The 288,358-nt window shown below is 43.0% G+C and overlaps 1 protein-coding gene across 5 annotated transcripts; it reads left to right on the top strand.

Moving 5' to 3' along the window:
- Nucleotides 1-142,137: 142,137 nt before the first annotated feature.
- SCEL (sciellin) lies at nucleotides 142,138-259,498 on the top strand. Of its 5 annotated transcripts, none has more exons than XM_069758074.1 (26): nucleotides 142,138-142,260; nucleotides 174,717-174,759; nucleotides 175,633-175,759; nucleotides 175,845-175,907; nucleotides 179,688-179,753; nucleotides 182,522-182,587; nucleotides 188,110-188,133; nucleotides 188,236-188,295; nucleotides 196,816-196,884; nucleotides 199,923-199,955; nucleotides 200,546-200,620; nucleotides 212,347-212,391; nucleotides 215,983-216,048; nucleotides 217,652-217,723; nucleotides 219,773-219,808; nucleotides 220,640-220,699; nucleotides 222,128-222,187; nucleotides 223,057-223,113; nucleotides 224,638-224,691; nucleotides 227,941-227,988; nucleotides 234,131-234,715; nucleotides 235,243-235,281; nucleotides 237,555-237,632; nucleotides 239,514-239,622; nucleotides 243,613-243,715; nucleotides 258,051-259,498. In XM_069758074.1, exons 2-26 carry the CDS (start codon nucleotides 174,726-174,728, stop codon nucleotides 258,065-258,067), a joined length of 2,046 nt encoding a protein of 681 aa, XP_069614175.1. In that variant the 5' UTR covers nucleotides 142,138-142,260; nucleotides 174,717-174,725; the 3' UTR covers nucleotides 258,068-259,498. The 5 variants fall into 5 exon arrangements, with proteins under 5 accessions (XP_069614175.1, XP_069614174.1, XP_069614177.1 ...); XM_069758073.1 differs by having other exon boundaries at nucleotides 227,938-227,988; XM_069758076.1 differs by lacking the exon at nucleotides 182,522-182,587 and having other exon boundaries at nucleotides 227,938-227,988.
- Nucleotides 259,499-288,358: the final 28,860 nt, after the last annotated feature.

Raw genomic sequence — 288,358 nt, 5'->3', positions numbered from 1 at the left:
TTTGGTGAATTGGAATGCGCGGGGGTTAAAATTTCACCTCACAACATAGCCTATGACGCTCTCGGGGTCCAGACGTGTGACTGTGTTTAAATTTTGTGGCTGTAGCTGCGACGGTGCAGATGCCAATCCCGGACATACACACATACATACATACATACATACACACACACATTCAGCTTTATATATTAGATTATAGTAATCTTAATTGACCTAAAACGGGTAAGGTTTATTCTGATTTCATGTCAGAAATTGAGAAAAACATACATATGTGTCTTTTGATATAGTGTATGTAAACTTCTGGTTTCAACTGTTTATCTCACCCAATAAATGTATTACAACTTAGTGTTGTCTACCATATCGACAGACACTTATCAATGGATCTCTCATCCCCCTGGTGTGACAAAGCATGGGCACTTTGGAAGTGCAAATAGCATACCCAGGTGTATTATATCCCAGTCAAGAACAGCATATGTTAAAGTATACAAGTGTTGCAATCATAATGGCTGCTCAATGGCTGTTAAGATAATGACTATCAAGATCAAGTAACAGTATTAAACTTATATTAAATAAGTTTCCAAGCACCATTAGGTATATGCTATATCCAGGATACAGTGACACATAAAGAACCCAGGTCAGAACACCAATTCTCACAAACCTTCCATAAAATGATTGTGACCAAGTACTAATAAAATAATGGATAGGGCACAAAGTATAAATAGTCTAATATCATGGGACGCTGACAACATAGCTCTATAAATAAAACCTAATTTTAATGAAGAATAAACAATGTATCGAGCATCAAAAAATAAAAAATAAAGACAGATCAGTGTTGTGAGTCTTCATATTCCTCCTTAATGCTTTAACCATTTATTGCTGTACAAAAAAGAGAGAACATATAAGAATTAGTATACAGTGCCTTGTGAAAGTATTCGGCTCCCTGGAACTTTTCAACATTTTCCCACTTATCATGCTTCAAACATAAAGATACCAAATGTAAATTTTTGCTGAAGAATCAACAACAAGTGGAACACAATTGTGAAGTTGAACGAAAATTATTGGTTATTTTAAATTTTTGTGGAAATTCAAAACTGAAAAGTGGGGCGTGCAATATTATTCGGCCCTTTTACTTTCAGTGCAGCAAACTCACTCCAGAAGTTCATTGTGGATCGCTGAATGATCCAATGTTGTCCTAAATGCCTAATGATGATAAATATAATCCACCTGTGTGTAATCAAGTCTCTGTAAAAATGCACCTGCTCTGTGATAGTCTCAGGGTTCTGTTTGAAGCACAGAGAGCATCATGAAGACCAAGGAACACAACAGGCAGGTCCGTGATACTGTTGTGGAGAAGTTTAAAACAGGATTTGGATACAAAATGATTTCCAAAACTTTAAACATCCCAAGGAGCACTGTGCAAGCAATCATACTGAAATGGAAGGAGTATCATGCCACTGCAAATCTAGCAAGACCCGGCCGTCCCTCTAAACTTTCATCTCAAACAAGGAGAAGACTGATCAGAGATGCAGCCAAGAGGCTCTGGATCAGGGGTCCCCAACTCCAGGCCTCGAGGGCCGCCAACAGTGCAGGTTTTCAGGATTTCTTTAGTATTGCATCGGTGGTAATGTGATCATCTGCACAGGTGATGATTCCAACCCCTGTGCAATACTAAGGAAATCCTGAAAACCTGCACTGTTGGCGGCCCTCGAGGCCTGGAGTTGGGGACCCCTGCTCTGGATGAACTGCAGGTGGGACAGTCGGTCCATAGGGCAACAATCAGTCATACACTGCACAAATCTGGCCTTTATGGAAGAGTGTCAAGAAGAAAGCCATTTCTCAAAGATACACATAAAAGTGTCATTTAAAGTTTTCAACAAGCCACCTGGGAGACATCAAACATGTGGAAGAAGGAGCTCTGATCAGATGAAACCAAAATCGAACTTTTTGGCAACAAAGCCCAATGATATGTTTGGTGTAAAGGCAACACAGCTCATCACTCTGAACACACCATTCCCACTTTCAAACGTGGTGGAAGCATCATGGTTTGGGCCTGTGTTCTTCAGCAGGGACAGGGAAGATGGTTAAAATTGATGGGAAGATGGATGGAGCCAAATACCGGACCATTCTTGAAGAAAACCTGTTGGAGTCTGTAAAAGACCTGAGACTGGGACGGAGATTTGTCTTCCAACAAGACAATGATCCCAAACATAATGCAAAATCTGCAATGGAATGGTTCACAAATAAACATATCCAGGTGTTAGAATGGCTAAGTCAAAGTTCAGACCTCAATCCAATTGAGAATCTGTGGAAAGAGCTGAAAACTGCTATTCACAAACAATCTCCATCAAACCTCACTGAGCTCGAGCTGTTTGCCAAGGAAGAATGGGCAAGAATTTCAGTCTCTCGATGTACAAAACTGATAGAGACATACCCTAAGTGACTTGCAGCTGTAATCGCAGCAAAAGGTGGTGCAACAAAGTATTAAGTTAAAGGGGCTGAATAATATTGTTCACCCCACTTTTCAGTTTTTGAGTTTCCACAAAAATTTAAAATAACCAAAAAATGTCGTTCAATTTCACAATTGTGTTCCACTTGTTGGTTCTTCACCAAAAATTTACATTTGGTATCTTTATGTTTGAAGCATGATATGTGGGAAAAGGTTGAAAAGTTCCAGGGGGCCGAATACTTTTGCAAGGCACTGTACATACAGTGGGGAAAAAAAGTATTTTGTCAGCCACTAATTGTGCAAGTTCTCCCACTTAAAAAGATGTGCGAGGCCTGTAATTGACATCATAGGTAGAACACAACTCTGAGAGTCAAAATGAGAAAACAAATCCAGAAAATCACCTTGTCTGATTTATCAAGATTTATTTTGCAAATTATGGTGGAAAATAAGTATTTGGTCACCTAAAAACATGCAAGATTTCTGGCTCTCACAGACCTGTAACTTCTTCTTTAAGAGGCTACTCTGTCCTCCACTCATTACCTGTAGTAATGGCACCTGTTTGAACTTGTTATCAGTATAAAAGACAACTGTCCACAACCTCAAACAGTCACACTCCAAACTCCACAAAGGTGAAGACCAAAGAGCTGTCAAAGGACACCAGAAACAAAATTGTAGCCCTGCACCAGGCTGGGAACACTGAATCTGCAATAGGCAAGCAGCTTGGTGAAATCATCTGTGGGAGCAATAATAAGAAAATGGAAGACATACAAGACTGCTGATAATCTCCCTCGATCTGGGGCTCCACGCAAGATCTCACCCCGTAGGGTCAAAATGATCACAAGAGAAGTGAGCAAAAATCCCAGAACCACATGGGGGGACCTAGTGAAAGACCGGCATAGAGCTGGGATCACCGTAACAAAGGCTACCATCAGCAACACATTATGCCGCCAGGGACTCAGATCTTGCAGAGCCAGACGTGTCCCCCTGCTTAAGCCAGTACATGTCCGGGCCCGTCTGAAGTTTGCTAGAGAGCTTTTGGATTAGCCAGAAGAGTACTGGGAGAATGTCATATAGTCTGATGAAACCAAAGTAGAACTGTTTGGTAGAAACAAAATTTGTCGTGCATGGAGGAGTCAGAATGCTGAATTGCATCCAAAGAACACCATACCTACTGTGAAGCATGGGGGTGGCAACATCATGCTTTGGGGCTGTTTCTCTGCAAAGGGACCAGGATGACTGATCCGTGAACATGAAAGAATGAATGGGGCCATGTATCATGAGATTTTGAGTGCAAACCTCCTTCCATCAGCAAGGGCATTAAAGATGAAACGTGGATGGGTCTTTCAGCATGATAATGATCCCAAGCACACCAACAGGGCAATGAACGAGTGGCTTTGTAAGAAGCATATGGAAGTCCTGGAGAGGCCTAGCTAGTCTCCAGATCTCAACCCCATATAAAACCATTGGAGGGAGTTGAAAGTCCGTGTTGCCCAGCGAAGGGCCCAAAACATCACTGCTCTAGATGAGATTTGCATGGAGGAATGGGCCAACATACCACCAACTGTGTGTGCCAACCTTGTGAAGACTTACAGAAAACGTTTGACCTCTGTCATTGCCAACAAATGATATATAACAAAATATTAAGATGAACTTTTGTTAATAACCAAATACTTATATTCCACCATAATTTGCTAAATAAATCTTGCCAAATCAGACAAGGTGATTTTCTGGATCTGTTTTCTCATTTTGACTCTCATAGTTGTGGTTTACCTATTATGTCAATTACAAGCCTCGCTCATCTTTTTAAGTGGGAGAACTTGCACAATTGGTGGCTGACTAAATTCCTTTTCCCCCCCACTGTATATCAGGCCTGTGCCAATTAGCAAATATAATTAATTAGACTTGAATCAATGCCCCAGGTGACGGTCCCATTTAGCACCATTACTTGGAAACCGCAAAAGAACTAAGTGAATGATATAATGCAATAGACAACAAGCACATCATCATGATATAAAACACTCCAAATGGTTAATTTCAATAAAGACATCAAATAAAAACAAAAATCCAAACAAATAACCGCAGAAATTTGCACCTGAAAAATCAACATAAACCCTCTACTCTACGTCCCCTTCTCCATGCGAGTGGCGGTGGTGTATCGTCCTCCCGGCCCCTCTCATCAGTTCCTGGATCACTTTGCCACCTGGCTTCCACACTTTCTCTCCTGTGACACCCCCACCCTTATCATGGGTGATTTCAACATCCCCATTGCCTCTCCCCTCTCCCCATCTGCTTCTCACCTTTTATCTCTATCCTCCTCTTTTGGCCTCTCGCAGCATACTAACTCTCCAACACATGAAGATGGAAACTCCCTTGACTTGGTCTTCTCCCGACTTTGCTCAGTGGATGACTTCACAAACTCCCCTCTCCCGCTCTCTGACCACAACCTTCTTTCATTCTCTATCAAGAACTGCCATCCCGCTCAGGTCACCCCCACTTTCCACACCTATAGAAACATACAGGCCATTAACACCCAGAAACTTATGATGAACTTGCAGTCCTCATTGGCCCCTATTTCCTCCATCTCATGTCCTGATTCTGCATTGAAGCATTACAATGAAACCCTGCAAAGTGCTCTGGATGAAGCTGCTCCTCCTATACATAAAACAACTCGGCACAGACGGCAACAACCGTGGCACACGCCGCAAACACGTTTCCTGCAGCGGTGCTCCAGGTGCGCAGAACGTCTGTGGAGAAAATCTAATCTACCCGAAGATTTCATCCATTATAAGTTCATGCTAAAGACATACAATTCTGCCCTTCACCTCTCCAAACAAACCTACTTCAACACCCTCATCACCTCCCTGTCCAATAACCCTAAACGTCTCTTTGACACGTTCCAGTCCCTACTCAACCCAAGAGAGCAGGCCCCAACCACGGATCTCCGTGCTGACGATCTGGCCAATTACTTCAAAGAAAAAATTGACCACATTCGACAGGAAATCATCTCCCAATCTCTTCATACCATGCACTGTCCTCCCTCCCCCACTGCATCTAGTTCACTCTCTGACTTTGAAGCAGTTACAGAAGAAGAAGTAAGCAGGCTCCTTGCATCTTCTCGCCCGACCACTTGCACCAGTGACCCCATTCCGTCACATCTCCTCCAGTCCCTTTCCCCGGCTATCACCTCTCACCTAACAAAAATATTCAACCTTTCCCTCACTTCCGGTATTTTTCCCTCCTCATTTAAGCATGCCATCATACATCCATTACTTAAAAAACCATCCCTCGATCAAAACTGTGCCGCTAATTATAGACCTGTCTCTAATCTTCCCTTCATCTCTAAACTCCTCGAACGCCTGGTCCACTCCCGTCTTACCCGCTATCTCTCAGATAACTCTCTTCTCGACCCTCTTCAATCTGGCTTCCGCTCTTTACACTCTACTGAAACTGCCCTCATTAAAGTCTCTAATGACCTACTAACAGCTAAATCTAATGGTCACTACTCCATGCTAATTCTCTTGGATCTCTCTGCAGCATTCGACACTGTGGATCATCAGCTCCTCCTCACTATGCTCCGCTCCATCGGCCTCAAGGACACCGTTCTCTCCTGGTTCTCCTCCTATCTCTCTGACCGATCCTTCACTGTATGTTTTGCTGGTTCCTGCTCCTCTCACCTTCCCCTTACTGTTGGGGTTCCTCAAGGATCAGTCCTAGGCCCCCTACTCTTCTCGTTGTATACTGCCCCTATTGGACAAACAATCAGTAGATTTGGTTTCCAGTACCATCTCTATGCTGACGACACCCAATTATACACTTCTGCTCCCGATATCACACCGACCTTTTTAGAAAACACCAGTGATTGTCTTACCGCTGTCTCTAACATCATGTCCTCCCTCTATCTGAAACTAAACCTGTCAAAAACTGAACTCCTCGTGTTCTCTCCCTCTACTAACCTACCTTTGCCTGACATTGCCATCTCCGTGTGCGGTTCCACCATTACTCCAAAGCAACATGCCCGCTGCCTTGGGGTCATCCTTGATTCTGACCTTTCATTCACCCCCTACATCCGATCACTGGCTCGCTCTTCTTACCTGCATCTCAAAAACATTTCTAGAATTCGCCCTTTTCTTAATTTCGACTCTGCAAAAACTCTGACTGTTTCACTTATTCATTCTCGTCTGGACTATTGTAACTCTCTACTAATCGGTCTCCCTCTTGCAAAACTCTCCCCGCTCCAATCTGTCCTGAATGCTGCAGCAAGGATCATATTCCTCACCAACCGTTACACCGATGCCTCTACCCTGTGCCAGTCATTACACTGGCTACCCATCCACTCCAGAATCCAGTACAAAACTACTACCCTCATCCACAAAGCACTCCATGGCTCAGCACCACCCTACATCTCCTCCCTGGTATCAGTCTACCACCCTACCCGTGCCCTCCGCTCCGCTAATGACCTCAGGTTAGCATCCTCAATAATCAGAACCTCCCACTCCCGTCTCCAAGACTTTACACGTGCTGCGCCGATTCTTTGGAATGCACTACCTAGGTTAATACGATTAATCCCCAATCCCCACAGTTTTAAGCGTGCCCTAAAAACTCATTTGTTCAGACTGGCCTACCGCCTCAATGCATTAACCTAACGATCCCTGTGTGGCCTATTTATAATAAAAAAAAAAAAAAAGGTTCCTCGCATCATGTTCTCATACACTTTATGCAGTATTAGCCCTCTGTGTCTGTACTGCTACATACTTAGGCAGGTAACTGGTTCATGCAGCTTTACATGAACACCTGAGCCTTACACTATAGCTGGTCCGAATAACTAAAGCAATTGTTACCATCCACCTCTCGTGTCTCCCCTTTTCCCCATAGTTTGTAAGCTTGCGAGCAGGGCCCTCACTCCTCCTGGTATCTGTTTTGAACTGTATTTCTGTTATGCTGTAATGTCTATTGTCTGTACAAGTCCCCTCTTGCGCTGCGGAATATGTTGGCGCTATATAAATAAAATTATTATTATTATTATATTATTATAAACCATATCAAGAGAATTATATGACATACTGTTTAATAAAACTTGAAAAACTAAACATAATCAAATTGTCCTGATGCAACAGGCATATAGCAGGAAAACTTTAGCTAATAAACAATGTTGAAATATATGTGTATTCCTCATGTCAATAAATGCATCAAGAATACTGAGCATTGGGGAAATGGTTAAATAAATCACAGTCAATGCCCTGGATGTCAAATCTCTAGATGTTGTACAGGGAAAATGATGGAGACAGAGTCTGATTAATCCGGAATGGATCAATGGTAAGAAATTGCCAAATTTAGCAGAAAAGAAAACCAAAAACATCAAAGAGAAAAGTATACATGGCAAAGAAATTACCTGATTGATTGGTATTTAGATATTCCCAATGTTAAGAAGGTAATAGACGTAAACAGCTGCAATAGGAAAAGATTGCAGTAAACTGAAATCCACAAAAACAGAAACAAATGCCAACCAATTGAGCAACCGATAACATGAACTACAGCCAATAATCAGAATATCAAAACTTCTTTTTTCAGGCGTCAATCCAAGTTCCTCTAGAATGTTCTATCTAAAATGATTAAATTCATTGATAATAATCAATTCCCTTCAATAGATTAAAAGTAAATTGTTTCTGAAATTCATACTATGGGGATATTTGGTATCCAAAGCTTCTCTTAAGACTAGTTGTTTTTTTGCCAGCTTCTTCCCAGATAGAATGTTCAACCTTTTCAATCCCCCCAAAAATGAGAAACCCGAAATGTCACCTTTATGTGTTGTGGTGAAATGTTTCACTGCTCCAGAGTAGCCAGAATTCCTACTGTTGATACTGAAATATGTTCGTCTATTCTCTTCTTAAGTTTGCTCTTAGTATACCTTATGCATTGCTAGTGACAAGTGTACAGTAAATACAGTAGATGACATGAGTGGTCTCACAGTTAATAAATGATTTTATGCTAACCCCTTTTCCCCAAAGGTGGTTTGCACGTTAATGACCGGGCCAATTTTTACAATTCTGACCACTGTTACTTTATGAGGTTATAGCTCTGTAACGCTTTAACGGATCCCACCGATTCTGAGAATGTTTTTTGTGACATATTGTACTTCATGATAATTGTAAAATTTCTTCGATATGACATATTTGTGAAAAAAAACGTAAATTTGGCAAAATGTTTGAAAATTTTGCAATTTTCAAACTTTGAATTTTCATGCTCTTAAATCACAGAGTTATGTCGCACAAAATAGTTAATAAATAGCATCTCCGACAAGTCTACCTTACATTAGGATACTTTTGGAAGCAACATTTTTTGTTGTTATTAAGTTATAAGGGTTAGGAAGGTATAGGAAATTTTTTATTTTTTCAACAAAATTTACAAAACCATTTTTTAGGGACCTTCTCACATTTGTAGTCACTTCGAGGGGGCCTATATGACAGAAAATACCAAAAAGTGACGCCATTCTAAACACTGCACCCCTCAAGGTGCTCAGAATCACATTCAAGAAGTTTGTTAACCCTTTGGGTGCTTCACAGGAATTTTTGAAATGAGCTTGTTTTTTTGTGGGACGAATTGCTATTTTTAGGGGTTGGTGGGGGAGAAGGCAATGATGTAGGGTTAAGAGGGCAATGATCGGGTGGGGAGAGGACAATAATGGGATGCAGGGAGAAGGGCAATGAGGGGTGTGGGGGATTTGGATAGGCAGAAGGGGGATTTATAATGGATTTAGGAACAGGGGGAGGTGGAGGAAGACATTATCACTTATTATGTCTAACACAGTTCTTTAGTATATAGTGTACTCACTTATTACACATAGCACAGCCCCTTAGTATATGGTGTACTCACTTATTAAGTATAGCACAGTCCCTTAGGATATAGTGTACTTGCTTATAATATACTGTATAGCGCCATCCCTCAGTATACAGTGTAGTCACTATCTATGTATAGCACAGTCCTTAGTATATAGTGTACTCACTTTTGTATAGTACAGTCCCTTAGGTATATAGTGTACTCACTTATTATGGAAATCATATATTTCGAAGAAAGCACCAAAAAGACCGATGTCATATAAAACGTCAAAAATGTTATTGATAAATATATAAAACCATATGACCAAGAATCAATAGGGAATTGACAGAGGTGAGCCAAATTAGGTGGAACCACAATAAGAGACATATACCGTCAGGTACATACGACATGAATAATTTGCTCAAAAAGGTGCATGTGCACAATGAAGCATGTCAAATTATAAAGTCTGGTGCATACTATAGCCAAATCAAAAAGTCCCCAGAAGGGCTGTGTGCCACATCTAGAAAAAAGAGCAAGGAGCAAACAGTATCAAAACTAAAGTGTAAGCATTACTTGAACGGTACCTGGAGCTCTGTGGTGCCACCATCCCCAACGCGCATTCCGGCGCTTGCCTTTTTGTCTTCTTTGTTTGATGGCTGGTGACTATCCATCATCCTCTTGATTACATTCCAGAGGTTTTCAATGGGGTTCAGGTCTGGAGATTGGACTGCCCATGACAGGGTTTTGATGTGGTGGGCTCTTAATTTTTGCTGTATATTTACGCCATTGCTCATTTCACTGCCTTTGATGCAGGCTCATACGCCGAGCCTGCATCTATCCACCACTTGATGGCTGATTTGATCCAAGATCCACCCGTGACTGTTAACCAGTTAAATGCTGCTGACAGGAAGTGCGTCATTTATCCTGCCCATCGGCTCCCTGTCACTTGATCACGGGGCACCGATGGGTTGTCATGACAGCCAGGAGTTTCCTGAAGACCCATATGAATGTCATCATGATCTTTCTGTGAATGCCGGTCCATGGCTGGTGTTCAAAGGAGATCGTGATTTTTGCTATACATAGTAGTGCTGAGGCTATGTATAGCACAGGCCATCAGTTGATTGCAGCTTTAAGTCTCCCAAGGGGACTATTAAATGCACTAAAAAGTTTAAAAGTATATATATATATATATATATATATATATATATATATATATATATACACTATAGAAAAATGCATAAAAGTTCATATCACCCCTTTAAAAATAAGGCAATTATAAAAATAGAAAATACACATGTTTGGCATCATGGTGTTCAGAAATGTCCAATCTATGAAAATATTAAACAGCTTTATCCAATCAATGAACGGCGTAACAAGAAAAAAAAATCAAAATGCCAGAATTACGTTTTTTAATAAAATGCAATAACAAGCAATCAAAGCATTGTATCTATCCCAAAATTCAGTGTGTCTGCAAAGTCAGGGTGCACTTTTGACCAGTCACAGGAAAGCAACAAAAAACGATAGAAATGTGAAATCTGCTCCAAATAAGAGAAAAACTCTCCCAGTTTCATACCGATACAGTGCAATTCGATGTGGGCTCCATTTGTTGCCCTACACGCATCCAAATAATAGTGAATAGCGAAGTTCCTTCCACACACAGGTAAGGACGTCTAGTGTAACAGAGTGAATAACGCCTGTGATTCTCTGTTTTAAGTGATTACTGTCGTTGATATGTTCAATATACACATGTTGCTTCACATAACCCCAAAAGCAAAAGTCTAAAGGTGACAGATTCGGGGATCGTGTAAACTATAAATAGATCACGTGAATGGTCAAAAGTGCATCATGACTTTACGGACGCACTGTAGTATCTGTGAAAATGTCAGCTCAGGACACAAAAAAAGCCCCTGATCCCTGAAAAATGAAAATGTTATGGGGTCTTGGAAAAAGCAAAAACATTTTTTTGACAGATTTTTTTTCCCACCACTTTAAGAAAAAAAAACTATAAATGTTTGGTATCTGCATACTCGTACTGACCTAGAAAATCATATTGCCAGGTCAGTTTTACCATATAATGAACATGGTAACTAAAAAAAACCCTTTGTGGAATCACACTTTTTTGTTTCCTGTTTTCTAGTACGCTTCGTGGCAGAATGATTGGTGTCTTTCAAAAGTACAACTCGTCCCCTAGAAAACAAGCCCCCGCACAGCTATAGGGGTGGAAAAATATAAAAGTTATGACTCTTGGAAGAAGGGGAGAAAAAAACAAAAACTGGAAAATCACGGGGGCGAAATGGTTAGTAATATAAAATTATTAAAGAGATTTTCCATTACTTTTACATTGATGGCCTATAGATAGGTCATCAATGTCTGATCGGCCGGGGGCCAGCAGATGTCACCCCTGCCAATTAACTGTTATCGGTGGCGGCGTTCGCCGGCTGGAAGTGTTTACTTACGGAGCTGGCCATCTACTGTGCAAATTCACATTTCATAATTAATCTCTTGATGAATATAGCTCCTGTGCAGACCTATTTGCAAACCCCCTGTAGTCTGATCCTACAGTCATACCTTTTGCCATCCTTTATATTTGCAAAACTACATTTGCTAAGCTAATAAGCATGATTCATATACTGTAAAAGAAAGGTTTCCATTACAGGGAGTTTGTATGTAGTCTGTAAACATGGCGACACATAAATCTGTATTAAGACTATTTGCAAAGATGCTTTTTTTTCTTCTTTTATTGTAGATGCATTTTAGCTAAATAATTGCAAATAAGTATATTTTTTATATATGTAAATAACATTTTAAACAAATTTTCCTTTCTATTATTTACATGATCCTAAGATGTTACCCCAACTGAGGGGTATTGTGACAGAATCCTACTTTACGAAAATTATTCTTTATCACTGACAAGGTTTTACTCTAGTTTCTTTCTACAAATAAGTCAAGTTAATTTGTGTTACATGCTGAAATTATTTCCTCTGCTTTATCAATCCAACACTTAGTACTTTATCCAAATATTAGCTATGAAATATTGTGAGCATTGTCGCCCGTTTAAATTTACCTTCTTATAAAAGACATATAGTGCCCTCTGCTGGTTAATTGGATATGACACATGTGAAAAGTATAAAATTGAAGTCTTGCTGCATTTCTCGTATAAATTGTATATATATACCTTTTGTGTTATTATTTTTAGTGAACCCGTTTTAATAATTTTGCTTAATAATGTGTTCATGTCACTAAAGATTCTCACTGCTTTTTGGCCTGAAGTAATAATGAAAAGAAAGCAGCATCTCAATTTACCTGGTTATGTATGTCATGATGTTTCATTATTTAATGAATGCTGCTCATATATTAATTAGAATCCAATGAAATATCTGGTTATAATGATCCAGCAGGCTGCATGTTATGAATATTGATGTCTTTGGTTACATTGGAAACATTAGTGATGTCTTTTAAATCCTTCATTTAACCCCTCTGTGACCTTAGACGTACTATCCCGTCGAGGTGCCCTGGGCTTATCTGACCCTGGACGGGATAGTACGTCATAGCCCCCCGTGAGCGCGGCCGATCGCGGCCGGGTGTCAGCTGCTTATCGCAGCTGACATCCGGCACTATGTGCCAGGAGCGGTCACGGACCGCCCCCGGCACATTAACCCCTGGCACACCGCGATCAAAGATGATCGCGATGTGCCGGCGGTGCAGGGAAGCACCGCGCAGGGAGGGGGCTCCCTGCGGGCTTCCCTGAGACCCCCGGAGCAACGCGATGTGATCGCGTTGCTGCGAGGGTCTCACCTCCCTCCCTGCTCCCTCCAGCCCCGGATCCAAGATGGCCGCGGATCCGGGTCCTGCAGGGAGGGAGGTGGCTTCACAGAGCCTGCTCAGAGCAGGCACTGTGAAGCCTGCAGCGCTGCATGTCAGATCAGTGATCTGACAGAGTGCTGTGCAAACTGTCAGATCACTGATCTGTGATGTCCCCCCCTGGGACAAAGTAAAAAAGTAAAAAAAAAATTTTCCAAATGTGTAAAAAAAATAAAAAAAAATATTCCAAAATAATGAAAAAAAAAAAATATATTATTCCCATAAATACATTTCTTCATCTAAATAAAAAAAAAAACAATAAAAGTACACATATTTAGTATCGCCGCGTCCGTAACGACCCGACCTATAAAACTGTCCCACTAGTTAACCCCTTCAGTAAACACCGTAAGAAAAAAAAAAAAAAACGAGGCAAAAAACAACGCTTTATTATCATACCGCCGAACAAAAAGTGGAATAACACGCGATCAAAAGGACAGATATAAATAACCATGGTACCGCTGAAAGCGTCATATTGTCCCGCAAAAAAAGAGCCGCCATACAGCATCATCAGCAAAAAAATTAAAAAGTTATAGTCCTGAGAATAAAGCGATGCAAAAATAATTATTTTTTCTGTAAAATAGTTTTTATCGTATAAAAGCGCCAAACCATAAAAAAATGATATAAATGAGGTATCGCTGTAATCGTACTGACCCGAAGAATAAAACTGATTTATCAATTTTACCAAACGCGGAACGGTATAAACGCCTCCCCCAATAGAAATTCATGAATAGCTGGCTTTTGGTCATTCTTCCTCACAAAAATCGGAATAAAAAGCGATCAAAAAATGTCACGTGCCCAAAAATGTTTTCAATAAAAACGTCAACTCGTCCCGCAAAAAACAAGACCTCACATGACTGTGGACCAAAATATGGAAAAATTATAGCTCTCAAAATGTGGTATTGCAAAAAATATTTTTTGCAATAAAAAGGGTCTTTCAGTGTGTGATGGCTGCCAATCATAAAAATCCGCTAAAAAACTCGCTATAAAAGTAAATCAAACCCCCCTTCATCACCCCCTTAGTTAGGGAAAAATAAAAAAAAATGTATTTATTTCCATTTTCCCATTAGGGCTAGGGTTAGGGCTAGGGTTAGGGCTAGGGCTAGGGTTAGTGCTAGGGTTAGGGCTAGGGTTAGGGCTAGGGCTAGGGTTAGGGCTAGGGTTAGGGCTAGGGCTAGGGTTAGGGTTAGGGCTAGGGTTAGGGCTAGGGTTAGGGCTAGGGCTAGGGTTAGGGCTAGGGTTAGGGTTAGGGTTAGGGCTAGGGTTAGGGCTAGGGCTAGGGTTAGGGTTAGGGCTAGGGCTAGGGTTAGGGCTAGGGTTAGGGCTAGGGCTAGGGTTAGGGCTAGGGTTAGGGCTAGGGTTAGGGCTAGGGCTAGGGTTAGGGCTAGGGTTAGGGTTAGGGTTGGGGCTACAGTTAGGGTTGGGGCTAAAGTTAGGGTTAGGGTTTAGATTACATTTACAGTTGGGAATAGGGTTGGGATTAGGGTTAGGGGTGTGTCAGGGTTAGAGGTGTGGTTAGGGTTACCGTTGGAATTAGGGTTAGGGGTGTGTTTAGATTAGGGTTTCAGTTATAATTGGGGGGTTTCCACTGTTTCGGCACATCAGGGGCTCTCCAAACACGACATGGCGTCCGATCTCAATTCCAGCCAATTCTGCGTTGAAAAAGTAAAACAGTGCTCCTTCCCTTCCGAGCTCTCCTGTGTGCCCAAACAGGGGTTTACCCCAACATATGGGGTATCAGCGTACTCAGGTAAAATTGGACAACAACTTTTGTGGACCAATTTCTCCTGTTACCCTTGGGAAAATACAAAACTGGGGGCTAAAAAATAATTTTTGTGGGAAAACAAAAAGATTTTTTATTTTCACGGCTCTGCGTTATAAACTGTAGTGAAACACTTGGGGGTTTAAAGTTCTCACAACACATCTAGATAAGTTCATTGAGGGGTCTAGTTTCCAATATGGGGTCACTTGTGGGGGGTTTCTACTGTTTAGGTACATTAGGGGCTCTGCAAACGCAATGTGACGCCTGCAGACCAATCCATCTAAGTCTACATTCCAAATGATGCTCCTTCCCTTCCGAGCCCTCCCATGCGCCCAAACGGTGGTTCCCCCCCACATATCGGGTATCAGCGTACTCAGGACAAATTGGACAACAACATTTAGGGTCCAATTTCTCCTGCTAACCTTGGAAAAATACAAAACTGGGGGCTAAAATATAATTTTTGTGGAAAAAAAAATATTTTTTATTTGCATGGCTCTGCGTTATAAACTGTAGTGAAATACTTGGGGGTTCAAAGCTCTCACAACACATCAAGATGAGTTCCTTAGGGGGTCTACTTTCCAAAATGGTGTCACTTGTGGGGGGTTTCTACTGTTTAGGTACATTAGGGGCTCTGCAAACGCAATGTGACGCCTGCAGACCATTCCATCTAAGTCTGCATTCCAAATGGCGCTCCTTCCCTTCCGAGCCCTCCCATGCGCCCAAACGGTGGTTCCCCCCCACATATGGGGTATCAGCGTACTCAGGACAAATTGGACTACAACTTTTGGGGGCTAAAAAATAATTTTTGTGGGAAAAAAATGTTGTTTTATTTTTATGGCTCTGCATTATAAACTTCTGTGAAGCCCTTGGTGGGTCAAAGTGCTCACCACACATCCAGATAAGTTCCTTAGGGGGTCTACTTTCCAAAATGGTGTCACTTGTGGGGGGTTTCAATGTTTAGGCACATCAGTGGCTCTCCAAACGCAACATGGCGTCCCATCTCAATTCCTGTCAATTTTGCATTGAAAAGTCAAACGGCGCTCCTTCCCTTCCGAGCTCTCCCATGCGCCCAAACAGTGGTTTACTGCCACATATGGGGTATCAGCGTACTCGGGACAAATTGGACAACAACTTTTGTGGTCCAATTTCTTCTCTTACCCTTGGAAAAATAAAAAATTGGGGGCAAAAATATAATTTTTGTGAAAAAATGTGATTTTTTATTTTTACGGTTCTGCATTATAAACTTCTGTGAAGCACTTGGTGGGTCAAAGTGCTCACCACACCTCTAGATAAGTTCCTTAGGGGGTCTACTTTCCAAAATGGTGTCACTTGTGGGGGGTTTCAATGTTTAGGCACATCAGTGGCTCTCCAAACGCAACATGGCGTCCCATCTCAATTTCTGTCAATTTTGCATTGAAAAGTCAAACTGCGCTCCTTCCCTTCCGAGCTCTCCCATGCGCCCAAACAGTGGTTTACTGCCACATATGGGGTATCAGCGTACTCAGGACAAATTGGACAACAACTTTTGAGGTCCAATTTCTTCTCTTACCCTTGGAAAAATAAAAAATTGGGGGCAAAAATATAATTTTTGTGAAAAAATATGATTTTTTATTTTTACGGTTCTGGAATATAAACTTCTGTGAAGCACTTGGTGGGTCAAAGTGCTCACCACACATCCAGATAAGTTCCTTAGGGGGTCTACTTTCCAAAATGGTGTCACTTGTGGGGGGTTTCAATGTTTAGGCACATCAGTGGCTCTCCAAACGCAACATGGCGTCCCATCTCAATTCCTGTCAATTTTGCATTGAAAAGTCAAATAGCGCTCCTTCCCTTCCGAGCTCTCCCATGCGCCCAAACAGTGGTTTACTGCCACATATGGGGTATCAGCGTACTCAGGACAAATTGGACAACAACTTTTTGGGTCCAATTTCTCCTGTTACCCTTGGTAAAATAAAACAAATTGGAGCTGAAGTAAATTTTTTGTGTAAAAAAGTTAACTGTTCATTTTTATTTAAACATTCCAAAAATTCCTATTAAACACCTGAAGGGTTAATAAACTTCTTGAATGTGGTTTTGAGCACCTTGAGGGGTGCAGTTTTTAGAATGGTGTCACACTTGGGCATTTTCTATCATATAGACCCCTCAAAATGACTTCAAATGAGACGTGGTCCCTAAAAAAAAATGGTGTTGTAAAAATGAGAAATTGCTGGTCAACTTTTAACCCTTATAACTCCCTAACAAAAAAAAAAATTGGTTCCAAAATTATGCTGATGTAAAGGAGACATGTGGGAAATGTTACTTATTAAGTATTTTGTGTGACATATCTCTGTGATTTAATTGCATAAAAATTCAAAGTTTGAAAATTGCGAAATTTTCAAAATTTTCGCCAAATTTCCGTTTTTTTCACAAATAAACGCAGGTACTATCAAAGAAATTTTACCACTATCATGAAGTACAATATGTCACGAGAAAACAATGTCAGAATCACCAGGATCCGTTGAAGCGTTTCGGAGTTATAACCTCATAAAGGGACAGTGGTCAGAATTGTAAAAATTGGCCTGGTCATTGACGTGCAAACCACCCTTGGGGGTAAAGGGGTTAAGAACAAAATGGTAAGACGGCTCATATTTTATACAAAATAATATTTTGAAGTCAAATAGACAATATATCTGACAAGGTTAAGCAATGAGGCTTATTGGGCCTCAAGACCCTCAGGCTCTGCACAATCCCAGAGAGATTCACTGCCAAATATTTTTTTGTTTATAAGAATTTATTACATTTTGATGACACTACCATATTAATTATATGCCTAAACAGAAATCATTATTATTATAAATTCCATGTTACTAGGAGAAATAAATCGACTGCCACAATGTTAATCTGTAAAATCCATTCTTTTTCAGTGGCTAGTTGCTCTTTATCAATATTCTGCCAGCACTATATGAGCTGGAACTTCATTTCTCACACTTGCATGCATTGAGCCCGCCATTGACCACTAACGTGCTTTCCAGAAATTGAAATCCTGTCTCTCTATTACACTTGTATGCAGCTTAGTAAACAGGTTAGTAGGAGATCACTATCACTTTCTCTCATTCCTTTCTGTGCCTCAGCTGCTAATAGATTACAAAACCCAAGAAAGAAGCAAAAATGAGACTATAACCAACAGCAAGTAAATCAGTAAGGCTTCTTTCACACTGGCGTTGGAATCTCCACGTCGCAATGCGTCGGGGAGAGATTCCGACGCTAGCGTTTAACGCTTTGCACAATGGGTGCAGCGGATGCATTTTTCCGGCGCATCCGCTGCCCCATTGTAAGGTGCGGGGAGGTGGGGGCGGAGTTCCGGCCGCGCATGCGCGGTCGGAAAAAGCGGTCCGTCGGGAGAAAAAAACGTTACATGTAGGGTTTTTTTTCCCGACGGTCCGCCAAAGCACGACGCATCCGTCGCAAGACGGATGCGAAGTGTGCAAATCCGTCGCAAATGCGTCGCCAATAGAAGTCTATGGGGAAAAAACTCATCCTGCAATCACTTTTGCAGGATGCGTTTTTTCTGCAAAACGACGCATTGTGACGGATTTACAAAAAACGCTAGTGTGAAAGTACCCTAAGTAACACATGGCACTTACTTAGCACTATTTTGATTAAAAAAAAAGTGTAAGAGATATCCCACTATGACAAGGTGTACCCATCGGGATATTCCTAACCTGTCTTTAGTATTGAAACCTAACCATGGGTTTAAAGCAATGTCAATTAAAATAAGGGCAGAGCAGGACAGAGCCAGACTGAGACACCCATCCAAGAGGAGCTATATACAGATAGAATACTTAGCTCAGAATGGGAAGCCATGCCCCGTTTGTGTAAAATACAGCTGTCACGATATCCGGGTATAAATACTGCAAGGGAAACTGCACCCAGCAGCAACGGAGCTGAACCAGAAACCGGGTAACTAACATGAACACCATCGGGACCTTTCACATGAGACAGAGTGACCAGGTAAAGCAGAAGGACCTACAATCATGTGACAGAGTGGAGGCGGTCAGGGGCGCAGCCAGATGCCGGGGAAACAGAGAAGGGACAAGCATAAAAGAATAGTGAAACAAGCCGGGGGCGTATGTTGTGAATTCTGTTGTCGAGCTCCCTCGTGTGGTCATGAATGGTACTTCGGCTAGTTCTGTCCATGGGCTTCCTCTGGTGGTTGTGTGTGGGGCTGCGGCTTCTGAGTTTCCTTCCACAGGTGACGAGGTTAATTCGTTAGCTGGCTGCTCTATTGAACTCCACTTAGATCATTGCTCCATGCCACCTGTCAATGTTCTAGTATTGGTCTAGTCCGCTCCTGGATCGTTCTGGTGACCTGCATTCTCCAGCAGAAGCTAAGTTCCTGCTTGTTTTTCTCTTGTTTGCTATTTTTTCTGTCCAGCTTGCTATTTTGTTTTTTGTCTTGCTTGCTGGAAGCTCTGGGACGCAGAGGGAGCGCCTCCGCACCGTGAATCGGTGCGGAGGGTCTTTTGCGCCCTCTGCGTGTTTTTTTTGTAGTTTTAGTGCTGACCGCAAAGTTACCTTTCCTATCCTCTGTCTGTTCAGTAAGTCGGGCCTCTCTTTGCTAAATCTATTTCATCTCTGTGTTTGTGATTTTCATCTTTACTCACAGTCATTATATGTGGGGGGCTGCCTTTTCCTTTGGGGAATTTCTCTGAGGCAAGGTAGGCTTATTTTTCTATCTTTAGGGCTAGCTAGTTCCTTAGGCTGTGACGAGTTGCATAGGGAGCGTTAGGAGCAATCCACGGCTATTTCTAGTGTGTGTGATAGGATTAGGGATTGTGGTTAGCAGAGTTCCCACGTCCCTGAGCTTGTCCTGTATTATTGTAACTATCAGGTCTTTCCGTGTGCTCTTAACCACCAGGTCCATTATTGTCCTAACCACCAGGTCATAACAGTCGTAGCCAGGAGATTACAAGATACCAACAGGGAAAGTCAGAGAATAGTCAGAAGCCAAGCCAGGGGTCAGTAATCCAGGAAAACGAATAAAGCACGTGACAGCAAGACACAAAGCAAGCCAGCACACACTACAGAGGTCAAGCATACAGACTGCAGAAAACCTATAGCTGACAAGGATACCAGGTTAGGAGCGAGTATAAATAGCCCTCCCATCTTGAAAGAGAGGCTAAGAACATTAACCCTTGAGAGTACAAGACATAACCTTGTCCTAACCATGACAACAGCAATACCAAAAAACTGAGCTTGACTTTAAGCTGTTTTTTGCAAAGTGTAAAAGCACATTCATACTGTGGCCATTTCATAGACAAAACCCAAGAAAAGTCATGCTGGGTGTGGACCCACTGCACCTCAGGCCGGACTTACCCTGGAGGGGAGTAACTAAGCGGCTACTTAGTCTTCACTAGAGCATCTGATGGTGAGTCTAGGCTTGAGATGTAGGTAGCCACCAGGTACCACTCCAAGACAATCAACAGTAATGCAGCAGCCGACCCCAAGGGTCAGGAATGCAGGTATGGAGTTGTAGTGTCCGGCAGGACGGGAACAGGAACTCTTTAAGGCCGGGATCACACATGCGATAAACACGTCCGTGTCTCGCATGTGAAATCCAAGCTCTAGCGCCGGCACTCCAGAGTGGAGCGTATGGCTCCATGTGTTGCTATGCGGCCGCACGCTCCGCTCCACAGTGCCGGCGCCAGAGTTTGGATTTCACATGCGAGACACGGACGTGTTTCTCGCATGTGTGATCCCGACCTTACAGTAACAAACCAAGGACTCAACTTAGGTGGATGATACGGGAAAATTTATTGTAGTAAATACAGGAAAACGTTTCGGTCGATGGTGACCTTCATCATTTACTACAAAAATCGTCAGAGCACAAACAAGTGTGTAAGTTTATATAACAAAAGGTAGTAAATACTAAATAAATGATTATACCAACAAAAGTATATACACAAAGTAATATACACAAAATAAATGCGGGGTCATATTAACCTGCAGCAATATATTGGCTGAGCCGAGAATCCAGCACAGCACAAATCTCTATAGGTGATCCTAAGGTAAAAGTGAGTGATAGGGTGCGCCAGTGGGTATAGAGACGTACCAAGTAGCCGATGGATAGTAGCCGTTTGGGAGTAAATTTATTCCCTGAGTAAACCTATATGAAAGATTTAAGGTATAATAAATGGACTACGTCCATGAGAGTCAAAAAAGGAAATAGGCACATTTACATATAAGGACTTGTATATATGCGGCTAATTTAAGCAGCCCTGCTGTATAGCGATAAAGAGATTCCTGGGGAGGCAATAGAAGGTACCGCCTTGTAATAAACAAAAAAGCCATGGATATTAAGGCGGGAGATGAGTCCGTTACCTGGAGCAGACGTGCTAACTGATGCGGAATCCACCGCTTCTCTGGCGATAGTCTGACAGCGTGCCGGTATGAGGAAAAAAAGGGATGGGACTATGGAGGAGTGCGGCCAATGACGCTACAGGGGCGGGTGGCCGGAAACAAGATGGCCGTGCGTTCCATACTGCTTATGCGGTTGCATTCCAGCGGTGTTGTGACGCTATGTAATTATGTTACAGCGGGCAATCTAATACTGCGCACGAGGGCGTGGAGGAAGCCAAAGTCCAGTGGAGTAAAAGTGCCAGTGGTGATAGGAGTCGGCTGGGTGTGTGTCCATAGGATCCCACATTGGCAGGGGGCGGGACCCTGGATTTAGAGACGTGATCCTGAGGCTAAGAGAGGAGATATCAAGAAATGGGGAGGTGATCCTTCCTGGAGAAAACTGAGTGGTGGCAGTCCTACAGAAGTTAGAGCATAGATAAGGACTATTGTAGAGAACATGGTGTCACAAGTGAAGAGTGGTGGTGATTACATTTCTTTCGATATTTGCATCAGAGCCATCCAGGTCCTTATACAGTTAGGGCCAGAAATATTTGGACAGTGACACTATTTTCGCGAGTTGGGCTCTGCATGCCACCACATTGGATTTGAAATGAAACCTCTACAACAGAATTCAAGTGCAGATTGTAACGTTTAATTTGAAGGGTTGAACAAAAATATCTGATAGAAAATGTAGGAATTGTACACATTTCTTTACAAACACTCCACATTTTAGGAGGTCAAAAGTAATTGGACAAATAAACATAACCCAAACAAAATATTTTTATTTTCAATATTTTGTTGCAAATCCTTTGGAGGCAATCACTGCCTTAAGTCTGGAACCCATGGACATCACCAAACGCTGGGTTTCCTCCTTCTTAATGCTTTGCCAGGCCTTTACAGCCGCAGCCTTCAGGTCTTGCTTGTTTGTGGGTCTTTCCGTCTTAAGTCTGGATTTGAGCAAGTGAATTGCATGCTCAATTGGGTTTAGATCTGGAGATTGACTTGGCCATTGCAGAATGTTCCACTTTTTGGCACTCATGAACTCCTGGGTAGCTTTGGCTGTATGCTTGGGGTCATTGTCCATCTGTACTATGAAGCGCCGTCCAATCAACTTTGCAGCATTTGGCTGAATCTGGGCTGAAAGTATATCCCGGTACACTTCAGAATTCATCCGGCTACTCTTGTCTGCTCTTATGTCATCAATAAACACAAGTGACCCAGTGCCATTGAAAGCCATGCATGCCCATGCCATCACGTTGCCTCCACCATGTTTTACAGAGGATGTGGTGTGCCTTGGATCATGTGCCGTTCCCTTTCTTCTCCAAACTTTTTTCTTCCCATCATTCTGGTACAGGTTGATCTTTGTCTCATCTGTCCATAGAATACTTTTCCAGAACTGAGCTGGCTTCTTGAGGTGTTTTTCTGCAAATTTAACTCTGGCCTGTCTATTTTTGTTATTGATGAATGGTTTGCATCTAGATGTGAACCCTTTGTATTTACTGTCATGGAGTCTTCTCTTTACTGTTGACTTAGAGACAGATACACCTACTTCACTGAGAGTGTTCTGGACTTCAGTTGATGTTGTGAACGGGTTCTTCTTCACCAAATTAAGTATGCGGCGATCATCCACCACTGTTGTCATCCGTGGACGCCCAGGCCTTTTTGAGTTCCCAAGCTCACCAGTCAATTCCTTTTTTCTCAGAATGTACCCAACTGTTGATTTTGCTACTCCAAGCATGTCTGCTATCTCTCTGATGGATTTTTTCTTTTTTTTCAGCCTCAGGATGTTCTGCTTCACCTCAATTGAGAGTTCCTTTGACCGCATGTTGTCTGCTCACAGCAACAGCTTCCAAATGCAAAACCACACACCTGGAATCCACCCCTGACCTTTTAACTACTTCATTGATTACAGGTTAACGAGGGAGACGCCTTCAGAGTTAATTGCAGCCCTTAGAGTCCATTGTCCAATTACTTTTGGTCCCTTGAAAAAGAGGACGCTATGCATTACAGAGCTATGATTCCTAAACCCTTTCTCCGATTTGGATGTGGAAACTATCATATTGCAGCTGGGAGTGTGCACTTTCAGCCCATATTACATATATAATTTTATTTCTGAACATGTTTTTGTAAACAGCTAAAATAACAAAACTTGTGTCACTGTCCAAATATTTCTGGCCCTAACTGTATATTAATACAGACAACTCTATAATAGAAGAGAAACATATATTAGTATACCCCACATGATGAGAGTATTCTGTATGCCTTAAGTCACTGATGCATTCAGTAGTAGCATGTCACTGTATAGGTACCAGAAACGACATTAATAAAGGTCACATATAACAGTTCATAAGATACAGACACCTATTGTTCTTAAATTACAAAAATGCAGACAACTCATATTCTCTATTGAGGCTCTTGGACACATAGTGTCCAGGGTGTGAATCCAGTAGGCCTCGCGTTTTTAAGTAGAAGGATTTTAATACCACCACAGCGTGGAGTGGGACATGTTCTATCACCTGAAATCTTAGTTGTGATATGTTATGACCCACAGAAATGAAATGATGAGGGATGGGAAGGAGATTCTTACATCTTATAGTAGATTTATGCTTTGAGATTCTGTCACGGATTGGTTGTGACGTTTCACCTACATAAAGAAGGCCACACGGGCATTTGATAAGGTAGACCACATAGGATAAATCACAGGTGAAGAAATCACCAATGTTAAATATTTTTCCAGAAAGGGGGTGTGAGAATGTGTCTCCCCTGAACACATTGTTGCATTGTATACAATGCAGGCAGGGAAAGGTTCCCTTTCTTGGGTTCTGTAAGAACCGTTGTCTTGGTATACTAGATTTTGAACCAATATCTGCTTTCACCAGGGAATCTTTTACATTTGGTGCCCTTTTAATGCTTAGGAGGAATGGATTTTTAGATTCCTGGACATCCGGATATGTGGCTGATAGCAGGTGCCAATTTTTCCGAATGGACTTGTGTAAGATATAGGCGAAAGGGTGGAAATTATGTACAAATGGAATACGGTTCATTGATTGTTTGTGTGATCGGAACAGGAACTCTGGCAGAAAGGATACTTGTGCAGGTTCAGACTTGATGACTGATTTAGACAGGACTGATTCAGGACAGTACGTACTCGTTCAGACAGTATGGCTGTTAGACAGGACAGGTTCAGGTACAAGCGTGTTCATGTTCAGGCATAAACAAGATGGTTTCAGATTCAGGTAGAGACAGGGTGGATTCAGAAAAAATGATCTAACAAGTAGCAAGGCAAGACTAACAAGACACTAAAGTTGCTCAGGCATCTCCTTACAGGGGAGGGTGCCTTAAATACATGATGCCTCACAGTTCTAAGCTAGTGACACTTCCGGAGTGCCGCTGACCCTTTAAGTGGGGAGCACATGCGCCCTAAGCACATTGTCAGGATACCTATGAGGCGTGTTTTGGCTCGGGGACCTGACAGCTGCGGTGGGAGCTGGAGCAGAAGGAACAACAGCAGCAGTGGCGGTGAGAATATCAGCATCCCTATCTGAGGGTGGGGGAAGAACCACGCATTAACACTGGTGCTACATACCCTACAGCAAGTAAATTAGTACATGGTAATAGTACTAGTAAATACCATAGGGTACAAAGTAAAATATTGATATTTGCAGATGATACAAAACTATGTAAAGCAGTCATTACAAGAGAAGATTGTATTCTGCTACAGATTGATCTGGATAAGTTGGTAACTTGGGCCGAGAGGTGGCAGATGTGATTTAACAATGATAAATGTAAGGTTATACACATGGGAATCAATATTATCATTACACACTGAACGGGAAACCACTGGGTAAATCTGACATGGAGAAGAGCTTGGGGATCCTAGTTAATCCATAAAAATCAAGAAAAAAGCTGAATGGCACTAAGAAACAGGTGAGTACTCACTGTTTGAGCGGGTTTAGCAGAGTCCAGTAGATTTAATCAACAACCCCACCAATCGGTAATCCACGGAATATGGCATGCTTGCTTGAAAAAACATATGTGGAAATCCAAATAGGAAAGAAAGTAGCAGCACCGCACAAATCTTCCGATAAAAAAACCTTTGTCCTTTATTTGAAAAACGTGTTGTGGACATGGTTACAGAGGGCAGGATAGATGCAGAACAAGCTGGTTAGGTTAATGGACTACAGCCATTTCGCGTGTTACACGCTTCAACGGGTCCAAAACGGGTCAAAACCCGTTGAAGCGTGTAACACGCGAAACGGCCATAGTCCATCAACCTAACCACCTTGTTCTGCATCTATCCTGCCCTCTGTAACCATGTCCACAACACGTTGAAATAAAGGACAAAGGTTTTTTATCGGAAGATTTGTGCGGTGCTGCTACTTTCTTTCCTATTTGGATCCTAGTTAATGATAAACTTACCTGGAGCAGCCAGTGCCAGGCAGCAGCTGCCAAGGCAAACAGGATCATGGGGTGCATTAAAAGAGGTTTGGTGTTGTGGATTCTGTTTTTGGGCTCCCTCTGGAGGTTACAGATGGTACTGGGTGACTTGTGTTCTCTGTGGTCTCTGGTGTCCACCTGTTCTATCAGGATATGGGAGTTTCCTATTTAACCTGGCTTTCTTGTCATTTCCTCGCCGGCGATCAATGTAATCAGTGTGTCTTGTTACCTCTGCTTTCCGCTTCTGTGATCATCAGGACAAGCTAAGTTTTTGATTTTCCTGTTTCACGTTTTGCTTTATTTTTGTTTTAGTCCAGCTTGCAGTTATGTGATTCCTTGTTGCTGGTTGCTCTAGTGGGCTGATATTACTCCTCATGTTCCATGAGTTGGCACATGAGTTCAGGTAATTTCAGGATGGTTTTTTGTAGGGTTTTTCGCTGACCGCGCAGTTCACTTTTGTATCCTCTGCTATCTAGTTTTAGCGGGCCTCATTTTGCTGAATCTGTTTTCATTACTACGTGTGTGCTTTCCTCTCGTTTCACCGTCATTACATGTGGGGGGCTGCTATTTCTGTGGGGTGTTTCTCTGGAGGCAAGAGAGGTCTTTGTTTCTTCTAATAGGGGAAGCTAGTCCTTCGGCTGGCGCGAGATGTCTAGAATCATCGTAGGCACGTTCCCCGGCTACTGCTAGTGTTGTGAATTAGGTTCAGGATCGCGGTCAGCTCAGTTTCCATCACCCTAGAGCTTGTTCTGTTTTTTGTGTGCTTGTCCTTTTGTGATCCCCTCCATTGGGATCATGACAGTATCGCCGGCCCAAAAGTGGTAATCGTATTGGCTGAAGTAGGAGGAAAAGTAGTCTGAGGAAGTTTTTTTTTTTTTTTCCTTCCCTCAGAGTTTGCTGCCTAGCCTTAATTGCAGCCTGGCTGCGTCTTACCTCCTCTTAATCCTTGAATGGCTCTGACCTCAGCTGTTTATCATGGACGTCCAGAGTTTGGCTTCCAGCCTGAATAATCTTGCTCCTAAGGTTCAAAATATACAAGATTTTGTTGTACATGCTCCTATGTCTGAACCTAGAATTCCTATCCCAGAGTTTTTTTCTGGAGATAGATCTAGTTTTCTGAATTTTAGGAACAATTGCAAGTTGTTTCTTTCTTTGAAATCTCGCTCCTCTGGAGACCCTGCTCAGCAAGTCAAAATTGTAATATCTTTCCTGCGGGGTGACCCTCAGAATTGGGCATTTGCATTGGCACCAGGGGATCCTGCGTTGCTCAATGTGGATGCGTTTTTTCTGGCATTGGGATTGCTCTATGAGGAACCTAACCTAGAGATTCAGGCTGAAAAAGCTTTATTGGCTCTCTCTCAGGGGCAAGATGAAGCAGAAATATATTGTCAGAAATTTCGGAAACGGTCGGTGCTTACTCGGTGGAATGAGTGCGCTCTGGCTGCAAGATTCAGAGATGGCCTTTCTGAGGCCATTAAAGATGTTATGGTGGGGTTCCCTGCACCTACAGGTCTGAATGAGTCTATGACTATGGCTATTCAGATTGATCGGCGTTTACGGGAGCGCAAACCTGTGCACCATTTGGCGGTGTCTTCTGAACAGGCACCTGAGACAATGCAATGTGATAGAATTCAGTCCAGAAGTGAACGGCAAAACTATAGGCGGAAAAATGGGTTGTGTTTTTATTGTGGTGATTCAGCTCATGTTATATCAGCATGCTCTAAACGCACAAAAAAGGTTGATAAGTCTGTTGCCATTAGTACTTTACAGTCTAAGTTCATTCTGTCTGTGACTTTGATTTGTTCATTATCAGCCATTTCCGTCGATGCCTATGTGGATTCAGGCGCTGCCCTGAGTCTTATGGATTGGTCATTTGCCAACCGCTGTGGGTTTAGTCTGGAGCCTCTGGAAGTCCCTATTCCTTTGAAAGGAATTGACTCTACACCTTTGGCTATGAATAAACCTCAGTACTGGACACACGTGACCATGCGTATGACTCCCGTTCATCAGGAGGTGATTCGCTTCCTGGTACTGTATAATTTACATGATGTCTTAGTGCTTGGTCTGCCATGGTTACAAACTCATAACCCAGTCTTGGACTGGAAAACGATGTCTGTGTTAAGCTGGGGATGTCAGGGGGTTCATGATGATGCACCTCCGATTTCTATCGCTTCATCTACTCCTTCTGAGGTTCCTGTATTTTTGTCTGATTATCGGGATGTTTTTGAGGAGCCTAAGCTCAATTCGCTTCCTCCTCACAGGGATTGCGACTGTGCTATAGATTTGATTCCTGGCAGTAAATTTCCTAAAGGTCGTTTGTTCAATCTGTCAGTGCCAGAGCATACTGCTATGCGGGATTATGTTAAGGAGTCCTTGGAAAAGGGACATATCCGTCCATCTTCATCTCCTTTGGGAGCAGGTTTTTTTTTCGTGGCCAAAAAAGATGGTTCCTTGAGGCCTTGTATAGATTACCGTCTTTTGAATAAGATTACGGTCAAATATCAGTATCCTTTGCCATTGTTGACTGATTTGTTCGCTCGCATTAAGGGGGCTAAGTGGTTCACTAAGATTGATCTTCGGGGTGCGTATAATCTTGTGCGGATTAAGCAGGGTGATGAGTGGAAAACCGCATTTAATACGCCTGAGGGCCATTTTGAGTATTTGGTGATGCCTTTTGGACTTTCTAATGCTCCTTCTGTCTTCCAGTCCTTTATGCACGATATTTTCCGTGAATATCTGGATAAATTTATGATTGTGTATTTGGATGATGTTTTGGTTTTTTCTGATGACTGGGAGTCCCATGTTCATTAGGTCAGGAAGGTGTTTCAGGTCCTGCGGGCCAATTCTTTGTTTGTAAAGGGTTCAAAGTGTCTCTTTGGAGTCCAGAAGATTTCTTTTTTGGGGTATATTTTTTCCCCTTCTACTATTGAGATGGATCCCGTCAAGGTTCAAGCTATTTGTGACTGGACGCAGCCTACATCTCTTAAGAGTCTACAGAAGTTCTTGGGCTTTGCTAATTTTTATCGTCGTTTCATAACTAATTTTTCTAGTGTTGTTAAGCCTTTGACGGATCTGTCTAAGAAGGGTGCTGATGTTGCTGATTGGTCTCCTGCGGCTGTGGAGGCCTTTCAGGAACTTAAGCGCCGGTTTTCTTCTGCTCCTGTGTTGCGTCAGCCAGATGTTTCGCTTCCTTTTCAGGTTGAGGTTGATGTTTCTGAGATTGGAGCGGGGGCGGTTTTGTCACAGAGAAGCTCCGATTGCTCGGTGATGAAGCCATGTGCGTTCTTTTCTAGAAAGTTTTCGCCCACTGAGCGGAATTATGATGTTGGTAATCGGGAGCTTTTGGCCATGAAGTGGGCATTTGAGGAGTGGCGTCATTGGCTTGAGGGTGCTAGACATCGTGTGGTGGTCTTGACTGATCACAAAAATCTGATTTACCTTGAGTCTGCCAAGCGTCTGAATCCTAGACAGGCTCGTTGGTCACTGTTTTTCTCCCGTTTTGATTTTGTGGTTTCATACCTGCCAGGTTCAAAGAATGTGAAGGCGGATGCTCTTTCTAGGAGTTTTGTGCCTGATTCCCCTGGAAATTCTGAGCCCACTGGTATCCTTAGGGATGGTGTGATTTTGTCGGCTGTCTTCCCAGACTTGCGACGTGCTTTGCAGGAGTTTCAGGCGGATAAACCTGATCGTTGTCCGCCTGAAAGACTGTTTGTTCCGGATAATTGGACCAGTAGAGTCATCTCCGAGGTCCATTCTTCTGCGTTGGCAGGTCATCCTGGAATATTTGGTACTAGAGACTTGGTGGCCAGGTCTTTTTGTTGGCCTTCCTTGTCGAGGGATGTGCGTTCTTTTGTGCAGTCTTGTGAAGTTTGCGCTCGGGCTAAGCCTTGCTGTTCTCGGGCCAGTGGATTGTTGTCACCTTTGCCTATCCCGAAGGGGCCTTGGACGCACATTTCCATGGACTTTATTTCGGATCTCCCTGTCTCTCAAAAAATGTCCGTCATCTGGGTTGTGTGTGACCGCTTTTCTAAGATGGTTCATCTGGTCCCCTTGCCTAAGTTACCTTCCTCCTCTGAGTTGGTCCCTCTGTTTTTTCAGAACGTGGTTCGTTTGCATGGTATTCCGGAGAACATTGTTTCTGACAGGGGATCCCAGTTTGTGTCTAGATTTTGGCGGACGTTCTGTGCTAAGATGGGCATTGATTTGTCCTTTTCGTCTGCATTCCATCCTCAGACGAATGGCCAGACGGAACGAACTAATCAGACCTTGGAAACTTATTTAAGGTGTTTTGTTTCTGCTGATCAAGATGACTGGGTTACCTTTTTGCCGCTTGCCGAATTTGCCCTTAATAATCGGGCTAGTTCTGCTACCTTGGTTTCTCCTTTCTTTTGTAATTCGGGGTTTCATCCTCGTTTTTCCTCTGGTCAGGTGGAGCCTTCTGATTGTCCTGGAGTGGACATGGTGGTGGATAGGTTGCATCAGATTTGGAGTCATGTGGTGGACAATTTGAAGTTGTCCCAGGAGAGGGCTCAGCAGTTTGCTAATCGCCGTCGCCGCGTGGGTCCTCGACTTCGTGTTGGGGACTTGGTGTGGTTGTCTTCTCGTTTTGTTCCTATGAAGGTCTCTTCTCCTAAGTTCAAGCCTCGGTTTATCGGTCCCTATAGGATCTTGGAAATTCTTAACCCTGTGTCGTTTCGTTTGGATCTCCCGGCATCGTTTGCTATTCATAATGTGTTCCATCGGTCGTTGTTGCGGAAGTATGAGGTACCTGTTGTTCCTTCGCTTGAGCCTCCTGCTCCGGTGCTGGTGGAGGGAGAATTGGAGTATGTTGTGGAGAAGATCTTGGATTCTCGTGTTTCCAGACGGAAACTTCAGTATTTGGTCAAGTGGAAGGGTTATGGTCAGGAGGATAATTCTTGGGTGGTTGCCTCTGATGTTCATGCTGCTGATTTGGTCCGTGCATTTCATAGGGCTCATCCTGGTCGCCCTGGTGGTTCTCGTGAGGGTTCGGTGACCCCTCCTCAAGGGGGGGGTACTGTTGTGGATTCTGTTTTTGGGCTCCCTCTGGTGGTTACAGATGGTACTGGGTGACTTGTGTTCTCTGTGGTCTCTGGTGTCCACCTGTTCTATTGAGTTTCCTGGCTTTCTTGTCATTTCCTCGCCGGCGATCAATGTAATCAGTGTATCTTGTTACCTCTGCTTTCCGCTTCTGTGATCATCAGGACAAGCTAAGTTTTTGATTTTCCTGTTTCACGTTTTGCTTTATTTTTGTTTTAGTCCAGCTTGCAGTTATGTGATTCCTTGTTGCTGGTTGCTCTAGTGGGCTGATATTACTCCTCATGTTCCATGAGTTGGCACATGAGTTCAGGTAATTTCAGGATGGTTTTTTGTAGGGTTTTTCGCTGACCGCGCAGTTCACTTTTGTATCCTCTGCTATCTAGTTTTAGCGGGCCTCATTTTGCTGAATCTGTTTTCATTACTACGTGTGTGCTTTCCTCTCGTTTCACAGTCATTACATGTGGGGGGCTGCTATTTCTGTGGGGTGTTTCTCTGGAGGCAAGAGAGGTCTTTGTTTCTTCTAATAGGGGAAGCTAGTCCTTCGGCTGGCGCGAGACGTCTAGAATCATCGTAGGCACGTTCCCCGGCTACTGCTAGTGTTGTGAATTAGGTTCAGGATCGCGGTCAGCTCAGTTTCCATCACCCTAGAGCTTGTTCTGTTTTTTGTGTGCTTGTCCTTTTGTGATCCCCTGCCATTGGGATCATGACAGTTTGGATACACATGATGAGAGCATTATACTGCCTCTGTACAAATCTCTGGTTAGACCGCACATGGAGTACTGTGCAGTTTTGGGCACCGATGCTCAGGAATTATATAATGGAATTAGAGCGAGTACAAAGGTGGGCAGCAAAATTAATAAAGGGGATCAGGGAACTACAATATCCAGAGAGATTAGCAAAATTAGGATTATTTAGTCTAGAAAAAAGATGACTGAGGGGTAGGGTTGAGCGACCTTGACCTTTTTAGAGTCGAACCGTGTTTCGCGAAACCCGACTATCTTAGAAGTCGAGTCGAGTGGAATCGGCCGATTATCGCGAAAAGTCGGGTATCGCCCGAAACACGAAACCCAATGCAAGTCAATGGGGGAGCATAGTCGGCAGTGAGTGGAGGCCAGGAAAACACCTACACTGCCCATTTTAATGGCAAAAACATCCATTCTTGTTAAAGAAGCTTGTCAATCGTAATTTACCTTATAATAATTGGAAGGCATTTGAAATTGGGGGTCATTTGGCTAAAGTTGTGGGGGGTAGGGCTGGTTCAAGTAATTAGTGGGCCCAGTAAATCTGGACCATGTCACGGCAGTGGAGCAGGGAGAGGTAAGTATTTAAACTTTGCAAGTGCTGTGATCCTGAGCAAGCAGGGGGGGCCCACTCGTTGGCATTGGCACTGGCACAGGGCCCCTCAAAGTACAGCGGTGTGTTTGCACGGCGGGGGCGCCTCCCACCGGCAGCAACACTTTTGCGTACTATGAGAGGCCCTGTGCCAGTGACGTCGCCAACTAGTATTCCTCCCCCCACCTGATGAAGGAACCTGCACTTTCATCTGCACCTTCCTCTTTGTCCCCGTGTAAGGTGGTATGGTATGCGGGAAGAGGAACCTGACTTTCAGCAGGGTCACAATCTTGCTGTGTAGCGTGCACGGGGAATTTTGCGTTATGGGTCAATGTACCAGCAGACTCATCTATCACTGGCTGGGCAATGGACAGGATGAGGAGGAAACACAGATATAGGCCCAAAGAATAAAGTTGGCTAAATGCAGTTCAAAATTGGTAACACAGGACTAACCAGGGGGCATTGCAGTGGAGGACAACTGGAATGAGAGGCTGACACAGAGAGTAGGCCCAAATCAGTAAGTAGTCGAAATGCAGTTCAAAATTGGCAACCGTAGTAAACAGGCGGCACAGCTTTGTTCAGTGGAGGAGAACAGCAAGGAGTGGCAGACACCGATAGTAGGCCCCAAACCAACTAGTACGCCAAATGCAGTTGTTCCATTTAACCACAATTTAATGAGAGCCTGAAGATAGAAGCTCAGGAAAGGCAACCTGGAGAACACCTTGGAGTATAACACACCATCTCTCTACACCCCGTACCCAATTTGTAGGCCTAATGCAGCGTAGTTTCCAACAACTACTAAACGAGAGCATGAAGATCGAAGCAATGGAGAGGAAACCTGGGGAACACCTTGGAGTGGAACACACCATCTCTCTACACCCCATACCCAATTTGTAGGCCTAATGCAGTGTAGTTTCCAACAACTACTAAACGAGAGCCAGAAGATCGAAGCACAGGAAAGGCAACCTGGAGAACACCTTGGAGTGGAACACACCATCTCTCTACACCCCATACCCAATTTGTAGGCCTAATGCAGTGTAGTTTCCAACAACTACTAAACGAGAGCCAGAAGATCGAAGCTCAGGAAAGGCAACATGGAGAACACCTTGGAGTGGAACACACCATCTCTCTACACCCCATACCCAATTTGTAGGCCTAATGCAGTGTAGTTTCCAACAACTACTAAACGAGAGCATGAAGATCGAAGCAATGGAGAGGAAACCTGGGGAACACCTTGGAGTGGAACACACCATCTCTCTACACCCCATACCCAATTTGTAGGCCTTATGCAGCGTAGTTTCCAACAACTACTAAACGAGAGCATGAAGATCGAAGCAATGGAGAGGAAACCTGGGGAACACCTTGGAGTGGAACACACCATCTCTCTACACCCCATACCCAATTTGTAGGCCTAATGCAGTGTAGTTTTCTACAACTACTAAACGAGAGTCGGAAGACCGAAGCAATGTGGACGAAACCTGGGGAACACCTTGGAGTGGAACACACCATCTCTCTACACCCCATACCCAATTTGTAGGCCTAATGCAGTGTAGTTTACAACAACTACTAAACGAGAGCCAGAAGATCGAAGCTCAGGAAAGGCAACCTGGAGAACACCTTGGAGTGGAACACACGATCTCTCTACACCCCATACCCAATTTGTAGGCCTAATGCAGTGTAGTTTCCAACAACTACTAAACGAGAGCCAGAAGATCGAAGCTCAGGAAAGGCAACCTGGAGAACACCTTGGAGTGGAACACACCATCTCTCTACACCCCATACCCAATTTGTAGGCCTAATGCAGCGTAGTTTCCAACAACTACTAAACGAGAGCCAGAAGATCGAAGCTCAGGAAAGGCAACCTGGAGAACACCTTGGAGTGGAACACACCATCACTCTACACCCCATACCCAATTTGTAGGCCTAATGCAGCGTAGTTTCCAACAACTACTAAACGAGAGCATGAAGATTGAAGCTCAGGAAAGGCAACCTGGAGAACACCTTGGAGTGGAACACACCATCTCTCTACACCCCATACCCAATTTGTAGGCCTAATGCAGCGTAGTTTCTAACAACTACTAAACGAGAGCATGAAGATTGAAGCTCAGGAAAGGCAACCTGGAGAACACCTTGGAGTGGAACACACCATCTCTCTACACCCCATACCCAATTTGTAGGCCTAATGCAGCGTAGTTTCCAACAACTACTAAACGAGAGCATGAAGATTGAAGCTCAGGAAAGGCAACCTGGAGAACACATTTGAGTGGAACACACCATCTCTCTACACCCCATACCCAATTTGTAGGCCTAATGCAGCGTAGTTTCCAACAACTACTAAACGAGAGCATGAAGATTGAAGCAATGGAGAGGAAACCTGGGGAACACCTTGGGGAGGCAGACACCGTTAGTAGGCCCTACCAAAGTTGTACACACAATGCAGTTTTAAAATTCCTAGAGGCTGAAAACAAGACTATTGACGCTCAGCTTTTTTCAAAGGAACACAGCTGAATTGAGTGGCGCAGACAGACACAGGTAGTAGGACTCAAACCAAAAATGTGGCTCACTGTAGCAGAAAAAAGTTACAGGGGTACACAAGCTGCAGTGCTCTGGGCAGTGGAGGACAATTTCAATAGTGAACCGCAGACAGACTTTGTACGCCTACTATTAAAAAAAGGATGCTCTATGCAATTATAAATAGGTTCTAGGGGTACACGGGCAGCAGTGGTGTGGTCAGTGGAGGCCTAGTGGAAGGAGTGACCGCAGACAGGCATCGAAGGCCTAAAATAATAACACATGGCTGTAGGCAATTTTAAATTGGTTCCAGGGGTACACGGGCAGCAGTGGCCTGGTCAGTGTAGTAGTAGTAGAAAGAACGGACCGCAGACAGGCATCGAAGGCCTAAAATAAAAAAATTGGGCTGGCTGTAGGCAATTTTAAATTGGTTCCAGGGGTACACGGGCAGCAGTGGTGTGGTCAGTGGAGGCATAGTGGAAGGAGTGACCACAGACAGGCTTCGAAGGCCTAACATAACAAAAATGTCAATACAATGGTATTGTCAGTGGCAGGCATTGAAGGATGTCAGCGCATAGACTAAACATTGGTGGAGCTGTGAGATAATTTTGCAAGTGGTAGAGCACTGTTTGAGCTGGGGGGGGGGAACTGTCTTGTGGCCGGCGGTACAGGCCCAGGGCCCCTCATATTACAACGGTGTGTCTGACGTTGGGTGCGCACCACCACCGCCAGAGACACTTTATTGTACTAGGAGGGACCCAGTGGCAGTGCCGTCGACCAAAAGCGGGCACACCCACCTCTTCAGACAAACAGCACTCTCACGGGTGCTGTCGCCAAGTGTCGATACCACGGCCCCGTGTGGGGAGTTTGGCCATTTAGTGAGGTGTAAACATGTCGTATGCTGGACAATCAGGTGCAGAAAATTACGAGATTGGAAAAGGCATTCAGAATAGTCCACAGGCAAGACCTTTTCATAGGAAAGCTAGGTGTCAGCCGGGCAAGGTGGGGCAAAAGATTTCGAAATCCAGTTGTGGTTCATTTTAATGAAGGTTAGATCATCTACATTTTGGGTAGCCAGACGAGTTCTTTTTTCTGTTAGTATTGAACCTGCAGCACTGAATACTCTTTCTGATAGGACACTAGCTGCCGGGCAAGCAAGCTCCTGCAATGCATATTCTGCCAATTCTGGCCAGGTGTCTAATTTTGATGCCCAGTAATCAAATGGGAATGACGGTTGAGGGAGAACATCGATAAGGGATGAAAAATAGTTTGTAACCATACTGGACAAATGTTGTCTCCTGTCACTTTGAATTGATGCTGCAGTACCTGTCCTGTCTGCGGTCATAGCAAAATCACTCCACAACCTGGTCAGAAAACCCCTCTGGCCAACGCCACTTCTGATTTCTGCCCCTCTAACTCCTCTGGTCTGCTGGCCCCTGCAGCTCGTGTGAGAACGATCACGGGCGCTGTGTGCAGGGAATGCCAGAAGCAAACGGTCAACAAGAGTTGATTGTTTGGTTGCTAATATTAGTTCCAAGTTCTCATGTGGCATTATATTTTGCAATGTGCCTTTATAGCGAGGATCAAGGAGGCAGGCCAACCAGTAATCGTCATCGTTCATCATTTTAGTTATGCGTGTGTCCCTTTTGAGGATACGTAAGGCATAATCCGCCATGTGGGCCAAAGTTCCAGTTCTCAAATCTGCGGTTGTGCTTGGTTGAGGGGCAGTTTCAGGCAAATCCACGTCACTTGTGTCCCTCCAAAAACCAGAACCCGGCCTTGCCGCGCCACCAATTTCCAGTGGCCCCGGAAAAGCTTCCTCATTAAAAATATAATCATCCCCATCATCCTCCTCGTCCTCCTCCTCCTCTTCGCCCGCTAACTCGTCCTGTACACTGCCCTGGCCAGACAATGGCTGACTGTCATCAAGGCTTTCCTCTTCCTCAGCTGCAGACGCCTGATCCTTTATGTGCGTCAAACTTTGCATCAGCAGACGCATTAGGGGGATGCTCATGCTTATTATGGCGTTGTCTGCACTAACCAGCCATGTGCATTCCTCAAAACACTGAAGGACTTGACACATGTCTTGAATCTTCGACCACTGCACACCTGACAACTCCATGTCTGCCATCCTACTGCCTGCCCGTGTATGTGTATCCTCCCACAAAAACATAACAGCCCGCCTCTGTTCGCACAGTCTCTGAAGCATGTGCAGTGTTGAGTTCCACCTTGTTGCAATGTCTATGATTAGGCGATGCTGGGGAAGGTTCAAAGAACGCTGATAGGTCTGCATACGGCTGAAGTGTACGGGCGAACGGCGGATATGTGAGCAAAGTCCACGCACTTTGAGGAGCAGGTCGGATAACCCCGGATAACTTTTCAGGAAGCACTGCACCACCAGGTTTAAGGTGTGAGCCAGGCAAGGAATGTGTTTCAGTTGGGAAAGGGAGATGGCAGCCATGAAATTCCTTCCGTTATCACTCACTACCTTGCCTGCCTCAAGATCTACAGTGCCCAGCCACGACTGCGTTTCTTTCTGCAAGAACTCGGACAGAACTTCCGCGGTGTGTCTGTTGTCGCCCAAACACTTCATAGCCAATACAGCCTGCTGACATTTGCCAGTAGCTGCCCCATAATGGGAGACCTGGTGTGCAACAGTGGCAGCTGCGGATGGAGTGGAAGTGCGACTGTGGTCTGTGGACGAGCTCTCGCTTCTGCAGGAGGATGAGGAGGAGGAGGAGGGGGTGCAAACGGCTACAGCCAACTGTTTCCTAGACCGTGGGCTAGGCAGAACTGTCCCAAACTTGCTGTCCCCTGTGGACCCTGCATCCACAGCATTCACCCAGTGTGCCGTGATGGACACGTAACGTCCCTGGCCATGCCTACTGGTCCATGCATCTGTTGTCAGGTGCACCTTTGTGCTCACAGATTGCCTGAGTGCATGGACGATGCGCTCTTTAACATGCTGGTGGAGGGCTGGGATGGCTTTTCTGGAAAAAAAGTGTCGACTGGGTAGCTCGTAGCGTGGTACAGCGTAGTCCATCAGGGCTTTGAAAGCTTTGCTTTCAACTAACCCGTAGGGCATCATCTCTAACGAGATTAGTCTAGCTATGTGGGCGTTCAAACCCTGTGTACGCGGATGCGAGGCTAAGTACTTCCTTTTTCTAACCATAGTCTCATGTAGGGTGAGCTGGACTGGAGAGCTGGAGATCGTGGAACTAGCGGGGGTGCCGGTGGACATGGCAGACTGAGAGACGGTGGGAGATGGTATTGTTGCCGCCAGTGCCCTAGATGCAGTGTTTCCTACTACGAAACTGGTGATTCCCTGACCCTGACTGCTTTGGCCTGGCAAAGAAACCTGCACAGATACTGCAGGTGGTGCGGAAAATGGTGGCCCTACACTGCCGGAAGGGATGTTGCGTTGCTGACTAGCTTCATTGGCCGAGGGTGCTACAACCTTAAGGGACGTTTGGTAGTTAGTCCAGGCTTGCAAATGCATGGTGGTTAAATGTCTATGCATGCAACTTGTATTGAGACTTTTCAGATTCTGTCCTCTGCTTAAGGTAGTTGAACATTTTTGACAGATGACTTTGCGCTGATCAATTGGATGTTGTTTAAAAAAATGCCAGACTGCACTCTTTCTAGCATCGGATACCTTTTCAGGCATTGCAGACTGAGCTTTAACCGGATGGCCACGCTGTCCTCCAACAGGTTTTGGCTTTGCCACGCGTTTTGGGCAAGATACGGGCCCGGCAGATGGAACCTGTTGCGATGTTGATGCCTGCTGCGGCCCCTCCTCCTCCGCTTCAGAACTGCTGCCGCCTGCACCCTGTTCCCCCAATGGCTGCCAATCGGGTTCAAGAACTGGGTCATCTATTACCTCTTCTTGTAGCTCGTGTGCAACTTCGTCTGTGTCACCGTGTCGGTCGGTGGTATAGCGTTCGTGATGGGGCAACATAGTCTCATCAGGGTCTGATTCTTGATCATTACCCTGCGAGGGCAATGTTGTGGTCTGAGTCAAAGGACCAGCATAGTAGTCTGGCTGTGGCTGTGCATCAGTGCACTCCATGTCAGATTCAACTTGTAATGGGCATGGACTGTTAACTGCTTCACTTTCTAAGCCAGGGACGGTATGTGTAAAGAGCTCCATGGAGTAACCCGTTGTGTCACCTGCTGCATTCTTCTCTGTTGTTGTTTTTGCTGAAGAGGACAAGGAAGCGACTTGTCCCTGACCGTGAACATCCACTAACGACGCGCTGCTTTGACATTTACCAGTTTCACGAGAGGAGGCAAAAGAGCTAAAGGCTGAGTCAGCAAGATAAGCCAAAACTTGCTCTTGCTGCTCCGGCTTTAAAAGCGGTTTTCCTACTCCCAGAAAAGGGAGCGTTCGAGGCCTTGTGTAGCCAGACGACGAACCTGGCTCCACAGCTCCAGACTTAGGTGCAATATTTTTTTTACCACGACCAGCTGATGCTCCACCACTACCACTACCCTCATTACCAGCTGACAATGAACGCCCCCGGCCACGACCTCTTCCACCAGACTTCCTCATTGTTTTAAAAACGTAACCAAACTAACGGTATTTGTTGCTGTCACACAACTTACACGGTGAGCTATAACTTCAGTATGATTTAGCTACCCCTTTACAGGTGAGTGAGACCACAACGAAAATCAGGCACAATGTTACACACTCTGTTGTTGGTGGCAACAAATGAGAGATATGCCACACACGCAGGACTGTCACTGAAGCACAAATGTAAATATTAATCTCCCACTGATTTGATTTTTTTTTTTTTCAGGGAGACGTTAGGAAAAAAAAAAAAATAGAATAAAATGATTTTTTCAGGAAGAATTTAGAAACCAAATAAAATAAAATGATTTTTTTAGGGAGAATTTAGAAAACAAATAAAACAAAAAAAGGCTTTCTATGGCCCACTGAGTGAGAGATGACGCACACAGGAGTCAGGAGTGGCACACAAGCCCAGAGGCCAATATTTATCTCCCACTGATTGATGTAGTGATTTTTTCAGGTAGATTTTGGAACCCAAATCAAGCTAAAAAAATAATAGGCTTTCTATGGCCCACAATTGGAGAGAGAGAGAGAGATGGCACACCCAGGAGTCAAGACTGGCACACAAGCAGAAAGGGCAATATTAATCTCCCACTGATTTGATTTTTTTTTTTTTTTCAGGGAGACTTTAGGGAAAAAAAATAATAGAATAAAATGATTTTTTCAGGAAGAATTTAGAAACCAAATAAAATAAAATGATTTTTTCAGGGAGAATTTAGAAAACAAATAAAACAAAAAAAGGCTTTCTATGGCCCACTGAGTGAGAGATGACGCACACAGGAGTCAGGAGTGGCACACAAGCCCAGAGGCCAATATTTATCTCCCACTGATTGATGTAGTGATTTTTTCAGGTAGATTTTGGAACCCAAATCAAGCTAAAAAAAAAATAGGCTTTCTATGGCCCACAATTGGAGAGAGAGAGAGATGGCACACCCAGGAGTCAAGACTGGCACACAAGCAGAAAGGGCAATATTAATCTCCCACTGATTTGTTTTTTTTTTTTTTTTTCAGGGAGACTTTAGGAAAAAAAAATAGAATAAAATGATTTTTCAGGAAGAATTTAGAAACCAAATAAAATAAAATGATTTTTTCAGGGAGAATTTAGAAAACAAATAAAACAAAAAAAGGCTTTCTATGGCCCACTGAGTGAGAGATGACGCACACAGGAGTCAGGAGTGGCACACAAGCCCAGAGGCCAATATTTATCTCCCACTGATTGATGTAGTGATTTTTTCAGGTAGATTTTGGAACCCAAATCAAGCTAAAAAAAAAATAGGCTTTCTATGGCCCACAATTGGAGAGAGAGAGAGAGATGGCACACCCAGGAGTCAAGACTGGCACACAAGCAGAAAGGGCAATATTAATCTCCCACTGATTTGATTTTTTTTTTTCAGGGAGACTTTAGGAAAAAAAAATAATAGAATAAAATGATTTTTTCAGGAAGAATTTAGAAACCAAATAAAATAAAATGATTTTTTGAGGGAGAATTTAGAAAACAAATAAAACAAAAAAAGGCTTTCTATGGCCCACTGAGTGAGAGATGACGCACACAGGAGTCAGGAGTGGCACACAAGCCCAGAGGCCAATATTTATCTCCCACTGATTGATGTAGTGATTTTTTCAGGTAGATTTTGGAACCCAAATCAAGCTAAAAAAATAATAGGCTTTCTATGGCCCACAATTGGAGAGAGAGAGAGAGATGGCACACCCAGGAGTCAAGACTGGCACACAAGCAGAAAGGGCAATATTAATCTCCCACTGATTTTTTTTTTTTTTTTTTCAGGGAGACTTTAGGAAAAAAAAAAATAGAATAAAATGATTTTTTTCAGGAAGAATTTAGAAACCAAATAAAATAAAATGATTTTTTCAGGGAGAATTTAGAAAACAAATAAAACAAAAAAAGGCTTTCTATGGCCCACTGAGTGAGAGATGACGCACACAGGAGTCAGGAGTGGCACACAAGCCCAGAGGCCAATATTGTTCTCCCAATGATTGATGTAGTGATTTTTTCAGGTAGATTTTGGAACCCAAATCAAGCTAAAAAAATAATAGGCTTTCTATGGCCCACAATTGGAGAGAGAGAGAGAGATGGCACACCCAGGAGTCAAGACTGGCACACAAGCAGAAAGGGCAATATTAATCTCCCACTGATTTGATTTTTTTTTTTTTCCAGGGAGACTTTAGAAAAAAAAAATAATAAAAAAAAAAATGATTTTTTCAGGAAGAATTTAGAAACCAAATAAAATAAAAATGATTTTTTCAGGGAGAATTTAGAAAACAAATAAAAGAAAAAATAGGCTTTCTATGGCCCACTGAGTGAGAGATGATGCACACAGGAGTCAGGAGTGGCACACAAGCCCAGAGGCCAATATTTATCTCCCACTGATTGATTTATTGATTTTTTCAGGTAGAATTTAGAACCCAAATCAACCAAAAAAATAAATAGGCTTTCTATGGCCCACTATTTGTGAGAGAGATGGCACGCTCAGGACTGGCACACAAGCCCAGAGGCCAATATTAATCTCCCACTTTTTATTTTTTTTCAGGGAAAATTTATAAACCCAATAAAAAAAATAATAAATAGGCTTTCTATGGCCCACTATCTGAGAGAGAGAGATGGCACGCTTAGGACTGGCACACAAGCCCAAAGGCCAATATTAATCTCCCTTTTTTTTTCAGGGAGAATTTATAAAACCAAAAAAAATAAAATAAATAGGCTTTCTATGGCCCACTATTTGTGAGAGAGATGGCACGCTCAGGACTGGCACACAAGCCCAGAGGCCAATATTAATCTCCCACTTTTTTTTTTTTGTTCCAGGGAAAATTTATAAACCCAATAAAAAAAATAATAAATAGGCTTTCTATGGCCCACTATCTGAGAGAGAGAGATGGCACGCTTAGGACTGGCACACAAGCCCAAAGGCCAATATTAATCTCCCACTGATTGATTTATTGATTTTTTCAGGTAGAATTTAGAACCCAAATAAAGCAAAAAAAAAAAAATAGGCTTTCTATGGCCCACTGAGTGAGTGATGATGCACACAGGAGTCAGGAGTGGCACACAAGCCCTGAGGCCAATATTTTTCTCCCACTGATTGATGTAGTGATTTTTTCAGGTAGATTTTAGAACCCAAATCAAGCAAAAAAATAAATAGGCTTTCTATGGCCCACTGACTGAGAGATGGCACACACAGGAGTCAAGAGTGGCACACAAGCCCTGAGGCCAATATTTTTCTCCCACTGATTGATGTAGTGATTTTTTCAGGTAGATTTTATAACCCAAATCAAGCAAAAAAATAAATAGGCTTTCTATGGCCCACTGAGTGAGAGATGGCACACACAGGGATGGCACTCTAGCAGAAATATCAATCTTAATCTCTCACAAAAAAAAAAAAAAAACAGGGAGTGTCCAACAATTACTATCTCCCTGCAGTAATCTCAGCCAGGTATGGCAGGCAGCAATAAGGAGTGGACTGATGCACAAATTAAATAAAAGGTGTGGACAAACAAAAAAGATAGCTGTGCAGAAAGGAAGGAACAAGAGGATTTGTGCTTTGAAAAAAGCAGTTGGTTTGCACAGCGTACACACAGCAATGCAGCTATCAGGGAGCCTTCTAGGGCAGCCCAATGAGCTACAGCGCTGAGGGGAAAAAAAAAAAAAAAGTAGCTTCCACTGTCCCTGCACACCGAAGGTGGTGTTGGGCAGTGGAAATCGCTACAGCACAAGCGGTTTGGTGGTTAATGGACCCTGCCTAACGCTATCCCTGCTTCTGACGAAGCGGCAGCAACCTCTCCCTAAGCTCAGATCAGCAGCAGTAACATGGCGGTCGGCGGGAACGCCCCTTTATAGCCCCTGTGACGCCGCAGACAGCAAGCCAATCACTGCAATGCCCTTCTCTAAGATGGTGGGGACCAGGACCTATGTCATCACGCTGCCCACACTCTGCGTTTACCTTCATTGGCTGAGAAATGGCGCTTTTCGCGTCATTGAAACGCGACTTTGGCGCGAAAGTCGCGTACCGCATGGCCGACCCCGCACAGCGGTCGGATCGGGTTTCATGAAACCCGACTTTGCCAAAAGTCGGCGACTTTTGAAAATGAACGACCCGTTTCGCTCAACCCTACTGAGGGGCGATCTAATAACCATGTATAAGTATATAAGGGGACAATACAAACATCTCTCCAAGGATCTGTTTATACCGAGGAAGGTGACGGTTACAAGGGGGTATTATCTGCGTCTGGAGGAGAGAATAATAATAATAATCTTTATTTATATAGCTCCAACATATTCTGCAGCGCTTTACAGTTTAACAGTTTCAACCACAACAGTCATAAGTAATAACGTTAACAATACAATAATTAAAGTGAAATAAGACAACCCTGCTCATGAGAGCTTACAATCTACAATGAGGTGGGGGATATACAAAGCACTGGTGTGTATATCTTCATCTTCAGGGGGTGGGGGATAGATGGAGATAGTGAATGGGCTACACACAGTGGTGTAACTACAAATTTATGGGCCCCGGTGTGAACTTTCAAATAGGGCCCCCATACCATGCCAAAATATTTTCCACCCAAATTCACATTTTCCCTATTAATTTTGCACACTATAGCTTTATTGCAAAGTTGTATAGTGTGACCTCAGTTGCATAACTATCCAGTGCCCCATCCTGGCATATATTTGTCCCCCGTACTGCCATTGTTATGTAATGTTTAAAAGAAAATAAAACATTATACTCATCAGGGGCTAACATAGAAGTCATGGGGATCCATATAAGAAGTATAATGCACCCCCATAGTCCTCCTTGTAGTATAATACACTGCCCATAGTCTCCCATATAGTATTGTACACTCCTCAGTCCTCCATATAGTATAATACACTCCTCCGTATATTAAAATACACTCCTCATAGTGCTCCATATAGCATAATACACTCTTTGTAGTGCTCCATATAGTATAATACACTGCTCAGTCCTCCATATAGTATAATACACTCCACATAGTCCTCCATATAGTATAATACACTCCTCAGTCCTCCATATAGTATAATACACTCCTCATAGTCCTCCATATAGTATAATACACTCCACATAGTCCTCCATATAGTATAATACACCCCTCATAGTCCTCCATATAGTATAATACACTCCTCAGTCCTCCATTTAGTATTATACACTCCACATAGTCCTCCATATATTAAAAACACTACTCAGTCCTCCATTTAGTATAATACACTGCTCATAGTGCTCCATATAGTATAATGCACCCCTCATAGTCCTCCATATAGTATAATACACTCCTCAGTCCTCCATTTAGTATTATACCCTCCACATAGTCCTCCATATATTAAAATACACTGCTCAGTCCTCCATATAGTATAATACACTCCTCATAGTGCTCCATATAGTATAATGCACCGCCATCATCGTCCATGTTGTACAATTCACTTCCCATAGTATGATGCACCATAGTACTTCATATAGTATAATATATTCCCCATAGTCCTCGATTCAGTATAATGCAGCCCACATATAGTATAATACAGCCACCCCACAGAGTATACTGCAGCCCTGCCATACAATACAATGTAACCCCCATAGAATATAATGCAGCCCCCCTCATAGTGTAATGCAGCCCCTGCATACAGGGGCAGTGAGAAAGATATGAGCAAATGGTGACTAGGGGGCACAAGGGGGGTAGGGGAGATAGGCACAAGGGTAACATAGGGGGGCTAGGGAGCAAGGAAGACAGGCACAAGGGGACACATGGGGGCTAGGAGGCAGGGGAGAAGGTTACAAGGGAACTAGTGGGCAAGGGAGACTGACACAAAAGGTCAAGGGAGACTGGCACAAGGGGACACACAGGGACTAGTTGGCCAGGGAGACTCACAAGGGGACACATGGGGACTAGTGGACAAGGCAGACTGACACACGGGGACTAGTTGGCCAGGGAGACTGACAAGGGGACACACAGGGACTAATGGGCAAGGGAGACTGGCACACGGGGACAAGGGACACAAGCATAAGGGGACAAGGGAGACAGGCGCAAGGGGACACACAGGGACTAGTTGGCAAGGGACACTGACACAAGGTTATACACGGGGACAAGGGATACAAGCACAAGGGGACTCATAGGGACTAGGAGAAAGGAGAGAAGGGCACAATGGGACACACTGGGACTGGGGTGCAAGGGAGACAGGCACAAGGGGACTCCGAGGGCAGAGTAGATAGGGACGCAAGGGCTGCAAGGGGACAGAGGAAGACGGGGGGGACTTGGGAGGAGGGAAGAAGGGGGCACAGGGATTACAAGGACAGGGTAGATGGAGAACACACGGTGAGAAAGAGGACAGGGGAGACTTGAGAGCAGGGCAGGCGAGTCACACGGGGACAAGGGGCAGGGAATGCATGGGGGGTGCAGGAGGACTCAGGGCATGGGAGATGGGCAGCATTGGAAGACCAGGGGAGGAGGAACAAGGTGTGTACGGGGGCCCGGATGAGCACAATGACCTGAACCTGGGGACTTACTAGGACATTGGGCACGGGAGAGCAGGGAGGAAACGGGGCTGGTGTCAGAGGGGACCAGGGACACTGGGGGCCGAGACGGCGACACACGGGCAGCAGACACACCTCACTTCCTCCGGTCCCGTACACCTCCATGTTCATCCCCGGATCCTCCATATGGCTGAGCCGCTGCGGCATCCCCCTCCTGGGCGGCTTGGTACACGTGCCCCCCACTAGCTCCAGAGCCGCCTGTTTCCGGTCCCAGCAGCCGCCACAGGCTTTGCCAATATGGCGGCCACCATCACCTGTGCAGATGCTGCACTGCCTGGGCCCCGCACACAGTGGGTGCGCGATGAAGTGATGTCATCACGCACCTGCAGTGTCAGAGGCAGAGGGGAATGATGGGAGAGGGAGCATCAGCTGACGCTCTCTCCTCCATCATTGCTTTGAACTGTACCGGCATCATAAACGCCGATATAGTTAACTGCGGCTGCTGCGACGGGGGGAGTCGGGTGCCTCTGACCTGTCGGGCGCCTGACTTGCCAGACTGTGGTAGTTACGCCTCTGCCTCACACACACTACAGATATCACACACACCACACACGCGCACTACAGATATCACACACACACACACTACAGATATCACACACACACACTACAGATATCACACCCACACACTACAGATGTCACACACACACTACAGATATCACACACACGCTATAGATATCACACACACACACACACTACAGATATCACACACACTATAGATATCACACACAAACACACCAGCTCATACACACATCTCACACTCTCCTCTCTGGTAAAGGGGAGGCTGATATAAACCTGCAGCTCCAGTCAGCTTCTCCTGCTTGCACAGCGCTGTCATGTCCCGCACCTCCCCCGCTGTCGCCTTCTGTCCCGGGGTTTAGAGCAGGAGACACTGTCTCACGGTGCTGACGAGCTGCTTAGAAGTTCCTATCTCTCACATACCTGGCTGCCCCCTCCCATTGGTTAGCGCCTCGGACTGTTGCCATGCAGGAGGGATCTCCTGCACTGCAACATGGTGTCGGGTGCCTATGACCTGCCGGGCCCCTGACCTGCCTGGCCCGGTCGCAGTGGCGACCGCTGCAACCGTGGTAGTTACGCCACTGGCTACACACACACACAAACATAAAATGACTTTGATTAGTGCACGTGGTAGGCCGCTCTGAACAAATGTGTTTTGAGCAAGCGCCTAAAACTATGCAAATTGTGGATGGTCCTAATATCTTGGGGTAGAGCATTCCAGAGGATTGACGCAGCATGGGAGAAGTCTTGGAGTTGGCAGTGGGAGGTACTGATTGGTGCAGAGGTTAGTCGAAAGTCATTTGCAGCGCTCAGCGGTTGGTTAGGCCGATAGACAGAAATGAGGGAGGAGATGTAAGGGGGTGCTGCACTGTGGAGAGCTTTGTGGGTGAGAACAAGTACTTTGAATTGTATCCTGTAATGAATGGGCAGCCAGTGTAACGACTGGTGAAGAGCGGACGCGTCCGAGTAATGATTAGCCAGATGGACGACCCTGGCTGCTGCATTAAGGATGGACTGGAGAGGGGAAAGTCGAGTGAGGGGGAGTCCAATTAATAGAGCATTACAGTAGTCCAGGCGGGAGTGGATCAGGGTGACAGTGAGGGTTTTTGTTGTTTCCATGGTGAGAAAAGGGCGGATTCTAGAGATGTTCTTTAGGTGTAAGCGGCACGAGCGGCCAAGAGATTGTATATGGGAGGTGAAGGAGAGATCGGAGTCAAACATAACACCCAGGCAGCGCGCCTGCTGCCGGGGTGTTATTATGGTGCCACCCACGGAGAGGGAAATGTCAGATTTAGGGAGGTTAGTAGATGGCGGGAGCAGAAGAAGTTCAGTTTTGGAGAGGTTGAGTTTTAGATGGAGAGCGGACATAATGTTGGAGACTGCAGACAGACAGTCAGTGGCGTTCTGTAGTACAGTGGGGGTAAGGTCAGGGGATGATGTGTATAGTTGTGTGTCATCAGCATAATGATGGTACTGAAAGCCAAATCTGCTGATGGTCTGTCCAGTTGGGGCTGTGTAGAGGGAGAAGAGAAGGGGGCCAAGGACTGACCCCTGAGGTACCCCGACAGTGAGAGGAAGAGGAGATGAAGTGGAGCCAGAGAACAGAACACTGAAGGAGCGGTCAGAAAGATAGGAAGAGAACCAGGAGAGAGCAGTGTCTTTAATGCCTAGTGACTGGAGCCTAGAGAGTAGGAGAGGGTGGTCAACAGTGTAAAAAGCTGCAGAAATGTCGAGAAGAATGAGCAGAGAGTGGTCACCCTTACGTTTTGCTGTCAGAAGGTCATTGGTCACTTTGATGAGTGCAGTTTCTGTCAAATGTAGGGGGCGGAAACCAGACTGTGAAGGGTCTTGGAGGGAGTGAGTGGAGAGGTAACTGGTAAGGTGGGAGTATATCAGGCACTCCAAGAGTATAGAGATGAAGGGGAGATTGGAGACTGGTCTGTAGTTGTTTGTGCAGGATGGGTCGAGAGTGGGTTTCTTTAGTAATGGAGTAATGATAGAGTGTTTGAAGGAGGAGGGGAAAATGCCAGAGGAGAGGGAGAGATTAAAGATTGTAGTTAGGTGAGTTGTGACGACTGGAGAGAGAGACTGGAGGAGGTGTGAGGGAATGGGGTCGGTGGTGCATGTAGTCGGACGAGAAGAGGAGCCTGGAGACTTCTTCTTCTGTGATGGGATTGAATGTGGAGAGTGAGCCAGGGGAAATGCAGGAACAGATGGGAGTCACTGAACTTAGTGACTGGGAGTGGATTTCCTGACAGATATTGTCTATTTTCTCCATAAAGTGGGAGGCCAGGTCATCAGCACAAATGTCTGTGATAGGGGCTTGTGCTTTTGGTCTGAGGAGGGAGTGAAAGGTGTCAAAAAGTTTCTTGGGGTTGTTGGATAGTGAGGAGATCAGGGTGGTGAAGTAGGTCTGTTTGACGAGGTGAAGGGCGGAGTTATAGATCCTTAACATAAATTTGAAGTGTATGAAGTCTTCTGGTGTTCGTATTTTTTCCTCCATAAGCATTAGGCACACCTAGAGCATCGCTGGAGAAATCGGGTTTGCAATGTGAGCCAGGGCTGTTTCACTCTGTGTTTGGAGGTTGTGAGGGTGAGGGGAGCTACTTGGTCAAGGGTGCTTCTAAGAGTGTCATTGAAGTTATGTACAGCCAGATCAGGACAGGAAAAAGAAGAGATTGGGGACAGTGATGAGTGTAGGGAGTCTGAAAGTGTATGAGGGTTAATGGCATGTAGATTTCTGAATGTATGGTAGGTAGGAGTGTGCTGGGGTGGGTGTGTGAAGGAGAGAATGTTGTGGTCAGAGAGGGGAAGCGGTGAGTTATCTAGGTAGGAGATTGAGCAGAGCCGGGCGAAGACCAGGTCCAGGGTGTTACCGTCTTTGTGTGTTTCAGAGGTTGAGAGCTGTGAGAGGCCTAAAGAAGTGGTTAGTGATAGAAGCTGGGATGCAGATGTGGAAGTGGGGCTGTTACTGGGGATGTTGAAGTCTCCCAGGATAAGGGTTGGTAGTTCTGAGGACATGAAGTGCGGCAGCCAGGCAGAGAAATGGTCCAGGAAGTGGGTGGGTGAGCCTGGTGGCCGGTATATGAACGCTACTCTGAGGGAGAGGGGACGAAAAAGCCTGATGGTGTGGACCTCAAAAGAAGGGAATGAGAGTGATGGAACTGGGGGGATGACTTGGAAGGTGCATTGTGGGGAGAGAAGTATGTCGACTCCCCCACTATGTCTGTTTGTGGGTCTCGGGGAATGTGAGAATTGTAAGCCACCATGGGAAATGGCAACAGGAGAGACAGTGTCAGAATACTGAATCCAGGTTTCCATGAGGGCCAACAGATTCAGAGAGTTTTTCAGAAAGTAATTGTGTAGGAAAGGAAGCTTGTTGCATACAGACCGTGGATTCCAAAGGGCACAATTAAAAGAAGGAGATGAAGGAGTGCAATTAATATTGGTAAGATTATTAAGGTTTCGATGTGAGGTAGGGTAGGGGTTGAGGTTGGTGGATGGTGGACCAGGGTTGAGGGAGATGTCCCCTGAAATCAGTAGGAGTAACATAGTAACATAGTAACATAGTTAGTAAGGCCGAAAAAAGACATTTGTCCATCCAGTTCAGCCTATATTCCATCATAATAAATACCCAGATCTACGTCCTTCTACAGAACCTAATAATTGTATGATACAATATTGTTCTGCTCCAGGAAGACATCCAGGCCTCTCTTGAACCCCTCGACTGAGTTCGCCATCACCACCTCCTCAGGCAAGCAATTCCAGATTCTCACTGCCCTAACAGTAAAGAATCCTCTTCTATGTTGGTGGAAAAACCTTCTCTCCTCCAGACGCAAAGAATGCCCCCTTGTGCCCGTCACCTTCCTTGGTATAAACAGATCCTCAGCGAGATATTTGTATTGTCCCCTTATATACTTATACATGGTTATTAGATCGCCCCTCAGTCGTCTTTTTTCTAGACTAAATAATCCTAATTTCGCTAATCTATCTGGGTATTGTAGTTCTCCCATCCCCTTTATTAATTTTGTTGCCCTCCTTTGTACTCTCTCTAGTTCCATTATATCCTTCCTGAGCACCGGTGCCCAAAACTGGACACAGTACTCCATGTGCGGTCTAACTAGGGATTTGTACAGAGGCAGTATAATGCTCTCATCATGTGTATCCAGACCTCTTTTAATGCACCCCATGATCCTGTTTGCCTTGGCAGCTGCTGCCTGGCACTGGCTGCTCCAGGTAAGTTTATCATTAACTAGGATCCCCAAGTCCTTCTCCCTGTCAGATTTACCCAGTGGTTTCCCGTTCAGTGTGTAATGGTGATATTGATTCCCTCTTCCCATGTGTATAACCTTACATTTATCATTGTTAAACCTCATCTGCCACCTTTCAGCCCAAGTTTCCAACTTATCCAGATCCATCTGTAGCAGAATACTATCTTCTCTTGTATTAACTGCTTTACATAGTTTTGTATCATCTGCAAATATCGATATTTTACTGTGTAAACCTTCTACCAGATCATTAATGAATATGTTGAAGAGAACAGGTCCCAATACTGACCCCTGCGGTACCCCACTGGTCACAGCGACCCAGTTAGAGACTATACCATTTATAACCACCCTCTGCTTTCTATCACTAAGCCAGTTACTAACCCATTTACACACATTTTCCCCCAGACCAAGCATTCTCATTTTGTGTACCAACCTCTTGTGCGGCACGGTATCAAACGCTTTGGAAAAATCGAGATATACCACATCCAATGACTCACCGTGGTCCAGTCTATAGCTTACCTCTTCATAAAAACTGATTAGATTGGTTTGACAGGAGCGATTTCTCATAAACCCATGCTGATATGGAGTTAAACAGTTATTCTCATTGAGATAATCCAGAATAACATCCCTCAGAAACCCTTCAAATATTTTACAAACAATTGAGGTTAGACTTACTGGCCTATAATTTCCAGGTTCACTTTTAGAGCCCTTTTTGAATATTGGCACCACATTTGCTATGCGCCAGTCCTGCGGAACAGACCCTGTCGCTATAGAGTCACTAAAAATAAGAAATAATGGTTTATCTATTACATTACTTAGTTCTCTTAGTACTCGTGGGTGTATGCCATCCGGACCCGGAGATTTATCTATTTTAATCTTATTTAGCCGGTTTCGCACCTCTTCTTGGGTTAGATTGGTGACCCTTAATATAGGGTTTTCATTGTTTCTTGGGATTTCACCTAGCATTTCATTTTCCACCGTGAATACCGTGGAGAAAAAGGTGTTTAATATGTTAGCTTTTTCCTCGTCATCTACAACCATTCTTTCCTCACTATTTTTTAAGGGGCCTACATTTTCAGTTTTTATTCTTTTACTATTGATATAGTTGAAGAACAGTTTGGGATTAGTTTTACTCTCCTTAGCAATGTGCTTCTCTGTTTCCTTTTTGGCAGCTTTAATTAGTTTTTTAGATAAAGTATTTTTCTCCCTATAGTTTTTTAGAGCTTCAATGGTGCCATCCTGCTTTAGTAGTGCAAATGCTTTCTTTTTACTGTTAATTGCCTGTCTTACTTCTTTGTTTAGCCACATTGGGTTTTTCCTATTTCTAGTCCTTTTATTCCCACAAGGTATAAACCGCTTACACTGCCTATTTAGGATGTTCTTAAACATTTCCCATTTATTATCTGTATTCTTATTTCTGAGGATATTGTCCCAGTCTACCAGATTAAGGGCATCTCTAAGCTGTTCAAACTTTGCCTTCCTAAAGTTCAATGTTTTTGTGACTCCCTGACAAGTCCCCCTAGTGAAAGACAGGTGAAACTGCACAATATTGTGGTCGCTATTTCCTAAATGCCCAACCACCTGCAGATTTGTTATTCTGTCAGGTCTATTAGATAGTATTAGGTCTAAAAGTGCTGCTCCTCTGGTTGGATTCTGCACCAATTGTGAAAGATAATTTTTCTTGGTTATTAGCAGAAACCTGTTGCCTTTATGGGTTTCACAGGTTTCTGTTTCCCAGTTAATATCCGGGTAGTTAAAGTCCCCCATAACCAGGACCTCATTATGGGTTGCAGCTTCATCTATCTGCTTTAGAAGTAGACTTTCCATGCTTTCTGTTATATTTGGGGGTTTGTAACAGACCCCAATGAGAATTTTGTTACTTTTTTTCCCTCCATGAATTTCAACCCATATGGACTCGACATCCTCATTCCCTTCGCTAATATCCTCCCTTAAAGTGGACTTTAGACAAGACTTTACATAGAGACAAACCCCTCCTCCTCTCCGATTTTTACGATCCTTTCTAAACAGACTGTAACCCTGTAAGTTAACTGCCCAGTCATAGCTTTCATCTAACCATGTCTCGGTTATTCCCACTATGTCAAAGTTACCTGTAGATATTTCTGCTTCTAGTTCTTCCATCTTGTTTGTCAGGCTTCTGGCGTTTGCGAGCATGCAGTTTAGAGGATTTTGTTTTGTTCCAATCTCCTCACTGTGGATTGTTTTAGAAATGTTCTTACCTCCCTTCTGAGTATGTTTTCCTGGGTCGTCTTTGTTCGAGTCTAATGTTTTTCTTCCCGTCCCCTCTTCTTCTAGTTTAACGCCCTCCTGATGAGTGTAGCGAGTCTTCTGGCGAATGTGTGTTTCCCAGGTTTGTTGAGGTGTAGTCCGTCTCTGGCGAGGAGTCCATCATACCAGTAATTCACACCGTGGTCCAGGAATCCAAATCCTTGTTGTCTGCACCATCGTCTTAGCCAGTTGTTTGCATCAAGGATCCTGTTCCATCTCCTGGTGCCATGCCCGTCTACTGGAAGGATAGAAGAAAAAACTACCTGTGCATCCAGTTCCTTTACTTTCTTCCCCAACTCTTCAAAGTCCTTGCAGATTGTCGTTAGGTCCTTCCTTGCCGTGTCATTGGTGCCAACATGTAGTAGGAAGAGAAAAAGCAAGTAGTTTTTGGAATTGTATGACTTTTTTTGTGCAGAGTGTTTGGGCAAGATGGACTGAGGTTTTTCAGGAAGGTGAGAAGTGCATGGGAGCTGTGCATGGGAGAGGGAAGGAGAGAGGAGCTGATGTATATGAGCCGTGATGGAGGGGGGATTGGGCGGTGAAAGTGGATTGCAAGGGAACACAGGAGGATAGGAATAAAGCACATGGGTAGACGGGAGTGCAGAGTGTGGGTTACCTGACTCCTGCCCTGATTAACTGCCATGGAATAACTGCTGTATCACGACGCTTAGCATTGTGACGCTTTGCTTCTGGGATGCTTGCGTGCACCCCAAATGCGTGCACCCCTAAGGATGTTTCTAAATTTATAGTCCAGACTGCTGGGTCAGAAGAGATGGATTGTGGGAACGGGTTGAGGATAATTTGGCAGCTGGGGCCAGCACACCAGGGTTTTTTTTTAGATGATCAAAGACATTCAGCCTGGCAACATCTATTTTAACACCTGCCACCAGATAAGATCTACACTGATCCCAGTCATGGATATGCAACAGTGAGTTTTAAGTACAATGCACCAAATGAATTATACCAATGAATTAGCTGACACATTAAACTATGTTTCTAGATGGTAAAGCAGCAGATGACAGACAGTATACAGCAAGCAGAGGAAAGTTATACCATTAGAGTCTATTGCAGCAGATGAGACAGCAAGCAGAGGTGGGAAGTTATACCATTAGAGTCTATTGCAGCAGATGAGACAGCAAGCAGAGGTGGGAAGTTATACCATTAGAGTCTATTGCAGCAGATGAGACAGCAAGCAGAGGTGGGAAGTTATACCATTAGAGTCTATTGCAGCAGATGAGACAGCAAGCAGAGGTGGGAAGTTATACCTGTGTGAAGAGAGAAGATGGATGTTAGTTCTTTGCCATAGAATAACTGCTGTATCACGACGCTTAGCTTTGTGACGCTTTGCTTCTAGGATGCTTGCCTGCACCCCCACATGCGTGCATGAGAGAAGGTTTTTCCACCAACATAGAACAGGATTCTTTACTGTTAGGACAGAGAGAATCAGGAATTCCTTGCCAGAGGAAGTGGTGATGGCGAACTCAGTCAAGGGGTTCATGAGAGGCCTGGATGTCTTCCTGGAGCGTAACAATATTGTATCTTACAGTTATTAGGTTCTTTAGAAGGACGTAGATCTGGGGATTTATTCTGAAGAAATATAGGCTGAACTTGACAGACAAATGTCATTTTTCAGCCTTGCTAACTATACTATACTACTATATAGTTAATGCTATTTTGATTAAAAAAAAGCACAAAACCCATCCCACCACTTTAAGGTGTACCCAACGGTGTGAACGTGCTCTTACACTTTGCACATACGTATACAAACCTATAGTCTGGCTCATTTCTGTAGTTATTAAGGGCGAACTCAGCCAAAGGCAAGAAGGACACCCAATCATCCTGATCAGCAGAAACAAAGCATCTCAGATATGTTTCCAAAGTCTGATTAGTTCGTTCGGTTTGGCCATTTGTCTGAGGATGGAAAGCCGAAGAAAAAGACAAATCAATGCCCATCTTAGCACAAAAGGACCGCCAAAACCTCGAAACAAACTGGGAACCTCTGTCCGAGATGATGTTCTCCGGAATGCCATGCAAACGAACCACATGCTGGAAAAACAATGGCACCAAATCAGAGGAGGAAGGCAACTTAGACAAGGGTACCAAATGGACCATCTTAGAGAAGCGATCACAAACCACCCAAATGACCGACATCCTTTGAGAGACAGGGAGATCTGAAATAAAATCCATGGAAATATGCGTCCAGGGCCTCTTCGGGACTGGCAAGGGCAAAAGCAACCCACTGGCACGAGAACAGCAGGGCTTAGCCCGAGCACAAGTCCCACAGGACTGCACAAAAGAACGCACATTCCGTGACAAAGAAGGCCACCAAAAGGATCTAGCCACCAAATCTCTGGTACCAAAGATTCCAGGATGACCAGCCAACACCGAACAATGAACCTCAGAGATAACTCTACTAGTCCGTCTATCAGGGATAAACAGTTTCTCCACTGGACAACGGTCAGGTCTCTCAGCCTGAAACTAAAGTTATACCATTAGAGTCTATTGCAGCAGATGAGACAGCAAGCAGAGGTGGGAAGTTATACCATTAGAGTCTATTGCAGCAGATGAGACAGCAAGCAGAGGTGGGAAGTTATACCATTAGAGTCTATTGCAGCAGATGAGACAGCAAGCAGAGGTGGGAAGTTATACCATTAGAGTCTATTGCAGCAGATGAGACAGCAAGCAGAGGTGGGAAGTTATACCTGTGTGAAGAGAGAAGATGGATGTTAGTTCTTTGCCATAGAATAACTGCTGTATCACGACGCTTAGCTTCGTGACGCTTTGCTTCTAGGATGCTTGCCTGCACCCCCACATGCGTGCATGAGAGAAGGTTTTTCCACCAACATAGAACAGGATTCTTTACTGTTAGGACAGAGAGAATCAGGAATTCCTTGCCAGAGGAAGTGGTGATGGCGAACTCAGTCAAGGGGTTCATGAGAGGCCTGGATGTCTTCCTGGAGCGTAACAATATTGTATCTTACAGTTATTAGGTTCTTTAGAAGGACGTAGATCTGGGGATTTATTCTGAAGAAATATAGGCTGAACTTGACAGACAAATGTCATATTTCAGCCTTGCTAACTATACTATACTACTATATAGTTAATGCTATTTTGATTAAAAAAAAGCACAAAACCCATCCCACCACTTTAAGGTGTACCCAACGGTGTGAACGTGCTCTTACACTTTGCACATACGTATACAAACCTATAGTCTGGCTCATTTCTATAGTTTTCCTGTAATCTCTTGCACTTTGTACAAATGGGTGTGGCTACCATTTCTGAGCTATTTCATCTGTATAGCTTTCCATGGATGGCTGTCTCAGTTGGGGCCCTGTCCTGCCCTTATTCACACTCAAGTCGTATGACATATGGTAAGGTTTCAATATTAGAGACAGGTTAGGACCATCCCGTTGAGTACACGTTGTCGTGGTTGGATGCTTTTTTTTATTTTTTTTTAATCAAAATAGCATTAACTAAGTACACTATGGTATTTACATATACAGTACTATTACCGTTTACTGATTTACTTGCTGTAGGGTATATGTTCCTTTTTTTTTATTCTTTGGATTTGACTATGAAATGTGTTGTGAATTCCGCTCTTGGGCTCCCTCCGGTGGTTGTAAGTGGCACTTTTGTGAGTTCTGCTCTTGGGCTCCCTCTTGTGGTTTCGAGTGGTATGGCTGCTCCTTGGAGTTAGCTGTCATCAGCTGCCTCCACTTATCTTCTCTTCTGCTCGGATATTTAGGTCTGGCTGTTTCTTCAGCTAGTGCCACTTGTAAATGGTTTCTGGTTGGATTCACATCTCTTTGGATTTCCCTGTTTTCCTGACCAGTTCAGCAAATATAAGTTCTTACTTGCTCTGTTCTGTTCACAGATTGTGGACTTGTCCGTTCAGTGCTTTCTATGTTTGTCCAGCTTATCAGTATGAATTAATTCTGTCTTGCTGGAAGCTCTGGGAAGCAGATTTACCCTCCACACCTTTAGTCAGGTGTGGAGATTTTTAGTAAACTCTGCGTGGATTTTTGTAGTGTTTTATACTGACCGCACAGTATTCCATCCTGTCCTATCTATCAAGCTAGACTGGCCTCCTGTGCTCATCCTGGTTTCATTCTGTGTATGTCTTTTTCCCTCTCCACTCACAGTCATTATTTGTGGGGGGCTAATCTATCCTTTGGGGATTTTCTCTGAGGCAAGATAGTTTTCCTGCTTCTGTCTTTAGGGATAGTTAGCTCTTAGGCTGTGACGGGATGCATAGGGAGAGTTAGGAGCATTCCATGGCTGCTTCAAGTGTTGTGTTGAGCTTAGGGACTGCGGTCAGTACAGTTACCACTTCCTTCAGAGCTCGTTCCATGTTGCTCCTAGACCACCACATCATAACAGAAATGGTCAGAGTGAACATGCTCTTATACTTTACATGTATATCAGCTTATAGTCCAGCTCAGATTTTGCTGATAGATTACACCTGCTAAAATGGTTTACACTGGACAACAATAGTCATCTAACAAGTTAAACATAGTAGTGGCCAGAAATTTTGACTACTTTTTCAGAGATTCAAGTGCAGCGCCCCAGAGACCTGGTCGTTGCAGTAGTATCGCTCTGCCACTAAGGGGAGTGATGGTACGTCTGATGGCACTAAAGAAGCTCATCTGACCAAGTATCACCAGAACACAGTACACTTCACACTCCGGCCACTAGGGGGAGCAAAAGGTTTTATTTATTAGGCCACTCCTCACACTGGTAAAACTAGGGGTTGGATAGGAAGTTAGTTAGAAGCTGACTGGGTTTTGTTCAGGCAACATCCCGTGGCAGGGGGTGTTGCGAGGGGAAGATTCAAGGGGGTCCCTGTCAGGCGTGGGAACCTGGCAGGCACCTAGCAACAAGGATAGAACGTTACGGAGCCGCGCCTGCGCTATCTGCGGCGGCATCCAAAGAAAAGACACAAAGCGAAGGATATTGTGGACAGTGATAAACAAGATCAAAGCACAAAGGAGAGTGTTATGACCTGGTGGTTAGGAGCACCCGAAAAGACCTGATGGTTAAACCAACAAAGGACAAGCTCTGGAAAGTGGGAGCTCTGCTGACCGCAACCCCTAATCCTATCACACACACTAGAAATAGCCGTGGAGCGTTCCTGACTCTCCCTAGATGCCTCTTCACAGCCTAAGAGCTAACTAGCCCTAGAGATAGAAAATAAAGCCTACCTTGCCTCAGAGAAATTCCCCAAAGAAAAAGGCAGCCCCCCACAGATATTGACTGTGAGTTAAGATGAAGGTCACAAACACAGAAATGAAACAGGTTTCAGCAAAGGGAGGCCAGACTAACTAAACAGACAGAGGATAGGAAAGGTAACTTTGCGGTCAGCACAAAAAACTGCAAAAGACCAAGCAGAGTGTGCAAAAAGACCTCCGCACCGACTCACGGTACGGAGGTGCCACTCTGCATCCCAGAGCTTCCAGCTAGCAAAGCAAAATCATGATAGCAAGCTGGACAAGAAAACAAAGAACAAATAATAAACTAGCAGGGACTTAGCTTCTGCTGGAGTAAACAGGACACCCGACAGATCCAAGAACTAACTGAACCAGTACAAGAACATTGACAGCTGGCATGGAGTAACGATCTGAGTGGAGTTAAATAGAGCAGCCAGCCAAAGAATAAACTACGTCACCTGTGGAAGGAACCTCAGAAGCAGCAGCTCCACTCACAGCCACCAGAGGGAGTCCATGGACAGAACTCGCCGAAGTACCATTCATGACCACAGGAGGGAGTTCAATAACAAAATTCACAACAGTACCCCCCCTTGAGGAGGGGTCACCGAACCCTCACCAGAGCCCCCAGGCCGATTACGACGAGCCAAATGAAAGGCACGCACTAGATCGGCAGCGTGAACATCAGAGGAAAAAACCCAGGAATTATCTTCCTGACCATAACCCTTCCACTTGACCAGGTACTGGAGTTTCCGTCTCGAAATACGAGAATCCAAAATCTTTTCCACCACATACTCCAACTCCCCCTCGACCAACACCGGGGCAGGAGGATCAACGGAGGGAACCATAGGCGCCACGTATCTCCGCAATAACGACCTACGGAACACATTATGGATGGCAAAAGAAGCTGGAAGGGCCAAACGAAATGACACAGGGTTGAGAACTTCAGAAATCTTATACGGACCAATGAAACGAGGCTTAAACTTAGGAGAGGAAACCTTCATAGGAACATAACGAGACGACAACCAAACCAAATCCCCAACACGAAGTCGGGGACCAACACAGCTCTGGCGGTTAGCGAAACGTTGAGCCTTCTCCTGGGACAATGTCAAATTGTCCACCACATGAGTCCAAATCTGCTGCAACCTGTCCACCACAGTATCCACACCAGGACAGTCCGAAGGCTCAACCTGCCCTGAAGAGAAACGAGGATGAAAACCAGAATTACAAAAAAACGGCGAAACCAAAGTAGCCGAGCTGGCCCGATTATTAAGGGCGAACTCAGCCAAAGGCAAGAAGGACACCCAATCATCCTGATCAGCAGAAACAAAGCATCTCAGATATGTTTCCAAAGTCTGATTAGTTCGTTCGGTTTGGCCATTTTTCTGAGGATGGAAAGCCGAAGAAAAAGACAAATCAATGCCCATCTTAGCACAAAAGGACCGCCAAAACCTCAAAACAAACTGGGAACCTCTGTCCGAGACGATGTTCTCCGGAATGCCATGCAAACGAACCACATGCAGGAAAAACAATGGCACCAAATCAGAGGAGGAAGGCAACTTAGACAAGGGTACCAAATGGACCATCTTAGAGAAGCGATCACAAACCACCCAAATGACCGACATCCTTTGAGAGACAGGGAGATCTGAAATAAAATCCATGGAAATATGCGTCCAGGGCCTCTTCGGGACTGGCAAGGGCAAAAGCAACCCACTGGCACGAGAACAGCAGGGCTTAGCCCGAGCACAAGTCCCACAGGACTGCACAAAAGAACGCACATCCCGTGACAAAGAAGGCCACCAAAAGGATCTAGCCACCAAATCTCTAGTACCAAAGATTCCAGGATGACCAGCCAACATAACTCTACTAGTCCATCTATCAGGGATAAACAGTTTCTCCGCTGGACAACGGTCAGGTCTCTCAGCCTGAAACTTCTGCAGCACCCGCCGAAAATCAGGGGAGATGGCAGACAAAATTACCCCCTCTTTGAGAATACCCACCGGCTCAGGAGAGTCAGGCACAAAACTCCTTGACAGGGCATCAGCCTTCACATTCTTAGAGCCCGGAAGGTACGAAAGCACAAAATTATAACGGGAGAAAAACAGCGACCATCGAGCCTGTCTAGGATTCAACCGTTTGGCATACTCGAGATAAGTCAAATTCTTGTGATCCGTCAAAACCACCACGTGATGCTTGGCTCCTTCAAGCCAATGTCGCCTCTCCTCGAATGCCCACTTCATGGCCAACAACTCTCGGTTGCCAACATCATAATTGCGCTCAGCAGGCGAGAACTTTCTAGAAAAGAAGGCACATGGTTTCATCACCGAGCCATCAGAACTTCTTTGTGACAAAACAGCCCCTGCTCCAATCTCAGAAGCATCAACCTCGACCTGAAACGGGAGCGAAACATCTGGCTGGCACAACACAGGGGCAGAAGAAAAACGATGCTTCAACTCCTGAAAAGTCTCTACAGCCGCAGAGGACCAATTGACCACATCAGCACCTTTCTTGGTCAAATCAGTCAACGGTTTAGCCACACTAGAAAAATTAGTGATGAAGCGACAGTAAAAATTAGCAAAGCCCAGGAACTTCTGCAGGCTCTTCACAGATGTCGGCTGAGTCCAATCATAAATGGCCTGAACTTTGACAGGGTCCATCTCGATAGTAGAAGGAGAAAAAATGAAACCCAAAAATGAAACCTTCTGAACTCCGAAGAGACATTTAGACCCCTTCACAAACAAGGAATTTGCACAAAGGACCTGGAACACCATTCTGACCTGCTTTACATGAGACTCCCAATCATCCGAAAAGACCAAAATATCATCCAAATATACCGTCATGAATCTATCCAGGTACTCTCGGAAGATGTCATGCATAAAGGACTGAAATACAGATGGAGCATTAGAAAGCCCGAATGGCATAACCAGGTACTCAAAATGGCCCTCGGGCGTATTAAATGCTGTTTTCCATTCATCGCCCTGTTTAATACGCACAAGATTATACGCCCCTCGAAGATCTATCTTGGTGAACCAACTAGCCCCCTTAATCCGAGCAAACAAATCAGACAGCAGCGGCAAAGGGTACTGAAATTTGACTGTGATCTTATTAAGAAGGCGGTAATCAATACAAGGTCTCAAAGAACCATCCTTCTTGGCCACAAAAAAGAACCCTGCTCCCAATGGTGATGACGACGGGCGAATAAGACCGTTCTCCAAGGATTCCTTTATATAACTCCGCATAGTGGCGTGCTCTGGCACAGATAAATTGAACAGTCGGCCCTTGGGAAACTTACTACCAGGAATCAAATTAATAGCACAATCGCAATCCCTATGAGGAGGTAGGGCACTAGATTTGGGCTGATCAAATACATCCCGGTAATCCGACAAAAATTCAGGGACTTCAGAAGGAGTGGAAGGCGAAATTGACAGCAATGGAACATCACCATGTACCCCTTGACAACCCCAGCTGGACACAGACATAGATTTCCAATCCAATACTGGATTATGGACCTGTAGCCATGGCAACCCCAAAACGACCACATCATGCAGATTATGCAACACCAAAAAGTGAATATCCTCCTGATGTGTAGGAGCCATGCACATGGTCAATTGAGTCCAGTACTGAGGCTTATTCTTGGCCAAAGGCGTAGCATCAATTCCTCTCAATGGAATAGGATACTGCAAGGGCTCCAAGAAAAAACCACAGCGCCTGGCAAACTCCAAGTCCATCAAATTCAGGGCAGCGCCTGAATCCACAAATGCCATAACAGAATAGGACGACAAAGAGCAAATCAGAGTAACGGACAAAAGAAATTTAGACTGTACCGTACCAATGGTGGCAGACCTAGCGAACCACTTAGTGCGCTTAGGACAATCGGAGATAGCATGAGTGGAGTCACCACAGTAAAAACACAGCCCATTCTCACATCTGTGTTCTTGCCGCTCAGCTCTGGTCAAAGTCCTATCACATTGCATAGGCTCAGGCCTATGCTCAGAGAATACCACCAAATGGTGCACAGCTTTGCGCTCCCGCAAGCGCCGATCGATCTGAATGGCCAAGGACATAGACTCATTCAGACCAGCAGGCGTGGGAAATCCCACCATGACATCCTTAAGGGTTTCAGAAAGACCCTTTCTGAAAATTGCCGCCAGAGCACACTCATTCCACTGAGTAACCACAGACCACTTTCTAAACTTCTGACAATATACAGTGGGGCAAAAAAGTATTTAGTCAGTCAGCAATAGTGCAAGTTCCACCACTTAAAAAGATGAGAGGCGTCTGTAATTTACATCATGGGTAGACCTCAACTATGGGAGACATACTGAGAAAAAAAAATCCAGAAAATCACATTGTCTGTTTTTTTATCATTTTTTTTGCATATTATGGTGGAAAATAAGTATTTGGTCAGAAACAAACAATCAAGATTTCTGGCTCTCACAGACCTGTAACCTCTTCTTTAAGAGTCCCCTCTTTCCTCCACTCATTACCTGTAGTAATGGCACCTGTTTAAACTTGTTATCAGTATAAAAAGACACCTGTGCACACCCTCAAACAGTCTGACTCCAAACTCCACTATGGTGAAGACCAAAGAGCTGTCAAAGGACACCAGAAACAAAATTGTAGCCCTGCACCAGGCTGGGAAGACTGAATCTGCAATAGCCAACCAGCTTGGAGTGAAGAAATCAACAGTGGGAGCAATAATTAGAAAATGGAAGACATACAAGACCACTGATAATCTCCCTCGATCTGGGGCTCCACGCAAAATCCCACCCCGTGGGGTCAGAATGATCACAAGAACGGTGAGCAAAAATCCCAGAACCACGCGGGGGGACCTAGTGAATGAACTGCAGAGAGCTGGGACCAATGTAACAAGGCCTACCATAAGTAACACACTACGCCACCATGGACTCAGATCCTGCAGTGCCAGACGTGTCCCACTGCTTAAGCCAGTACATGTCCGGGCCCGTCTGAAGTTTGCTAGAGAGCATTTGGATGATCCAGAGGAGTTTTGGGAGAATGTCCTATGGTCTGATGAAACCAAACTGGAACTGTTTGGTAGAAACACAACTTGTCGTGTTTGGAGGAAAAAGAATACTGAGTTGCATCCATCAAACACCATACCTACTGTAAAACATGGTGGTGGAAACATCATGCTTTGGGGCTGTTTCTCTGCAAAGGGGCCAGGACGACTGATCCGGGTACATGAAAGAATGAATGGGGCCATGTATCGTGAGATTTTGAGTGCAAACCTCCTTCCATCAGCAAGGGCATTGAAGATGAAACGTGGCTGGGTCTTTCAACATGACAATGATCCAAAGCACACCGCCAGGGCAACGAAGGAGTGGCTTCGTAAGAAGCATTTCAAAGTCCTGGAGTGGCCTAGCCAGTCTCCAGATCTCAACCCTATAGAAAACCTTTGGAGGGAGTTGAAAGTCCGTGTTGCCAAGCGAAAAGCCAAAAACATCACTGCTCTAGAGGAGATCTGCATGGAGGAATGGGCCAACATACCAACAACAGTGTGTGGCAACCTTGTGAAGACTTACAGAAAACGTTTGACCTCTGTCATTGCCAACAAAGGATATATTACAAAGTATTGAGATGAAATTTTGTTTCTGACCAAATACTTATTTTCCACCATAATATGCAAATAAAATGTTAAAAAACAGACAATGTGATTTTCTGGATTTTTTTTTCTCAGTTTGTCTCCCATAGTTGAGGTCTACCTATGATGTAAATTACAGACGTCTCTCATCTTTTTAAGTGGTGGAACTTGCACTATTGCTGACTGACTAAATACTTTTTTGCCCCACTGTAAATATATTCCAAAAAGTGATACTAAAACTGGATGATGTGCCAGATCAATAGCGCCACCTATGCCCCAATAGTACATAATACATAGTGAGAGGTAAAGGGGAAAGTATGTTCCAAAAAAAAAAAAAATATCTATGTTCTGACCAAGTGGTAAAAATGTGCAAATATGCAGCAGGAACAACACTCACCAAAGGATAGATGGGGGAAGTGGCACTAGATCGCATCCAAGAGCGCCCCAACGTACGTTTCGCTTTTTAGTATGTCAGCTCCCCTTGATAAACCCTAAATACTCCTGTTTCCTCCGATCTTCTATGTTTATATGGAGTGGGGTAACTTTGTTCCCTATGGCGTAACTGTATGCAATATCTAAAGCATTATGTGGTTGTCTGGTACCCTGTTTATGATCATTTTATTGTAGGATTTCTAAAAAAATTAGGACGTTCCTGTTGGCATATGCATCAGATTGGGACTTATTATAAGTGAAAGGAGGACTTTATACTAACCAGACAGCAGATGGCGATAGTGTGTAAAGTTATATACTTGCTGTAATGTGGGGAGGGAAGCTCTCAGTGGTTGGTTGTTTTCTTAGGCTACGTTCAGATTAGCGTTGCGCGCCGCTGCGTCGGCGACGCAACGCACGACGCACGAAAAAATGCGTGCAAACGCACGCAAAAACGCTGCGTTTTGCGACGCGTGCGTCGTTTTTTGACGAAAATCGGACGCAAGAAAAATGCAACTTGTTGCGTTTTCTTGCGTCCGACGCTAGCGTCAAAAACGACGCACGTGTCGGAAAACGCAACAAGAAAAACGCATGCGTCCCCCATGTTAAACATAGGGGCGCATGACGCGTGCGTCGCCGCTGCGTTTCCCGATGCAGCGTCGGGAAACGCTAATCTGAACGTTGGCTAACTTTCGGTTTTGCTTTTCTTCATGAATGTGTTGTCTTCAGTGCACGGACTGTGTGACACTGAATTGTATTTCATGTTTATCCAGTATGAAGTAAATACTGTTTACTCAAGATATCTTGCTGATTGAAGCTCTCCTAAGTACTGCGGTGACTGCAAGAAGACGCACTCTGCAACAGGTTATGGGCCCAGATAACCCCAGGCACCCCAGATAACCCCAGACATCCCAGGCACCCCAGATAACCCCAGACAACCCAGGCACCCCAGACACTACAGGTCTGCACTACAAGCTCAGGCAGAAGGATCCTGGTTTATAGCCCAGATAACGGAGCACACAGATAAGCTCTGTAAACAGAAGGAACTAAATCCAGATACAGAGTGACAGAGGAATTCAGCATCCCAGGAGCTGGATATAATTGCAGAGAATTCACAGGACATACAGGAGAATATCTTCAGTACAACTCTCTAAACAAGTAAGACTATATAAAGATGATGAGTAACACAGAACTGAAATTTACAGTAGCTAAACTGAATAGTGAAAATTATCAGTTATGGAAATTCAAAGTAGAGATGTTGTTATCTAAGGATGATCTATGGGAAGTAATTGTTACAGCAAGACCAGATCAAGATAATCAGACATGGGATAAGAAGGATATACAAGCGAGAGCCACCATTAGCTTATTAGTGGATGATGCTCAATTAATACATATAAGAAATGAAGAAACAGCTAAGGGAATGTGGGAAGCATTAAGAAAACTGTATGAAAGACCTAGCTTGAATCACAAGTTATTTTTATTAAGAAAGCTGTACAGTATGAGATTGAGTGCAAATGACGATATGCAGAAGCACATATTCTCAATGATGGAAGTGATATCACAGCTAAGATCTATTGGTGAAGATGTTAAAGAAAGTCATGTAGCAGCTATATTGTTGTGCAGTTTACCAGATTCGAATACAGCCTTGATAAATGCCCTTGAGACGAGACCAGAAACTGACATTACATTAGATTTTGTGAAAACAAGACTAATAGATGAATATCAGAGAAGAAAAGAACAAAGAAATGATTCTTCTACTGAAAAGGACAGTGAAAACGCTCTTAAAGCTACAGAATTCCAAAAACCCTATAATAAAGAGACAAGAGAATGCTTCAGATGTAAGAAGAAAGGTCATTTAAAGAAAGACTGTACCATATGGAAAGCAGAACAACAAAAATTACAACATAAAAAGCATACAGAGAAAGTAAAAAACACAATTTCCGATTCATGTGAGAATAATTGGAATGGCACATTTAAAGTAACAGACAAGAAATCATCACTTGGTTGGTTTATTGATTCAGGAGCAACGAGTCATATGACAAGTGACAAGAATTTCTTTACTGATCTTGATTTAGATAAGAAAGAAGCCATTTATCTTGCAGATGGAAGCAAAATAACCGCAGAAGGTATCGGACAAGGTATGCTAAATTGTTCAAACAAGTTCAGGCAAGATTCAAAGATACTTGTACAAGATGTGTTGTATGTTCCAAAATTGGAAGGCAGATTATTATCTGTGAAACGTTTAACAGCAAAAGGACTTACAGTGAAATTCAAAGACAATGAGTGTGCAATTATTGCAGGAAACAAGGTGATAACCAAAGTCAAGGCAGATGAACAATTATATCATATTGACACACCAAAGGAACAGATGAAGGTATGTACACATGATCACAAAAACTGTATTCACATGTGGCATAGACGTCTAGGACATAGACACCCTGACAGTATAAGGGAACTACAGAGAAAAGAATTGACAAAAGATTTAAAGATATCAGATTACTCAATTACCATAAGATGTGATTGTTGTATAAAATCCAAAGCCACAAGGATATCTATTCCAAAAGAAAGTGAGATGAAAAGCGAAAGACCACTTGATTTGGTGCATACTGACGTATGTGGACCCATGAAAGTGACTACATCAGGAGGCAATAGATACATGTTGACTTTTATAGACGATTACTCAAGATACACAGTCACATACTTAATTAAAAACAAAAGTGAAGTTATTGATAAACTTGTAGACTATGTAACAAGATCAAGTAACACATTTCAAAGGAAGCCAATTGTCATCAGAAGTGATAATGGAGGTGAATTTACAAGTCACAGAATAGAAGACTACTTAAGACAAAATGGGATAGAACACCAGAAAACTGTTCCATACACACCTGAACAAAATGGAGTAGCAGAAAGGAAAAACAGAACTCTAACAGAGATGATAAGATGTATGCTGACGGATTCCAAACTACCAGAGAAATATTGGGGTGAGGCAGCAATGACAGCTACTTATCTACAGAACAGACTTTTTTCCAGAAAACTGACGAAAACTCCATATGAACTGTGGCAAGGTATGAAACCAAGTGTCAATCATTTAAAAGTTTTTGGATGTAAAGTTTTCATATTCATTCCAACAGAAAAACGTTCCAAACTTCAAAACAGATCCATGGAAGGAATATTTGTTGGATATAGTGAAAATTGCAAAGGATACAGAATCCTAGATCCCAAAACAAACAGAGTTACGGTGAGTAACAGTGTGACATTCATTGAAGATTTAAATGAAGACATTATGATTTCAGTTGAAACAAACAATGAGAAAACCAATAATGACACAACTGAAGAAATATCTGATGAGAAAGAAGCATAAATTAATGAAGAATAAAATACTGAAAGTGAAGTATCACAACTACAAACAGACACAGAACCAAGACGTTCAATGAGAGAGAACAAAGGAAAACCACCAAAACGACTCTCATACAAGACAAGCACAAGAAAAATCTATGAGCCTACTTCTTGGGAAGAAATATCTAAACTGCCTGTAGGAGAAGACTGATGAAACATTTGCTCCAGTTGTCAAAAACACTACAATAAGAACTTTACTTACAGTTGCAGCAATGAAACAGATGCAACTGAGACATCTGGATGTAAAGACAGCTTTTCTGAATGGAGATTTAACAGAAGACATTTATATGGAACAACCTCCAGGATTCAAAGATGAAAGAAATCCAAACAAAGTTTGTAAACTACAGAAAAGCATATATGGTTTAAAGCAAGCAGCTAAAGCGTGGAATGACAAAATCACGGAAGTACTTACAAATGAAAAATTTCAAAGAAGCAAAGCTGATCCATGCTTATACACAAAAAGGCTGATTAATAGATGGATTTACATACTCATATATGTAGATGACATTTTGATTTGTTTTGAACAAGAAAGGGATAACGAAAACATTCTAAAAATCCTGAAGCAACATTTCGAAATCAAAGACTTGGGAAATGTAAAACAATATCTAGGAATACAAGTAGAAAGAGAAGAAGATGGAAGTTTCCTACTGAATCAAAATCACATGATTCAAGACATAACAGAAAAATTTGGATTAAAAGATGCAAAAACAGTAAAGTCACCAATGGAAACTAATTATCTCAAAGAGATGAACAGTGAACAAAATATGCTACCAAATAATGAAGAATACAGAACAGCAATAGGAAAACTACTGTATCTAGCGACCGTTACAAGACCAGACATCGCAGCAGCAGTAGGAATCCTTAGTAGAAAGGTATCAAAACCAAATAAAGCTGATTGGAATGTCGTGAAGAGAGTAATACGTTATTTGAAAGGAACTAGCAATGTTAATCTGAAATTACCCACAAGCAATGATTGCATTTTAACAGGATATGTTGATGCAGATTGGGCTGGAGATCCAACTGACAGAAGATCTACCAGTGGACATATTTTTTTCCTCTCAGGTGGACCAATAAGTTGGACAAGTAAGAAACAGTCAATTGTGACACTATCTTCAACAGAAGCAGAATATGTTGCAGCAGCACACGCGAGTCAAGAAGTACTGTGGTTAAGACAATTGTTGACAGAATTAGGACAACCACAGTTGGCACCAACAAAACTGAAAGAGGACAATCAAGGATGTATTGTTCTTGCTCAGATGGAAAGAGTCAATCCAAGAACCAAACATATTGATGTGAAATATCATTTCTTGAGAGATCATCAGGAACACGGAGTCTTGAAGTTAGAGTACTGTCCTACTGAAGAAATGACAGCAGACATTTTCACGAAGGCGTTTGTTAGGGGTTGAGTTCCCGCTTCTGCACAGGGGGAATCTCGGGCCACCTCCGCTGCGGTCTCCAATTCTTGTCCAGCCGCAGTGGAGTCTGCTCAGCAAGGACGTCGGTCCCAGCGTCTTGCTCATTCTCACTCTGTTCTGAGAGTTACTGCTGCTTCTCCAGTCTCTGCTATTAAAGTCTGTGCTGGTCAGCAGCGAGCGGACTTCTCTGGGACTAAGTCCTTGTCTGCACGTACTGAGCATGCCCAGCGTAAGGTCTCCCGTTGGAGATCGAGGGTCATGTGCTCAGGCTCTGCAGCACATTCCATTGGTCCTCTTGGCAGGTCCTAGAAGGGCAGAAGTGCTGTGGCCACTTCCTGTGCTGCTGCTATATAAACTGCGCATGACCGCACGGCCATGCGCTATTATTGTCAAACAATTGCTAATGTGTGTATGTTGTGAGTGCAAGTCGTCCTTGGATACCCCTACCCTATAGTATGACTGTTCGCGGAAGGTGTATGGCTGCTACCTAGTGCCCGACTTATCCTACAGCACTAGTCACACATTATAGCGTCCAGTTGCTGTGACCGCCAGTACGGCGCCGTGCACTTCCTCTGTGCTTTCCTTACCCAAGCCTGGGTGGTTAGTGGCGTTCGTCAGTGCGGCACTGCATGCTCTTCTGTTTCATTTCACACCCAGTTGCGGTGTTGCGCCAGCAAGGGTCTAATCGGACTTCAATCCCAGTTGGGGTTGAGTTCGCTGACTACTTGCTCGAGCTTTAGGTGCGGTACCGCGGTCCTGTGCCTTAACAGGATTGCTTCTTTCACGCTGGGTGAGGTTAACCCACGCGTGTATACTCTAGTGTACCGCCATATAGTCTGCTAATTGCTAGCAGCAGGTTTTCACCTGCACGGTGGACCCCGGACTGCGAACGCATCTATACCATCTGTCTTGGTGCGTTCCGCCAGTCCTAACAGAATACTAGCGCCAGGGTCTGGCTAGTAAATGGCGGACGACCAGCGTTTACAGCGGTACATCCAGCAGCTGGAGGGAAGGTTGGCAGCTCTTGAGCGTTCAACCTCAGCTGTGGAGGTTACTGCTGTCGCTGTACAGGCTGCAAGTGTGGCTGCAGCTACCTTGTCCACTGCCGCTCCTGTACCGACGCTATCTCGCCTCCCGCTACCAGAGAAATTTTCTGGTGACAGTAAGTCCTGTAGGGGTTTCGTGAGTCAGTGCTCAATACATCTCGAGCTTCTGGCCTCTCGTTTCCCTACAGAGCGGGCTAAGGTGGGCTTTATAATTTCCTTATTGTCGGACAGGGCGTTGCAGTGGGCTACGCCGCTGTGGGAGCGTGGCGATCATGTGGTGCAGAGTGCTCCGTTATTCCTGAGCACTCTGAAACAGGTCTTTCTAGGACCTCGTGTCACCCATGACACGGCGCTCCAACTGTTGGCACTGACTCAGGGCTCGTCCTTGGTCAGCCTTTTTGCTGTCCATTTCCGCACTCTGGCATCTGAGCTGGAGTGGTCGGATAAAGCCCTTATCCCTATATTTTGGAGGGGGCTGGCTGACCACGTTAAGGATGCTCTGGCCACTAGGGAGATTCCCGCCACACTGGAGGAGTTAATAGCAGTATCTACTCGCATTGACCTCCGTTTTCACGAGCGAAGGTTAGAGCGAGCCCAGTGTAGGCAGAGGTTTCAGCTGGCTCCCACCTTCGCCAAATCTTTGGAATCTCCAGTCCAGGCTCCTGAGTTCCCGGAACCTAAGGTGGTGTCACGAGCGGGATCTAAGTCCCAGACCGCTCTTGCACTCCAGGGTTGCCATGTTTGCCAACAGTCAGGACATCTTGCCACCAGATGTCATCAGCGGTCGAGGAAACGTCAGCGTCTAGTGGTAGTAGGTGGAGGTGCACTAGACACTGCGACGTTTGCCTCCAAATTGTCCTTTAAGGGGACAATTACCTTTGGCTCATCCTCCCACTCGGTAGACCTCTGCGTGGATTCTGGGGCGGAGGGCAATTTTATGTCTTCTGCCTTCGCCCAACGTCACGCAATACCCCTGGTTATGCTATCTCAACCAGTAACGGTACGAGTGTTGAATGGGTCGACACTCCCCGCACAGATAACACATCAGACCATCCCTGTTACTCTGTCCCTGTCGCCATCCCATCAGGAGATTATTTCTCTGCTCGTCATTCCTGAGGGTATTGATGAGGTCCTGTTGGGGATACCTTGGCTACGGTACCACTCTCCTCACATCGAGTGGTCCTCAGGCAGAATTCTGGGATGGGGTGAATCATGTGGGGGTAGGTGTCACTGAGAGTGCGTTCAGGTTGCTACTACTGAGGTACCCGCAGATCTATCCTCTCTCCCCAAGCAATATTGGTTTTACGCAGACGTGTTCTCCAAGAAGGCGGCGGAGACCCTTCCGCCCCATCGCCCCTATGACTGTCCTATCGATCTCTTGCCTGGTGCGGAGCCTCCCCGGGGTCGAGTTTATCCATTATCTCTCCCGGAGACGGAGGCCATGTCTCAGTACATTCAAGAGAATCTGGCAAGAGGGTTTATCAGGAAGTCAGTGTCACCTGCTGGGGCAGGGTTCTTCTTCATGCAGAAGAAGAATGGGGAGCTACGTCCATGCATAGACTACAGGGGTCTTAACGCTATCACCGTTAAGAACAAGTATCCTGTGCCCTTGATATCTGAGCTCTTCGATAGGCTTCGGGGAGCAAGGGTATTTACTAAATTAGATCTGCGGGGTGCTTACAACCTGATTCGCATCCGTGAGGGGGACGAATGGAAAACGGCGTTTAACACCAGAGATGGGCACTATGAGTATCTGGTGATGCCCTTCGGGCTCTGTAATGCCCCAGCCGTTTTTTAAGACTTTGTCAACGACATCTTCCGGGATATGCTTTCCACCTCAGTTGTAGTCTATCTGGATGATATTCTCATCTTTTCTCCAGATATTGACTCCCACCGGAGAGATGTTGGCAGAGTCTTCGACCTCCTACGGGCAAACTCTCTTTACGCTAAGTTGGAGAAGTGTATGTTTGAGCAGGAGTCTTTGCCGTTCCTGGGCTATATCATCTCCGCCCAGGGATTGGCTATGGATCCTGCCAAACTACAGGCTGTGATGGACTGGCAAGAGCCCCATTCTCTTAAAGCAGTGCAGCGCTTTATGGGGTTCATTAACTATCACCGCCAGTTCATTCCCCACTTCTCAACTCTGGTAGCTCCCTTGGTAGCCCTCACCAAGAAGGGAGCGAATCCTAAATTGTGGTCGGAAGAGGTCTCCAAGGCCTTCACTTCTATTAAGTCCCACTTTGCTAGCGCTCCCATCTTACATCGTCCCGATGTGGACAAGCCATTCCTAATGGAGGTGGATGCCTCGTCCGTTGGTGCTGGAGCAGTCCTCTACCAGAAGGATGCTCAAGGTCGGAAGCATCCATGCTTCTTCTTCTCTAAGACTTTCTCGCCAGCGGAGAGAAACTACTCCATCGGGGATAGGGAGCTGCTAGCAATGAAGTTGACCTTTTCAGAGTGGAGACATCTTCTGGAAGGTGCGCGGTTTCCCTTCCAGGTTTACACTGACCACAAAAATTTGGTCTACTTACAGACAGCCCAGCGGCTAAATTCTCGCCAAGCCAGATGGTCCTTGTTCTTTTCCCGGTTCCACTTTTCTCTTCATTTTCTCGCCGGGGAGAAGAATATTCGTGCTGATGCTCTCTCTCGCTCCCTTATGTCAACTGAAGAGGAGGAAGAGGAGCCTCGGCTTATTGTTCCCTCTGAGAGCCTGAGAACCGTAGCACCGGTTTCGCTTGAGTCTGAGCCTCCGGGCAAGACTTTTGTGCCCATTAATTTGCAACCGGAGGTTCTCTCTTGGGCTCATTCGTCCAGAGTGGGTGGACACTTTGGGACAAAGAGGACATCTGAGCTACTGGCGAGGACGTACTGGTGGCCGCATATGGTCCGGGATGTCAGGGATTATATTCTGGCGTGTGTCTCCTGCGCCAAAAATAAATCTCCGCGTCAAAGGCCAGCTGGGTTGCTCTATCCCTTGCCGGTGGCAGATAGGCCCTGGGAGATGGTCGGGATGGACTTTGTTGTGGGTTTGCCCAAGTCTCGCGGCTGTGCCATCATTTGGGTCATCACCGATCATTTCTCGAAAATGGTGCATTTGGTGCCGCTACCACGGTTACCTTCTGCACGGGCCTTGGCTGCGTTGTTCATTAAGCACATCTTCCACCTACATGGTATGCCTGACAAAATTGTCAGTGAGCGGGGTCCCCAGTTTGCGTCTCGGTTCTGGAGAGAGCTGTGTCGTCTTCTCAGTATTGAGTTGAATCTCTCTTCCGCTTATCATCCCGAGACGAATGGGTTGGCAGAGAGGGCCAACCAGACCTTGGTCACATACCTGCGACATTTTGTTTCAGCCAGGCAGGATGACTGGGCATCCTTGCTATCATGGGCAGAGTTTGCGCTGAACAACGCCGTAGCTGACTCCACTGGACAAACCCCATTCCTCCTCAACTATGGTCAGCATCCACGGGTACCTGTGCCTATGCCCGTGTCTTCCGCAGACTCCAGGGTGGCAGACTGGGCTGTGGAGGCACGGGATATTTGGGACCGCACTCAGGATGCCATTCGGGCCTCTAAGGAGAGAATGAGGTCCTCCGCCGATGCTCATCGGCGCCCCGCCCCGTCCTTTGCTCCTGGCGACTTGGTGTGGCTCTCCGCCCGTAACATCAGGCTGCGAGTTGAGTCCACTAAATTTGCTCCTCGCTACTTGGGTCCCTTCAAGGTCCTCGAACAGGTTAATCCTGTGGTCTACCGTCTGGCCCTTCCTCCACGCCTTGGTATCACCGACACCTTTCATGTGTCCCTCCTTAAGCCCGTATACATGTCTCGGTTTTCTGAGTCATCTGCCGGGACATCGGGTTCGTCTACGGACGATTTCGAGGTGAACGCTATCTTGGGGTGCAAGGTGGTACGTGGCAAAAAATTTTTTTGGGTGGCCCTGAGGATAGGTCCTGGGAGCCTGCTGAGCACATTCGGGCTCCGCAGCTCATTGCTGCCTTCGAACGTAGCGAGGCCCAAGGAGGGGGGGTAATGTTAGGGGTCAAGTTCCCGCTTCTGCACAGGGGGAATCTCAGGCCACCTCCGCTGCGGTCTCCCATTCTTGTCCAGCCGCAGTGGAGTCTGCTCAGCAAGGACGTCGGTCCCAGCGTCTTGCTCATTCTCACTCTGTTCTGAGAGTTACTGCTGCTTCTCCAGTCTCTGCTATTAAAGTCTGTGCTGGTCAGCAGCGAGCGGACTTCTCTGGGACTAAGTCCTTGTCTGCATGTACTGAGCATGCCCAGCGTAAAGCCTCCCGTTGGAGATCGAGGGTAATGTGCTCAGGCTCTGCAGCACATTCCATTGGTCCTCTTGGCAGGTCCTAGAAGGGCAAAAGTGCTGTGGCCACTTCCTGTGCTGCTGCTATATAAACTGCGCATGACCGCACGGCCATGCGCTAGTATTGTCAAACAATTGCTAATGTGTGTATGTTGTGAGTGCAAGTCGTCCTTGGATACCCCTACCCTATAGTATGACTGTTCGCGGAAGGTGTATGGCTGCTACCTAGCGCCCGACTTATCCTACAGCACTAGTCACACATTATAGCGTCCAGTTGCTGTGACCGCCAGTACGGCGCCGTGCACTTCCTCTGTGCTTTCCTTACCCAAGCCTGGGTGGTTAGTGGCGTTCGTCAGTGCGGCACTGCATGCTCTTCTGTTTCATTTCACACCCAGTTGCGGTGTTGCGCCAGCAAGGATCTAATCGGACTTCAATCCCAGTTGGGGTTGAGTTCGCTGACTACTTGCTCGCGCTTTAGGTGCGGTACCGCGGTCCTGTGCCTTAACAGGATTGCTTCTTTCACGCTGGGTGAGGTTAACCCACGCGTGTATACTCTAGTGTACCGCCATATAGTCTGCTAATTGCTAGCAGCAGGTTTTCACCTGCACGGTGGACCCCGGACTGCGAACGCATCTATACCATCTGTCTTGGTGCGTTCCGCCAGTCCTAACAGCGTTGAATGCTGATAAACATCAGAGACTAATAAAAAAGTTGGGTTTGATTGAATAAGTCCTTACTGTTGAGAAAGGGTGTTGGCATATGCAACAGACTGGGACTTATTATAAGTGAAAGGAGGACTTTATACTAACCAGACAGCAGATGGCGATAGTGTGTAAAGTTATATACTTGCTGTAATGTGGGGAGGGAAGCTCTCAGTGGTTGGTTGTTTTCTTACTTTCGGTTTTGCTTTTCTTCATGAATGTGTTGTCTTCAGTGCACGGACTGTGTGACACTGAATTGTATCTCATGTTTATCCAGTATGAAGTAAATACTGTTTACTCAAGATATCTTGCTGATTGAAGCTATCCTAAGTACTGCGGTGACTGCAAGAAGACGCACTCTGCAACAGTTCCTTACTTATACACTATGGGCTTTACTTTATGGTTCTTGCCGAACCTCTGGTACCAGACAATACTTTCTATAGAGAACTGGTTGTTTTCTGCATATAGCGGTTCTGACCTTGGCGGGTGGGAGCTTGCTATGGTGTACCACGTCTATTGGCACATTCCTCTCTCATATAGGGATTGATGGAGCTAAAAGGACGTTGTACGACCAGTCTCTGAAAGTGTCTGCCATTCTAGCCCTGATGGTGTTCTTTCATCTTTGGAACAAACTCCGCTTTGCCACATAGTTGGCTGCATTTTCCTACACATTTTGCCCTTCATTCCAGTACAGTTTATTCTTCCTGCTACAATATACGCAAATGCGGGACAACTGTTTTGTTAGCAAGACCAATTTTATAGTCAGCCAATGTGTTTTAGGAGCATGCCTCCCTCTGTGAGTAATAATTCCTGGAAGGATTTTCTTTTTTGCTCAATGTCTCTAGAAGCTTTGAATGGGTCCTGGATCTTCAATCTACTATATAAAGCTGAATGTGTGTGTGTGTGTGTGTGTGTGTATGTGTGTGTGTATGTCCGGGATTGGCATCTGCACCGTCGCAGCTACAGCCACAAAATTTTGCACAGTCACACATCTGGACCCCGAGAGCGTCATAGGCTATGTTGTGAGGCGAAATTTTAACCCCGCGCGTTCCAATTCACCAAACAATTTTGCCCCTATCTACATAATGGGGGATAAAGTGAAAGGAAAAGTGTTGGAAGCGTCGCAGCTACAGCAACAGAATTTTGCACAGTCACACGTCTGGACCCTGAGACCGTCATAGGCTACGTTGTGAGGTGAAATTTTAACCCCGCGCTTTCCAATTCACCAAACAATTTTGCCCCTATCTACATAATGGGGAAAAAAGTGAAAGGAAAAGTGTTGGAGGCGTCGCAGCTACAGAAACAAAATTTTGCACAGTCACACGTCTGGACCCTGAGAGCGTCATAGGCTACGTTGTGAGGTGAAATTTTAACCCCGAGCTTTCCAATTCACCAAACCATTTTTCCCCTATCTACATAATGGGGAAAAAGTGAAATGAAAAGTGTTGGAGGCGTCGCAGCTACAGCCACAAAATTTTGCACAGTCACACGTCTGGACCCTGAGAGCGTCATAGGCTATGTTGTGAGGTGAAATTTTAACTCCGCGCTTTCCAATTCACCAAACTATTTTTCCCCTATCTACATAATGGGGAAAAGTGAAAGGAAAAGTGTTGGAGGCAAATTGACAGCTGCCAGATGTGAACAACTGGGACTTAAAGAATGAGAGCGATGGCGCCAAAGAGTATATACCGTACAGTTGCTACGGTGGGGCCCCGACATGAGATACTCACCACACATGGGGATATGAACACACACACAAAATGCACCACACACTACCACGTGCTTGAACACATACACCACCCTCAGCACACATTTCACCACACATACACCAACCTCGCCACATAAAAGTCGAAACACAAAAGTCGCCGCTCAAAACTCACCACGTGCAAAACTCGCCACATGCAAAAACTAGGCTCACGCAAAACTCGCCACAAGTGCAAAACTCACCTCATGGAAAACTCGCCACACGCAAAACTTGCACACGCGGAAAAATTGCCACATGCACAAAATTTGCAACACATGCAAAAGTTGCCTCACACAAAACTTGCACATACTCAAAAGGCACCCGACATAAAACTCGCCACGCGCAAAACTCGCCATGCGCAAAACTTGCTGCACACAACTTGCTACACTAACCTGTCACATGCAACTCGACACACAAAAAGTTGCTACACGCATGTTGCCACACAAAACTCATCTCACAAAAGTCGCTACATGCATGTCGCCACACACAACTCAACACACACAACTTGACAAACGAAACTCGCCCTAAAACACACACAAGTCTGGTATTAGCCTTCAAAAATAAAAATCTGATTAATAAGCAGACAAACTACAAGAGCAACAAATGTACCATATAGGAAATACGGCAGCTGTCAGTCACATGACCTGTCTATTATGTGTATGTGTGAGCTAATATATACTGCCAGGGGGGAGGGCTTCCTGTTGGCTGGGGATCAGGCTGCCAATTTATCTTACAAATACTGAGGTAAAAATACTGAGCAAATAACGTGTGAACGAGGTCTAATACAGGAGATCACACAGGTATATACTATATACAGGGGAGATGACACACAGATATATACTATATACAGGAGAGATGACACACAGGTATATACTATATAGAGGAGGAGATGACATACAGGCACATACTATATACAGGAGGAGATGACATGCAGGTATATACTATATACAGGAGGAGATGACACACAGGTATATACTATATACAGGAGCAGATTACCTACAGGTATATACTATATACAGGATGAGATGACATACAGGTATATGCTATATATAGAAGATGACATACAGATATATACTATATACAGGGGAGATGACACACAGGTATATACTATATACAGGAGGAGATGACATACAGGTATATACTATATATAGAAGGAGATGACATACAGGTATATACTATATATAGGAGGAGATGACATACAGGTATATACTATATATAGGAGGAGATGACATACAGGTATATATTATATATAGGAGGAGATGACATACAGGTATATACTATATATAGGAGGAGATGACATACAGGTATATACTATATACAGGGGAGATGACACACAGCAGGTACATACTATATACAGGGGAGATGACATACAGGTATATACTATATATAGGAGATGACATACAGGTGTATACTATATATAGGAGATGACAAACATGTATATACTTAGGTGAAAATGAGAGGTGTGAGGTGAAAATGAAAAGGTGTGAGTGCAAAATGAGAGGAGTGAGGGAAAATAGTGTAGTGATCAGAAAATGACAGATATGAGGTCGAAATGACAAGTGTTAGGCGGGAATGAGAGGAGTGAGGGAGAAAATTAGAGGTGTGAGGGAGAAAATGAGAGATGTGAGGGGGAAAATTAAAGATGTGATTGGGAAAATGAGAGGCGTGATGGGAAAATAAGAGAAGTGACGTGCTATAACTAACAACAGATATTTACTATGCCCAGGCAACGCCGGGCTCTTCAGCTAGTTTCAAATAAAGCCAAATTTGTCACATTGTGCCCCTTTCTGTCCAAGCCCTGCCATTTGTCCAAACAGAAGTTTTTGACTACATATGGGATATCGCTGCGCTCATAATAAAGTGGGTAACGAATTGTGGGGTCCACTTTTTGATGTTATTTCTGAAAAAGTGAGACATTTAGGTCTAAAACAAGATTTTCGTGGAAAAAAATGAATTTTTTCAATATGATGACCTAATGTTATCAAACTCTGTGTCGTACATGTGGGTTCAAATTGCTCAATATACCCCTGATTAAAATCTCAAAAGGCGTGTAGTTTCCAAAACTGGGTCAGTTGTGGGGGGTTTCTGCTGTTAGGCACATCTACAAACCCAAAATGGCGTCCGCTCTCACAATTAAGAGATTAAAAAGTCAAACGGCGCTCCTACCCTTCCGAGCTCCCTAGTGCGCCCAAACAGAGGTATACCTCCACATACGGGGTATCGACATACTCAGGACAAATTGCACAAAAACAACTTTTGTGAACCAATTTCTCTTGCTACCCTTGGGAAAATAAAAAATTGGGGGTGAAACGATCATTTTTGTGAAAAAAAAAAGATTTTTTTTTTTTTCGGCTCAACGTTATAAACTTGTGTGAAGCACATGGGGGTTCAAAGTGTTGACCACACACCTAGATAAGTTCCTTAGGGGGTCTAGTTTCCAAAATGGGGTCACTTGTGGGGGGTTTCTGCTTTTAGGCACATCTACAAACCCAAAATGGCGTCCGCTCTCACAATTAAGAGATTAAAAATTCAAATTGCGCTCCTTCCCTTCCAAGCTCCGCAGTGTGCCCAAACAGAGGTTTACCCCCACATACGGGGTATCAACATACTCAGAACAAATTGCACAACAACTTTGGGGTCCAATTTGTCTTGCTACCCTTGGGAAAATAAATTGGGGGTGAAAAGATCATTTTTGTGAAAAAAAATGATTTTTAATTTTTTCGGCTCTACGTTATAAACTTGTGTGAAGCACTTGGGGGTTCAAAGTGTTGACCACACACCTAGATAAGTTCCTTAGGGGGTTTAGTTTCCAAAATGGGGTCACTTGTGGGGGGTTTCTACTGTTTAGGCACATCAGTGGCTCTCCAAACGCAACATGGTGTCCGATCTCAATTGCAGGGAATTCTGTGTTGAAAAAGTCAAATGGCGCTCCTTCCATTCTAAGCTCTGCTGTGCACCCAAACAGTGGTCCCCCCACATATGGGGTATCGGCATTCTCCAGACAAATTGCACAACAAATTATGTGGTTCTTTTTCTCCTTTTACACTTGTGAAAATAAAAAAAATTGGTTCTGAAGTAAAATGTTTGTGAAAAAAAGTAAAATGTTCATTTTTTTCCTTCCACATTGCTTCAGTTCCTGTGCAGCAACTGAAGGGTTGCAGTTTTTAGAATGGTGTCACTTTTGGGCATTTTCTGCCATATAGACCCCTAGAAATGACTTCAAATGTGAGGTGGTCCCTAAAAAAATGGTTTTGTAAATTTTGCTGTAAAAATAAGAAATTGCTGGTCAAATTTTAACCCTTATAACTCCCTAATAAAAATTTTTTTTTTTCCAAAATTGTGCTGATGTAAAGTAGACATATGGGAAATGTTATTTATTGACCATTTTGTGTGACATACAGTTAGGGCCAGAAATATTTGGACAGTGACACAAGTTTTGTTATTTTAGCTGTTTACAAAAACATGTTCAGAAATACAATTATACATATAATATGGGCTGAAAGTGCACACTCCCAGCTGCAATATGATAGTTTCCACATCCAAATCGGAGAAAGGGTTTAGGAATCATAGCTCTGTAATGCATAGCGTCCTCTTTTTCAAGGGACCAAAAGTAATTGGACAATGGACTCTAACCCCTTTACCCCCAAGGGTGGTTTGCACGTTAATGACCGGGCCAATTTTTACAATTCTGACCACTGTCCCTTTATGAGGTTATAACTCTGGAACGCTTTAATGGATCCTGGTGATTCTGACATTGTTTTCTCATGACATATTGTACTTCATGACAATGGTAAAAATTCTTTGATAGTACCTGCGTTTATTTGTGAAAAAAACGGAAATTTGGCGAAAATTATGAAAATTTCGCAATTTTCCAACTTTGAATTTTTATGCAATTAAATCACAGAGATATGTCACACAAAATACTTAATAAGTAACATTTCCAACATGTCTACTTTACATCAGCACAATTTTGGAACCAACATTTTTTTTGGTTAGGGAGTTATAAGGGTTAAAAGTTGACCAGCAATTTCTCATTTCTACAACACCATTTTATTTTAGGGACCACATCTCATTTGAAGTCATTTTGAGGGGTCTATGTGATAGAAAATACCCAAGTGTGACACCATTCTAAAAACTACACCCCTCAAGGTGCTCAAAACCATATTCAAGAAGTTTATTAACCCTTCTGGTGCTTCACAGGAATTTTTTGAATGTTTAAATAAAAATGAACATTTAACTTTTTTTCACAAAAAATTTAATTCAGCTCCAATTTGTTTTATTTTACCAAGGGTAACAGGAGAAAATGGACCCCAAACATTGTTGTACAATTTGTCCTGAGTATGCCAATACCCCACATGTGGGGGTAAACCACTGTTTGGGCGCATGGCAGAGCTCGGAAGCGAAGGAGTGCCATTTGACTTTTCAATGCAAAATTGACTGGAATTGAGATGGGACGCCATATTTCGTTTGGAGAGCCCCTGATGTGGCTAAACATTGAAACCCCCCACAATTGACACTATTTTTGAAAGTAGACCCCCTAAGGAACTTATCTAGAGGTGTGGTGAGCACTTTGACCCACCAAGTGCTTCACAGAAGTTTATAATGTAGAACCGTAAAAATAAAAAATCATATTTTTTCACAAAAATTATCTTTTCGCCCCCAATTTTTTATTTTCCCAAGGGTAAGAGAAGAAATTGGACCCCAAAAGTTGTTGTACAATTTGTCCTGAGTACGCTGATAGCCCATATGTGGGGGTAAACCACTGTTTGGGCGGATGGGAGAGCTCGGAAGGGAAGGAGCGCCGTTTGACTTTTCAATGCAAAATTGACAGGAATTGAGATGGGACGCCATGTTGCGTTTGAAGAGCCACTGATGTGCCTAAACATTGAAACCCCCCACAAGTGATACCATTTTGGAAAGTAGACCACCTAAGGAACTTATCTAGAGGTGTGGTGAGCACTTTGACCCACCAAGTGCTTCACAGAAGTTTATAATGTAGAACCGTAAAAATAAAAAATCATATTTTTTCACAAAAATTATCTTTTCGCCCCCAATTTTTTATTTTCCCAAGGGTAAGAGAAGAAATTGGACCCCAAAAGTTGTTGTACAATTTGTCCTGAATACGCTGATACCCCATATGTGGGGGTAAACCACTGTTTGGGCGGATGGGAGAGCTCGGAAGGGAAGGAGCGCCGTTTGACTTTTCAAAGCAAAATTGACAGGAATTGAGATAGAACGCCATGTTGCGTTTGAAGAGCCACTGATGTGCCTAAACATTGAAACCCCCCACAAATGACACCATTTTGGAAAGTAGACCCCCTAAGGAACTTATCTAGAGGTGTGGTGAGCACTTTGACCCACCAAGTGCTTCATAGAAGTTTATAATGCAGAGCTGTACAAATAAAACAAAAATTTTTTCCCACAAAAATTATTTTTTTAGCCCCCAGTTTTGTATTTTCCTGAGGGTAACAGGAGAAATTGGACCCCAAAATTTGTTGCCCAATTTGTCCTGAGTGCGATGATACACCATATGTGGGGGGAACCACTGTTTGGGCACATGGGAGGGCTCAGAAGGGAAGGAGTGCCATTTGAATGCAGACTTAGATGGAATGGTCTGCAGGTGTCACATTGCGTTTGCAGAGCCCCTAATGTACCTAAATAGTAGAAACCCCCCACCAGTGACACCATTTTGGAAAGTAGACCCCCTTAGGAACTTATCTAGATGTGTGCTGAGCGCTTTGACTCACCAAGGGCTTCACAGAAGTTTATAATGGAGAGCCGTAAAAATAAAACAAAAATTTTTTCCCACAAAAATTATTTTTTAGCCCCCAGTTTTGTATTTTCCCGAGGGTAACAGGAGAAATTCGACCCCACAATTTGTTGTCCAATTTGTCCTGAGTGCGCTGATACCCCATATGTGGGGGGGAACCACTGTTTGGGCGCATGGGAGGGCTCGGAAGGGAAGGAGCTCCATTTGGAATGAGGACTTAGATGGAATGGTCTGCAGGTGTCACATTGCATTTGCAGAGCCCCTAATGTACCTAAACAGTAGAAACCTCCCACAAGTGACACCATTTTGGAAACTAGACCCCCTAAGGAACTCATCTAGATGTGTTGTGATAGCTTTCAACCCCCAAGTGTTTCACTACAGTTTGTAACGCAGAGCCGTGAAAATGTAAAAAAAAATCTTTCCCCCCAAAATTATTTTTTAGCCCCCAGTTTTGTATTTTCCCGAGGGTAAGAGGAGAAATTCGACCCCAAAAGTTGTTGTCCAATTTGTCCTGAGTACGCTGATACCCCGTATGTTGGGGGAAACCACCGTTTGAGCGCATGGGAGGGCTCGGAAGGGAAGGAGCGTCATTTGGAATGCAGACTTAGATGGAATGGTCTGCAGACGTCACATTGCGTTTGCAGAACCCCTAATGTACCTAAACAGTAGAAACCCCCCACAAGTGACCCCATATTGGAAACTAGACCCCCCAGGGAACTAATCTAGATGTGTTGTGAGAACTTTGAACCCCCAAGTGTTTCACTACAGTTTATAACGCAGAGCCGTGAAAATAAAAAATCCTTTTTTTTTGCACATAAAATATGTTTTAGCCCCGAGTTTTGTATTTTCCCAAGGGTAACAGGAGAAATTGGACCCCAAAAGTTGTTGTCCTATTTGTCCTGAGTACGCTGATACCCCATATGTTGGGGTAAACCCCTGTTTGGGCACACGGGAGAGCTCGGAAGGGAAGAAGCACTGTTTTACTTTTTCAACGCAGAATTGGCTGGAATTGAGATCGGACGCCATGTCGCGTTTGGAGAGCCCCTGATGTGCCTAAACAGTGGAAACCCCACAATTATAACTGAAACCCTAATCCAAACACATCCCTAACCCTAATCCCAACAGTAACCCTAACCACACCTCTAACCCAGACACACCCCTAACCCTAATCCCAACCCTATTCCCAACCGTAAATGTAATCTAAACCCTAACTGTAACTTTAGCCCCAACCCAAACTGTAGCCCCAACCCTAACCCTAACCCTAGCCCTAACCCTAGCCCTAACCCTAACCCTAACCCTAACCCTAGCCCTAACCCTAACCCTAGCCCTAACCCTAGCCCTAACCCTAACCCTAACCCTAGCCCTAGCCCTAACCATAGCCCTAACCCTAGCCCTAACCCTAGCCCTAACCCTAGCCCTAACCCTAGCCCTAACTCTAACCCTAGCCCTAATGGGAAAATGGAAATAAATACATTTTTTTAATTTTTCCCTAACTAAGGGGGTGATGAAGGGGGGTTTGATTTTCTTTTATAGCAGGTTTTTTAGCGGATTTTTATGATTGGCAGCCGTCACACACTGAAAGACGCTTTTTATTGCAAAAAATATTTTTTGCGTTACCACATTTTGAGAGCTATAATTTTTCTATATTTTGGTCCACAGAGTCATGTGAGGTCTTGTTTTTTGCGGGACGAGTTGACGTTTTTATTGGTAACATTTTCGGGCACCTGACATTTTTTGATCGCTTTTTATTCCGATTTTTGTGAGGCAGAATGACCAAAAACCAGCTATTCATGAATTTCTTTTGGGGGAGGCGTTTATACCGTTCCGCGTTTGGTAAAATTGATAAAGCAGTTTTATTCTTCGGGTCAGTACGATTACAGCGACACCTCATTTATATCTTTTTTTATGTTTTGGTGCTTTTATACGATAAAAACTATTTTATAGAAAAAATAATTATTTTTGCATCGCTTTATTCTCAGGACTATAACTTTTTCATTTTTTTGCTGATAATGCTGTATGGTGGCTCATTTTTTGCGGGACAAGATGACGTTTTCAGCGGTACCATGGTTATTTATATCTGTCTTTTTGATCGCGTGTTATTCCACTTTTTATTCGGCGGTATGATAATAAAGCGTTGTTTTTTGCCTCGTTTTTTTTTTTTTCTTACGGTGTTTACTGAAGGGGTTAACTAGTGGCCAGTTTTATAGGTCGGGCTGTTACGGACGCGGCGATACTAAATATGTGTACTTTTATTGTTTTGTTTTTTTTATTTAGATAAAGAAATGTATTTATGGGAATAATATTTTTTTTTTTTTCATTATTTTGGAATATTTTTTTTTATTTTTTTTTACACATTTGAATTTTTTTTTTTTAACTTTTTTACTTTGTCCCAGGGGGGGACATCACAGATCAGTGATCTGACAGTTTGCACAGCACTCTGTCAGATCACTGATCTGACATGCAGCGCTGCAGCATTCACAGTGCCTGCTCTGAGCAGGCTCTGTGAAGCCACCTCCCTCCCTGCAGGACCCGGATCCGCGGCCATCTTGGATCCGGGGCTCGAGCAGGGAGGGAGGGAGGTAAGACCCTCGCAGCAACGCGATCACATCGCGTTGCTGCGAGGGGCTCAGGGAAGCCCGCAGGGAGCCCCCTCCCTGCGCGGTGCTTCCCTGCACCGCCGGCACATCGTGATCATCTTTGATCGCGGTGTGCCAGGGGTTAATGTGCCGGGGGCGGTCCGTGACCGCTCCTGGCACATAGTGCCGGATGTCAGCTGCTATAGGCAGCTGACACCCGGCCGCGATCGGCGGCGCTCCCCCCGTGAGCGCCGCCGATCTCGCTGGACGTACTATCCCGTCCATGGTCATAGGGGCCCACCCCACATGGACGGGATAGTACGTCCGATGTCAGAAAGGGGCTAAGGGCTGCAATTAACTCTGAAGGCGTCTCCCTCGTTAACCTGTAATCAATGAAGTAGTTAAAAGGTGAGGGGTGGATTCCAGGTGTGTGGTTTTGCATTTGGAAGCTGTTGCTGTGAGCAGACAACATGCGGTCAAAGGAACTCTCAATTGAGGTGAAGCAGAACATCCTGAGGCTGAAAAAAAAGAAAAAATCCATCAGAGAGATAGCAGACATGCTTGGAGTAGCAAAATCAACAGTTGGGTACATTCTGAGAAAAAAGGAATTGACTGGTGAGCTTGGGAACTCAAAAAGGCCTGGGCGTCCACGGATGACAACAGTGGTGGATGATCGCCGCATACTTAATTTGGTGAACAAGAACCCGTTCACAACATCAACTGAAGTCCAGAACACTCTCAGTGAAGTAGGTGTATCTGTCTCTAAGTCAACAGTAAAGAGAAGACTCCATGACAGTAAATACAAAGGGTTCACATCTAGATTCATCAATACCAAAAATAGATAGGCCAGAGTTAAATTTGCAGAAAAACACCTCAAGAAGCCAGCTCAGTTCTGGAAAAGTATTCTATGGACAGATGAGACAAAGATCAACCTATACCAGAATGATGGGAAGAAAAAAGTTTGGAGAAGAAAGGGAACGGCACATGATCCAAGGCACACCACATCCTCTGTAAAACATGGTGGAGGCAACGTGATGGCATGGGCATGCATGGCTTTCAATGGCACTGGGTCACTTGTGTTTATTGATGACATAAGAGCAGACAAGAGTAGCCGGATGAATTCTGAAGTGTACCGGGATATACTTTCAGCCCAGATTCAGCCAAATGCTGCAAAGTTGATTGGACGGCGCTTCATAGTACAGATGGACAATGATCCCAAGCATACATCCAAAGCTACCCAGGAGTTCATGAGTGCCAAAAAGTGGAACATTCTGCAATGGCCAAGTCAATCTCCAGATCTAAACCCAATTGAGCATGCATTTCACTTGCTCAAATCCAGACTTAAGACGGAAAGACCCACAAACAAGCAAGACCTGAAGGCTGCGGCTGTAAAGGCCTGGCAAAGCATTAAGAAGGAGGAAACCCAGCGTTTGGTGATGTCCATGGGTTCCAGACTTAAGGCAGTGATTGCCTCCAAAGGATTTGCAACAAAATATTGAAAATAAAAATATTTTGTTTGGGTTATGTTTATTTGTCCAATTACTTTTGACCTCCTAAAATGTGGAGTGTTTGTAAAGAAATGTGTACAATTCCTACATTTTCTATCAGATATTTTTGTTCAACCCTTCAAATTAAATGATACAATCTGCACTTGAATTCTGTTGTAGAGGTTTCATTTCAAATCCAATGTGGTGGCATGCAGAGCCCAACTCGCGAAAATTGTGTCACTGTCCAAATATTTCTGGCCCTTACTGTATCTCTCTGATGTAAGGGCATAAAAATTCAAATTTTGAAAATTGCAAAATTTTCGCCGTATTTCCGTTTTTTAATAAATAAATGCAAGTAATATCGAATACATGTTACCACTAACATGAAGTACAATATGTCACCAAAAAACAATCTCAGAATCAGCAGGATCTGTTGAAGCGTTCCCGAGTTATAACCTCATAAATTGACAGTGGTCAGAATTGTAAAAATTGGCTTGGTCATTAAGTACCAAATTTGCTCTGTCACTAAGGGGTTAAGGAAAGTCTTGTGTCTACAAGACTGGGGAGTTCCACCACTCCTCTTGGGCTATCTGCACAAAAGCTGTTCTACCCTGTATGCACACATGGATTTTTCCTCTCTGAACCCTGTTCACACAGGTTATATACAGATGATCAGGTTTTTAAATACATCAGATAGGGATTGCATACATTAGTTAGGACTGCTCTGATAAGGGTATACCGTGAAGATTGGTAGAGCAGCTTAGTATACATTTTTTGCAAAAAACGTATCAACCAAATACCCTGTTTTTTACATCTTTTACGAGCACTTGCGGATTACTGCAACATTTTTTCAAACTGAGTGTTTTTGGTTTTACTATTCTCTTTTGTGTCTTCAGGTTTCTTGGTGGTGTGTGAACATGATCATACAGACTTGTTCACTGTGCAAGTAGCCCATGTGTTCCTGTTTCCATAATTGTTCTCTCGTGTCTACAAGACTGGGGAGTTCCACCACTCCTCTTGGGCTATCTGCACAAAAGCTGTTCTACCCTGTATGCACACATGGATTTTTCCTCTCTGAACCCTGTTCACACAGGTTATATACAGATGATCAGGTTTTTAAATACATCAGATAGGGATTGCATACATTAGTTAGGACTGCTCTGATAAGGGTATACCGTGAAGATTGGTAGAGCAGCTTAGTATACATTTTTTGCAAAAAACGTATCAACCAAATACCCTGTTTTTTACATCTTTTACTAGCACTTGCGGATTACTGCAACATTTTTTCAAACTGAGTGTTTTTGGTTTTACTATTCTCTTTTGTGTCTTCAGGTTTCTTGGTGGTGTGTGAACATGATCATACAGACTTGTTCACTGTGCAAGTAGCCCATGTGTTCCTGTTTCCATAATTGTTCTCTTGTGTCTACAAGACTGGGGAGTTCCACCACTCCTCTTGGGCTATCTGCACAAAAGCTGTTCTACCCTGTATGCACACATGGATTTTTCCTCTCTGAACCCTGTTCACACAGGTTATATACAGATGATCAGGTTTTTAAATACATCAGATAGGGATTGCATACATTAGTTAGGACTGCTCTGATAAGGGTATACCGTGAAGATTGGTAGAGCAGCTTAGTATACATTTTTTGCAAAAAACGTATCAACCAAATACCCTGTTTTTTACATCTTTTACTAGCACTTGCAGATTACTGCAACATTTTTTCAACTGAGTGTTTTTGGTTTTACTATTCTCTTTTGTGTCTTAAGGTTTCTTGGTGGTGTGTGAACATGATCATACAGACTTGTTCACTGTGCAAGTAGCCCATGTGTTCCTGTTTCCATAATTGTTCTCTCATGTCTACAAGACTGGGGAGTTCCACCACTCCTCTTGGGCTATCTGCACAAAAGCTGTTCTACCCTGTATGCACACATGGATTTTTCCTCTCTGAACCCTGTTCACACAGGTTATATACTGTTATGTGTGCTAATGACAGGTGTTATGAAGGCAATCCAGAAACACAGTGTGCTTAGCGATCAGAGCGCACACAGTGATCTGACAAATACCCAAAAATACAAGAACGAGCTCTGAGACGTGGAAACTCTGTAGACTGCACACCTGATCCTATCCTAAACACAACTAAAAGCGGCTGTGGATTGTGCCTAACAACTACCTAGGCAACTCGGCACAGCCTAAGAAACTAGCTAGCCTGAAGATAGGAAAATAGGCCTGACTTGCCCCAGAGAAATTCCCCAAAGGAAAAGGCAGCCCCCCACATATAATGACTGTGAGTAAGATGAAAAGACAAAACGTAGGGATGAAATAGATTCAGCAAAGTGGGGCCCGATATTCTAGGACAGAGCGAGGACAGTAAAGCGAACTTTGCAGTCTACAAAAAACCCTAAAGCAAAACCACGCAAAGGGGGGCAAAAAAAAACCACCGTGCCGAACTAACGGCACGGCGGTACACCCTTTGCGTCTCAGAGCTTCCAGCAAAACAAAAGACAAGCTGGACAGAAAAAAAGCAACAGAAAAGCAAAAAGCACTTAGCTATACAGAGCAGCAGGTCACAGGAACAATCAGGAGAAGCTCAGATCCAACACTGAAACATTGACAAGGAGCAAGGATAGCAGCATCAGGCGGAGTTAAGTAATGAAGCAGTTAACGAGCTCACCAGAACACCTGAGGGAGGAAGCTCAGAAGCTGCAGTACCACTTGTGACCACAGGAGTGAATTCAGCCACAGAATTCACAACAGTACCCCCCCCTTGAGGAGGGGTCACCAAACCCTCACCAGAGCCCCCAGGCCGACCAGGATGAGCCGCATGAAAGGCACGAACAAGATCGGAAGCATGAACATCAGAGGCAAAAACCCAGGAATTATCTTCCTGAGCATAACCCTTCCATTTAACCAGATACTGGAGTTTCCGTCTAGAAATACGAGAATCCAAAATCTTCTCCACAATATACTCCAATTCCCCCTCCACCAAAACCGGGGCAGGAGGCTCAACAGATGGAACCATAGGTGCCACGTATCTCCGCAACAACGACCTATGGAATACATTATGTATGGAAAAGGAGTCTGGGAGGGTCAAACGAAAAGACACAGGATTGAGAACCTCAGAAATCCTATACGGACCAATAAAAACGAGGTTTAAATTTAGGAGAGGAAACCTTCATAGGAATATGACGAGAAGATAACCAAACCAGATCCCCAACACGAAGTCGGGGACCCACACGGCGTCTGCGATTAGCGAAAAGTTGAGCTTTCTCCTGGGACAAGATCAAATTGTCCACTACCTGAGTCCAGATCTGCTGCAACCTATCCACCACAGAATCCACACCAGGACAGTCCGAAGACTCAACCTGTCCTGAAGAGAGACGAGGATGGAACCCAGAATTGCAAAAAAATGGAGAAACCAAGGTAGCCGAGCTGGCCCGATTATTAAGGGCGAACTCAGCCAAAGGCAAAAAGGACACCCAATCATCCTGGTCTGCAGAAACAAAACATCTCAGATATGTTTCCAAGGTCTGATTGGTTCGTTCGGTCTGGCCATTAGTCTGAGGATGGAAAGCCGAGGAAAAGGATATGTCAATGCCCATCCTACCACAAAAGGCTCGCCAAAACCTTGAAACAAACTGGGAACCTCTGTCAGAAACAATATTCTCAGGAATGCCATGCAACCGAACCACATGCTGAAAGAACAAAGGTACCAAATCAGAGGAGGAAGGCAATTTAGCCAAGGGCACCAGATGGACCATTTTAGAAAAGCGATCACAGACCACCCAAATGACTGACATCTTTTGAGAAACGGGAAGGTCAGAAATGAAATCCATCGAAATATGTGTCCAAGGCCTCTTTGGGACCGGCAAGGGCAAAAGCAACCCACTGGCACGAGAACAGCAGGGCTTAGCCCTAGCACAAATCCCACAGGACTGCACAAAAGTACGTACATCCCGTGACAGAGATGGCCACCAGAAGGATCTAGCCACTAACTCTCTGGTACCAAAGATTCCAGGATGGCCAGCCAACACCGAACAATGAAGTTCAGAGATAAGTTTATTAGTCCACCTATCAGGGACGAACAGTTTCTCTGCTGGACAACGATCAGGTTTATTCGCCTGAAATTTTTGCAGCACCCGCCGCAAATCAGGGGAGATGGCAGACACAATGACTCCTTCCTTGAGGATACCCGCTGGCTCAGATAAACCCGGAGAGTCGGGCACAAAACTCCTAGACAGAGCATCCGCCTTCACATTTTTAGAGCCCGGAAGGTACGAAATCACAAAGTCGAAGCGGGCAAAAAATAACGACCAACGGGCCTGTCTAGGATTCAAGCGCTTGGCAGACTCGAGATAAGTCAAGTTCTTATGATCAGTCAATACCACCACGCGATGCTTAGCTCCTTCAAGCCAATAACGCCACTCCTCGAATGCCCACTTCATGGCCAGCAACTCTCGATTGCCCACATCATAATTACGCTCAGCGGGCGAAAACTTCCTGGAAAAGAAAGCACATGGTTTCATCACTGAGCAATCAGAACCTCTCTGTGACAAAACCGCCCCTGCTCCAATCTCAGAAGCATCAACCTCGACCTGGAACGGAAGAGAAACATCTGGCTGACACAACACAGGGGCAGAACAAAAACGACGCTTCAACTCCTGAAAAGCTTCCACAGCAGCAGAAGACCAATTAACCAAATCAGCACCCTTCTTGGTCAAATCGGTCAATGGTTTGGCAATGCTAGAAAAATTACAGATGAAGCGACGATAAAAATTAGCAAAGCCCAGGAACTTTTGCAGACTTTTCAGAGATGTCGGCTGAATCCAATCCTGGATGGCTTGGACCTTAACTGGATCCATCTCGATAGTAGAAGGGGTAAAGATGAACCCCAAAAATGAAACTTTCTGCACACCGAAGAGACACTTTGATCCCTTCACAAACAAAGAGTTAGCACGCAGGACCTGAAAAACCATTCTGACCTGCTTCACATGAGACTCCCAATCATCTGAGAAGATCAAAATGTCATCCAAGTAAACAATCAGGAATTTATCCAGATACTCACGGAAGATGTCATGCATAAAAGACTGAAACACAGATGGAGCATTGGCAAGTCCGAACGGCATCACTAGATACTCAAAATGACCCTCGGGCGTATTGAATGCAGTTTTCCATTCATCTCCTTGCCTGATTCTCACCAGATTATACGCACCACGAAGATCTATCTTAGTGAACCAACTAGCCCCCTTAATCCGAGCAAACAAGTCAGATAACAATGGCAAGGGATACTGAAATTTAACAGTGATCTTATTAAGAAGGCGGTAATCAATACATGGTCTCAGCGAACCATCCTTCTTGGCTACAAAGAAGAACCCTGCTCCCAGTGGTGATGACGATGGGCGAATATGTCCCTTCTCCAGGGATTCCTTCACATAACTGCGCATAGCGGCGTGTTCGGGCACGGATAAATTAAATAATCGACCTTTAGGGAATTTACTACCAGGAATCAAATTGATAGCACAATCACAATCCCTATGCGGAGGTAGAGCATCGGACTTGGGCTCTTCAAATACATCCTGATAATCAGACAAGAACTCTGGGACCTCAGAAGGGGTGGATGACGAAATCGACAAAAATGGAACATCACCATGTACCCCCTGACAACCCCAGCTGGATACCGACATGGAATTCCAATCCAATACTGGATTATGGGTTTGTAGCCATGGCAACCCCAACACGACCACATCATGCAGATTATGCAACACCAGAAAGCGAATAACTTCCTGATGTGCAGGAGCCATGCACATGGTCAGCTGGGCCCAGTATTGAGGTTTATTCTTGGCCAAAGGTGTAGCATCAATTCCTCTCAATGGAATAGGACACCGCAAAGGCTCCAAGAAAAACCCACAACGTTTAGCATAATCCAAATCCATCAGATTCAGGGCAGCGCCCGAATCCACAAACGCCATGACAGAAAACGACGACAAAGAGCATATCAAGGTAATGGACAGAAGGAATTTGGACTGTACAGTACCAATGACGGCAGACCTAGCGGACCGCTTGGTGCGCTTAGGACAATCAGAAATAGCATGAGTGGAATCACCACAGTAGAAACACAGACCATTCAGACGTCTGTATTCCTGCCGTTCAACTCTAGTCATAGTCCTATCGCACTGCATAGGCTCAGGTTTAACCTCAGGCAGTACCGCCAAATGGTGCACAGATTTACGCTCGCGCAGGCGTCGACCGATCTGAATGGCCAAAGACAAAGACTCATTCAAACCAGCAGGCATAGGAAATCCCACCATGACATCCTTAAGAGCCTCAGAGAGACCCTTTCTGAACAAAGCTGCCAGCGCAGATTCATTCCACTGAGTGAGTACTGACCATTTCCTAAATTTCTGACAATATACTTCTATATCATCCTGACCCTGGCACAAAGCCAGCAAATTTTTCTCAGCCTGATCCACTGAATTAGGCTCATCGTACAGCAATCCGAGTGCCAGGAAAAACGCATCGACACTACTCAATGCAGGGTCTCCTGGCGCAAGAGAAAATGCCCAGTCTTGAGGGTCGCCGCGCAAAAAAGAAATAATAATCAAAACCTGTTGAATAGGATTACCAGAAGAATGAGGTTTCAAGGCCAGAAATAGCTTACAATTATTTTTGAAACTTAGAAACTTAGTTCTATCTCCAAAAAACAAATCAGGAATAGGAATTCTTGGTTCTAACATAGATTTCTGATCAATAGTATCTTGAATTTTTTGTACATTTATAACGAGATTATCCATTGAAGAGCACAGACCCTGAATATCCATGTCCACACCTGTGTCCAGAATCACCCAAATGTCTAGGGGAAAAAAAAAAAGTGAACACAGAGCAGAAAAAAAAAAAAAAAAAAAATGATGTCAGAACTTTTTCTTTCCCTCTATTGAGAATCATTAGTTTGGCTCCTTGTACTGTTATGTGTGCTAATGACAGGTGTTATGAAGGCAATCCAGAAACACAGTGTGCTTAGCGATCAGAGCGCACACAGTGATCTGACAAATACCCAAAAATACAAGAACGAGCTCTGAGACGTGGAAACTCTGTAGACTGCACACCTGATCCTATCCTAAACACAACTAAAAGTGGCTGTGGATTGCGCCTAACAACTACCTAGGCAACTCGGCACAGCCTAAGAAACTAGCTAGCCTGAAGATAGAAAAATAGGCCTGACTTGCCCCAGAGAAATTCCCCAAAGGAAAAGGCAGCCCCCCACATATAATGACTGTGAGTAAGATGAAAAGACAAAACGTAGGGATGAAATAGATTCAGCAAAGTGGGGCCCGATATTCTAGGACAGAGCGAGGACAGTAAAGCGAACTTTGCAGTCTACAAAAAACCCTAAAGCAAAACCACGCAAAGGGGGCAAAAAAAACCCACCGTGCTGAACTAACGGCATGGCGGTACACCCTTTGCGTCTCAGAGCTTCCAGCAAAACAAAAGACAAGCTGGACAGAAAAAAAGCAACAAAAAAGCAAAAAGCACTTAGCTATACAGAGCAGCAGGTCACAGGAACAATCAGGAGAAGCTCAGATCCAACACTGAAACATTGACAAGGAGCAAGGATAGCAGCATCAGGCGGAGTTAAGTAATGAAGCAGTTAACGAGCTCACCAGAACACCTGAGGGAGGAAGCTCAGAAGCTGCAGTACCACTTGTGACCACAGGAGTGAATTCAGCCACAGAATTCACAACAATATACAGATGATCAGGTTTTTAAATACATCAGATAGGGATTGCATACATTAGTTAGGACTGCTCTGATAAGGGTATACCGTGAAGATTGGTAGAGCAGCTTAGTATACATTTTTTGCAAAAAACATATCAACCAAATACCCTGTTTTTTACATCTTTTACTAGCACTTGCGGATTACTGCAACATTTTTTCAAACTGAGTGTTTTTGGTTTTACTATTCTCTTTTGTGTCTTCAGGTTTCTTGGTGGTGTGTGAACATGATCATACAGACTTGTTCACTGTGCAAGTAGCCCATGTGTTCCTGTTTCCATAATTGTTCTCTTGTGTCTACAAGACTGGGGAGTTCCACCACTCCTCTTGGGCTATCTGCACAAAAGCTGTTCTACCCTGTATGCACACATGGATTTTTCCTCTCTGAACCCTGTTCACACAGGTTATATACAGATGATCAGGTTTTTAAATACATCAGATAGGGATTGCATACATTAGTTAGGACTGCTTTGATAAGGGTATACCGTGAAGATTGGTAGAGCAGCTTAGTATACATTTTTTGCAAAAAACGTATCAACCAAATACCCTGTTTTTTACATCTTTTACTAGCACTTGCGGATTACTGCAACATTTTTTCAAACTGAGTGTTTTTGGTTTTACTATTCTCTTTTGTGTCTTGGGGTTAAGGAAATGTAGCCTCCCTGGCCACAAGCGTTTTTCCACTTGTCCACATGTCTGTTGTTAAGCGGACAAAGCTAGTAAGTGCTTTGGTAAGGGCACGGGTCATTTCCCTGGACACATGCTGGTGCACTCGCCGGGAGAAAGTGGTGGCTCGGGACAGAGCCATGAGTCAGTGGAAATCTTCCATATCTACTAGCCTAAATGGCAACATTTCCATGGCAAGCAGCCTGGAACTGTGCCCATTTAGCATTTGGGCCTGTGGGTGGGTGTCTGGGAAATCTCATTTTGTTCCAAGGCCTGGCAAAGGGACAGCTGAATGCTGTGGTGGGACAAGTGCCTGATGCTGGTAAGTCAGAATGGGCAAGGATAGGCGCAGCACAGGAGGTGTCTGCACCAGTGTTTTTGACAGGGAATTGGAAAGCACCTACCACAGGGGAAGAGGCAGTGGTATCACCTAATGGCACCAATCGTGGACCCAGGCGTTCGGCCCACTAAGTCTGGTGCTTAGATGACATGTGCCTGATAATGCTGGTGGTGGGTTGGTTCTTAGTGGTCAGGCCCCTGCTGATCTTGGCATGGCACAGTTTGCAAATAGCCATTTTGTGCATCTCAGAACTCTCAGTCCCACACCTACCTCTTTGACAAGAAATTCAGGAGTGTCTATGCGGAACAGTTGCTCGCCTTCTCCCTCTAGTCACCCCACTGCTCTTTCCTGTCTGTTTCGGTGCAGCCAATCTCTCCCCCTCAGCACTGCTAACCTCGCTCTGCATGCCACCTTCCCAGGTTGGATCGGTGACTTTGTCATCCACCACCTCATCTTCCACCACCACACCCTGGTCTTCCTGACTTCGTGGCTTGACAACAACAACTTAGTTGCAACTGTGTCTCATCTGTTGGCAGATATGCACCAGATACAGACTTATTTGTGTGCAGGAGGAGTTTACACTTTCCGGACAGTAGATGGTGATGTTGTTACCATTATATGCTTAGTTGAATGTAATGCATATACTTTGGTTTCACTTTATCTCTGGTAAAAGGTGTTTTAGACTTCCTGTTATGCTCTATTAAGAAGCTGATGCATGTACCTCATGTTCTGTGTAGATAAAAGTTGAATTACCCCATATAATCTACTCTCACAAGTTTCTTCTGCGACCAAACTATGCAACATCATCATCATTTTCCTCCTTCTTATCCATAATTTGTTGGTCCCCACCATCATGTTCTTGTGGCCGTGACTGCTCTAAGTCTTGTTCATCACTAAGCAGCATGTCATCCAGTCCCTCTTGGATCATGCAGGTTGAGAGGCCACAGTCAAGAAATGTTGTGGTAAAGAACTCTATGGAGTGTCCTAGTGTTGGATCACTAGTCTCCTGGGACTCAACATAGTGAGAGGAAGGAGAATCAGGATGAGGATTAAGGGATCCAAACTTTATCTACTATCCAACCGACCACCTGTTCACACTGCTCTGGCTTCAAAAGTGGTGTACCGTGCCTCCCTGCAAAGTGGGACAGGAACTTATGTGTCATGGATGGGTGTTTTTCTTGTGCTCCAGCAACAGGCATAGTTGCACCTGCCCTATGTCCTTGGCATTATTGTGCACTATCATCAGTAGTGGTGAGTAGTGTTGAGCGATACCGTCCGATACTTGAAAGTATCAGTATCGGATAGTATCGGCCGATACCCGAAAAATATCGGATATCGCCGATACCGATATCCGATACCAATACAAGTCAATGGGACATCAAGTATCGGAATGTATCCTGATGGTTCCCAGGGTCTGAAGGAAAGGAAACTCTCCTTCAGGCCCTGGGATCCATAGTGAGGTGTAAAATAAAGAATTAAAATAAAAAATATTGATATGCTCACCTCTCCGGCGGCCCCTGGACATCACGCTGGTAACCGGCCGGCTTCTTTGTTTAAAATGAGCGCCTTTAGGACCTGCGAATGACGTCGCGGCTTCTGATTGGTCGCGTGCCCCATCAGAAGCCGCGACGTCATTCGCAGGTCCTTAATTCCTAGAATTAGGAGTTTTGTGAATGAGAATGACGTCGCGGCTTCTGATTGGTCGCGTGGCGGTCACATGGGCGGCACGCGACCAATCAGAAGCCGCGACGTCATTCTCAGGTCCTAAAGGCGCTCATTTTAAACAAAGAAGGCGGCCGGTTACCAGCGTGATGTCCAGGGGCCGCCGGAGAGGTGAGCATATCAATATTTTTTATTTTAATTCTTTATTTTACACATCCCTATTGATCCGATACCGATACCCAATACCACAAAAGTATCGGATCTCGGTATCGGAATTCCGATACCGCAAGTATCGGCCGATACCCGATACTTGCGGTAACGGAATGCTCAACACTAGTGGTGAGCGAATTTGTTTGGAAAACGATCGCTAAACATAAATTCGACACAATTATGGCACATTCGGATTCATGATCAGAAACACCAGCAAAATTTTATAGAATCAGGAAAAATCGGTAACATTCTGTTAAAAGTGTGGGAAAATATTTGCGTTGCCACAAAAGTATTTTCAGCACTTTAGCAATGATAATGGTGGTGTATCATGAGCATTTGGCATGATGAGGGGAGGTTGTTTGCAGAGCTTAGAAGCGCGGCGCTTTTGTAAACAGTAATTTTTAGCTTCTCCATAACTTTATGTTTGCACATTGAGGCTAGCCAATCAGAGCGCAGGAAACATCCACAATATACTGACACCACAGTTTGTGTCCTTGGCTGATGAAATCACATACCCCTCTCCATATAAAGCACGGTCATCTTGTTTTAGCGCCATTTTGACACTGTAAAAGCACAGAGAGGCTGCTCCTGACGCTGGCACTGTTAGCAGCAAGACTTTAGCTGGTTAGCTAGGCGGTTGTATGTCAGTCAGATAGTGTAGGTAGCTAGTGTCCAGTTTGACTGTTAAATTTACCTTCCAGCATTTTTTTTGAGCCATCGACAAAGCCAGCAGGGCACATGTCCTACAAATGTGTTGTGCACTGCTTCTATTGTGTTCCATGCACAAGTATAGCATTCTAAATAATATTTTTTTCACTACCTAAATGTGAAACAGCCTTCTGTTTCATGTACATCTAGTGCATTATAGAGGCCTGATCCAGAGACCACCAAAAAATTCTTCTGTTCCTTATGTCACACAGTAGGGAACCTGACGTTCAAATAGTTTGTAGCATCTATTGTGTTATAGAGGCCTGATACAGAGGCCACAAAAAATTCTTCTGTTCCTAGTGTCATACAGTAGGGGACATCTCACATTCAAATTGTTTGCAGCATATCTTCTTTCACAAACAGGTCTCATCCACACTAAAACAATTCTTTCTTCTGTGACTAATGCGATACAGCACGCCATATTTTCCTAGTGTCATACAGTAGGGAACACCTCACATTCAATTAGTTTGTAGCACCTTGTGTGTTAAGGTACCGTCACATTAAGCGACGCTGCAGTGATACCGACAACGATGTCGATCGCTGCAGCATCGCTGTTTGGTCGCTGGAGAGCTGTCACACAGACAGCTCTCCAGCGACCAACGATCCCGAAGTCCCCGGGTAACCAGGGTAAATATTGGGTTACTAAGCGCAGGGCCGCACTTAGTAACCCGATGTTTACCCTGGTTACCGTTGTAAATGTAAAAAAAAAACACTACATGCTTACATTCCCGGTGTCTGGTCATGTCCCTCGCCGTCAGCTTCCCGCATTGACTGAGCACCGGCCGTAAAGTACAGCGGTGACGTCACTGCTGTGCTGTACTTTACGGCTGGCCGGCGCTCACCAGCCAGTGCGGGAAGCTGAAGGCGAGGGACATGACCAGACACCGGGAATGTAAGTATGTAGTGTTTTTTTTTTTTACATTTACAACGGTAACCAGGGTAAACATCGGGTTACTAAGCGCGGCCCTGCGCTTAGTAACCCGATATTTACCCTGGTTACCAGTGAAGACATCGCTGAATCGGCGTCACACACGCCGATTCAGCGATGTCAGCGGGAGATCCAGCGACAAAATAAAGTGCTGGACTTTCCCCAGCGACCAACGATCTCCCAGCAGGGGCATGATCGTTGGTCGCTGTCACACATAACGATTTCGTTAACGATATCATTGCTACGTCATAAAAAGCAACGACATCGTTAACGATATCGTTATGTGTGACGGTACCTTAAGGCTGCTTTCACACATCAGGTTTTTTGTTTCAGGCTAAACCCGACTCTTGGGAGAAAAACCGGAACTGGAAAAAATAAAAACCGGATCCGGCTTTTCCCCCTTCGAATTGTATTGTCGCCGGATTGCGCCGGATGGCCCAGTGTTGCTTCCACTTTGATGCCGGATCCGGCGTCGACTTGATTCCGGCGTCTGGAAAAAACGTCTACTGTGACGTTTTTTGTCTGCGGCGAAAAAGCCTGAAGGGCCCAGGACTATATATAAAGCAATGCCATTGAAGCCTTCACTCATTTCCAGCCATTCTGCCAGCCAGAGACACCACACCCTGCCAAGACAGAAGAACAAAGGAGCCAGAGATTGGAGTCAGCTATAGCCTGCCACAGAGCCCAGCCAGCCAAGCCTGCCACAAAGGCCAGCCAGCTATAACCTGCCACAGAGCCCAGCCAGCCAAGCCTGGAGCGGAGCCTGCCACAGAAGCCAGCCAGCTATAACCTGCCACAGGGCCCAGCCAGTCAAGCCTTGAGCGGAGCCTGCCACAGAGGCCAGCCAGCTATAACCTGCCACAGAGCCCAGCCAGCTATAACCTGCCACAGAGGCCAGCCAGCTATAACCTGCCACAGAGGCCAGCCAGCTATAACCTGCCACAGAGGCCAGCCAGCTATAACCTGCCACAGAGGCCAGCCAGCTCTCCTGCCACAGAGGCCAGCCAGCTATAACCTGCCACAGAGCCCAGCCAGCTCTCCTGCCACAGAGGCCAGCCAGCTATAACCTGCCACAGAGGCCAGCCAGCTATAACCTGCCACAGAGCCCACCCAGCTCTACTGCCTCAGAGGCCAGCCAGCTATAACCTGCCACAGAGGCTAGCCAGCTATAACCTGCCACAGAGCCCAGCCAGCTCTCCTGCCACAGAGGCCAGCCAGCTATAACCTGCCACAGAGACCAGCCAGCTATAACCTGACACAGAGGCCAGCTAGCTATAACCTGACACAGAGCCCAGCCAGCCAAGCCTGGAGCAGAGCCTGCCACAGAGGCCAGCCAGCTATAACCTGCCACAGAGGCCAGCCAGCTATAACCTGCCACAGAGGCCAGCCAGCTATAACCTGCCACAGAGCCCAGCCAGCTATAACCTGCCACAGAGCCCAGCCAGCTATAACCTGCCACAGAGCCCAGCCAGCTATAACCTGCCACAGAGGCCAGCCAGCTATAACCTGCCACAGAGGCCAGCCAGCTAACCTGCCACAGAGGCCAGCCAGCTATAACCTGCCACAGAGCCCAGCCAGCTATAACCTGCCACAGAGGCCAGCCGTACCAGAGCAGCCATGTCTTCTTCTGGGAGCCCTCCCTCCCGTCAGCAGCGCACAGAGGTAAATATGTTCTGCTCTCTTGCTCTCTCTCCCTCGCTATCTTTTGTGTATGTGTATGTGCGTGTGTGTGTGTGTATGTGTGTGTATGTATGTGTGTATGTGTGTCTGTATGTGTGTGTATGTACGTATGTGTGTGTTTGTGTGTGTATGTGTTATGAAAGGCAATTCAGTATCACAATGGACATGGAGGTCAGAGCACATACAGTGATCTGACAATAACCCAAAATCATAGAACGAGCTCTGAGACGTGGGAACTCTGCAGACCGCAATCCCTAATCCTCTCCAAACAACACTAGAGGCAGCCGTGGATTGCGCCTAACTCTGCCTATGCAACTCGGCACAGCCTGAGAAACTAACTAGCCTGAAGATAGAAAATAAGCCTACCTTGCCTCAGAGAAATACCCCAAAGGAAAAGGCAGCCCCCCACATATAATGACTGTGAGTAAAGATGAAAAGACAAACGTAGGGATGAAATAGATTCAGCAAAGTGAGGCCCGACTTTCTTAACAGAGCGAGGATAGGAAAGATAACTTTACGGTCTACACAAAACCCTAAAGAAAACCACGCAAAGGGGGCAAAAAGACCCTCCGTACCGAACTAACGGCACGGAGGTACACCCTTTGCGTCCCAGAGCTTCCAGCAAAACAATAAGACAAGCTGGACAGAAAAAATAGCAAACAAATAGCCAAGAAGAACTTAGCTATGCAGAGCAGCAGGCCACAGGAATGATCCAGGGAAAAACAAGTCCAACACTGGAACATTGACAGGAAGCCAGGATCAAAGCATTAGGTGGAGTTAAGTAGAGAAGCACCTAACGACCTCACCAGATCACCTGAGGGAGGAAACTCAGAAGCCGCAGTACCACTTTCCTCCACAAACGGAAGCTCCCAGAGAGAATCAGCCGAAGTACCACTTGTGACCACAGGAGGGAGCTCTGCCACAGAATTCACAACAGTATGTATGTGTGTGTATGTGTGTGTGTGTATGTATGTGTGTGTGTGTATGTGTGTGTGTATGTCTGTGTGTATGTGTGTGTGTACGTGTATGTAGGTGTGTGTGTGTATTTGTGTATGTATGTGTATATATTAATGTATTTTGCCATTTTTCATCTTTGTAGGAAGCTGATGAAGCTGCTGCCACCGTCAAAGAGGTGCTCCCCGAAGAAGAGGGAAGGGGTGGAGAAAGACATGGAGTGGGATCACAATTGGTATGTTTCTTTCATGTATCGTAGAACTACAACCTCACACTACACACAACACATAGCAACACAAGATAGTTACAGATAGAACACAACACATACAAACTGATAAATGCAGACATCACACAACACATAAACAATGATCATTGTATATCACATGGCACACTACACATAAAAAGGCTACATACAAGCACATAATTATGTTTTTTTCTCTTCTAGAGTTCGGATTCTGATGCTCAATCCTGAGGTTCTCCCAGTGGCTCCCAGGGTCGTCGGCGTGCGAGTCATGGCGGCCGTCATCGTGTAAGCATATATATCTTTTTTTTTTTTTTAAGGTTTATTCTTTTTTTTGTTTACAATTTAGTTTTAATTTGTTTTTTCCTTTCTTTTAACAGGCTTCACAGCATGCTCCTGATTCGGACGGTGAGGAAGTCGGACTCGATATTGACCTTCTCATCGAGCTGATCCGAGACTGGGAGCCGCTGTGGAACATGAGTTACTGCCGCCATTCTGATATCATCGTACCCGGCGACTCTGGGAGCAAGTCTGCCAAGAGCTTATTGCGAAGTGGGAGGACCTCAATGTTCGGGTCCAGAATCAAGAACGTACAGTATGTACACTCTGTTCAGTGTTCTTGATGCATTCTAGGTTTTTTTTTCTAACCAAGTTGTGTTTCTCCTTTTTTAACAGGTGAGAGGATTGTAAAACGGTGGCGGTCGATTAGGGATCGCTTCAAGAAGGAATTCAATAAAGAGATGCGGGCCCTGAGAGGATCTGGAGGACGCAGGAACACATACATGTATGCAGAAGCCCTGTTGTTCCTCAGGTCAATGATGGTAACACGAGGGTAAATATTACCCACCACATGTGATGATAACCAATGTTTTACATGTCTAATCCTCCTTTGCTCTTTAAGTCAGGGCCATACAATTATAGTATATTAATTGTTTGTTTTTTCTCTTTTGTTCCACAGCACCGTCGGCAGCACTCGGAAGCCTGCAGCACTGTTGAATTCTTCTGGGGGGATCCCTCAGGAGGTTGCCACTGAGGGACATTTAGACTGTGAGGGCCCCTCTGCACCTTCCCACTCCGCACCTTCCCACTCTACACCTTCCCAGCCTTCCCACACATCGGCTCCCTCTGTCCCATCTGCGAGCGCTGGAGCATCCTGGCCAGTTCCATTGCATGCATCTGCTGGTGGATATAGCGTTTCCTGTACCCCACCCCTCTGCTGCTGCCACCTCTAGTACACCTGTAGCATCGGGGCGCCAGCGGCAGAGAGGTCAGGTACAGAGTTATGCTCCCAAATTCTTACACCTGAACTGTCTGAAAGTTTTGTCTGAGCAAATGGCTGCAGGTTTTAATTTCATAAATATAAGTATACTCGAGATGCATACACTTCTGGTAACGATGCGTTCAGAGGCAAGACAGTCACCGAACAACACTTTTTCCAGTCGGTACTTGAGCAAATGGAGACGCTATCTACTTCTCAGCAGATGCAAGTAATGCAATCCTGCCACTCAACTCTAGCGCTCATTGCCTCAAAAGCCGATGCTCTTGCCACCCATGCTGCAACTGCCCTCCCTTCCTCCACTGTCCATCACTACAGCCACTACCATCCTCCTGACCCGTACCACCAACGTGCCTGTGCCCCATCCCACCAACCCCACCAGCAACCACTTCGTGCCCGTACCCCGTCCCACCAGCCACAATCCTCACAGCGTTCCCAGGCCCCTTACCAACAGCCACACTACCAGCGTCCCGTTCATGCCCCTTCCCACCCATATGATGATCCCAACCCATACCACTTCCCATCTACTTCATCCACGCCTCCTCTCCCTGCCCACTACCAACAGCCTCTTTCACCTCCTTCCCAACCCTCTTCTCCACCCATCACTGCTTCTGCTTTCCAATTCTCTCAAAAGATCAACTACACCCCTCCATCCTACCAAATTCCTAACCCCAATCCCACTTTCCTGCCCACCTGCTCAATTGCCTTCTCCACTCCTTCACCACTACCTATTGATCCTTCCCCACCACCAACACATTCCTCTCTCCACACTCCCACTGTTGAAGTGTCCCTATCTGACAGCCCCTCCAACACTATCTCCACCCCGACGTATTCAAACTTATAGTTTTTTGTGCTGCTAAATAAAGTTTTTTTTTGGTGTTTAAAAATAAAAGTTTGTTTTTGTTATTTAAAAAAAAGTAATAAAACTGTGGTGTTTACAGCAATCTTGTATTTATTATTTATAAGGTATATATAACACTTTGGTTAAACAAGGTTTATTGGTCAGAGGTAAAATACTTTGGGTACAACCCCAACAGATGCACAACTTTTGTAAAAGGTAAAAACAAGCAGGTACACATCTTGGGTAAAAGGTAAAACCAAACAGGTATACAACTTTGGTAAAATGTAAAATCAAACAGGTACACAACTTGGGCAAAAGGTTAAATACTTTGGGTACTACCCAAACAGGTACACAACATGGGTAAAAGTTAAAAAAAGGTGTTACTAGGTTCAAGACAAATTGTTTACACTCTCTCATCCTGCCAGTGTATTCTTCCTTCGGGTGAAATAAAATATTCTGCAAATTTATCCCGAATTCTGGAAACAGTGGCAAAACTTCTATACATTTGGTTGCTATAATCAGCCAAGGAGGTTTGTTCAGACTGGTCCTCAATGGAAATCTGTTCCTTGGATAGCACATAATTGTGCAAGACAACACACGCTTTCACTACCTCATCCACAGTGTCTGTCTTCAAGTTAATGGATGTCAGGAGAACTCTCCATTTGCCGGTTAAGATCCCGAACGCACACTCCACCATTCTCCGTGCACGTGTGAGTCGGTAGTTGAAAATTCTTTTAGTATTGTTTAAACCACGGCTGGAGTAAGGTTTCAAAAGATGTTCTAAAAGCTGAAAGGCTTCATCCCCAACACAAACAAAAGGCATTGGTGGCTTAGAGGTTTGAGGCAGTGGTCTGGGGAGGGGGGAATTGAAAGGTTTGTCCATACAAATGCCGCCCTATAGAAGTCAGTTCGAAAACTTGTCAATCATTTGAGCGGCCATACGCCCCAATATCCACCGCAACAAATTTGTAATCCGCATCGGCGATGGCCATCAGTATGATGGAAAAGTACTTCTTATAGTTGAAATACTCGGATCCAGAACCAGCCGGTTTCACGATACGGATGTGTTTCCCGTCCACCGCGCCCAAGCAATTGGGAAACTGACACACTTCCTGGAATCTGTCTGCTACTTCCAACCAAGTCTGCATTGTGGGATGTGGAATAAAATCATCGTGCAAAGAGTCCCACAGTGCACGGCAAGTGTACTTTACAATTCCAGAGATGGTTGAAATTCCCAGTCTGAACTGAAACTGTAGTGAAGACAGGCATTCGCCAGTAGCTAGGAATCTGTGAACAAAAGCAAGGCAGAAATTACTAGAAATTCAAAATATCAATCAATGAAAGTGCGCTACAAGAGTACATAAAAAAAGAATGCTTACCGAAGAGTGACCATCAGATGCTCAGCAGGTGTAATGGAGACTCTGCAATAGGTATCACTCCTTCTTATTAGATGTTCAACCCGCTCCACCAATACATCAAAGTTCTCAGCTTTCATCCGCACATAGCTGAAAAACTTTTCTGGGTCTCCTCGTAGCTCCATGTATAAAGTGGAAAAGACTCCCCGCGTCATTCTCTGTGCCGTGATGGGGTGGATCCACAAACGGCATCGGCATCCTTCTCAAGAACAATTGTTTTCAATCGATTCGCCTCCACGATTAAATCCATGTTGTTCTGCAGAATCTTCGCAATAATGCCGTCCATCTTACTCTCTATCTTGCTCCTCTCCAACCTGTCACTGATGGGCTGCAGGAACACTGTATATATAGTTTTCAGCGGGCCAATCACTTTTTTAGCTTGTCAGGGGGTGTTTTGAAAAACCGGATCCGTCAAAAACTGGATGGAAAACCGGACAAAATGGATGACAACCGGATGAGACGGATCCAGTTTTCTGCCGGATCCGGAAATCGGATCCGTCAGAAAACTGGATCCGTCTCATCTGGTTTTCACAAAAAAAAGCCGGATCCGGTGCTGCGGCGCGACAGAGGAACCGGCGTGCGGCGAAAAACCTGATGTGTGAAAGTAGCCTTATAGAGGCCTGATCCAGAGGCAATTAAAAAAAAATTCTTATGTTCCTAGTGTCATACAGCAGGGGACATCTCACATTCAATTAGTTTGTTGCATCTACTGTGTTATAGAGGCCTGATAAAGAGGCCACCAAAAATTTGTTCCTAGTGTCATACAGTAGGGGACATCTCACATTCAATTAGTTTGTTGCATCTAGTGTGTTATAGAGGCCTGATTCAGACGTCACCAAAAATTGTTCTGTTCCTAGTGTCATACAGTAGGGGACCTGATTTTCATATAGTTTGTAGCATCTAGTGTGTTATAGAGGCCTGATTCAGAGGCCACCAAAAATTTGCTCCTAGTGTCATACAGTAGGGGACATCTCACATTCAATTAGTTTGTTGCATCTAGTGTGTTATAGAGGCCTGATTCAGACGTCACCAAAAATTGTTCTGTTCCTAGTGTCATACAGTAGGGGACCTGATTTTCATATAGTTTGTAGCATCATGTGTGTTATAGAGGCCTGATCCAGAGGCCACCAAAAAAGTCTTCTGTTCCTTACGTCATACAGTAGTGGACCTGACTTTCAAATAGTTTGTAGCTGCTAGTGTGTTATAGAGGCCTGATCCAGAGGCAACCAAAACATTCTTGTGCTCATAACGTCATATAGTAGGGGCCATCTAACTTTCAAATTGTTTGCAGCATATCTTCTTTCTCATACAGGTCTCATCCACACTAAAACAATTCTTTCTTCTGTGACTAATGCAATACAGCACACCATATTTTACCTTGGAATTTACTGCCGCTGAAATTCAGCTGTTTGCAGAGGCGGTGCAGAGTTTAAAATCTAATTTTTGCAGCTAATACTGTGCTCCTACCACACTATCTGAGCAACATGCTTGGTAATAAATGAGGCCGTGGTGGAAGGGGAATTAAGCTTGGTGTTCAAGGTGTATGTCGGATAGGTTGTAAGGATAGTGAAAGCACTAGTGAACCAACAACGTCAAGTCCTATGCCAAGACAACTGACAAATTCTGTTAATGGATGAGCTACTCCACTACCTTTCTTTGGCAGATGCACAATGCTATGCCTTGTTGATGAGGCCCAGAAAGAGCATGTGCTCGAGTGGATGACAAGCGCAGCTTCAAGTGGCCTCTCCTGCTCCTCTTGCTCCACTTCAACATCACACCCAGTACAGTCCCCAGAGGTGGCACCCAAATTCCCCTTGCTATCCCCCCGCATCCCAACTCTCCAACTATACAACTGACTGTATGGAACCACAGATATATGAGTCTGAAGAGCTGTTCACACATTCTATTCCATAGGCATCAGAAGTGTACTCAAAAGCATCACAGAGTCAAGAGAAAGAAATCTGCACCGATGCCCAAAATTTTTTTAAGCTTGGATCCGTGCCAAGATGAAGTAGGATTCGAGCAGCATCCTGATCCTCGTCATTAGACATTAAACCATGGGGGGAGGTGATCCTGAAGAGACTCATATCTGAGACCCACGCGAACTGTACTGTGCTGTCAGGGCAGGAAGAGGAGGAGGGTGACTCCAAGGGTGAGGAATGTGATAACAGAGGATGATGATGATGAGGTATTAGATCCCAGTTGACGTGGACATAGAGGCACACAGCTGAGTAGGTCAGCTGAGAAAGAAGATGAGAAGGTTATGGCATGCTGCACATCATAGACACGTAGTGATAAGCAATGCATCCTCAGCCACAACTGTGGCTGTGAGCAGCAGCGTCCTCGGGTCTGCAGCTCAAAGGGGTGGCAAGGGTTGCCTAGCCTGGGCCTTTTTTGACACTGCAAAGGATGAGCCAACTTTGCAAAAAAAAAAACTGGTTAAAAGTGCAATAATTTGTCTACTACATGTATGGACCTTCACATGCACAATCAACATGCGTTACTCTGGGAATCCTACTGCACTAAAATGCAAACTAGTGGACCTCAGCAACCATCAGCAGCCCCATCAATCGCATCTGCTGCTTCATCCTCCTCCTCTGTAACCGTGCCAACTATTGAGACTCAGGTCTTTGACCGCAGAACCTCGGGTTCTTTACCCGCTCCAGTCACACTAACTGAGATCTCGCCGTCTGCTGTAATGGATGCGGACATGCCTGCTGTTTTAGACCAATCTCAGTGAATGAGCACACCACAACTTTCACAATACTCCATAACATCTTCTCCTGTACCCCTCTCACGGTCCAGCAGTTAGTTCGGTTCACCATATTCCGCCCTCTCTCAGCACTGCAGCCAGCCCAGGGTACTGCAGTTGGGGTTACTTAAAAGATTGTTTCCTCCTACGCATGACAAAGCTAAGAGTTTGAACTCCACCATCTCCAATCTGTTGGCTACGAAAATGCTGCCTTTCTGCCTGGTAGATACAGACAGTTTCCGAAAGCTGATGGCCGTCACAGTCCCCCAGTACCAATTGCCTGGTCACCCTTACTTTTCTAAGAAAGCTGTGCCTGCACTACATTAGCATGTCACAGACAACATCACCTCCTCCTTCAAATGTGAACACTCCTGGTTGGGTGTCCATGTGCTGGATTGAGCGTAGTGGAAGTCCTGTCAGTCCCTATCATGCTATTTCTACTGTGGTGAAATTGATGTCACTTTGGTATTGTCTGATAATAATTTTTGGAAATGTGAACACTCCTGGTTGGGTCTCCTTCATGCGTGCTGCCTGTAGCAGTATGCCTCCAACACAATCAGGCCTCCAAGTCGTTGGACTCAACTACCCGTGTTACTGTCCTTAACCCTCCATCAGGAACAATATTCGCACTAACTCGTAATGGAACAATGTGCCTGTCAAGCGCAGGCTGGAAAAATGCCTAGAATATCTAATTTTCTCAATTTCAGTGATCTAAAAGTGATCAGAGAGACCTTCATAGGGATGTAATAAAAGAGACTACACATTATCAGGTGCAAAACAAACCCATTTACTCAACATAAAAGTAATAACTTTGATATACACAAATTTCAAAACTCCCACCAAATAGCCATTCATTTGTAAGAAAATCTGCCTTATTTATGAGAAATATCCACAAACCTTTCTTTATCCATTCATAAAACAAGCTAAATAAACAATAGTAATGACTAAAAACATTACATACCAACCTTATAAATTGTGATGTGTTCGGGACCAATGAGCCTGAGAAGCCAGCACAGCTATATCTTCCTTCCTGAAGCTCAGCAGACCAACTGTGGTATCAGGTTTCACACAGCAGCTAGAGCCAGGAGACTATCTAGAGGGAGAGGGTTTCCTGAAAATCTGGTGAGAAGGGAGAAATGAAAGTAGTAGAGCTGCGCCTGTCAGATCCATTGTTCCTGACGGAGGGTTAAATTTTTCTGACAATGGTAGTCTACAAAACTGGTATTTGTGCCACCTGAGTGTGGCTGAGCATGAAAACAGGTAGAGATGTTGCATGTGGTATCAGGTCTCCCAGCAAAGGAGGCCTACAACGATCCTTCACCCACCTCGTCTTACTGTGACGTTCAATTGAAAGCTGTAAATGATGTCCCAGGCCCAATACCTCATGCCTGGCTGATTTCTGCAGTGCCATGCTACAATTTGTACTGTGAGTAAATTGAGGCCATTTTCCTGGTGTCTATCCCTCATTTGATGTGTTTTGGCAGCTGTTATAAGGTGTTGTGTATGCGTTTGCTTTAGCCTTCCATTGACATGAATGGCGTTCGGTTATGTTTGGCGAATATTCGACGAATTAATCAGCGAATATTGCAAATTCGGCAATTGCAATCTGAGCCGAACATTGAAATATTCGCTCATCTCTAATCATCAGCACTTCCAGTTCCCCGTCCCTTAACACACGCTTTAAATTTGTAATTGCTAGGTCTCCTGAAACCATGTTTATTTTTAATAAAATAAAGATATTGGTCACCTGCAGCAATCAAAGCAGTTTTTAGGAGTTTACTCTGCCATAATGTAACAGAAAGAATGTAAAGGCGTATGGATGACAATCAAATTCCATAAAAATGTTTCAATGCTTGTTTTCAATTTTAGAGGTCTCAGAAATGTTCACAGATCACGTAACACGGTATGGCTGAGAAATGGAAACCTACAACATTTTAAAAAGCTTTTCCTCAGTTTTAGAGAGCACAGAAATGTACTCCACACTACAGAATAGTGTGTGGCTAAGAAATTTAGCCCAGGAAATGTTTAAATGATTTTTGGCTAAATGCAGATTGAATGTAATACAAACAGCAAAGTAAATGACTAGCCGTTAAAAAGGCTGTTAGTATGATGGCTCAGATTCATCACCAGTATCAACGCTTCGGGCCTCTGATACTGTGCACACAGGCCTAGACAAGCACTCTCTCCTTCCAATATGAACTGTCACAGAGTTGTGCAATGGCGTCAATGTTCCGAGCCGGGCGTCGCCTGTCATTTTATAATCCGTGATGATGTCATATGGCCAGCCAATCACAGTAATGCCACAACCAAGAAGGCTAATGCATTACAGTGACTCACAGGCAATCCCCGCATGCTTATTGGCTGCATAACAGGAGCCAAAGATGCTAGGTGGGGATTTTCATCAAGCACCGCCCATTGCTTGCCGAGTGATAAGCACATCCGAGCAACGTGATACTCAAGTGATTACATGGACCTGTAGAAGCGCTAAGCAAGCGTGAAACGGCGGAAGTCCGTCAGGCTCTTTCACCTGCATAACTCCCCTTCCACCTGCACACCGCACTTTAATATGGTTTGATGTCATCTTCCACCATTAAATAAAATTGTACATCAAGAAGGATTTGAGTGAGTGCTCCAATTCTTTCAATTCTTGCGATTCACTTATGGAGGGGTTCTGCTGTTGTGGCACCTCAGGGACTCTACCAATGTGACATAGCACCCTCAAATCATTCCAGTAAAATCTGAACTTTAATATGGTGCTCCTTCCTTTCTGTGCTTTGCACTGTGCCTCAAAAGTAGTTTGCTACCACATATGGGGTATTGGTATAATCAGGAGAAATAGCGTAACAAATTGTACCATTCATGCTCTCCTATTACCCATTTTGAAAATTAAAAATGTGGGGTCAAATTGGAAAAATGGTAATTTTTCATTTAGTCATGCCAATGTTATATAATTCTATGATTTGCCTGAGGGTTAAAACTGGTTACTACACCCCTAGATGAATTCCTTGAGAGATGTAGTTTCCAAAATGGGGTCACTTGGGGGAGTTTTTGTTGTTTTGGCATGTCAGGGCCTCTTCAATTGTGACATGGCATTCACAATCTATTCCAGCCAATTTTGCGCTCCAAAATTCAAATAACGTTTTTTCCCTTCTGAGCCCTGTCATGTGCCCAAACATTAGTTTTCCCACATATGAGGAATCCGTGTACTCAGGAGAAATCTCACAACAAATTGTGTGGTTTAATTAGTCCTGCTTCTCTTGTGAAAATGAAAAATTTGGAGCTAAATCAACGTTTTTGTGGGAAAAATGTATTTTTTCATTTTTACGGCTCAACGTTATAAAACTTTGTAAAGCACCTGTGGGTTCAAAATGCTCATCACACCTCTAGATAAATCCTTTGAGGGGTGTAGTTTCCAAACTGGGGTCACTTATGAGGGGTTTGCACTGTTTAGTCACATCATGGACTCTGAAAACACGACATGGTGTCCACTATCTATTTCAGCAAATTCTGTGCTCCAAAAGTCAAATAGTATTCCTTCCTGTCTGAGACGTGTAGGGCGCCCAAACAGTAGTTTCCCACCACATATGAAGTTTCTGTGTACTCAGGAAAAATTGCACAAGAAGTTTTGGGATCCATTTTCTCCTGTTACCCTTATGAAAATGAAAACTTTTGGGCTAAAGCAACATTTTTGTGGGACAAATGTATATTTTCATTTTCAAGGCTCAAAGTTCAAAATCTCTGTGAACCAGCTCTGGGTTCAAGATGCTAACCACACCTCTAAATAAATTCCTTGAGGGGTGTAGTTTCCAAAATAGGGCCACCTGTGGTGAATTTCAACTGCTTAGACACTACAGGGCCTTTGTAAATGTGACACTGTGTACAGGACTACTGTGTTCCACCTCGGACATGGTTTAGATCGCGCTGCTAAAGTGAATTTTAGCTGGTTGGACGGGGTGGCGGATAGGTCTACCACTGATTTCATATTGATGACTTATTCTGAGGATAGGACATTAATTGTAGAGTCCAGAATGACCCCTTTAGTTCTATACATTTTCTATAAATTTTCTATAAATCATATAGCTCAAAAGTACTAAGCTAGTTCACAGGCTTTCTATATTAATGTAAATGTACAAAATATTTTACTTATTTACACACTGAGACTAATGTCAAGAATTCTGAGTTTATCTGAGTTTCAAATGAATGGGAAATAATGTGCAGTAATTGGTAGCAGCCACTAAGCAGTGTACCAGGCTGCTTTATTCAGCTCCATACATCATTTGGGTCTAGTTGCTTGAGCAGATTTCAGCTGATCAATAGGGGGTATCGAGTGTCAGACCCTGACTGATCCACTGATCTTACTGATGACCTGTCCCACAGATTGGTAATCAAACTGTAATGTCTCAGACAACCCCTTTAAACACGACTGATGATTTTACAGATAACATTAATATAAAGTTTTGTGATTTTGGGCCCAAATAGCCTGCCAAACTATTTTTTAGCAAACTGTATTTGAATATATTTGTCAGAAACATTTGTTTAGGGTGGAGATTGAAATGATGATGTTCCTACTAGAGCCTTCTGTTTAGATGAAGCAAAAGATGCCTTTGTATGAATTCTTGAAAGAGGGTGGAGAAGATGAACTGGTTCTACTGCAAAGCAAGATGGGTGTTATCAGTACACTGAATATATTATTTTTTTAAATGATATCTCAAAGAAACACACCTGTACAGTATGTATTAATAGATATGTGTGACTGGATACAGGTATTTTACAATTTGCAGGGATGGCTATATCCTCTTTATTGCAGATTCCTACGCAGCAATTGTATAGTGACTGCATCTATGTCTAATACTTTATGCTGTATACTCAAGGATTATGGTCACACAGGTTGCGACCGGGCCCGCCCAGGAGGGGGACCCGCCAATTCAAGTGCAAACTTCAACTGGATGTGCATCCTCGGATGCACATTCAGCCGAAGTGAATTGCGGTGCAGGGGACCCACCGGGTATGTGCACTGCAATACACACTGCCGGCCAATCAGAGGCAAGCAGCTGATGTCGACGTGTGCGTGACTGAATGCGCAAGGCAGTGATGTCATGCGCTCCCATCACTTGCACACAGAAGTCAGCTGCTGAAGACGCCTTGCGATGGGGGAACGGAGGGAAAGTGAGTATAATGAAAAAAATTTGTATGCATTATAGAACAGTGGGAAAATGGGGGACATATATACCAGCATGGGGAATATATACACCAGGATGGGGCCCAGGATAAAAGACAGATATATCAGGATGGGTGACATATAATCTAGGATGGGGCCCATGATAAGGGCATATATACCAGGATGGGGTATATATACCAAATTGGGCCCAGGATAAGGGAGATACTGTATCTACCAGGATGGGGAACATATATACCAGTAAGGGCCCATGATAAGGGACAGTTATACCAAGATGGGGGACATACATATCAGTATGGGGCCCATGATAAGAGACATATATACTAGGATGGGGATATATACCATGTTCGGTCCAGGATAAGGGTCATATATTTGAGGATGGGGAACATATATACCAGGATGGGGTCCATGATAAGAGTCAGATATACTGTCACTGTTCCACCCCTCAGTGTGTCTGGGATGCAGTTACTGGGATGCAGTTAGGGGTGTGCTGAAGCGGTCGGTACTTTGATTGACAGCTTGGCCATCCAATCTAGTACATGGGCGTGCTGAGCTGTCAATGTGTTGATTGACAGCTCAACTATCCAATCTGAGACTGTGAGGCGTCGGCTGTCTCCATGTGTTCATTATTCCAGTTAATTGCCATGCTTCTTAACTGAACTGTGTCTCCCAGAACTCTGCCAGACTTAGATTTAGCCTGTGAGAAATGTGCTTTACTGTGCCTAGAGGTCTGTATGCTTGATCTGTTGTCTGACCTTGGACTTCGTTCTGACCATCCACCTGTTTAACCCCTTCAGCTCTGATCCGTTATCCTCCCGGTACTCTGACCTCGGAGCGTTACCTGACTGCACTTTTGTCTCTTCCTTCTGTTTATGACGTACCCTCCTGGCTTCTGACCTTGGACTCCTTGACCACTCTCGTGGCTTAGCCATGAAAAGTGACTAGCGTCACGTATTCCACATTGGGCTCAAGATAAAAGACATATATACCAGGATGGGGAACATATGTACCAGGAGGGGCCCAGGATAAGGGACATATATACCATAATGGGGGACATGTATATCAGGATAGGCCCAAGATGGAGGACATATATATCAGGATGAGCCCATGATGGCTGACATATATCCTTGGATGGGGTCCAGGATAAGGGACATATATGCCAGGATGGGGGATACATACCATGATGGACCTAGGATAAGAGACATATGTATCAGGATGGAGGACAAATATACCTGGATGGGGAACATATACACCAGGATGGGCGATATATATACCAGTATGGGGCCTAGGATGAGGGACATATATACCAGGATGGGGGACATATATACAGTATACTAGGATGGGCCCAGGATGGTGAACATATATGTACCAGGATGGACCCAGGATGGGAATCATATACACCAATATGGAGGTCATAAATACCAAGATGGGGAACATGCCAGGATGAGGGACATGTACAGTAGGATGGGCTATATAATGGGGTAGGGTGGGGAAACTCGTATTTACTTATCGGATTTAGAACGCTAGGCAGGTCCAAATTTTCAGATTTTGCATCGGAATCCATCGGACTCTAGTTACACCACTGTGTATTCTGTTACATGTTACATTTTCATGACTGCACAGTTTATTAGTTTCCTCCCAGATTGTATGAGTTATATAGACAGTACAATTGTGAAGATGCAGAGCCATGTCGTCTACCTTCCAATGCTTTTGTGAAAAGCAATCACTGTAAAAATGATTGTTTTTTTCTTGTCTTGGATTTCTTCTGCAAACCTTGTCTGGATATTTCTGATCACTGGCATTGATATTAGTTGTCTGTCAGAGTTAAGTTTTTCACAATGCTTCCTCCTCTGCATTATTAGTTCTGGAAGAACGCTGTTCTATAAGTGTGACTGGAGAAGATTGGATCTTATATTGGCAAGTGGAGATTATAGAGGCCATCTGAAGGCAGTTGTCTATGCTGTGAAGATACGAGATGTGCAGCATCTGAAACAACGGATACTGGAAGCCTGTGCTTGCATTTCTTCTGCGGTGTTGCTATCAGTGTGTCAAGAGTGGGAGACGAAGGTTTCATTGACAATCCAACACAATGGGCAGCACTTTGAACACATTTTATAAGTGGTCATAAACTTGTAAATAACTCATGAAAGAATAAAGTTATGTTAAAAGCAAGCACACCATTGTTTTTCTTTCTCAATAAGTTTGATGTGTCACACGACCCTCTTCCCAGTGGAAAAAATTAAGTTGGATCCAAAATGACCGACTTCAAAATGGCCAACATGGTCACCACCCATCTTGAAAAGTTTTCCCCTTCCCATATACTAATGTGTCACAAACACGAAGGTTATATCACCAACCATTCCCATTTTATTTAGGTGTATCCATATAAATGACCCACCCTGTAGTATGCTGTAATGGCAGGCACGGTACTGCATAAGGAACGTGCCTCTAAATGTGGAGCCCATATGACTAAAGCCAATAAAATACCAGCAGTGCCCAATCCCCCCCTTGCACCACTCCCCTTGGTGATGCACTAATTGGGATGCCTTGCTGGACAATGGTTCTTAAAGGGGAAGGTTCCCACGGCCACACCTACAGGGGTTATATTCAGGTGTCCGGGTAACTAACTTCCTGCGGTGGACACCTAGAAGCTTTTTCGATCCTGCCGCGATGGCCTCTTCTACTCAGCGCAGTCACCGGCAGCGGGCCGGGACGCACCAACAGGGGTGCCTGAAGTCCCTGCCATGCTTCTGGTGCATCACGGCCAGGCTTCGCCTACTCCTCATTGTCACTTCTGGTCCCCGCGGTGGGAACGTGATGTTAGCCCCGTCCCTGTCTGCATTGTATCTCCTGCAGGAGTAGCCTGCAATGCCACAATGCCTACAGGAGTGTACTTGGAGACAGGTCACAAACCACTGAACGCAGCTGGGAAGTGTGCTTATCGGTCCAATCCGACCGAGCAGAGCGCTCCACAGCTGAACAATGAACAAAATTATAACACTACGGTTATTGCACCAAACACTGTCCATACAACTGCATTAACCCCTATAACCGCTCAATTACCTAATAAAGAATTAATATTAACTGTTGCCCCACCACAGTCCACCAATAATTTTTAATATGGAAACGTTATAATACCCCCCGTGCAAAACAGCACAACATTACCAGTTATGCCCATTATCTCACCCCTGGAGGCCAATTATAATGCCCCAACACACCCTATAGCCACAGCGGACGCAGGCGTAGACGCCATATGTCCTCCCGATCCTCATACAACGATTCCCACCACCATTCCCACTACCCCTCTAAAAGTCGACCCTCCTAGTATCAAAGCAGGCACAGCTCACATACGAGCCGCCACAGATCTCGGGCATCTTGATCCACAACCACTTCAGAGGAGTCCGACACATCGCAGAGTCCCATTAGGCGACATTGGGCACATGACAAATGCCAAAAGTCATGTGCTCCTTAAGAGGCTATCATCCCATCCCCCAGGGCTTCCAGCCAATGCGACCATCAGGTCATTGCCCAAGATGGAGCTAGAGTTCCACCAACACTTGGCTTCACTCAGGCTCTAGCGCACGACATTCAGTCACATGCTCCAACTGTGGCTCTCAGCCGGGAAGACGCCTCTCAATCCCCCATGCCTTCCAGCCACTGCATTAACCAGTCTATCCCCCTAGCACGAGCCGGAGTTCCTCCATCCTGGTTTATCACCCCTCCTGCATCTGCGGGAGCCAGGGTTCCTCCAGCAGCGGTCGTCACTCCTCCTGCTTCACACAGCGGTGAATGTTCCAAAGTCAATGATGAATCAATGTGTAACGATGATAAAACAAGGGAGAATGACCTAGCCTCAGCGATTAAAGAGCTAACTCAACACTTAACGCAACCAGGGCCGGTTTTAGACAAATTGGGGCCCTAGACATAATTCAAGGAGGGGCCCCCATGTCCATATAAAACACATACATGTTACACTGATATCGGTGTCACCAGTGTTTTCAATCAGTGTGCCTTCCATGTGCCATCCATGTTTTTCTGGTAAGGATAATGGAAATGAAATTACAAAGCTTCTCATATACTTTCCATGTTAAACACAGATGGCACACGGATGGCATGTTTACACGGACTCATAGATTTGTATTGGCCCTTGTCATCTGTGCTGCTGGGAAAACATGAGTTCAGCACTGTAGGTCAAATAGGGCACACGTGGCATCTGTGAAAAACATGACAGGTCGTGTGAAGGGGGCAGTACAGTCACATAGAAAACAGCAGAAATGCCGTCTTTTTCTACATCCTACCTCACTAACAGCAGAAAAAGCGATTAAAAAAAAAGTCCTACATGTCCCCCAAACTACTCTGCTAAATCCCCTCTGGCTCCGTGGCCGATGGTTCGGGGTCCCTGATGGTTATTATTCACTTTGCTGTTATAATATAAGGTGCAGCCACAAGACCCCTGCAGCCCAGTGCTGAGATTGGCGGAGACCCCCGAAGCCACACGACCCCTGCAGCCCAGTGCTGAGACTGGAAGAGACCCCTGGAGCATCAGTGCTGGAGACGCGGGGGATTTATAATTTCATGCTATTTATTTTTACATTCTCAGAAAACCCCTGTAGTGTCTGTTCACACCCACTATTTTTGCTGCGGATTGATCTACAGTGTTGGCAGAAAATATTCAGTGTTTGTGCAGCCTTTTCACTTGCATTTTTATGTCCCACTCACATGAATAGGGAAAGAAACATTGAGAGACGACAGCAACAGATTTTTTTTTTAAAAAGTGTCTTCTGGCCACTGTCCGTGTCTGGCATAACGCATCGAGAGCAGTATAGACAGTGTGAACAGGCCCTAATATAAAACACATATAATGCTCCATACAGTATATGATTGGCCCCATACAGTATACTGAGTCCCATATATTGCTCCATATAGAATGGGCCCCATATTGTGCTCCATACAGAATGGGCCCCATATAATACTCCTTAAAGAATGGGTCCCAAATAATGCTCCAAAAATAATTGGCCCCATAAGATGCTCCATGTATAATGGGCTCCATATAATGTTCCATATTTAATTGGCCATATAAAATGCTCCATATATAATTAGTCCCATAAGATGCTTCATATATTATTGGCCCCATATACTGCTCCATATGTAATTGTCCCCATATACTGCTCCATATTGCATTGGCCCCATAAGATGCTCCATATTAAATTGGCTCCATATTAAATTGGCCCCATATAATGCTTCCTATAGAATTGGCTTCATAAGATGCTCCCTATATTATTAGCCCCATAAGGTACTCCATATAGAATTAGCCCCATATAATGCTCCATATATGGGCCCCTTCTGATGGTCCCCATACACTGCTCCAAATATTTTTAAAAAAATGAAATACTCACCTCTCCTTGCTTGACGCTGCTCTGCTCTGGACTCCTCACCGTCGGCGTCTTCCTGCTCTCTGTGCTGCGACTGCTCAGGCAGAGGGCGCGCACTGGTGACGTTATCGCGCCCTCTGACCTGAACGTCACAGTCAGAGGATGGAAGACGCTGCAGCGCTGGAACCGGGAGAGGTAAATATCGCAAGTGCCAGGGCCCGGAGCAGGTGGGGAGTCCACTCGCGGGGGCCGGCGCTATAGCGCACCAGTGTCCCCGACGGCGAGTGGGCCCCCTGCCTGCTCAGGGCCCTGGCACTTGCCCGGGTGCACCGGGTGCTGACGCCGGTCCTGCCAGTGTGAACACTTACCTATGGCTAATATCTGAATGCATGGGTGAATATAAACACCTCTCTTGGTAAAGCCTACATTTATGGGTTGGTCGGAACGTGATGTGATTAGATGTACTTAAAATCAGCACATGGCGAAGGGCGGAGTGCTCAGTTAGAAAGCTTAGCATATAAATAACAGAAAACTGACCGACACATCAAGAACTAGTCTGAACAGGTGCATACCAAAAACAACTTATATATCAAAATACGAAAAATGGTTGCACTCAATTATGTTAAAGTATGTCAATTTGAAATACATGAAGTGAAAATAGCAAAATGGCTTTTGAAATTTAGTAAAAATACACATGAGACGTTTAGCACAAAATTTGGGCAAATAGTGTAAGCCCATCCACTATTGTCAATATTTCATATTGACATGCTTTAACATAATTGAGTGCAACCATTTTTCATATTTTGACACTTAAATAGTAGACAGAGGTAATGCAAGATGCAGTTTTTAAGTGAACAAAACTAAACCTAGAAGGCCCATTGTAAAAAGTGACTGTCCCCTTTAAAACATAAATTATCTGTGATTTATCATGTCGTTCAGAAGCTGAGATGAAATTCTGTAGCCACACACATGCCTGATTACTTCCACAACTGTTCTAAATCAAGAAATCACTTAGATAGGACCTGCCTGACAAAGTGAACTAGACCAAAAGATCCTCAAAAGCTATACATCATGCCATGATCTAAATATATTCTGGAGCCAATGAAAAACAAAGTAATTGCGAACTATCAGTTTGGAAAAAGTTATAAAGCCATTTTTCAAGATTTGGGACTGCAGCAAACCACAGTGAGAGCCATTATCCACAAATGGCGAAAACCTGGAACAGTGGTGAATCTCTCCAGGAGTGACCAGACAACCAAAATTAACCCAAGAGAGCAGAGATGATTCATCCAATAGTTCACAAAAGACCCCACAACAACATCCAAAGAACTGAAGCCTCACTTGCCTTAGTTGAGCTCAGTGTTCATGACTCCACCATAAGAAACAGTCTGGACAAAAATGGCCTACATAGTAGAGTTCCAAGTCAAAAACCACTGATGAGCAATAAGAACATAAAGGCTTGTCTCAGATTTGCCAGAAAACATCTTGTGATCCCCAACACTTTTGGAAGAATACTCTTTGGATTCACAAGAGAAAATAACTTTTTGAAAGTTGTATGTCCCGTTGTTTCTAGCATAGAAGTAACATGGCATTTAAGAAAAGGAACATCATACCAACAGTAAAATATGGTTGTGGTAGTGTGATGGTCTGGTGCTGTTTTTCTGCTTCAGAACGTGGAAGACTTGCTGTGGTAAATGGAACCATGAATTCTGCTGTTTACCAAAAACTCCTGAAGGAGAATGTCCGGCCATCTGTTTGTGACCTCAACCTGAAGCACACTTGGGTTATGCAGCAGGACAATGATCCAAAACACACCAGCAAGTCCACCTCTAAATAACATAAAAACAAAATTAAGATTTTGAAGTGGTCTAGTCAAAGTCCTGACCTTAATCCGATTGAGATGCTGTGGCATGACCTTAAAAAGGCATCACTTGCTCGGAAACCCTAAAATGTGGCTGAATTACAAGAATTCTGCAAAGGTGAGTGGTCCAAAATTCCTCCGGAGGGTTGTAAAAAATTCATTGCCAGTTATTGTAAACGGTTGAATGCAGTTGTTGCTGCTAAGTGTGGCCCAATCAGTTTTTCACTCAGAACCCTGTAGGTTTGGATTTCTTTTCCTCTTAATAATAAAGACCTTCATTTAAAAACTGCATTTTGTGTTTACTTTTGTTATCTTTGTCTTATATTTACATTTGTTTGGTGATCTGAAACATTTAAGTGTGACAAACATGCAAATCAGGAAAGGGGCTGTAACAACCCTGCTGGCATCCCTGCATGGCCTCCCATCCCCCACCTGCTTTACACTCAAACTCACTTACTTCTCTGGGCCTTGTTGTGACTTCTCGCTGCTGCCAGCTCCATGCTGTGTGCCTCATGTCTGCTGTTTGCTCTGTGCATGCTCTGTCTGTGTGGATAGGGGGGCGGTGCCGGCAACTCCTGTTTATTATAGAGACTGTGTGCACCTTGCTAAGGTGTCCCTGGCCAATCGCCTTGAGGCTTCCTGTATTTAAGACATCCCCACCCATTGGTGGGTGCCTGTGCAACTTACTCCTTCAGTCAGTTCTTAGCTGCTGAAGTGCCAGGCCATGTCTCTGTGACTCTTGTGTCCCGTCACCCAGGGGGCATTGTACCCTGGCCTATGTCCTTGTGTAGCCACCCAGCGGGGCTTCGTACCCTGGCCTATGTCCGCCACCCAGAGGGGCGTTGTACCCTGGCTTGTGTCCATGTCTCTGTGCCTTGTGTTGTTCCTGACTCTGTCTTAGTCTAGTCCTGTTCCTGTGTTCGTTTATATCCCTGTCTTGATTTCCTTTCCCTGCTGTGCGTTCTCTGTGTCTTGCTTTGCTCTGCTTTTGGCTCCGCTCTCTGCTACCTTGCTTTGCTCCTTGCTCTGCATTCTGTTACCTTGCTCTGCACTCTGTTGTTTTGCTCTCGGCTCTGCACTCTGTGTCTTGCCCTGCGCTCTGCTCTGCACTCTGTGGCTTAGCTCTAGCTCTGCTCTCAGTAACTTTGCTCTGCACTCTGACCTTGCTCTGCACTCTGTGGCTTCGCTCTGCAGCTCCGCTCCTTGTGGTTCTACCCGGCTCTGGGCTCTGCTCTTTGCGGTTCTACTTCTTCTGCTCTTGGCTCCGCCTCCTGCGATTCTGCACTTGGCTCCACCTCCAGCTCTTGGCTCTGCCTCCTGCGTTTCTGCACTTGGCTCCGCCTCCAGCTCTTGGCTCCGCCTCCTGTGTTTCTGCACTTGGCTCCGCCTCCAGCTCTTGGTGCCGCCTCCTGCGTTTCTGCACTTGGCTCCGCCTCCTGCGTTTCCGCGCTTGGCTTCGCCTTCTGCTTTTAGCTCCACCTCCGGCATCTCTGTTCTTGGCTCTGTGCTTTTGCTCTGCATCCGCTCTTGCGGTCTTTCTCTACCTTTTCTTTTCTTAAGTCCTCCTGTCTGAACAGGTTCTTACCTGTTTTACATACCTCCCAAGAATAAAGACAGGTCAAATGAATGTATAGTTCAAACAGTATACAAAATTTATTAGATTAACGATAAAACACTTTTGCAATATAATATATCATAAAAAATAACAATAAAATGCCTCCGATCATAAACACAGGTCACGTGTCAACCATATATAGAAGATATGCCAAAGAATTGGCTCCATATAGTCTATATCCACAAAGATGGTAAAGGGCAAATGAATGAGCGTATCTAAGAGGGAGTTTCACCCATATACATAGTTCCAGATGTACATACCCATGCACGTATCAAGGACAAGATAAGGGCTGCATTAATAGTATAAGGGACTGAACCCTAAGAATACTAGAATCCTAACAGGAATCACCCGATCAATAGTCCTAACAAACTGCAGGCAATGAAAGCATGAATAAAGCTCAATGCAAATTTACCCAAGGATGGCACGAGGTTGGTTCAGGTCCAACCTGAAGGGGTTGGTTCAGGTCTCGTGCCGTCCTTGGGTAAATTTGCAATTGAGGACCAATGTTATTCAATAGGTGACATTCCATTTTTTTCTCAGCCGAAATCGGACTGAGAAAAAAATCGCAGCATGCTGCGTATTGCTGCAATTCTCGGATGAGACTCGCCAATGCAAGTCAATGGGTGCGAGAAAAAAAACGCACAGCACTCGCACCATGCGAGTGCTGTTCGATTTTTACGCACTGGTGTCCTTTGAAAAGCCGGCAATTCAGCGCGGTGTACAGTAAAATCACACTGACAGGTTAGATTAGAGTAGATGTATACACATAGAATAGGTATATATATATATATGTCAGGGAGACACCTATATATATATATATATATATATATATTTATATTTAATACAGCACTAGATAGCTTAAAAGCTGGTAATTCAATTGCCGGCTTTTGCTATCTCCTTCACAAACCCAACATGATGTGAGACTTGGTTTACATACAGTAAACCATCTCATATCCCCTTTTTTTTTTCATATCCCACACTACTGTTAGTAGTGTGTATGTGCAAAATTTGGGCGCTCTAGCTATTATATTTAAGGGTTAAATCGCGGAAAAATTGGCGTGGGCTCCCACGCAATTTTCTCCGCCAGAGTGGTAAAGCCAGTGACTGAGGGCAGATATTAATAGCCTGGAGAGGGTCCATGGTTATTGCCCCCCCCCCCCCCCCCGGCTAAAAACATCTGCCCCCAGCCACCACAGAAAAGGCACATCTGGAAGATGCGCCTATTTTGGCACTTGGCCACTCTCTTCCCATTCCCATGTAGAGGTGGGATATGGGGTAATGAAGGGTTAATGTCACCTTGCTATTGTAAGGTGACATTAAGCCAGATTAATAATGGAGAGGGGTCAATTATGACACCTATCCGTTATTAATCCAATTGTATGAAATGGTTAAAAAACACACACACATTATTACAAAGTTTTTTAATGAAATAAATACACAGGTTTTTGTAATATTTTATTATCCTGGTAATCCACCTGAAGACCCTCGTTCTGTAAAAAGGGTAAAATAAAAAAACAACAATATCCCATACCTTCCGATGATCAGTCTCATCCCACGCTGTAAATCCATCTGAAGGGGTTAACTAATTTTACAAGCAGAAGCTCTGCTAATCTGCTAATGCAGCTGTGCTCCTGCCTGTAAAACCCCGGGGAATTAATGGAATGTAGGTCAATGACCTGTAGTTACCTTCAGTCGCGGTGATATGCCCTCTGCTGGATGTCCTCATATGAACTTGAGCGTGGGAAAATTTTGGGACATCTGGAGGCCATAGAGGATTTTTTCCTCTTTTCTTCTCTTTTTTTATTATATTGTTTTGTCTTTATTCCCTCCTTTGTATCCTTGCCTGCCAAATCACCACATAGAGGATCTATCATATGTCTGTATATGGTTTGGTTGCCATGGAATTGGCTGAGTCCGCGTCCTCCCCGTGAGCACAAGTCCAGCACATCATGTGGGTTGTCTTGGGGTGTGGGTGTTTACTCGCTGTGGTGCCTCCTTACCGCTCACGTGGTCGCCCTGTGTACTTGAGGACTCTGGCGATGATGTATGGCTTTGTGCCGCTAGCGCATGCGCTGTACGTCACATCTATGCTGCGATCACATGACCGCCAGCATTGGATGTGCTTCGTTCGCATGCGCTGGCATTCCTTAACCCCTTTACCCCCAAGGGTGGTTTGCACGTTAATGACCAGGCCAATTTTTACAATTCTGACCACTGTCCCTTTATGAGGTTATAACTCCGAAACGCTTCAACGGATCCTGGTGATTCTGACATTGTTTTCTCGTGACATATTGTACTTCATGATAGTGGTAAAATTTCTTTGATAGTACCTGCGTTTATTTGTGAAAAAAACGGAAATTTGGCGAAAATTTTGAAAATTTCGCAATTTTCAAACTTTGAATTTTTATGCAATTAAATCACAGAGATATGTCACAAAAAATACTTAATAAGTAACATTTCCCACATGTCTCCTTTACATCAGCATAATTTTGGAACCAATTTTTTTTTTTGTTAGGGAGTTATAAGGGTTAAAAGTTGACCAGCAATTTCTCATTTTTACAACACCATTTTTTTTTAGGGATCACGTCTCATTTGAAGTCATTTTGAGGGGTCTATATGATAGAAAATGCCCAAGTGTGACACCATTCTAAAAACTGCACCCCTCAAGGTGCTCAAAACCACATTCAAGAAGTTTATTAACCCTTCAGGTGTTTAATAGGAATTTTTGGAATGTTTAAATAAAAATGAACATTTAACTTTTTTACACAAAAAATTTACTTCAGCTCCAATTTGTTTTATTTTACCAAGGGTAACAGGAGAAATTGGACCCAAAAAGTTGTTGTCCAATTTGTCCTGAGTACGCTGATACCCCATATGTGGCAGTAAACCACTGTTTGGGCGCATGGGAGAGCTCGGAAGGGAAGGAGCGCTATTTGACTTTTCAATGCAAAATTGACAGGAATTGAGATGGGACGCCATGTTGCGTTTGGAGAGCCACTGATGTGCCTAAACATTGAAACCCCCCACAAGTGACACCATTTTGGAAAGTAGACCCCCTAAGGAACTTATCTGGATGTGTGGTGAGCACTTTGACCCACCAAGTGCTTCACAGAAGTTTATAATGCAGAACCGTAAAAATAAAAAATCATATTTTTTCACAAAAATTATATTTTTGCCCCCAATTTTTTATTTTTCCAAGGGTAAGAGAAGAAATTGGACCTCAAAAGTTGTTGTCCAATTTGTCCTGAGTACGCTGATACCCCATATGTGGCAGTAAACCACTGTTTGGGCGCATGGGAGAGCTCGGAAGGGAAGGAGCGCAGTTTGACTTTTCAATGCAAAATTGACAGAAATTGAGATGGGACGCCATGTTGCGTTTGGAGAGCCACTGATGTGCCTAAACATTGAAACCCGCGACAAGTGACACCATTTTGGAAAGTAGACCCCCTAAGGAACTTATCTAGAGGTGTGGTGAGCACTTTGACCCACCAAGTGCTTCACAGAAGTTTATAATGCAGAACCGTAAAAATAAAAAATCATATTTTTTCACAAAAATTATATTTTTGCCCCCAATTTTTTATTTTTCCAAGGGTAAGAGAAGAAATTGGACCTCAAAAGTTGTTGTCCAATTTGTCCCGAGTACGCTGATACCCCATATGTGGCAGTAAACCACTGTTTGGGCGCATGGGAGAGCTCGGAAGGGAAGGAGCGCCGTTTGACTTTTCAATGCAAAATTGACAGGAATTGAGATGGGACGCCATGTTGCGTTTGGAGAGCCACTGATGTGCCTAAACATTGAAACCCCCCACAAGTGACACCATTTTGGAAAGTAGACCCCCTAAGGAACTTATCTGGATGTGTGGTGAGCACTTTGACCCACCAAGGGCTTCACAGAAGTTTATAATGCAGAGCCATAAAAATAAAACAAAATTTTTTTCCCACAAAAATTATTTTTTAGCCCCCAGTTTTGTATTTTCCCTAGGGTAACAGGAGAAATTGGACCCCAAAAGTTGTTGTCCAATTTGTCCTGAGTACGCTGATACCCCATATGTGGGGGGGAACCACCGTTTGGGCGCATGGGAGGGTTCGGAAGGGAAGGAGCGCCATTTGGAATGCAGACTTAGATGGAATGGTCTGCAGGCGTCACATTGCGTTTGCAGAGCCCCTAATGTACCTAAACAGTAGAAACCCCCCACAAGTGACACCATTTTGGAAAGTAGACCCCCTAAGGAACTCATCTTGATGTGTTGTGAGAGCTTTGAACCCCCAAGTATTTCACTACAGTTTATAACGCAGAGCCATGCAAATAAAAAATATTTTTTTTTCCACAAAAATTATATTTTAGCCCCCAGTTTTGTATTTTTCCAAGGTTAGCAGGAGAAATTGGACCCTAAATGTTGTTGTCCAATTTGTCCTGAGTACGCTGATACCCGATATGTGGGGGGGAACCACCGTTTGGGCGCATGGGAGGGCTCGGAAGGGAAGGAGCATCATTTGGAATGCAGACTTAGATGGATTGGTCTGCAGGCGTCACATTGCGTTTGCAGAGCCCCTAATGTACCTAAGCAGTAGAAACCCCCCACAAGTGACCCCATATTGGAAACTAGACCCCTCAATGAACTTATCTAGATGTGTTGTGAGAACTTTGAACCCCCAAGTGTTTCACTACAGTTTATAACGCAGAGCCGTGAAAATAAAAAATCTTTTTGTTTTCCCACAAAAATTATTTTTTAGCCCCCAGTTTTGTATTTTCCCAAGGGTAACAGGAGAAATTGGTCCACAAAAGTTGTTGTCCAATTTGTCCTGAGTACGCTGATACCCCATATGTTGGGGTAAACCCCTGTTTGGGCACACAGGAGAGCTCGGAAGGGAAGGAGCACTGTTTTACTTTTTCAACGCAGAATTGGCTGGAATTGAGATCGGACGCCATGTCGTGTTTGGAGAGCCCCTGATGTGCCGAAACAGTGGAAACCCCCCAATTATAACTGAAACCCTAATCTAAACACACCCCTAACCCTAATTCCAACGGTAACCCTAACCACACCTCTAACCCTGACACACCCCTAACCCTAATCCCAACCCTATTCCCAACTGTAAATGTAATCTAAACCCTAACCCTAACTTTAGCCCCAACCCTAACTGTAGCCCCAACCCTAACCCTAACCCTAGCCCTAACCCTAGCCCTAACCCTAGCCCTAACCCTAACCCTAGCCCTAACCCTAATCCTAGCCCTAACCCTAGCCCTAACCCTAACCCTAACCCTAGCCCTAACCCTAACCCTAGCCCTAACCCTAACCCTAGCCCTAACCCTAGCCCTAACCCTAGCCCTAACCCTAGCCCTAACCCTAACCCTAACCCTAGCCCTAACCCTAGCCCTAACCCTAGCCCTAACCCTAACCCTAGCCCTAGCCCTAACCCTAGCCCTAACCCTAGCCCTAGCCCTAACCCTAGCCCTAACCCTAGCCCTAACCCTAACCCTAACCCTAATCCTAGCCCTAACCCTAGCCCTAATGGGAAAATGGAAATAAATACATTTTTTTTTATTTTTCCCTAACTAAGGGGGTGATGAAGGGGGGTTTGATTTACTTTTATAGCGAGTTTTTTAGCGGATTTTTATGATTGGCAGCCGTCACACACTGAAAGACCCTTTTTATTGCAAAAAATATTTTTTGCAATACCACATTTTGAGAGCTATAATTTTTACATATTTTGGTCCACAGAGTCATGTGAGGTCTTGTTTTTTGCGGGACGAGTTGACGTTTTTATTGAAAACATTTTTGGGCATGTGACATTTTTTTATCGCTTTTTATTCCGATTTTTGTGAGGAAGAATGACCAAAAGCCAGCTATTCATGAATTTCTATTGGGGGAGGCGTTTATACCGTTCCGCGTTTGGTAAAATTGATAAATCAGTTTTATTCTTCGGGTCAGTACGATTACAGCGATACCTCATTTATATCATTTTTTTATGGTTTGGTGCTTTTATACGATAAAAACTATTTTACAGAAAAAATAATTATTTTTGCATCGCTTTATTCTCAGGACTATAACTTTTTTATTTTTTTGCTGATGATGCTGTATGGCGGCTCTTTTTTTGCGGGACAATATGACGCTTTCAGCGGTACCATGGTTATTTATATCTGTCCTTTTGATCGCGTGTTATTCCACTTTTTGTTCGGCGGTATGATAATAAAGCGTTGTTTTTTGCCTCGTTTTTTTTTTTTTTTTCTTACGGTGTTTACTGAAGGGGTTAACTAGTGGGACAGTTTTATAGGTCGGGTCGTTACGGACGCGGCGATACTAAATATGTGTACTTTTATTGGTTTTTTTTTTATTTAGATGAAGAAATGTATTTATGGGAATAATATATATATTTTTTTTTTCATTATTTTGGAATATTTTTTTTTATTTTTTTTACACATTTGGAAAATTTTTTTTTTACTTTTTTACTTTGTCCCAGGGGGGGACATCACAGATCAGTGATCTGACAGTTTGCACAGCACTCTGTCAGATCACTGATCTGACATGCAGCGCTGCAGCCTTCACAGTGCCTGCTCTGAGCAGGCTCTGTGAAGCCACCTCCCTCCCTGCAGGACCCGGATCCGCGGCCATCTTGGATCCGGGGCTCGAGCAGGGAGGGAGGTGAGGAGACCCTCGCAGCAACGCGATCACATCGCGTTGCTGCGGGGGGCTCAGGGAAGCCCGCAGGGAGCCCCCTCCCTGCGCGGTGCTTCCCTGCACCGCCGGCACATCGCGATCATCTTTGATCGCGGTGTGCCAGGGGTTAATGTGCCGGGCACATAGTGCCGGATGTCAGCTGCGATAAGCAGCTGACACCCGGCCGCGATCGGCCGCGCTCCCCCCGTGAGCGCGGCCGATCGGCTATGACGTACTATCCCGTCCAGGGTCAGATAAGCCCAGGGCACCTCGACGGGATAGTACGTCTAAGGTCACAGAGGGGTTAACTGACGGACACCACGATTCAGGTATATGATGATTGGCTATAGAGACTTTGTGCGCCTTTTTTGAAGCTACTTGGTATTGGATATGGGATTTGTTTACAAATGAAGAGTCGTGGATTGGTGGAATATTACCATGACAACGGAATAGCGATGCTACGATTGGGGCATTTGTTTGTGGCTATGTTGCTATTTATATTCTGTGCATATTATTCACATGATGTGTAGGATATTGTGTGTCAAAGTGTCTGTATTTTACTATATACCGTATTTTTTGGACTGTAAGGTGCACCGGACTATAAGATGCACCCAGGATTTAGAGGTGGAAAATAGGGAAAAAAAATTTTGAAGCAAAAAAGGTGGTAAAATATTTAATAACATAAACATACTATTATATGTGTTGTTATTATATATATATGCAGCACCCCGAGTCCTGGTCATTGCAGTAATGTCGTTCTTCCACCAGGGGGAGTGATGTTACGTCTGATGGCACCAAAGGAGTTCACCTTGCCAGGTATCACAAAACGCACAACACACTTCACACTCCAGTCCACCAGGGGGAGCTAAGGGTTCTATCTACTAGGCCACTCCTCACATTAGGGTAAAACTGGTGGGTTGGGGAGGAAGTTAGGGAGTTCCTGGCTGGAGACCGACGAGGAAAGGTCTCCAGGTCGAGCTGGCTGGAGTGATCTCCAGTCAGATCCAGACTGCGGTCTGAGGAGGACAGAAAGTACAGGGAGCTGCGCCTGCAACCCATGCGGCAGCATCCTAAGAAAGGACACGAAAGGAATTGTGTTGTAGGGAGTGAGCCACGAAGTCACAGCAAAAGGAGAACAAAAACCAGAAGGAGTCCTGTCCTAAGAGAGGCTGCCTCCTTCTGGAGCGCAGGCCAGTGGCCGAAACACCGAGGGAGTAATAGACTACGCTTTACTTCAGAGACCGGCAGGGCAGTCAATTCCAAGTTGGCTGTCCAACCTAAACACTGAAGCAGACACGGTGGCAATTGTGGAGGAGGGGCGTCTCTAGGGTCCCTATAAAACAGCCTCAGGCCATCACCGTCATACGGGTTTGTCCTATCCATCTGGGGGACAGAGAGAGAGAAAGACATAACATCCACAAAAGTTGTGAGGACCTTACCGAGTAGCTCAGCAGGGGGGTACTACAACGCACGAGCGCTAGAAGGAAGGCTACTGATTTCCACCTGGATAAGGGGACTCTGGAATTGCCATCAGACCGGCTTGACCCTGCCTACCCTGTCATCCAGCACTCTGGACTGTGGATGCTGAAGCCTTCAGTAAAGGTAAAGAGACTGCACCCATTGTGTCCTCGTTATTCGCCGTGCCTTACATCCTCCACCATCACCATCTACACTTCTGGAAAGCCCTGGGGAAATACTTCAACTGTGGGAAGGTACACCATTTAGCTGCCATAATATCACCCCAGCGGACCCCTGAGCAGCGTCGGTCACTCTGACCAAATACCACAGGTGGCATCACGAACACTACCGTTATCTACGAACTCTGCCTTTTATTGGGTGCCCCTCATAGGGCCACGGTCCGGGTCAGGCCACCGTGACATCCTCGCTGAGGGAACTGAAGGACCCGGTACCGAGTACCCCATTGCCCTTACGTGGGGGCGATCCAACTTTGGCGTCACGAACAGGACAGACTTAGGGTACCGTCACACTATACGATTTACCTACGATCACGACTAGCGATATGACCTGGCCGTGATCGTAGGTAAGTCGTAGTGCGGTCGCTGGGGAGCTGTCATACAGACAGCTCTCCAGCGACCAACGATGCCGAGGTCCCCGGGTAACCAGGGTAAACATCGGGTTACTAAGCGCAGGACCGCGCTTAGTAACCCGATGTTTACCCTGGTTACCAGCGTAAAAAAAACCAAACAGCACATACTTACATTCCGGTGTCTGTCCCTTGCCGTCTGCTTCCCGCACTCAGTGACTGCCGGCCGTAAAGTGAAAGCACAGCACAGCGGTGACATCACCGCTCTGCTCTGCTTTCACTTTACGGCCGGCAGTCAGTGAGTGCGGGAAGCAGACGGCAAGGGACCTGACGGAATGTAAGTATGTACTGTTTTTTTTTTTTACATTTACGCTGGTAACCAGGGTAAACATCGGGTTACTAAGCGCGGTCCTGCGCTTAGTAACCCGATGTTTACCCTGGTTACAAGCGAACGCATCGCTAGATCGGTGTCACACACACCGATCTAGCGATGACAGCGGGAGATCCAGCGACGAAAGAAAGTTCCAAACGATCTGCTACGACGTACGATTCGCAGCAGGATCCCTGATCGCTGCTTCGTGTCAGACACAGTGATATCGTATGGATATCGCTGGAACGTCACGAATCATACCGTCGTAGCCATCGAAATGGCACTGTGTGACGGTACCCTTAAGCCTGAAGAATCAGGTCATGTGTGCCTTGGAACTGTGCCAGAATTGTGTTTGAACTGTTTCTGATGAAAGGACTGTATATTGCCATTTACCGCCAAAATTCCCGCCAAAACCGCTGCCATTGCAGTACTATGTGGCGTGCAGGAAGAGTGGGGTGTGTCATCATGGGCGTAGCCTGGAAGAACGGCGCAAAAGTGGAGCCAGCCCCCCCACAGATACTACTATGTCCGGGAGATATGTCCATTAACGAAAAAGTTCCACCTCATGGTCTGGGATGGTGGAGGACAAAGAAGGAACCGCCCTCCAGAAGAGGAGGAGCAAGAATCGCTGGACGCCACGAGGCAGAACCAGGCTGGCAGCATGGCGAGCGGAGGTCACCCGGAAGAGGGAGAGCAAACCTGCACCCATCCCAGCCAATGAGAGCCGAGCAGAGCCCCACCAGGCCGTGCGAACCAGGAGGCTCTCGGAGCGGAAGTGGAGGAGCTATGTTGCCAGCTCTGGAGCCTGTACCAATGCGCGGTCCCTGCCAGCGAGGAGCGGCGAAGCAACCCGCCGTCCGAACCTCAGCCCGCAGCAGAGGAGACCGGCACCGGAGACGCCACGGAGGCAGGTGATGACACCGACACTGCCCCGGTATCCAAGGAGTCCCTGCTGGAGGAGGTAAACTCGCCCCCACCGCGACCAGCCGGCCGGGTGTGTAGCCGACTAATGTTGGAGAGTCCCTGGGAAAGTTTAAAGACCTCTGATGTCCTGCTGCAGCCCGCCAAGCGGGCAGTGAATGTCCAGGGAGAGTGGATGACATTCAAATGGACCCATACCACTGCCGACCTGATTGGGTTCCCAGGGGAGGCCCAGCCGGAGGGAGAAAGTATTGAGGTTATCTCCCAGCAGGATTACTATCAGCAGCTGTGCCAGCAGGAGAAGTAGTGGGCCAGGAAGAAGGAGCTCCGACGCCAGGCCGAACGCAAGAAAGACCTGCAGGCCAAAGCTAGAGCCAGGCAGATGACCGAGGAGGACTGGGGCCCCCATTATTATGGGACCGTGGTGACTTTCCGTATGCAAGGGGGTTGAGGCTTCATAAAGGAGCGCGGCCTCGACCCTGAAGTCTTTGTGAATCAGCAAAATGTGGAGGCACACCTCATTGAGGGACACCCAGGCCGGGATCTGTACCCAGGTGATCGAGTAAGGTACACTCATCATTGGGGAGATAAAGGGTGGTATGCCCTCCATGTTTATAAATACAAGCCGGAGATCACTGTATCATCTCCCTACTACTCCACACCCGAACAGGTGACCCCTGCACCGGTCACCATGTGCTCAAAGTGCACTCAGACCTCCGTGGTAAGGAGAACTGTGAGTACACAGACCCCTAATCAGAGTGCGGATGCACTCTACGTAATACCCAGTGGCAGCCGATGTCCAGCAGGGCTGCCCCCATGGTACTACCCCGAGAACTTCAGTAAACCTCAGAAAACCGCAAACTGTAAATAGTTAACTGTTCCTTTCTTTGCTGCTTCAAAACCCGTTTAGGGTTAATCCTGAAAGGGATCCCTTTGTTTACCCGGGATCCCTATTGTTTCCAGTTTCGCAACTTTATCATTGTTTAAAGAACTGTGGAATCATGAACTGTGCATGATTGGAACTTGCTTGTAAAATAGTTTGCACCTTCTTAAAGGTGCTCTCTACTGGTTTTACAAGAAGAAGACTTTGCGAAGAAACTGTTCCTGATGACGACGTGAAAGTTTCTATTGTCTTAAAGTTTATAACTGACTTGTTGATTGTTTGCACTACCTCAGAGAAGATTTGAGTTTTCCCTCTTAAAGGGAATGTTCATTTGTTGCACCTTGCAAAAGAGTGATAATGTTGCCTTAAGAAGTTAGTCATAATGTTTTTACATAGTGATAGTATGTAGTTAAGTAATGATGTATTTTGAATAAAATTGAGGACAAAAGGAAGTTGGAAGAAATATACAGTCTAGCCGGTAGAGGGGGTGAAACCTGTTCTGCATTTCAATAAAGTGAACCCATAGGGGTTAGTGAGTCCTATGGAGAGCCATAGATAGGTGGTTAATAAACTTTGCACTTAAAGAAGAAGAACGGTTTTATGAAGAGAATGTTAATTTATTATTGTAGGATAGCACTTAGTAGATAATAGATAGAATACCTGTATGGGTAATTGTATTTCAGAGTTAGATAATAATTGTTTTAGTAGCGCGCGCAATGTAGATATATTTTGTTTGTAACGTTCAAGTGTTCTCACCTCCCATAAAGGGGAAGCACTGTTAAATTAATTTGTTTTAAAGCATTTCAAAAATGTTGCATGTCTTTTGCTAACCTGTAATTGTTGTGTTCTTTTCCCAGCCCCGGAGTGCTGGATTTAATGGGGGGAGTGCAGCGCCCCAGAGTCCTGGTCGTTGCAGTAATGTCGTTCTTCCACCAGGGGGGAGTGATGTTATGTCTGATGGCACCAAAGGAGTTCACCTTGCCAGGTATCACAAAACACACAACACACTTCACACTCCAATCCACCAGGGGGAGCTAAGGGTTCTATCTACTAGGCCACTCCTCACATTAGGGTAAAACTGGTGGGTTGGGGAGGAAGTTAGGGAGTTCCTGGCTGGAGACCGACGAGGAAAGGTCTCCAGGTCGAGCTGGCTGGAGTGATCTCCAGTCAGATCCAGACTGTGGTCTGAGGAGGACAGAAAGTACACGGAGCTGCGCCTGCAACCCATGCGGCAGCATCCTAAGAAAGGACACAAAAGGAATTGTGTTGTAGGGAGTGAGCCACGAAGTCACAGCAAAAGGAGAACAAGAACCAGAAGGAGTCCTGTCCTAAGAGAGGCTGCCTCCTTCTGGAGCGCGGGCCGGTGGCTGGAACACCGAGGGAGTAATAGACTCTACGCTTTACTTCAGAGACCAGCAGGGCAGTCAATTCCAAGTTGGCTGTCCAACCTAAACACCTAAGCAGACACGGTGGCAATTGTGGAGGAGGGGCGTCTCTAGGGTCCCTATAAAATAGCCTCAGGCCATCACTGTCATACGGGTTTGTCCTATCCATCTGGGGGACAGAGAGAGAGAAAGACATAGCATCCGCAAAGTTGTGAGGACCTTACCGAGTTGCTCAGCAGGGGGGTACTTCAACGCACGAGCACTAGAAGGAAGGCTACTGACTTCCACCTGGATAAGGGGACTCTGGAATTGCCATCAGACTGGCCGGACCCTGCCTACCCTGTCATCCGGCACTCTGGACTGTGGATGCTGAAGCCTTCAGTAAAGGTAAAGAGACTGCACCCATTGTGTCCTCGTTATTCGCCATGCCTTACATCCTCCACCATCACCATCTACACTTCTAGGAAGCCATGGGGAAATACTTCACCTGTGGGAAGGTACACCATCTAGCTGCCATAACATCACCCCAGCGGACCCCTGTGCAGCGTCGGTCATTTTGACCGAATACCACAGGTGGCATCACGAACATTACCGTTATCTACGAACTCTGCCTTTTATTGGGCACCCCTCATTGGACCACGGTCCGGGTCGGGCCACCGTGACATCCTCGCTGAGGGAACTGAAGGACCCGGTACCGAGTACCCCATTGCCCTTACGTGGGGGCGATCCATATAATAGTATGTTATTATGTTGGAAGCTGCGGGTAGAAGATGGAGCTGCGGGACCAGTGTGGTGTCTGTAAAGTACTATATGAAGACTCTGGAGGGTGAGCATAAGAATGGGGGCACAGGGCTTATATTTAAAGCACCACTCCAGCACTGAAAACTAACACTGGAGTGCTGCTTTGAGATCCCATTGGGAGAACTATAACTCCCAGCATGTCCTGCAGACCCTATGGCATGCTGGGAGTTATAGTTCACCACAGAAGTGGCAGAGTGCTTTATTGTGTGTTGTAGTGACTAACCTTTTAATTGTGGCAGCCAGCCACACTGTGGTGAGGTAAAATGCTGGAGCATCCCATCCCATGACACCACAGAGCGCTCCCTCTTGTTGCCTCTCCACAGCACAGGAGTTAGCTTGCAGATTGTAGTGTGGCGTCTGCAGGACCTGTGATGACATCAGAAGAGGGAGGACTCTGTGCTGCCATGTGATGCTCCAGCCCGCCCTCTTCATGACATCACACAGGTCCTTGTGCTGGAGCACTCAGCATTCATCCAGCACAGCCCTGGCAGGCAGGTATGCAGCGATCTTGTCCCCTCTGGCCCCTGCTGCTGCCCCCTCCACCAGACACACAGATCTCCCCAGCTGCTGCAGGAATCCAGAGCTGGGGAAACCATGTGTGTCCCTGTGAAGGAGTGCTCATGTGCTGCTCCCAGCTCACTGCTCAGCTGAGAGGTGGGCGGGGAAGCAGCTGATGAATATTCACTGCACTTTAATGATCGGGACCATGTGGTTTCCCCAGCACGGATTCCTGAAGCCCTGCCTCCCAGTGCAATCCCACTTGCTGCCGTCCCCTCCCCACGTTACATCCCTACCATAAGACGCACCCACACTTTCCTCTCAAATTTGGAGGAAAAAAGGTGTGTCTTATGGTCAGAAAAATATAGTATATATTTTTTGCACATATTGTTTTGTTTTTTATGAGATTTAATAAAGGCTGCCCCTTGATGGTGATTGGCTCCACACTATTTAAGGTGGCCATTTGTACCATATTGTATACTTGACAAAGGCCATGTTTGGCCGAAACGTTGTATTATGTGACGGCAGAATAAAGACTTTGTAAACGTTTTTCACCTGGAATGGATGCTGCTCTTTCATTTGTGAGTATTGGTCCAGTTGGATCCATGGACTTTAGAGCGTGCACCTTGATCATCTGAGTGCTGTTGGTTGATTGCCTTATACATGCTGTTTGGATCCTAACCAGCGTGCACCTGATAGAGGCGATGGAGCCTTCAACAAATCCAGAGGTGAGTGAACTGGATACTTCCACAACTTTCTCATACACAGATGAGGACGCCATACGGATTTTGTCTGGTACCCCTATTGACCATGCTTTTTTAAATAGACCTACTGCAGATATGCCCTGTAAGAAACATGAGAGGGAGAAAAGGAGGTTTATTTCCTTTGAATTGCATGTGACAAGACTCACTGAATACTATAAAGCCCGTAGGATTTCACGGGGCTTACGTCCACATCTACGTCCAACCTTGTAACAAGTTTGAATGCATCACTAATAAATTTTCTTTTGATTTAATGTTCCTTAATATTGAATTTCTCCGGAGGGAGATGGAGCAAATCAAGTCTGCAGTGGTGGATATAGAGCAACAATTGACTAGTCTGATGACAGCACAGGAGTTGGAATCCTATAAAATCCAATTGGAGGAGAATCTTCTGAAATTCTGCAGTGACATTGAAAAGACTGAGAGATCTAAATGGTTCCGGGATATGGAGGACTATAAGTCAGGTCGAATTTTCTCTTGGCACCCTGGTATACAATCTTTCTTTAATAATAGAAAATCTAGAGCCTTTCAGTCAAGGAAAAAGAGGAGACTACAAGAGAGGGACCCACCGAGATTCGGTTTCACTACAGCGGAGTCTGACTCCACTGATGACTCTAACTTGGGAGCTTCTTCTTCTAGTTTTTTAGGAACCAAGAAATCGGATACAACAACAACAAAAGGAGGAACCGCAGAGGCGGGAGGAAACATAGGAGGAGGCGGTACAAATCGGGAACGGAGGAAGTTCCACAAGTCTCCTATGAGAACCCGGAATATGGACGAGCGGCGTAGAGTGAACTGAATCGCAATGAGTTGGTGGTAAATATATCATCTGCACAGGTGTCAAAAGTTGAATATGATGTATTATCCAAAGGACTTTCATTTTGTCCTAAAAATTCTCCCGATTGGTTTCAAATTGAATGTGATCAATATGCTTTTTTCAGAAGACTACGGTTAACTTCATACTTCTCTGAGGCACATCATAATTTTGATGAACCCACAAGGGTGGATATGGGTGGTTTTACTCTAAAAGGGGCGGGTTTATTTAACAAAAGCTCCTTTCAACCCCCTGTTAAAAATCATTTTGTTGAGTCCTATATTGAACTTGTGGAGAGGGACATTAAAGTATTGAAGGATGGATTCCGTAGTACTCGATATAATAATCTGTCCAGGGTTGAGAGACAAGCCCTTGATCGGTTATCGGACAATACTGAAATTACAATTAAGCCGGCCGATAAAGGCGGCGCGGTGGTGATCATGGCCACAGTCAAATATAAGGCGGAGATTTTGGGACAACTGGCTGACATTCCAGTTTATATGAAACTAAAATGTGATCCTACTCCTTGTTTTTACAGCTTCTGATCGAGGACTCCCTTAACAATGGACTCATCGATCAGAAGCTGTCTGAGTTTTGATTTGTTGATGCGCCAATTACCCCGGTTCTATATACCCTCCCAAAGATACATAAAGATTTATTTAATCCCCCCGGGTGCCCTATTGTATCAGGGAAGGGGTTTATGTGCAATAAGTTAGCGATTTTTCTTGATAAAATCCTATGTTGTTTTGCTACTTCCGCTCGGTCCTATATTAGAGATACAAATTATTTTTTGGGTAAACTTAGTAACATTCAAGTAAGTACTTCTACTATTTTGGTATCTTTTGATGTCGTGTCGTTATACACATCTATCGAACATGAAAGGGGTCTGCATGCCGTCGGTGTGACGCTGTCGGGCTCGGATGTGGCTCCAGATTGTGTATAGTTGGTCCTCACACTGCTGGAGTTCATCCTCAGGAGGAATATTTTCCTTTTTGGGGATGATTACTACCAGCAGTTACGGGGTACCGCCATGGGGTCCAATGTGGCCCCCACCTATGCTAACATCTATATGGCGGTACTCGAGGACCAACATGTGTAAAGTTCCAACTTCTGGCACCATGTTCGGGCCTGGTGGCGCTATATTGACGACATTTTTTGTATATGGGAAAGGACCAGTGAGGATCTTTCCGACTTTTTGATTGAATTAAATAATATACATCCAGATCTGAAATTTACTATGATGTATTCAGTGGATAATTTACAATTCTTGGACACCATGGAATATAAACAAGGTGACAGTTTGTGTACTGACTTGTTTACGAAAGTGACTGACAGAAATAGTCTTCTATGTTATGACAGTTATCATCCGAGAAGGATGATGGATTCACTCCCTTGGAGTCAGCTAGTTTGTGTACGAAGGATTGTTTCTGATAGTGAAGTATGTGACAAAAGATTGGAGGAAATGTGCAATAAATTTGTCCATAGAGGCTATCCTAAGAGAAAAGTGATTGGCCATATGAACAAGGTAACCAATCTATCTGATGTTGATTTACATACCCATAGAGGTAAGGTTAAGCAGAAACATGTACCTTTTGTTTCAACATACTGCCCAGTTAGCAATGGCATTGCAAACATTTTGAACAGATATTGGGGGATATTAAATAATGGTATGCCTCATGTTCAGGATTTTTGCTCACGCCCTATTCTTTCATATAGACGGGAACGGAATCTAAAGGACAGATTGGTGAAATCTGACGTGGGTACAGGCAAAGTTGCTCTCCAAAGGACTTTGTGTCCACCTCGGATGGGCAACTTTCCCTGTCTCAATTGTGCATGTTGTGGTAATATGCTAAAGGGTGATATCTTCAATCATCCTTGGACCGGAAAGAAATTTATGATTAAAGAACGCTATACGTGCTCCTCCAAATTTGTGATCTATTTGATAGTGTGTCCGTGTGGACTCATGTATGTGGGTGAGACCACTATGGAGGTTAGAGCACGCATTAGCAAACACAAGAGTACTATAAGAACCAAATTACTTGAATTACCGATTCCGAAACATTTCAGTGAGTGCAGGCACTCCATTAACCAATTGAGGTTTAGGGTTATCGATGGGGTCCCTATGCTGAGGAGAGGGGGTGACAGGATACAGAGATTAAAACAAAAGGAATTGAGGTGGATCTCCATGTTGGAGACTCTACAGCCAAAGGGGCTCAATATTGAGTATAATCTTCAAATATGTATGTCCTGATTCCCCTTGCCTCTATAGGCTGTGTCTATATCTGTGTATTTTTAGATGTATGTGCTAATATAAATTTTTCTTTTTTTCTTTTTTTTATAGCATATCTGGGATTTGACATCCAGGGACATCTGGAGGCCATAGAGGATTTTTTCCTCTTTTGTTCTCTCTTTTTATTATATTGTTTTGTCTTTATTCCGTCCTTTGTATCCTTGCCTGCCAAATCGCCACATAGAGGATCTATCCTATGTCTGTATATGGTTTGGTTGCCATGGAATTAGCTGAGTTCACGTCCTCCCCGTGAGCACAAGTCCAGCACGTCATGTGGGTTGTCTTGGGGTGTGGGTGTTTACTCGCTCTAGCGCCTCCTTACCGCTCACGTGGTCGCCCTGTGTACTTGAGGACTCTGGCGATGATGTATGGCTTTGTGCCACTAGCGCGTGCTCTGTACGTCGCATCTATGCTGCGATCACATGACCGCTAGCATTGGATGTGCTTCATGCGCGTGCGCTGGCGTTCCTTAGCTGACGGACACCACGATTCAGGTATATGATGATAGGCTATAGAAACTTTGTGCGCCTTTTTTGAAGCTACTTGGGATTGGATATGGGATTTGTTTACAAATGAAGAGTCGTGGATTGGTGGAATATTACCATGACAACGGAATAGCGATACTACGATTGGGGCATTTCTTTGTGGCTATGTTTCTATTTATATTCTGTGCATATTATTCACGTGATGTATAGGATATTGTGTGTCAAAGTGTCTGTATTTTACTATATATGTATTTTTTGCACATATTGTTTTGTTTTTTTATGAGATTTAATAAAGGCCGCCCCTTGATGGTGATTGGTGCTTGAATAGGCTCCACACTATTTAAGGTCATTTGTACCATATTGTATACTTGACAAAGGCCATGTTTGGCCGAAACGTTGTATTATATGATGGCAGAATAAAGACTTTGTAAACGTTTTTCACCTGGAATGGATGCTGCTCTTTCTTCAACATTTGTGAGTATTGGTCCAGTTGGATCCATGGACTTTAGAGCGTGCACCTTGATCATCTGAGTGCTGTTGGTTGATTGCCTTATACAGGCACTACAGGGTCACAGACACTCGGCCAAGAGTCAGAGTATAAACAATGAGGAATGACCCCACAATGAGGCTATAAGAAGCCTCCCAGAATCCCATTGTGAGGCCATCCAGATTAACCTCTGAACTACCTAATCCTACAAACTAAGCAGATCATGACAGTTACCCCATTGGTCACAGCGACCCAGTTAGAGACTATACTATTTAGAACCACCCTCTGCTTTCTATCACTAAGCCAGTTACTAACCCATTTACACACATTTTCCCCCAGACCAAGCATTCTCATTTTGTGTACCAACCTCTTGTGCGGCACGGTATCAAACGCTTTGGAAAAATCAAGATATACCACGTCCAATGACTCACCGTGGTCCAGTCTATAGCTTACCTCTTCATAAAAACTGATTAGATTGGTTTGACAGGAGCGATTTCTCATAAACCCATGCTGATATGGAGTTAAACAGTTATTCTCATTGAGATAATCCAGAATAACATCCCTCAGAAACCCTTCAAATATTTTACCTACAATAGAGGTTAGACTTACTGGCCTATAATTTCCAGGTTCACTTTTAGGCTGCTTTCACACATCAGGTTTTTGGTTTCAGGCACAATACGGCAGTTTCAGGCACAATCTGGATCAGTTTTTTTCTTTTCTTACGCCTGATCCGTTTTTTCCCCATAGAGTTGTATTACTGCTGGATTGTGCCTGAAGGACATGTGTTTCATCCGTTTTGTGCCGGATCCGTCCCTTCAGGCTTTTTTGCCGGACACAAAAAACGTCTCCTGCAACGTTTTTTGTGTCCGGCGAAAAATCCTGAAGGGACGTTTCTGGCAATAAACACATGGAACTGATGTGTGAAAGTAGCCTTAGAGCCCTTTTTGAATATTGGTACCACATTTGCTATGCGCCAGTCCTGTGGAACAGACTCCGTCGCTATAGGGTCCCTAAATATAAGAAATAATGCTTTGTCTATTACATTACTTAGTTCTCTGCAGTAACGCTGCAGAAGTCACGTGGGACCGGAGCGGCGCTGGAAATCGGAAATGATGGCGAGCGGTAGGTATTTAATTACACTTACACATTCTTGATAATTTGGATGTATTATTGTATAAAACTTCTTTTGCTTTATTCTGGCATCTTTACTAAGTCCTGTCTTCTCTTTGTAGCTCCAAATAATATTGACAACACCAACGCGATATTTTATTCCCATCAGTATCAGATGATCGAGATTAGATAAAAGATTACTTGTCAATGTATACAATGATATTCTTCCCCAGAAATAATGTTCCAGATGATATCTGAGGCATACAGAGATTCACTAAGACCCCCACAGACTATTGGCACCAACTTAATGGCACCATACAACTGCAAGGGCTGATTATTATTATTCTGCACCTGTATAATCTTTGGATAACAGGGTTAAATATTTTTTCGGTATCTTTTAGCCCTCCGGCTTGTAACACGATAAGCAGCATTCTGCGGGTTCTTCAGTGTCTTCCCTCTAGCACTGTAAATATGAAGCATTTATGTGTCTATGTGATCTTAGCATGCCACATTAAAAGTTGTATTGTCAAATGGACGGTCTCAAAACACAACACGTTCTAGATGGTTCTGTCTCTGGCCTCTGCCTTACTAATTTACTGTAGTTATGACAAAAATGTGAAAGTGCTTTGACTCCCATACACACAAAGTTAGCAGGTAGAAGGAATTTGCAGGTGACACCCTTTCCACACCCCCGCCTCCGAGAGGAGTGAGTCACGATCTACGAGCTACAAGTCATACGGATGTTTTCTTGCCTGCCCTCACTAGAGTCCATCTATACCTATACGAGAGGTGACTCCTGTACCTACAGACCACTGGTCCTGCTGCGGTGAGTAGTTTATGTACTTTTTCACTGTTGCTTTGCGTTCTAATTTATTTATAACTGTATTTTGCATCATTTTGGATATTCGGTTTATTATGTTCTGCGCTACTCCTGTGTCACCATGTGTAGACTGGTACATGACCATATCATCTGTGTGTTGCATTACTTATTTCATATCATTTCACATATAAGTATTGTTTATGTTGTTTTTTATATTTTTTTCTAATTCTTCGTTACCAATAAAAAGACAGCCGAGAGCACGGGAACTGTAATGCTACTCCTCCGATGTTAGCAAATGCAATGCTACACATGTTTAAACCTAGATATAATAGAAATATAGTCTAGAGAATTCTTTACATTCACGCTGCTCTTGTTTTTTTTATGATAATTATATCTTACATATGAATATTATATGTCTGAGGCTAGTTCTTTAGGTTATTATTATGCTTTGTAGGAGAAACGTTGCATCCCACTCAAGCACATGAATAAGATTAGATCTTTTTATTGGAAATATCTCTAATTTCTTATTATAAGTTGATCATTTAATAATTGATTTTGTATATCGTTGATTTTTAAATACCGTATGTAACACTTTAAGATGTAAAACTTGAGACCTGGGTAAATAACATTATTATATGTCATTTTAAATAGCAGGAATGACTGTAATAATGACATCTCTCTTGGGAATGCACTGAGTGGATCGCAAATGACGAAATGCCATTAGTGTTCTCCCCTCCACTGTGCATAGGACACTTATAAAAAGACAGGTTTACCCACCCCAACCTGGAAAAACTAGTTGAGTTACTTTTCATGGTCATGAATAGACAGGGATTGCATTTTTAGTACTTGCTGTATGATTGTGAATTGTCAAATTTGTCAGACTGGGTGGGATGCACAGGATCAGCTGGGATTACCACAGGGGGATAATTTTGGGTTACGTGGTATTTTTAGGCAAGGCTAATAATAAATCTGTTCATTTCTACAATGGCTGACTAGTAAAGAACATCACCATGGGACGTGTAAAAAGGGTTTTCAAAACCTCACCAAGATCTCTTCTGTGGGTGGCGTATAGCATCATAAAATCCATGTACAATGGAAGGTCTGGTTTATCGTCCCCAGCTAGCCACGGCATTGGCGTCAAAGCTTATTGGGGGCATGCCAGTACAAGAGGACTCAAGCTGTGTTCACACTGGGTTGATCTATTGTTAAAAAGTCACATTAGTGTTATATAGACACGTTTTATTAGAAGTGTTTGTACTGTAATTACATACTCAGCAGCATTTCACTCTTAAGACCATAAAAAACCCAACACGACTGATGGAAATTACATATCTCAGCATTTATTGGCTGCTTAACATCTAGAACCAACGTGTGGGTTTTATAGATGTAATGGCGACGTGTATGGGAAAGGAGAATTATTGCTGTAATAAGATCCCAGCATATTCGCAATATCCCTAGTTTCATGCAGTCTGTGAGAACACAGTGGGTGCAATTGACTTCTGAATTGTAACTAGTTGGAAAAGTTCTTTGAAATCAGTTACAATAGTATTGGTATAACTAATTAGTCCAGTCAGCCATTCATTGACTGTATTGTGTTGGTAGCACAGTGGTCTTGGCTTCACAATAAACCAGGTCAGCATCTGCATTGTTACCTGTGATGGCATTGTCCGGGATACTTCACCCTTATACTCGAAAAACCTACAGGTATCCAAGCTCTCTGCCTACAAACCTGTATGCGGGTGTATGCCAGAGAGATAACTGTACTATGTGAGTCTGAATGAGACAGACATGAGTGTATACAAGACTTCTTGTTAGAGATAGAACTTAGAGGAAATTTGTCAGCAGGTATTTGCTCTATCATCTGAGAACTGCATGATGTAGGGGCACAGACCCTGATTCCAATGATTTTTTGCTTACTAGGCTGTGTTTTGTTTCGATAAAATCAATGTTTTATCAGCAGGAGATTATCACTAGAGAACTAGATGCCTTCTGATCCAGCCTCACACCCCCTCAACTGATTTTCAGCTGTCAATATACAGTGTATACAGAAAGCAGCTAATCAGTGGTGTGGGCGGTGTTATACAGGGATCAGCATTCTGAGCTCTGTTGGATCTGCAGCAGACAAAATTTTGATTCTGTCATACCTGCTGCATCCAGTAAGCTATGTAACACATCACTGAAATCAGGGTCTTTGTCCCTACATCATGCTGCTGTCAGATTACATAGCAAAAACCTGCTGGCAGATTACCTTGCAAGGGGTTGTCCTGGACTGTCACATTGATAGCATATCCTTAGGGCAGGACATCAATATCTGATTTGTGGGGGAGTGACACTCGTCTCTCCCAATGATGCGCTGATCCCGATGGCAGCAGTAACTGGATGCACGGAGTTGCAGAGCTGCACTGCACTGCTCCGTCTATTGCATAGTGGTTGGGCTGAGTACTTCTCATTTGCCCCCATTCTAATGAACCACCAGCACCCGGAACAGCTGACCAGCAGGGGGCCGGGTGCTGCACCCCCATCAATCAGATTTCGATCATTGTAAGGGTATGTGTCCACCTTCAGGTTTGGTCGGTGCGGCAAACCCGCCCCCTTCTGTGACGCGATGATGTCGGATGTGTTCATAGCACACATCCGGGATCATCGCACCCCACCATAGGGCCCTGTGTTATACCTTGCGGCGACGCAGCATCGCCGCAAGGTATACGGACATGCTGCGATCTTAAAAGATGCGCCACATGTCCGGAGTCGCAGGGCCACTGGGTGCGTGTTACCACGCATAGTGGAGACTGGATTTCATTAAATCCCCTCCACTATGCTGTAACATCTGGACGCTGCGTGTTTGACGCTGCGTCTCTATGCAGCGTCAAACACGCAGCGTTTCCTGAATGTGGACACATACCCTAAAAGTCCTGGACAACCCCTGTCATAGAACTGAATCAGATGTATAGTCAGATGTCACCAAATAAAGATCTTCCAGTGTCCATGGATATCCGTGAGATACTTTTTGAGATATTATTATGATGCTGTAACATTTATCACAGATAATCACTAAGAAATCAGTACAGTGCAGAGCATAATATAACAGAAGTCTCGGGATAGGAGAATGTCCAGGTGTTTCCCTTGGCTGGTAGATGATCTTTAAGTTCTGCTGGATGGTATTTTTAGATTGTTCCTTCTCCAGATTTGGGAAAATTGGACAGATGAAATATCTTGGATATTACATCACTCAAATCAGCACCATTGCTACTTTAACCTCTTCATTCATGGGCATTTTTTGCTGTGCTTTCCCTATTTCGCCACCTTCTTCCTAAGGCTATAACTTTTTAATTTTTCCAGCCATATGAAGGTTTGTTTTACATCATCTTTCCAGTTTTGAATGACACCATTAACCGTGTAATATACATAAAAGTGAGAAAAATTCCAATTGGGATGAAATGGGGAAAGTTATGTCATCATGGCTTTTTTATGTTTTGCATTTACGTCAATATTATGTTTGAGATAAGGACAGCTTACGTTAGAGAGGGTTTGTCAAGGTGATTCAACCCTTTTAACTGTCCCAAAGTATGCCATTTTACCCCATTCAACCAAGTCATTATTTGTTTTTGTCACTTTTTTGTTTTCTACCTTTTTTCCAAGAGCTATAACTTCATTTTTTTGTCAACATAGCCATTTATGAATGCTTTTATTTTTGATGAGATACGTTTTTTATTTTAAATGACACGATTGACTTTACTATATAAATGTACAAAAAATCAGGAAAAATAATCGAAATCAGATGAAATGGTGAAAAAAAACCATTTCCGCCTTTATAAAAGCATGGCTGTCCATGTATTGCATGCCGAACAAAGAGCCAGTAACTCTTAGAACCTCTCTGTGATGTCTAAATGCCCTAATAAGCCCTCATTGTAATGGGAAAATCTTTTCCAAATTCCAGTACATCTATCGGTATTACTTATTAGGTTGGGCTTTACATAATAGCAGTTATATCCCTGTATGAAATGTCTTATCTATTTTGTTTCTCGGGTGTTGCACAATGAACATATCTGTCATCTCCTCCACTTGCCAATATCCTCCATTACATGTAACCAGTCCATCTAGAAATTCAACAAACAGAAAAAGATCAAGTAAAACCGAAATCTTGACTCAACAGTTTGGATTGTTCTTTAGGCAGAGTCAAGTCTTTCACACACCCATTATCTTAGTGACGTAAAATACTACAGAATTCAGAAATAGGGTTTGCTCCATATCTTTTACATAATTACCAATTAAAGTGCCAGGCAAACCCCCAAAGATCATTAAACTGAGGAAACATTCCTTTTGCTACATGTGAAAATTAAAAATAAATATTTGTGTAGCGCAGCATGGGGTGGTAGCTGTGGGCGAGGTGCTCATCCCTTGATCCCCATCACAGTACATGAAAGTGGGGGTCCTGGCTGGGAGTGTGGACTATGGGTGTGCAGCCGATGTTGCTGGTTTGCCAGGACCAGATGTTGGACAGTCTAACGAGGGAGACCACCATTTGAAAATAACCTTTCTACTGAATGGGAACTTGGAAGGGATAGCAGGCACACAGTCTTATAAATGTTTTACATCTCAAAGCATTTTCCACCCAGTTTCCTTCCTTCCTTCTCCCTTGTTCTTTATCTTCACATTTACTCTTTACTCTTTCTACTTGTCCTCTGTTTACACTTTTTCTCAGTAGTTGATCACAACCCAGCTCATCTTTACAGTCCTACTTAGCAAGAGTCCTTTACTTGCCCCACGGTTCTGTGTCTTTTTCCCCTTAGAATGCCAGCATGGCTTGACTTAGTTTTCAGCTCTGTGATGCTCTAGAACTCCCGCTCGGGATAATCTATTCATCTTTCATACTCAGTCCTGTCTAGGCCCATTATCTTGCAAGTCGGTAAACTCTGTGCTTTTCTGCTAGGTGTCCTCTCCCAGGACCAGTCTCCAAATGATCACTCTGTCGCTTAGTCATTTCTGCTCCGGATCTCGCTATCTCTTTCCTTTGGTCTCCTCTCACTCTAAGGACAACCCAGAATGCGGCACTGTTCACAGTGGAGCTCAGGTCCTTTCACTATGCACTCCAGGCCCTATCTGACATTCTAACAGGAAATTGACACTTTCCCTTCAACTCAGCCCCTCCTAAAATACACACATCATCAATATCGCCAATACCTTTAACTCACACCATATTTCAAATTATACATCGCATTTCACATTACACCATATACCATTGTTTCTTCAAGGAGGAACATGAGTGTTATGTCCATCTCCTTACATATGAATTTCAGCTTTATCACATGTTACAGTTTTGCATGAGTCTTGTGCATTCTTTTCTTTTCATTGTGTCTCTGTGACATTATGTACTGTAATATGTGAATAGATCCAACTGTTATTGGGTATTTATTTGGTAACTATTGATACTTCGTTTTAAATGTTGAAATTTGGGGAATTTTCTCATTTATTACATATTAAGAGGATATGCCATAAATGTTTAATCCTGGTGGATTGGCCACTCTCCTTTCTATCAAAATGATGTCAGAAATCTTGATACGGAAATCAGAAAACTGTTAAGGTCCAGAGTAATAAAGCACGAATGAGAACCTGTTAATGCTAGTCAACCTCAGACAACCTAAATCAGATTGGCTTTCTTTATTGCAGCTATGTATGTTTTATGCTACAATTCTGCAGCATTTCAGAGAAAACATTCTTTGAAACAGCAGGAAGGATCCATGCAATTAGGATGTCTAGTCCAAGAGGTTTGTTCCCATTTTCTATCCATCTGTTCCCTGAGACTTAGTGGTCTCCTCCTTTGCGTGTTAGGCCAGGATCACACATACGCGAGATACGGCCGAGTCTCGCAGGTGAAAACCCAGCTCTGGTGCCGGCACTCCGGAGCGGAGCGTACAGCCGCACAGCAATACATGGAGCTGCACGCTCCGCTCCGGAGTGCCGGCGCCAGAGCTGGGTTTTCACGAGACCCGGCCGTATCTCTCGTATGTGTGATCCCGGCCTTTGACTGACGAGTCTCTTACCATGTATGTGTATAAGGACACACCTGTCAAGTCAAGAGGAGCAAGAAAAAGTCACGGGGAATCTGCCTCTTAGACTCCTTATCCTAGTTGTCCCTGGTAGAAACTTCCAAGTAATCTTTCCCTGAGACATCATAGTTAGGCATACAGGTCAGCAATATGGAGCTGTTGTTCGGGCAGCATGAACCAGATGAACGTTCCATTTAAACCCATTAAATGATAAAATACTAGCAGTAGTTACAGTAGTTTCTGTTGTATCGTTTAAAAAAAAATGCCATTTATTACTCATCTACCAGCTAGGCGATTACGGTAATTTGTGATTACTGTAGACTTCTCTGCTATAAAAGCCGCCATTCACTTAAACGGAGTCGCTCATTCTGTCCCATTATAAGGCCCCAGGGTGAAAGTATGATTAGTGCTGTGATAAACGTGCATGCTGCTGCCGTGTTGGAAGTCTGTGGCACTGATGGCATAATATAGGTAATATAAAAACTAGGCTGTCTCCATCGTCCCTATGGATGGAGAACAGAGCTGTGGCACACAGGGTCAGGAGTTAGGGGATAGCTTTTGTAGACTAGAATACTGCTCAACACAACTAAAACCCTGGCTAATGTATGACTGACTGTATAATATACAGAGAATAATGACGTGATTTGTTGCATTTAGCAGTCAATGAAAATTATAAACAAAAAGCATGAAGTCTCAAATCATCTTTGCCAGACTGTACAGAAGTGGATCATGCGTTTTAAAATGAGGGCAAATAATTTTGGAGCAGTTTTCCTGCCAAGGACATTACAACAATTATTCAGAGAAAGTGAAGAAATAAAATAAGTTTTGTAAGGGCTCGTACACACATTGCCATATAACACGCTCAAGTGCTATCTGATGTTTTATTGGCTAGCACTCGGCCCAATATTAAATTATCGGGCAGTGCAGAGATCCGATTGTTTACTCATGTCAATTCGGCATGCTGCGAGTGCCTCCAATGATCGGCTCGCACTCACCCAATGGATGTGTGTGAAACATCAGACTGCACTCTAATGTTATACGAGTGCAGTCAGATGTTCTCGCACAGTCAATTAACACAATGGAGAAATTAAGTTCTTTGTCCTCTCGCTGCTTTTAAACTTCTGCTGTCTTGGAAACAGACCTGGATTTTGCTTTATTTCATGATCAGACATGTAATCTAACAGCTGAATATTAACAATATATCTGTCATCCCAGCTTTCCCTTTCACAGACAACCAGCAGAATTCTACATTTAGCTTTAGACATATGCGAAGCCTAGATCATCATACAATGGTGTAGCTTCATGCTAAATCAGCACAAGGAAGTAAAGGAGAATATGATCTTAATTTGTTATGTAGATTATTAGTGGAATTATAATTAAACGCAGAATGGGTAAAATCTGCTAATTTTCTACAACATAATGAGCGTTCTGCAGATTTAAGAAAGCGACATGCCTATATTTGTGCTGCAAATTTCCTGTACATTTAGATGGAGTTTTGAAAATCCCATCCACATTGGTATGTACAGTACATTTTCACGTGTGTCTGAACATGGCCTAAAAAAACTGTAGGGTTATTAATGAAGGCAATAAAAGTTAATACATTTGCTCATTATTGCTCATTAGAGGATACCTCATTTTAACACAAACCATAAAAACATTATTGCTTATAAAATTAGCATATGTCACTTTGCGGCTGGTTATATAACTACAATAAACAACCATGTAAGCATTTTTAATATATTGGCCAGTTTAAGATGACATATTACACATATCCACCCATGTTACAAGACCACATCCTGGCCCAACAATGGGCTTAGAGACCTGAACTGGCAGCTTTATAGGCATCTAACACATGGGTGAGATCTATGATACTGTCACGAGTGTGTCACGTCCTCCTGGGAGATCTGGAGTTAGGCTGGGGTCACACTTAACGTATGAAAAATCGGTCCGAGTCTTCCTTTCCAGAGTCGTACGAGTGTGTTCTCCGTATGGTCATCTGTGAGCAATGTGTTCGCAATGTGATGATGCGATTTTCTCGCACCTATGCATCCGTATGGCATCAGTATGACATGCGCATGCTGCGATTTTACACGCACGTCGAATACGCCTGAGAAAAAATATGGTGATGTGAGCTGCCCCATAGATTAACACTGTTTTCTCGCATAGCACTCGTCCGTATTCTACGGTAGTGTGACCCCGGCCTTGGAAGATCACTATGTATTGTGAATTTAGCCTGTGTGTTTGTGTCTCTTATTAAATGGATTTATTTTCCTTTGGTCCTGAAGAGGTTAATAACCCTTTCTATGCTGGTCAGAATCATGCAGCTCTATTTCAGCTGCTTCTGATAGGGTCATAACCTCTCCCTATAACACCTGCCCAGACCTTCTCGTCCTTGCCAGTAAAAGCTTTGCTTCCTAGCTCATTGGAGACGCTCTGCTGATTTGGAGATCATTGTTGTTAATGGAGATTGTTGCGTGCTATTTTTGGGTGTATGCTTTTCTCATTGCCTTTTCCCATTTGGTTGGTACATTACTAACATTCCCTACATACAGTACCTCTCTACGTTTGGTGAGAAATTGTATGTTTGTTGCTTTCTGTTATGCCTATCTGTCTAACATGTTGATAAACTAGCATTTATGTCCCAAGCCTCCTGGGGGAGGGGACAGCTTAGGTAATAACAGGAGAACAGTAAGGTTAGTGGCCCAAACCTCCTCACCAATAGAGGTACCTTTGGGAGCAGGGATAGTTAGGGCCCCAGTCCTAGGGACGGTTCAGGGCCCCTTTCCCTAATCACGAACAGTCGCAGCGTGACAAATACGGATCAAAAGAACTAAGGCAGCATACTGTATTTCTTTATTTTTTAATATTTATCAGTTTATTTCAATTGTAGATGGTTCCATTCTTATTTTAAGAACATTATATTGTGAGAAATAAATAAGATATATGTGTTGGATTTGAAAGTTTTTTTTTCTCTTGTCTTTAGTCATGTCATTAACACACTAGAAGATCTAGATTCTTAACTTAAGATTCTTATGGCACCCATATATTTTAGATAGATATTCCTGCTGACTCCACCATATATTATACATTCAATCATGGCTTAGCTAAACAAGTATGTATTTTTCAATGGAGGGAGTAAAAGGCTGCTGCCAGACACTTCTGGCAGAATTTTATCTACACAGGAACCAAAGTGCCCGCCTGATCCTACTTTTTTCCTATTTAATTTCTCCTGGCTGTGGTCTTCCAGCAGTGGAGAACCAAGGGGGAACCAGTGGAGAATAGTGGACCAGCCTATCTAACAGTGGATGGGAGATAATTTATGTAGCATAGAATCCCCGTATCATGATTTATTCATTTCTGAAAGCAGGTCAAAGTGTAGAGAAGGTTGTCTGTCTTTCACTGAGTGGTGTGAGATGATGCATATGTAGGACCCATTTACACTGCTCAGTTTCTGTCACTATTCACTAATTTTTGAACAATTGTAAAAATGTTTTCCCAGTGAAAATGCAGAAGATGGTCAATCATTAATAGTGTCATTTACACAGGTCATGAGTGCCTACAGCATCCGTGAGCCTTTGTTAGGCAATAATAATGGTCTTTGCTGGACAACCTCCACCACCTACAAGGCTTGACCTAATAGAAATTTCATATTTTTACCAATTTTTGGGGTTTGAAAAATAGTTGCATGTAAAGGTACCATAAGGCACTTCCTTTCACATAATCGTTAGTGTAAAAAAGAAAACACATTGCTCACATCTAAAAACACTATCTAGTAGGCAGATAGCATACTACAACTGTGCCATGTGACAGCATTTGCCTGATTGGCTCTAGTTTCTGAGATATTTAATAATTAATTACAGATGAATTCTGGCTCCAAAAAGAATTGTGTAAGCCTACAAATTGAAATACAAAATAATTATATGAGGTATTTCATTACCTAAGAAAAAACGTTAAAGAGTAATGATGGAGAATCCGATTCTGTGCTTTGGTAAAAAAAATCTTTATTTCAGGAAGGTTAAAGGGGTGCAGGTTCTGTGGTGGAGAGCCTGCCGCTGACCGCTAGTAACACTGTTGAGCCTTTTTCTGAGAACATTCTGAACAAGGCTTAGTAGGTTACTCCCATCATTTTTCAAATTAATTTAATACACCTTACACACACAAGGCACTAATTATATACCTCACAAATATCTATATATTATCTATCTAATATCTATTTACCTCATATTTAACTATATATCCCCATCTTTGCACATCTTTAACGCATAAAAATCTATTCTGAATTCTATTTTGGAATGTGTCACATGGATGTCACACATAAGTCATCCGTGTGTGCGCATGTAGTACGTTATTGTCATTCGTGCTGCCAGAAAAAAACGGTCATGCCTACGTGTGTGTCACATGGACACATGAAAACTCAGACAAAACACGTGAAAACAAGAACATGTGCGCAGCCCCTTAGATTATAATGGGGATGCGTGTGTACGTGTCTTCAGTACATGTGAAAACGGATGCCTCACGTATCGGAGACACTGGCGTGTGAAGGGGGCCTAACAGATTATAATATAATCTTGTAACAAAACTGTATCCTCTTCACATATATAAGCTGGTCATCGTCGTCAACAGTCAAATCACACACTGGCCACGTTGGTGGAGTTGGGAACCAGAACTAATATGATTGGATGGATATAGTCTTCGCATACTCAGCTATTGGAAACATCTTGTGCTTGGTCCATTGTGCATTTGGTCCATTGTAACTGACTCCGGTCTGTACCCAGGATTCTTAGTAGAAATGGCTCTCCTGTTTCTCTTTTTTTGTTTCATTTTAAGCTCTCATTAGTCCTGAGCAGCATGATTTCTGTGCTCCAACTTAAAATCAGTACTGCGTAACTCCTTTCCACATGCAATATGCTATCCTTCTTAAGTCCTTCTGGTCACAACTTCAGACGTTCTTCCTACACCCTTTGCTTCTTTGCTGTAGTAGCAAAAAAGAGAGCAGTCAGTTGGTCCATTGCATGATAAGGTAGGTAAAGTAAAATCACTCCAGGGACAACAGATGAATTGGGAAGATTGATTATTACTGTCATAAGTGTAGACAGCATAAAACTAGACCGGGCATGCAAAAGATCAGTGGACATAATCACAGTGGTACACACAGTCTAAGAAATTTGGCAAACTTTGGTTCCCTTCATTATGCCACTTCTTCATTGGCACATGGCATGTGTCTTCTAAGTTTTTGGAACAGATTGAGCCATCAAAGAAACATTATTTGTCCCAAATTGTACATCAATGAGTTTTGGGCACCATTGAGCAATTTTGGCAGTTACTAACTACTGCATATTGTGAACACTCTCTATGACCTGCCATTTTGGGGATTCCTGATCCAGTTCCTTAGCCATCAGAATTTCATCCCAGTTGCCATCACTTCAATCTACTCTTACATTCTTGCTGTTTCCAACACATCAAATTCAAGAATAGAAGGGCTGGGTGGAGAGAATATTTCCACCGAATTAACAGCTGCTATTGTCATGAAATAATAAATGTAATTCACTTCACTTGTCAGTGGTTTTATTGTTTTGTCTGCCAGTGATTTGCTTGTTGTATATCAGTCAAGCAGGTTGTTTGACCATCACTTGCCAGCTTTATAAATTATTTAATATTTGAGCAGTAATTATCTCCATTTTCTAGTGCATGCAGTGTATACTAAGTTGGGAAAGTAAATGGTACCTTGCCATGGCAATGGGTGCGTGCATTGCTAATTGGAATGCCAGAGGAGCAGCAAAACAGGATATGTGTATAATGTATCATACCAGGAACATAAGTAATAACAATAATAAAAAAGCATAAGACAGGATAAAAACAAAGCTAGTAAATATATGATATGATGAATTTACGTCCAGAACACCTAAATAACTGAATGGTGATGACTTTTAATTGTCCTCACGTATCATAATAATATTTCATTACAGTTACAGCGATGTGTTGCTTGACAGTGTGGTGGCCACCATCATATTGCTTGTTGAAAGACAGACAATGCAATGTAGCTTGGTGTAAAATTTTTAAAAAAATGAATACTCACCTACCAATCCACTCAACAACGCTACCCAGGTACCCCATGGTTCTCCGAGCTTCCCCTCCCAGCAGAAATAGAATGTGGCTAATGTAGCCACAGCAGTGACCAATGTGTTACTGCTACTACCACTGATGTGCTACAATGGTCACATGTTCAAAAGGCTTAAACAGGATGTCCCTTAATATCCCATTATGGTTGAATGGCCATGTAGCTGCTGCATACTGCTTCTTATCAAATGCAACAGTCCAGGAGACAAGAGACAGACTCCACATCTTCTCTTCTAATTCATTCCTGGATGGTGAATTGATCACAAAGTATCACCACGCTTTGCTTCACATAACACAGGCCACGCAGTATATAACACTGGCTACGTAATATATAGCTTAGCCCACGCAGTACATAGCAGCCACATAGTATATAACACTGCCCAAACAGTATATAGCAGCCACGTAGTATATAACACTGCCCACACAGTATATAGCAGCCATGTAGTATATAGCACAGCCCACGCAGTATATAGCACAGCCCACGGAGTATATCACACAGCCCACATAGTATATAGCAGCCACGCGGTATCTAACACAGCCCACGTAGTATACAGCACTGTGGGCACCATATCCCTGTTAAAAAAATATTTAAAATAAAAAATAGTTATATACTCACCCCTGGGATCCAGCGAAGCTCTGGCGATAAGCGTGCGGCTGCCGCCATCTTCCGTTCCCCGGATGCATTGCGAAATTACCCAGATGACTTAGCGGTCTCGCGAGACCGCTAAGTCTTCTGGGTAATTTTGCAATGCATCCCTGGGAACGGAAGATGGCGGCAGGCGCGTGCGGCTCGGCGGACTACGGAGGGTGAGAATAGCAGTTTTTTTTTTGTTTTTTTTATTATTTTTAACATTACATTTTTTTACTATTGATGCCGCATAGGCAGCATCAATAGTAAAAAGTTGGGGACACAAAGGTTGGGCAATATGCTACAGTACTGGGCAATATACTACGTGACTGGGCAATATACTATGTGGCTGGGCAATATAGTACGTGGCTGGGCAATATACTTCGTGGCTGGGCAATATACTACGTGGCTGGGCAATATACTATGTGGCTGGGCAATATACTATGTGGCTGGGCAATATACTACGTGACTGGGCAATATAGTACGTGACTGGGCAATATACTACGTGGTTGGGCAATATACTACGTGGCTGGGCAATATATTACGTGGACATGCATATTCTAGAATACCCGATGCGTTAGAATCGGGCCACCATCTAGTATATATATACCGTATATATATATATATATACATATATATTATATATACCCTTGACATGCACCACTCCCATCTATATATATAATTGTCTAAGGGTTTTTCCGTCTGTCTGTCTTTCTGTCTGTCTATCTGTCCTGGAAATCCTAGCGGCCTCGACCAATCAGCGACGGGCACAGTATCGACGTAGAAATCCCGCATCTCTGATTGGTTGTACATATTATAATGAACACTAAAGATCATCAATGACTCATACTATTGTTATCTCATACTTACAATGTCTTCATATTGACATGCTATCTTTTAATTTAGCAAGCCATCTCAAGCAAAACTGGGTGGATTTTAAGAGTGATTGAAGAGTAATTACAGGGCATGCTGAGTTCATTATAAGGGCAGGAGCTTAGTAATCCTGTTCACGGAGAGAATAGGGAAATCCTGGAAATATTTACATAAGGGAAAGGCAAATGTTAAAGTGACATCTATAAATAAGATGTAAGATGATTGTGTCTGTTTGCGTCAAACACCCCAAATATAAACCAATGTTCACAAATCTTTCTACTGTTTTCCTCTAAAATGTAGGCTCTCCACTTATCTTACATTTCTAAAGCTTGAAGAGCATTTGGCCTATCAGTTTTATTATTATGCAATATTTATTTGATGACTTTCTTACCTAGATTGTAGGAAAACAAGATCATACATAGAGGTATACAGCCTCCTGTGTATGGGGTTCTACACCTTATCCAGGTAGTGTCATCTCTAGACTTTTGTAAACCATCTGAAGTCTGCAGGGAGGGCATGTGCAATTTGAAAGTTCTTCTGCTCTATTAAACGCCTATTACATCTATTTTATTTATCTCCATAGTGTATCAGTTTGTTAGTGCCAAACCAAAGAACTATTTTGTATTAGCTAGTCTTCCAATTCCTAAATACAAGAGATTATTCAATCCCTTCACAACATGTCGGGTCTCCCCCTTTGATGTGGGCTCCGGCGATGAGCCCATGTCTTTTCTGTCATGTGTCGGCTGATTTCATTAGCTGACATGTGCCCCTAAAATCTGCTGGTGGAATTGCGATCCACCTGCTGTTGTTAACATGTTATCAGTAAATGGCGTAATGAGAGAAAAAATAAAAACGCCAGAATTAAGGTTTTTTTTGCTGCCGCAACATTGCATTAAAATGCCATAAGATCATATCTACACCAAAATAGTATTAATAAATAACGTCAGCTCGGCACTCAAAAAATAAGTCCTTACCCAACCCCAGATCCGAAACAGGTTAATATCTAAGAATAGGAGCCATAAAATAGTGCGAAGTTTGAAGTCTATGGGATTTCGCAAAATTCCTCAAGATAGCCATTGTAACCAGTCACATTGTCACACTTTAGTGAGGTTTGCTAATTCTTGTATTCTGTATGTTTCTGAATATATCTTTGCCATGGTATATATTGATTTAGAAAAGGACTGACAAGGACTGGTGAAGGCATGAATGAGCCTTGAAATCTGACAAAACCCATTAACAAAGATTTTAGATCAAATTTGTAAAGTGTTTTAGACAATTTTTACGCCTATCTTGAATATTTGAACTTGTATAAAATGTGCTACATTGAGTTAAAGTGTGCACTAATTTTCATAAAATAATCTGTTTATAACTTGTAAATGTATGCATCCTATGATACTACCGATCAACTTTGCACGGTGGTAACCAACTTGCTGTGTCTCTAAATGGCCTACTGTAGTGAGAAGCTCACAAAAATTTATGTTCAGCATAAAACGGTAAAATGGATACAAAACAAAAGTCAAAATTTGATGTGCATGGGGTTTTTAGTTGGAGGGGCTCATCTCGATAACTTGTGTTTGTATAATCACAACACTTTTAAACAGCACAGAAATAAATAGGGGGAAGAGGGCTGCCAATATTCTATTCTTTCAGGGTTCAAGGTTCTTGGCATGAAACAAAAATACAGAAGATCGCAGTGACTAGTATTGGAAACCAATGGAAAGAACAAGAGGTGCATGCATCCTCGCATTGTACAAAAACGCCTCAATGGTCAGGAAAAATGGGGTAGAGTGGGGAGCTGTGCAAGTAACAGAAGTGCACATGCGTCCTCGTACCTTGGTGAAAACACTGTGATTGTCAGGATAACTAGGGTTATAATGGGGGCTTGGATTGGAAGATGCTTATCATAAGGAATTGCTTGCTGTGCTCTGAACCATACGAAATATGAGGCATAAAAATATACAAATTCAGTTACTAACTGTGTGATCTATTGTACAAAAGAAGTGAGCACATGGTTAGAGAAAATCAGAGGAAAAATCTATAATAATAAAGTGTGACACCATATAGAACAGGTTTGAGGAACCTCGGGCCCCAGGGCCATTTACGGCCCTCGATGACATTTTATCAGGCCCCCGAGCAGAATCTCAGGGACCACATTCTTGGGCAGGGAGCTGTATTTTGATTACAGCCAGCTCATTCATTTCTTCTTGCTCTGTTAGCACACACATGCAGTGTTCACTACTGAGCACTGAAGGGCATGCAATGAAAGATTACGTCCTGACACCAGTGCCAGAGGCAGGATGTACTTTGTGGGTGGGGTTTGTACGGCCCCCAAAGTATGATATAAATATCTAAATGGCCCTTGGCGGAAAAAAGATTCCCCACCCCTGATCTAGAATGATGAAGCACAATAATACAAATGTAGTTCACTGCATGTGATGAATAAATAGAAACTTTAGAAAACATTATATCATCCAATAAAAAGTAACTATTCTATTAAAATCTAAAATTGGACTTTTGGAAGTAAAGAACATGAATGTTCCATGGTGGCTAGAGGGTCTTGATTATATGGGAAAAAATGGGATTTTCATGGAATAACTCATGGCTACATATGTAATGGATAAATACATATAATCACTAATATACGATACAATTATTGTATAGTGTCAATTGAAAATAAATGATTAATCTCACATTTCAGGTATGGATACAGATTAAAAAAAGAACCATGTGATGATACACGCATTTCGGGCTAATAATTAATAGCTTTTTAGGCTGGGTGCGCATGATCCAGAATTGGCAGCTCCTTGGACGCAGCGCATGTTCACTGAACAATGTGGTTTTACCGTATCCAATACTTTTTATTGATGTAATTTCCCTTGCAGAGACTTGCGTCTCCTCAAGAGAAATTGACATGCTGCGGCCAGAAAAGTCATGTCAGTCTCCACGGGTGATTTCTAGATATTCCATCCACTATGCTGTCACAGCTGGATACTGCGGGTTTGATGCTGCGTAAATACGCAACATCAAACCCGCAGCAGTTCCTGATCGTGGGCACGTACCCTTAGACGTTTGTTTAAGCCCAGAAAAATAAACAATTCATCTTTTGAGCCTGAACATCTCCTGTTTGTAGAGATGTTGGAAACAATCCAGATGTGTTTCTGACATTTGTTTGATGGGTAAAACTGTAAAATATAAAATAATTGCAGTCTTGCCGTGATGCTGCATACCTGGACAAATTCACCACATTTCTTACCGATTCTCGCTCTACGACTTTAAGTCATGCAGCCCACATATTTAAGGCCACCGCTACATTCTAATATGTAAATCACATACAAGGAATTAAGGGAAGTTATTATATGAAATGTCTCCTGTAGTGTTGATAATACATGACTCCACTGTATCACTGTTGTTTTTGCAGCACTTGCATTTGTAGCTGCTTATTTTCTGTTGATTATCAAGAAATGTGGATTATATTGATGTGTCATTAGTATTTTTAAATTTTGTGGGGTTAAAATGCTTTTCAAGGTCCTAGACCTTCTGTAGGTAATGCCTGGTTTTATTGGCATCTATTCTTAGCAAGAATCCTAAAAATGGATGATTGGTAAGAATTGTTCAGTGTTTCTCCAGGATATTTTTGACAATCCTGTGGTGGTATTATACGTTGTACAAAAATTAGTGCTACGCAGTCTTCTGATGAGCGTGAAACACTCTACTAAAATATCTTTCTATAATAATCTTCTTCAAAAGGGGCAAATTTGCAGATTTGCAAAGTAGGCGGTGACCTGCATCCCCATGTCTGCCTATACTGCTCAGTTTGTCCTTAAACTCATAAAACATTTGTGCACATTGCTAATGGTTAGAAAAGTTTACTGCCATATGTAGCCAGTTTTCCCTATGACTGCCAAGTTGCTATGTACTATTTGTGTGTGTGTCAAACACTGAACTGTTTTCGGTCCTTAAGGCAACTGGCCTGTTGGTTGCCGAATCATGACAAGGTCATTGTATTTTCAATTAAATTTACCTCTGTATTTTCAATTAAATTGTACCTCTGTACAAATCCATGGTTAGACCGTACATGGAGTACTGTGCACAGTTTTGGGCACTGGTGCTCAGGAAGGATATAATGGAACAATAGCAAGTACAAAGGAGGGCAACATAATTAATAAAGGGTATGGGGGAACTACAATATCCAGAGAGATTAGCAAAATTAGGATTATTTATCTACAAAAAAAATGACTGAGGGGGAATTTAATCTAACAATCTAATCTAATAACCATGTATAAGTTTATAAGGGGACAGTACAAATATCTCACCGAGGATCTGTTTATGCCAAGGAAGGTGACGGTTACAAGGGGACATTATCTGCATCTTGAGGAGAGAAGGTTTTTCCTCCAACATAGAAGATTATTTACTGTGAGAGCAGTGAGAAACTGGAATTCCTTGCCTGAGGAGGTGGTGATGGCAAACTCAGATGAGTGGTTCAAGAGAGGCCTGGATATCTTCCTGGAGCGTAACAATATTGTATCTTACAGTTATTAGGTTCTTTAGAAAGATGTAGATCTGGGGATTTATTCTGACGGAATATAGGCTGAACTGGATGGACAAATGTCTTTTTTCGGCCTTGCTAACTATGTTACTATGTTACTATTGTAGACCTATTTTTTATTATTCAGGACACAGACTTAAGTTAAGCATTTTTTCTGGCGGCTGTAACAACGGGAAATAACCAACAATTCTACATTCCTGTCAAATATTTTAACTTGGCAATGTGACATACAGTGAGGAGCAAAAGGGTAGCAATGAACTTTTGACTTTCAGGCTCCATATCTCACCATCCACTACTGCCTAAAACGTGAGAGTACCATCATTTTACAGACAATTATCTTGGCTATCTCATACATGTGTTTGACTTGCAACTATTTTGCATATAATGAGTTATGCAGATTCTTGTTATAACACTGCATTGTTACTGTTTTGCTCGTGGTGATGGTAAATTTTTTTTCTTCCTGTATACTATAAAATACAACCTGTTCTCACATTCCCTAATAGCTCAGTGTGTTATTAGGTTGATTCCCAAGCAAAAGGTCACTGGTTAAAATCAAAGAGCAGCTATGAAGAAGATTTCCCAAGAAAAGAGAAACAGCATAATCCAGCTCATTGATAGCGGTCTCTTGGCCAAGAAAATTGTCAAACTGCATCGTGTGGGTGTCATGACAGTTGGAAGAATACGAAATGAAGTCTGTCAATCCATTGAAAAGCCAAGAGGTGGATGTCCAGGCAAAATATCGGAGTCAACAAGTCGGTTCATCACAAGGTCTATCAGATCTGGCATAATAGTAAGATCACAGACAATCCAGACAAGCAGTATGTGAGGCATGTTACCCAAGTTTGGAATGGTGGCTCAAAGAAAGGTGAAGAAACCTGGACTTGAATATCATCATACTAAGCATCGGCTTGAGTTTGCAAAAAAGTACAAAAAGTTGACAGTAGAAGATTGGAAACGGGTGATTTGGAATGATGAGATGAAAGTGAATAGACTTAGCTCTGATGAGTGCAAATGGGCCTGGAAGAAATAATGGGAAAAGGGGCTAACGGATGGAGAAATTGAAGGAACCGTCAAGTTTGCTTGAGGAAGCCTGATGATATTGGATAAAATGGTGGTCTCAGTGCTGAGCTGTATGTAAGTATCCTACAAGACAAGTTACTTCATATACACAAGTACCAATTGAGTATCAATAGGAAGACTTCGTGTTCCAGCTCGACAACGATCTAAAAAACAGCCCCCCGAAGAAGCCCACGCGAAACGCGCGTAGGGGCTACACTTGGTCATCTAAGTGGCACTAATATATGGGTAAGACTATACAATGAGTGATGGCCTTTATTTCTTGGCAGCATATAAGCGTTAACATGGCTAGCATGGTATTCGATTGATACTATGTAATACTTTTGTCACTATGTGACGTTGATTAAATTATGTGAGATACCCTGTACTAAACGGCAACAGTACTTTGACTGCTAGATTTATTTGCATCCTATTGATACCCTACTTGGTATTAAACAGATATAATCTTCTCAGTATATGCTTCCCATATCCACTTTTTATACATTTTTGTTCCGGCGTGTTAGTTCTCATTTTGCCCTCTCATGTGATCTAGCCTTTTATCTATGTAGTGGATTATGTAATCACTTTTTGATTCAGATTTTTTTAATAAATAAAGTATAATTATTTGGACCTGTACTCCAATTCTCTTGTTTTCTGGACAATGACCTAAGCATACATCGAAATTGGTGAAGAAATGTGTCACGGTCAGCTGCAGCTGCGGCCCAGCCTATAGACGCCCCCAAGCCGACCAACCTCAGAAGGCGTGGGGCGCGCGTCCCCTGGGGATGAAATATGGACCCTTTAAACTGCAGAGGGGGACCCGGGCCTACCTGAACTAGGAGAGGGCAGAGACTGGGGTTCTGTGGCAGCTGAGCATGTGGACAAGGAAAGATTCACGTAGGACTATATTACACGCACAACTTCAGGTATAGAGAAAGTAAAGTTACACAGTACATAAACCAAAACATGACGATGTCAGGCTCCTGATTCCACACCTCCAGAAGGGTACCACTCAGTGGACCCCAAGGCACCAACGGATCACCAAGGCACACATAGGCGGGACATCAGGACATCAGGGTACACGAGGACTTCAGGGCACAGGCAAGACATCAGGATACAGACAGGACATCAGGACATCTGGACTCAGGAAAGACCTCAGGACATCAGGACACGGGCAGGGCATCAGGACACAGGAATACTGGATAGACATCTGGGACACTGGCGTGGCAGCCCAGGTCATCAGCTGGGACACTGGCGTGGCAGCCCAGGGCATCAGTTACATCAGGATATCGGACACAGGGAGTGCATCAGGAATACCGGATAGACATCTGGGACATTGACGTGGCAGCTCAGGTCATCGACTGGGACACTGGCGTGGCAGCCCAGGGCATCAGTTACATCAGGATATTGGATACAGGGAGGCCATCAGGACACAGGCAGGGTTACAGGGTACAGACAGGACATCAGGACATCTGGACACAGGGTCACTGGCAGACATCAGACAGAAGTCGTTCGGTTCCGGACATCCGACACGACCTACAGGCACCACCAGTCATCAGGCTCCAAGCGCCAGGCAGTGGTCATCAGGTTCCAGACTGCGGTCATCAGGCTCCGGGCATCCTAGGAAGGAACTCAAGTGTGATGGTGTTAACACCGCATGGTAGTCAGAGCACAGAGTAGTAGAAGCTCAGCAGAAACACCGGCTTCAAGAAACTCATAGTCACTGGGAGTGAGGCTCCAGGTGCAGGGAGATTCCAGGAACATAATCACAGCAGACACAGTTCAGACAGGTTCAGGTACAGGACAGGTACAGGATCAAGGATTCGGGCCTGGATATACTGCCTCCAGGACAGGCGCCAGAACAGGAATCAAGGCAAGGACTGGTACCAAAACATAGACAGGAGAGGTGCAGGAACACAAACACACATAGCAAAGTTCAGGAGCTTTGTGAGTAGCTCAGCCCCGCCCATAGGGCAGGGGAACTTTAAATAGGACCTGCCCCTCAGCAATTGGCTTGGGAAAGCATTTGAAGTACACACCCTCACCCTGATAAAAGCAGGGGAGGTGTGGCCGCGCACGCCCTAAGCACAAAAAGAAACCATTACAGCACAATCAGTGCAGGAACTGAGGCTAAGGGCACCTGGCTGTGACTGCAAGCACTGACCCACGTGGAAAGTCATGCACCATCTGCAGATGACCTCACAACCCACGGACAGCTTCCACAGTGGCAACCAGGGACCACACATGAGGAAGGTATGCAGCAGGGCAAAGACATAACCACCATGCACGGCTGCACAGCAGAGCAGGGAACTGAGAAGGCTCCATCTAAGTAAGAGCCAACAGTATCCCAGCTCAAATTAAGGGGAAAAGAGTAAAGCGTTAAAGCAAACATATGCATTGTCGTGCCGAAAACCAGAAAAAGACAGAACGGCATGACAAAATGGTTCAATGACAATGAAGTAAAGGTGCTAGATTGGCCTCCATAGTTCTCAGACCTGAACCCAATCCAATACTTATAGGTAGAGATGAAGAAAAAAAACTGTAACCATACCCAAGTCAGTCAACCTATATACAACAACTTTGGGAATGTGTAGAAGAGACCTGAGTTCAGATTTCAGTAGAGACATGTTTGAATCTGATTGAGAACATGCCCAGAAGGATTCAGGCAGGGTTTAAAGCCAAACGTGGATTTACAAGATACTAACAAAATACTAAAAATTCAAAATTAGATTTTTAGGCCAAAACAGTAACAAAGTAGTGACATGACAAGAATCTGCATAACTAATCATATGCTAAATAGTGGCAAGTCAAATTGCTGTATGAGATAGCCAAGATGATTGTCTATAAAATAATGGTAGTCTCACATTTGAAGCAGTAGTAGATGGTAAGATATGGAGCCTGAAATTCAAAAGTTAAAAAAATGTGTTACTCTCTTGCTCATCACTATATTAGCTGACTAATTGAATGGTTACTATTTAGCAAATGATTGACTTCTAAATGCATCAATAGATGAATACCCAATGTTCAGGTCCTATTCTTTGAGATGAGCCTCAATAGGTCAGGTGTTGAGGTATCACTGTTACCAGTTCTTTTACATGTCTTTGTCCCATTGAGAACATGTGCTTACAGACACACACCATTTTTTGTGTTGTTTTATGACACTATAAGCTGTAACTATGTTATTATTAGGACACAATATGTAGGAAGGCAACAGAGGATTAAGCCTAGGGCTGCAGAATTGCTGGACTAACAGGTTATTTTGTTCTTATTAATTCTGAATGTTGCATATCACCCTAAGGAAGTGACAGGCATGCTAGACATATTATTCTTTAAAGGGAACCTGTCACCCCGAAATTCGCGGGTGAGGTAAGCCCACCGGCATCAGGGGCTTATCTACAGCATTCTGTAATGCTGTAGATAAGCCCCCGATGTTACCTAAAAGAGGAGAAAAAGACGTTATATTCTACTCACCCAGGGGCGGTCCCGCTGCTGGTCAGGTCAAACGGGCGTCTCCGGTCCGCTGCGGCTCCTCCTATCTTCATTACAAGACGTCCTCTTCTGATCTTCAGCCACGGCTCCGGCGCAGGCGTACTTTGCTCTGCCCTGTTGAGGGCAGACAAAGTACTGCAGTGCGCAGGCGCCGGGCCTCTGACCTTTCCGGTGCCTGCGCACTGCAGTACTCAACAGGGCAGAGCAAAGTACGCCTGCGCCGGAGCCGTGGCTGAAGATCAGAAGAGGACGTCTTGTAATGAAGATAGGAGGCGCCGCAGTGGACCGGAGACGCCCGTTTGACCTGACCAGCAGCGGGACCGCCCCTGGGTGAGTAGAATCTAACGTCTTTTTCTCCTCTTTTAGGTAACATCGGGGGCTTATCTACAGCATTACAGAATGCTGTAGATAAGCCCCTGATGCCGGTGGGCTTACCTCACCCGCGATTTTTGGGGTGACAGGTTCCCTTTAACCCTAGAACGCACATATTAACGTATTGTGGGCCTTTTAGGCCCCCATGCACATAATGTAGAAAAACACACTTAAATAACTTTCACAAGTTTATTTCAAAATTGCTCAATAAAATATGAACAGTGGACAAAATTTTAATTATAATTTTTCACAGAAAACACCAAAAAATCTTTTTTTCCCAAATTTCACACAAAGACATGAAAACACACAAAAACGCATAGAAATCTATAGCAAACTAGCTGCAGCTACATTTTTATTCTAACTTTATTTTCTATTATATTAGTCTTCCAAACAATTCTGACATGTTATTTTTTCAGAAGTTTTCTGCAATTTTTGATAAATATGTTCCAGATATAACTGATAGGGGCTAATTTGTCTGTTTCAAACCTCGCTGCACGAGTTCGCTTATCATCAAAGCGAATGATTCTTCTAATTTCCTCATATCTGCCCACTGACATTGTCACCTTATAGTATGGATCAGAAAGTGGGTCCAGAAATAATTCTCGTATTGGGACATCATACGATTTTTGACTCCCCGCCAACAGTAAAAGTCCAATATATGCATAAAGTTCCTCTTTTGAGATATTTTTCCAGGACTTATTTTTTGCAGAAGCGATACGTCTTCCTTCTAGGTTTGAACATAATAGGACCTCTTCTGCAATATTGTCAGAAAAATAAGTACAGAATATACCTTTAGGGGTAAAGTAACTGGGACTTCCCACAGCTCCTTGAGCCTGTCTCACAATATTGTGTGTTGGAGTACGTCCAACTAATGTAGGATTACTGTCCCAAAAAACATTCGTTTTGGATGTTCTGCTTATCACTTCTTGAGGATCCACTAGATTCACTTCTTCATCATCAGAAGAATCACTGGATGAGGATGTTTGATTAGCTGGTGGCAGATATTCTTCATCAGACAAAGATAGTTCACTTTCATCATCGCTTTGAAACATAATCGCTTCAATCTCTTGGTCAGTCAGACACTTGGAGGAAGAGTGTGCCATTGCTGACTAGATGTTAGCAAACTAAAAGAAAAAACAATGAACAGAATAAGGGTTGTCCACTCTTTGCTTGTGTGTGACACACTGTAAGCATAATGTCCCCCCTTCTTCCTCTCACCCTCAGCAGCTCTTACCTTTTATACTTTTAGGTGGTGTACAATTCTCTGGATTTTTGTGGCTCACAAGCTCTAGCCTTTGCAAGCTTCTTAGAAACAGAAACTGAAAATGAATCAGATTTCCTCTCAACAGCTTATCTTATCACAGGTCCTTCAGCAATTAGCTCACAGTGTATACTGTCCTCAGTACTCTATACACAGCTCATTACTGTGTTCTGAAGGACCTGAGGTGAAGTCATGGCCTTATCACTCCCTCCAAAAATCACATGACATCCTCACATGTTATTATCCACACCCTGGCCCCTCCACCAGCATAACTGAGTACAAATAAAGTAACTTGAGACACAAACACTACTGAGAACATGATAAAAATAGCGGGGGCCTAAAAGGCCCCCAATTCGTACAGATGTAGTTTTCACCAAACAAGCATTGCTACACCATAATGCCTATGAAAAAAAATTATATGAACAACTTGATATTATCAACAAGGACATACTTGAGGAATACCTGGAGTTTCAAAATTATAACTAAGGTAATTTTGCAGATAATAGCAAAAATGTAAGCATGGGGGCCTAAAGGCCCCCAATATGCGTTCTAGGGTTAAGAATAAGATACATTTCATTTATAATATGACACATTTTTTCTATAAGTTAATTATATTCAGCATTTCACAAATTGTTCAAAGGAACCCACTAGAAGGAAATATGTTTTTTTGCATGGCAGAAGGACACAGTAAAGATATCTGCTTTACTCATGAATTGCATGAGAGTCAGTATTGACTTTGCTGAAAAAGTAACTAATAAAATAACAAAAGACTGTTTTTCAGACGCTCTGATAATGTACATCACTAGACTGTTTTATTTTAGACATATATTACTTAATAGATTTCTTAGACTTGATGTACCGTAATTACTTTGTAGATTCATGTCAGAACGGCTATATAATGATATTAAAATAATTTTTTATTAGTGCAGCTAAAGTGAGAGAGTTAATGAGTCCGAGTGTATTCAATTTCCACCCATCCAGCTTGTCTGACAGCTGCAGCTTACGCTGAGCCGTGATAGATCTCATCAGTAACATGGAGGAGGGACACTGAGGAGCTATCAATCAGACTACATGGGCCAAGATTAAATTTAAGCTTTTAAAAAAATGATACAGCCTTTCTGACACACATCCTAACAAGCAAAGTGCACAAGTCTCACGGGGTCCTAAGAGATGTATATAACAATGTATGCAGTTTACACTGTGAAATCTGGTGGTAACAAATCCGTTTTTTGCAAAGTTGGCTATTTTGCACCTGTGACTGATCTTAATGGATCATTAGAATCTACCATCTTTTCAACATGTGGCATCCCAGGTATTGCAAAGCTGTGAAACTACTACTCTCCATAATGCCCCTATAACATCGTATGAATTGACTGATTGGCTGCTGTACTAATGTGATGTCACAGCCAATGCCTGACACAGGAGCAGCGGCTGAGACTCACTGGTGGACCAGGGGAAGGTGATTACAGAATGCTGTGTTGTTTTTTAACAAACTGCAACTAGGGCTGAACATTATCTGAAAGGGAACAATCCCTTTAAGCTTTAAATGAAATGCTAGTAATAACATAAAAATGTTAATCTCCATATATACTTCTCTATGAATCATTGCTCCTAGCTGTGTGCGTACATTTTATCTGGCATTAGTTTTAACCCCTTCACGCCCAGTCAATTTTTCCATTTTTTTTATCCTCCCCTTCTTCCAAGAACCATAACTTTTTTTTTTATTTTTCATTCCACAGTGCCAAATGAGGGCTTGTTTTTTGTTGTACTTTTGAACTACATAATTCGTTTATTCATGTAATGCATTGGAAAGCAGGAAAAAAATTCCAAGAGGGTTGAAATTGCAAAAATATTTTTTTTATTTACCATGTTCTACATACAATAAAACTGACCTGGCACTATGATTCTCCCGGTCAGTATGATTACACAGATACAAAACACGTACAGTATAGTTTTTATTATTTACTCGGGGATAAAACAATTTGTAAATTTGTAAATAAAACAAAAAAGAAACTTTGCTTGTGTCGCCATTTTCCGAGACCTTTAATACTTTCAATTTTTGGGATAAAGTGCTGTGTGAGAGCTTATTTTTTTGTGCCCTGAGCTGACGTTTTTACTTATATCATCTTTTGCGTAGATACGATTTTTTGATAGCTTCTCATGGCATTTTATTGCAATGTCGCAGTAGCCAAAAAAAGTCATTCTGGAGTTTTGATTTTTTTTTCTCAATATGCCGTTTATCGATTGAATTAATTTATATTATACAGTATTTTGGTAGATTGGATGTTTATGAATAGGGCGATATCAAATATGTTTTATTTTTTATTGTTTTAATGACCGGGCCAATTTTTACAATTCTGACCACTGTCCCTTTATGAGGTTATAACTCTGGAACGCTTCAACGGATCCTGATGATTCTGACATTGTTCTCTCATAATATATTGTACTTCATGATAGTGGTAAAATTTCTTTGATATTACCTGCGATTATTTGTGAAAAAAATGGAAATTTGGCAAAAATTATGAAAATTCTGCAATTTTCCAAATTTGAATTTTTATGCCCTTAAATCACAGAGATATGTCACACAAAATACTGAATAAGTAACATTTCCCACATGTCTACTTTACATCAGCACAATGTTGGAACCAATTTTGTTTTGTTAGGGAGTTATAAGGGTTAAAAGTTGACCAGCAATATCTCATTTTTACAACACCATTTTTTTCTAGTGAGCACTTCACATTTGAAGTCACTTTGAGGGGTCTATATGATAGAAAGTAACCAAGTGTGACACCATTCTAAACACTGCACATCTCAAGGTACTCAAAACCACATTCAAGAAGTTTATTAACCCTTTTCACAGGAATTTTTGAAATGTTTAAACAAAAATGAACATTTAACTTTTTTTCACATAAAATTTAATTCAGCTCCAATTTGTTTTATTTTACCAAGGGTTACAGGAGAAATTGGACCCCAAATGTTGTTGTCCAATTTGTCCTGAGTACGCTGATACCCCATATGTGGGGGTAAACCACTGTTTGGGCGCATAGCAGAGCTCAGAAGGGAAGGAGCGCCATTTGACTTTTCAATGCAAAATTGACTGGAATTGAGATCGGACATCATGTCGCATTTGAAGAGCCCCTGATGTGCCCAAACATTGAAACCCCCCACAAGTGACACCATTTTGGAAAGTAGACCCCCTAAGGAACTTAGCTAGATGTGTTGTGAAAACTTTGAACCTCCAAGTGTTTCACTACAGTTTATAACGCAGAGCCGTGAAAACAAAAATTCTTTTTTTTCCGCAAAAATTATTTTTTAGCCCCCAGTTTTGTATTTTCCCAAGGGTAACAGGAGAAATTGGACCCCAAACGTTGTTGTCCAATTTGTCCTGAATATGCTGATACCCCTTATGTTGGGGTAAACCCTTGTTTGGGCGCACGGGAGAGTTCGGAAGGGAAGGAGCACTGTTTTACTTTTTCAACGCAGAATTGGCTGGAATTGAGATCGGACGCCATGTCGCGTTTAGAGAGCCCCTGATGTGCCTAAACAGTAGAAACCCCCCAATTCTAAATGAAACCTTAACCCAAACACACCCCTAACCCTGATCCCAACCATAACCCTAACCACACCCCTAACCCTAATCCCAACCTTAAAAGTAATCCAAACCCTAACTTTAGCCCCAACCCCAACCCTAACTTTAGCCTCAACCCTAACCCTAACTTTAGCCCCAACCCTAACCCTAACTTTAGCCCCCACCCTAACCCCAACCCTAACCCTAACTTTAGCCCCAACCCTAACCCTAATGGGAAAATGGAAATAAATACATTTTTTCAAATTTTATTATTTTTCCCTAACTAACGGGGTGATGAAGGGGGGGTTTGATTTACTTTTATAGCGGGTTTTTTAGCGGATTTTTATGATTAGCAGCCGTCACACACTAAAAGACGCTTTTATTGCAAAAAATAGTTTTTGCGTCTCCACATTTTGAGAGCTATAATTTTTTCATATTTTGGTTCACAGAGTCATGTGAGGTCTTGTTTTTGCGAGATGAGTTGACGTTTTTATTGGTACCATTTTCTGGCTCGTGACATTTTTTGATCGCTTTTTATTCCGATTTTTGTGAGGTAGAATGAACAAAAACCAGCTATTCATGAATTTCTTTTGGAGGGGCGCTTATACTGTTCCACTTTTGATAAAATTGATAAAGCAGTTTTATTCTTTGGGTCAGAACGATTACAGCGATACTCCATTTATATTTTTTTATGTTTTGGCGCTTTTATACGATAAAAACTATTTTATATAAAAAATAATTATTTTTGCATCGCTTTATTCTGAGGACTATAACCTATAACTTTTTTATTTTTTTGTTCATGATGCTGTGTGGCAGCTCGTTTTTTGTGGGACATGATGTCATTTTCAGTGGTACCATGGTTATTTATATCCGTCTTTTTGATCGCGTGTTATTCCACTTTTTGTTTGGCGGTATGATAATAAAGCGTTGTTTTTTGCCTCGTTTTTTTTTTTACAGTGTTCACTGTAGGGGTTAACTAGTGGGACAGTTTTATAGGTTGGGTCGTTACGGACGCGGCGATACTAAATATGTGTACTTTTATTGTTTTTTTATTTAGATAAAGAAATGTATTTATTGGAACAATATATTTTTTTTTATTTAGGAATTTTTTCTGTAAATATATTTTTTTTTTACTTTTTTACATTGCGCCAGGGATGACATCACAGTAAAGTGACAGATCGCTGATCTGACACTTTGCAATGCACTGTGTCAGATCAGCCAATGTGACAGGCATTGCAGGGAGGCTTCCCGGAGCCTGCTTTGAGCAGGCGCTTGAAAGCCACCTCCCTGCAGGACCCAGATGGCCCCCCGTGGCCATTTTGGATCCGTGCCTGCAGGTAGGAGAAGATAGGAGACCCTCGGAGCAACGCGATCACATCGTGTTGCTCCGAGGGTCTCAGGGAAGCACACAGGGAGCCCCCTCCCTGCGTGATGCTTCCCTGTGCTGCTGGAACGCTGCGATCATCTTTGATCGCAGTGTGCCGGGGGTTATTGTGCCAGGAGCAGTCCCTAAACCACTCCTGGCACACAGTGCCAGATGTCAGCTGACAACCAGCCCCGATCGGCCGCGCTCCCCCCGTGAGCGAGGCTGGTCGGCAATGACGTACTATCCCGTCAGTGGTCATACGGGCCCTTACCACCTCGACGGATAGTATGTCCGATGTCAGAAAGGGGTTAATGGGGCAAAAAGTGGATGATTTGAACTTGTGTTTTTTCATATTTTTAGAATTTTTTTAATTACTTCTGTCTTTAATAGTCCCCATAGGGGAATTGAAACTGTGAACAACTCATCGCTTGTGTTATTCATAGTAGTGCATTAGCATTAAACATAGTAGTGCATTGTAGAGAAAAATCATGATTTCCCATGAATCTCAGCTACAGGCTGGTTTTCACAGGAGAATTATCATGACAGGCACGAAGGTCTGCAGCAGACCCCCGGTTGTATTGGCAACCCATCGGTGTCCCGCAATCACGCCACAGGCATGTCGATCAGCACATGGAATCACACACTCCCCCCCGCTGGTGCCTGTTAATTGACACTGTCCGAGATTGAAGGGGTTAACTAATATCAGTAACTAAAAGTTCTCTGTGAAATGTATGGTATAACCTTATCCTTTCAGTGCAGTTCATCCAAGGCAGTGATTATGCAAATAGAAATGTCATTAGAAACAAGTATGTGACCACTGCCCAAACTCCCTGGTTTCATATGACGGGATCAGTCAAACAAAATATTTGGCAACATGCAAAGCAGGAGTGACTGCAAAACCTGCCAGTTTCACTGAGAATATCTGCATATTTTACAGAGGTGTGGAGTCTGACTCATCTTCTTTTCTTCCATCATCATACTTATAACCAAAGTTAAAACCACATTATTGTCTACAAAGAACACCATTAAACCTTCATATCATGTAGAAAGTTGGCATAGGAGCTCTAAAAGCAACACTCTGATGTTTTTTGTTATTCCAGTGCTGCAGTGGTGCCAATAATTAAGTTCCATACCCCTAATAATATAATTACCTCCTCCCGGGACTGTCTTCTGCTCTTCTCCATCTTGTGACCATAGCTTCTGACTGACCAGAAGCCAGAGGTAACAGTCCCAAGCTCTGTGTAAGTCTATGGGAGCCTCGTTCTGGCTCTCATAGACTTACATTGAGTGGTGACCTCTGGCTCATCCACCAAACACTGGAGCAATCTGACAGAAGAAGACGGCAGGGCACATGCATTAGTGATACCACTCTAGCAGGGAAATTTTAAAAAAGGCCAGAGTGGTGCTTTAATATGTAGCAACTTCTAAAAGTAGAGAAAAAAAATTACTAAAAATTCTCAGTTATTGAGAAATGATTTCTGTTTTAATAAATCAAAAATAAAAAATAGGGTTTGCACAGTATTAGAAAGATGTTATCTTTCTCCTGAAAACACCAACTCCGATCTCAGGCTGTGGTACTGCAGATCAACCCTCTTATCTATGAAGCTGACTTGCGATATCATTTATAGCTCATGGACATGTGTGCCACTGTTTCTGGAATAAAACAGCTATATTGTTTTCGTATCAGTCATTAATAAGTAATGAAATAATATTCCAAATTTATTTTACAAGTCTATTTTGGTATTTTAGCCATGAAGTATTGGCCACTGTAGGGCAGGGATCTTAAACTCAAATACACAGAGGGCCAAACTTAAAAACTTCGACAAAGTCGCAGGCCAACCATGATATTTATTTAAAAAAATGTCAACAATTTAGGAAGTTTTTGCTTATTAACAAATCTAACGATGAACCATTTCATATAGAAACAAACTTAAGACCTCTTGATTGATGACTGTTCATGCCATCTGCATTGTTGCATCGCTGGCCCAAATGTATGTGCTGCTAATGATACAATATAGGGCATATTTGCCTTTATTTAGCACATTTCAGCAGTGCCGAAGCTAACAGTGTGCTCAAGTTATCCAGCCAACCTCAGGGCCGTGCTTACAAGCTCAACAGAAAAGAGAGCTTGAAAGCATATTCGGCCAACGCTGCTAGAAAGATCTCCATGGCAACAAGCAGTAAAGAATTATACAAAAAAAGTAAGGAATTGGGAAGAATGGAGCCAAATTTTAATTGATAAATTGCCCTTACAAAGTAATTTTTCCTCCTATTGAAGTCCCTATATTGCCCTTACATTGCACAGACAAAGTATGATGCCTACAAAGGTGCCCCCCAAACACAGTATGATACCCCCACATTGAATTTCTCCACAGTACCCTCCACATGCATGGTATGATAACCCTACAGTAGTCCACCCTCAACCTCCCCAGCATAGTATGGTGGCCACAACACAGTATGATGCCCCAACTGTAATCCCCACACAGCTCTTCACACAGTATAATGAGCCCCTCATAATCCTCCATACAGTATAATGGCCCCACACAGTCCTCCACACAGTATAATGTGCCCCACATAGTCCTTTATAGAGTATAATAGCCTCACATAGTCCTCCATACAGAATAATGGCCCCACTTAGTCTTCCATACATAATAATGAGGCCCACATAGTCCTCCATATAGAATAATGTTCCCCACATAATCCTCTATAGAGAACAATGGGCCTCACATAGTCTCCTATACAGTATAATAGGCACCACATAAAAATAATACTCACTTCTCCTTTTTCCCCCACTGCTCTGGTCTCAGCAGCTAGTGCTCTGAAGCACTTCACTGCTCTGAACAGCGGAACAAAGTAGGGATGTCCTTGCGCCAGCTGTGCTGAGATGTCAAATGCAGAGGATGCCTGACGGGGAGTTTGACATATATGCTGTAGGGCAAATCATTATTACTTGATCAGGCAGCACTTTTTCACCTTTTGCTTCACCCTTATACTCCAGGTCTAAATTAAACATTAAATTGGGAATATATACAAATAACATGTGCAACGAATTTCAATATTCACATACATAATGCTGGATAATAGCATTGATCACAGAATATTATTGTCTAATATCATTCTTTTGTTTTATGTTTTTCAGGTTTGAAACATGTCTACTTTCAGCTTTAACAAATCTGGAAATGGTAATATCTAAATAAACATGGGAATAATGTGTAAAGCAAACTAATAAATGTGTTCAATCCCTTAAAGGGAACTATGTCACTATTAACCTGCAGATGCAGGGTAATTATGAAGGTGCCCGGCCTCTGAAGTGAGAGTGCGACATATACCCGGTATAACATGAACTTTATTACTTCTGGGACGCTGCAGTCACCATTGCAATCATTCCGCTAGTTTGATCTTTCAATATATGAGAATGTATCGGCAACCAGAAAGCCTGGAGACAATGGAGGGGTATGCGCCTGTAAAGAGAAGCTGAGCACTTCCCTTAAAAACAGGTTTTTTTTTTTTTTTTATATACAGCTCTGGCAAAAATTTAGAGACCACCACATTGAACCCCATTGAAAACCTCTGGAATGTAATCAAGAGAATGATGGATAACTCACAAGCCATCAAACAAAGAAGAACTGCTTACATTTTTGCGCCAGAAGCAGTGTGAATGGCTGGTGGAAAGCATGCCAAGACGCATGAAAACTGTGATTAAAAATCATGGTTATTCCACAAAATATTGATTTCTGAACTCTTCCTGAGTTAAAACATTAGTATTGTTGTTTCTAAATGATTATGAACTTGTTTTCCTTGACCATTTCTCCTTTTCAGAAAAAAAATTACTGCTTGGAAATTCAGAGACATGTTGTCAGAAGTTTATAGAATAAAAGAACAATTTACATTTTACTCAAAAATATACCTATAAAGAGAAAAATCAGACAAACTGAACCTTTTGCAGTGGTCTCTTAATTTTTGCCAGAGCTGTATATAAAAAATGGTAAATGGATGCACGTGAATATGTGTAATGTCTTCACAGGCATTAATTTTTTTTCTGCTCTCTCCAATAGATGCCAAAAGTAACACTCTGGGATCAATGAACAGACAGAATGTGATACAGGAGACTAACAAGAAAAGGACCCTACTAAAGGACGGTAGTTGGATCAAAAAACGACCAGAAGAGGAAGAAGAGAAGATGTAATAGAAGCTGTGGTACCATCAATGTATGCACTGGTGTCTGTTATCTGTGTTTACATTCATTTTTTCTTTACAATGATTACAGTAGAGATGAAAACTATGGGAAAAGTGTTCTGAACCGATATAAATCACAAGAGGACTTGGACAGGTAATAATTAAATTAAATGAAAACTTTGAGTTGCAACTTTATGAGAAAACTGTTTGAAAGCGTAATGAGATAACTGCTTTAATATAAGTAGGAACCATAGAACAAAGGATTCTTTCTTTCAACACAAGTGCAAACTCTGTAGGGTCCAACTTGTATCCATTTCCATTGTATCCACTTATGGTTAGATACACTTTATAAAGATTTTATTGACTTTACAAAACATACAGTGGGTACGGAAAGTATTCTGACCCCTTTAAATTTTTCACTCTTTGTTTCATTGCAGCCATTTGGTAAATTCAAAATAGTTCATTTTTTTCTCATTAATGTACTCTCTGCACCCCATCTTGACTGGAAAAAAAAATCAGAAATGTAGAAATTTTTGCATATTTATTAAAAAAGAAAAACTGAAATATCACATGGTCATAAGTATTCAGACCCTTTGCTCAGACACTCATAATTAAGTCACATGCTGTTTATTTCCTTTTGATCCTCCTTGAGATGGTTCTACTCCTTCATAAGAGGCCAGCTGTGTTTAATTAAACTGATAGGACTTGATTTGGAAAGGCACACACAGCAGTCTATATAAGACCTCACAGCTCACAGTGCATGTCAGACCAAATGAGAATCATGAGGTCAAAGGAACTGGACAAGGAGCTCAGAGAGAGAATTGTTGCAAGGTACAGATCTAGCCAAGGGTACAATAGAATTTATGCAGTACATAAGGTTCCTAATAGCACAGTGACCTCCGTAATCTTTGAATGGAAGAAGTTTGGGAAAACCAGAAGACTTCCTAGACCTGGCTGTCCAGCCATACTGATCAGTCGTGGGAGAAGACCCTTTTTGAGAGAGGTAAAGAAGAACCCCCAAGAGCACTGTGGCTGAGCTCCAGAAATGCAATAGGGAGATGGGAGTTCCACAAAGTCAACTATCACTGCAGCCCTCCACCAATTGGGCCTTTATGGCAGAGTGGCCCGACGTAAGCCTCTCCTCAGTGCAAGACCTATGAAAGCCCGCATAGAGTTTGCTAAAAAAACACATGAAGGACTCCCAGACTATGAGAAATAAGATTCTCTGGTCTAATGAGACGAAGATAGACCTTTTTAGTGATAATTCTAAGTGGTATGTGTGGAGAAAACCAGGCACTACTCATCACCTGCCCAATAGAACCCCAACAGTGAAGCATAATGGTGGCGGCATCATGCTATGTGGGTAGTTTTTAGCTGCAGGGACAGGATGACTGGTTGCCATTGAAGGAAACATGAATGTGGCTAAGTACAGAGATATCCTGGATGAAAACATCTTCCAGAGTGTTCTGGACCTCAGATTTGGCCGAAGGTCCATCTTCCAACAAGACATTGACCCTAAGCACACAGCTAAAATAACAAAGGAGTGGCTTCAGAACAACTCTGTGACCATTCATGACTGGCCCAGCCAGAGCCCTGACCTAAACCCAATAGAGCATCTCTGGAGAGACCTGAAAATGGCTGTCCACCAACGTTCACCATCCAACCTGATGGAACTGGAGAGGATCTGCAAGGAAGAATGGCAGAGGATCCCCAAATCCAGGTGTGAAAAACTTGTTCCATCATTCCCAAGAAGACTCGTGGTTGTACTAGCTCAAAAGGGTGCTTCTACTCAATACTGAGCAAAGGGTCTGAATAAGTTATGACCAGGTGATATTTCCCCGTTTTTCTTTTCTACATTTCTTTTTTTTTCAGTCAAGATGGGGTGCAGACTGTACATTAATGAGAAAAAAATGACCTTTCTTGAATTTACCAAATGGCTGCAATGAAACAAAGAGTGAAAAATGTAAAGGGGTCTGAATACTTTCCGTATCCACTGTAGAAATTAAAGAGAATCCTCCCTCATCTGAGAGCAGCATGATTTACTGGGTGCAGCAGTTGTGACACAATCAGAATTTTTAGATGTAGCATGCAGTAGAGCTGAGAAAGCTGCCCGCGCCCCCACCAGGCTCTATATGTAAATAGTCTATTAACAGTGAGCTGCTTATCACAGGAGGGGCGGAGTCTGATTGGTAGTCTTGTGTGTAGCAGACCTGGCAATGATATTCTCCGATTGATAAAACTGATAAAACCTTCTTTACAAGTAAACAACAGCATACAATTATAAGCTTTAACTTGAATGGTATATGCTATATTCCTTCTTTTTTGGGAGACTTGCTTTGCATTTAGCACTTTCTTACACATGATATAGTTATTACTGCACTCTTTAGATGATTAGTAAGATGCACTGAGTTTAGGTATCAACTGTACCCTTAGAGGCACTATATTTTTAGATATTGTAGGATCCGACATATACTGGACATGGAAACTGCATTGCATAATGACATTAAATCTCTTTTCTACATCATGGACATTCCCTGTAATTTTTTTTGAAAAAGTTTTTATATAATTGTCTTGTTGTGATATTTTGAATTAATAAAGAAATATTGTTTATGATAAGGAGAGTTTTTCTATATTGGATTAAGCATATTATAAAGCAGATGCAGCTGAACAAATGGATATGAAGGTTGTAATGCAAGTTTCTATATAATTTTTTATTCATTTAAATATCTGCTCTTTCAATGTTTAGGATTCCAGTGGTTAGTTGTATTGTGTATGACTATACATAACATACATAGTTGTCAATCACTAATTAGGACTGCCCAGGGGTCTCCTAAGCATCGAATGTTTAATTAAATTACTACAAATCTTTCGCTAAAAAACTAAATATCAATCTGTTCAGCGCCTCATGCAGCCCACAGAAGGGACCCCAAGTAAAATGTGACACATTCCCTTTAAAGGAAATCTGTCAGCAGATTTTTTTCTACCTCACCTGACAGCAGCATAATGTAGGCAAAGAGACTCTGAATCCAACCATGTATCACTGAGGCTAGTTTCACATTTGCGTTCGGGAGGGCTGCGGATGGCAGCGTACTTCCTCCCTTCTTCCTGCTTGTAGTCCCGCCTACGCAGGACGCATACAGAAGTAGGCGGGGCTGCAAGCAGGAAGAAGGGAGGAAGTAGGCTGCCATCCGCAGCCCTCCCGACCACAAATATGAAACCAGCCTTAGATTACTGGGTGCAGCAGTTGTGACATAATCAGAGTTGTTAGATTAGGCATGAAGCAAAGCTGAGAAAGCTGCCCCCGCCCACACCAGGCTCTCAATGTGCATAGTCTACAAACAGTGCGCTGCTTATTACAGGAGGGGCGGAGTTGAATGAATGCCTACACACCAGCTATTCACAGCCATGATAATGTCTTAGTGATAAAATCTTAGTTATAAGTAAACAACGGCACACAGCCTAATAAGTAACACATTGTTAAAATCTGTGTTTTACCCCCTATCTCATACTGTACCCAGACTACATAGCAAAAACCTTCTGACAGATTCCCTTTAAAATACTGTGTATTGATACTGGGTGATCTGGTGTGTAGCTGCATTATCCTAGATTGTAATGGGAACTGCTGTGTCCTTTTTATCTTTACGAATGGGAGACATAAGCTGACATTATGTGCTGTTGATTTCCAAATAAATTTCTGTGCTAAGGAATGATATTGGTGAATAATTACAAAGTAAAAGGATTAATTACATTTTTTTAACGGTAGAAGGATACTAAACGTCCTCAGTCAGTCTGTCACGTCTGTTGGAAATATACCAATGTATGTAATTATAATATGGTAGAAGTCTCATTTGGGTCAGAGAATTTCTGAAATATGTTTTGTTGAACTGTGAAATGTGCATGTTTTCTAGTAATTGTGGTCTGTGTTGTGTTACAGCGCCATGGATAAAGAAGAGAAGAAGCCTATTCACAACAGATTTAGATCCGATGACGCTTTAGACAGGTATCTGGTTTTTTTTTGCATTTTATTAGCAATCACAAACAATTTCTGCACATAGAATTTAATGTCATGTGCATATTATGAAGATTTTCTATTAATCATAAAAGGGAATGATTAAATTCCTACTTAGCATCGCAACAATTGCACTTTTGTAATGAGTAGACTCTGCCTCCCAGGATCTTTTTTCATCACAGGATGGTCCTGTTTGGCTCCTGGTGTAATGATGGGAAATTTTGCCTCAAAAGTCAATTAATGAATGTCATGCAGTCTTAAGGTCAATCACTGGCCTCAGTTATGATGTCTACATGTATGGCTTATAATATAACTAAGGAAAGATAAGAACTTCATCACTGTGGAACTGATGAGAACCACCAGGGTGGTGGAGGTTGAGGTGTTTCCTTGTCTTGTGTGCAAACACTAAAGTGAACCTGTCAGCAGGATTGTGTAGTAACCTACACACACTGTCAGGTTGGCGCTGTTATACTGATTAAAAATAATACCTTGGTTGATGAAATCCATCTTGTGGTTGTTGTTTATTCTTTATTTTCAGCTTTGAGTTATTGATATGGCCGTGCTCCAGGGCAGCCTGTGGGGGGTCTTTATGTGGTGCTCTGATTATATATTCATCTATATGGCTTATGAGAGGTCACTGATCCCTCAGTGACCTGCCCCCTATTTTATATACTGAATATAATATCGTTTAAAAAAAAATTCACATTCAGCAGGCAGGCGCTGCAGGTGCCATTTTGCTAGAGGAAAAAAATATTTGTCTCCATCAAAATGGCACTGGTGGCACATGCGCAGTAGCGTCTAACGGATCACCGGTAGTTGCTACTGCGCAGGCACGTTTTGCGACATTTTGAGAAAGATTTATTTTTCTGAAGAAATTTATATCACTAAAGAAAATAATTAAATGCATATTATGGATGTGATAACGCTGCAGCGCAGGAGCCGCCGCCACCTGCCTGGTGAATGTGAATTTTTTTTCAAACCATACTGTATTAAGTATGTAAAATAGGGGGCAGGTCACTGAGGGATCATTGATTTGTCAGAAGTCATACAGATGAATATCTAATCACAGCACCACATGAAGACCCCCACAGGCCGCCCTGCAGCACGAGCATATCATTAACTCAAAACTGAAAATAAAGATTAAACCACAACCACAAGACGGACTTCATCAACCCAGGTATCATTGTAATCAGTATAACTGCGCCGACCTGAAAGGTTACTTGGCACAATCCTGCTCCCTGCTTGGCAGGCTCCCTTTAAAATAATTCTGTAATATGGCTGCCTGCAGCTTTCCTTATAGACAGAATAAATCTGTATAGTTACAGTATATTTTCCAATTCAGAAAGTCAAACCATATATTGCAGAAAAGTTAGTCCCCACTTTGACCATGAGAAAGCAGCAGGAGGTTTTTGATGGTCTTGATCATGAGCCAGTCCTCCCAAATATTAATTAAGTGATTTGACCACTAAGCAAAATGTATACATATTATACACATGCGTTTATGAACATATTAATATTAACTGTGCATTATTTAAGTAAAACCACTTTCATATACTTCAGAATCATTTCAGTAATGACTTAGCTGCCAAAAAAAAGAAGAAATTATTTGGTATTTTATTTTAAAATATTTATTTATATTTTCTTGATATCTTTTCTTGATATATCGATTCAAAGTAATGTTAGGTGATCAATAGAATAAAAAAAGTCTGGTTATGCATTTAAATAGGAAATGTGTCACATGTAACAATACAGTACATGAGCCAAGCTTTTTGCATGTTTAAACTTTTACTCACTAACAACTCATATGAATTAATACCATGTAACATTGCTAATATAACACTATAGGACTTATAGTTAAACATTCAATTAATCTATTTAATCATTTGTAAGTAATGCTCAGAATTTAGTAATGATCATCATAATGATTGTAAAATTTGGTATCTTCAACCTGGCCTGATGAAAAGGATTGGAGCATTTTAAAGACAAGGGTAGTTTGAAATGACTTACTAATGTATTTTGCATAACAGTGAAATCTAAATGTTGTAGGCTTAGAAATAATCGTAGTTTAAAGAAAGAATATAGAAACAAACGGAAGAAAGTACAACTTTGCAGTTATACACCCTAAGCATAAACTCATTCCCCCAGAGTTGAATTTTCACCATGTACCAACGTTAGAGACGAGACAAATCTGAAGATATCCAAATTTGCCAGATTTGCTCGAATTCGGCATGAGCCTAGATCATGGTTACTATCCATCCTGAAATTCAAGGAAAGTCCATAAAAATAGGGCACTTTTTTTGCCTTATCTGTAAAAAAAATGAAGGGGCTGTGATGTTTTTTGAGGCTAAAGAAAGTTCTACATATTATTTTGACTGCAATTATCATAATTTTACATTTCACAGTGAGTGGAGCTTATCAAAATTATCCCTTATAATCTTTATGACTTAATATGGTTTTACAAAGTGTGCGTAAATAATTTCATCCGTCTGTGAATTTTTTTAATAAACTGTCCAGAAAACGTAAAAAGCCAAGTTAGCAAACCTGGCTCCAATTAGATTTTTACATACAGTATGCCAAGAAGCAAGAAAATCAATGTTCTGTAGAGTTTTAAGAAACGATGCATTGTATTTTAACCATTACAAATTCATTACAGCAAATTCTACAGAACATAGGCATAATCTCCAGTACCGTAACACAGATTATAATAATCTGTGATGTTTGTTTTTTTTTACAACCTGTGGTTCCATATTTCCTCACAGAATTCCATCAAGAAACACATATGAAGGAGGAAATAAAGCAGCCACTCTGGAAAGATTCCCCATGAGGTAGAGCCTAAAAACGAAGGTGCCCACAGATGTGCCTCTGACTGCGGCTGCCGGCTAGCCTTGCATTGACAGTTTGCTGTTCAGCTAGTCAATGTTGCGTTGCATTCGGAGCATTGATCTGCATCTGCACTTCTGCCACTGAATCAATGATCATTAGCGCCCCACTATGGAGCTCACATTACAAGTTACTTTATATAGCCAAGCTAATAATACTGACATAACAGAACATGTAATATACAAAAGTCCAAGAAAATCTCAACAGATGTGAAATCATGCAGTGCCTGTCAATATTATGGCTGGCTATATTCAGTGTTTTGCATTTAGCTTGGTGGCTTTTTTTTTTATAAATCTGCTATGCTGTTTTTGTAGCTTCTTTAAGATCTGACAGTTTGACCGATCCTAATTATTGGTAACTTTTACCTCCCAGTGATATTCCGACCCACCCGTCATAATCCCGCCCATTAGTAAACCGGATGGGTGGCTTATCGCTGGTCTCATGAAAGTTGGCAAGTTTCCGAGTTAAGTTGGATGAGATAACACTATGGGACTGAAATATATTTTTGATAAATGGAGGCTGATTTTACTTACTTAACTTTCTTGCTTATATAATACTATTATATTCCGCATCACTTTACAGGCATTGTTATCTATAAATGTCTAAATTCTTTATCAATATACTTTGGAGTGTGGGAGGAGATCAGACTTTCGAAGGACAACCCAAGAAGAGAATATACAAACTCCATTCAAATGTTTAGAGAAATGCAGAGCTCAATACAAAATATTAAAAGAATTCTGCTGCTGGAAACAGACTGTATGCACTTCAGAATCAATTATATGTTAATGAAAGGTTTCCTAACAACTTATGAAACAGAAACGCCTGTAATGATACTGGCCAGCAGTTTCCATGTTAAGCATGTTGAATGGAACTAAGTGCACTATAATAGATATGCATTTATTAACGTTACACCCTAATCTGGCCAATAACACGTCACATCACTTCTTGTGCAGTTAACCGATTCAGTACAATGAGAGTAGGTAAAGAAGTGACCTAAAAAATGGCCAACTGAGCTTAAATTAATGATGCATGAGCATGTCAGACATTAAAGGGCATTGGGCATTACAGCCCCTGGTGAAAGGTCTAGTTACAGAATACAAGGTGCCATAACTGGTGATTTATTCTGATGATGTCATATTCATGCCATCTTTAGAAGCATGGTTGAGAATTTAATTTGATCACAGCCATTGAGGCTTGTTGTCAGCATCACTTACGGCTAGTTTAATACCATAGTAATTGCTCACACAGTAAGCCTTTACTTTACATTAAATGGGCAGTCCCAAACTTGTATAACAAAGAATATGCACTATTGTAATGTTCTTTGCACTTTAATTCCTTCCAATTTCCATGTTCTCCGCTTTCTGCAATTGAATAGAAATATTGTTTACAATCATAGATTGAAAATCTGTCTCAATCTGATAATATCCAAATATGTTAGATTTAACATTGTATCAGTGAAGGCAATCCTCTGCCAGCTAAGCACATCAGCAGTAGAAACTTTCCTGCCTAACCCTAACCCCAGACTGAGAACTAACACAATATACCAACCCAGGAACAATGCATTTCTAAGGCACCAGAGAGACGATTCTATTCCTTTATTCATCCAAAATGCATCATAAAATCAACAAGCAGCATAAGCAAAATGGTGGATGGAGCTCCCATTATGGACACATCATACCAAGGTCTTGATGGGTCCTGAGCTTCTGAGTGTAACATAGAATTTTGTCATTCCCTGTTAGTAAGCAGAAATTTTGAAAATAGTGATGAATTTGAGCACAAAATACAGGAGCAAGCTGTAGATCCTGGTCGCACACTTATGGCAACTGCCAGCCAAGAACCTATTTTTACTTACTGGTGAGAAGGAAATTCTCTGTTGCCAGACCCTTCTCTCCTGCAAGAGCAAAAGTTCAGGTGTGTTAAAGAACCACTTTGTTTCCTCTGACATGTGCCATTGGGGAGAGTGGATGAATGCTACCAGGACCTGCCAAGATTAATATAATGAGTACGACCATAACACAACTGCTCTACTTTTTGAACAGCTAAAAACTGGAACTTCACCTCATCAGGGTTCATAAGTTTTTGATTGCGACTTGATATTTTGATTAAGCTTCCTATTTTTACAGAACAGTTTTTATTTCCAGACTTATGGATCAATCACATTGCTCATGTTGGCTCAGTAATTAGCACAGTTGCTTTAAAGTGCTGTGGCCATGGATTCAAATCCCACCAAGAACAACATCTGTAAGAAGTTTGAATGTTCTCCTGGTATTTGCATCTTTCCCCCACACCCCAAACACATGCTGATAGGGAATTTAGATTGCCATCTCTTTCCCCATTGGGACTTATAATGTCTATAAAATGCAATATAATGATGTTATACAAGTAAGTACCACTTGCATGCTGCAGCTTTACTTGTCTTTTACATGCTTAGCATAAGCTTCACTGATGCCTTTATTCAAATAAATAAGTTCAAGTGTGTTTGATGTATATCTTTCTCTTTTAGAAAAAGACTTGCCCATTCTCTTGACATGTCTATTTTAGTAAATGCTTTTATTCCCAATGAAATAAGTATTCTGCATCTTTACCTAGAACTCTGTATTATGTAATGTTATTATTTCATTTAAAGCACCAATAATTCCACATTGCTGTACATGTGATGAGGGTTTACACACAATACATATATAAAATACAAGTACAATAAATGAACTAACAGGAACATTACTGGTACAAAGAGGACCCTGCACTCACGAGCTCACAATCTACATGGTAACGAGGAAGAGGACACTAGGTTGGGGGGGTTGCAGCAATTCCGGTAGTGTCAACGCGACAGTGTGGTTATTGCAGGTTGTACGGAGCTGGCAGCGGGGATATTGTAGGTTGTAGGCTTTCATGAAGCAGTATTTTTTCAGTTCACATCTGAAGGACAAGCTGATATGCTGAGGAAGCGAGCTCCAGAGGATGGGGGATGATCGGGAAAGTCCTGGGAAATGGTTGTGGGAATAATATCTCTTTTATTCCTTCTGGAAATTTATAAATACAGAAAGCAACCATCAAACTTAAATGAACTGGAATTGTTTTGTAAAGAGGAATGGTAAAAAATACCTTCATCCAGGATCTCGGAACTCATTAAAAGCTACAGGAAGCGACTAGAGGCTGTTATTTTTGCAAAAGGAGGATCTACTAAATATTAATGTCACTTTTCTGGTGGGGTGCCCATACTTATGCATCTGTCAAATTTTGTTTGAATGCAGATTGCACATTTTCTGTTAGTACAATAAACCTCATTTCAAGGCAGAAATATTACTGTGTCCAACAGTTATTAGATATATGAAACCGAAATAGCTATTGCAAAAAAACAATTTTTATAAAACATTAAGCTTAAGATTAATAGGGGTGCCCAAACGTTTTCATATAACTGTAAACTGTCAACTTGGTTTTTCAATTCCTCCAGTCAAAGGAGTGTTTCTCTGTACAGTCTGGTACTATCAGCACTGACTGGACAGTGTCGGTGTGTAGAGACTCCTCCAACCAGTAATGCCCCACTTTCTTAGAGGAATAACAGAGGCAGGGCCGGCTCCAGATTTTTGAGGGCCCCTGGCAAAAGAGTTTCAGTGCGCCCCCCCTTTAACACATACCACGATTCATGATGCCCATGTACAGCAGAGAAATATAGGAAAAGTACAATAATGCCAGATTTCACTTCTTACATGAGTGATAGCTATTGTAAATTCTGCAGGGTATATATACAGGACAGGAAAAGTGGTACCGTGCAGTGTATATATACAGGATGGGAGGAGTGGTACTGTTCAGTGTATATATACAGGACAGGAGGAGTGATACTGTGCAGTGTATATATACAGGCGGAGTGGTACTGTAGAGTGTATATCCTTCAGCAGCCGCCCAGCCCAGGCCCCAGCACCTGTCCTGAATATATTATATATACTGTATCTATACAGGCTGTATAGATACATTATATACATATACAGGACAGGTGCTGGGGGCCTGGGCTGGGCGGCTGCTGAAGTATATAATATACTTCAGCAGCTCAGCTGCAGCAGCCCAGCTCATGGCCGCCCCAGCTCACCCAGACTGTCAGAATACAGGGATATCATCGCACTCACTCAGGCGTGGGTAGGAGCTCCTCCAGAATCTGCCTGATAAGTTCAGCACTGCAGCCAGGGGCAGGAGAACGTGCTCTCTCCACCCACAAACAATGTCATGCTGGTTGCGTTCTTAACCCCTATGTGCCTGCCTGCACTGACTAAAATGCTTGTGCCAGCTCCCGCTGCCCGCACCTGTATGACCGCCGTGCCCGCAAGTTGAAAGGGTAAGCGGCAGGAAAAACAGCGGGCAAGAGGCCAGATGGATCTATGACAGCGTGAGTGGGCCCCGGCACTTGCCCTGGTGCAGCGGGTGCTGACGCCGGCCCTAAGCAGAGGAACAATCACATCACAGAGATCTAGGGAAAGATGATTCCTAATATTTTTATTTTTATTTTTAAATGTAAGCATTTATTATATTAGACATGACAGAAGAGGCAGATCCTCTTTAAAACGTGCACAAATGGTGTTCTCTAGTTATTAAGACTGGAGAGCTATTTTATGATAAACTCAATTACATTATATAATGTAAGACTAAAATATAGGTTAAATTAATTCAGTTATCATACGGTCTGAGGTAGACATATTATAAAATATATATTTAATTTATTTTGCCAATATAGCTTATACAAAGGGTGACAGAGCAGCCAACATTGATAAAAAGATTGTTAAAAGAATAAAAAATGAAGAAAAGATTTGTATCTTTGATATTGGCTCGGTTTCATATGGTTATTGTCCTTGCCCCTAATTTCTAATAACATATCGTTTGTATCTCTGATCTAATACACTAAATATATTAATTATCTACTGTCCTTTACCACACATTTTACCTGAAAAATTGTTTAAAAAATGATAATTAATTAATTATATTAACAGCATTTTGTACTGGATACTCTTTAAACAGAAGGCACTTTTCAGATAAAACAACTAGTAAATGCACAAGTAATTAATATCTTAACTAAGTTTCATATTTCTTATTTTTCAAAGATGTTTAATGGTGGAAATTGCTAAAGATAAAACAATAGAGACAATAACAGGGACAATCCTCTTAAGAGAGTGACCTGCTAAAGGTAGTCAGTGAATCTAATCATTGTCAAAGTTAATTGCGCCACCTATTGGGCACCAGCCGTCATTATCATGACTGGAATAGCATATATCGTGACTAAGACAATTTCCAGCACGAGATGTAATTAATGTTAGTAATGGGTATGATCCTTTCTTTATAATAATCATGTAAGTATGGCAGTAAAGAACCTGAGGAAACAACAACGTTTATACACAATAATCTTCCTACGTGCCTTACATAAGTTACAGTTTATGGTTTCTTTAATGCCTTTCTTTAAAGTATGCTTTTTGTTTCCGTTTAGTGGACCAGAAGACACCAACAAAAGGTATGAATGTTTCTCAATTATAGGTATGGGTTGTCATGTACATTACTCATTTCTTGTTGGGTTGTGATTCTGACGCAATGAATTAATTTTTACATTCTGTAGACAATCCTGGGCTCCGAGTAACAAAACAACAACGACAACGATTACAGAGGAATCCAAAAGGTACAGAATCCATAATGGCAACAGATTATACCTTACTTTCCTCCTTATTGTTATGTACTGTTGTTAACTGAACGTTTTATAGCCAATTTAGAGGAGCCAATGCTCGGCGAATGAGTGTTCATAAGAATGCTCATTCTTGACTACTGGCTCATCTAAATAGTCTGATAATGACATAAGGAACGAGCAAAATGCAGAAAGACAATAAAATCTGGTGAGATTCTTTTTCTCTGAGAGTTTATAACTCTCAGAAGAGCTGACTCTATACATCATCTGAATGGTATATGGAGTCTTGTGCTCAAATGTTACAAGATTTGGACTATTTTGCCATTTTGGCAAGTTGTTGCTATGTAAAACACAATTGGAGAACTGAGTTTTACATGGTGAGAGACCCACTTAAAAAATCAAAATGGACCACTTCTCAATGCTTATGTGCCCCTTACTCATCCTTCTGGTCTAATAACACTTACGCCTTGACCAATTTCATGATTTTATTAAGGAAGAAGAATTAACATAGTAACGTAGTTAGTAAGGCCGAAAAAAGACATTTGTCCATCCAGTTCAGCCTATATTCCATCATAATAAATCCCCAGATCTACGTCCTTCTACAAAACCTAATAATTGTATGATACAATATTGTTCTGCTCCAGGAAGACATCCAGGCCTCTCTTGAACCCCTTGACTGAGTTCGCCATCACTACCTCCTCAGGCAAGGAATTCCAGATTCTCACTGCCCTAACAGTAAAGAATCTTCTTCTATGTTGGTGGAAAAACCTTCTCTCCTCCAGATGCAAAGAATGCCCCCTTGTGCCCGTCACCTTCCTTGGTATAAACAGATCCTCAGCGAGATATTTGTATTGTCCCCTTATATACTTATACATGGTTATTAGATCGCCCCTCAGTCATCTTTTTTCTAGACTAAATAATCCTAATTTCGCTAATCTATCTGGGTATTGTAGTTCTCCCATCCCCTTTATTAATTTTGTTGCCCTCCTTTGTACTCTCTCTAGTTCCATTATATCCTTCCTGAGCACCGGTGCCCAAAACTGGACACAGTACTCCATGTGCGGTCTAACTAGGGATTTGTACAGAGGCAGTATAATGCTCTCATCATGTGTATCCAGACCTCTTTTAATGCACCCCATGATCCTGTTTGCCTTGGCAGCTGCTGCCTGGCACTGGCTGCTCCAGGTAAGTTTATCATTAACTAGGATCCCCAAGTCCTTCTCCCTGTCAGATTTACCCAGTGGTTTCCCATTCAGTGTGTAATGGTGATATTGATTCCTTCTTCCCATGTGTATAACCTTACATTTATCATTGTTAAACCTCATCTGCCACCTTTCAGCCCAAGTTTCCAACTTATCCAGATCCATCTGTAGCAGAATACTATCTTCTCTTGTATTAACTGCTTTACATAGTTTTGTATCATCTGCAAATATCGATATTTTACTGTGTAAACCTTCTACCAGATCGTTAATGAATATGTTGAAGAGAACAGGTCCCAATACTGACCCCTGCGGTACCCCACTGGTCACAGCGACCCAGTTAGAGACTATACCATTTATAACCATCCTCTGCTATCTGTCACTAAGCCAGTTACTAACCCATTTACACACATTTTCCCCCAGACCAAGCATTCTCATTTTGTGTACCAACCTCTTGTGCGGCACGGTATCAAACGCTTTGGAAAAATCGAGATATACCACGTCCAATGACTCACCGTGGTCCAGCCTATAGCTTACCTCTTCATAAAAACTGATTAGATTGGTTTGACAGGAGCGATTTCTCATAAACCCATGCTGATATGGAGTTAAACAGTTATTCTGATTGAGATAATCCAGAATAACATCCCTCAGAAACCCTTCAAATATTTTACCAACAATAGAGGTTAGACTTACTGGCCTATAATTTCCAGGTTCACTTTTAGAGCCCTTTTTGAATATTGGCACCACATTTGCTATGCGCCAGTCCTGTGGAACAGACCCTGTCGCTATAGAGTCCCTAAAAATAAGAAATAATGGTTTATCTATTACATTACTTAGTTCTCTTAGTACTCGTGGGTGTATGCCATCCGGACCCGGAGATTTATCTATTTTAATCTTATTTAGCCGGTTTCGCACCTCTTCTTGGGTTAGATTGGTGACCCTTAATATAGGCTTTTCATTGTTTCTTGGGATTTCACCTAGCATTTCATTTTCCACCGTGAATACCGTGGAGAAGAAGGTGTTTAATATGTTAGCTTTTTCCTCGTCATCTACAACCATTCTTTCCTCACTATTTTTTAAGGGGCCTACATTTTCAGTTTTTATTCTTTTACTATTGATATAGTTGAAGAACAGTTTGGGATTAGTTTTACTCTCCTTAGCAATGTGCTTCTCTGTTTCCTTTTTGGCAGCTTTAATTAGTTTTTTAGATAAAGTATTTTTCTCCCTATAGCTTTTTAGAGCTTCAATGGTGCCATCCTGCTTTAGTAGTGCAAATGCTTTCTTTTTACTGTTAATTGCCTGTCTTACTTCTTTGTTTAGCCACATTGGGTTTTTCCTATTTCTAGTCCTTTTATTCCCACAAGGTATAAACCGCTTACAGTGCCTATTTAGGATGTTCTTAAACATTTCCCATTTATTATCTGTATTCTTATTTCTGAGGATATTGTCCCAGTCTACCAGATTAAGGGCATCTCTAAGCTGGTCAAACTTTGCCTTCCTAAAGTTCAGTGTTTTTGTGACTCCCTGACAAGTCCCCCTAGTGAAAGACAGGTGAAACTGTACAATATTGTGGTCGCTATTTCCTAGATGCCCGACCACCTGCAGATTTGTTATTCTGTCAGGTCTATTAGATAGTATTAGGTCTAAAAGTGCTGCTCCTCTGGTTGGATTCTGCACCAATTGTGAAAGATAATTTTTCTTGGTTATTAGCAGAAACCTGTTGCCTTTATGGGTTTCACAGGTTTCTGTTTCCCAGTTAATATCCGGGTAGTTAAAGTCCCCCATAACCAGGACCTCATTATGGGTTGCAGCTTCATCTATCTGCTTTAGAAGTAGACTTTCCATGGTTTCTGTTATATTTGGGGGTTTGTAACAGACCCCAATGAGAATTTTGTTACCATTTTTCCCTCCATGAATTTCGACCCATATTAAACCTACCAGACTCCTCTTGAAAACTCCATAGCATATGCATGGGCTTCCTTATTGGGGCTGTGTGTGTGTGTGTATATATATATGTATATATATATATATATATATATATATATATATATATATATATATATATATACTATATGGACACAAGTTTAGGGGCACCTACAGGAGTTTTAATGAAATCCCATTCTAAATCCATAGGCATTGATATGGAGCTTTGTAGCTATAGAATCTTCCTGTTCTGGAAGGGATTTCTATAAGATTTTGGCATTTGTATGTAGAAATTTGTACTCATTCATCCAGAGGTACATTTCTGAGGTTATTTGACTAGAGGACCTGGCTGTCAATCTCCTTTATAGTTCATCCCATGAGGTCAGGTCATGGTGGTGAGGCCAGTCGTTTTGCTCCACACCAAACATGCCTTTAAGGACCTTGATTTTTTGAAAGGGGCACTGTCATTCTGGAACAGAAAAAGGCCTCCCTAAATTCTTCCCAAAAACTTGGAAGCACACACTTAACTAAAATGTTTTAGTATGCCAAAGCATTAAGATTTACATTCACTGGAACTAAGGTAGTTAGGCGAGCCCCTACAATACAACCCTATAGCATTTCTTTGCAGTTAACACAGTGCATTCAGGCAGGTAATGTTCTCTTGGCATTCTCCAAACCCAGACTTTACCTTAAAACTGCCAGATAGAGGTGTGATTTGTCACCTCATTGAATATATTTAGGTGCAGTTATTTTTCAATACCAGATGAGGTTTGGAGCTCTGCAGTTATTGAGTTACCTGGACGTTGGTGACTTTTAAGTACTATATACCTCAGCCCTTGGTGTCCCTTTTCTGTAACTTTACATCGTCTGACAATTCATGGAGATGCTCTGGTTTTTAACCTCTTTTCACAACCTGGATATTTTCCGTTTTGTTTTTTTTTTTTTTTTTGCTTTTTCCTTTTATTTGAAGAGCCATAACATTTTTATTTTTCTGTCGACAAATCAAAATGAGGGCTTCTTTTTTTGTGGGAGCAATTGTAGTTTTGAATTAAACCATTCATTTTATCATGTGATGTACTGGAAAGTGGTAAAAATGTTCAAGTGTGGCAAAATTGCAAAAAAAGTGCAGTTAATGCTGTTATCATAGATTGACAGTGGCGTTAAAGAGAATAACAGCCATAAGTGGAGCTGAATATCACGGCCATCATCTACTCTGAGACACCATATGGCGTAACTGTATGCCATATGTCAGGAAGGGGTTAAACACTTCTAATTTTCAATAATAGCACTCTCAGTTGATATTAGAATGCTTAGGATGGTTGATATTTCACAAACCAACTTGTAATAAGGGTGGCATAAAATTACAATATTGCGTTTGAATTCAATGAGCTCTTTAGAATAAACTGTTCATTCACAAATGTTTGCAAAGGTAGACTGCTGGATTCAATACACCTGTGGAATGGAACTGAATGAATAACCTTAAATCAATACTCCACTCCATGTGCCCGTGTGAAATGGGGAAGACAAAGGAACCAGGCTTAGCCCACAATTAAACTTTTTTGGAAGAGATGGGTGAATAAGGGTGCATAGCTCGGGAGCGGGCCATCCCCATCCCAATGCAAACTACAAAAAAAAATAGACCACAAAGAGCCCACTCACCTTTAGCCTAAATTAATGCACAGGTGCACAAATACGCGGTGGCCAATACACCACAATGTATGTATACCCTATGCGTCAGCACACTGCGACTGATGAATACATGAACTCCACTATTGATGTACATGTTAAAAATATAAGGAAATTGGTTTCATTTTTTTATTAAAAGTGTAAAAGCGATCCAACCATGACAAAAAAAGTGACCTCATATAGATGTCCCTTACTTTAATGAGCAAAGATGGAATTCAAATATTTATTTATTTTACATTGATGACTTTATTCTTAGGATAGGTAATCAATGTCTGAGCCGTTGGGGTCTGACTTGCGGCACCCCCACTGAGCAGATGCTATCAGTGATGGCGGCCACTGGCGTTTAGTACTCACTTGCGAAGCTTCTCCATCTTCTGGTAGTGGTCGAGGCAGGGTACTGCACATCCACCTCCTATTCAAATCAATAGGATGTGTAGCAGCCTTCGAAAGCCACTATCAGAAAACAGCCAGCTTCACAAATGAATGCTTCCGGCCATCACCGATAACAGCTGATTGGCGGGGGTGCCGGTGTTGGACCCCAACTGAGCAGACAGTAAGGACCTATCAAGAGGATATGTCATCAATACTAAAGTAGTGGACAACCTCTTTAATTGCTGTGTGCTAATGCACAGAGTAAGTATTTTGTATATTGGTTACAGTGTATTTGTGTACTAGCATATTAATTTAATGCTAAAGGTAAGTGGGACCATTTTTTTCAGATGGCAAACATAGCCTGAACAAGTATGTAGCTGGATCCATTACAACAGGGTTGAGAAAATGAGATCACTATTTGTGAGCCATGACAAGGTCTGAAAGTATTTTATAACTAATAGAAAACTACAGGTTGTAAAGGGAAAAATGATGCATTACACTGGCAGCCAGTTTGTATTACTAAGCTTTATTATCAGTTTGTCACACAAATATGACTGATGTGTAATAATGGTCAACGATTCTATAAAACACCAAGGATTCAGTAACTGTTTGGAGTCAGCACGTTTAGCAGTTAATGTCCACTATTGAAAATAATTTTCAATCAACTGGTCCATAATTCCGTACTGATTAAATTCATAATATAGCTCTATTTTACTGATAGAGCTCTAAATTCCCTGCCTGAGTATAAGCAATACATGACTGCCTACAGCCACCAATAGGGGGAGCTGACTGCTTACTTTTTTATTTTTGAATTTAAATGTCCGCTCTCTTATACTCTTTATCGGCCTCCCTCTTACCAAACTTTCCCAGCTCCAATCTGTCCTGAATGCTGCTGCCAGGATCATATTCCTCACCAACCGTTACACCGATGCCTCTACCTTGTGCCAGTCATTACACTGGCTACCCATCCACTCCAGAATCCAGCACAAAACTACTACCCTCATCCACAAAGCACTCCATGGCTCTGCACCACCCTACATCTCCTCCCTGGTATCAGTCTACCACCCTACCCGTGCCCTCCGCTCCGCTAATGACCTCAGGTTAGCATCCTCAATAATCAGAACCTCCCACTCCCGTCTCCAAGACTTTGCACGTGCTGCGCCAATTCTTTGGAATGCACTACCTAGGTTAATACAATTAATCCCCAATCCCCACAGTTTTAAGCGTACCTTAAAAACTCATTTGTTCAGACTGGCCTACCGCCTCAATGCATTAACCTAACGATCCCTGTGTGACCTATTTATATATAAAAAAAAAACAATCAGGTTCCTCGCATCATGTTCTCATTCACTTTATGCAGTTAATAGCCCTCTGTGTCTGTACTGCTACATACTTAGGCAGTTAACTGGTTCATGCAGCTTTACATGAACACCCGAGCCTTACACTATGGCCGGTCCGAATAACTAAAGCAATTGTTACCATCCACCTCTCGTGTCTCCCCTTTTCCCCATAGTTTGTAAGCTTGCGAGCAGGGCCCTCATTCCTCCTGGTATCTGTTTTGAACTGTATTTCTGTTATGCTGTAATGTCTATTGTCTGTACAAGTCCCCTCTATAATTTGTAAAGCGCTGTGGAATATGTTGGCGCTATATAAATAAAAATTATTATTATTATTATTATTGGTGGCTGCAGGTAGACATTATGACATAAATATATGCTGAGATTTGGAGCTCTGTGTATTAGAAAACAAAGCTTTGGTCGTTACAATCAAAAATTGGGAATTTAATTAAACAGGTCGTCCACTATTTTAGCATTTGATTCTGATCTATCGGGGTCAGCACATGGCACCCCCACCCATCAGCTCTTCTCGCCGGCCGTAAATACTCACTTGTGGACCTGCTCGGTCGTCTTGTAGTGGTTGCTGTAAGGTACTAGACATCTGCCTCCACTGATTTGAATAGGAGGCAGATGTGTAGTACCCTGCCTCAGCTACTATCAGAAGATGGCCAGCTCCGCATGTGAATATTTCTGGCCTGTAGGTGCCGACCCCGACACCGAAAACAGCTGATCGGTGGGGGCGTCGAGTGTCAGACACTGACTGATCAAACATTGATGCCCTATTCTATGGATAGGTCGTCAATGATAAAGTAGTGGACAACCTCTATAACACACAATTTTTTTAACCTTAAAATATATTGCTAAAATATGAAAAGCCAGTAAACTTTTTTAGTGGCGGGCTGGTTGGAGTAAGGGGGTGTGGAGAAGCTCGAGTTTCTAAGCATTGGTGCAGGTAATGTTCCTGGAACCCCTATATATTCTCTTATGAAACCACAATTAAAAATTGCTTTATCTAAAATAAAGTATGATACAATCATTCTAAAATATTTTTAATATAGATTTTTGCATAGTTGTCTTTTCTTTATAGCTTGACTGATGCACTTAGGCTCCAACACACTCTTTTGGCGTAACCACGGTATACACAAGTTTAATACGTTACCCAATAGGTTACACAAGTTTAATGAATTATAATTGGCTGATTGTGTTTTAATAAATCAGTATCTGTGGGAATACTCTATGGATTTTTTTTTTCATAATGAACAATTGTATGAATCACTGTTTATGCTGGGCAAGCATTGCTTACTTTGGCTTCCTTCAGAACATTATACTCCTTAGTTACTGAAGAATCGTGAATGAATTCTGTGTTCTTTCCAGTCTGCGCTGCTACTGAGTTTAATAAAATAAATGTACAAGGCGACACTGCCAGTGACAATACTATATGGGTCCCAGTGCAAAAAGTAATGTAAACCAAGTGGGAACTTTTTACTAAACATAAACAGTGTGTGTATATATATATATATATATATATACACACACATGGATACACCTGGGTGGACCATTTATATGGATACACCTAAATAAAATGGGAATGGTTGGTGATATCAACTTCCTGTTTGTGGCACATTAGTATTTGGGAGGGGGAAAAAATTTCAAGATGGTTGGTGACCATGGTGGCCACTTTGTAGTCAGCCATTTTGGATGCACACACACACACACACACACACACACATACACACACACATACACACACACATCCACACATACACACATATATATATTTTTAAACATAAGTAAATGAAAAAATATATGAATAAGTCAAATAGTCTAATAATATAACTGAATGATGTTGTGTGTATTTGAAATATATATTTAGAGAAAAATTTATATATATACTGATGATTTTTACCTATGAATGTGCATTTAAAGATTGTTATGCTATTTGCATTATTAATGAAATACAGTTAATTGATATTATTATTATATGTTATGTTCACAAACAGAAAATCTTGGACTGCGCCAAACAGGAACAACACCAATACTACCACCACTACAACAACTGAAACTAGACAGTAAGAAAAAAAAAACAGTTTAACACTTTTTAAATGTAAATAATTAAAAAGTAGATGTAAATCTTGGGTCTTCATTTACAGCTTATCCATAACACCGACACAACCAGAGTATTAAACAGTAGATAAAAGACAAACAAAAACCTTGCCATCCTTGCATTCATCTTTCTCTACTGGTATTAGTGTCTAGGCATGGGACCATGGCGGGATGGTACAAATCAGGTTATGTTCAGTGCAAATAAATTACCCTGGGTTGACAAGTGCAGATTGAAGGGAAGGCTCATCACATCCATAGTCCATATCGTGCTCCCTGCCTTGGTGTGTATGGGTACCAGTGCTCCAGCAAACCGTCCACTTCACAAACATAGAGAAAAAGAGCGGTACATCCGTTACAAAAAATGAATAAAAAACTTTACGCTGGAAAAGCCAGCAAACACTGACAATAACGCACATACTCATAGTCGGAACAATAGTAAAGGCGTTATTGTTAAGCTGGAAACGCATCAGTCTTTCATGGCCTTCATGTGAACCTTTTCCATTGCAATGGTTTTTTTTATCCATTTTTGTAATACAATAAAGATTCCATTATTTTATTCCTTGGATTTGCCGCTCTTGTTCTCTATATTTATAAGATTACAGCCTTCACATTTTGAATTGGACATTTTTCACATAAATTAAAAAAACGAAATGTCTTTATAATAAACTAGATGGAAGCCTGATTCTAATGCATCGGGTATTCTAGAATATGCATGTCCACGTAGTATATTGCACAGCCACGTAGTATATTACCCAGTCACGTAGTATATTGCTCAGTCACATAGTATATTGCCAAGCGACGTGGTATATTGCCCAGCCATGTAGTATATTGGCCAGTCACGTAGTATATTGCCCAGCTACGTAGTATATTGCCCAGCCACTTAGTATATTGCCAAGCGACGTAGTATATTGCCCAGCCACGTAGTATATTGGCCAGTCACGTAGTATATTGCCCAGCTACGTAGTATATTGCCCAGCCACGTAGTATATTGGCCAGTCACGTAGTATATTGCCCAGCCACGTAGTATATTGGCCAGTCACGTAGTATATTGCCTAGCTACGTAGTATATTGCCCAGCCACGTAGTATATTGGCCAGTCACGTAGTATATTGGCCAGCGACGTAGTATATTGCCCAATAACGTAGTATATTGCCCAGTCACGTAGTATATTGCCCAGCCACGTAGTATATTTCCCAGCTACATAGTATATTGCCCAGCTACGTAGTATATTGCCTAGTGACGTAGTATATTGCCCAGCTACGTAGTATATTGCCTAGTGACGTAGTATATTGCCCAGCCACATAGTATATTGCCCAGTCACGTAGTATATTGCCCAGTCACGTAGTATATTGCCCAGTCACGTAGTATATTGCCCAGTCACGTAGTATATTGCCCAGTCACGTAGTATGTAGTATATTGGTCAGCTAAGTAGTATATTGCCCAGTCGCGTAGTATATTGCCCAGCTACGTAGTATATTGCCCAGTCACATAGTATATTGCCCAGCTACGTAGTATATTGCCCAGTCACGTAGTATATTGCCCAGCTACATAGTATATTGCCCAGCCACGTAGTATATTGCCCAGCCACATAGTACATTGCCCAACCACATAGTATATTGCCCATCCACGTAGTATATTGCCCAGTCACATAGTATATTGCCTAGCCACGTAGTATATTGCCCAGCAATGTAGTATTTTACCCAGTCACGTAGTATATTGCACAGCTACGTAGCATGTAGTATATTGGTCAGCTACACAGTATATTGCCCAGTCACGTAGTATATTGCCCAGCCACGTAGTATATTGTACAGCCACGTAGTATATTGCCCAGTCACGTAGTATGTAGTATATTGGTCAGCCACGTAGTATATTGCCCAGTAATGTAGTATATTGGCCAGTGACATAAAATAAAAAATAAACATATACTCACCTTAGTCCTGGCTCCTGTGTACGGTGCATGCGGCAGCTTCCAGTTCCAGGGTCGGTATGACTATGAGCGCAGGACCTGTGATGACATTGCGATCACATGACCGTGACGTCATGGCAGGTCCTTCTCGCGCAGGACCTGTGATGACGTCGCGGTCACATGACCGTGACGCCATGGCAGGTCCTTCTCCCATAGCATCCTTAGCACCGGAACCTGCCGGCGGACAGGACGCGACGTCGGAGGGTGAGAATAACATTTTTTTAATTATTATTATTTGTAACATTAGATCGTTTTACTATTGATGCTGCATTCGCAGCATCAATAGTAAAAACTTGGTCACACAGGGTTAATAGCTGCGTAACCGGAGTGCATTACACCTCGCTCCTGTAACGCTGGCATTAACCCTGTGTGAGGGCTGACTGGATGACTGGAGGGGAGTATGGAGCGGGCACTTACTGTGGGGAGGAAAGAGCGGCCATGTTGCCGCCGGACAGTGGCCATCGCTGATTGGTCGTGGCAATGATCATGGGCGTTTTGCCACGACCAATCAGCGACTTGGATTCCATGACAAACAGAGGCCCCGACCAATGAATATCTGGGACAGAAAGACAGATGGAAGTGACCATTAGACAATTATATAATAGATGAAAGGCTATGATTCAATATGTTTCCTAGTAAGAGGCTTAGTATGCTTGCCGACAGGAATAAAGCTAAATCCGCCAAAAGGGGCAGGTATTATACAAATTTGTAGAAAATTGAGAAATAGAAACCGACCAACAATCACTCTATCGGCGCTGCACTTTGTTACCTCTACACCTCAGCAATCCGTCTGATGAAGGTCTATGTTTGAGACTGAAACGTGACTTAATTTTGAATTGGTACTGCTTAATAAATCATATTATCATCACCTTGCAGATTTTATTTACTTAGTTATGTTTTTATATTACAGCTATTTGTAATAATGATGAGCCCTTAATAAGGGCTAACGCATATCCTACAAAACAAATATTCCTGAGAAATTATATAATAAGTAAAAATATATATAATATACTCATGCTGGTGAATTACTTTTCAACAGGGTTGTCCCAGGCAAACCAGAAGGGCAAAAAATGTAAGTATTGTTTTATAATATTAATTTTACTTTACAGGAGCTATTAAGGCCAATAAACGCCCAATACATACTGGTGTTTGGGGGAAATGGCATATTTACACATCAGTTTGTTGTCTGTTTATTAAATGATTATTGGACGGATCCTTAAAGTTTAATCAAACTATTCAAATATCTCTTTTTTTCTGCGAATGCCTGTGTCTGCTCCATTAAACTCAGTGCACGTCCTACTCTCCTGTTGTTGGGAATGAGTATCAGCCATTCAAGTATATACGGATCTGTTTACAATGAATGAAAACAAAAGCCATTTGATTTCCAATTGTTTTTCATTTGATTGAACACATCCCTTGCTTATGAAAAAAAAATCACGTATTTTACCTCCTATAGTTTTTTTTAATTGGATGAAAAATAAAACAGATGCAACACAGGCTAAAAATGGTCGGTTCATTTCAGAACAAAAAAAGGAAACGTTTGGTTGAATAGACCCTCGATATGCATAATGACAAATGGTGGGGGCTAGTGTAATGATAGATGATAGAAAATTTATTTGGTCACAAAACAAGTCATTTTTATAACCAACCAATCTTTTTTAGCACTATTTACTCATCGGATACAAGGACCACAGAAAAGCAACCCAGAGCCGCCTTTGTTGATAGTGCCAGATCAAGGTAGAGTATTGTTTGGTCACTTTTATTCCAATAAACTGTACAGAAATCATTAGTGTCAGCGAATATCAGAAAGTTTGTAAGAAATATGCTTCCCTGTCTACTTATAAACTAATTCTTCTCCTCACCCTGCATCCTGAACCCATTATTTTCTCCAAAAACTGATACAATCTACCTTGATTGAAACAAGATGGTCTGGCAGCTCATTTAGTGATCAGATAGCAGCTGTCTATTTAGGTTTATGAAGAGTGGAGAGAGGAGGAGGGAAGAGCAGAGTGAGAAGCATTGTGAAAGACAGATGTTAAGATAGTTTGAACTGCCTTCTGTTGTTTTATTTTAACCACTGCTGGATTCACAGCTACAGTGCTTAATACTGCTATATACAGTAGTATACTCAAGAAAGCTTCTGAGCATTAGTTATATAAAAACAGGAATCCTGCTTATGAGAGATATAGCAGCTAGTCTTCACCATCCAGCTTAGTGACAACTGAAAACTAGAAGTGGTGCACAATTTGTGAAAAATACAGAATACAAATCATATAATGGCGCAAAATAGACTTCCAACAGTTTACTCTAAAAGGTTATCTGAAATGACAGGTACACTTTAAATCTTACAAGTACCATTGATTGTAATGTTGAAAAAATACATTTTTATTGAATCATTGTAGCCTAAAAAATGAATCAATTAATGAATCTTATAAAAATTAAATTTATTAAAAGGAACATATCATGTCCCCAAACCTATTAACCTGCAGATATGGGGTGAATTTGCAGGTTCTAAGGCTGCCGGGATGAAATTAACTTTATTCCCCCCGGCAGCCTCTGACTTTCAGTCTTAGAGGTGTGTCTGTAGCAGATTCAGTACTTAGTAAGCGGTGGCTGTATCCAGGGGTGGATTAAGGGTGGCCAGGGCCCCGGGCTGTTCACACACTGTGGGCCCCCCCCCGGTCATGTGACGGGGGTCATGTGACGGGGGTCATGTGACGGGGGTCATGTGACGGGGGTCATGTGACGGGGGTCATGTGACGGGGGTCATGTGACGGGGGTCATGTGACGGGGGTCATGTGACGGGGGTCACGTGATATACCCGAACCAGATTATTCCAGAAAAAGGGCCGGGCCCTACTCTACTGTAACCTAGGAAATATTTGTTAAAATCTGCAATACAATTTAGGTATATCTTGACCAATAATATCACATACAAGGAACAAATACCACCGCACCATGACCAGACCACAAATTACAACCACAGTGATCGAATAATAGCACATACAAGGGACAAATACCACCGTGCCATGACCAGACCACAAATTACAACCACAGTGATCGAATAATAGCACATACAAGGGACAAATACCACCGTGCCATGACCAGACCACAAATTACAACCACAGTGATCGAATAATAGCACATACAAGGGACAAATACCACCGTGCCATGACCAGACCACAAATTACAACCACAGTGATCGAATAATAGCACATACAAGGGACAAATACCACCGCACCATGACCAGACCACAAATTACAACCACAGTGATCGAATAATAGCACATACAAGGAACAAATACCACCGCACCATGACCAGACCACAAATTACAACCACAGTGATCGAATAATAGCACATACAAGGGACAAATACCACCGTGCCATGACCAGACCACAAATTACAACCACAGTGATCGAATAATAGCACATACAAGGGACAAATACCACCGTGCCATGACCAGACCACAAATTACAACCACAGTGATCGAATAATAGCACATACAAGGGACAAATACCACCGTGCCATGACCAGACCACAAATTACAACCACAGTGATCGAATAATAGCACATACAAGGGACAAATACCACCGTGCCATGACCAGACCACAAATTACAACCACAGTGATCGAATAATAGCACATACAAGGGACAAATACCACCGCACCATGACCAGACCACAAATTACAACCACAGTGATCGAATAATAGCACATACAAGGGACAAATACCACCGCACCATGACCAGACCACAAATTACAACCACAGTGATCGAATAATAGCACATACAAGGGACAAATACCACCGTGCCATGACCAGACCACAAATTACAACCACAGTGATCGAATAATAGCACATACAAGGGACAAATACCACCGCACCATGACCAGACCACAAATTACAACCACAGTGATCGAATAATAGCACATACAAGGGACAAATACCACCGCACCATTTCCAGACCACATATTACCATACCTCCCAACTTTTGAAGTTGGGAAAGAGGGACAAAGTTTGCGGCGCGCGTTGCGCGCCGCAGCAAATTTTAGGACACACCTCTGACCACACCCATTCACTAGTCACACCCATATCCATGTCTCAACCACACCCATTTAGCACTGCTGATCACACTGTTCATAAAGAATAATTATAAAAAAAAAATATGGCCACACAGTGCTCGATACTGTATAATGGCCACACAGTGCTCCATACTGTATAACGACCCCACATGACCACATGATGCTCAATACTGTATAATGGCCACACATGATGCTCAATACTGTATAATGGCCACACATGATGCTCCATACTGTATAATGGCCCCACATGATGCTCAATACTGTATAATGACCCCACGTGATGCTCAATACTGTAAAATGGCCCCACATGATGCTCAATACTGTATAATGACCCCACATGATGCTCAATACTGTATAATGGCCCCACATGATGCTCAATACTGTATAATGGCCCCACATGATGCTCAATACTGTATAATGGCCACACATGATGCTCCATACTGTATAATGGCCCCACATGATGCTCCATACTGTATAATGGCCCCACATGATGCTCAATACTGTATAATGACCCCACGTGATGCTCAATACTGTATAATGGCCCCACATGATGCTCAATACTGTATAATGACCCCACATGATGCTCAATACTGTATAATGGCCCCACATGATGCTCAATACTGTATAATGACCCCACATGATGCTCAATACTGTATCATGGCCCCACATGATGCTCAATACTGTATAATGACCCCACATGATGCTCAATACTGTATAATGGCCACACATGATGCTCCATACTGTATAGTGACTGCACATGATGCTCCATACTGTATAATGACCGCACATGATGCTCAATACTGTATAATGGCCACACATGATGCTCCATACTGTATAATGGCCACACATGATGCTCCATACTGTATAATGACCGCACATGATGCTCTATACTGTATAATGACCACACATGATGCTCCATATTGTATAATGACCGCACATGATGCTCCATAATGGCCACACATGATGCTCCATACTGTATAATGACCGCATATGATGCTCCATACTGTATAATAGCCGCACATGATGCTCCATACTGTATAATGACTGCACATGATGCTCCATACTGTATGACAGCACATGATGCTCCATACTGTATAATGACTGCACATGATGCTCCATACTGTATAATGACAGCACATGATGCTCCATACTGTATAATGACAGCACATGATGCTCCATACTGTATAATGGCCACACATGATGCTCCATACTGTATCATGACCGCACATGATGCTCCATACTGTATAATGGCCACACATGATGCTCCATACTGTATAATAGCCGCACATGATGCTCCATACTGTATAATGACCGCACATGATGCTCCATACTGTATAATGGCCACACATGATGCTCCATACTGTATAATGACGGCACATGATGTTCCATACTGTATAATAGCCGCACATGATGCTCCATACTGTATAATGACCGCACATGAGGCTCCATACTGTATAATGACCGCACATGATGCTCAATACTGTATAATGACCCCACATGATGCTCAATACTGTATAATGGCCCCACATGATGCTCAATACTGTATAATAGCCGCACATGATGCTCCATACTGTATAATGACCGCACATGAGGCTCCATACTTTATAATGACCGCACATGAGGCTCCATACTGTATAATATCCGCACATGATGCTCCATACTGTATGACTGCACATCATGCTCCATACTGTATAATGACCGCACATGATGCTCCATACTGTATAATGACCGCACATGATGCTCCATACTGTATAATGGCCACACATGATTCTCCATACTGTATAATGACCGCACATGATGCTCAATAATACTGTATAATGACCGCACATGATGCTCCATACTGTATATTGGCCGCACATGATAATGGCCACACATAGCTACTCCTACACACGCGGCTGCGCTCCATAAACTTTGCATACACGGCTCCGCTCCGTACACACAGCTCCACTCCATACATCTCATACACACACGGCTCCGCTCCGTACACATTCAGCTCCGCTCCATACACCTCATACACACACGGCTCTGCTCCATACACCTCATACACGGCTCCGCTCCATACACCTCATACACACACGGCTCCGCTCCATACATCTCGTACACACGGCACTACTCCGTACACCTCATACACACACCGCTCCGCTCCATACACATTGCACACACTGCTCCGCATACCTTGCACACACACAGCTCCGCTGCGTACACCTCATACACATACGGCTCCTCTCCATACATCTCGTACACACACGGCACTACTCCGTACACCTCATACACACGTGGCTGTGCTCCGTACACCTCGTACACACGCGGCAGTGCTCCGTACACCTCGTACACACGCGGCAGTGCTCCGTACACCTCGTACACACGGCTCCGCTCCGTACACCTCGTACACACGTGGCTGTGCTCCGTACACCTCGTACACACGCGGCAGTGCTCCGTACACCTCGTACACACGCGGCAGTGCTCCGTACACCTCGTACACACGGCTCCGCTCCGTACACCTCGTACACACGCGGCTGTGCTCCGTACACCTCGTACACATGGCTCCGTACACCTCTTACACACGACTCCGCTCCGTACACCTTGTACACATGCGGCTGTGCTCCGTACACCTTGTACACATGGCTCCGTACACCTCTTACACACGACTCCGCTCCGTACACCTCGTACGCACGCGGCTGCGCTCCGTACACCTCGTACACACGCGGCTGTGCTCCGTACACCTCGTACACACGCGGCTGTGCTCCGTACACCTTGTACACATGACTCCGCTCCGTACACCTCATACACACGCTGCTCTGCTCCGTACACCTTGTACACACGCGGCTGCGCTCCGTACACCTCATGCACACGGCTCCGTACACATCGTACACACACGACTCCGCTCCGTACACCTCATACACACGCTGCTCTGTTCCGTACACCTCGTACACACGCGGCTGCGCTCCGTACACCTCATGCACACGGCTCCGTACACATCGTACACACACGACTCCGCTCCATAGACCTTTCACACGCTGCTCTGATCCATACACCTCGTACACACATGGCTCTGCTACATCCACCCTGTAAACACCTCCTGACCTCACACATACGCTGCCTTACCCTCCTCCGGCGCCATAGCAACCAGCAAAGTCCTGTACACGGAGGTCCTCCTCCCGATCATGTGACCCCTGACTCCTCCCATCCTGTGACCTCATCACAGGTCCTGTGCACAGAGCAGCCATTATGTGGTGTGCTGCTGTGCAGGCCTGGTGCAGGGACTCGGAGCTCTCAGCTGACCGGCTGATACACACACCTCCCAACCAGTGCGGGCCCCCTTTCTCTGCCCACCGGGTCCGGGGGCACACAAATGCCGGCGGGCATTCAGACAATTCGTGGAGGGTCAATCTGTGCGGTAGCCCAGGGCCCCCCCAGACCACTGGGCCCTGGGCTACCGCCCATATTGACCCTCTGATAATCCGCCCCTGGCTGTATCCATGTCCCAGCAATGACTGACAGCTGGCTTAGCAATGCATCAGGTAAATAACAAGTGTGAAAAAAACAATAGCAGCAATTAAAAGTTTGTATATCAGATACCATAGCATCTTCAGACCTAAGTTGTAAATTGCACCATGCATTAGAATAAAATTCCATTTATTATACAGATAAATTTGGAAGAATGTGGAAAACATATTAGTTTCTCTAATGAAAAAGTTTGAAAACACTGCCTGACATTATTATGGAAATGCAAAATTTGGTCCCTAAATACTTAAATGATGACATGCTGGCAATATCTATAAACTTGATATTAGAGATACATTACAGTGCGAAAGAATTAGACATTTGTGGAAAGATACTTCTAAAAAAGAATGCTTTCCCTATTAACAACAAAAGAGTAATAGTTTCTTTTTATCAAAGAAAATGCAAAGTGAACAAACAAGACACATCTAAATTAAATTACTATTTAGTGTGACGATCCTTTGCTTTTAATACAGCATCAATTCTTTTAGGTACACTTGGACAAAGTTAGGGATTTTGAAGGACTATATTTAGATACCAAACCAATGATAATGATCATCATTTTCATATGTAATCTGAAACAGTCATTAACTGAAACAGAAATAGCTGTTATGAATGGCGAGGTTGTGGAAAACAGCTTCATGTCACAGCTCAAACGCCAGGGCAAGACTGGGCGAAGCAACAAGACAACAGTCATTCTGCATCAGTAAGGTCTCTCCCAGGCAAAGATTTCAAAACAGATTGGGGTTTCAAAATGTGCTGTTCAATCACTTTTGTGGTTGGCAAAAAGAAAAATTAGTGCAGCAGTACAGGAAACAATCATTATGCTTACTTCCCACCCTTTAAAATTGGAAGATGTTCAGCAGTGAAAACAGCTTAGGGTGGTTTCACACTTGCGTTTTTGTCTGCAGCGTTTTTTTTTCAAAAAAACGCATGCGTTTTTTTCCCTATATTTAACATTGAAAACGCATGCGTTTTTGTTTGTACGTGTTTGGTCGCGTTTTGCAACGCATGCGTTTTTTTACTGCATGCGTTCATTTTCAGAAATGCAACTTGTAGTATTTTTGAGAGGCGTTTTTTGGACCAAAAAAAACGCATGCGTTTTCATGCATTTTTTTTGGGTCAAAAAATACATTGGAGTCAATGGGGACGCATGCGTTTTTTTGTGCATGCGTTTTTTTGCGTTAAAAACGCATGCGTTTTTATATTAAAAAACCAGAAAACACACTGATATGCCACCCCCCAACATAAAGGTGATAAAGGGACCCTAACCCTAACCCTACCCCTAACCCTAAGGGATCCTAACCCTAACCCTACCCCTAACTCTAACCCTAACCCTACCCCTAACCCTAACCCTAAGGGATCCTAACCATAACCCTACCCCTAACCCTAACCCTAACCCTAAGGGATCCTAACCCTAACCCTACCCATAACCCTACCCCTAACCCTACCCCTAACCCTAATCCCTTTAGGGTTAGAGGTAGGGTTAGGGGTAGGGTTAGGGTTAGGATCCCTTAGGGTTAGAGGTAGGGTTAGGGGTAGGGTTAGGGTTAGGATCCCTTTAGGGTTAGGGTTAGCGGTAGGGTTAGGGTTAGGATCCCTTTAGGGTTAGGGTTATGATCCCTACCCCTAACCCTACCCCTAACCCTAACCCTAACCCTAAACTATTTCTGTTTATAGTGGGTTTTTTACTTTATTTTGATGACTGACAGCAGTCACACATTTCTCAGCATGCGTTTAAAAAACGCAAACGCATGAAAAAATGCATGTAAACGCGTCAAAACGCCGTGTTTTTTTCACCACATGCAAAAACGCATGCGTCAAAAAAACGCAGCGTTTGCACGCGTTTACATGCGTTTTTTCACCATGTTTTTTTTTGCGTTTTTTACCGCAAAAACGCACCCAAAAAAACGCAAATGTGAAACCAGCCTTAGAACTAACAGCAACCAGTGGAAGCGAGCTATACCCATATACTGTTTTGAGAAGTCTGTCCAAAAGAGGTCTTCATGCAATAATTGCCATACCTTTGACATTAAAGCAGATGACTCAACTATGCATGAAATCAGCAGAACTGGGGTGCAGAAAAATTTGAGCTGATGTTCTGGTCTGATGAGTCAAAATGGGAAATACTTGGCTGTAACAGAAGATGTGTTGAAAGACTGGAGAGCAGTACAATAATTAGTGTCTGCAGATAACAATGAAGCATGGTGGAAGGTGCTTGCAAGTTTGAGGCTGCATTTCAGCAAATGGAGTTGGCGATATGGTCAGGATTAATGGTGGTCTCAATGCTGGCTGAGAAATACAGGCAGATACTTATCCATCATGTAATACCATGAGGGAGGTGTCTGACTCCAAATTCAATCTGCAGCAAGACAACAAACCCAAATTATACAACCAATGTCATTAAGAATTATCTTCAGCATAAAGAAAAATAAAGAGTCTTGGAAGTAATGCTGTGCCTTCACACAGCTCTGATCTCAATATCATGGAGTCTGTCTAGAATTTCATGAATAAATAAACTTGCTGGATCGCTACTTCCAACAGGTGATGCTATAGAGTCCTCTTTCTCTCTGAAGAGGCAATTTGCTTATTAAATTTCCCACTCTTGTGGTCATATTTCACAAAGAACTTTCCTTTTATCCCTATATCCAATCGCTCATTGGCTCATGCCACATGCAACTTAAAAACATCTCCAGGATCTGACCTTTTCTTACTTTCAAAACTGTAAGAACTCTTGTTGTAGCTCTTATTCATTTTTGTCTGGACAACTGCAACTCTCTACTAATTGTTTTCCCTTTAACTAAACTCAGTCTGCTCCAGTCCATCCTAAATGCAGAAGCCAGGGTTGTATGTCTGTCCAGCAGCTTCACCAATGCCTCCACCCTGTACCAGTCATTACACCAGCTAACTACTTTCTACTGAGTACAATACAAATGTATCTCCCTCACCCACAAAACTCTCCACTAATCTGCACCGCTATACATCTCATCCCTCATCTATTTTCATCACCCTACCCATGCTCTCAGTTCTGAAACTGATCTATGAGTGAACATACTCCACTAGATAGTGGCCCGATTCTAACGCATTGGTTATTTTAGAATATGTATGTAGTTTATTTATGAAGTGGTCAGAATAATGCAATTTATACACAGGATTTGGCCGGCTGGGCGCGACCAATTAGCAAAGCGTGGTTCAACTTCCGTGCCAATTCGCGGCCGGACTGCACCAGTCGCTGATTGTTCGCGGCCGGCTGGGTGTGACCAATCAGTGAAGCCAGGGCCGGCTCCAGATTTTTGAGGGCCCCGGGTGAAAGAGTCTCAATGGGCCCCCCTCTTTAACACATACCATGATTCATGATGCACAGACACAGCAGAGAAATATACCACAGCCAAGTAGCATATAACACAGCCCACGTAGCATATAGCACAGCCACGTAGCATATAGCACAGGACATGTAGTATATAGCACAGGCCACATAGTATATAGAACAGGCCACGTAGTATATAGCACAGCCCACACAGCCATGTAGTATATAGCACAGCCCACGTAGTATATAGCACAACCATGTAGTATATAGCACAGCCCACGCAGTATATAGCACAGCCCACGCAGTGTATAACACAGGCCATGTAGTATATAGCACAGCCCACGTAGTATATAACACAGCCCACGCAGTGTATAACAGCCCACGTAGTATATAGCACAGCCCATGCAGTGTATAACACAGCCCACACAGTATATAGCACAGCCCATGTAGTATATAACACAGGCCATGTAATATATAACAGAGGCCATGTAGTATATAACACAGCCCACGCAGTATATAACACAGCCCACGTAGTATATAACACAGCCATGTAGTATATAGCACAGCCATGTAGTATACTGCCCAGCCCACGTAAAATATAACACAGCCACGTAGTATATAGCACAGCTCATGTAGTATATAGCACAGCTCATGCAGTATATAACACATCCACATAGTATATTGCCCAGCCACGTAATATATTGCACTGCTACGTAGTATATAGCACAGCTCACATAGTATATGGCACAGCTCACTCAGTATATAACACAGCCCACGTAGTATATAGCACAGTGATGTAGTATATAGCACAGCCCACATAGTATATAGCACTGAGACGCAGTATATAACACAGCTCACACAGTATATAACACAGCCCACATAGTATATAGCACAGAGACGCAGTATATAACACAGCTCACACAATATATAATACAGCCCACGTAGTATATAGCACAGCGATGTAGTATATAGCACAGCTCACGTAGTATATAACATAGCCCATGTAGTATATAGCAATGTGGGCACCATATCCCTGTTAAAAAAAGAAATAAAATAAAAAATAGTTATATACTCACCTTCCGTCGGCCCCCGGATCCAGGCGAGGCGTTTAGCGATGCTCCTCATGACGCTCTGGTCCCAAGAATGCATTGCGGTCTCGCGAGTCGATGACGTAGCGGTCTCACGAGACCGCTATGTAATCATCTCGCGAGCCCACAATGCATGGCCCAGAGCTTCGTGAGGAGTGGGAAAGGTGCCGGAAGGTGAGTATATAATTATTTTTTATTTTTTTTTAATTATTTTTAACATTAGATCTTTTTACTATTTATGCTGCATAGGCAGCATCAATAGTAAAAAGTTGGTCACACAGGGTTAATAGCAGCGTTAATGGACTGCGTTACACCGCGGCATAATGCGGTGTAACGCAGATATTAACCCTGTGTGAGCGCTGACTGGAGGGGAGCATAGAGAGGGCGAATTCGAGGCCGGACCGTGCCCGTCGCTGATTGGTCACGGCCGGAGGCCGCAACCAATCAGCGACGCGGGATTTCCGTGACAGACAGACAGACAGACAGACAGATGGAAGTGCCCCTTAGACGAGTATATTTATAGATAATCACTTCCATCTCCGAGTCTTCTCTCGTGCTGTACTAGCACTCTAGAATGCACCACCCCAGATAATTTGATTAATACTTAGTCGCCACATTTTTAAGTGTGCTCTAAAAGCACATCTCTTTAGACCGACCTATCACCTCACCTCACAAATCTAACTCTCCCCTGTTCCTTCTTCCTACATTTTCCTCAAAATTTGGTCCCTTTTATTCTCCTGTCTCCACATCCTCCATGTGCCCAATATTCGCTGGTGACTGTGGTGACAGATACTGGTTGATAACCAGATCATGAAGCTTCATATCAGAACCCATATCTATTATGAAGGCTGGACCACACATGACAAGCTCATTCTACCTATTGTGTCCCGCCATTTCCTTATAAATTGTAAGCTGGAGAGCAGGGCCATCACTCCTAATGTAACTGGTGAGCTATGTGTTACTCTGCTATGTCTTTATTGTTTGTACATGACCCCTCAAATGTGTAATATGTTGGCGTTATAGAAATGAAAAATTATTATCATTATTACTATATAAATCACACGAGTGACATCTATGGAACAAATTACATTGTTAGTGAGGTATGGACATGTTAACACAATATATAACAGGCATATTGTATATAATAGTCTATAAACCCGTGTAATTTAGGCTTTGGGCATATAGTAGGATGCCAGTGGACCATGTGAGGATATTTGCTGGTTAACATTTCTTCAGCTAGTGTTAATCTTCGCAGTTCACTGACAGCGATAGACATTTACATTTTTCAGATTGCTATGGTAACCGCTCGCCCTTTCAATAGCGCACTCAGTGCATGATCTACAATGTCACTGTTGTAAGCAATACATTGCTAATTGTCCAACTGGAACAAGACCAGTGGTGCTAGGTTTCACGGCATTAATATCAGGAATACATGTTTCATACCTTTATTCTGATTTATTGGTTATGATGAGATGAATGTGTTTTTTTAGGTTTGAAAAGACAGATGAAAAGCCAAGTCCACCCACCTCACCCAGGTAAAATGTCCACCTTTGTCTATTCAGGATATTCTTTAAGTTTAGTATTTTGTTGATGAATTATGCAAAAATAATGGCGCCTGTGTACACAATACTGAGTGCAATTTAGCCATCCAGCAGTTGTGGCTCTGAGAAGAAGGGAAGAAGCCATGTTCTCAAATCGCATTATACATCCTAACTCACATTGATCGATAATAGAACTGTGCCTACCACAGTTTTTTTTATAATAATTCAGCATCTTACATGACATTATTAGGTATATTAAATATACACATTATATATACAGTGGGGCAAAAAAGTATTTAGTCAGTCAGCAATTGTGCAAGTTCCACCACTTAAAAAGATGAGAGGTGTCTGTAATTTACATCATAGGTAGACCTCAACTATGGGAGACAAACTGAGAAAAAAAAAAACAGAAAATTACATTGTCTGTTTTTTTAACATTTTATTTGCATATTATGGTGGAAAATAAGTATTTGGTCAGAAACAAAATTTCATCTCAATGCTTTGTAATATATCCTTTGTTGGCAATGACAGCGGTCAAACGTTTTCTGTAAGTCTTCACAACGTCGCCACACACTGTTGTTGGTATGTTGGCCCATTCCTCCATGCAGATCTCCTCTAGAGCAGTGATGTTTTTGGCTTTTCGCTTGGCAACACGGACTTTCAACTCCCTCCAAAGGTTTTCTATAGGGTTGAGATCTGGAGACTGGCTAGGCCATTCCAGGACCTTGAAATGCTTCTTACGAAGCCACTCCTTCGTTGCCCTGGCGGTGTGCTTTGGATCATTGTCATGTTGAAAGACCCAGCCACGTTTCATCTTCAATGCCCTTGCTGATGGAAGGAGGTTTGCACTCAAAATCTCACGATACATGGCCCCATTCATTCTTTCATGTACCCGGATCAGTCGTCCTGGCCCCTTTGCAGAGAAGCAGCCCCAAAGCATGATGTTTCCACCACCATGCTTTACAGTAGGTATGGTGTTTGATGGATGCAACTCAGTATTCTTTTTCCTCCAAACACGACAAGTTGTGTTTCTACCAAACAGTTCCAGTTTGGTTTCATCAGACCATAGGACATTCTCCCAAAACTCCTCTGGATCATCCAAATGCTCTCTAGCAAACTTCAGACGGGCCCGGACATGTACTGGCTTAAGCAGTGGGACACGTCTGGCACTGCAGGATCTGAGTCCATGGTGGCGTAGTGTGTTACTTATGGTAGGCCTTGTTACATTGGTCCCAGCTCTCTGCAGTTCATTCACTAGGTCCCCCCGCGTGGTTCTGGGATTTTTGCTCACCGTTCTTGTGATCATTCTGACCCCACGGGGTGGGATTTTGCGTGGAGCCCCAGATCGAGGGAGATTATCAGTGGTCTTGTATGTCTTCCATTTTCTAATCATTGCTCCCACTGTTGATTTCTTCACTCCAAGCTGGTTGGCTATTGCAGATTCAGTCTTCCCAGCCTGGTGCAGGGCTACAATTTTGTTTCTGGTGTCCTTTGACAGCTCTTTGGTCTTCACCATAGTGGAGTTTGGAGTCAGACTGTGTGAGGGTGTGCACAGGTGTCTTTTTATACTGATAACAAGTTTAAACAGGTGCCATTACTACAGGTAATGAGTGGAGGAAAGAGGAGACTCTTAAAGAAGAAGTTACAGGTCTGTGAGAGCCAGAAATCTTGATTGTTTGTTTCTGACCAAATACTTATTTTCCACCATAATATGCAAATAAATTGCTAAAAAAACAGACAATGTGATTTTCTGGATTTTTTTTTCTCAGTTTGTCTCCCATAGTTGAGGTCTACCTATGATGTAAATTACAGACGCCTCTCATCTTTTTAAGTGGTGGAACTTGCACTATTGCTGACTGACTGAATACTTTTTTGCCCCACTGTATATATATATATATATATATATATATATATATATATATATATATATTATAAAAATATATCATGTACTGTATATGTTCAATATGCTGGTCGTGCACTGTTATACACGCAGATATCCACAGGTTTACTCTGATCACAGGCAGCAGGTTTGTGATAGAAATGTCTGCAATGGTTCTGTCCGTCTAAATGGGGTTTATGGAAGTCCATGCACAGGCTGTAGAAAAAGCCTAGTTCACAAGGATGAAACACATTTACAGAAGTCATTCACTCCAGATGACCCAATTGATCTGTTGATTGAAAATGTAGCAGCGCAACGAAATGACACAACGCCATACATGGTGTATATATATATATATACAGTATGTGTTATAGTAGCACAGGTTTTCTCCCCTTCACTCGAACAGAAAAGGGATGCAAATACCACTAGTGACCACTATACAATGCATGGCGCTATCACTGTTACGGTACAATGCAGCCCCAATCAGCTGATCAGTTACCAAGAAGAATTGGGTTAATAAGATTCAGAACCAAGAAATCTCCTACAAAACCCTTGTATTTCAATTATTAAATTAATATTTAGGCTAGGGGTCGGGACTCGGGAACCTTCTTTCTGCCGATGGCCATTTGGATATTTTGGATATTTATGTCATCCTTCAGGGGCCGTACAATTTGTGCGCTAACTCCATCCACAAAGTGCGTCCTGACGCTGGCACTGGTGTCAGGATGTAATCTTTTATTGCACGTGCCTCAGTGTTCAGAGCAAGATGAAACTAAAGGGCCGGTGCCAGCAAAATATAGCTGCCGGCCAAGCACTGCGGTTCCCAGGAATCTGTCCAGTAGCCGGATAAAAGGTCATTGATGTGCGTAAACGGCCCATGGGCCTGAAGTTCTCCACCCCTGATTTAGGCAATATTTATATAGTAATTATTTGGGCAAAACTGTGTTACACATAAAGGAAAACCCAAAGAGGCAGTGCATGAATACGAAGAGTCTATCTTTGGGGTTCTTTAACTACTTGTTTAATACAGCTTCCCCTGCGTTAGCTATAACATAGCGGATTAATTTTATGTAATCTATTGTATAGCAGTAGTACATTAAATGCCTCTTTGTCTGCGCTTGCTGGAAGTAAGATGGGTGACTGATAACGTAATAGAAGACACCTACAGTTTCACTTGAACTTCACGATTTTAGCTTAAGAATATTATATGGGGGCATTTTTTTACATTTATGTATGTATTTTTTGCCTAAAAATAATTTTTGAAATTGGGGTAAAAATGTTTGCACCATTTGCCTTCTAAAACCTCTGTATTCAACTGTATATTGATGGCTACATAATTAACTGGAATCCATTAGTGATTTTATTCTGATAAAGTTTATAACTTTTGTCTTTCTTTTTCTGAACTCTTATTAGCCTGATTCATGATGTTATGAAAGTTGAGAGAAACTTTATTGGTATAAATAACTTAAAAGAAGTTTAGAAAAAGGAAGATAAGGAAGATTATGGACCCGGCTACCATGGCAACCCTTTGGCACTCTATGATTGCCTTGCAAGGTGGATGGGGGGAGATGAGCACCTGAATTAGCACACTACCCTTATTGCGCCTGTTAGATGCTGCTGATAGTGACACATGTATGGCGGACATCAAGAAGGGGTTTAATGACTTTCATCATATGTATGTAATATTTGACTTACTTCACTTTTAGGATTCAAAATGTTGATGAAAAGCCAAACTTACCACCAAGATCACCTATTGCCAAAACTGATGAGCGGTAAATAAACATTGTAAAGTTATCTTACATCGACTTTATCTTTTGGATATGCTTTCTGCCCAAATGGAAAATATGTTTGCTTGTAAAGTTTCTTTTGCTATTGTTAAATGAAAACCTAATCATAACATGTTAATTTCCTTAATTTTTAATTTATTAATCCCTTACTAGTAAGAGACAATATATGTTCTCATTTAGGACTCATTCAGAAAAATGTATTGAACGTCCGTGTACCATACTGATCGCCTGCACACTGACCAATGCAAGTCAATGGTTCACATGAAGATTTTTACTCATGTACCAATGGCTTGCAAACAATCAGATGATTTTCATCCGTGTGCCATCCATATGTGGCTATTTTACATTCGTGTGTCATCCATGTGCCATCCATATATCCATATTTTACATTCCTGTGACATCGGAGTGCCATCTATATGTCCGTGTTTTACATTCATGTGACATCGGTGTGCCATCCATATATCTGTATTTTACGTTCGTGTGACATCCATGTGCCATCCATGATTTGATTGGACGAGTCTCATCCAATATAAGGAAAAAGACAAGTGCAGGCTGCAATTTTTTTCACACAGACACATCGTCCATGAGAACAACCCAATTGAATTACATAAGTCAGTGTGCTGTTCCTATATTTCTCGGACAGCACATGTTTGTATAATAGGCGCATCTGAATGAACCCTTAGGTCAAGTACACATCCAAAAAATCCATCATCCTTACCCGAACAAATATCCCTGTATGCTATACTATGTAAAAAAAAAGACAGATGGCATAACGGAAACATGATGGATACAGTTACAAGGAAAGGGACCCTTTGGATGGATCAATCCTTGTTGTGAATTTTGTTTTTCTGTTCCAAATATGAAATTGAAGAACAAAATTGTTAACGTTGGTGTAAATCCAGAGTTAGGTAAAGTCCCCCATACACATTAGATGTTATTGTTTAGACAACAGGTAACTCCTTTGATTCATCCATACACAGGAGATCTCGGCTTGGCCAAGTGCTCCGGCTTTCATGTCATTTCTGGGCTCGGCGCAGAGAGGCAAACACCACTCACATTAAGTGGCATGCGCCTTTTCGACTCCATCATGACTGGTATAGAATGAGCGGGGGCTACGCTAGTTGTGATGAATCAGCCCCATTGATAGTCAATCTATTAGGAAACTTACCAACATTATGACATTAATAATGACAAGTAGACCATAGAGATTTTGGATCTCTGTAATTTTAATGACTTCTTAGAGATTCCGATGTATACTTATCATATTTAACCTTTATCTTTAGGAGGTGCCTACATAATTTATTTGCCTTTTTTAAAAAAAAAATAACATGTCCTTACATGAAAACCCGTATGATTACAAAATTCCGGCTGGCATTTTCTAAAAATATATAGATTTATACTTTCAGAAAATATACTGGAATGTTGGTATATTAATGTTACTATAATTCCAATTTTATTTTCTTACTGTATATAAAAAGTATGAAAATTGTCTCAGCAATAATAATGTTTAATTGCATGAAAAATGGCTAATGAAATAACCCACAGGCATGTACTAATATGTAATGCTACAATAATATTAATTTTTAAGGCCTTCATACCCCAGTAAGCCAGTGATTTCAGAAACTGGAGAAAGAAGAAGTCCAATGGAAAGAAAGCAGAGGTATAGTTGATTCAAGTGGATTTACAGTACTAGTCATCATCACTTGTTGCTATGACTGAAAATCAGTTCTATTCATCTAAAATCCTTCAATTTGATCAGTCATTTATTCTAATGAATGGGACAATGACAGAAATGTCTGTTACAAATCTGTGCTGCGTGTGATTATGCCTTTTGTTTGGATTTCACTTTAAAAGGTTTTTCCTAAAATAGCAAGTTACCCTCTATACTCAAGATAGGGAATATTTTGCTGATCACTGGGGAACCTACCATTCTAACCTACAGAAATAACAAATATTGGACTCTGGGAATGGAGAACGGGACTCTGCAAAGTCCCATCCTGAATGAAGCATCGTGAGTATGTGCATCTTCGCTCCAATCAGGATGGGACTTTGCAAAGTCTGGATCTTTAGTTCCAGAGTCCCGTTCTTATGATTGTTCTGGGTCCCTATGGTCAGATCCCTGGTAATGAGCTAGTTAACCCCTTACCCACAGTTAGGGGTTATCTTAACCCCTTCATGACCTTGGGATTTTCCGTTTTTCCGTGTTCGTTTTTTGCTCCCCTCCTTCCCAGAGCCATAACGTTTTTATTTTTCCATCAATATGGCCATGTGAGGGCTTATTTTTTGCGGGACGAGTTGTACTTTTGAACAACATTATTGGTTTTAGCATGTCGTGTACTAGAAAATGGGAAAACAATTCCAAGTGCGGTGAAATTGCAAAAAAAAGTGCAGTCCCACACTTGTTTTTTTTTGGCTTTTTTGATAGGTTCACTAAATGCTAAAACTGACCTGCTATTTTGATTCTGCAGGTCATTACGAGTTCATATATAGTGCAAGTGACTAGCACACTCCAAAATATTGTGATGCAAACGGGGGTTTATTTACATACAGTAATCAAACGTTTCGGTCAATATAGGACCTTCATCAGTGTACTATAAGGGAATATATACAGAAGAATTAACATGAAATAAAATATAACAGAATATAAAGAATAACAAAAAACAAAATACAAAAGAACAAAAGTATATACATCACGGAATCATACAGTCATGTATATGGATGTTAATAAACAACTGCAATGGAGTACATACAGAATATCATAGACCTCTGTTTATAGGATATATATACATATGCATAGACACGTATGAATATGGTGGCTAGGGTATTTAGAGGAAAATTCTGGAAAAATAAGAATTCCAGAAAAAAATACCATGGGTATTTTTTTTTTTTTTTTTTTTCCTTCCCAGTTGCTTATCACATATATCCACCTGCCCCATGGTATTTTTTTCCGGAATTCTTATTTTTCCAGAATTTTCCTCTAAATACCCTAGCCACCATATTCATACGTGTCTATGCATATGTATATATATCCTATAAACAGAGGTCTATGATATTCTGTATGTACTCCATTGCAGTTGTTTATTAACATCCATATACATGACTGTATGATTCCGTGATGTATATACTTTTGTTCTTTTGTATTTTGTTTTTTGTTATTCTTTATATTCTGTTATATTTTATTTCATGTTAATTCTTCTGTATATATTCCCTTATAGTACACTGATGAAGGTCCTATATTGACCGAAACGTTTGATTACTGTATGTAAATAAACCCCCGTTTGCATCACAATATTTTGGAGTGTGCTAGTCACTTGCACTATATATACTGAGGTTTGGGAACCCATGACTGTGCACCTCCTCCTCTAGGCTGTGCTGAGTATTTTCTATACCACATTACGAGTTCATAGACACCTAACATGACTAGGTTATTTTTTATCTAAGTGGTGAAAAACAATTACAAAATTGTGCCATTTTCCGATACCCGTAACGTCTCCATTTTTCATGATCTGGGGTCGGTTGAGGGCTTATTTTTTGCGTGCCGAGCAGGGTTTTTAATGATACCATTTCGGTGCACATACGTTCTTTTGATCGCCAGTTATTGCATTTTAATGCAATGTCACGGTGACCCAAAAAACGTAATTCTGGCGTTTCAAATTTTTTTCTTGCTACGCTGTTTAGCGATCAGATTAATGCTTTTTTTTATTGATAGACGGGGCGATTCTGAATGCGGCGATACCAAATATGTGTAAGTTTGATTTTTTTTATTGATTTATTTTGAATGGGGCGAAAGGGGGGTGATTTAAACTTTTTTTTTTTTTTTTTTTTTTCACATTTTTTTTACTTTTTTTTTAACTTTTGCCATGCTTCAATAGCCTCCATAGGAGGATAGAAGCTGGCACAACTCGATCGCCTCTGCTACATAGCAGCGATCATCAGATCGCTGCTATGCAGCAGAAATGCAGGTGTGCTATGAGCGCCGACCACAGGGTGGCGCTCACAGCTACTGGGGATCAGTAACAATAGAGGTCTCAAGGACCTCTATGGTTACTATACAGAATCATCGCTGTCCCCCGATCATTTGACGGGGGTCAGCGATGCGCTCATTTCCGGCCGCCCGGCCGGAAGTGCCGGTTAAATGCTGCTGTCAGCGTTTGACATCGGCATTTAACTAGTTGATAGCAGCGGGTGAATCGCGATTTCACCCGCTGCTATTGCGGGCACATGTCAGCTGTTCAAAACAGCTGACATGTCCCGGCTTTGATGCGGGTTCACCGCCGGAGCCCGCATCAAAGCGGGGGTTCTGACCTCGGACGTACTATCCCGTCCGAGGTCAGAAAGGGGTTAATATCTGAGAAAAACCCCTTTTAAAAAAGTATGACACATTCTTGCATGTCCGCAAATTGTTCGGACTAATCTATTTATTGGGTCACAATCTCTGTCCGTTGCATCAATAGCACTTGATACGTTTCCTTTTGAAGGACCTAATGGTATTACAGGAAAATGTCTGTCACTATCTATAACTAGACTTAGCTATAATAACAATATATATTAATCACAGTTCTCCTATTTCTAACAGAAGCCAAGATATTGATAATCTCATTGAAATTTCAACCTCAAAAGTGCCCAGCAATAAAAGGTAATATGTCAGTTCTGTCGCAATATATATATGTATATATATATATATATATATATATATATATATATATATATTATTTTGTGACCTTTCAATAACTATCCTGTGTGCTGTCACTCCTGATAAGTTATCAGTGATAACCTGACACTACTGACATTTTTGACAAACTTTGCAGATAAAGAGATAAACATTGTAAATTGTGATGATCATAAGGGGGTGATTCATCAAAGCTTTTACCCCAGAGAACTGGCTTAAAAAGCTTTGTAAAGCTGCTACATTTTTCGCAATGGGGATATTTCAGTTTGCAGCAGCTCCACCAAAATTGAGGTGGGGAGGAACTGGGGCAGGACAGGGCATAGATGCGTGTTCCTATAAGTTTAATTAAAATTGCTGACGTTTCTTACCCCAGAAATGCGTAGTATTCCTGGTGAGGCACCCAGAGATGCACCCCAAAGTGGAGGTGCGCTAAATTCATTAAGGGGTGTGTGCCTAATAAATAATTTGGAGAATCACACTCCAGCGAGCCCTTCATTTAATCTGGCATGCCCAACATCAATCTTAATGAATTGGCCCACTGCTGTCTAGACTTCAAAAGTGACAGTAAACAAATGAGCATTGAACTATATTCAGGATCCACATCACAATGGTCCAGAATATAGTAGTATAGAATAGCACAGGCCATACTGTGCCCTGGGCTGCCTTCAGAATTCACATGGAGGCTTAAAGGAGGAATCTGTGACAGACATGTTTGAGCATATGCCATATCATAGAGGTATTTCCCCCCTTGAAGAACTAAGGCACCATACGGACTACAATGCAGGTCCATACTGCGGCTAATGCTTCTGTGGACCATATGCCTAAAAGGATATTCCTATCCTAGTAAGTGATGGCATATTTCTAGGATACTCCATCACTTAATGATTGGCAAGAATGAAGGTGCTGAAGAGCTCTCAGAAAGAGAAAAAAATAGGGATCTGAGTACAGAGTATACAAAACAGGCCAACATTGGTCAAATTTCTCACATAGCAATCTCATGCTTTGTTAGGACCAAATGATGAATGAATACCCAAGCCACCAAACACAGTAGCTCAGACCATGGAAGATACGTAGCTTTATGCTGGGCATAGCTATAAGGGGTGCGGATTTAGCAGTTGTGCTGAGGGGTCTTTATAGCTACATAATACAAATAGTCCACTGTAGATAGATAGGAGACCCTGATCTACATGTTATGCCTCTGAACCGGCACCCATAAAAAGGGAAATCTGCTGCTCGGTACATTTAGTGAGACATTATTAGACATAAAGCGGAGTTGACAAAGAAACCCTTTGTATGTATAATGTGAGTATGAGTAGACGGACTGTGACCGGTTTTCCTGTCTGCTGAGAGGTTTTACTAAATAGCTAATTTTTGCTGTTTTTATTGATTTAATAGTACTCAAGATGTTGATAACCTCATTGACATCAAACCCACCACAGACAAAGCAAAGAAGAGGTAAAAATAACACCCCAAGCTGATAGAATATGTCTGTACTTACTGAAGCCTTACATGATTGCTGCTCACATTTCTACTGATCATCACTATTGTTAGAGGACAAGATACTTACTATTACAATGTTAGCTACCTAAATGGAGCACAGCTAGGAAAAACATGATACTTTTTAATTTCCTCATGCAAATCTGTGTAGGATAAAAGTGAAGCTCCATGAAAACGGCCTTCTAATGGCTGCATAAAGAAACTATGGCCCGATTCACCATTACATTTGCACCTGTTTTTTGTCTAGTCTTGCGAGTTTTATGCCTTTTGTTTGCACCGGGTTTATTATTCTATTTGTGTCATTGTTGAAGTCTATTTCATATGTGCTCAGTTGTTTTTGTTTCTTTTTCCCTTTTTGTGCAGAATCCAGATGTTTTCATTTAAAAAAAGTCACAATCTGTAGCTTTATTCAAATCTTTTCTAAAAGTTGCATATTTTGTGAGATTTTGCTTAAAAAGTCGCAATAATGGTTAATGACAGGAAAAAAGACTATTGTTTTTACTTTGCGCCAAATTCATGACCCACGTGCACCATTTTAATAGATTTGATGTTCTAAACTTCAGTGAATGCCACAAGACAAAGAAAGAAAAGTGACTTCAAAAAATGCAAATGATGAATCGGGCCTAAATATTTAGTCTTAAGGATGGAGTTAGATCATACAATTGATCATTTTTCACTCCCATTTGTTCACAAGATCTATTTCGTCTTATATTTTTAAATATACATTTCTATTCTTCATATTATACCTATTATTGTAAAGTGAAGTGTAAATATTAAAATTTGAACTTTTAAATTTACGCTTTACATATTGTAACTTTTCTTTTAAGGGAACAGCTGGATGACTTTATCGAAATATCAAATACAGCAAAGAACTTTAAAAAAAAGTAAGTGTTCAAACAATTTCCGAACAGGCGTACTGGTTTACTTATTTCATCTTATGTGTGTTCTACTTTATCAGTGCAAACATGTGAACCTTTATATCCAATTGTGTGCAAAAATGTAGAATATACCAGTGAGAAAAAATTCATATGGCACAAAAACATTATCAAGGTAAAGAACTAGGGTTTAGTGTCCTCACACACAATAGATCAGCACCGCATGATCAAGCGGTGGAGTACTCCAAACACTATAATCAAAAGCAAAAAATGGAGGAGCCGCAAACCAACAATAAATTTAAAAATAATTTATTGAAACAATACACACAACATAATTACCATCAATATATAAATGTGTCAAATAAGGAGGAATAATTATGGAGAGCAATAAATCGATCCAGCATATAGAACAGCACTCAATGTGCCATACACCTATATGATCAATCTCAGAGTACCATATATAGTGAAGGGTACGATAGCCAAAGTACAAAGTGAGACAAGAGAGATAGGTCATGTATAATATTGCTTACCCTTGATGAGGGAGGTGAAATACTAGCCCACCAGCACTGCCCCGACACGCATTTCACATGTAGCTTGCTCAAGGGGGAGAATCCAAAGAGAGGCAACCATGTGCCGCCCGTTTGTCACATCAGTATCACACGTACCGGCACCTGGCAATCAGCAGTACTGTTTGCACTGTTTCCCAGCGCCGGGTGCTGAAGACAGCTCACATCATTGTCCCTTGCTCGCGCTGTAATCAGTGCTAGCAGGGGCCAATGTTGAGAGTTGAGTTCAACTGTTAACAGCGAGAGCAGGTAGCGGCTGCGGTATTCATCAGTCGCTGCCTGCGCAATAAATAATAAAAAAAATAACTCGGGGTTCCCATGCATTTTTGATAACCAGACAGGTAAAACTGACAGCTGCAATCCTCACCTGTCAGCTTTAGCAAGACTGGTTATCAAGAATAGAGGGGTTCCCACGCCATATAAAAAGTTATAAGAATTCATTGTTAATTCATACAGTGACCCCGTAATGTTTTTCCTTTTTTTGGTAAATGACCCCATATGACTGCATCAGTAAAACATAAAATAAATGCTGTTATGGCTCTTAAATTGCAGTCACAAAAAAAAATTCAGGCAGATGTCATTAAAAGGGTTGTCCTGGTTATGACAAAAAGTTGCAGTCACACGCTATCAGTAGTTTCTGTTCTGGGTCTTCAGAACAAGCGGTCACATGACTGTAAGTATGTGATATACATACTCCTGGCCACATTCTGACTAGACATCTGAGCCTTCGCTCAATTCACTTGCATTGAGTGAGGTCGCGCACGCCTAGTCATAATGTGGCGGGATGTATGCATACCGCATGCTTGCAATTTACATGACCGTTCAGCCTCACTGCTGGCACCGGAGAATCATCACTGCACACACTGCTCTCTGTGTCGAAAAAAAAACATCTTGCAGCAGTATTAAGATATAATTTTGAATCATGATGCTCTCAAGATATAGACTGTAAACATTTCTCTACTTACAGGGATGACAACCTTGACAACTTGATTGAAATTAAGAAACCAGATGTCAAAACTAGGTAACTGTTCTTTCTTAGTTTTTTTTTTCAGGCAATTAAGCAAGGACTACACCTGTGGAGAGATGTATCCTATGTGGTACAAAGCAAATATCACGCCAATGGCAACAACTCTGGTTACTGCTTTTCTTTTCTAAAGGGCTTCTAATTGTATGTTCACTCGCTTTTAAGGCTTTTTTTGGAGCAGGTCTGCTCTGAAATATGCCTGAAAAATCACTTTAAAAAATGCTTGTAAGACTGTTCCTTTTTATTTCTATTGAAAAATTTAATTGATATTGATATATTTAGACTTTTGATCATTTTTTTAGTTGATTCAAGTTTCCAAAACTGCCAAACACTTAAAAGAAGTAAGCGGATGATGCTTCAGTCATTTCTCACTTTAAAGCCAATCTATACCATACAACAGAAGACAATGGGAAGACTACAAATACGCCTGGCATTTTATTGAGATTTGTAAGCAATTTTATTTAAGAAAAAAAAATGCCAAATTTCCTAAAGTAGTTTCCGCTCGAAAAACCCGTCAGTTATGAGCACCTAAAAAAAAAATCATGTGAAATGCGCAATCTGATCACTTCCTACAATCAACTACTCATTACTTCCTTTGAACCATTTTGAATTATTTTATACCAAAATCAGGACTGGATGGAAGTAAGACATCTTAGGATATGGTCAGGATACTTTTCAAATGAACAAACAAGACTGTGCTGGGTTAATAGTGGCCAGATCATATCTACCTCAGCCATGTGAGTGATCACACAGAGCTATGAACAGGAGTGGTCTTATAATTTCAATGCTTGTCTGATGGTAGCCATATCATTTCTGGAGTACATTTCTGATGCACAGCAGCTGAAAGGTGCACTAAACATTAATGAATTTAGTGCATCCTTCTCCAGTATACCATGGTTCAAGACTGGCATACAAAACACCAGTCCTAATAAACCGGCTCCTGTACACTAGTGTGAATAATACCTTATCAATAGAGTTGGGCGCTTCGCATTGCACAATCTCACTCCATGGTTCATGTCAGTGCTCTATGTCAATGGACATGACCTGCACAAATCTCCTTACCTTGTAGGATCCCAGGATCAGTATATTACTAGTCGAATTGGCAAGACGTCGCCTATGCGCCACACACCACACAGATTTCGTCAGGCCACCGAATAAAACAGCACATCAGAATCTCAGAGAATTTATGCAGTTCCTATCTACAGCTGAGAGCACTGACCCAGACCACGGTCGCTCATCTCTACTTATCAACATCAGATTTTGAACTAGATTTTGCAGTTGATTATGTCCCTTTAAATGCCAAGGGTTAAATCTGAAATATTTTGTAAGAATACTGAAACAGATACTAATTTCAGAGTATGAGGTACTTCCAAAATTAAGAATATTTTTTTCTTGCAGTATGGAAATGAGAATTTCCAAATGATCATTTTCTTGCACATTTCTTAGGGTATGTTCACACTGATCATTTTTATATGGATTTTTAATCAAATTTGCTCTAAAATCCATATAAAACACTTTAAATATTTTGAATATTCTTTAATATAGATTAAAAACAAGTCCACTTCAAAATTCATGTGAAAACTCACTGTGTACATATAAAAAGTGTGGAATCAGCAAATCAAATGTACACTACATTGAAGGGAATCTCTCAGCAGGATTTCACCACCCCAAACTACTTATCTAGCTTTTTCAAAGACAAATCCAGCAATACCTTTACATGGTCAGTCTGTGCCTCCATTACTGATAGATCATTGTTTAAATTCATATGCCAATATGCAAGGCTAAAGAGTTATTGTAGATCTGAAGCCTCTGTCACTCCAGCTCTATTCTCAGCACCACCTCCTCCTGTTTGACTAATGGCTGATTTGCTTGAAGCCACACAGCTTAGAGGCTGCCTGTCAGCAGAAGGGGCGGAAATAGAACTGGAGTGACAGAGACTCCAGATCTATAAATAGTTATTCAGTCTAATTTGTATATCAATTCAAAAGCTGAATTCTCAGCAATGGAGGAACAAACTGGACATGTAAAGGTATTGCTGAATTTGTCTTTGAATGAGCTACTGTACATGAGCATATAAAGTTTAGGGGTGAAATCCTGCTTACAAATTTCCTTTAACTCTGCAGTCATCTCCTCATATGAACACAAGTCCTATGTATTGTAATTGTATTTTATGTTATTTTGGTAAATTAATTTATTTGTAGAATTGCGTTAATTCAAATATTTTTTTTATTAGAACGGGAAATCTTGATAACCTCATTGATATTACAACTACTACTACTGTAAAGAAAGGGTAGGAGAATCAGCTTGGTGGTCAGATAATAGAATTCATGCAATTGACACTCAACTCCGCAAAAAATTGCAGGGAGGAAGGTATTTCTTCCTAATACATTAGTGTAAAAGCCCCATATTCGTGATAGATAATACGGCTAAATAAAAAAAACAGAAATAAACACTGGAAATAGATCACTCTGTTTGTAATGACTCTATATAATATGAGTTTCACTTTTTGTATTGAAGAACTGAAATAAATTAACTTTTTGATGATATTCTAATTTAGTGAGAAGCACTTGTAGGTGCTCACCTGATGGAGTTGTGTAAGACACAACCACTGTAGAAGCACAAAATGTCAGCTGCTGCAAGCTCACGTGGGATCTAGATGAAAATCGGGCAGGAAAAATGTGTGGCATCTGCGCTGCCGATGAATAGTAGAAGGATCCAGTAGACCGAAGAATCTTCAGTATGGTTCGACTTTGATGACTCTGAAATGCTTTGACAAATAAACCGCATTGAGCATTCTTCGGTCGCCTGTATCCTTCTACTATTCTTCAGCAGCGCAGTTAACTCACGTTATTCATGCTCCATTTTATATGAATTTTAGGTAACAAGTTTCTCCCCTTGCTTTTCCATGGCGGCACTTGCCTGGTCTCTACATTTTTACGTCCAGCAATGACTTTTTTGGCAGCTATAGCCAATCACAGGCTGTAGAAGTCACATGTGTCAACATGTCATCGCTAAAGGCTGGATTCAGAGACCTTCAGGGGACCAAGTAAATGCTGTAACAGAGCATCGTGTAATTGATATGGAGAATGTAATGTGTTAAGGTTTTTTTGAGCATCAACTTTATACCGAAAGTTTTGCTGCTGAGGATTTTACCCTCAGATTTTGTTTCATTTGGCTATGAAAAATTCTCCCTTAATGTCAGATCTATTTATGATTCTTTTATTCTATATTTTTATCTTTAAGAAGTCAAGATCTGGATGACCTCGTTTCCATTGGTGGAGATATAAATAAAGGGTAAGAATTGTAATGGAATTGCAATGAAATACTATATGACATTGTGGTATAGCATGCAACCATTGGTAATTCATTCATTACTCCATATTCTTGAAGTCTAGTTTTTGACATAATTGCTGGCTACACTGTCATGTTTGGTGAGTCTAAGTGATTCATTTTTAGACACTGGATGACCTCGTGCTAATTTAAACCCAATGTATCCACATAGTGATTGGATTTTTAATTCGCCATCAAGTGGTCAATTTAAGTTGCCAATATATGTCATCTAAATTGATATAAAGGTAAACTAAAAGATTAATGCATTCCCTATTGCTGGAATATAAAGGGTAACATTTCTCCTTGTGGAGAGTGACAAGCCAGGCCAGGCATGTCCGAGTGAGGAGACTTATACGCCGTGCATGCTCCTCTGGGAAATTAAATATACAAATTGCCCCTTCAGAGAGGAAGAGGACTTAAAGAGAATCTGTTACCTCAAATTGGCAGGCTATGTAAATGCCCTGTGTCTTGTCCGATGGGCGGTGTTTCCTCTTCTTTCATTCGCCCCCTCCTTCCCCGCTATCCGCAATATTTTCTTGAATTTGAGTAGGTTTTTTCCGTAGTTCACGCGTGCGCAATGCAATCTTTCCTCGCGCACGCGCAGTATGCTTTGCCCAACCGTGGGCAAAGCCGAAAAGCATTACTGTGCATGCGCCGGCGCACTATGTCCTGGAACATAGCAAAATACTTCCAGGACATAGTGCAAGAGCGCATGCGCAGTAATGCTTTTCGGCTTTGCCTGCAGTTGGGCAAAGCATACTGCGCTTGCGCGAGGCAAGATTGCATTGCGCACACATGAACTACGGAGGAAACCTACTCAAATTCTAGAAAATATTGCGGACAGCGGGGAAGGAAGGGGTGAATGAAAGAAGAGGAAACACCGCCCATCGGACCGGACACAGGGCATTTACATAGCCCGCCAATTTGAGGTGACAGATTCCCTTTAAACCAAATTTGGCAAGTGGCAAGGCTCGATATTGACTTTTATGATTGCTACTTCCAACAATTGGCACTAGAGTTAAAGTCCTCTTCCTCTCTGAAGAGGCTATTGCTGGAATTGTTGACATATCACTAAGCAATCACTTTCTCATAGTTAGGGTGCCGTTGCTGAAATTTTGATGGTTCTTCATTGATTTTCCTTGTGATTTCTCCACAAATAGGGGGAGCTAAGAACTACATAATTATTTGCTTATCATTTATGGTATAGGGTACGTTATCCTGTATATATACTTAGAACATGTTTACACTATATACAGTATATATTTGTATTCACAAGACATCATGGTCATCCCCCTATTGGACTTTCTATAGAAATAAATCAGATTGCTTATTTCTTTAGAAACTTTAAATCAGGAATATGATTTCTTGATATAGGAAACAGCTTAGTTTCTGAAATAAAATAATGGACAATATGGAACACATTCTCTGACAGTGATCCATGGAAGCTTTGTTCTGAACTTTAATCCTCATCTACTTTGCATTATGTTAAAAAATGGAGCATCATATTAATTAATATTTTACTACTATGTATAGTACAGTGGAAATTGTGTCCTTGAAGTACATGGGAATAATTAACAAGCATCAGAAAACACAAGGGATGAGCACTTGTGACTAATTTCAGCTGCACGAAAATGATGCTTGCTAAATTTAGACTCTGAATGTGGACAATTACTGCCATTCACATTCAGGATGCTTTGTCATGCTCTATACCAATTATTAGGCATGTCAGAGAGGGATATTCATTATTACATGCATTCGGGAGCGGAAACAACACTCAAAATGAAATTGTATGTAAGTCGAATGTTTTTGTTCCACAGCTATATACTATCAAAACAGTATTCAATAAACAGTATTTCAGAGTATTATATTTAAAAACAATTCACAGGTTAGGTGACCGATACTAGATGAATGGTGGCTTGGTGGCTGAGACCCCTGCCAGAATGAGTAACTTGTGTTCCCTGGTCGTGCATGCACACTGACATTCCATGCATAGGCTTACACACATGCACACATATAACCACATATCCAAGTTATTTCCACTTCCTGCCGACTTCAACTCAAAAATATTTCACGAATCCTTTCATTCCTCAACCAAGAATCAGCAAAACCCCTAGTCCATGCTCTCATCATCTCTCGCCTTGACTACTGCAACCTCCTGCTCTGTGGCCTCCCCTCTAACACTCTCGCACCCCTCCAATCTATTCTAAACTCTGCTGCCCGACTAATCCACCTGTCCCCCCGCTATTCCCCGGCCTCTCCCCTCTGTCTATCCCTTCACTGGCTCCTCATTGCCCAGAGACTCCGGTACAAAACCCTAACCATGACGTACAAAGCCATCCACAACCTGTCTCCTCCATACATCTGTAACCTCGTCTCCCGGTACTTACGCAACCTCCGATCTTCACAAGATCTCCTTCTCTACTCCCCTCTTATCTCCTCTTCCCACAATCGTATACAAGATTTCTCTCGCGTATCACCCCTACTCTGGAACCCTCTACCACAACACATCAGACTCTCCCCTACCATCGAAACCTTCAAAAAGAACCTGAAGACCCACCTCTTCCGACAAGCCTACAACCTGCAGTAGCCACCGATCGACCAAACCGCTGCATGACCAGCTCTATCCTCGCCTACTGTATTCTCACCCATCCCTTGTAGATTGTGAGCCTTCACGGGCAGGGTCCTCACGCCTCCTGTACCAGTTATGACTTGTATTGTTTAAGATTATTGTACTTGTTTTTATTATGTATACCCCTCCTCACATGTAAAGCGCCATGGAATAAATGGCGCTATAACAATAAATAATAATAATGCACAACCGCCGCTTCATTCAAACAGGGGGCACAATGGTACACTGGTGGTGAGTAAAGGTTTCATGGCCTGAAACCCCCATTGATCTTGAATCTGTCACTAATCCTGTGAATATATGACTATTTCGATAAGTGGACTACTTTTTTAATGAATACATTTATTTTCTAAAAAACAAAGAGGGGTAGCCACCCACTCTAATAGACACAATCGGGTCAGAAAAAAATGCTAGTCCGCCTATAAAGATATAGCATAGTACGGAATAACCGTGCTGCCTTATTGTTCAAAAGGTACGCTTATGTCCACAAAAAGGAAATATATACATGTGACTATTGCTTATAAAAATGTCACTTCCCAAAAGAAGCGTAACCTGAACCAAATATATGTATATTTACATCGGCGTGTAACACAGCCCCGCAGGTATCCCGATCACTCCCCTGATGAGTCCAGGGTAGGAGGAAACGCGTTGGGAGACGCTACCTTATATGAGGAGGCCGAGTACCCACAACGCTTGCATAGGAGATGGGTGAGATCGTTCCACTCTGACATATTAAGTCTAACAGCCTGCATCGATCATGGGTTTACAGGTCATGTTTTAATTGAAACAGTGCATGATCTTATACACCTGGACACCCACCTCTGGGATAAGAGGAGCATATGAATGTCCTATTAAAGGTGTACTCTATGTATTTAGCACGTTTCAATATGACATCATTATATCGGTCTCTTGATTGCTATGAATATACGCCGATGTGAATATACATATATTTGGTTCAGGTTACGCTTCTTTTGGGAAGTGACATTTTTATAAGCAATAGTCACATGTATATATTTCCTTTTTGTGGACATAAGCGTACCTTTTGAACAATAAGGCAGCACGGTTATTCCGTACTATGCTATATCTTTATAGGCGGACTAGCATTTTTTTCTGACCCGATTGTGTCTATTAGAGTGGGTGGCTACCCCTCTTTGTTTTTTAGCATTTCTTTTTTGTATGTGTCACGTGGTGATGGTATCACAATAGTTTGTCTTTTTTAAGTCTTCAGATTAAAAGTTATGTTTTAAGTCCAATTGCTTTTCATATACAACTTTACTATTGGATTATATCCTGCTATACATATACATTTATTTTCCTCCAAAAATTCCTTAGAGAAATGCTATAATAGGATCTTTACTAAGTACAGAATTTCTGGTTGTTACATAAATATAAATACTGAACAAATGCATAAAAAGTATTACATTATTAAAAATGACTTTAATTTTATATCAAAAATGTGTAATTTATACAGATCCAGGATCCTTTAAAAAAAAAAAGCCCCAAATGAATCTTAATGGATAATCACATGAATAGCTTTTGCACGCAACAGAGCCTTATGCATTTAGACTGCACAGCTCTGCACCTACGTGAATGCTTTAGTGGACTGTGTCTATCGAGCTATTCTCTCCTTCAAGCAATGCTTCTTCTCTCAGGGCCCAATAGAGAAATCCTCTGCATGCCTCTCTATTAAAACAGAGGCATGCAGTGGGGCAGCAAAAAATGAATGCACCTTTGTGGTGACATTATTAAAGAACTATAATGTAGAAAAGCACATGAGCCTTTGAAGGGTTGTCTCAACATGGGATAGGTGATAAGGTGTTGATCGCTGTAGGCTCCATTGCAGGAAACTCCACGATCAAGAGAACGGGGCTTTGAAGAGCCCTGTTTGAATAAAGTGATGGCATTGGCCACACGTACCAGTCCATTGAAAAGTCTATGTACTCTACTGTTTCCGACAGTTTCATACATAATAAATAATTAATAGAGTGGTGGCTCACATTTGAGGCCTTGCTGTATTCAAACGGTGTACTTTAGAGCCTTATTGTTGAAATTGGGGAAGCCTCAGTGGTGGAACACCCAGTGACCAGCAAGTTATGACCAATTCTGTGGATAGTGAATGTTTACTGACATCTGCCATAAGGGACAGCAAAGAGACCCACAATATTAGAGAAAACTAATGCTGCTAAAATTGGCCTGGTTGGCTGACTTTTCTCTCATGCCCAACGTTACTAAATGAATATGTCTTTGAGGGTATTATTGTTGCATAGTTTGGTGACAGAAGAAACTTGTGGGAGTAGATAATATGGGGTAATTCAACTTTAATCTACACAGAACATGAAGTACATACATCAGCTTCTTAATACAGCATAACAGGATGTCTAAAGGACCTTTTACCAGAGAGAAAGTGAAACCAAAGTACAAAAAGTATATGCATTACATTAAACTAAGCATATAACAGTAACAACATCACCATCTACTGTCAGAAAAGTGTAAACTCTTCCTGCACACAATTCTGTATCTGTTGCATATCTGCCAACAGTTATAGTATGTGATGTCTTACAATGTAAATCCAGGAAAAAGATGTGCACACTGTCACTAGGTTGGTGCAGGCATGAACAAAATAGTCCAAGTATAGGAAAAATCAGCCGCACTCAAATGGTTGAAAGTTCAGCAAACTGTGTAGTTTCTTTATTAACACAAGCAATAAACATCACCAGGTGCTACATCACCCACCAGGCGGACGTGCTTCCACACAACTCCACCAGAGCTGCCCTATGGGAACTCGGCTCTTTCTCCTCTCCTCTACCTCTTTGGCATAAGTGAGGTTTTGATTAAGACCCGCTGGGGTCGAAACGTTACTCGAATTGAATAGTCCGCCACCCATTTACCTCCTAAAAAAGCACCTGGTGATGTTTATTGTTTGTGTTAATAAAGAAACTACACAGTTTGCTGAACTTTCAACCATTTGAGTGCGGCTGATTTTTCCTATACATGTCTTACAATGTGGCAGCGTGTCTCTATAGAATAACGATCATCATGTAGTCCAATGTTCCCCAACTCCAGTCCTCAAGAGCCACCAACAGATCTTGTTTTCAGGATTTCCTTATTACTCCTGAGGTTATAATTCCATCAACTGTGCAATACTAAGGAAATCCTGAAAACATGATGTGTTTGTGGTTCTTGAGGACTGGAGTTGGGGATCACTGATGTAGTCTATTAATTGCAGCGATACAGGAATGTAGCAAAGGTTCTCATTTTTACCCAATGCCTTCATTTTTGTTTTAAGTGCAATATTTAGCAGTGGAAGTATTTAAATGATCATTTTCTAGAAATTTTCTCTCTCTGCAGAAATTGCATTTTGCATCTGAATGATCATCCTGAAATGTCATTATAAACAATGGTTGATTACAACATGAAGTAAGTAATCTGGAGTGCAATACAAGAGTGTAATCAAATTATTATTTTCTTTTATCATATTAGCAAAACCAAACCTGCTAGTACTAATCTTACAAATCAAAGTTCAACCACAACTACCACCTACAATGTCAGGGAAGAAACCAATGATCTGCCAAACAGACGTTCAACCACTACTACCACCTACAATGTTAAAGAAGAAGCCGGTGATGGGCCAAAAAGAAGTTCCACCACTACTACCACCTACAATGTCAGGGAAGAAACCAATGATCTGCCAAACAGACGTTCGACCACTACTACCACCTACAATGTTAAAGAAGAAGCCGGTGATGGGCCAAAAAGAAGTTCCACCACAACTGCCACCTACAATGTAAAGGAAGAAAGCAATAATGCACCAAACACACGTTCCTCCACAACAACCAGCTACAATATTATGGAAGGACCCAACGATGTACCTAGCAGACGTTCAACCACTACTTCTAAAGTTACTGATTACCAGGATGTGCCAAACAGACGGTCAACCACCTCTTCATCCTACAAAGTCACTGATGATACCTATGATGTTCCATCTCGCCGTACAACTACTTCTTACAGAGACAACACTGATGGACCAAATTCTCGTTCCAATGTGACTGTTACTCATGAGACAAGGTAAATTAATAACAAAAAGACATTCCTTAAAAACAACTTTTAGCCACTTTATAAATTACAATTATTGTAAAGGGGTTGTCCTTGACATGTCTAAAACTAGGGAAGAAGTGTAACATACAGACTCCTAATGGTGAGTAATATCACATGCCTGGCAGTTGTCAAGTGGTCGGTCATATGCTAATATGTAATTTGAATATTTGTTAGCACATGCTATCTCTATATCTATATTAAGACCATTGAGATAAGTGGAAGTGAAGAGAAGTGGTTGGCACAGAGATCACAAGTATGAAAATTGCATATAAGCAGTCAAGTAAGTTAGAAAGAGTAGAATCCTAACAGTGAGTTTATTGCACATTGTTAGGATTCAGCATGCTACAGTCCCTCCCTGGTTTTAGACATGGCTCAGGTAACCCCTTTAAAAATAATATTCACAGTTTACTTTCAGTATTTAATTTAAATAATTATAATTACAAATATTGTTGTATTTGGGAATGTTTTCAAAATTAGCACATGGATTTGTCTTTCAGTTATTCATCTCTTCCGAATTCATCTTATGGAGATGTAAGGTACTGAAATATTACATTTATAGTATACCTATTTTCTAAATACTTTTATTCATTAGTGAAGTAATCACTATATACCCCACTAATGAGTACATGTATTCACATATTTCTTTATCAGTTATACAATTGTTTCTAAACAGCAAGAGGATGTCACTTGTTAATAAAAAAAATGTCAATTAAGCCTAGATGGGAGGTTTGCCTCAATAGAGCCCAATGACAAAGCTATTCTATGTGCATGAAGCCTGATACTGCAACTTACCAAGAAACATTTCCATATACTGTATGATTATCTGAGCACTAGATGGTGGCCCGATTCTAACGCATCAGGTATTCTAGAATATGCATGTCCACGTAGTATATTGCACAGTCCACGTAGTATATTGCCCAGCCACGTAGTATATTGCCCAGCCACATAGTATATTGCCCAGCCACATAGTATATTACCCAGTAACGCAGTATATTGCCCAGCCACGTAGTATATTGCCCAGCCACGTAGTATATTGCTAAACCATGTAGTATATTGCCCAACCACGTAGTATATTGCGCAGCCACGTAGTATATTGTCCAATCACATAATATATTGCCCAGCCACGGAGTATATTGCCCAGTCACATAGTATATTGCCCAGTCACGTAGTATATTGCCCAGCCACATAATATATTGCCCAGCCACGTAGTATATTGCCCAGCCAGGTAGTATATTGTCCAGTCACATAGTATATTGCCCAGTGACGTAGTATATTGCCCAGCCACGTAGTATATTGCCCAGCCACGTAGTATATTGTCCAGTCACGTAGTATATTGCCCAGTGACGTAGTATATTGCCCAGCCACGTAGTATATTGCTCAGTGACGTAGTATATTGCCCAGCCACGTAGTATATTGCCCAGTGACGTAGTATATTGCCCAGTGACGTAGTATACAGCACAGAGCCACGTAGTATATTGCCCAGCCACATAGTATATTGCCCAGTTACATAGTATATTGACCAGTGACGTAGTATACAGCACAGAGCCACGTAGTATATTGCACAGCGGCGTAGTATACAGCACAGAGCCATGTAGTATATTGCCCAGCCACGTATATCTCAGGTTAAAAAATAAAAAATAAACATATACTCACCTTCCGAGGGAGCCCTTGTAGTCATGTCGCCTGTGTGCGGTGCACTCAGCAGCTTCCGATCCCAGGGTTGGCAGCGCAGGACCCGTGATGACGTCGCGGTCCGGTCACATGACTGTGACGTCATGGCAGGTCCTTCTCGCGCAGGCACGCAGGACCTGTGATGAGGTCACGGTCACATGACCGTGACGTCATGGCAGGTCCTTGTCGCATACCATCCTTGCCACCGGAACCTGTCGCTTGCATGGAGTGGTTACCGGAGCGTCGGGAGCAGCGGGAAAGGCGGCTGAAGGTGAGTATATAATGATTTATTATTTTTTTTATTATTTTTAACATTAGATCCTTTTACTATTGACGCTGCATAGGCAGCATCAATAGTAAAAAGTTGGGGACACACAGGGTTAATAGCGGCGGTAATGGAGTGAGTTACCCGCGGCATAACGGGGTCTGTTACCGCTGGCATTAACCCTGTGTGAGCGGTGACTGTGGGGAGTATGGAGCGGGCACCGGGCACTGACTGCAGGGGAGTAGGGAGGGATTAATCGGACTGTGGCCGTCGCTGATTGGTCGCGGCAGCCATCACAGGCAGCTGGCGAGACCAATCAGCAACTTGGATTCCATGACAGATAGAGGCCGCGACCAATTAATATCCGTGACAGAAAGAAGGACAGACAGAAGGACAGACAGAAAGACGGAAGTGATCCTTAGACAATTATATAGTAGATAAGTATTAACTTACATTCTATTCAGATCAGTGGAGTAATTAATGCAAATACAAAAGATATACATAACATATAGAACATTGCTCCCCATTCAGAAACCCCCATTTAATCTATATTACACAAAACACAGGGAGTTACAATTGACATATTAGATGCAGGTTTGCAATCATAGGTACATATCTCATGTACACAGCCAATGAAGCTGCTTTAGGACTAACTGAGCCCATCCTCCTGATTGCTATTGTCTAATGGATGGATGCATTTTGTACAGGTCACATGAAAAGGACTGCAATATAATTTTACTATCAAGACCCCTCTCCTATTGAGAACCCCCGTCTGTAGTTATAGTCTAAGTTTTACTGCAACTTTTTTAGACCCTAATTTACTAGAATCAGTAATAGCATTGACATATAGTAAAAATGAATCCTTTCTTTTAGCCGGAACGCCTCCTCGAATTCATATGGACCAAACATTGTATCCAATTCAATTAAAACCGTTTACTCTACATCTGATCGGTAAGTATCAGCAGCGCACGGACACTTGTGGACACTTACAGCTGACTGGACTTATCTCCAAGCATTATGATCAAAGTTTAAGTGGATTTTGCATATTATCCCAGGTGACTGATAGGCCTGTCATTGTGCATAGATTGGCACTGTCAGTATTAGCTTACCTTAAAGAAGCACAATTTTTTCCTATTAACATATTGCAATCACCAGATTATCAATTGCTCATTTTGTTTTTCTACTCAGTAAATTTTTATTTTTTTCTTTGCTCTTTGTAGAAACAGGAAGTCTCTTGTCCCCTGCATTTATCATTCCCCTCTTCCACTCCTGACCCAGCAGCTCCCTCCTCCCCCCTGCCAGGGACTTTTGCAGTTACTCATGCAGGGAAAATTGACCTCCTGTTTCTACATAGATTAAGATTTGTGAACCCAAACAGGAAATTTTGTCATACGTACCGAACACCTACTATCCGGGCATCGACACTGAACATGGACTTCACCAGGACATCCGTGTTACTGTTTGGGTTCGACCCCTCGAACACCGGGTGTTCGCCGCGCTGTCATGTTCATGACAGCGTGGCAAACAATGCTTCTGATTGCCAGTAAAATCATTAATGCTGGTCAAACGACCACGGCTCCCACACTATCAAACGACAACGTGAGCAAGCAGCTGTGATCGGAGATATAAAATTCACCTCCAGTCACCGGTGTGAGATGATGGGGCTACTGCTCCCATCAGCCGACGGTCTGCTGATGCTATGAGCCGCCACCTGCACTGTTAATAAATAAGTAAAAAAAAAAACGGCGTGGGTTCCCCTGTATTTTTGATAACCAGACAGGTAAAACTCACAGCTGGGGTCTGCAACCCTCAGCTATCAGCTTTAGTAAGGCTGGTTATCAAGAATATAGAGTTCCCCATGCCGTATTTTTTAATTTTTAAAATAATTTAAAAACGATGTGGGGGTCTCCCCCATTTTGACAACCAGCCTTGCTAAAGCAAACAGCTGGGGGCTGGTATTATCAGGCTGGTAAGGAGCCATAGATATTGCCCACCCCACCAGCAGCTGCTCAGAATTCTGGCGCTTTGCCCGGCTCGTTCCACTTGCCCTAGAGCAGTGGCAAGTGGGATTCATATTTGTGGGGTTGATGTCACCTTTGTACTGTCAGGTGACATTAAGCCCTCAGATTACTAATGGAGAGGTGTCTATAAGACAACTATCCATTATTAATCCTATAGTTGTATGATAAGTAAAAAAACACAGAATAATGCCCTTTATTTGAAATAAAACAAAACACACTTTTCAATTTTTAATTTGAAAATAACAAACTTAGTTATTCTCACCCAACACTTAATTCCACTGAAATCCTCGTCTCCTGTAATAAAACAAAATTAAAAAACAACAATATCCTTCACCTGTCCACCACTCTGTGCCACACCGTAATCTGTGTCTGGAGGATAAAAGGTTTTCAACCAAGTGCCAAGATGCGACTGTCCTGGCTGAGAACCACTGATGCTGTGACATGATCAAGGTTACCGACGGTCACTGAGGCTGTGTTTCCAGCCAGGCTGAACTGCGGTGACCTCGGTGAGATCCCCGCTAGCACTGTGAGAAAGTCGCATGGTTCAGAGGCGAGTTCACCGCAGTTCAAATTTACCACAATTAATTTCTCCCGGTGAACTCGTCTCTGCATCGCGATACTTTCTCACGGTGCTGGCGGGGATCTCACTGAAGACATTCTGATTATATTGCATATTGCAATAGTCACAATTTTATTAATTTACATTTATTGCTGTGGCATGCACATTTATTTCTATTCTGTCTTGAGGACAAAAAGCGTTATTAGGTGTCTGTCTATAAGTATGTTTATGTGTACCATTTTCATTTATCAGATCTGTCATGGAAAAGGATATGTGTACTTATTGTCGCAAACCACTTGGCATTGATGCCAAAATGATTCTGAAAGACATGAACATTTGCTGCCATGCAACATGCTTCAAGGTAAGTGAAACACCCAATATAACACATGTAAGATAACGGATCCAGTTGGATGAACACGTTGGATGAACAAGGAAGATAATGTAACATTACCAGTATTCACTGAATAGGTTATTCACAGGAAATTGGTCTTATACTTGTAGTGTCCAATCAGTACTTATTGGTTGTATACTTGTAGTGTCCAATCAGTACTTATAAAGAAGTGATGTAGCTCAATTCATATATGATGATTATTAGTGTTCATGTTCTAGTTCTGTAACATAACAAGCAAACCTCGAAATAAAATATCTATTTATTAATATTGATTTAAAGCAAAAAACAAACAGCCATATACCCTCAAGACCCAATAAGTAATATATTAGTTGTTTATTTTTTTGGTGCATTCTGAATAAATCTAAAGCTTCCTCCCTGATGTAATGGGATGATTTAGGCTGATATTAGAATACTTCTTTGTATACAGTAACTTTGCGTTGTGTTGCTGTTGCTATTATTTTTAATTTATTTTTTAAAGCAAACCTATTCAATACAAAGCGTATACCAGTTATACTCCTGTGATTTTGTAAAGGGAAGCACTGCATTGCTTGTATTCAATAAATATAAATGTGTAAACCCTAAAACCTCCTTATAACTAATGGGATTGACAATTACTGGATAATGCTAGCTGAGAATTACTTTGCATCAAGAAGTAAATATAGTCAGCTCACCTTTTATAGTGTGCCTAGTCCCACTTTTGTGTACTTAGATGCATGTAATACAGAAACAATTTCAATTCCATACTCTTTAACGAAAGTCTAAATTACCCCCTTCATGACGGGGCCAAGTTCTGGCTTTTCAGAAAAATAAATATAACCATGGTCTCAAAAGTATATAATCGTATTAAATCCCTAAAAACTATAAATCTTTATTGATGACAGGAACCCACATATTGGTTCACACCACAAAAAATGACCAAAAAATCAAAAAAGACATACACTGTGCTCACACGTAAACACTTAATTAAAAATGGGGTAACTAGGTGTCCCTGATGTGTGCTATTCTCGCACCTTCCTATCTGTGGGGGTTGGCACCCTATGAGGGAAACGATATGGCGACCCCACTCCACGGTGGCTATCCCTAGGGGCCATGTAATGCCCTATATCCCCTGGGAAAGCCCACTACCCACAGACTAAGGGAACCGCTGTAGATAGACAGAGATAATCCTATACTAAAGGAACCCTAGATCCCCACATAGATAAAAACATAGCATAATAAGGAACACAGTAGGCAAAGATACTGGCGTATCGGCAAACAGGGGGGGGGATATTAGGCCTAGATACTTATAGGGCCATAATATCAGTTATGGGAGAGTCTATTGTGGTACCCCAACATGGCTACTAAAGTGTCCACATATCAAGAATCTCCAATATACAAAGGACTGAACCACTTATCTCCCTTCGCCTGCCAGTTGCCATACAGATGAGCAACGCCTCTACGCGTTTCGCCCCATTGGGCTCCTCAGGAGGCTCGATAATAGGATAGACAGTGTCCTGATGCGGCGTAGTAGTACACTGTCTATCCTATTATCGAGCCTCCTGAGGAGCCCAATGGGGCGAAACACGTAGAGGCGCTGCTCATCTGTATGGCAACTGGCAGGCGAAGGGAGATAAGTGGTTCAGTCCTTTGTATATTGGAGATTCTTGATACGTGGACACTTTAGTAGCCATGTTGGGGTACTACAATAGACTCTCCCATAACTGATATTATGGCCCTATAAGTATCTAGGCCTAATATCCCCCCCCCTGTTTGCCGATACGTCAGTATCTTTGCCTACTGTGTTCCTTATTATGCTATGTTTTTATCTATGTGGGGATCTAGGGTTCCTTTAGTATAGGATTATCTCTATCTACAGCGGTTCCCTTAGTCTGTGGGTAGTGGGCTTTCCCAGGGGATATAGGGCATTACATGGCCCCTAGGGATAGCCACCGTGGAGTGGGGGCGCCATATCGTTTCCCTCATAGGGTGCCAACCCCCACAGATAGGAAGGTGCGAGAATAGCACACATCAGGGACACCTAGTTACCCCATTTTTAATTAAGTGTTTACGTGTGAGCACAGTGTATGTCTTTTTTGATTTTTTGGTCATTTTTTGTGGTGTGAACCAATATGTGGGTTCCTGTCATCAATAAAGATTTATAGTTTTTAGGGATTTAATACGATTATATACAAGTTCTGGCGTTTGCATTTTATTTTTTTTTCTTCCCCTTCTTCCCAGAGCCATAAATCTTATTTTTCTATCCATATAGACCTATAAGGGTTTGTGTTTTGCAGGACGAGTTGTACTTTTGAATTACACCATTCATTTGACCACATAGTGTACTGGAAAACGAGAAAAAAATCCAGATTGTGGGAAATTGTTTTTACAGTGCACATTTTGTGGTAAAAATGACCGTGAAATATGATAGATATGATTCTTCTCATCAATACCATAACGGCGATACCAAACTTGTCCAGTTTTTTTCATTATTTCATTGGTGAAAAAAAAATCAGAATTTTGCAAATGACAATTTTGGGGTTGTGTCGACATTTTCCAAAACCCCTAACATTTCCATTTTTCAGTCGATGGAGCTGTGTGACGGCTTATTTTTGCAAGATGACGTTTTGATTGATACCATTTTGGGATAGATGTGATGTTTTGATGGCTTGTTACAGCATTTTGTTATGGAATTGCAGCGACGAAAAATAAGTAATTTTGGCATTCTTGAATTTTTTGGGTTTATTGTGTTTACCGATCAGGTTAGTCATTTTTATATTTTGATAGACCTCACTTTTCTGAATGTGGTAATACCACTTATATGTATTTTTATTATTTTTATTTTTAATGGGGAAAAAGGGTACGATTTAAACTTTTAGTATTTTTTTCATATTTTTTAACCATTTTTTTACTTTTCACTGTTCTTGTTAGTCTCTGCAAGAGATTTGAAGCTACAATTGTCTGATCCCTTGTACTATATAAAACGATGCCATAGCATCACTCTATATAGCAGAAATTGCTGTTGCTTTGAAGCCCGGCTGAAGGCTGGGTCTCAAATGAGCTGCATAATGACAAGCATGGAGGTTTTCTACAGAACCCCTGCTATCATATCAACCCATCGGTGACCCGCATAACCTCACGGGAGTGCCTATGGGTGCATGGAATGATGCGCCCCCTTGCAGGCGCTTGTTAAATGCCACTGTTAGAGATTGACAGTGGCAATGAGCAAGCTAGCAATCGCGGGCGCAAGCCTCTTCCTATAAGACCATGCAGGCAGAGGCTCATCAGTTACTGTCAGTGGGCAGGGACAAGCCGCTAGTGACCCACCTTTAGGACCAGTTACCCCTGTAGTTATCAAAAGTGTGTTTTCTCTGAAATGCAGCATTGTTTCAGAGACACAAATACATGGCTGGTATACCACAGCCAGTCACGGTTTGGGCAGTATGTATCAGTCGACAGGATCCCTTTAAAATATCATGTACTGTACTGACAGTGTAAAATGCAGAGGATTATACAGTAAAAAATCCACTGTATTGTCAGTAGATGGGAATGTAGTCTAAAGGACAATTCAAAACACCCATGTTAATCATGAAATAAATGAAAAAATGACATCCTCTAAACACCATATTCAGCTTATGAGCAACATTCTGTTCAGTAGCATGGCTCCATAATCCTCGTTCTACCAATAACATAAGTGACGCCTACCACTACATCAACCTTATTATTCCTAATACTTTTTACTAAGTTATACAGGTATTTATAAATAGAATGTATATATTTTAGACAAAGAGTTAAATAACATATATGCAAAATGTTATATTACACTATATTACTGATTTCCCCAAATAACTTATTACACATGGTTTAAGAAAAAGAAACCTAGAAAAAAAAATCCAAATAAAAACATATGAAAATACATTCCAGTTGACATGGAGAGAGCTGAGATCTTCATTCTATTGATATGAAAAATGCCTTTTCTTTTAGTGTGAAGCATGTTCTGGTACCTTAGAAAATCTTAAGGCTGGAGACAGTATGTGGATCTATAAGCAGACTATTCACTGTGAGCCTTGCTACTTTGCTGCAAGAGGTAAGTACATAAGGAAACACGCCAACTTACAGCATAAGGGAAGCATGATGTTAAACACATGTATTAAACGTTGTTTTGTCATGTTTTATCTCACTTACCTTTTATTGTTGGGCATAACCCTTTATCATCTATCCATAGGATCGGTGATGATTCAAAATGTCTCTCCAAAATGCTATGCATGAGCACCATTACCGTAATTCTACATGGGTCCGTCAGCAATAGCTGAGCACACTGTTAAAATATCTTTGCTCCATTTATTCTTTTTTCAACTGCCAAGGTCCCACATGTTGGGCCGTTATTCCATTTTGCAGGACATTTTGGAGCTCTCTCCTTGGGATAGGTGGGGTCCTAGAGGTCAGACATTCATGTATCCTAGGGGTTTCCTCAAATATGTGATAGGCTTTTACATTAGACTTTAAATGGCCTTTCCATTGGTATTTGACAAACTAAATGGAATAAATTAATTTGTACAAGGTTTAAGTCTAGAGTTGAGCGACCTTGACCTTTTTAGAGTCGAGCCGGGTTTTGCGAAACCCGACTATGTCCAAAGTCGGGTCGAGTGAAATCGGCCGATTATGACGTAAAGTCGGGATCGACCGAAACACGAAACCCAATGCAAGTCAATGGGGCAGCATAGTCGGCAGTGAGTGGGGGCCAGGAAAACACCTAGAGTGCCCATTTTAATGTCAAAACCATCCATTCTTCTTAATGAAGCTTGTCAAGCGTAATTTACCTTAAAATAATTGGAAGGCATTTGAAATTGGGGGTCATTTGGCTAAAGTTGTGGGGGGTAGGGCTGGTTCAAGTAATTAGTGGGCCCAGTAAATCTGGACCACGTCACGGCAGTGGAGCAGGGAGAGGTAAGTATTTCAACTTTGCAAGTGCTGTGATCCTGAGCAAGCAGGGGGGGCCCACTCGTTGGCATTGGCACTGGCACAGGGCCCCTCAAAGTACAGCGGTGTGTTTGCACGGCGGGGGCGCCTCCCACCGGCAGCAACACTTTTGCGTACTATGAGAGGCCCTGTGCCAGTGACGTCGCCAACTAGTATTCCTCCCCCCACCTGATGAAGGAACCTGCACTTTCATCTGCACCTTCCTCTTTGTCCCCGTGTAAGGTGGTATGGTATGCGGGAAGAGCAACCTGACTTTCAGCAGGGTCACAATGTTGTTGTGTAGCGTGCACGGGGAATGTTGCGTTATGGGTCAATGTACCAGCAGACTCATCTATCACTGGCTGGGCAATGGGCACGATGAAGTGGAAACACAGATATAGGCCCAAAGAAGAAAGTGGGCTAAATGCAGTTCAAAATTGGTAACACAGGAATAACCAGGGGGCATTGCAGTGGAGGACAACTGGAATGAGAGGCTGACACAGAGAGTAGGGCCAAATCAGTAAGTAGTCGAAATGCAGTTCAAAATTGGCAACCGTAGTAAACAGGCGGCACAGCTTTGTTCAGTGGAGGAGAACAGCAAGGAGTGGCAGACACCGATAGTAGGCCCCAACCCAACTAGTAGGCCAAATGCAGTCTAACATTAACAACTACTTAACGAGAGGCTGAAAATGGAATTTCAGGACAGGAAACCAGGAGAACAGCAAGGAGTGGCAGACACCGATAGTAGGCCCCAAACCAACTAGTACGCCAAATGCAGTTGTTCCATTTAACCACAATTTAATGAGAGCCTGAAGATAGAAGCTCAGGAAAGGCAACCTGGGGAACACCTTGGAGTGTAACACACCATCTCTCTCCACCCCATACCCATTTTGTAGGCCTAATGCTGTGTACTTTTCTACAACTACTAAACGAGAGTCGGAAGACCGAAGCAATGGCAAGGAAACCTGGGGAACACCTTGGAGTGTAACACACCATCTCTCTCCACCCGATACCCATTTTGTAGGCCTAATGCAGTGTAGTTTTCTACAACTACTAAACGAGAGTCGGAAGATCGAAGCAATGGCGAGGAAACCTGGAGAACACCTTGGAGTGTAACACACCATCTCTCTCCACCCCATTCCCCATTTTTTAGGCCTAATGCAGCCTACTTTCCGACACCTACTAAACGAGAGCATGAAGATCGAAGCTCAGGAAAGGCAACCTGGGGAACACCTTGGAGTGTAACAACAACCTCTCTCTACACCACGGAAGGGCTGATTCTTAGGAAGGAAGGCTGTTGTAAATAAGCATTGCGCGCCCGAGGGTGATTATATTCTTATTCGGTATCTACTCACCCTCGGACGCGCCATGCTTCTTGATTTGTAATTAATGTTTATTTGCAATGTGCTTTTGACTTACTCAATTATTTTTTTAATTATTGATTTTATTAAATTAATAGTTTAACATCTTATTGGAAATAATTTAAAGGAGACGCGACAGGACAACACTCGGTGGATGCCATATCTGTGTTAACAACTCCAAAAAAACCTTTCAGTTAACTTCTTGCAGGAGAAAGTAATTGTAGCTGGTGGACCTTTTTAGTACAGTTCCAGATTTTTGTTGTGTGTTTGTTTTTAATGTTAAAATGTCTGCATTTGAGATCTCAACACGATCTTATTTTTTATAATCAAATTAATTTTTTAAATATTTTATTAGGTTGGTTCAAGGGGTACACGGGCCGCAGTAGACAGGTCAGTGGAGGCCTAGTGGAAGGAGTGACCGCAGACAGGCATCGAAGGCCTAAAATAATAACACATGGCTGTAGGCAATTTTAAATTGGTTCCAGGGTTACACGGGCAGCAGTGGTGTGGTCAGTGGAGGCCTAGTGGAAGGAGTGACCGCAGACAGGCATCGAAGGCCTAAAATATTAACACATGGCTGTAGGCAATTTTAAATTGGTTCCAGGGGTACTTGGGCAGCAGTGCCCTGGTCAGTGTAGTAGTAGTTGAAAGAATGTACCGCAGACAGGCATCGAAGGCCTAAAATAAAAAAATTGGGCTGGCTGTAGGCAATTTTAAATTGTTTCCAGGGTTACACGGGCAGCAGTGGTGTGGTCAGTGGAGGCCTAGTGGAAGGAGTGACCGCAGACAGGCATCGAAGGCCTAAAATAATAACACATGGCTGTAGGCAATTTTAAATTGGTTCCAGGGTTACACGGGCAGCAGTGGTGTGGTCAGTGGAGGCCTAGTGGAAGGAGTGACCGCAGACAGGCATCGAAGGCCTAAAATATTAACACATGGCTGTAGGCAATTTTAAATTGGTTCCAGGGGTACTTGGGCAGCAGTGCCCTGGTCAGTGTAGTAGTAGTTGAAAGAATGTACCGCAGACAGGCATCGAAGGCCTAAAATAAAAAAATTGGGCTGGCTGTAGGCAATTTTAAATTGGTTCCAGGGTTACACGGGCAGCAGTGGTGTGGTCAGTGGAGGCCTAGTGGAAGGAGTGACCGCAGACAGGCATCGAAGGCCTAAAATAATAACACATGGCTGTAGGCAATTTTAAATTGGTTCCAGGGTTACACGGGCAGCAGTGGTGTGGTCAGTGGAGGCCTAGTGGAAGGAGTGACCGCAGACAGGCATCGAAGGCCTAAAATAATAACACATGGCTGTAGGCAATTTTAAATTGGTTCCAGGGTTACACGGGCAGCAGTGGTGTGGTCAGTGGAGGCCTAGTGGAAGGAGTGACCGCAGACAGGCATCGAAGGCCTAAAATATTAACACATGGCTGTAGGCAATTTTAAATTGGTTCCAGGGGTACTTGGGCAGCAGTGCCCTGGTCAGTGTAGTAGTAGTTGAAAGAATGTACCGCAGACAGGCATCGAAGGCCTAAAATAAAAAAATTGGGCTGGCTGTAGGCAATTTTAAATTGGTTCCAGGGTTACACGGGCAGCAGTGGTGTGGTCAGTGGAGGCCTAGTGGAAGGAGTGACCGCAGACAGGCATCGACGGCCTAAAATAATCACACATGGCTGTAGGCAATTTTAAATTGGTTCCAGGGGTACACGGGCAGCAGTGGTCTGGTCAGTGGAAGTCTAGTGGAAGGAGTGACCGCAGACAGGCTTCGAAGGCCTAACATAACAAAAATGTCAAAACAATGGTATTGTCAGTGCCAGTCATTGAAGGATGTCAGCGCCTAGACTACACATTGGTGAAGCTGTGAGAGATAATTTTGCTAGTGGTAGAGCACTGTTTGAGCTGGGGGGGGGGGGAACTGGCTTGTGGCCGGCGGTACAGGCACAGGGCCCCTCATATTACAACGGTGAGTCTGACGTTGGGTGCGCACCACCACCGCCAGAGACACTTTATTGTACTATGAGGGACCCAGTGGCAGTGCCGTCGACCAAAAGCGGGCTCACCCACCTCTTCAGACAAACAGCACTCTCAAGGGTCCAAGCGCAAAGTGGCGATAGCACGACCCCGTGTGGGGAGTTTGGCCATTTCGTGAGGTGGAAACATGTCGTATGCTGGACAATCAGGTGAAGAAAATTACGAGATTGGAAAAGTCATTCAGAATAGTCCACAGGCAAGACCTTTTCATAGGAAAGCTAGGTGTCAGCCGGGCAGGGTGGGGCAAAAGATTTTGAAATCCAGTTGTGGTTCATTTTAATGAAGGTTAGATCATCTACATTTTGGGTAGACAGACGAGTCCTTTTTTCTGTTAGTATTGAACCTGCAGCACTGAATACTCTTTCTGATAGGACACTAGCTGCCGGGCAAGCAAGCTCCTGCAATGCATATTCTGCCAATTCTGGCCAGGTGTCTAATTTGGATGCCCAGTAATCAAATGGGAATGACGGTTGAGGGAGAACGTCGATAAGGGATGAAAAATAGTTTGTAACCATACTGGACAAATGTTGTCTCCTGTCACTTTGAATTGATGCTGCAGTACCTGTCCTGTCTGCGGTCCTAGAAAAATCACTCCACAACCTGGTCAGAAAACCCCTCTGGCCAACGCCACTTCTGATTTCTGCCCCTCTAACACCTCTGGTCTGCTGGCCCCTGGAGCTCGTGTGAGAACGATCACGGGCGCTGTGTGCAGGGAATGCCAGAAGCAAACGGTCAACAAGAGTTGATTGTTTTGTTGCTAATATTAGTTCCAAGTTCTCATGTGGCATAATATTTTGCAATTTGCCTTTATAGCGAGGATCAAGGAGGCAGGCCAACCAGTAATCGTCATCGTTCATCATTTTTGTAATGCGTGTGTCCCTTTTGAGGATACGCAAGGCATAATCCGCCATGTGGGCCAAAGTTCCCGTTGTCAAATCTGCGGTTGTGCTTGGTTGAGGGGCAGTTGCAGGCAAATCTACGTCACTTGTGTCCCTCAAAAAACCAGAACCCGGCCTTGCCACGCCACCAATTTCCCGTGCCCCCGGGAAAGCTTCCTCATTAAAAATATACTCATCCCCATCATCCTCCTCATCCTCCACCTCCTCTTCGCCCGGTACCTCGTCATGTACACTGCCCTGACCAGACAATCGCTGACTGTCATCAAGGCTTTCCTCTTCCTCTGGTGCAGACGCCTGATCCTTTATGTGCGTCAAACTTTGCATCAGCAGACGCATTAGGGGGATGCTCATGCTTATTATGGCGTTGTCTGCACTAACCAGCCGTGTGCATTCCTCAAAACACTGAAGGACTTGACACATGTCTTGAATCTTCGACCACTGCACACCTGACAACTCCATGTCTGCCATCCTACTGCCTGCCCGTGTATGTGTATCCTCCCACAAAAACATAACAGCCCGCCTCTGTTCGCACAGTCTCTGAAGCATGTGCAGTGTTGAGTTCCACCTTGTTGCAACGTCTATGATTAGGCGATGCTGGGGAAGGTTCAAAGAACGCTGATAGGTCTGCATACGGCTGGAGTGTACAGGCGAACGGCGGATATGTGCGCAAAGTCCACGCACTTTGAGGAGCAGGTCGGATAACCCCGGATAACTTTTCAGGAAGCACTGCACCACCAGGTTTAAGGTGTGAGCCAGGCAAGGAATGTGTTTCAGTTGGGAAAGGGAGATGGCAGCCATGAAATTCCTTCCGTTATCACTCACTACCTTGCCTGCCTCAAGATCTACAGTGCCCAGCCACGACTGCGTTTCTTGCTGCAAGAACTCGGACAGAACTTCCGCGGTGTGTCTATTGTCGCCCAAACACTTCATAGCCAATACAGCCTGCTGACGTATGCCAGTAGCTGCCCCATAATGGGAGACCTGGTGTGCAACAGTGGCAGGTGCGGATGGAGTGTTTGTGCGACTGCGGTCTGTGGACGAGCTCTTGCTTCTGCAGGAGGACGAGGAGGAGGAGGAGGAGGAGGGGGTGCGAACGGCTACAGACAACTGTTTACTAGACCGTGGGCTAGGCAGAACTGTCCCAAACTTGCTGTCCCCTGTGGACCCTGAATCCACCACATTTACCCAGTGTGCCGTGATGGACACGTAACGTCCCTGGCCATGCCTACTGGTCCATGCATCTGTTGTCAGGTGCACCTTTGTGCTCACAGATTGCCTGAGTGCATGGACGATGCGCTCTTTAACATGCTGGTGGAGGGCTGGGATGGCTTTTCTGGAAAAAAAGTGTCGACTGGGTAGCTCGTAGCGTGGTACAGCGTAGTCCATCAGGTCTTTGAAAGCTTCGCTTTCAACTAACCGGTAGGGCATCATCTCTAACGAGATTAGTCTAGCTATGTGGGCGTTCAAACCCTGTGTACGCGGATGCGAGGCTAAGTACTTCCTTTTTCTAACCATAGTCTCATGTAGGGTGAGCTGGACTGGAGAGATGGAGATCGTGGAACTAGCGGGGGTGCCGGTGGACATGGCAGACTGAGAGACGGTGGGAGATGGTATTGTTGCCGCCGGTGCCCTAGATGCAGTGTTTCCTACTACGAAACTGGTGATTCCCTGACCCTGACTGCTTTGGCCTGGCAAAGATACCTGCACAGATACAGCAGGTGGTGCGCTAAATGGTGGTCCTACACTGCCGGAAGGGATGTTGCGTTGATGACTAGCTTCATTGGCCGAGGGTGCAACAACCTTAAGGGACGTTTGGTAGTTAGTCCAAGCTTTCAAATGCATGGTGGTTAAATGTCTATGCATGCAACTAGTATTGAGACTTTTCAGATTCTGACCTCTGCTTAAGGAAGTAGAACATTTTTGACAGATGACTTTGCGCTGATCAATTGGATGTTGTTTAAAAAAATGCCAGACTGCACTCTTTCTAGCATCGGATACCTTTTCAGGCATTGCAGACTGAGCTTTAACCGGATGGCCACGCTGTCCTCCACCAGGTTTTGGCTTTGCCACGCGTTTTGGGCAAGATACGGGCCCGGCAGATGGAACCTGTGGCGATGTTGATGCCTGCTGCGGCCCCTCCTCCTCCTCTGCTTCAGAACTGCTGCCGCCTGCACCCTGTTCCCCCAATGGCTGCCAATCGGGGTCAAGAACTGGGTCATCTAATAACTCTTCTTGTACCTCCTGCGCAACTTCGTCTGTGTCACCGTGTCGTTCGGTGGTATAGCGTTCGTGATGGGGCAACATAGTCTCATCAGGGTCTGATTCTTGATCAGCACCCTGCGAGGGCAATGTTGTGGTCTGAGTCAAAGGACCAGCATAGTAGTCTGGCTGTGGCTGTGCGTCACTGCACTCCATGTCAGATTCAATTTGTAATGGGCATGGACTGTTAACTGCTTCACTTTCTAAGCCAGGGACGGTATGTGTAAAGAGCTCCATGGAGTAACCCGTTGTGTCGCCTGCTGCATTCTTCTCTGTTGTTGTTTTTGCTGAAGAGGACAAGGAAGTGACTTGTCCCTGACCGTGAACATCCACTAACGACGCGCTGCTTTTACTTTTACCAGTTTCACGAGAGGAGGCAAAAGAGCTAGAGGCTGAGTCAGCAAGATAAGCCAAAACTTGCTCTTGCTGCTCCGGCTTTAAAAGCGGTTTTCCTAATCCCAGAAAAGGGAGCGTTCGAGGCCTTGTGTAGCCGGACGACGAACCTGGCTCCACAGCTCCAGACTTAGGTGCAATATTTTTTTCCCCACGACCACCTGATGCTCCACCACTACCACTACCCTCATTACCAGCTGACAATGAACGCCCCCGGCCACGACCTCTTCCACTAGACTTCCTCATTGTTTTAAAAACGTAACCAAACTAACGTTATTTGTTGCAGTCACACAACTTACACGGTGAGCTATAACTTCAGTATGATTTAGCTACCCCTTTACAGGTTGGTGAGACCACCGCGAAAATCAGGCACAATGTTACACACTCTTTTTTTGGTGGCTGCAAATTAGAGAGATGCCCCACACGCAGGACTGTCACTGAAGCACAAATGTTAATATTAATGTCACACTATTATTTGTTTTTTATTTTTATTTTTTTCAGGAACACTTTAGAAACCCCCCCAAAAAAAAAAGAAATTTGATTTTTGCAGGGAGAATTTAGAAAACAAATGTAACAAACTATATGCTTTCTATGGGCCACTGAGTGAGAGATGACGCACACAGGAATCAGGAGTGGCACACAAGCCCAGAGGCCAATATTTTTCTACCAATGATTGATGGAGTTATTTTCTCTGGTAGATTTTGGAACCCAAATCAAGGAAAAAAAATATAGGCTTTCTATGGACCACAATTGGAGAGAGAGAGAGAGAGAGAGAGAGAGAGAGAGAGAGAGATGGCACACCCAGGAGTCAAGACTGGCACACAAGCAGAAAGGCCAATATTAATCTCCCACTGTTTTTTTTTTTTTTTTTTTTTTTGTCAGGGAGACTTTAGAAAAAAAAATAATAAAAAAAATATGATTTTATCAGGAAGAATTTAGAAACCAAATAAAATAAAATGATTTTTTCAGGGAGAATTTATAAAACAAATAAAAACAAAAATAGGCGTTCTATGGCCCACTGACTGAGAGATGACGCACACAGGAATCAGGAGTGGCACACAAGCCCAGAGGCCAATATTTTTCTACCAATGATTGATGTAGTTATTTTCTCTGGTAGATTTTGGAACCCAAATCAAGGAAAAAAAATATAGGCTTTCTATGGACCACAATTGGAGAGAGAGAGAGAGAGAGAGAGAGAGAGAGAGAGAGAGATGGCACACCCAGGAGTCAAGACTGGCACACAAGCAGAAAGGCCAATATTAATCTCCCACTGTTTTTTTTGGTTGTTTTTTTTTTTTTTTTCAGGGAGACTTTAGAAAAAAAAATAATAAAAAAAATATGATTTTATCAGGAAGAATTTAGAAACCAAATAAAATAAAATGATTTTTTCAGGGAGAATTTAGAAAACAAATAAAACCAAAAATAGGCGTTCTATGGCCCACTGACTGAGAGATGACGCACCCAGGAGTCAAGACTGGCACACAAGCAGAAAGGCCAATATTAATCTCCCACTGTTTTTTTTTTTTTTTTTTTTTTTTTCAGGGAGACTTTAGAAAAAAAAATAATAAAAAAAATATGATTTTATCAGGAAGAATTTAGAAACCAAATAAAATAAAATGATTTTTTCAGGGAGAATTTACAAAACAAATAAAAACAAAAATAGGCGTTCTATGGCCCACTGACTGAGAGATGACGCACCCAGGAGTCAAGACTGGCACACAAGCAGAAAGGCCAATATTAATCTCCCACTGTTTTTTTTTTTTTTTTTTCAGGGAGACTTTAGAAAAAAAAATAATAAAAAAAATATGATTTTATCAGGAAGAATTTAGAAACCAAATAAAATAAAATGATTTTTTCAGGGAGAATTTATAAAACAAATAAAAACAAAAATAGGCGTTCTATGGCCCACTGACTGAGAGATGACGCACACAGGAATCAGAAGTGGCACACAAGCCCAGAGGCCAATATTTTTCTACCAATGATTGATGTAGTTATTTTCTCTGGTAGATTTTGGAACCCAAATCAAGGAAAAAAAATATAGGCTTTCTATGGACCACAATTGGAGAGAGAGAGAGAGAGAGAGAGAGAGAGAGAGAGAGAGAGAGATGGCACACCCAGGAGTCAAGACTGGCACACAAGCAGAAAGGCCAATATTAATCTCCCACTGTTTTTTTTGGTTGTTTTTTTTTTTTTTTTTCAGGGAGACTTTAGAAAAAAAAATAATAAAAAAAATATGATTTTATCAGGAAGAATTTAGAAACCAAATAAAATAAAATGATTTTTTCAGGGAGAATTTAGAAAACAAATAAAACCAAAAATAGGCGTTCTATGGCCCACTGACTGAGAGATGACGCACCCAGGAGTCAAGACTGGCACACAAGCAGAAAGGCCAATATTAATCTCCCACTGTTTTTTTTTTTTTTTTTTTTTTTTTCAGGGAGACTTTAGAAAAAAAAATAATAAAAAAAATATGATTTTATCAGGAAGAATTTAGAAACCAAATAAAATAAAATGATTTTTTGCAGGGAGAATTTAGAAAACAAATAAAACCAAAAATAGGCGTTCTATGGCCCACTGACTAAGAGAGAGAGAGAGAGATGGAACGCTTAGTACTGGCACACAAGCCCAAAGGGCAATATTAATCTCCCTTTTTTTTTCCAGGGAGAATTTCTAAAACCCCCCCCAAAAAAAAAATAGGCTTTCTATGGCCCACTATTTGTGAGAGAGATGGGACGCTCAGGACTGGCACAGATGGCACGCTCAGGACTGGCACAGAAGCCCAGAGGCCAATATTAATCTCCCTTTTTTTCTGGGAGAATTTATAAAACCAAAAAAAAAATTAAATAGGCTTTCTATGGCCCACTATTTGTGAGAGAGATGGCACGCTCAGGACTGGCACAGATGGCACGCTCACAACTGGCACACAAGCCCAGAGGCCAATATTAATCTCCCTTTTTTCAGGGAAAATTTATAAAACCAAAAAAAAAATTAAATAGGCTTTCTATGGCCCACTATTTGTGAGAGAGATGGGACGCTCAGGACTGGCACAGATGGCACGCTCAGGACTGGCACAGAAGCCCAGAGGCCAATATTAATCTCCCTTTTTTTCTGGGAGAATTTATAAAACCAAAAAAAAAATTAAATAGGCTTTCTATGGCCCACTATTTGTGAGAGAGATGGGACGCTCAGGACTGGCACAGATGGCACGCTCAGGACTGGCACAGAAGCCCAGAGGCCAATATTAATCTCCCTTTTTTTCTGGGAGAATTTATAAAACCAAAAAAATATTTAAATAGGCTTTCTATGGCCCACTATTTGTGAGAGAGATGGCACGCTCAGGACTGGCACAGATGGCACGCTCACAACTGGCACACAAGCCCAGAGGCCAATATTAATCTCCCTTTTTTCAGGGAGAATTTATAAAACCCCCAAAAAAATAAAATAGGCTTTCTATGGCCCACTATTTGTGAGAGAGATGGCACACTCAGGACTGGCACACAAGCCCAAAGGCCAATATTAATCTCCCACTGTATTTTTATCAGGGAGAATTTATACACCCCACAAAAAAAAATACAGAAAAATGAAAAGGCTTTCTATGGCCCACTATGTGAGAGAGATGGCACACACAGGGATGGCACTCTAGCAGAAATGCCAAATTGCCAATCTTAATCTCCCACCAAAAAAAAAAAAAAAAAAAAACAGGGAATGTCCTACAATTACTATCTCCCTGCCTGCAGTAATCTCAGCCAGGTATGGCAGGCAGCTACTATCTCCCTGCCTGCAGTAATCTCAGCCAGGTATGGCAGGCAGCAATAAGGAGTGGACTGATGCACAAATGAAATAAAAAGTGTGGACAAACAAAAAAGATAGCTGTGCAGAAAGGAAGGAACAAGAGGATTTGTGCTTTGAAAAAAGCAGTTGGTTTGCACAGCGGCGTACACACAGCAATGCAGCTATCAGGGAGCCTTCTAGGGCAGCCCAATGAGCTACAGCGCTGAGGGGAAAAAAAAAAACTTCCACTGTCCCTGCACACCGAGGGTGGTGTTGGACAGTGCAAATCGCTGCAGCACAAGCGGTTTTGTGGTTAATGGACCCTGCCTAACGCTATCCCTGCTTCTGACAAAGCGGCAGCAACCTCTCCCTAAGCTCAGATCAGCAGCAGTAAGATGGCGGTCGGCGGGAACGCCTCTTTATAGCCCCTGTGACGTCGCAGACAGCAAGCCAATCACTGCAATGCCCTTCTCTAAGATGGTGGGGACCAGGACCTATGTCATCACGCTGCCCACACTCTGCGTTTACCTTCATTGGCTGAGAAATGGCGCTTTTCGCGTCATTGAAACGCGACTTTGGCGCGAAAGTCGCGTACCGCATGGCCGACCACGCACAGGGGTCGGATCGGGTTTCATGAAACCCCGACTTAGCCAAAAGTCGGCGACTTTTGAAAATGTTCGACCCGTTTCGCTCAACCCTATTTAAGTCCATTGATTAAAGCAATTTTATCAACCGCTTTACAAATGAACAAATGTAAACAAAAGGAATTAGTAAATTGTAATTAAGCAAAATGTGAATAATAACTGAATCTATCAATGTGTAAAATAGTGATCTAAGTATCATAGTAAGATAGGCGGTGGCTATGCATAAGCTCTCTGATAGAGGCTTTGTCTCAGTCTCAATTATAAAAACCTTTGTCTAAATACAAAATCTTTCCTTTAACTCAGAGGTATCAAACTGCATTCCTCGAGGGCCGCAAACAGGTCGTGTTTTCAGGATTTCCTTGTATTGCACAAGGTGCTGGAATCATTCTGTGCAGGTGATTAAATTATCACCTGTGCAGTACAAGGAAATCCTGAAAACATGACCTGTTTGCGGCCCTCGAGGAATGCAGTTTGACACCCCTGCTTTAACTTGTTCATAGCGCAAAGTGAACAATCCTCTCTTACCGCCAAATAAACATCACCCTTAGGGTACATTTTATAGTGTCCTGCCTGTCTTATGGCAACCAGCAGGAGCACACTACAAATTATCAGCACAGACATGTTATAATTTTCATTATCACTGAGATCACATGCATGTGCCCGCACAGCTCTCACAGGACAAAGGGAAAATACCTTTATTATGCAGTCCAATAGCCATGTTCAAGTCCATCACATTTTACATGTGGCTACCTACCTCCCTTCCTCCATGGAGCCTTATCTCACCAGGATTGTCAGATGGATTGCCTTCCTGTTGTTTGGCTTTGTTCTTACCTTGTTCTTAGTGTTTTCTCAACTTGCTCAAAATAACGTCAGATTTTCATATCTAATTATGGTAAATCAAGTTGCACTTTTTTAGAGAAATGGAAGAACCCTCACCTCTGATGAAACCATGAAACAGTGATATGTCAAGATCTTTTCAAACACGCCATGCTTACTTTGAATTAAAAATACATTAAAGATATGTTAACATATAAAATCCATTCCATGCATCTAAATAGTTTTTCTGTAGCATGTGAACATGTTTTTCATATGGACATAAATTATATAAGGAATCTGTTGTGTTCTGTCATATAAACATACATGTATAGTGGTAGAAGTCATCAATAGACCTGATTATCCACCTTGGCTATTAGGAGAAATAGCCAAGGTGGATAACCAGGTCTATTGATGACTTCTACCACTATGCATGTATGATGATCCTTTGATGGTCTAGTAGTAGCACAGAAATTAAAAACATTTAGTGTAATGTGCAGTCCAAGTTCTCAATCTGAAATTGGCCACTTTTTTGACCTATATTAAACCAATAACCACACTGGCGCTGCACATATATAAAGAGAAGAGGGGGTACAAAAAAGCAGCTGGTATTTAGACAGAAGTTGTGCTGACCTCTGTCAATGAATTGAACACAAATAATCAGCTTAAAAATACCGCGCTATAGAGTGTGCATATATGTGAATGTTTTTACATAAATGCACACTCTATAGCGCGGTATTTTTAAGCTGATTACTTTTTTGACCTGTCTGTAAAAAATATAAGGTGTCCGTAATTTTTTTGAAGTTGAAGAAAATCATAGAGATTATTTTGATTGTAATTATCATAATCTTTCAGCTTAAAATGAATGCTGATAATGTGTGAATTATGGGCTGTAGACATGCATGGTCTGAGGGTGATTGTTTGATAAACTGTCCGGAAACAATCAAAAGTCAAGTTGGCATATCTCCCTATGAGCATGTCCAATTTGGCCTCCAAAAGTGTAGTCAGACTGGTCACATCTCCAGCTGCAAAACACAGAAACTAGGTCACAGTATTGGACCATGCAAGACTGATGGCATGACAAATCTTAGACACGTTTGTCAGCAGTGAACAAATGAGAGGAAGAGCAACATCAGTTATTTCACAAATCACATTAACTCTGGTTATTTTACACACAAGCCATGTTTTATTAGTTAGATTAGGATTACTCCAGCTGCATATGGTGTCATAGATGTGTTACTTAAGGCAATATCGTATTATTTTGTATATAACCTCTAAAATATTTTATTCTTTCTTTTCCAGAAAAATGGATCATCTAAAACTGTAAACCAAGAGAAGACATATGAAACATGGCTCAATAGCATTCTTTCAAACAACAGGGGTGGGGTATATAGGATAACGATTAAACTCATTACTATTTAAATATATTGGGCTTTAGGAATAATAATGTAATATTGTTTAAGTAGTGTTAGAGCCAGAACATCCTGTTGTCTCCCAGACTGAATAATACAATATATTGCTGTCTAACAATACACTTGATAGGATTACTATGGTTTAGCCATTAGTCTACACGATAAGGAATGAATGCAGACAGAAATAAATGAAAGTTTCTTGCCAAATAAATATGATATGATGGGTTTATGTCAGAGATCACCGAAGCAGCTTCAATACACAATATTTTAACTCCTCCTGAGGTATTGTCAGAAGACTATTTTCTCCACATCTGAGAAAAACAGTCCAATTATTCTAATCCTATGCAGAGTTAGATCAGATGTCATTCCAGTGTGGTCCAGTGTTTTTCATGGACCCATACACTTGCATTGATGGTTTTGATCAGACCCTTGGATCAAAAAGGAAACGTCTCCAATTTTTTCCTCTGACCACTTGGTTCCAGGAAAAAAAATTGGACATGTGCATGACCCCATAGAATATCATGGGTACAAGTATGATCTGTGTAAATCACGGAGAGCACTTGTACAAGAAAATCGGTTGTGTGCCCGAGACCTTAGGCTACTTCTGTTTTAGACACTTTTTTGCTTTAATATTTGTAAGTTATAGGTAAATCCAGAGGAGTAACAAATACTGATGGGGCCCCATTGCAAAATTTGGAATTAAGTCCTACTCCACCATGACCACCTTCATCAGCAAATGTCTCATTCAGTCTCCATAGTGATCACTAATTGTTCATTATGTCTGAAAGGAAATGGACTTGCTTCCCTATTGGACCCTATGAGTGCATTTGAATCACAGAAGACTTGCCATGTACTGCCATGTGAAAGTGGTCCATGTCTAAAGCCCATTGGTCTAAATAGGATATAAATGTGTTTTTAGTAGGAATTTGAGCCCAATGGGCATTTGTATAGGGAACTGAATACTATGTCTTATATATATTTTCTAATATATCCAGCAGTTAACAGTGCACATGTTATCTTTCCTAATCTAAACAAAATTAAGATACTCTATTAGGGTTAGCCCTGATTTTAAATATTTTTATTTTTTTCTTCTGTTACATGATTTATTACCAAATTTTCAGAATGTATCAGTAAACTTGTTACATAGATTAAATTGAAATCATGCGTTTGGGGCTTCTTATGTTAAGCACTTATAGTGGCACAAATATATTTTCTTCTATGGGTATATTTAGTCATTTAACACTAAAACCATGTTTTATGATCAAAATGTAAACTTTTTTTCTGTTTTGAAAAACATGAAATGTCAACTATAAGAATATATAATTATTTTAATACCAATCCTTTCTTGTTGAGATTTATTTATCTTTTAACATCAGCATGAGAATAACAAACATATTACATATCAATAAGGAATTACTTCTGGAGCCTATGAGCATCAGGTATTTCATACTTATTCCAGGGTGCATTTGGTGAAACTATAGCTGACATACACCAAATAATCTTTGAATACTTGACAAATTACATGAAAAACAATCGATTCACAAGAATGCTATCATTTCTTATAATTAACAGTGTAAAAATGTCAGAGGCTTTAGAAAATGAGTGACATAGCTGCCCTTATACCACCCTTGACCCCTTGGTTGAAGAATAAACACCTTGATATGGACAATTCAACTCAAGAACTTAACCCAATGGGTTCAAACTCAAGAATAATATGTAGGTGATGGTTACAAAGTTACATAGGTCCATCAAGTACAATCCTTCTCAATTATATATTATCTATCGCTAGCCTATGCCATAAGAATAGCATCCAGCTCTTTTATAAATGACTAAATAGTGTTTGTCTTGCAGTTGGACATATTAACCTCTGACTATTCTAACTGTAAAGAACCTTTTCCTTTCTCAATGCCAGAACAAGTACGGTATTTATATGTAAAAATGAGATCACCTCTAAGGAGCCTTTTTTCTAATCTGAGCAAGTCCAACTTTTTATTAAAGCAAGACCTTCCATCCCATGCAATAATCTAGTTGCCCACATTTTAACAGACACTAGCTTTCCAATATCCTTATTAAAGGCTCGCCTGGTGAGAATAATTCTCTAAGTTGTAGATCTGGATGAGCAACACGGACCAGAGGCGATGGTGAAGCAGAATTGGGCTTGATGGACAGCATGTGGTACAGCGAGGACCATGACAACAGGATATTGATGATGGCAGACAAACAAGCAGAGTAGGTAGCACAGATGAAACACAGTTGGATATGTGGACACATATGAGAACAGTAACTGTATAAGAAAATGCTATCTTTAAGGGGGTATGTAGTCTGGTAACTTCCAGAAGCTGGACAGTGGCTAATCACAGGTACAACAGAGTAAATGTAATCTGGTATCTTCCAGCTTTTAAATATTTAATAGAGGTGATGTATATAAACTGCGACAAGTAGTGAGTAAATGGTTATCTGCAGAATAGCTATCTAGTATAAGAAAACTGAACACTCACTTGAAGAGATGCATTACCTTGATTGCAAAGGCCAGGTGTAAACAGCACTGTGAACAATTAGAAGAACTTTAGGAGGTAGTTATTATTATTATTATTATTATTATTATTATTATTATTTATTGTTATAGCGCCATTTATTCCATGGCGCTTTACATGTGAGGAGGGGTATACATAATAAAAACAAGTACAATAATCTTAAACAATACAAGTCATAACTGGTACAGGAGGAATGAGGACCCTGCCCACGAAGGCTCACAATCTACAAGGGATGGGTGAGAATACAGTAGGTGAGGGTAGAGCTGGTCATGCAGCAGTTTGGTCGATCGGTGGTTACTGCAGGTTGTAGGCTTGTCTGAAGAGGTGGGTCTTCAGGTTCTTTTTGAAGGTTTCGATGGTAGGCGAGAGTCTGATGTGTTGTGGTAGAGGGTTCCAGAGTAGGGGTGATACGCGAGAGAAATCTTGTATACGATTGTGAGAAGAGGAGATAAGAGGGGAGTAGAGAAGGAGATCTTGTGAGGATCGGAGGTTGCGGGTAGGTAAGTACCGGGAGACGAGGTCACAGATGTATGGAGGACACAGGTTGTGGATGGCTTTGTACGTCATGGTAAGGGTTTTGTAGTGGAGTCTCTGGGCAATGGGGAGCCAGTGAAGGGATTGACAGAAGGGAGAGGCCAGGGAATAGCGGGGGGACAGGTGGATTAGTCGGGCAGCAGAGTTTAGAATAGATTGGAGGGGTGCGAGAGTGTTAGAGGGGAGGCCACAGAGCAGGAGGTTGCAGTAGTCAAGGCGAGAGATGATGAGGGCATGGACTAGGGTTTTTGCAGATTCATGGTTGAGGAATGAACGGATTCGTGAAATATTTTTGAGTTGAAAGCGGCAGGAAGTGGAAAGGGCTTGGATATGTGGTTTGAAGGAGAGATCAGCGTCAAGGATTACCCCGAGGCAGTGAGCTTGTGGGACTGGGGAGAGTGGGCAGCCATTTACTGTAATGGATAGGTTCGTTGGGGGGGTCGCGTGAGATGGGGGAAAGATGATGAATTCTGTTTTGCCCATGTTAAGTTTTAGAAATCTAGTGGAGAAGAAGGATGAAATAGAAGACAGACATTGAGGGATTCTGGTTAGAAGGGAGGTGATATCTGGTCCAGAGATGTAGATCTGTGTGTCGTCAGCGTAGAGGTGATACTGAAAGCCATGAGATTCTATGAGCTGTCCCAGGCCAAAGGTGTAAATGGAGAAGAGCAAGGGCCCAAGAACTGAACCTTGTGGGACTCCGACAGATAAGGGGCGAGGTGAGGAGGTGGTGTGTGAGTGGGAGACGCTGAATGTCCTGTCTGTTAGGTATGATGAGATCCAGGATAGGGCCAAGTCTGCGATGCCAAGGGATGAGAGGGTTTGTAATAATAGGGAATGGTCCACTGTGTCAAAGGCAGCCGACAGGTCGAGGAGGAGGAGGATAGAGTAGTGTCGCTTGCTCTTGGTGGTTAAGAGGTCATTGGTGACTTTAGTTAGGGCAGTTTCGGTGGAATGGTGTGACCGGAAGCCAGATTGTAGGCGGTCAAAGAGGGAGCAAGAAGAGAGATGGGAGGACAGTTCAAGGTAAATGTGTTGTTCCAGTAGTTTGAAGGCATAGGGGAGAAGTGATATAGGGCAATAGCTAGATACAGAGGATGGGTCAAGAGAGGGCTTTTTGAGGATAGGTGTGATGGAGGCATGTTTAAAGCTTGAGGGGAAAACACCAGTTGTTAGTGATAGGTTGAAGAGATGGGTTAGGGTTGGGATGAAGACTGTGGTGAGGTTTGGGATGAGGTGGGATGGGAGTGGGTCAAGTGCACAGGTGGTGAGATGCGATCTTGAGAGTAGAGTGGAGAGTCGATCTTCTGTAATGGTGGAGAAGTTGGTTTTGGAGGTGGAGGGCTGGGAAATCGGGAGGAAGGGCTCTGGGGGTTGTTGACCAAAACTGTCTCTAATGCTATCAATCTTCTGCTTGAAAAATGAGGCAAAGTCTTCAGCGGAGATAAGTGGGGAGGGAGGAGGTGCTGGGGGACGGAGGAGAGAATTGAAGGTGTTGAATAACTGTTTAGGGTTGTGAGAGAGAGAGGATATGAGAGATGAGAAGTACGTTTGTTTAGTTGTGGCGAGTGTGGTCTTGAAAGTAGTGAGGGACTGTTTGAATGCGATGAAGTGCTCGTTGGAGTGGGATCTTTTCCATCTGCGCTCAGCAGCCCTGGAAGCTTGCCTCAGTTCTTTGGTCAGGCTGGTGTGCCAGGGCTGTCTGTTGATTTTGCGAGCTTTGGTATGTGTAAGTGGGGCAGCAGATTCCAAAGCTACAGCTATTGTTGTGTTATATAGAGCAGCAGCGTCATCAGCATTGTGTAAGGAACTTATGCCTGTGAGGGGGAGGAGGGATTCAGAGAATGAATGTAGGTCAAGATGTTTAAGATTTCTGCCAGGGTGTGAAAGTTTGTGGGGTGGGGATTGTGGACATGGAGTGGAGAGAGATGAGAATGTGAGAAAGTTGTGGTCAGGGAGTGGAAGAGGTGAGTTAGAGAGGTTAGATAGAGAGCAGAGGCGGGTGAAGATGAGGTCCAGTGTGTGACCATCTTTGTGAGTGGCTGCAGAGGACCATTGAGTGAGGCCGAAGGAGGAAGTGAGAGTTAGAAGTTTAGTGGCAGCTGAGAGGGAAGTGTCAATGGGGATGTTGAAGTCGCCCATGATGATAGTGGATAGTAGGTAGTTGTGAACAACACCTAGTAAGCTGGTTCTGTATTTGCAGAAATACATGTTGAAACATGAAAGTCAGAAAGAGCAGAGATGATAGACACCTGGCTGGAGGTGAGACAAGTAAGGTAGCTGCTAACTCCTGATAAACTTGATTCAACTGTGGACAATGCTACCCAATACCAAAGCATGTGATCTCTGCCTGAGCTAGCTTTAAAGGACGTAGGGTGATGAGGTCAGAGGACTTTGCCAGGTTACCTCGGAAATCTATCATGGACTACTGAGTCGCCCACCAGGACCGTGGGGTACCCGGTACAGGGTCCAGTGTTCACAGGGGGATGTCACAGGGACGACCCGGTCCATGGCCCTGGGCGCCCATGTAGAAAGGGGAAATTGAATAAAGTTTATGTTTGTGATGCCACTTGTGGTATTCAGTCAGTGGGGACCGACGCTGCTTTAACGGGTCCTCTGGGGTGATGTTATGGCAGCTAGATGGTATACTTTCCCACAGGTGAAGTATATCCCCAGGGCTCCCGGTGTGTAGATGGAAGATGGTGAATGGTGCAGTAAAGAATGAGGAAACAGGTTTGCAGTCTCTTTACCTGGTATACTGCAGACTTCAGACAGCCACAGTCCAGGGTACCAGATCACAGGGCAGGCAGGGTCCGGCTGGCTTGGAAGCAAATCCAGAGTACCCTTTATCAGGTGGAGCTAAAAGCCTTCCTCTAGCGCGGTTCTCACAGTTATTCTCTCTGTCCCCCATATAGGATAGGACATAACCCGTATGACTGGTGACTTAAGCCTTTTTACAGGGACTCTAGCATGCCCCGGGTTTTAGAAGAAAAGGTGCGGGGTCTGGAAGAAAGAATAGCAACTTTGAAACTCATCAAAGAGAATGAAGACTTTCTAGACAGAACAGAAGCATCTCTACTGGTCACAGAAGGTGCAAAAAGTGTCAGAGAACCTCCAAAAGCAGATGAGTGGAAGCATGTGACCAAAAGAAGCAAGAAGACCATGGAGAAATCACCAACCACACAACTGAAGAACCGATATCAAATCTTTGTAGAGGATGAAGATGGCACACCTAAGAATGAAGCAATACCAGCAAGCAAAAAAGAAAAGGGCACACAGCAACAAGTGACAGCAAAAAGTACAGCCAAGAAGCAACGAAGAGTGGTGGTGGTGGGAGACTCACTACTGAGAGGCACCGAAGCAGCCATCTGCAGACCGGACATAACTGCAAGAGAAGTATGCTGCCTTCCAGGTGCGATGATCAAGGATGTGACCGATAGGATACCAAAGCTCTTCAGCTCCAAGGACGTCCACCCATTTCTTCTGATACATGTTGGCACCAATGACACGGCAAGGAAGGACCTACCGACAATCTGCAAGGACTTTGAAGAGTTGGGGAAGAAAGTAAAGGAACTGGATGCACAGGTAGTTTTTTCTTCTATCCTTCCAGTAGACGGGCATGGCACCAGGAGATGGAACAGGATCCTTGATGCAAACAACTGGCTAAGACGATGGTGCAGACAACAAGGATTTGGATTCCTGGACCACGGTGTGAATTACTGGTATGATGGACTCCTCGCCAGAGATGGACTACACCTCAACAAACCTGGGAAACACACATTCGCCAGAAGACTCGCTACACTCATCAGGAGGGCGTTAAACTAGAAGAAGAGGGGACGGGAAGAAAAACATTAGACTCGAACAAAGACGACCCAGGAAAACATACTCAGAAGGGAGGTAAGAACATTTCTAAAACAATCCACAGTGAGGAGATTGGAACAAAACAAAATCCTCTAAACTGCATGCTCGCAAACGCCAGAAGCCTGACAAACAAGATGGAAGAACTAGAAGCAGAAATATCTACAGGTAACTTTGACATAGTGGGAATAACCGAGACATGGTTAGATGAAAGCTATGACTGGGCAGTTAACTTACAGGGTTACAGTCTGTTTAGAAAGGATCGTAAAAATCGGAGAGGAGGAGGGGTTTGTCTCTATGTAAAGTCTTGTCTAAAATCCACTTTAAGGGAGGATATTAGCGAAGGGAATGAGGATGTCGAGTCCATATGGGTTGAAATTCATGGAGGGAAAAATGGTAACAAAATTCTCATTGGGGTCTGTTACAAACCCCAAATATAACAGAAAGCATGGAAAGTCTACTTCTAAAGCAGATAGATGAAGCTGCAACCCATAATGAGGTCCTGGTTATGGGGGACTTTAACTACCCGGATATTAACTGGGAAACAGAAACCTGTGAAACCCATAAAGGCAACAGGTTTCTGCTAATAACCAAGAAAAATTATCTTTCACAATTGGTGCAGAATCCAACCAGAGGAGCAGCACTTTTAGACCTAATACTATCTAATAGACCTGACAGAATAACAAATCTGCAGGTGGTTGGGCATTTAGGAAATAGCGACCACAATATTGTGCAGTTTCACCTGTCTTTCACTAGGGGGACTTGTCAGGGAGTCACAAAAACATTGAACTTTAGGAAGGCAAAGTTTGAACAGCTTAGAGATGCCCTTAATCTGGTAGACTGGGACAATATCCTCAGAAATGAGAATACAGATAATAAATGGGAAATGTTTAAGAACATCCTAAATAGGCAGTGTAAGCGGTTTATACCTTGTGGGAATAAAAGGACTAGAAATAGGAAAAACCCAATGTGGCTAAACAAAGAAGTAAGACAGGCAATTAACAGTAAAAAGAAAGCATTTGCACTACTAAAGCAGGATGGCACCATTGAAGCTCTAAAAAACTATAGGGAGAAAAATACTTTATCTAAAAAACTAATTAAAGCTGCCAAAAAGGAAACAGAGAAGCACATTGCTAAGGAGAGTAAAACTAATCCCAAACTGTTCTTCAACTATATCAATAGTAAAAGAATAAAAACTGAAAATGTAGGCCCCTTAAAAAATAGTGAGGAAAGAATGGTTGTAGATGACGAGGAAAAAGCTAACATATTAAACACCTTCTTCTCCACGGTATTCACGGTGGAAAATGAAATGCTAGGTGAAATCCCAAGAAACAATGAAAACCCTATATTAAGGGTCACCAATCTAACCCAAGAAGAGGTGCGAAACCGGCTAAATAAGATTAAAATAGATAAATCTCCGGGTCCGGATGGCATACACCCACGAGTACTAAGAGAACTAAGTAATGTAATAGATAAACCATTATTTCTTATTTTTAGTGACTCTATAGCGACAGGGTCTGTTCCGCAGGACTGGCGCATAGCAAATGTGGTGCCAATATTCAAAAAGGGCTCTAAAAGTGAACCTGGAAATTATAGGCCAGTAAGTCTAACCTCTATTGTTGGTAAAATATTTGAAGGGTTTCTGACGGATGTTATTCTGGATTATCTCAATGAGAATAACTGTTTAACTCCATATCAGCATGGGTTTATGAGAAATCGCTCCTGTCAAACCAATCTAATCAGTTTTTATGAAGAGGTAAGCTATAGACTGGACCACGGTGAGTCATTGGACGTGGTATATCTCGATTTTTCCAAAGCGTTTGATACCGTGCCGCACAAGAGGTTGGTACACAAAATGAGAATGCTTGGTCTGGGGGAAAATGTGTGTAAATGGGTTAGTAACTGGCTTAGTGATAGAAAGCAGAGGGTGGTAATAAATGGTATAGTCTCTAACTGGGTCGCTGTGACCAGTGGGGTACCGCAGGGGTCAGTATTGGGACCTGTTCTCTTCAACATATTCATTAATGATCTGGTAGAAGGTTTACACAGTAAAATATCGATATTTGCAGATGATACAAAACTATGTAAAGCAGTTAATACAAGAGAAGATAGTATTCTGCTACAGATGGATCTGGATAAGTTGGAAACTTGGGCTGAAAGGTGGCAGATGAGGTTTAACAATGATAAATGTAAGGTTATACACATGGGAAGAGGGAATCAATATCACCATTACACACTGAACGGGAAACCACTGGGTAAATCTGACAGGGAGAAGGACTTGGGGATCCTAGTTAATGATAAACTTACCTGGAGCAGCCAGTGCCAGGCAGCAGCTGCCAAGGCAAACAGGATCATGGGGTGCATTAAAAGAGGTCTGGATACACATGATGAGAGCATTATACTGCCTCTGTACAAATCCCTAGTTAGACCGCACATGGAGTACTGTGTCCAGTTTTGGGCACCGGTGCTCAGGAAGGATATAATGGAACTAGAGAGAGTACAAAGGAGGGCAACAAAATTAATAAAGGGGATGGGAGAACTACAATACCCAGATAGATTAGCGAAATTAGGATTATTTAGTCTAGAAAAAAGACGACTGAGGGGCGATCTAATAACCATGTATAAGTATATAAGGGGACAATACAAATATCTCGCTGAGGATCTGTTTATACCAAGGAAGGTGACGGGCACAAGGGGGCATTCTTTGCGTCTGGAGGAGAGAAGGTTTTTCCACCAACATAGAAGAGGATTCTTTACTGTTAGGGCAGTGAGAATCTGGAATTGCTTGCCTGAGGAGGTGGTGATGGCGAACTCAGTCGAGGGGTTCAAGAGAGGCCTGGATGTCTTCCTGGAGCAGAACAATATTGTATCATACAATTATTAGGTTCTGTAGAAGGACGTAGATCTGGGTATTTATTATGATGGAATATAGGCTGAACTGGATGGACAAATGTCTTTTTTCGGCCTTACTAACTATGTTACTATGTTACTATGTTATAGGTGTCACCGTGCCTCTTGGGTATTAAGGTGGACAGGTAACTTGCAGTTCAGCTGTCCTGCCGGTCACTGCTGTAAGTCATGGAGTCCCTTACAACCTCGGTGGTCCGGCTACCGGTTATCTGCGCATTAGAGGGAGGCACCCTGCTCGTAGCTGGTCTCCCCTGATGTTACTCTCCTGTGCTTCGCTCTCCTTCATGCTCACTGAACAATGTTCGGCTTTCAGTTTCTTTCCAGGAGCTGCAGTACTTCAGACCACACGGCCGCCTCCAGATGTACTGACCCTCTAGGTCCGTCTGCCCTCTTCTGTCTCTCTTACAATCTAATCTCTCTTTCTCTCCAAACCATAATGTATATATAGGGGAGTCACCTAGTAAATAGGATCAAAAGCCTTGTGGCCTGGAGTGTGAACATGTTGTGTGCATTGTGATTACCTGATAAAATATATCCTTCATTGCTTCCAAATGTAACATCACTCTCCCGGTCATGAAAGAAATGCTACTGTGATGACCAAGACCCTGGGGCGCCACACTACTGTAAAGAGAGGTGACCATAGGAAGAGAGAAAGCCTTTGCTTGACCGATGAATAATAATCTGTTTTAGAATGTGGAGCTGAAAACTGAATCCCATATTGAAGATATGGCCTTAGAAGGTTTTTATACAGGGGTATACACTGGAATCATAGGATTTTATCTGTTTTTTTTACACCCTAAAATCTCATTTTCTTTTGCAGCTGCTGCATGACATTTGTTACTATTACTTTGCTTACTAGTAACCAGAATACAGAGTCTCTCTCCTATTCTATAAAACCTAGTAAATCTCCATTCAGTTTGTCACCGACAAATCCTAAGGTATTGCAAGTCCTGTTCCACCTGCCAGTTAACCGCTCCAATCTCTCATTTCCGAAATCCCCTCGTGCTGCTTCCCATCATAGAGGTGCCATTTGAGCGAATTGCCATGGACCTTGTTAAGTCTGCTTGTGGGCATCAATATATATTAGCTGTCCTTGACTGTGCTACTCGGTACCCAGAAGTGGGTCCCCTGAGAAACCCCTCTTTGAAAAAGTATAGCACGTGAGTTGGTCCATATCTTTGGACATGATTTTCTATGGAGATTCTGACCGAACAAGGAACACCCTTTACAAGTAAGGTGATCCCCAGACAGACAGTCTTGTGGAAAGGTTCAATAAAACCCTAAAGAGTATGCTTAATTAGGTAATAGAAAAGGACGGTCAAGACTGGGACTGTCTCCTCCCATATCTATTATTCTTTAACCGGGAAGTTCCACAAGCCTCTACCAGAATTTCTTTGCTTAAAGTTCTGAATGGCTGACATCCGTGGGGTCTCTTAATATAGCAAAGGAAACCTGGGAAGCAATGGTCATGCCCCATTGGAGCATCATCGAGCATATCACCCAGATGCAGGAGAGGGTTCCGAAGGTAACGTCCATCTTAAAGAAACATCTCCTTGAGGTACAAAATGCTAAATCCTGTTGTGAATTCTGTGGCAGAGCTCCCTCCTGTGGTCACAAGTGGTACTTCGGCTGATTCTCTCTGTGAGCTTCCGTTGGTGGAGGAAAGTGGTACTGCGGCTTCTGAGTTTCCTTCCTCAGGTGATGTGGTGAAGTCGTTAGGTGCTGCTCTATTTAACTCCACCTAGTGCTTTGATCCTGGCCTCCAGTCAATGTTCTAGTATTGGACCTGTTTCCTCCTGGATCGTTCCTGTGGCCTGCTGCTCTGCATAGCTAAGTTCTGCTTTGCTATTTTGTTTGCTGTTTTTTCTGTCCAGCTTGTCTATTTGTTTTTTCCTGCTTGCTGGAAGCTCTGGGACGCAGAGGGTGTACCTCCGTGCCGTTAGTTCGGTACGGAGGGTCTTTTTGCCCCCTTTGCATGGTTTTTGTAGGGTTTTGTGTTGACCGCAAAGTTACCTTTCCTATCCTCGCTCTGTTCAGAAAGTCGGGCCTCACTTTGCTAAATCTATTTCATCTCTACGTTTGTCTTTTCATCTTAACTCACAGTCATTATATGTGGGGGCTGCCTTTTCCTTTGGGGTATTTCTCTGAGGCAAGGTAGGCTTATTTTCTATCTTCAGGCTAGCTAGTTTCTCAGGCTGTGCTGAGTTGCATAGGGAGCGTTAGGCGCAATCCACGGCTGCCTCTAGTGTGGTTGGAGAGGATTAGGGATTGCGGTCAGCAGAGTTCCCACGTCTCAGAGCTCGTTCTATGTTTTTGGGTTATTGTCAGGTCACTGTATGTGCTCTGACCTCTATGTCCATTGCGGTACTGAATTACCTTATCATAACAGTACTGGAGGCCCAAAGTACTAATGATTCTCAATAAAGGGAAAAAAGAAGTTCTGAGACCATTTTTTTTTCTCTGCACTGTGTTTTGCCTTTTTTTTCCCCTAGACATTTGGGTGGTTCAGGACACAGGTGTAGCGATGGACATTAAAGGTCTGTCTTCATGTGTGGATCAGCTCACGGCAAGAGTACAAAATATTCAAGACTTTGTGGTTCAGAATTCTATGTTAGAACCGAGAATTCCTATTCCTGATTTGTTTTTTGGAGATACTGTAGAACTAAATTTCTGAGTTTCAAAAAAAATTGTAAACTATTTCTGGCTTTGAAACCTCGTTCCTCTGGTGACCCAGTTCAACAAGTTAGGATCATTATTTCTTTTTTACGTGGCGACCCTCAGGACTGGGCATTTTCTCTTGCGTCAGGAGATCCTGCATTAAGTAATATCGATGCGTTTTTCCTGGCGCTCGGATTGCTGTACGATGAACCTAATTCAGTGGATCAGGCAGAGAAAAATTTGCTGGCTCTGTGTCAGGGTCAGGATGAGATAGAGGTATATTGTCAGAAATTTAGAAAGTGGTCCGTACTCACTCAATGGAATGAAGGTGCGCTCGCAGCTATTTTCAGAAAAAGTCTCTCTGAAGCCCTTAAGGATGTCATGGTGGGATTTCCTATGCCTGCTGGTCTGAATGAGTCTATGTCTTTGGCCATTCAGATCGGTCGACGCTTGCGTGAGCGTAAATCTGTGCACCATTTGGCGGTATTACCTGAGCTCAAACCTGAGCCTATGCAGTGCGATAGGACTTTGACCAGAGTTGAACGGCAAGAACACAGACGTCTGAATGGGCTGTGTTTCTACTGTGGTGATTCCACTCATGCTATCTCTGATTGTCCTAATCGCACTAAGCGGTTCGCTAGGTCTGCCACCATTGGTACGGTACAGTCAAAATTTCTTCTGTTCGTTACCTTGATCTGCTCTTTGTCATCGTATTCTGTCATGGCTTTTGTGGATTCAGGCGCTGCCCTGAATTTGATGGACTTGGAGTATGCTAGGCGTTGTGGGTTTTTCTTGGAGCCCTTGCAGTGTCCTATTCCATTGAGAGGAATTGATGCTACGCCTTTGGCCAAGAATAAGCCTCAGTACTGGACCCAGCTGACCTTGTGCATGGCTCCTGCACATCAGGAGGTTATTCGCTTTCTGGTGTTGCAAAATCTGCATGATGTGGTCGTGTTTTGGTTGCCATGGCTACAAGTCCATAATCCAGTATTAGATTGGAAATCCATGTCTGTGTCCAGCTGGGGTTGTCAGGGGGTACATGGTGATGTCCCATTTCTGACTATTTCGTCATCCACCCCTTCTGAGGTTCTAGAGTTCTTGTCTGATTACCGGGATGTATTTGATGAGCCCAAGTCCGATACCCTACCTCCGCATAGGGATTGTGATTGTGCTATCGATTTGATTCCTGGTAGTAAATTCCCAAAAGGTCGACTGTTTAATTTATCTGTGCCTGAGCACGCCGCTATGCGGAGTTATGTGAAGGAGTCCATGGAGAAGGGGCATATTCGCCCGTCATCGTCGCCATTAGGAGCAGGGTTCTTTTTTGTAGCCAAGAAGGATGGTTCACTGAGACCTTGTATAGATTACCGCCTTCTAAATAAGATCACGGTTAAATTTCAGTACCCCTTGCCATTGTTATCTGATTTGTTTGCTCGGATTAAGGGGGCTAGTTGGTTCACCAAGATAGATCTTCGTGGTGCGTATAATCTTGTGCGTATTAAGCAAGGCGATGAATGGAAAACTGCATTTAATACGCCCGAGGGCCATTTTGAGTATCTAGTAATGCCATTCGGACTTGCCAATGCTCCATCAGTGTTTCAGTCCTTTATGCATGACATCTTCCGAGAGTACCTGGATAAATTCCTGATTGTGTACTTGGATGACATTTTGATCTTCTCGGATGATTGGGAGTCTCATGTGAAGCAGGTCAGAACGGTGTTTCAGGTCCTGCGTGCTAATTCTTTGTTTGTGAAGGGATCAAAGTGTCTCTTTGGTGTTCAGAAGGTTTCATTTTTGGGGTTCATCTTTTCCCCTTCTACTATCGAGATGGACCCTGTTAAGGTCCAAGCCATCCATGATTGGACTCAGTCGACATCTCTGAAAAGTCTGCAAAAGTTCCTGGGCTTTGCTAATTTTTATCGTCGCTTCATCTGCAATTTTTCTAGTATTGCTAAACCATTGACCGATTTGACCAAGAAGGGTGCTGATGTGGTCAATTGGTCTTCTGCTGCTGTGGAAGCTTTTCAAGAGTTGAAGTGTCATTTTTCTTCTGCCCCTTTGTTGTGTCAACCTATGTTTCGCTTCCATTCCAGGTCGAGGTTGATGCTTCTGAGATTGGAGCAGGGGCTGTTTTGTCGCAGAGAAGTTCTGATTGCTCGGTGATGAAACCATGCGCCTTCTTTTCCAGGAAGTTTTCGCCTGCTGAGCGAAATTATGATGTGGGCAATCGAGAGTTGCTGGCCATGAAGTGGGCATTCGAGGAGTGGCGTCATTGGCTTGAAGGAGCTAAGCATCGCGTGGTGGTCTTGACTGATCATAAGAACTTGACTTATCTCGAGTCTGCCAAGCGGTTGAATCCTAGACAGGCTCGTTGGTCGCTGTTTTTTGCCCGTTTTGACTTTGTGGTTTCGTACCTTCCGGGCTCTAAAAATGTGAAGGCGGATGCTCTGTCTAGGAGTTTTGTGCCCGACTCTCCGGGTTTATCTGAGCTGGCGGGTATCCTCAAAGAGGGAGTAATTGTGTCTGCCATCTCCCCTGATTTGTGGCGGGTGCTGCAAAAATTTCAGGCTAATAAACCTGATCGTTGCCCAGCGGAGAAACTGTTTGTCCCTGATAGGTGGACGAATAAAGTTATCTCTGAGGTTCATTGTTCGGTGTTGGCTGGTCATCCTGGAATCTTTGGTACCAGAGAGTTAGTGGCTAGATCCTTTTGGTGGCCATCTCTGTCGCGGGATGTGCGTACTTTTGTGCAGTCCTGTGGGATTTGTGCTCGGGCTAAGCCCTGCTGTTCTCGTGCCAGTGGGTTGCTTTTGCCCTTGCCGGTCCCGAAGAGGCCTTGGACACATATCTCTATGGATTTTATTTCAGATCTTCCCGTCTCTCAAAAGATGTCAATCATTTGGGTGGTCTGTGATCGCTTCTCTAAGATGGTCCATTTGGTACCCTTGTCTAAATGACCTTCCTCTTCTGATTTGGTGCCATTGTTCTTACAGCATGTGGTTCGTTTACATGGCATTCCAGAGAATATCGTTTCTGACAGAGGTTCCCAGTTTGTTTCGAGGTTTTGGCGAGCCTTTTGTGGTAGGATGGGCATTGACTTGTCTTTTTCCTCGGCTTTCCATCCTCAGACTAATGGCCAGACCGAACGAACCAATCAGACCTTGGAAACATATCTGAGATGCTTTGTTTCTGCTGATCAGGATGACTGGGTGTCCTTTTTGCCTTTGGCTGAGTTCGCCCTTAATAATCGGGCCAGCTCGGCTACCTTGGTTTCGCCGTTTTTCTGCAACTCTGGGTTCCATCCTCGTTTCTCTTCAGGGCAGGTTGAGTCTTCGGACTGTCCTGGTGTGGATACTGTGGTGGACAGGTTGCAGCAGATTTGGACTCATGTAGTGGACAATTTGACCTTGTCCCAGGAGAAGGCTCAAAGTTTCGCTAATCGCAGACGCTGTGTGGGTCCCCGACTTAATGTTGGGGATTTGGTTTGGTTATCTTCTCGTCATATTCCTATGAAGGTTTCCTCTCCTAAGTTTAAACCTCATTTCATTGGTCCGTATAGGATTTCTGAGGTTCTTAATCCTGTGTCTTTTCGTCTGACCCTTCCAGATTCTTTTTCCATACATAACGTATTCCATAGGTCATTGTTGCGGAGATACGTGGCACCTATGGTTCCATCTGTTGATCCTCTTGCCCCGGTTTTGGTGGAGGGGGAGTTGGAGTATATTGCGGAGAAGATTTTGGATTCTCGTGTTTCAAGACGGAAACTCCAGTATCTGGTTAAGTGGAAGGGTTATGCTCAGGAAGATAATTCCTGGGCCTTTGCCTCTGATGTCCATGCTCCCGATCTTGTTCGTGCCTTTCATATGGCTCATCCTGGTCGTCCTGGGGGCTCTGGTGAGGGTTCGGTGACCCCTCCTCAAGGGGGGGGTACTGTTGTGAATTCTGTGGCAGAGCTCCCTCCTGTGGTCACAAGTGGTACTTCGGCTGATTCTCTCTGTGAGCTTCCGTTGGTGGAGGAAAGTGGTACTGCGGCTTCTGAGTTTCCTTCCTCAGGTGATGTGGTGAAGTCGTTAGGTGCTGCTCTATTTAACTCCACCTAGTGCTTTGATCCTGGCCTCCAGTCAATGTTCTAGTATTGGACCTGTTTCCTCCTGGATCGTTCCTGTGGCCTGCTGCTCTGCATAGCTAAGTTCTGCTTTGCTATTTTGTTTGCTGTTTTTTCTGTCCAGCTTGTCTATTTGTTTTTTCCTGCTTGCTGGAAGCTCTGGGACGCAGAGGGTGTACCTCCGTGCCGTTAGTTCGGTACGGAGGGTCTTTTTGCCCCCTTTGCGTGGTTTTTGTAGGGTTTTGTGTTGACCGCAAAGTTACCTTTCCTATCCTCGCTCTGTTCAGAAAGTCGGGCCTCACTTTGCTAAATCTATTTTATCTCTACGTTTGTCTTTTCATCTTAACTCACAGTCATTATATGTGGGGGCTGCCTTTTCCTTTGGGGTATTTCTCTGAGGCAAGGTAGGCTTATTTTCTATCTTCAGGCTAGCTAGTTTCTCAGGCTGTGCCGAGTTGCATAGGGAGCGTTAGGCGCAATCCACGGCTGCCTCTAGTGTGGTTGGAGAGGATTAGGGATTGCGGTCAGCAGAGTTCCCACGTCTCAGAGCCCCTTCTATGTTTTTGGGTTATTGTCAAGTCACTGTATGTGCTCTGACATCTATGTCCATTGCGGTACTGAATTACCTTATCATAACAAAATCCTGGGTCTACAACTTGTCAGCCAGAGTGAGGCAGTTCAGCTTCGGGGACAGAGTCTTTGTGCTTATACCCATGTTAGAGGGTACGTTTTTGGCCAAATGGCAAGGCCCCTGTGTGGTGCTAGTGAAGCTAGGTGAAGTAAACTACAAGGTTCATCAACCAGGAAGACGAAAGCCACACCAGGTCTACCACGTCAATGATATAAACACAGGGCAAGACAAGGACCCTGTTGAAACTCTATGATTGCTGGTTAAGCCAGAAAGGGACATTGAAGATGTCACCATTAGGGTTGAGCGAAACGGGTCGTTCATTTTCAAAAGTCGCCGACTTTTGGCAAAGTCGGGTTTCATGAAACCCGATCCGACCCCTGTGCGGGGTCGGCCATGCGGTACGCGACTTTCGCGCCAAAGTCGCGTTTCAATGACGCGAAAAGCGCCATTTCTCAGCCAATGAAGGTAAACGCAGAGTGTGGGCAGCGTGATGACATAGGTCCTGGTCCCCACCATCTTAGAGAAGGGCATTGCAGTGATTGGCTTGCTGTCTGCGGCGTCACAGGGGCTATAAAGGGGCGTTCCCGCCGACCGCCATGTTACTGCTGCTGATCTGAGCTTAGGGAGAGGTTGCTGCCGCTTCGTCAGAAGCAGGGATAGCGTTAGGCAGGGTCCATTAACCACCAAACCGCTTGTGCTGTAGCGATTTCCACTGCCCAACACCACCTTCGGTGTGCAGGGACAGTGGAAGCTACATTTTTTTTTTTTTTCCCTCAGCGCTGTAGCTCATTGGGCTGCCCTAGAAGGCTCCCTGATAGCTGCATTGCTGTGTGTACGCCGCTGTGCAAACCAACTGCTTTTTTCAAAGCACAAATCCTCTTGTTCCTTCCTTTCTGCACAGCTATCTTTTTGGTTTGTACACACTTTTTATTTAATTTGTGCATCAGTCCACTCCTTATTGCTGCCTGCCATACCTGGCTGAGATTACTGCAGGGAGATAGTAATTGAAGGACACTCCCTGTTTTTTTTTTTTTTTTGTGGGAGATTAAGATTGACATTTCTGCTAGAGTGCCATCCCTGTCTGTGTCATCTCTCACTCAGTGGGCCATAGAAAGCCTATTTATTTTTTTGCTTGATTTTGGTTATAAAATCTACCTGAAAAAATCACTACATCAATCAGTGGGAGAAAAATATTGGCCTCAGGGCTTGTGTGCCACTCTTGACTCCTGTGTGCATCATCACTCACTCAGTGGGCCATAGAAAGCCTATTTATTTTTTTGATTGATTTTGGTTCTAAAATCTACCTGAAAAAATCACTACATCAATCAGTGGGAGAAAAATATTGGCCTCAGGGGTGGTGTGCCACTCCTGACTCCTGTGTGCATCATCACTCACTCAGTGGGCCATAGAAAGCCCTTTTTTTTTTTTTTTTTTGCTTTATTTGGGTTCTAAATTCTACCTGAAAAAATCAATAAATCAATCAGTGGGAGATTAATATTGGCCTTTGGGCTTGTGTGCCAGTCCTAAGCGTGCCATCTCTCTCTCTCAGACAGAGGGCCATAGAAAGCCTATTTATTTATTTATTTTTTTAATGGGTTTATAAATTTTCCCTGGAAAAAAAAAAAAAAGTGGGAGATTAATATTGGCCTCTGGGCTTGTGTGCCAGTCCTGAGCGTGCCATCTCTCTCACAAATAGTGGGCCATAGAAAGCCTATTTATTTTTTTTTTTTTGGTTTTATAAATTCTCCCTTAAAAAAAAAGGGAGATTAATATTGGCCTTTGGGCTTGTGTGCCAGTCCTAAGCGTGCCATCTTTCTCTCTCAGATAGTGGGCCATAGAAAGCCTATTTATTTATTTTTTTTTTTTAATGGGTTTATAAATTTTCCCTGGAAAAAAAAAAAAAAAGTGGGAGATTAATATTGGCCTCTGGGCTTGTGTGCCAGTCCTGAGCGTGCCATCTCTCTCACAAATAGTGGGCCATAGAAAGCCTATTTATTTATTTTTTTTTGGTTTTATAAATTCTCCCTTAAAAAAAAAGGGAGATTAATATTGGCCTTTGGGCTTGTGTGCCAGTCCTAAGCGTGCCATCTCTCTCTGTCTCTCAGATAGTGGGCCATAGAAAGCCTATTTATTATTTTTTTTATTGGGTTTATAAATTTTCCCTGGAACAAAAAAAAAAAAGTGGGAGATAAATATTGGCCTCTGGGCTTGTGTGCCACTCCTGACTCCTGTGTGCGTCATCTCTCACTCAGTGGGCCATAGAAAGCCTTTTTTTGTTTTATTTGTTTTCTAAATTCTCCCTGAAAAAATCATTTTATTTTCTTTGGTTTCTAAATTCTTCCTGAAAAAATCATTTTATTCTATTTTTTTTTTCCTAAAGTCTCCCTGAAAAAAACAAAAAAAAACAACAAATCAGTGGGAGATTAATATTGCCCTTTCTGCTTGTGTGCCAGTCTTGACTCCTGGGTGTGCCATCTCTCTCTCTCTCTCTCCAATTGTGGGCCATAGAAAGCCTATTATTTTTTTAGCTTGATTTGGGTTCCAAAATCTACCTGAAAAAATCACTACATCAATCAGTGGGAGATAAATATTGGCCTCTGGGCTTGTGTGCCACTCCTGACTCCTGTGTGCGTCATCTCTCACTCAGTGGGCCATAGAAAGCCTTTTTTTGTTTTATTTGTTTTCTAAATTCTCCCTGAAAAAATCATTTTATTTTATTTGGTTTCTAAATTCTTCCTGAAAAAATCATTTTATTCTATTTTTTTTTTCCTAAAGTCTCCCTGAAAAAAAAAAAACAAAACAAATCAGTGGGAGATTAATATTGCCCTTTCTGCTTGTGTGCCAGTCTTGACTCCTGGGTGTGCCATCTCTCTCTCTCTCTCTCCAATTGTGGGCCATAGAAAGCCTATTATTTTTTTAGCTTGATTTGGGTTCCAAAATCTACCTGAAAAAATCACTACATCAATCAGTGGGAGATAAATATTGGCCTCTGGGCTTGTGTGCCACTCCTGACTCCTGTGTGCGTCATCTCTCACTCAGTGGGCCATAGAAAGCCTTTTTTTGTTTTATTTGTTTTCTAAATTCTCCCTGAAAAAATCATTTAATTTTATTTGGTTTCTAAATTCTTCCTGAAAAAATCATTTTATTCTATTTTTTTTTCCTAAAGTCTCCCTGAAAAAAAAAAACAAAAAAACAAATCAGTGGGAGATTAATATTGCCCTTTCTGCTTGTGTGCCAGTCTTGACTCCTGGGTGTGCCATCTCTCTCTCTCTCTCCAATTGTGGGCCATAGAAAGCCTATTATTTTTTTAGCTTGATTTGGGTTCCAAAATCTACCTGAAAAAATCACTACATCAATCAGTGGGAGATAAATATTGGCCTCTGGGCTTGTGTGCCACTCCTGACTCCTGTGTGCGTCATCTCTCACTCAGTGGGCCATAGAAAGCCTTTTTTTGTTTTATTTGTTTTCTAAATTCTCCCTGAAAAAATCATTTTATTTTCTTTGGTTTCTAAATTCTTCCTGAAAAAATCATTTTATTCTATTTTTTTTTTTCTTCCTAAAGTCTCCCTGAAAAAAAAAAAAAAAAACAAATCAGTGGGAGATTAATATTGCCCTTTCTGCTTGTGTGCCAGTCTTGACTCCTGGGTGTGCCATCTCTCTCTCTCTCTCCAATTGTGGGCCATAGAAAGCCTATTATTTTTTTAGCTTGATTTGGGTTCCAAAATCTACCTGAAAAAATCACTACATCAATCAGTGGGAGATAAATATTGGCCTCTGGGCTTGTGTGCCACTCCTGACTCCTGTGTGCGTCATCTCTCACTCAGTGGGCCATAGAAAGCCTTTTTTTGTTTTATTTCTTTTCTAAATTCTCCCTGAAAAAATCATTTTATTTTCTTTGGTTTCTAAATTCTTCCTGAAAAAATCATTTTATTCTATTTTTTTTTCCTAAAGTCTCCCTGAAAAAAAAAAAAAAAAAACAAATCAGTGGGAGATTAATATTGCCCTTTCTGCTTGTGTGCCAGTCTTGACTCCTGGGTGTGCCATCTCTCTCTCTCTCTCTCCAATTGTGGGCCATAGAAAGCCTATTATTTTTTTAGCTTGATTTGGGTTCCAAAATCTACCTGAAAAAATCACTACATCAATCAGTGGGAGATAAATATTGGCCTCTGGGCTTGTGTGCCACTCCTGACTCCTGTGTGCGTCATCTCTCACTCAGTGGGCCATAGAAAGCCTTTTTTTGTTTTATTTGTTTTCTAAATTCTCCCTGAAAAAATCATTTTATTTTATTTGGTTTCTAAATTCTTCCTGAAAAAATCATTTTATTCTATTTTTTTTTCCTAAAGTCTCCCTGAAAAACAAAAAACAAAAAAACAAATCAGTGGGAGATTAATATTGCCCTTTCTGCTTGTGTGCCAGTCTTGACTCCTGGGTGTGCCATCTCTCTCTCTCTCTCCAATTGTGGGCCATAGAAAGCCTATTATTTTTTTAGCTTGATTTGGGTTCCAAAATCTACCTGAAAAAATCACTACATCAATCAGTGGGAGATAAATATTGGCCTCTGGGCTTGTGTGCCACTCCTGACTCCTGTGTGCGTCATCTCTCACTCAGTGGGCCATAGAAAGCCTTTTTTTGTTATATTTGTTTTCTAAATTCTCCCTGAAAAAATCATTTTATTTTCTTTGGTTTCTAAATTCTTCCTGAAAAAATCATTTTATTCTATTTTTTTTTTCCTAAAGTCTCCCTGAAAAAAAAAAAAAAAAAAAAATCAGTGGGAGATTAATATTGCCCTTTCTGCTTGTGTGCCAGTTTTGACTCCTGGGTGTGCCATCTCTCTCTCTCTCTCCAATTGTGGGCCATAGAAAGCCTATTATTTTTTTTAGCTTGATTTGGGTTCCAAAATCTACCTGAAAAAATCACTACATCAATCAGTGGGAGATAAATATTGGCCTCTGGGCTTGTGTGCCACTCCTGACTCCTGTGTGCGTCATCTCTCACTCAGTGGGCCATAGAAAGCCTTTTTTTGTTTTATTTGTTTTCTAAATTCTCCCTGAAAAAATCATTTTATTTTATTTGGTTTCTAAATTCTTCCTGAAAAAATCATTTTATTCTATTATTTTTTTTTTCCTAAAGTCTCCCTTAAAAAAAAAAAAAAATCAAATCAGTGGGAGATTAATATTTACATTTGTGCTTCAGTGACAGTCCTGCGTGTGTGGCATCTCTCTCATTTGTTGCCACCAACAACAGAGTGTGTAACATTGTGCCTGATTTTCGTTGCGGTCTCACTCACCTGTAAAGGGGTAGCTAAATCATACTGAAGTTATAGCTCACCATGTAATTTGTGTGACAGCAACAAATACCGTTAGTTTGTTTACGTTTTAAAAAAAATGAGGAAGTATGGTGGAAGAGGTCGTGGCCGGGGGCGTTCATTGTCAGCTGGTAATGAGGGTAGTGGTAGTGGTGGAGCATCAGCTGGTCATGGGAAAAAAAATATTGCACCTAAGTCTGGAGCTGTGGAGCCAGGTTCGTCGTCTGGCTACACAAGGCCTCGAACGCTCCCTTTTCTGGGAGTAGGAAAACCGCTTTTAAAGCCGGAGCAGCAAGAGCAAGTTTTGGCTTATCTTGCTGACTCAGCCTCTAGCTCTTTTGCCTCCTCTCGTGAAACTGGTAAATGTCAAAGCAGCGCGTCGTTAGTGGATGTTCACGGTCAGGGACAAGTCGCTTCCTTGTCCTCTTCAGCAAAAACAACAACAGAGAAGAATGCAGCAGGCGACACAACGGGTTACTCCATGGAGCTCTTTACACATACCGTCCCTGGCTTAGAAAGTGAAGCAGTTAACAGTCCATGCCCATTACAAGTTGAATCTGACATGGAGTGCACTGATGCACAGCCACAGCCAGACTACTATGCTGGTCCTTTGACTCAGACCACAACATTGCCCTCGCAGGGTGCTGATCAAGAATCAGACCCTGATGAGACTATGTTGCCCCATCACGAACGCTATACCACCGACCGACACGGTGACACAGACGAAGTTGCACACGAGCTACAAGAAGAGGTAATAGATGACCCAGTTCTTGACCCCGATTGGCAGCCATTGGGGGAACAGGGTGCAGGCGGCAGCAGTTCTGAAGCGGAGGAGGAGGAGCCGCAGCAGGCATCAACATCGCAACAGGTTCCATCTGCCGGGCCCGTATCTTGCCCAAAACGCGTGGCAAAGCCAAAACCTGTTGGAGGACAGCGTGGCCATCCGGTTAAAGCTCAGTCTGCAATGCCTGAAAAGGTATCCGATGCTAGAAAGAGTGCAGTCTGGCATTTTTTTAAACAACATCCAAGTGATCAGCGCAAAGTCATCTGTCAAAAATGTTCAACTACCTTAAGCAGAGGACAGAATCTGAAAAGTCTCAATACAAGTTGCATGCATAGACATTTAACCACCATGCATTTGCAAGCCTGGACTAACTACCAAACGTCCCTTAAGGTTGTAGCACCCTCGGCCAATGAAGCTAGTCAGCAACTCAACATCCCTTCCGGCAGTGTAGGGCCACCATTTTCCGCACCACCTGCAGTATCTGTGCAGGTTTCTTTGCCAGGCCAAAGCAGTCAGGGTCAGGAAATCACCAGTTTCGTAGTAGGAAACACTGCATCTAGGGCACCGGCGGCAACAATACCATCTCCCACCGTCTCTCAGTCTGCCATGTCCACCAGCACCCCCGCTAGTTCCACGATCTCCAGCTCTCCAGTCCAGCTCACCCTACATGAGACTATGGTTAGAAAAAGGAAGTACTTAGCCTCGCATCCGCGTACACAGGGTTTGAACGCACACATAGCTAGACTAATCTCGTTAGAGATGATGCCCTACCGGTTACTTGAAAGCGAAGCTTTCAAAGCCCTGATGGACTACGCTGTACCACGCTACGAGCTACCCAGTCGACACTTTTTTTCCAGAAAAGCCATCCCAGCCCTCCACCAGCATGTTAAAGAGCGCATCGTCCATGCACTCAGGCAATCTGTGAGCACAAAGGTGCACCTGACAACAGATGCATGGACCAGTAGGCATGGCCAGGGACGTTACGTGTCCATCACGGCACACTGGGTAAATGTGGTGGATGCAGGGTCCACAGGGGACAGCAAGTTTGGGACAGTTCTGCCTAGCCCACGGTCTAGGAAACAATTGGCTGTAGCCGTTCGCACCCCCTCCTCCACCTCTTCGTCCTCCTGCAGAAGCGAGAGCTCGTCCACAGACCGCAGTCGCACAACCACTCCATCCGCAGCTGCCACTGTTGCACACCAGGTCTCCCATTATGGGGCAGCTACTGGCAAACGTCAGCAGGCTGTATTGGCTATGAAGTGTTTGGGCGACAACAGACACACCGCGGAAGTTCTGTCCGAGTTCTTGCAGAAAGAAACGCAGTCGTGGCTGGGCACTGTAGATCTTGAGGCAGGCAAGGTAGTGAGTGATAACGGAAGGAATTTCATGGCTGCCATCTCCCTTTCCCAACTGAAACACATTCCTTGCCTGGCTCACACCTTAAACCTGGTGGTGCAGTGCTTCCTGAAAAGTTATCCGGGGTTATCCGACCTGCTCCTCAAAGTGCGTGGACTTTGCTCACATATCCGCTGTTCGCCCGTACACTCCAGCCGTATGCAGACCTATCAGCGTTCTTTGAACCTTCCCCAGCATCGCCTAATCATAGACGTTGCAACAAGGTGGAACTCAACACTGCACATGCTTCAGAGACTGTGTGAACAGAGGCGGGCTGTTATGTTTTTGTGGGAGGATACACATACACGGGCAGGCAGTAGGATGGCAGACATGGAGTTGTCAGGTGTGCAGTGGTCGAAGATTCAAGAAATGTGCCAAGTCCTTCAGTGTTTTGAGGAATGCACACGGCTGGTTAGTGCAGACAACGCCATAATAAGCATGAGCATCCCCCTAATGCGTCTGCTGATGCAAAGTTTGACGCACATAAAGGATCAGGCGTCTGCAGCTGAGGAAGAGGAAAGCCTTGATGACAGTCAGCCATTGTCTGGCCAGGGCAGTGTACAGGACGAGGTAGCGGGCGAAGAGGAGGAGGAGGACGAGGAGGATGATGGGGATGATTATATTTTTAATGAGGAAGCTTTTCCACTGGAAATTGGTGGCGCGGCAAGGCCGGGTTCTGGTGTTTTGAGGGACACAAGTGACGTGGATTTGCCTGAAACTGCCCCTCAACCAAGCACAACCACAGATTTGAGAACTGGAACTTTGGCCCACATGGCGGATTATGCCTTACGTATCCTCAAAAGGGACACACGCATAACTAAAATGATGAATGATGACTAGTGTTGAGCATTCCGATACCGCAAGTATCGGGTATCGGCCGATACTTGCGGTATCGGAATTCCGATACCGAGATCCGATATTTTTGTGATATCGGGTATCGGTATCGGAAGTGTAAAATAAAGAATTAAAATAAAAAATATTGTTATATTCACCTCTCCGGCGGCCCCTGGACATCAGCGGGAGGATCCGGCGTCTGGCACGGCTTCTTTCTTCAAAATGCGCGCCTTCAGGACCTGTGGTATGACGTCCCGGCTTCTGATTGGTCGCGTGCCGCCCATGTGACCGCCACGCGACCAATCAGAAGCCGCGACGTCATTCCTCAGCTAAAGTCCTAGAATAAGCGCCTTTTAGGACCTGAGGAATGACGTCGCGGCTTCTGATTGGTCGCGTGGCGGTCACATGGGCGGCACGCGACCAATCAGAAGCCGGGACGTCATTCCACAGGTCCTGAAGGCGCGCATTTTGAAGAAAGAAGCCGTGCCGGACGCCGGATCCTCCCGCTGATGTCCAGGGGCCGCCGGAGAGGTGAATATAACAATATTTTTTATTTTAATTCTTTATTTTACACTTTAATATGGATCCCAGGGCCTGAAGGAGAGTTTCCTCTCCTTCAGACCCTGGGATCCATGAGGATACATTCCGATACTTGATGTCCCATTGACTTGTATTGGTATCGGATATCGGTATCGGCGATATCCGATATTTTTCGGGTATCGGCCGATACTATCCGATACCGATACTTTCAAGTATCGGACGGTATCGCTCAACACTAATGATGACGATTACTGGTTGGCCTGCCTCCTTGATCCTCGCTATAAAGGCAAATTGCAAAATATAATGCCACATGAGAACTTGGAACTAATATTAGCAACCAAACCATCAACTCTTGTTGACCGTTTGCTTCTGGCATTCCCTGCACACAGCGCCCGTGATCGTTCTCACACGAGCTGCAGGGGCCAGCAGACCAGAGGAGTTAGAGGGGCAGAAATCAGAAGTGGCGTTGGCCAGAGGGGTTTTCTGACCAGGTTGTGGAGTGATTTTGCTATGACCGCAGACAGGACAGGTACTGCAGCATCAATTCAAAGTGACAGGAGACATCATTTGTCCAGTATGGTTACAAACTATTTTTCATTCCTTATCGATGTTCTCCCTCAACCGTCATTCCCATTTGATTACTGGGCATCAAAATTAGACACCTGGCCAGAATTGGCAGAATATGCATTGCAGGAGCTTGCTTGCCCGGCAGCTAGTGTCCTATCAGAAAGAGTATTCAGTGCTGCAGGTTCAATACTAACAGAAAAAAGGACTCGTCTGGCTACCCAAAATGTAGATGATCTAACCTTCATTAAAATGAACCACAACTGGATTTCGAAATCTTTTGCCCCACCTTGCCCGGCTGACACCTAGCTTTCCTATGAAAAGGTCTTGCCTGTGGACTATTCTGAATGCCTTTTCCAATCTCGTAATTTTCTGCACCTGATTGTCCAGCATACGACATGTTTACACCTCACTAAATGGCCAAACTCCCCACACGGGGCCGTGGTATCGACACTTGGCGACAGCACCCGTGAGAGTGCAGTTTGTCTGAAGAGGTGGGTGAGCCCGCTTTTGGTCGACGGCACTGCCACTGGGTCCCTCCTAGTACAATAAAGTGTCTCTGGCGGTGGTGGTGCGCACCCAACGTCAGACACACCGTTGTAATATGAGGGGCCCTGGGCCTGTACCGCCGGCCACAAGACAGTTTCCCCCCACCCCAGCTCAAACAGTGCTCTACCACTTGCAAAATTATCTCACAGCTCCACCAATGTTTAGTCTATGCGCTGACATCCTTCAATGCCTGCCACTGACAATACCATTGTATTGACATTTTTGTTATGTTAGGCCTTCGATGCCTGTCTGTGGTCACTCCTTCCACTAGGCCTCCACTGACCACACCACTGCTGCCCGTGTACCCCTGTAACCAATTTAAAATTGCCTACAGCCATGTGATATTATTTTAGGCCTTCGATGCCTGTCTGCGGTCACTCCTTCCACTAGGCCTCCACTGACCACACCACTGCTGCCCGTGTACCCCTGGAACCAATTTAAAATTGCCTACAGCCATGTGTTATTATTTTAGGCCTTCGATGCCTGTCTGCGGTCACTCCTTCCACTAGGCCTCCACTGACCACACCACTGCTGCCCGTGTACCCCTGGAACCAATTTAAAATTGCCTACAGCCATGTGTTATTATTTTAGGCCTTCGATGCCTGTCTGCGGTCACTCCTTCCACTAGGCCTCCACTGACCACACCACTGCTGCCCGTGTACCCCTGGAACCAATTTAAAATTGCCTACAGCCATGTGTTATTATTTTAGGCCTTCGATGCCTGTCTGCGGTCACTCCTTCCACTAGGCCTCCACTGACCACACCACTGCTGCCCGTGTACCCCTGTAACCAATTTAAAATTGCCTACAGCCATGTGTTATTATTTTAGGCCTTCGATGCCTGTCTGCGGTGACTCCTTCCACTAGGCCTCCACTGACCACACCACTGCTGCCCGTGTACCCCTGGAACCAATTTAAAATTGCCTACAGCCATGTGTTATTATTTTAGGCCTTCGATGCCTGTCTGCGGTCACTCCTTCCACTAGGCCTCCACTGACCACACCACTGCTGCCCGTGTACCCCTGGAACCAATTTAAAATTGCCTACAGCCATGTGTTATTATTTTAGGCCTTCGATGCCTGTCTGCGGTGACTCCTTCCACTAGGCCTCCACTGACCACACCACTGCTGCCCGTGTACCCCTGGAACCAATTTAAAATTGCCTACAGCCATGTGTTATTATTTTAGGCCTTCGATGCCTGTCTGCGGTCACTCCTTCCACTAGGCCTCCACTGACCACACCACTGCTGCCCGTGTACCCCTGGAACCAATTTAAAATTGCCTACAGCCATGTGTTATTATTTTAGGCCTTCGATGCCTTTCTGCGGTCACTCCTTCCACTAGGCCTCCACTGACCACACCACTGCTGCCCGTGTACCCCTGGAACCAACATCAGAAAATATAAAAATAAGTATTTTGCTTATAAAAAAGAAAATACTGGAGAGATATCAGATGCAGACATTTTAACATTAAAAACAAACACATACAACAAAAATCTGGTACAGTACTAAAAATGGCCACCAGCTACAATAACTTTCTCCTGCAAGTAGTTAACTGAAAGGTTTTTTCAATTTTAAACACAGATATGGCATCCACCGAGTGTTGTCCTGTCGCGTCTTCTTTATATTATTGCCAAGAAGATGCAAAACAATGAAAATAATAAAATCATTATTTACCAAAAAAATAGAGTAAGTCAAAACCACATTGCAAATAAACATTCATTACAAATAAAGAAGCAGGGCGCGTCCGAGGGTGAGTATATACCTAATAAGAATATAATCACCCTCGGACGCGCCCTGCTTCTTTCTGACAGCCTTCCTTCCTAAGAATCAGCCCTTCCGTGGTGTAGAGAGAGGGTTTGTTACACTCCAAGGTGTTCCCCAGGTTGCCTTTCCTGAGCTTCGATCTTCATGCTCTCGTTTAGTAGTTGTTGGAAACTACGCTGCATTAGGCCTACAAATTGGGTATGGGGTGTAGAGAGATGGTGTGTTACACTCCAAGGTGTTCCCCAGGTTTCCTCTCCATTGCTTCGATCTTCCGGCTCTCGTTTAGTAGTTGTTGGAAACTACGCTGCATTAGGCCTACAAATTGGGTATGGGGTGTAGAGAGATGGTGTGTTACACTCCAAGGTGTTCCCCAGGTTTCCTCTCCATTGCTTCGATCTTCCGGCTCTCGTTTAGTAGTTGTTGGAAACTACGCTGCATTGGGCCTACAAATTGGGTATGGGGTGTAGAGAGATGGTGTGTTCCACTCCAAGGTGTTCTCCAGGTTGCCTTTCCTGAGCTTCGATCTTCCGGCTCTCGTTTAGTAGTTGTTGGAATCTACGCTGCATTAGGCCTACAAATTGGGTATGGGGTGTAGAGAGATGGTGTGTTCCACTGTAGAGAGATGGTGTGTTCCACTCCAAGGTGTTCCCCAGGTTTCCTCGCCAATGCTTCGATCATCATGCTCTCGTTTAGTAGTTGTTGGAAACTACGTTGCATTAGGCCTACAAATTGGGTATGGGGTGTAGAGAGATGGTGTGTTACACTCCAAGGTGTTCCCCAGGTTTCCTCTCCATTGCTTCGATCTTCCGGCTCTCGTTTAGTAGTTGTTGGAAACTACGCTGCATTAGGCCTACAAATTGGGTATGGGGTGTAGAGAGATGGTGTGTTCCACTGTAGAGAGATGGTGTGTTCCACTCCAAGGTGTTCCCCAGGTTTCCTCGCCAATGCTTCGATCATCATGCTCTCGTTTAGTAGTTGTTGGAAACTACGCTGCATTAGACCTACAAATTGGGTTTGGGGTGTAGAGAGATGGTGTGTTCCACTCCAAGGTGTTCTCCAGGTTGCCTTTCCTGAACTTCTATCTTCAGGCTCTCATTAAATTGTGGTTAAACGGAACAACTGCATTTGGCGTACTAGTTGGTTTGGGGCCTACTATCGGTGTCTGCCGCTCCTTGCTGTTCTCCTGATTTCCTGTCCTGAAATTTCGTTTTCAGGCGCTCGTTAAGTAGTTGT

This window comes from Ranitomeya imitator, chromosome 3, assembly GCF_032444005.1.
Source record: "Ranitomeya imitator isolate aRanImi1 chromosome 3, aRanImi1.pri, whole genome shotgun sequence".
Lineage (NCBI taxonomy): Eukaryota > Metazoa > Chordata > Amphibia > Anura > Dendrobatidae > Ranitomeya > Ranitomeya imitator.
This window is presented reverse-complemented; position numbering and strand designations above follow the sequence as displayed.

Bases quoted from the DNA above. Each gene is read 5' to 3' on its own strand.
- SCEL (XM_069758073.1), top strand. From the start codon at position 174,726: ATGTCTACTTTCAGCTTTAACAAATCTGGAAATG. The intron at 175,908-179,687 runs GTAATAATTAAA...GTTGTGTTACAG, and splicing joins TCACAAGAGGACTTGGACAG to CGCCATGGATAAAGAAGAGA. The intron at 188,134-188,235 runs GTATGAATGTTT...TACATTCTGTAG, and splicing joins CCAGAAGACACCAACAAAAG to ACAATCCTGGGCTCCGAGTA.